At 38.4% G+C, this 250,625-nt stretch overlaps 3 protein-coding genes across 7 annotated transcripts; 1 reads left to right on the forward strand and 2 right to left on the reverse strand.

Moving 5' to 3' along the window:
• Window positions 1-539: 539 nt before the first annotated feature.
• On the forward strand, window positions 540-233,712 carry CASK (calcium/calmodulin dependent serine protein kinase). Of its 5 annotated transcripts, none has more exons than XM_075714072.1 (27): window positions 540-598; window positions 60,655-60,767; window positions 95,866-95,971; window positions 103,322-103,399; window positions 104,579-104,651; window positions 136,640-136,742; window positions 148,766-148,941; window positions 151,045-151,167; window positions 153,568-153,651; window positions 155,254-155,353; window positions 160,725-160,742; window positions 169,171-169,292; window positions 188,588-188,665; window positions 190,007-190,087; window positions 195,655-195,843; window positions 196,370-196,448; window positions 201,916-202,001; window positions 203,901-203,969; window positions 209,689-209,757; window positions 211,119-211,154; window positions 213,957-214,153; window positions 215,442-215,557; window positions 220,624-220,704; window positions 220,796-220,876; window positions 224,821-225,023; window positions 227,269-227,352; window positions 233,536-233,712. In XM_075714072.1, the coding sequence occupies exons 1-27, from the start codon at window positions 540-542 to the stop codon at window positions 233,710-233,712; spliced, it is 2,781 nt and encodes a 926-aa protein (XP_075570187.1). The 5 variants fall into 5 exon arrangements, with proteins under 5 accessions (XP_075570187.1, XP_075570198.1, XP_075570218.1 ...); XM_075714083.1 differs by having other exon boundaries at window positions 220,639-220,704; XM_075714103.1 differs by lacking the exon at window positions 209,689-209,757 and having other exon boundaries at window positions 220,639-220,704.
• GPR82 (G protein-coupled receptor 82) lies at window positions 113,823-114,857 on the reverse strand. Its single transcript, XM_009487218.1, has one exon. It carries the CDS (start codon window positions 114,855-114,857, stop codon window positions 113,823-113,825), a length of 1,035 nt encoding a protein of 344 aa, XP_009485493.1.
• GPR34 (G protein-coupled receptor 34) lies at window positions 128,308-129,444 on the reverse strand. The gene has a single exon (XM_009479666.1). It carries the CDS (start codon window positions 129,442-129,444, stop codon window positions 128,308-128,310), a length of 1,137 nt encoding a protein of 378 aa, XP_009477941.1.
• Window positions 233,713-250,625: the final 16,913 nt, after the last annotated feature.

Genomic DNA, 250,625 nt, shown 5'->3' on the forward strand with positions numbered 1-250,625 from the left:
CGGCCGGGAGCGCGCGGCCGCCCGCCCGCTCGGCGAGGGAGGGAGGGAGGGAGGGAGGGAGGGATCGAGACGGCGCTGGCGCCCGCCGGCCCCGCTCCCCGCCGCGCCGAGCCCCTCCATGGACCTCGCGCCGCCCCGCTAGCCGGAGCCGCCGCTGGGGAGTAGCCGGCCGAGAGGGGGAGGGAGGGGGAGGGAGGGGGGTGGGGGGCGGAGGAAGGTGGGGTCGCGGAGTGTGTGACACGCGCGGGGAGCGGCGGCGGCGGCTGCGGCCCGCGGGAGGCGGAGCGGGGAGTCCCGGCGCGGCCGCGGGAGCCCCCCGGGCGGGCGGCGGCGGCGGCCCCGGAAGGTGGCGGTGGCGGCGGCGGGAGCTGCCGTAGCCGTTGGGATTTACCGTGGTGGTGGCGGTTGGCGCTGACCGGCAGGGGAGCGCGCCGCGCGGCGGGGACCGTGCCCGCGGCCCCCCCTCCCCCCTCCCTCGCCCCCCCCTCCCCCCCTCCCCGGGGCCGCCGCCTCTCGGGCTGACCCCCCCCGCCCGGACCATGGCCGACGACGACGTGCTCTTCGAGGACGTGTACGAGCTCTGCGAGGTGATCGGCAAGTGAGTCCCGCGGGGAGCGGGCAGGGCAGGGCAGGGCAGGGCGGGCGTGTGCGCCAGCGGGGGCAGAGCGGGGGAGCGGGCGGCGGTGCCCCCCTGCCCGGCCCCTCCCGCTGGGCGCGGGGGGAGAGGGATGCTCTGCTCGGCACCCACCTGAGTCGCCGCCGCCGCCGCCGCCGGAGGGTCCCTGCGAGCGGTGCGGGGTCCGGGTCCCCCCCTTGGCCGGTGGCGGCGAGAGGGCGAGTGCCTCGGCCGCGCTGCCCACCTCCGTTATTGCACGGGAGGCGGAAGGGGGAGAAGTGACCCCATGTTTCCTCAGCCACCATGATTAACCACCTAGCCATCGCTCAGGCTGGCTGCAGCAAGCGGCAACCGCTTCCCACCCCTTTTCTTCTCCTCCCCCCTATATCCCATTCCTGGCACACCCATCAAGGATTGCCTATTGGGGAAGGGAAAGGGAAGCTATCTCTCCGTAGATCCACCTATTCGCTCGGTGTCTGCGTATTTCTGCGCCAGGTGTGGGTTTCTCCCCTTCTTTGCTGCATAATAACCAGCTCGTTAGCGGCAGTAATAGCGACGCTGGGGTAGCGCTCGCTTTCCGTCCAGATCTTCCCCTCCACTCTCACTCCTGTGGAAACAGGGATGTATAAGGCAGTGGGAGTGCTTGGCCTTTTGAGTCTTATTATGCAACTGCTATTAAACCGATGTTCGAGGCTTGTATCAAACCTAGGAGTTGAGGTAGTCGCCAGCTGCCTGTTTCGGGTAACCACTGTTGTAGGGTGGGTGAAAATGACAGTTCAAGTCTCAGTCTGTGTAATCGCACCAAGAAAACGCATAAGAATCCCCCAGATCAGATGGTGGTAAAGAAGGAGAGCTGAACTCTGTCCGTCCCCCCTCCATATTTTTGTCACCGCCCGGTTTCGAAATCCATTTTTTATTTATTCGTCATCTTTCACTCGTATCTTTTGTAGTTGTGCCTGTGCTGCAAAATGGACATGAAAGATGTAGTAATGTTGTGACTTCCTCAATTTTCCGTGTGTTTCTGATTCCGAAGCTGAGATTGCTGTGGAAGCCTTAGTAGTGACGCTGTTCAGTGTGTTTGCACTTTTTCCTTCCTGACAATGAATTTTATAAGAATAATTGTTCACCGTGTTTTGATTATAAACAAAGATTTTTTTTCCTGCGTGTGTCCTCTTGTCCAGTCTCCACCGGTATGCTTTTCAGTCTATATCAAGTGCTGTCTACTTTCAAAGCTGGGGCTAAAAATATTCTAGAATTACTCTTTCCTCAGGATTATACTGAAATGCTAGTCTTGGACTTAGCAGGTGACTTTGTCGTCAGCAGAAGTTTCAGCACTCAGTTCTGTCATTTCACAAGGTATTACTACCGTTCTCTTAACACAAACAACTTTTAAAAATATTAAGCTTAAAAGGCCTTGTTTGCTGTCATAAATGGTAAGCGATTGCTTTACCTTAATGCTGGTTGTTGGTGAGGAGTTTCTGTAGCTGAGAAACAAAACTCTGTTATTGAACATGTTTTGAAGACAATTTTTGGCACACTCCTTTAATGAGTGGCTTTATGCTAACCGCTGCAGTTCACACACTATTTTATTCAGAGCTGATTACCGTTAGAAAGGAGGTGCAGTGATTATGCATGACCACACACCCTTTTAGAGAATGGATGATTCACAGGGGTCCAGATGTTTGCACATCTCGAATGACTTTTTGTTTTGTGATCAGAGAATTCTGAAGAGAGAGCCTAAAAACTGTGGATTAGGCATTAGCTACAGAAGTTCCACATGAGATTTAGGTAGTATAGATAGTGTTGTGATGTAACTAGATCTAACAGATAAATATTGAATCATAGTAGCATGATGATGCCAAGAGCACTGTAGCAAAAACAGGGTGGATCACTGAAAATAGCAGCAGTGATGGTGTGAAGTGTTGATAGCTCGTTGTGATTGCTCAGGCTTTTCCGCACAGATGTCACGTCAGTCCTCTAAAAAAACCACTTAAATACATAATTTCATGTGCAGTTGTATAAGTATATTCCTGTTTCTTTGCAATGCTATGGAGGTGACTTCCAGGGAACCAGGAATGCAGCATCTTTAGCTTACAGATTTTGGGTACCACCTTGCTTGTCTTTAAGCAACTGGAGGAAAGCTGCTGTAAATCTGCTTTGAATTGCTACATATGCATCTTGCTAAACATCTTTCAGTGAAACATCCACTAAATGTCTGCACGTTCCTGTGATTTATTATTGATTGATACAGTAATTTAGTTCTTGCAAATAGCACATCTGGCCCTGATTTGCATTTTGGACACAGGAAATATTCAAACATGTAGTTTATCTTTCCTAAATAGGTAGCTACCGCTGTCATTTAAGGTAGTAAAAGGTATTTTCACAACGGGTGTGGGAGAGAGATCTTTGCCTGTAAAACATCTGAATATTTAGTCTAAGAGAAGTCCCAAAGTTCCCATACAATTTACTAGAGAAATAAAGAAATAGTTTCTTAGCTGGCAGTATGCAGTCCAAGTTGTTGAGGTGTATTCTGATCTTTAGAATAAACTTTAAACACTTTTAAATACAATAAACTGATAATACTTTGTGTAAACACAGTGGTAATAGCTTTTGGTGTGCTGTAGTGTGGAACAATTACAATGCAACAGTATATGAATGAATTGATTGGAATGACTGTTTATTATGTGGCATTTAATGTGTTTAAGTTCTGCAAGCATGCATTTTTCATTCTGAATGGGTGTGGGAGAAAAGAAAGGCCAGGAGGGATAGAGAGAAATTATAGTTCATGTTTCCTTTAGAAAAAAAATTAAGGGAAATCTTCGTTTGCATATATTTCCAGTATACCTTTCTGTTGCTGAAAGCTATGTAGAGATAAAAATTGGAATAATAATCCCAATTTCTTTTTGAACTTTTTGAAGTGACATTTATGACACCAACATTAGTCACGTAGTTTTACTTTACCAGATGTGTTATGTTCTGGGTTACTGTCTTGTCTTCAGACTTGGCTGACCCAAACACACTTCAAGCAAGAAGTAAATTGGGGATTTCTATATTAGCCTTCAAAAATGTGTTAACGTATCTTGGGATAACTGGCAGTGATGAAAACCCCAGGTGTGCCATTTTTTTCCAAACTTGCTTCCAGGTAACTTTGAAGAGAATCTCCCTGTATATTGCATTTGATTGGCAGTTCACAGATAATAGCACTAAGCATGCTTCTTTATTTTTTTATTAAAATATTCATTCAGAATGGATTGAGTAGTTTATAAAATGTAGTAAGTGTAGAGTTGAAACACCTTGGGTATTCATCTGAGGTGAAAACTGTTCTGAGTTTATCATAGGAGCTCCACATACACATAGCAGTAGTTTTCTTTATCTCAAAGAGAGAATGCCTGTCTTTAGTTGGTATTGAATCTAGGAGACTGAAGTGTGACTTTTATGGCAGTTAGAATCCTGGTTCTGCAAGGACGTTATTTTTACATTATCTGGTTTTTACTTTCTGTACCTTTTAAGATTCATATTGGTTTATGTTAGCATTAGAGGAGTACCATAAAGATTGATCTGATCTTTCTAACAGTAAGATTGCAGGTTGCTTAAAAATTTCTCCAAATTTTTAAGTTGTAAATATTATGTGATAAAGTTGATAAAAGTGTATTTGTGTTAAAAAAGGTATTGGTCACAATTGAAATCATTAGTCTTCATATTATTAGTCACTTAAACTGTAAATTTTTGTAATTTTGTCTTCCACTTGTAGACCATATATATGTACAATCATTGTACACAGTAGTAGTGCAGTTGTTGGTATTTTTAATACCAAGGTATAATGTGATGATTGGTGCTAATATATCGTAGCTTTCAGGATGTTCTCTGCAATATGAATGGGTTCAGCCTGGTCCTTTTCTGCACTGCACACTGAGGAGTTTAGTTTGTTTTCATCCCTCCTTCCCCTGTGATGGGATGATTCTCTCTGCTTGGGCACTTCCATCTGGCGAAGAGGAGTTCAAGTGCCTAGGGCCTGCAGGTGTTCCTCTCCTCTGCAGCCTACCAGCACTGCTGGAACGCTGCAGGAGATGCAAGGGGAGGATGCAAGGTCCTGGGGCGGGAAGTGGGATGGGATTTTTTCGCATTAAAGTACGAAGGTTTGTATCCCATTGAAGTCAGACAAGACTTCTGGTGGTTGCAGTTCCATCCTAAGCTATTACCTTGAGATGGAGATGCTTTGGATTTATGCCCCAGTCTGGGAGTGTTTAGGAAAGGGAGGAGAGAGCTCATGGGTTCCTTGTCCAAGAAATATTTTAATAATTTTAAGTATTGTGATAGAAAACTATCTAGAAGTATTTTGATGGTTTTAGTGATACTGTTTTTCATTATTGCCTCCATGTTCTCTGCACGCGAGTGAGAATACTGTTGACTCTCAAATGTACTTTTTCTCTAGTACACTGTTGAAATTTTGTGTCTCCTGTAAAACCGATGCAAATAGCTGATGGGTATAATTTTGACAAACCAAATGAAAATGTGAAACAACTGTATTATGTACTCACTGTTTGGAAGCGGGGGAGAGGGAAGGGAACTTCTCTGGGATATGGAAAGTGATTTAGCTTTTGAGTTTCTTGGTACTTTTTGCTTTATTTGGACACTAGTATTTCATTCTCAGCTGTTTTCTGTGTTACAGTATTTAAGATGAACAGATTATAATGAATATTTGATTTAAGCATGAGGTCATAATGGGCATTGCTTCGGGAAAGTAACAGTAGATTATGTGAAGTGTATAGTTGCTAGAGTATCTCCTTAGCTAAGTTATTCTGCTATGGATTTTAACTGTAATAGTGACCTGTTTCTATTTAAGAGACTCTGTCTACTTAAGAGGTTCAACTGTAGCTGAACAGAGTAGAATTAATATACCTAGTTGCAGAGTACAACATTTTAATTGGTACTCTCCTTTCCATTTGTGTGGCTTTTTCTAGTGTTGTTTTGAGAAGCAGCTGCATTCTTGCATGCATCCTTATGATCTGAACAAGACTGGCTGTAATGATTGGGAAGTAGAGGCTTGCTTAAGAGGGCAGTTTGAAGGAACTTGATCTAGGAAAATGCAAACTGAGAAAGTCTGTGCAAGGGCTTTGCAAATCTGTTTCTGTGCTTAAACACCCAAGAGAAGGAAGCCCTTGAAGGTAAGAGCAGATGAGCAAATGTGTACAGCCTAGTCCTGAGTAATTTGAGGCTGAAAATTAGATTTTAGACCAGTTTACTACTGAGATTCTGGAGCAGCTGTCTGTAAGAAGTTGTGCAACAAAAAAAAGCTACCTTGTCTTGAAGATTTGCTAAGTTAAGAGTTCAATCTTTTTATTAAAATAGTATGAAACTTTGTTGCCTTCAAGAATGGGGGCCCGGCTTTAGGACCCAAGTGATCCCTGATAATCATTTCAGTTCAAACACAGTGCTTGAGATAAAATGCTTCAGGATAAAGAAACATTAGGGAAAGAAAAAACCCATATTTTATGTCAACACCCACTCACCTACTTAGCCCTCTGTCTGATACACTGCCCTTTTTATAATCTCTTATACAGATGTCATGACAATGCAAGGTAATCGAGCAATATTAACCCTAATATGATGTTTCCAAAGATAACTTTTCAGAAACCTGTAGTCATATTAAATGTGCCATCTAAAGAATGGTGACTTCAGAACTGAAAGTGGTTGTTGTTAGAAGTAGGGGTTTTATGCCAAATTGTGGAGTTAATAAAAAAACCCAACCTCTTAATGAATTCTCCCTTTTCCAGGAGCGAGTACTTTTTTTTTAATATATAGTGTGAAAATGTGTATACAGGATATATTATATGCACATCCAGAATTATCATCCCTAGTTGTTTAGAAAGTTAGACTGGTCTTTCAAGATAGTGTACTAATCAGCTAATATGACCACTGAAAGAACCCCAAGAACCCCTTTTATTTTTCTTTGCATATATCAGATAAGCATGTAAGAGGATACATAGGTAAGACATCCAAAGCATGGGAAGAGAGATCCTTCGCTTCAATGTAGTTGTAAAATGAACTGTATTTTAGAGTGTGAGGTTAGTAACTTCTTTTAATAAACTTCTGCTGTATTTGGAGTAAGTTACAATGTTTCGTGAGAGATGTCTATCAGTAAAAGGTATGCCTCACTTGTCGGAAACAGAACTGCGCAGCAAGCTTGGGCTTACAATAGTGGTTACGATAGTGTTACTAGTGTTTAAGTCCCATTCTTACCAGAATCTTTGTTTTTCTGAAATGAAAACAGCTAAATAAGGTTTGGAATAATTTTTGGAGCTTGACCATAAAAGACCTTTAATTATAATAAGGGTTTCATTTTTTCACTTCAGTTTGTATGAGAAGCAAAGGCATCTTTCCAGACAAATGACTAGAAGACTGTTACAGGATAAATTTAGAACTAAAAGGACCAAGGAATATTTCCTAATGTATTCTCAAATGACAGAAGCGACCCTTGGTTAACAAGTGCCTTACTCTTCTACTTTCATACCTTTTTGCTAGAATAAGGTAAGAAGGGGTAGCCAGAAAGTTACTACATACCTTCTATCTTTTATTGCAATATTCGAGGTACAGTGGGGCTGTACTTTCCTTCCAGGCTTAGGATTTGTCAGAATTTTTGTGTTGTCATTATTTTGTCAATTTCTATATTGACTTAGCTTTTTCAGAAACCAGTAGTTAAAACATGTCTTCACCATGTGAAGATACTTATAATTAATGCATAGTGCTTACACACTTACAAACTTCATTGTGTGCCCCTTAAGTTCTGTAAGTTTTCCTTCCACCAGAGGTTTCTAAATAGCATTTGGTTAAATAGTTTTTCACTTGGCTCCTTTACCTGTTTCTTTGGTTACCCAATGGCATGTGTAACTGCTTGCAGGTACTCCGATTTAATTTTTGACTAACATTGCCGTTTTCTTTTCTGGATAGTGTGGATATAAGCAGTTACTCCTAGTATTTAGTTCACATATCCTAGGAAATTTACTCAAGAAAGCTGTAAAGAGCTTGCCTGTGAAAAAAAATTTAGAAGTAAAAGCTGGGGTATAAGTCCTATATGGGCATTTAAACTGTTATAAAATGTGTTCTGTTTCAGTTCAGTTGTTTAGGAAGCACTTTCAGCTAAGTTGAAAAATTAGTTTTATCTCATCAAAGTGTCAGTTCTGCTGTAGTCCAGATGGAGAAACCCTTACAATTTTAAAGTGTGCCTTTTCTAGGGAATACATGATTCTTGGGTAACTCGTGACTTTAAACTCACTGTTACCAGGGTTTGGAAGGTAGTTCACATTTGGAAGTTTTTGATCCAAAGAGCTCTAGGGGTAGGGAAAACAGTCTTAGCTGTAGTGAGGCTGAGGCTTCTCAAGTACAGTGGCCTTTAAGGTATTTAGAACTTTATGAAATCTGTCTATAGATGTCTTCTTATGTGGGTACATAAAATAGCCATTCTTCTTTTGTGCCTTCCTTATGGACTTTCCCAGTAGTAGATCTGTTATCTTTAAAAAAAAAAAAAAAAGTGCCTTTACAAAGGTGGTCCCCAGTTCATCGTTTTTTGTCACCCTGAAACTTCTCCTCAACTCTTCTACCTTTTTGAGGGAGTACTGTATTGCTCTTTCCAGGTGGGGGGACACGGACCAACAACAGCAAAACACAACCAAAAAAACACAAACCAAAAGAAAATGTTCTTTGTATTTCTCCTAAAGGGAAGTTTAACTTGTCCTGACAAGACCTTTAGACATGTTCCTCTATGTTCTTTATTCTTCCAGTTGTGTTTTGAGGAGAGGGTCTGTGAGTAAAACCTTTGGCTGCATTCCTGATGCTCTAGCTTAGAGCAGCCAGCTAAAAGGGCCTGCTATTACTTTACTTCCACCCTGCTCCAGGGAAATCCTGCAGCTGTTGCTGCAAATGGAGCTGTCAGCTGCCCACTTTTCTCCTTTTTTTTTTGGCTCCAGATGTTGTTCCTGATACTGAACAGAGGGGAACAGTTCTGAACAGTGGGAACTGGATTTGAGGGATCTGTACACCTGTAAATGGAAGGGACAGTGAAGAAGCAAGTGAGGTAATCTTACCTCCATTCTCCAAACCACCTCCCTACTCCACCCTTACTGGTTAGGAAAAGATGATGTAGAAGGTGGGGGTGAGGGTAGCCTAGGAAGATTACAAAAAATTGATGTATTTCAGTGATAGGATCTTTCCTACATCAGTAGTGATCTGACCTAGTAACTTTTCCTGGAAAAGAGCAGATCCTTGTGGAGCTTCTTAGGTTTGCTGGGGTTGAATTTGAATCCAGCAGGACCAGATAGGTTGGGTTCAGATGGGTTTAGAGAAAACATCTGTCTGGTCAGCACTGGTCTAGCTGTACAGAGCAGCTAACCAGGGTGGGAGCTGAGGTGAAATTCTGCATCTCCATAATCCTGCAGCCTCTTCATATCGTGATTCCTGAAAGAGAGCTGTATCAAGTTGTAGCTAGTCTGTAGATTCTGTAAACGTGGTAGTAGTAGCCTTTCTCCTCTTTTTGCCCCTCTGTGAGGCACTGTGGGAGTATATGAGTGCAATTTTGTTATGTGAGCTGAATTAAGTTTGCTGCTGCTGGAAGAGGGAGGTCTTGTCTTTATGTGCTTCCATGCCCTGTGTGATCCACCCTTCCTCTGTGCCAGCTTTAGCACTCATCTGATCTATATAAGCAGGTGCACTACAAAAATGTTCACTTGTTGGATGGGTTATTCTTCTGTTGTTTTCACTGGCTTGACTAGACCTACAATGCAGTCAGGGCTAGCTCAAGTTAGAAGACTTAGGGATAGAGAGATAAGGTGTGCAGGACCCTTCCCCTCTCCCCACCTTTGACAACAATGAACTATTAAGTTAGGCCATATCATAAAATGCTTTGTTGTTTTTTAAAGCATGTTTGGCTTTTTTGCATAATAAGCAGGAAGATCACCTCCAAACTCTTTTCTGCAATAATCCAGAAAATGGTAAGGAAAGGGGAGGAAAAAAGGAAAAGAGGTTTGGGTTTTTTTGTTTGGGTTTTTTTAAGGAAAAAATAAATTGCAAATTAACAAACAATTATAAACACACACCAAAAAAAATCACACTTAGTGGCTTGCTTTTATGTTCTTAATTTGCTTCTTCCTTCTTTCTATACATATAGACATTCCCTGTAATTAAAACCAAGCACTAACATTATGTCAGGACCTCACCTCATTCAGGATTTAAATTGGATATCAATAGAGTAAAATTAAGGTTACGAAGGCAACTGTAAATCTGGGGGTTTTATTTTTGAATATTTGAATTAACTCTTTGAAGCGTATTAGCTTATGACATAGTTAGATGCTCTTCAAGTGTGCATGTATTTTGGTGGGCCCTTCGGGACTCAAATATTAGCAGTTGGATGTACTCTGAACCGCAAGCATGCTTAATGTTTGTGAGTGCTTCTAATTTTTATAGAAACCAAATCTAAGTCTGTTACTTCTGGTTCTGATGTGATTATGTGCAAAAGTACTGATAACATATTTAGGAAAATTCAAGAAATTCAAACCCAAAATTTTCCTGAGCTACCTTTTTTTCAGATTTTGTTTTGTTGTAAGCCTAAATTTAAAATTTATTGCATTGATCAAGAACTTGTTTCAATTAAAATATTTGCCTTTTTTTTCTTTTTTTTTTTTTTTTTTTAGGAAGAGTTCTGTGTTAGTATATCTAGATCAAGCTAGATTGAAAAGTACCAACTTCTGCTTACAGAAAACACTGTTTTCCTTTCTACAGCCCCGAAACTAGAGGTAATCTCTTCCTTAGTGTGTTCCTGCAGTGTCTTAATTCCAGAGCTTCAGCACTACAGAGATGAAAGCAACAAAAGGGGCTTTCAAAACTGAAGGTCAGACAGAACTGTTTTACTCAGTTACAGCTATTAGATTAAGATTTTTTTTTTTTACTTTTTCCTCTGTGGAAAAAAATGTTACCTGCTGGCTGGGTTTCTTGGATGTTCAGCTCTTAAGGTTCAATTATCTTTAAAAGCATAAAGTAAGCAGGGTGCTTAAAATATCAGGAGCTCTTTCCCTAATCTTAGATCTCAAGTGTGTCAATTTTTTTTAATCAGCTGCAGGCACTTCCAGTTGGAAAGTATTCAATACTTCATAGCTGCCATTGAGACAGGATACTTTCTCAACTCTTGCAGATGTATCTTCTTTCTTGGATTCTTAGTTTTTTAGTTGTTTGAAGTTTTCAAAAGTTGGAATTGTTTGTTTGCTCTGCTGATTAGGGATGTTCTCAGATAGATTGCTGGCTGTAGAGTTGGTTTCCTTGTGTTGTGTGTATGAAATACTTACAATTCTCTCAGAAAAAGGACTGGGGATCAGATTTCTTCTTTTTTGATTAGCGAGTATGATCATCATGGATGCTTCTTTTCCCTTCTTAGTGATCTGGTGAATATTAAATGATTCCATAAAACATCAGCTGGGAGTGTTGAGAATACCTTTGTTTCCCATATCGTCTGGTCTGGTGAGTGCTTTTTCATGTGCTGTGTGTTAGGGAAGGACTTCAATATGTGCCTCCCAATTTCGGAGTGAATTCCAAGTGCTGATGAGTGAGTAGCAGCTGCCGCTGCACTGGGCATAGACCAGCAGGTTGGGTCTGAGAATGTGTCCCAGTTAGTAGCTAGGCAGAATACATGGCAGAACTGTTGGTTTGGGTATTCTCCTTAGTTGTGAGATACTGAGCTATTCGTTGCTGTTGGACAATGCTTTTTAATATGCTAGGATCCTTTCATTTTAGAATTAACAGCAATTTTAGAAGTGTAAAATTTTAGACTCTTCTCAGGGATGTAGTTTAGCAGAAAGGTGAGATCACTTTGTGAAACTTTTGTGACTCTTTCACTGAATATTTGTCATTTTTCAGAATATGGCTTAGTTTCCTATATTGCTAATGTATTTTTAATATATGTAAAGTGCTGCAGAAAACTAAGAGTTGAAAATTCTCTTCCTGAAACTGAGCCTATACCCAACTTGTCAGTATTTGTTGCAGTTGCAAAGCCAAGGAAAATAATTCCTTCCTGAAATGTGGTTTCAGCAACATGGCTTGAACATTCAGAAATCAGTGGTGACTTCTGAGAATATTGATACATGGTAGATTTAAACATGCATATTTTGCTGAAAGCTATTTTAAAATGTTTTTTCTGATATGTGCTAAAAATTGATCTGTGAAGTCATTGTATTTAAAAATAAAGCCTTACTGTGGTTTATACCTGTTCTTTCTAATGGGTTTCCAATTTGTTTGTCACTTTTTTAAAAAGGAAAAAAGAAAAAAAAATTTGAAATGTTTACTGTTTGAACAAAGATGTAAGAATTATTCAGAACTTTACTTTTCATTTAACTTTTTCTCTCACTGTCAATTGACAGCTTGAGACTTTGCTGCCATCTCTAGTTTCTTGATGAAATTTATCTTGAGCTGCTATTTGGTCCTGCATTTTTATCTGTACTCTTAAAAATACAAATTTTGGCCGCATTTCATGACTGACTGCTGTTAGAAGAGTTTCTTTTGTAAAGCCTGTATCAGTGAAGAAGATAGCTGTGTCCTGTGTTTATTTCCTTTAGAAGACATTAGGGAGTTTCTCTAAAGCGAAATATCTTGTTTTTTCTTGCCTCATCTTCAGATACAGCTGTAGTTAATAAGCAAACTTCTAGCACTTTTTGACTGTTAAAAATTTGCAAGTCATACTCCTGTTACTGTTCTTACTATGACACAATACTTTAAGTTTCTAATCTTAAGTTTATTTTCTGTAATTTTAAGAGATATTTCAGAAGGATTATAGTTTGGTTTTAGAGATTAATATACTGTCTTATACCACTTTTATGCATGTTTATATTTTGTAAATGTAGTTTTGTTCATCTTCCTCCTTCCTACACCTTTGAGTGCTTTCAGAATATCTTGAAGAAAAGATTATACTGGATCTGGCTCTGCCTTCTCTGTTGGTTGGTTAATGAATATAGAACAGTTTCATTTTTTGCTAGTCTCTTCAGTACCAACATTTTACTTCCAATTTGAGTGTCAGTAGATCTTAATGTTTTTTAAGGGTTTCTCTGCCAGTTTTCATTCTTTCAGCATTTCTTTTATAATATAAAGCTCCTTGGTAGCTCTGCCAAAGCTTCTTTCTGGCTTTTTTCCCCCCTCTTTGCCTTCCATTTCTTTTTCATATCAATACTTCTATACATTGTTTCACACTGTATGCGCTGGCATACACCGAGTTCTCGTTTAGTTTTCTTCAGACTCACTGGCCACCCAGCAGACTGTGGGATGTCTGTCAGTCAGAATTTTGTTCCCATGGAAACTGGCTTGCTGCAGAATTGAACTACAATTTCAGTTTCTGAAATCAAAACTAACAAAAAAGTTTCTCTAGTGCTCTAAGTTACAAGAACTAGAACCTTTGAAAAAGTGTCATTATTATAGTTTTATCTTTGAATCTGCAGCCAACTACAGACGGTGGTGTTGCAACCTGGATTGTTTTCCTTAGAGGGAGTGGTACACAGTAACCTGTTCTGTTACTGTCTCCTGAAAGTCCTGATCACAGCTGGGGTATTTAATATGTGATGCTTTGTTTTTTGGGTCTCTCTCCCCATCTCCCCCCACCAAATATTTGAAAAAAGCTGTAGGGGAAAGAGCTTTTCTGTTAGCAGGTTGACTTTACCTCTGCAGCATGGAAAAAGTAAAGTTTTGTGGCTTCACTGCTTCTGCCAGAATACAAGGAAGAGAGGTAGTTCTCTGCACTCTAATTATGTCCCTGTGAGCATGTGTGGAAGAAGTTAGTTTACCTAATCTTTTCTCAGCAGGGAGAATAAGATCTTGGCCTTGTTGCTTGAGCAACTATGCTTCCCTACCCAATCAGTTTGGGGGAGAAGAAGGGGTTTTCAGCACACAAGCATGTTTTATACCTAGTAAGTACAAACTTGCTCCAATCTTTCCTGTATACTGTAACTAGCAGAAAATATTTTTTATATTTTTCACATTTTTCTACTTTATCTAATCTCTGTGGCTTTAGGAGGGGTGGGGGTTGGTCCTCAAAGAATCATTAAAAAATGCTTCTGTTTTTTCCTCCCTGCTACTTCTGTTAAGCTGCTGCTGGTTTACAGGATAAGTCTTGAAATCTCAGGAAATTGAAACTTGTGTATGCCTACTGCCCATGTTTGATGTCCTGTTACTTCCAGAAATATAAGCCTCCAAGTGAAAGAAGAAAGTCATATCTCCCAAGTCTGAAACCGTAACGTCTTCTGCAGGAGTGTATGTGTTCTGTGGAAAACGTTACACCAGTAAGCTCGTTTGAAGGGATGTGATCCTGCCCTGTTAGTAAATGAGAGATGTATCAACACTTGTACTCTCTCTCTTTTTTTAAATTTTTTTTTTTAAACTTTATCCACATGTAAATGGTCTGGTGGTAAAATTCTTCATTTCCCCTCCCCATTCTCTTTCACTTCTAGTAAACATAAATGTGGTCTTCCATCCTATCAGCTTAAATGCTATTTGGAAATTTATTGTTTATAAACCTTCAGAAAGTATGCTGTTCTTTAATGACATGCAAAAATCTTTTTATCAGCATTCTTTGGAGTGGCTCAAACACACAGAAGTGTGCTAAGTCCAAATTCACATTTGACCAAGTGCTAATTAAATGTTTTTCTTGTTTGGAGTTAAGACCCTGTGAAACATGCAAAAACCCTGTATTCTTGTCTGCTTTAATAGATAGGAGCTGAGTTGTTATGGTCAGTGTCTTGCTCAGGAGCAAATTTTTGATCCTGGCATACTTAATGCATACAGTAGGAATGAAAAAGTGGACAGTATTGATCTAATGTGAAAGCACCTTTGGTTTTTGGTGGGTTTTTTGGGGGGGTGGGTTGGTTGTTTCAGATGTTTTCTATATGCTCCATAGTCCTGTTTCTCAGTAAAGCATGTGTAATCTGTTACCTCCTCTTTTCTAACAGGTAGCTTGGGAAGAGCTATTGCTCAGTATTAGCAAGCTGGTAATCAACATTGTAAATATGCTGATGTGTCTTGGAATGATCCAATATCCAAAACTGTCAGTGTATTTATGAATGTTTGATGACATTCAAAGTGGACTGAAAAAATCATGTTTGGTTTGCCAGTATTACGTTGGGGTTGACTTGCTAATTAAAATTGATTAGGATATGCTCTTTCATCAGTTAAAATGGTTTCTTGATTTATGTTCTTGAGAAAACCTGTCTGGTAGTAGAAGATGCTAACTGTAGTCAGTTGTCATAAAAACAGTTTATTGAAATTATAGTCCATGTTGGTCTACGTAAACAGTCTGTAATGTTTATGTAGTATATGAAAATCTTACAGATTTGCATAGGTAATTCTGTAAAATAGGAATTATTTCCTTGTGAGGAAGTTGACAGCAAATAGTAGAAAATGTTCACAATATTAATGTTACAGATCAAATTCATCTTCATCTTGTACAGAAAAGAGTTTCTGTGCAAATGTTCACTTTCAAAACTTTTTACATTTCATAGTAAAATGTATATAATGAAGTTCTAAACAAATCTGTCAAGCAGTGTTCCTTCAAGTGTGTTACCCCCCTCCTTGTCATTTCTGTTCATGTTCATACTGTTTTGGGGCCTAAACTAGACTGAAAATGAAAATCAGGATTAAAAAGAGTGTCTCTCCCCCTGCCCCTTTCGTAAGTTTCCCACTGAGTCATTCTCTTCAGGAATTTTGGCCAGTTTTCCAACTAGAGGACAATTACTCTTAAAACCTTCCATCTTGGATAGGAATCAGGGAGCACCGGAAAGCAAATTGCTGTATGAACAGCCATGTGTCTTCATGAAAGCAGTTAAGCCAGGAAACTAGTTTATCAGAAAGAAGATTACATGTCTTTGTTTTTAGAAGGAAAGCACTGATGATACAATTTTTTTTGACACCTCAGGCAAGTATTTTTTGCTTCTCAGTGGGTTATGTGTGGTTGTCACGTGACATGCTTTGGAGCTGGAAAACATTAGTAAGGGAAGGGGCTTTTGGTGTTGGCGCGCTTTCAGTGATGCTACCTTAGTGATGCATGAAATGTGTGATATTTGGAATCTAGTTTGTCACAGAGGAGGTTCATCTCAACTCCATATCAAACAGATTTATCTGTCCCTTGACTATCCCATGTGTAGAAATTTTATTAAGAACCAGGCCGGCACCTTCCTTGAATGTTCCAAAAAAACCCAGGAAGACAAGAAGCTAAAAGGGTCAGGACATCATTAGCCATTTTTAATATACGTATTTTTAAAAACTTCTTTTAGTTCGGCATCATCTTCCTCCAGCTTGTATTTGAAGCCACATTCAGACTGGAGTCTCAATAATAAAGTAATGGTTTTAAAACTTTGTTCAGGGCAGATTCTTGCAGAAAGGACAAGACTGTCAACATGGAGTTTTCTAGCCTTACAAAGGGAGTCCTTTCTCCTTAAGGTAGGAAATGAGCAGTCAGCTGGAAATAATCAATTTTGAAAGTGTGCATCAACCATTAAAAAAAATATGCTGCTACCATAGATACATGGTTGAACTATGACATCCATGAACTATGTAAGATACCTTAGAGCACTCTTTTCATGGATTATATATTCTGGTTTTGGCCATAGTAGGATCTGGTTTTGGCTGTGGCAGTTGGTGTTGAGTAAGATTTCCACAATAAATGGAGGAATCGCCTTCTTTGTATTCAGAGGGAAAATACCCTAGGTATAGAGGAGACTGTGTTTATTCTGCATTCCAAGTCTGCACCCAGAGGGGAGAAAAAAAGCAAGGTTTCAATCTCAAGAGGTACACAGAGGGTTACTTCATTTCTTTCAGTTGCACATTAACCTAAAAATGAGGAAGGGGGCTTTGAGTCAATTTGTAGTATGTGTTTGCATTGAGAATCAGGAGTTTCATTTGGAGGGGCTAGTTAAAGTGGCAGTTCTAGACCTGTTCAGCTGCTTCTCAGTTGAATGTGGAGAGAAAAAGCAGATAATAGCAGTGACCATCCTTCTGCCTACTTCCTACTAACATATCACTGGGTCTTCAGGTGGAAGTAAATGAGGCTTGTTTTTGCAAGGTAGGATAGATTTGAAATGTATGTTTGGACAAACTGATTAAAGAAAACTTTACTTAGCTGCTGCAAGTCCTTATTTTAATTAGTACATTCACTTCTGAAATACGGCCTAAGCTTACCCAAGAGAGTTTTAGAATAAGCTGATAACTGTCTGTGGGGAAAAAAAGGGCTTGTTCATTTGTTTATTTTTAAAGCATATACGTAGCATGATTTTTAGCATGTTGGGGAAAAAAAAAGGAGTTTTGTACAAACTGCTTGGCAGTAAATCCTTCCTTTCAGCATTCCACCTTATTCCAGCTGTGAAGGTTCATGCAATACAGCCTTGGAACTTTTTTCTACTTGTTGCCGCTGTACTGGAGTTGCATCTTCACAGAAAGCTGTGTCAGATTTATCATCTGCTACCATGTCTACAGAAGGCTTTCACCACCAGTCAGGATACATGCTTCAGTTGTCTTTTGCCAGTTACTCATTGCCAAGACTGAGCCTTGTCTGCACCCAAACTTGAGGCAGGTAGATGTACTTGCTGTAGTATCTGCAAACCTTTTTTTATTCCAAATGTAACTGGAGGGAGAAAACTACCTGCTGAAATACTTTCATGTTGTTCTGTCCGGTCAAAGGACGTAATTTTTGCTTTTTTGGTACTTATCACTCATAGTGAGCTGCTGAGTTTTATCTTAATTAGTATTTTGCCATTGCTGCTTTAAGATGACTTCAACAATTATGTTTTTCCAAATATCCCCAGTGCAGATGTTTTTGAAACATATTCACATCTCTTATGGGTTATAAGGTATAAAAGCAAATTAAAAGTTTGAGCTTTTATGTTGTGACAAACTGAAGAGATTATTATCTGTGGTTTAATGACATTGAGTTCACCATTGGGCTTTTTGACCTGATAACAGTAAATGTGCAGTTTCTAGGGATGAAGTTCTACATTAAAAAAAAATACTGCTTAATATTTCTAAAGTGTCGTTTTTTTTCCCCACAGAATTTGCTTTAGTCATATAATGTACTTTCTAAAATTATTGATCACTTGTAGTCACTGCTTCAATAGACTTGTCCAGGAAAAATATACATCTGTGTGTTAAACGGAATTGATTCGGGGCTACATTTAGACCAAGGATTTTGCCCAAATTTTGCTTTCAGAAGCCTGGCAGAGCCTCAGTTGTAGGCTGTGGTTCACTTTTTAGTATTATTATTTTGTTGTTGTTATTTATTTATTTAGAGCTTCATATGTACCTTAATTTCACATGGTGTTGAAAATAATTGAGACTTACATTTTGGAGCAATAAATTAGCAATGTGCTTTGGCAAAGCCTGCAGACTCATGCTCAGATCTCCTGGTCTGCCCAGGTAGTTGGTTAGGATCGGTTTGAGCTCTGTTGTGTTGCAGCAGTGAAGGCAACAGTGCAAAACTTCTCCTCAACGCTTGAATGTTTTTATATAAGCTTTCTCAGGTCACGCCTGGCCATTTTAGAATATCTTGAACTTGGTGCAAAGCTCATCAAGCATGGTTAGTTTTGATCAAAACTGTGGGAAGGGAGGATGGGGGAGGAGAACAGGAAGCAACTTCCTTTTGTCCAGGGCATGGTTGGTACACCAGCCCTGGCTGTTGGAGACCTGAGTTTGACTGGGTGCCCCGAGTACTATGTTAGAAGTCAGACTTACATGTGGAGCTCTACAATCCTGCTGTTATAGCTGGGTGACTCTGTACCCACTACAGGGCTACAGGTAATGGGGAATTTAGATTGTATTCTTGCCTGTGAAGGGAACTGCACTGTACAGGTTGGAGCTTCTAATGCTGTTTATGCATCTTGTTCAATGCTGCTGTAATGAAGAGTACTTAAGTCTTTGGAGCAGGAGAAGTGTTAGAGCCATCTAGGGTTTCAGTATATCCGTAAAAGTATGATCTGCTCCTTCTGGCTGTTTCTGTACAGTTCAGCTCATTAATGCTGGTTTTTGGTTGTTGGGTTTTTGGTTTTGGTTTGTTTTTTTTTTTTTCTTTGGAGACTTAAATTGGTTTAATCTGTTTTTCAGGTGAACTGTCTTATATGCAATAGTATAAAACACTAGTTTTAGCTCATGTAAAGAGACATAAGGTATATCGTAATGAAAGTAGTAAAGGTAAAAATTGAAGAATTTCATTAATTGTCTTAGGATAGCTTTAACTTCAGAAGAAATCTTAGGAAAAGGAAGATACAGAATAGATGTCGATATTTAAATGACATGAACTTCTTAAGTTTAAAATAAATGCATAACTTCTTGGGGTTATGTCTTTTTTTTTGTTGTTGTTGTTCCTGAAGGGGAGGGAGCAGGAATCATTGAAATCCTAGTGAAGTGGATTTTGGAAGTTTGTTTTTTAAGTGGAGCATGTTCCAGCCCAGTTCTGCTCAGGAGTCCGTTTGCAGTTGCTGCAGGATGAGAAAAAGGGGAACAGAAGTTGGAACTGGAAGCTGCTGAGGGAGAGATTCCTACCAGCAGTCAGTGTGGGAGAAAGAGGGAGGAAAAAGGATGAGTAGAGTAGGTTGATAGGAAGGAAGGAATAAGGAACTGGGTTTGAAAAATGAAATTGAATAACCAGTCAGAGGAGGAGGAGGATTTGTGATTGCCAGCCTGCAAGGACAAAGAAAATGGGTTGAGGGGGGGAAAAGGAGCAGCAAGTAGAAATTAATTTGCAGGTTAATAACAATGTTTCTAAAGGTGAGAGGGAAAATATCTCAGCTGAGCTAAACGTAGTGGAAGAGAAGCAGCTGGTGCCTGAGAAGGTCTGGGGGAAGAGGAATGGAAGTGAGATGAGAATCATGAAAGGCAAGATTAGGATTAGTGAGGCGATAATAGGACATGAGAGAGACTATTTTAGCAAAGGAGAGTAGGCAGAAGGGTGTAAAGATTGATTCATGAGTAGGGATGGAATGTTTGACAGGGTTATTGCTATCAATTCTTTCTCCAATACTCAGTGACTTTTAAGTAGAATGTTTTTTAATTGCGGTGATTTATTTCTTTATTTGTGTGCCGTTTAACCATATGAGCAAGCAGAGTAGAGGTTATTAGTATGTTTAAGATATGAACAAAAATGTTGACTTCAGAAACTGTACTGAGCTGAATCACAGGGGATAATCGTGGGTGGTAACAGTTGACTTTTGTCAGCCATCTCAAGTTATATTTTGCCTGTTTCTTAATCCTATATTTTAACTGATTAAATTACTCCTTCTGAGTCTTCATTCTTGCTCTTCCTTCCCCCTTGTCCCCAGTGCTTATGGCACAACTCCTTTAATTTTAAATGGACTGGGTTAATTTAAATGTTTCAAACATTATGTCTTGCTAACCTAGGTCATTCAGACTAAAGCAGGTTAGGGAACAATTGCACGAACAGCCAAGGTGAGGGATGAAAGCATGCTTTAACTCTGACAGAGGAAACAACAGTTGGTTATCGCTAAGTTTGACAGCTCTGTGCGAGCATGGATTCTCTGATCCTGTATGCATGCATCTTAACTGCAGCTGTCTTGTGAATACATATAAATTCACAATTTAGTAAAAGTTATTCAGGTTTTTCTACTACAAACTCCATAACATTATGCTAAGGTTATGCAGATTTTTAATATATTAAAAATATTATTAACCTATTTATTTTTCTGTTGGTACAACCTAGCTTAAAGTCATTTTCTGGACAAAATTTGGTGACTAACTCCCAGTTGACAAACCTATTATTTTCTGACAGTGCAGACAATAGAAGACTTTTAACCTTTTGATAGTCAGACTTTTTTAAAATCTTGAGGTCACAGCAGACACTTTGTTTTTTGTTTGTTTGGGGGTTTTTTTTGGTGTTTTGGGGTTTTTTTGTGGTTGGGTTTTTTTTTTAGTCTCCTAAAGCTGAGTGCTCAATATATTCCATGTTAACATTATGATTCTGAGACCTGTGGATTTCTTTTAGCTGCATACTGGTACTTCTGTTGTCTGTCTTGTGAAAGAATTAAGTTTCTCCGCTTGAGATTCTTTGTATTTTGTTCTTCATTAATATTTCCACATGATGCGTGTAAGTCATTGGTTAAAGAAAATAATCCTGTTTGTACTGCAAACTTAAAATTAGCGAGGACTAATTAGTAAGCGTGACTCTTAAAATTAGCAAGTGTGACTCTTTCCACCTTTCCTGTGATGTGCAGTGTGAATACTATAACCAGAGTGGCTTTTTAAATCTACCTTCTAGACTTGAATGAGTTGCATAGAACTTAGTATATGGTTGTTAAACTGGCAATAATTTCCTATATCATATCCTTGCAGTCTCCTTGAGTAAGGGTAGGATTGTACAAGGTTACCAACAGATAGAATTCAGCTTGCAGCACTGCTTTTATTGGTGGCACGTTACGAAGAAAGAACACCTGATTAAACATTCTTGGAAGGATGTTGCCATATAGAAATACCCATTTTACAAGTATAAACCTGGAAATTACCTTCTACTTAAGTGCTGCTTTTCTGTAAAAGAACCTTCTGTATAGATATAATAAAAAATTTAGCCATTGCACATGTACTATTTTTGTGTACTGGCTTAGCAGAAATCAAGCATTGTAACTTTTACATTTCCTTCTTAAAAATATGCAAGATACGGTGATGCTACTCAGCTTTCCATGTCTGTATAGAATTGTGTGATAGTCTTATCTGTCACTGAAAAAGAAGATTCCAGTGTATGGATGTAGTCAGAGGATGGGTTTTTTTGTGTCAATGAGACAGTTGTTTATATTCAGTCAACAATAGGAAATGGTGCTCTGTCCCTCCTCCCCATGGATGTTTTCTGTCTTTTATGATGCTGGAAAGAAGCAGGTGGTTGTCAACTCTCTGCCTCAGACTGATGAGACTGGAGATGCTTAATGTATTATATAGTATGAATGCAGTTCAAACTCTCTTGCTGCTGGCCTGTTTGAATGCCTGAAGATTTATGTGTGAGAAAATCAAGAATATCCCTTTAAGCCTTTGTTGCTGCGGCAGTTTTCTTTCCTGTATGGTGACCCATCAGTTCAGAGGCAGCAGGATGGATAAATAAGATCTGTGTTGCATTGTTCCTTTGGCAAAATGAACAAAAACCCTGAAGACTCAGATAAGTGAATGAGGTTTTGGGAATGAATGAGTTATGCTGTGTATGCTTACTATGTGTATGCTGTTAGGGCACTGCCAGCATAAAGTAAAATCAATTTCATAGAATCTTTCAGATTAAAGGGCCCTTGAGAGGTCTTCAGTCCAATCTGCTTGAAGTGGATGTTCAAGGCTTTGTCCAGTTGGGTCTAGAAAAGGATGGAGAGCCATAATTTCCCTGGTCAGCCTGTTCCAGTGTTTAATTATTTTGCTAGGGAAAAATGTTTTCCTTATATCCCGATGGAACCTTCAGTGTTTGTCTTTATGACTGTTGTGGCACATTCTTCCACTGTATATCTCAGCAAAGAGCTTGGCTGTCTTCTCAATAAACTCTTAGGCATTGAAAGACTACTGGTAGGTACCCTGGTAAGATTCCTCTTCTCTAGGCTATACAAGTTCTCTTTCCTCAGCTTGTCCTCATAGGCCAAATGTTTGAAATTTAATCAGATGCTAGATTTGTCAGTTTTTTTCGTGGACCTTTGGTCCCTACTTGCAGTTGGCACATCTCCATCTTTTTTTTTTTTTTTTTCTTTTATTCCTATAAAAAAAAATCATGGTAGATGAGGGGACAGCAAGGGATATTGTCTGTCTAGCCTTCAGGAAGGCCTTTCACACTGTCTCCCAAAAGATCCTCAAAGAGAAGCTGAAGGAGTATGGGATGGATGAGAAGATAGTGAGGTGGATTGAAGACTGGCTGAATGGATGGGTGTAGAGGGTGCTTATCAGTGGCACGAAGTCTAGTTGGAGGCCAGTAACTACCATTGTACCCCAGGGGTCAAAGCTGGGTCCAGTCCTCTTCAATATCTTCATTGATCTGGGCGATGGGGCAGAGTGTACCCTCAGCCAAGTTGCAGATGACACCAAACTGGGATGAGTGGCTGATATACCAGAGGGTCGTGCTGGCATCCAGGGAGTCCCCAGCAAACTGGAGAAATGGGCTGACAGGGGCCTCATGAAGTTCAACAAGTGGAAGCGTACGAAGTCCTGCACATGGGGAGAAACAACCCCATGCACCAGTACTTACTGGCGGCTGACCAGCTGGAAAGCATCTTTGCAGAAAAGGGCCTGTGGTGGTCCTGGTGGACACCAAGTTGAACATGAGCCAGCATCGTGCCCTTGTGGCAAAGAAGGGCTAAAGGTATCCTCAGCTGCCTTAGGAGGAGTGTTGCCAGGAGGTTGCGGGTGGTGAGAGAGGCAGTGGGCACAAACTGAAACACAGGAGGCTCTGTCTGAACATCAGTGTATTGGGTTTGCATGGCAAGGTTTCGGTAGTGGGGGGGCCTACAGGGGTGGCTTCTTTGAGAAGCTGCTAGAAGCTTCCCCTGTGTCCAATAGAGCCAATACCAGCCAGCTCCAAGACAGACCTGCCGCTGGCCAAGGCCGAGCCAAACAGCAACAGTGGTAGCGCCTCTGGGATAACGTATTTAAGAAGGGGCGGGGGGAGGGGGAGGGAGACCCACCAGGACACAAACTGCAGCTGGAGTGAGGAGTGAGAATATGTGAGAGGAACGACTCTGCAGACCCCCAGGTCAGTGCAGAAGGAGGGGCAGGAGGTGCTCCAGGCGCCAGAACAGAGATTCCCCTGCAGCCCCTGGTGCAGCCCATGGTGAGGCAGCTGTGCCCCTGCAGCCCATGGAGGCCCACGGGGGAGCAGATACCCACCTGCAGCCCAGGGAGGACCCCACGCTGGAGCAGGGGGATGTGCCCGAAGGAGGCTGTGCCCCCGTGGGAAGCCCACACTGGAGCAGGCTCCTGGCAGGACCTGTGGACCCGTGGAGAGAGAGGAGCCCAGGCTGGAGCAGGTTTGCTGGCAGGGCTTGTGACCCCACGGGGGACCCACGCTGGAGCAGTCTGCTCCTGAAGGACTGCACCCCATGGGAGGGACCCACGCTGGAGCAGTTCATGAAGAACTGAAGCCCTTGGGAAGGATGCACGTTGGAGAAGTTCGTGGAGGACTGTCTCCCGTGGGAGGGACCCCATGTTGGAGCAAGGGAAGAGTGTGAGGAGTCCTCCCCCGAGAAGGAAGGAGCAGCAGAGACAACGCGTGATGAACTGACCGCAACCCCCATTCCCCGCCCCCCTGCACCGCTCATGGGGAGCAGGTAGAGAAAATCAGTTGATTTGTTTGAAATGTTGAGCCTGGGAAGAAGGGAGGGGTGGGGGGAAAGTGTTTTAAGATTTGGTTTTATTTCTCATTACCCTACACATGTTCTCTCTCCTCTCTCCTACTCAGTTTTGATTGGTAATAAATTAAACTGATTTTCCCCAAGTCGAGTCTGTTTTCCCTGTGATGGTAATGGCTGAATGATCTCCCTGTCCTTATCTCGACCCACGAGTATTTTCATTATATTTTCTTTCCTCTGTCCAGTTGAGAAGGAGAGTGATAGAGTGACTTTGGTGGGCACTTGGCATCCAGCCAGGGTCAACCCACCACAGTCAGGAAACAGGGTTTTTTTTACTGTGAGGAGGACCAAACACTGACACAGGTTATTCAGAGGCTGTGGAATCTCCATCCTTGGAGATATTTAAAAGCCAATGATGGTCCTCAGCAGCTCACTCTAGGTGGCCCTGCTTGAGCACGGGGGTGGATCCGATGACCTCCAGAGGTCTCTTCCAACCTCAACCATTCTGTATACATGATTTAGAGGAATAGATGGTGTATCTCATGGTTTATTATAAGCTCTGTGTTAAGTTTCCTCAGCAGTAGGCTGAAGGCTTGAGTTTTTAATTGGATCCAACCCAGCTTTGGATGTGGCAGCTGCTTTTGATGTTTCTGAGAGTGGAACGGCCTCTGAAACTGTATTCAGTATCTTGCAGTTTATAAAAACAGTGGGAATGGGATGCACAGTTTACATGCTCAGGTTTACTGTGATCAGAAATATGTTGGAAATCTGGCTGTAATATACCTTTAAGTTTGTCCTCTCAAGTTGGATCTTTCGTTTAGTACTGAAAGTTATCAGACAGCATTCCAGACCTCATATCCTTCTAAACCTGGGGGGCACACACAACTTCCAAAACATTTGGAAACATTTCTTATGATGCTTCAATTCCTAATTGCTGCCTCATTCACTATGTATGTATGACGATGCTTTCTCCCACAGCGTGGTGCTATTGTGTTTAGCTTGGTAAAGCTAGTAGCAACTGAAATAAATCATTCTTTAAAAAGGAATAAGACAATAGTTCTACAGCTAAGAAGGATCCTAATATTTTCCCCCTTCTGAACACCACATTTCAATTAGGTTTGGTATAATAGAAGCATGTGAGCATGGACAAGGTTTGTATGAGGTTATGTGCTAGTAAGCCTAATTATTGTTAAAGTTTTAGTGGCTTCACAGCCTCTTCTCATTTTGCATTGTAAACGGAAGCAAGAAGTGGAATGTTTTTCAAAGGTATTCTTTCACTGCATCTGTCACAGAAACATGAATGAACATTCATGTTCCTTGTAGTTTTTCCATGTGGACTTCTATAGACAAGGGCGATAATAGAAGTAGGTGAAACACATGGGTACAAGGTAGTTCTTTTTTCCACTTCAGTCTCCGCTAAATTAATGTAGCATTTGACTAGGTCATTGCATCACCTTTACTACACCAGAAATGAATACCCTTCTGCACAGAGTGGAAAAAAAATGAGCTTAGCTTAAAACCATTATTTAATTTTGTTTAATTATGAAGTTGATTTCCCCTTCCCTCCCCTTCAAATGAGAGTAGGATTTAAACAGAAATGTTAGACCAGTGGGATATTATGTTAAGATACTCTCTCACTTTCAATGTGAGGTGTAAACTCGGGTCATCATTAGTTGTTTTATTTCCTGTAACAAAATGTGCCTAGCTGCTTGCAGTTCATAAATAGTTGTCAGTTCTGCTTGTTCTTTTCTGTTCTTTTTTTTTTCCCCCCCTTTTCTTGGTTGTAAATCAAGAATTTGTTTCTTAAGACTTTGATTTACACTAATGTGGCCATGACTGATTCTAATACAGCTTTGTTTGATTTTTTTGGTGTGCTCTTCAAGTATTTTCCTTTTCACCCCATTGCATACACTGAGTTCAGAGTCTTTTTTTTTCTTTTTTTTCTTTTTTTTTTGTTAAATCTTTTCATCACATTCTTCTTTTTTTTTTTTTTTTCTGAGTTGCATCTTCTGCCTGCAATGACATCTGTGCAGCAGTAATGTTTACTCTTTTCTGTTTTAGCCATGTGGGTCTGTGATTTTAAGCCTCTCTCCTGTTACTGAGACCCAGTGCCAAATACCAAAATTAGCTTATTTAAATCCAGTTACAAAAAAGTATTAGTTCTTGAATTTGTCTTGCTGATTTAGTATGCATGTACAGGCTTTTACTTGAAGGTGATTTCATGAATGGCTTGTTTGCTGGGATTGTTCAGTTTGTTTGAGTTCATGACATTCTTTAATGTAACATACTCCGTAGTTATTAAAGGTGTGAAGGGCTTCAAGATTAGTGTTGGCAACAAACTTATTAGGGTGTTGCTTAAGCTTTAAAATGTTTTGAAGAAACCAAGGCTTATGCAGTTATTTTTAAGTTATTGCATCTTAAATAAACAAATCTTCAAATAACTGTTAAATAGGCTAATAAGGCTTATCTGGCCTTCACCATGTTTATGCTATAAATAGATCTAAAGCCAGTCCTTGGCAGCAGGCCGCTTAACAGACTTCTGTGTGGCTTTACAGCTAGAGCTGTGTATGGCTGGGAGACCCACCTGGTGAGTAAGCTCACTTCTTAAATGGACCTTTTTTTCAATGGTGAAAGTAAATAAGAAAAGAAGTAAAATTTATAGTCATGGGAAAAGAGGAAGGGGGCTGGCTCCATCTAGTGATTTTAACTCTTCTAAAATCTTCAAGAGTTAGCAGCATGCCTGTGCTACCTCAGTAATTAGATGAATAAATTGTTTGTCAAATGTCCAAGGAGTATTCTGTTTTTCTTTGAGTATACCACACTTAAAACATCATAATTGATAGAATTTATAATTTCCTCAGTGGCTGAAAAGGACATAAGTAAAAACTTGATAGGTAAAAGAGCATAAAGGATCACCTGCTCCAAGCTTGTTACTCAAAAAAGTAAACATAAAATTCCCTTCCCATAGTTAAATTATACTTGAGCATGTGTCCCAATTTAGGGCACAAATAAGGTAATGGAAAGAATGTCCTCAAAATTTGCAACAGTAGAATGGGAGACCAGATATCACCTGGACTGTTTCAGACACACAATTTAAACTTCCAGAGAAATGTTAAGGTAATGGGGGGGTGGGGTGGGGGGGGGGGGTGTGTGTGTGTGTGTCAGACTGAAGTAATTTTCTTACTGAGAGATAGAATTTTAAAATCTTTTTCAGGAGAGCATGATGCTATTTCTCTTATTTAAATGATCTTGTAGGCATTTGATGAATAATTAGATCTTTAAAGAATGTAGGTTTAGATTCGTTTCTGAATCTGCTTAAAATGAGTATACATACATATATAGGAGTGGCTGAAGTGCATCAGAATTGTTCACTATTTTGCATTATCCATAAAAACAAAAACCCAAGATAGGTATTTAAGATTATATACTGTACAGTGTAATTGTTTTATGCAAAGCAGCATGTCTTGTTTTCTACACGGTACAGTGACAAATGGAGGGAGGAATTTCATGAGAGACAAAGCAGCTTATTGATTAACAGTGCCAAGATTTCTGTTTAACTACCAGTAGTATTGAAACTTGTCAGTTATATGCTGTCTGTAAGCTGGTTTTGCTTTTTTACCTAATACTGAAATTAGTTGTAGTAGCCACTTGCTTAGAAGTATTGACCTCTTAGGACATGAGGCATGTTCCTGATTTCCAACCCAGTCACACAGAACTTTAATTTTAGAGCAATATTACTGAAACTAGGAGCTGGGAAACTGATAGTATCTTGTTATGTTTGTGAGCTGAAAAATAACTAGTATGGCAGCAAATAACAGTTTGGGAAAAGTTGGGGGTTTTATCTGTGTTCTTTTGTGCAGAGAGTGTTATTAATGCATGCGTGCATTCCCTCGGAACATAATTTGTTTGGGGTTTAAGGAGATGTCAGTAGCCTTAATGCCAGCCATGATATGTAGAAAATTCTATTATTCTATAACAAAACTGTTTTGTAACATAATTGTGGCAAAGACTTTTAATATTGGTACATAAAGACAATTAATTTCATGAGCACATTCCTCCCCCCACCAATCCTGAAAAGTACTGCTTTTGCAAATACAGATTGAAATAAAGACATTAGTTTCACAAATAATTGGAGAATGTATTATTTGGGCATTTTACGTAGAACTTTAATTTTCTTTTAGTGTTAGGTAAGTGAGAAATAAAAAAGAAATTTCCCAGGCTTGGCTCTACATTGATATCAGCATGCACAGTACTCTAGAGTTGTGTTCTGTAGTATGTAGTCTGTATGCATGTAGATATAATTTATAGCGTCTCTCTGAAAAATGTTGAATACAAATTTGTTGGAAGGTTCATCTTAGAACACTATGGAGAAAAATTAATGATTGTCATTGCTTTCTTGCATTGTCTTGGGAACTCCATGTACTTAAAGTTGAACCATATTAGATATTTTATGAGGCTTGAACTTTTCCAAGAAACATAGGACTATGTGTTGTTTTCTTTATATGTTTCCCCAAACTGATGTATTTTACCATACACGTTATATTGTCAATGTGATCTGTGTACGAAACACACACATAAGAGATATTACTGACAGGAGCATCACTAGCAGAGGCAAACAAGTATTATAATTAGTCAGGTTCTATTGTTTTGGAAATGGTGTAACTTATTAGTATGGGCAATGTTTAAATGAGTTTATCCTGCATGCAGTAATGCTTTATAGCACAGTCCTTGAACAGTAATTTTAGTGGTTTCATTTCTTTTGTTTAAGGTTCTCTAAACCCAAGGTTGTGGCCTGAGCAGTTGCTACTTATGAATGACCAGACCGTTTTCTATTAAGTAAAAACAGACATGAAATACTTTCCATTTCGGCTACCAGTGAGCAGCGATTCTTAATATAAAACAACAGTACTACTCTTTTTGATTGCAAGCACAATGGTGTAAGTTAGACACAATGACAATGTTCTTGACAGCTTTCTTAACTCTGGATTTTTCTTCTTTATAACTTTCCCTGTAACTGCTTTACTTGTATTCCTTATGGGTCTGTTAATCTTTCTGTTCAAAACCAAAGAATAATTTGAGATACTGCATGAAAGTAGATGCAAATACGTACCAAACAGCTAACAATCATTAAAGTGCCTGTGGAATTCCTGTACATTTTCCAGGTAACTTTATTGCACGCTGTAAAAAAATTTCTGTACTACTATTGTATGTTATAATAAACTGATCTCCATACATCTTCTCCAACAGCTAAAATACATCTCAAAGTAATACTGAAACGCTTTTCTAAAAGCATGATTAAAAGTGCTTTTTATAATATTCCTGTGCACAAACTGTGACCTAAATGTTAGTCTGTTTAAAAACAGTCAAACAAACAAAATGAACAAAAAACCCACCACAAAATAGAACAAAAACCAAACAAAAAACACCCCACAACAAAACCAAAACAAACAGACCCCACAACAAAACAAAACCGCACAAACACACACAATGTACAGCCCCCCCAAAACGCTAATACACATTTTTTTGTTGAAGAGTCACGTTCTGTGTGTACAGAAGTTCTACAGTGGTTCAAGTAATGTAATAACATTAAGTGAATATGGTGACCATAAGGAATATGTGCAGAACTTAGTTCTATGTATTTAGTTTTAAATGTGTCTCAAATTAAACTACTTTGCTCTGCAGAGGGCTTTATTTTGTCATGGCCATTAAGAGTAGCGTCTTATTTTCTGTGTTAGATCTGCAGACTACAATTCTCTAAACTCCTCTTTTGTGACAATGTGTAGCTTTTCTAGCATGTCCATGTCACTGGCAGATGGTTAAAACTGGAGGAGAGTGTGCCCCACTTTGTGTCATTTGATGTAATCATTCCTGTCTATGAAATTTTGGGAGCTAATGAGAGCTACTTAATCTGTTTCTGAGACAAAACTATTGGCTGCCTAGAATATTTACTAGTTAGAACAAATGTTTTGGCCTAAAACTTTGTGTGTGTTTTGGGAATTTAATATTGTTAGAATAACTGCTTGTTCATGCTAAAATATTTTAACAAATTTGGAATGCAATCAGTAAAATGCATGTGGTTAGGGGATTAGAGTTACATTAAACTCTACTGTCAGACCTCATTAGAGGAAGTATTGTCTGAACGCTTTTTTAAACCTGTATGAGTAGGACTTACATAACTTCTTCCTGCAAACACTAGTCTTTCACAGCTGTTATGGTCTAAGCTTATTGCACTATTGCTGGAAGTATTTGCTTCATATCTTTGATATTGGTAACAGTAAGGCTATCATTCAGATATACAGGCATTTAGTAGATTTCACTATTTCTGGATTATGGCTTACTTTACTCCTGCAGTTAAAATACTTTGGGTAAATTGAGTTACCCCTTGTTCAAATAGAATTCTGTATTGTTTTTTCTAAATACATAGAGGTAAATATAACGTATCTCAAGATTATTTGTAGATAACTTAGGGTTGATATTTTCACTACAGAAAATTCTTCCAATGAGTTGCATCATTTTTACTAAAAACTGTCTTGCTGGTACTTGTGCTTATGAGTAAGTTGAGAAATGTTATACCTAGCAAATTTGGCTTATTGCTTTTATTAACAAAACAAGGCTGTGTTTTAAATTTCCACCATTCTAACATTACTGTGTTACTGATATTGTCTGTACATACCTATGCAGTTTAAAGCTGATCAAGCATTCAGTACAATACCTTGGTTTTGTTCTGAGTACCGGTAACAGTAGCTTGCTGTTTGCTTTGGAGTCTGACCTTTCAAACTGAAGAACAGAATGAGTTGTACACTGATTTTGTTGGTTTTGTGGAATGTATTTAACTTGCATCCTAGCTGAAACATCTCTTTTGCTGGTAGCAGATTCTTACAGATCCTGCTGTGTACTGGGGGGGGGGGGGGGGGGGGCAGGGAGGGAAGGTAGATAAAGTCTGTAACTTGAGCAGCAGTGTCTGGGACCAAAACTTCTATGAACTTCTGTAGTGTACAGTACAAATTCCACTAACTTTTTAAAGTGCCATCTTTTTGGAAACTTATTCTGTATTGGTTGCCAACATAGTAACATTATTAACTAACAGTGAGAATGTGAGCCAGTAAAAGAAATTGTCTTAATATATCTATTTTTTAACACTGATACAGTGAATGTGGGTAGATTCCATAGAACTTGCATGCATCTTGCCCTCTAGGTGGTCCAGCTGTATATATTATGCTTTAGGGCATATACCTGTGATATTAAAAAGTAATCAGTAAGCAAGTTAAAATATAAAATCCAAATGTTTAAATCGCATAGTTGTTAGCTCTCTCCATGGCTTAGTTTTTGATTGCTCCCACTGCCTCTCTCTGTCTCAAAAAAACCCCACCAACCTTCTGTACAGCTGGCTAGCTGTAAAAAATGCATATATGAGCCAGGTGGTGTTGCTTGACCTGGAGTCCAGGAATGGGTCTTCGGTTGTCTCTTATTTGGCTGTTCAACAGTTCAAAGGTCAATTTCTAACTTTGTACATCTGAATGTAGAAAATTATTAGCTGAAATAAATGCTTTAATTATTGCTTGCGATTACAGATGTAGTGTTCCAGACTGTATAGCAGATTATCTGTAACAAGTACTGTATGGGTAAGTATTTTAAATATTATTTTCACAAATCATCTAAACTGCAGGTTGGTGTGATTTCAGAGTGAGAAGGTGGAGAGCCAGTCAGAATTAATTTTTTTTTTTTTAAAGCATAGAATAGCAAAAATTAGCTACATGTATAAAAGTTGGAATATAGAAAACAAGATCTGATCTCTTGAGGTCTAATAACAGTGGAGATGTGAAAAAGTATAATATTTCTGCCCATAGATTACATGGTGCACTTGTTGATAGAGTATCTTTAGAAGATTGCTGCAAAAGCACTTAAATGCTGAAGTTAATTTAGTGTTCCCCTTGTGAATTCTGTGGAAAAAAGGGAAAACCAAGAGTTTAATTAGGCGATGTAAATAAATTTGAGAGCGAGCATACTGAACTCTCCAGTCACTTTTTATACTAATTCTTCAAAAGGAAACAAAATTTATTATTTGTTAAACTTTTTCATTTGTCAGATATGTTTTTCTGTTTGTTGTTGTTATTGTTTTTCCAGATGTCTGCCTCACAGTAGTATGACTTAGAGTTTCCAAGTGACATCAGTATATGTCATAGTTTTAACTTTTAATGCTGTTCGAGAGGATGGCTCTTAACACGGGGCTTTATCAGAAATGTGTAAGCCACACTACTTCTGTGGTCTTTGTTAAACCATTTTTAAACACTTCAGAATTTACCAATCTAATAATGAAAATTGGCATACACTTTCCCAAAAACAAGTGTGAAAGATACAAACAACATTGTAAATCCCTTTATGTTTGTGGTGTAGCTTATTTTTAAGTATGTGACATATTTTTCCATATTTACAGTATGAGTTTTAGATTTCCTTGTAACAGAAAAATATTTTTTAAATCAGCAGACCTGCAATATGGGTGTGTCTCTATTGGTGTTTTATTTCAAGTCATGAGTGCTCTTTTGAATTAAGTCTCTTGATCATCCAACCTTAATGTGCTTTGCTGCATTTCATATGGTAGAGTGACCTCAGAGCATGTGAACTGAATTCTTTTTGAGTTAAACTAAACTGAACAATGCACTCTGAAGGTGAACATAATGCTCTCCAGCTACTAATGGGTGTCTAGTCCATGGGACCAGGCTAGAGCTAGTTCAGAGCAAAACCTCTGAAAACACTTTCAGTGTGAAGGTTTGGATTCTCAATATTATTTCACTCTATCAGTCTATTCCTATTGCACTGCACCTTTTGCTAATGTAGATTTGTGCTCTGGTACATAATTTGAAATTATTTTTTGACACGAGAAGTGTTGCAGGATGTTTGTCTTTAGCTGTCCTAGTGAATGTGACAAGTGGCTTTATCTCTTAGGTTGTCTTTCTTTTTGGATGTATATGGTACCAAAGTTTTGATACAAATTGATTTACTGAAACATTTTAGAGCATGTGATTGCAGTGGTAATAAAGTATGAGGGATGTTGGGTTGGGTAGTGGTTGTATTGCTTTAGGTATCTGACCACTACCATTTAAAGGTAGGGACCTATTGCTACTCTGAAGCAGGTGGGAAAGGGCAGGGATAACCAACTTCTTCCAGTATTACCTTCACCATAGCTCTGCTTTCCAAAGAGGGAAAGCGCACAGGTTTGATCTGGTTAGCTTGGACTGATTTAAACCTCATCACATGTTGGTCATATCTCAAATGAGAAAGACAAAGGTGAAAGTTTCATTATTAATACTCTATCTAGAGCTTGCCCTTCACTTAAAGACAAACCTGTGCATTGTCTTGCATTACCAGAGTGGTGTTTCTTATTGAAGTGAAACTGTTGTGTGGGGTGTGTGTTTGCTCTGGGGGGGCATTCAGTGTATAGCAGGCTTACTCAAAGACAGTACCACCTGTGCTCCAGGTTCTCTGTGTGGCAGTGGGCAGATTGAATGCCTGTGCTGCTCTGTGGGTTAGCTCCTTCTGGCTTCTGAAATGTACTGTGGAGAAAAGTGAGGCAGAGACTGACAGCTTTTAAGCCAAAGTAAACCAGGATAGCCAACTGGTATGCTGAAGGCCAGATCTGACAGTTAAGACAGCTTTATTTGGCTCTGGGAAACACTGCAAAGGGCAGTCCATCCCAAAGTCAGGGATATTGCTGGTGGATTGCAGGTGGGTCTAGTGGTAGTTATTGGCTCAGCTGCAGTGTCTGTACTTTTGGTTTATCAGTCACTGCCTGGGATGGGTTTATCACACCCAACTAGAAATGAAAGTGACACCCGAGAACGCAGAAATATGTCACCTCTTACATAAATACCTTTGAAACTACTCTTGTCTGCTTTTATAGTTTTAAGGAAGAACTTCCAAACTGACTCTCTTCTAGCCAAGCTAGATGTTGAAAAGAGGCTACATAATTTTGTTCTGTTTACCTTGAAGTTTATCTTAACAGATGTAAATATGGTAACTTTTACTGGGGAATTTACCATCTGGAAAAATTGACGGGGATGGTAGGTTACTCTGATTTCTCCAGGGAAACTGTTCTGGGCTCCTTTATGTGTGCATGCAACTGGATTGTACCAGGATGGCAGATGGCTTTTGACAGACAGCTTTTGATTTGTGGCATTCCAGATGTTGGCTGTGATGTGTGTCAAGACTCACACAAACCTGACTGAGTAATGTCAACACAGATGTGAAGAGATGACTTAATATGCAGTTGGGTTGTCCTATAATAGCAGAACAAAATACTGTAGTTTACTGGACAGTGCCTTGTCTTTTTTGTCAGTTTGCATTCATTTTTTGAGAAGATAACACGATGGATTATGTAAATGATTGGAAATTGATCTGAATTAAATAAGGACGCTACAGAGAAGTCAGCATGGATTCACCAAGGGTGAGTCATGCTTGCCCAACTTGAGAAACTTCCAAGATGAAACGGCTGGCCCGGTAGATGAAGGGGGAGCAAGGGATTTTGTCTACCTAGACTTCAGGACAGCCTTTGAGACTGTCTCCCAAAAGATCCTCATAGAGAAGCTGAAGAAGTATGGGCTGGTTGAGCAGACAGTGAGGTGGGTTGAAAACTGTCTGAGGAGCCAGGCCCAGAGGGTGGTGATCAGTGGCATGAAGTGTAGGTGGAGGCCAGTAACTGCCATTGTAGCCCAGGGGTGAATAGTGGGTCCGATCCTCTTCCACATCTTCATTAATGATCTGAGTGATGGGACAGAGCGTACCCTTAGCAAGTTTACAGATGACACCAAACTGGGAGGAGTGGCTGATATGCCAGAGGGTCAGGCTGGCATCCAGAGAGCCCCTGACAGGCTGGAGAACTGGGCTGGCAGAAACCTCCTGAAGTCCAACAACGGGAAGTGTGCACTATCCTGCAGGTGGGGAGGAACAACCCCATGCACCAGTATATGCTGGAGCCTGACCAGCTGGAAAGCATCTTTGCAGAAAAAGCCCCGTGGTGGTCCTGGTGGACACCAAGTTGAACGTGAGCCAGCATGGTGCCCTTGCTGCCAAAAAAGGCTAACGGTATCCTGGGCTGCCTTTAGGCGGCGTGTTAGCAGCAAGTGGAAGGAGGTGAACCTTCCCCTCCACTCAGCCCTGGTGAGGCCACACCTGGAGTGGTGTGTCCAGTTCTGGGCTCCCCAGTACAAGAGAGACATGGACATACTGGAGAGAGTCCAGCAAAGGGCAGCCATTAAGATGATGAAGGGACTGGAGCATCTGTCCTGTGAGGAAAAGCTGAGAGAGCTGGGACTGCTCAGCCAGAGAAGGGAAGGCTCAGGAGGGGATCTGTCATTGGTGTGTACAAGGGAGGGTGCAAAGGAAATGGAGCCAGGCTCTTTTCAGTGGTGCCCAGTGACAGGACCAGAGGCAGTGGGCACAAACTGACACACAGGAGGGCTCCGTCTGAACACCAGGAAACACTTTTCTAACTGTGAGGGTGACCAAGCCCTGGCACAGGTTGCCCAGAGAGGTTGTGGAGTCTCCATCCTTGGAGATATTCAAAAGCTGCCCGGACACAGTCCTGGGCAACTGGCTCTATAGGTGGCCCTACTTGAGCAGGGGTGTTGGACCAGATGACCTCCAGAGGTCCCTTCCAACCTGTGAAATACATTTTACAGTGAAAAAGCAAATGTTGAAACAAATGTAGAAAATTCAGGTGGTCTGAAATTTGTGGGAAATAACACTGGATTGTTTTAAATAGTTGTTTCTGCTTTAAAAAAGGGTTTCGTATAGATTGTGTAGCAAACTTATTTAAGTGGTAGTATATATTCAAGATTGACAAAATACTGCTCACTTAAATTTTTTTTCCTTTTGTTGCATTTGACATGTGTCTTGCAAGATTATTTCAGGAAGGTGTTATGCCTAAAATAACCTCTGAACTTGCATAATTACAGATGTGCAATGTGGGTGATGAAGGTGTTATGCCTAAAATAACCTCTGAACTTGCATAATTACAGATGTGCAATGTGGGTGATCTAACTGAGAATGAAATACAGGGTTTTGGAGAGCTTTTTTTAATGATCATCTGATTGCATAGTAAAGCATATTAAGATTTCGTGACTGTTTTAGTAGCTCTTTGTAGAAACAGCAAAAAGGTTTTGTTTCAGGGCTTTGTACTGTGTGATTCTCAGGTATTTTAAAAATAGTTTTGAATGATAGGTTAATTCTTTGCATCTAAACTTTAGGTAAAAGTGAATTAGCTTTTGACAGAAAAGAAGTAATGGAACATCGATTTTGCTTTTATACCGGTGAGATCTTAGCTTTACTTCTAAAATTATGTTTCTGGCTGGAGTAATTTTAGTGATAGCAGTGGCTGTAATTTTAATTTGTGTAAAATAAGAGAGTATCAGTATAAAATAGAAGCCAAACCTGTTTTGTAAATAGGATTCTTCAAATGTTTTTAAGACCTGTCTGGTTCTGCTAACGATCTTTTGTCCTTTAATGATGACAAGCACTTGAGTTATGCTTTCATTTATTTGTTTCAAGCTGATTGAAATAACATTTTTTTCTGAGAGGAGATCCTTCCAGTGACAAGAAGAGAACTGAAAACAGACTCATCTAAGCCCAGTTCTTTGTGATGAGTTGTTCTTCACACTTCTTACCTGTCTCACTCCTGTGGCCACACAACTGCCCCAACGGCAGATACAGAGAACCTGGCAGAAGTACATGCCTGGAAGGACAGGATTTCCTCATTTGATGACCACCTGTATAATGGTTCATCTTAAAGCAATCATCAAGCCATAGTCCAGGTGGCAGCTGCAGTCAATTTTGGCATCTGCCCAACTTTTCTGCTCTTGAAAAAGGTCCAGAGGTGCAGTAGAGCACAGGAAAGAGTCATTGAAGTCTGGCCAAAATAATCTGCTTATGTGTAAATGGGGTGCGTACTTCTCTAGCATGGAAAGCTGTCTGCTTGTGCTGCAAATTCATGTTAAGTAATAAGTGGGTTTTTTTTAATTGGTGCTATTTGGTTTGGACCCAATATGGTACATAAATTGCATTTAAATTACAGTAAGGCATGTATTAAAACGTTTATACCTTTTTTAGTAAGTTTGAGTTCTGTTTGTTATTTGATGCATTGAGGGCAGGAAGTACGTTTTCAAATAAAATGAAAGCACTTATGACCTGTATTTTAGGTGCAAAGAAGCAGTCTGAACTCTAACATGTACAAAATTGTTAAATAATACAACATAGGGTGTGGTTTTTAGTCTTGATAAATATCACAGTACCAAGTCATGCATAAGCATTGCATTCTCAGCTTTGCTAATTACATATCCAGGAATAGCCTTTTTGTTGTAATTTCTGGGTAGCTAGTTGGCCACATATGCTTTGGCCATAAATTATTTTATTGCTATTTAAGCTATGTTTGCTAAAATTCTGAACAGTGCTTGCAAAAGCAACTTGTCAGCAGCAGAAGAGAGATGGTTATAGAGGCAAGGTAGTGATAAAAGCTGCAGATACTTGCAGAACGTGGAACTTACATTTCAAAAACTCTTTTAAAAAAAAAAATCTCTTATATGTGAAAATAAACTTATTACAGGTAATCTAGTACAGTACTTGTGTCTTAAAGCACCAGAAGCAATACAGAACTGATTGGTGTTCTCCAGAGAGGAACTGGATATCCTGCAGGTGTTAATCTTGGTTGAACTGGTTGATAATTGTTTGAGCTGTGAAGATTTGTGTCAGGGTTTTTTTTAACCCTTGTTGCTTGGCAAAGCTATGAATACAAGTGTAGCAGAAACAGTTGGTGAAGAAAGAGACTAGTTATGTGCTAGACAATTTGGCTTTTGCAGCCAGTTTGAATCTTTCAACTTCTTCCTGCCTTAAGGAGGTGTCCTTGTCCTGTGGCAATAACTATGCATAGGACTGGGGAGAAGGGCTGTCAAACATACCATATGGGCAGGGATTCAGTATGCCCAGCATTTTATTATAAATAGCCCATTCTGTGTTTGGCAGAACGGTTGTAGAAGGGGGTTAGAGACCCCTGACAACTATTAATAGACTGCTGCTCCTACAATCTGTCCAATGCATAACCGCTCTCCGGTTGCTCTTGGGAAAGAAAGTTGCTGGGAAAGCAGGCAGTCTTGAAAGACTTCTGCTCAGGTACAGTGTGAATGTCTTTGCACCTTATATTGAATTGTGAAGACTATTTAACTTTGTCATTCAGTCATAGTTGTAACATTCAACCACTTTGATGTGGCCTATGTTGATCTTAAGGTGCAAAGAAAGATGCTATGTGTAAGGCAAACAGTCAGCTTAAAATTGAAAATAATGCATTTCCAGGAACTGTAGTTGATAATCTGTGGCTAATTTTTTTCTGATTTTCACTTTTTTGAGTGTTCAGCTTTTATGGAGAACTCTTTTATTATGTTACAAACATGTAGAATATACGGGAAAAAAATATACTGAAACTGTAGCTCTTGATAATAGGAAGTGCCTCCATTAATAAGGCAACATTAGTTGATTACTGAAGGAGCTTTTTCCAAAGACTTGTAGAGAATATGATAGTTCTGGGTGCTGCAAGGTGGATAACAGAAGAACTGTCATGGTTCTGTCCAACTTCATAACCATACAGAGAAGAATTTTAAGAGCTTGCTAAGAAGTTCTGATATGAAGGAGGTCTGAGCAGATTCTAATCTGTTGCTGTATAGGCAGCTCTATTTGTTTTCACAGCTTTCAACATAACCTTTGGAAACAGTAGAAGAGTAGAAAGCTGTGAGAAAGGGAGCATCATCCATTTGTATTTTCTCTTTATTGGTAAACTTGTGATATCTGTATTTCTTTCCCAGTGTATGCAAAAGCACAGGAGCTAGCTTTTTCTGTGTTGGTATCACAGGACTGCTTAAATTCTGAACTAAAAACTATATAAACTGCTGTTTTCTTCCCCCAAAGTGGTCTTACTTGCTCTCAGTATAGCAATTGGAAACTTAATTTAGGCAGATTATGATGTAGCTTTTAAAATGTTTTGGGTTTTTTAGAGAAATTTTTAAAAAACATGGGGATTCTCCTGTAAAATATTGGTAGATGGCAAACTTCTATAGCTCTACATTTCACTCATGCCTCCTGAAGAATTGAGAGGTGAAGGAGCAATGTCCCCTGTGATTTTCTTTTGTAACTGATATCAAGGGTTTGCTTGGGGAGAGGGAATATGAATACCAGATATCATTGCATACCTACAGTGTGCTCTTGTGAATATGTATGCATATCAACATAGAAACATAAATGGTTTTCAAAGCCTTTAGCACACCTTTTCTGTAAGAACTTCAGAAATGAGACTTCTGCAGTACTCAGATTTTTTTTTTTTTTTTTTAATCTTGCCTATGGATTTAAATAACTATCGGCTGTTGAAAATAGCCTGTATTCTAAACGTATTCTGCTGTTTCATTTCTGCTGTCTGTAGAGGAATTTTTTTTAACTTAAATTCAGTGCCTAGTGTTCCTAGACAAAAATCTGATACAAACATAAAATATTGATTAAAATATTTGTGTAGGATTGTCTTTTGTAAGATTATGATCTGAAGCTAAAACTTTTTCAATAGGTGGGAAAGATGGATAGGGAAACAGGAGATGGGACATAACTGTACCTTCTAACCAAAAATCCAAACCTGCACTTGACTAAGATATAATAAAGAAAGTCTTTATTATAAATCATGAGTATAGACTTTGCAAAACTGGAATGGCTCCTTGTGTTGCTGCTTAGCTTGCAGTTTGTACAAGTGAAGTTTTCTGTGTGCTAAAGACAGTTATTCTTGAGAATTACACAGCAGTAATTGCCAGGAGGAATGGTAAATTTCAGTAATGCACTAGGTTTACAGTTTTATTGGGATTTAATTTTTTTAACTTTCCTGAAGAAACAAGAAAATTTCTATCCTTGTTTTTCTGTTTGTACTAATGTGCAGATTTTAGCTAATGGGTGAAAAGAGTAAAGAATGTAGGACAGCTAGTGAAAGAGGTTCTATCAGTTGACAGGCTGACAAGAGGTATCAAAGTCAGTCCTGCTGAACTGTTTTTTGCTGTTCTGTGAAGCTAAATCTTGAGGTGCTTCACAGACATGGGCACTTTTCTGCCTTTTAGCAAACTAAGGTCTGTGACTGATAAATTTTACTCAGCTATAACTTTTACAGGATGGATTAAATTATTGTCTGATCAGCAACTACATTGTTCATAAATGCTACTGAACACTACGAAATTTAATATCAGGTCTTAAATTATTGGGGTTTTGCCTCATTGTCAACCCTTCACACAGGACGTTTTTGTGCTGGTGTACTACAATAATTAAAATATGTAACTTTAAGGTAGTGAAAATTTATACCTCAGACACCTGCATTTTATGCAAGAGTAGATGGAACTGAAAACTGAAAACTTAAAATGATGCTTTTATGAGGCTTTTTTTCAGAATGAAATAACTTTATCTAGTAACTTTCTGTTGTCGCCATGAGTTAGCTTGCATACCAGGGCTTTGCAGATGTCATGGTTTAAACCCAGTTGGAAACTAAACACCACACAGCCACTCACTCACCCTCCCCTCCCCTCCCCTCCCCCAGCGGGACGGGGAGAGAATTGGTAAAAAAAGTAAAACCCATGGGTTGAGATAAAGGCAGTTTAATAGGACAGCAGAGGAAGAGAAAGTAATAATAATAATAATGATAAAAGAATATACAAAGCAAGTGATGCACAAAGCAACTGCTCACCACCCGCTGACCAATACCCAGACAGCTCCCGAGCAGCGATCACTGCCCCCCAGCCAACCCCCCCCCCCAGTTTCTATACTGAGCACGATGTCACATGGTATGGAACAGCCCTTTGGGCAGTTTGGATCAACTCTTCTGGCTGTGCCCCCTCCCAGTTTCTTGTGCACCTGGCAGAGCATGGGAAGCTGAACAGTCCTTGACTAGCATAAGCAGTACTTAGCAACAACTAAACCATCAGTGTGTTATCAGCATTCTTCTCCTCCTAAATCCAAAACACAGCACTATGCCTGCTACTAAGAAGAAAATTAACTCTATCCCAGCTGAAACCAGGACAGCAGAATAAGAATTCTAGTAGAATTAAATACAGAAGAATTATTTGAGCTATTAAATGATGTCTCAGTAATTCAGTCTCAAATTAAGTATTTTCAGAGAAGAAAACTAGATTTCAAAACTGTTTGCAAAAGATTTGACTTGAACATATATTGGAATTGCTTTGGCCTACTGCATTTTAACTGTGTGTGTGTACCTATGGGGGGGGGGGGGAAGTTTGTGTGTGTGTATATGTGTATCATTTATATCTATGCCAATTTGTATTATTAATAATGTACTCGTTCAGCTACCTCAACTAAAACTCCATGGAAAGGCTAGATCCAGCTTGGACATCTCCTTGAAGTTGCTGTTATTTTGAGTGAGTGTTTTGAATAATATAGCAGTTTTTCCAGGGAATTTGGTGTCGGAATTCCTCCTGGTATGCAGGAATCACTGCTCTATTGCCACATGTTCATTTTCATGTGAAACTTAGTTTAGTACTATCAGCCAATAAAGTTTCCATCTGCAGGGGTCTTGCTGAGCCTCTAATGAAGCCATAATTTATTATAAGAGTTTATCTGGGGATGCCACAGACAGTAAGTTGGAAACTAAAATATACGGCTGAGTTAGGAGCAGAACTCTTATTCTGACAGTAACATGAAAAAATAGATTTTGTATCTAAACGACTGAATACAAACCAGCCTGATTAAAATTCCCTTTTAATTCTGGTATTGCAAGATGTCAAAGCTACTTTCTGACATCAGTTTTTTTTCTTTTGTTGCTCTGTATTTGCCATCGTTCTTTGATTTTTATGCCTAGCCAGGTGTGCTAGTAAGCTACAAAAAGCATCTCTCCTGCTCTCATTTCTGTGCTGAAGTCTAGGGTTGTGATGCTGCTTTTTGCCTCGCTCCTTTCTCTTGGGATCCTGAATTCTGCCATCTCACGGTCCTGCAACAAAGGCTGCCTCTGATCTTTATGAGTTCTTTCTTGTTTGTACGTGTGAGGTTTCAACAGACCATCTCCCCTCATTGGTTCCTCAGTCACTTGTGTCAGGAAGTTACCGTCAATGTATTCCAGAAACCTCCTGGATTGCATGCACCCTGCTGCTTTGTCCTTCCAGCAGATATTGGGGTGTTTAACGTCCACCATGAGTACAAGAGCCTGCAAACATGAGACTTCTTCCAGTTCTCTGAAAAAGTCCTCATCTGTTTCATGGAATTAGAACCTCCTGGAGTATACATTAAAACATATAGGAGGTGATTAGAGACTGCCAACATGGCTTTACCAAGGGCAAGTCGTGCTTGACTAATCTAGTGGCCATCTATGATGGAGTGACTGCATCATTGGACAAGGGAAGAGCTACAGATGTCACCTACCTAGACTTGTGTAAGACTTTTGATACAGTCCCTCACAACATTCTTGCCTCTGAATTGGAGAGAGGTGGTTTTGATGGATGGACTGTTAGATGGATAAGGAATTGGCTGGATGTCTGCATCCAAAGAGTTAAAGTCAGTGGCTCAATGTCCAAGTGGAAACCAGTAATGAGTGGTGTCCTTCAATGGTCCATACTGGGACCAGTATTATTTCATACCTTCATCAATGACATAGACTTTGGGGTGGGACTGAATGAGTGAGTGAGTTTGCAGATGACACCAAGCCGAGTGGTGCAGTTGGTTTGCTAGAGGGAAGGGATGCTAGAGGGAAGGGACCTCGACAGGCTTGAGGAGTAGGCCTGTGCAAACCTCATGAAGTTCAACAAGGCCAAGTGTAAGGTCCTGTGCCCAGGTTAGGGTAATCCTCAGTATCAATACAGACTGGGAGATGAATGGTTTGAGAGCAGCCCTGCGGAGAAGGACTTGAGGATACTCGTGGACAAAAAATTGGACGTGAGCTGGCAATGTGTGCTAGCAGCCCAGAAAGCCAATCATATTCTGGACTGCATAAAAAGAAATGTGGCCAGCAGGTCAACGGAGGTGATTCTGCCCCTCTATTCCACTTTCATAGGACCCCACCTGGAATACAGTGTCCAGTTCTGGGGTCCCCAGCACAAGATGGACATGAACCTGGTAGAGCAAGTCCAGAGGAAGGCCATGGAAATGGTCAGGGTCCTGGAACACGTATCCTATGAAGAAAGGCTGAGATAGTTGGGGTTGTTCAGCCTGGAGAAGGCTCTGGGGAGGGAGACCTTATTGCACCCTTTCAGTACTTAAAGGGGGCTTATAAGAAAGATGGAGAGAGACTTTTTACCAAAGCCTGTAGTGACAAGAGAAGGGGCAACAGTTTTAAACTGAAAGAGAGTAGGTTTAGATTGCACATAAGGAAGAAATTCTTTACTGTGAGGGTGGTGAGGTACTGGAACAGGTTGCCTAGAGAAGTGGGTACCCCATTACTGGAGGTGTTCAAGGTCAGGTTGGACAGGGCTTTGAGCAACCTGATCTAGTGAAAGATGTCCCTGCCCATGGCAGGCAGGTTGGACTAGATGACCTTTAAAAGTCCCTTCCCACCCAAATCATTCTATGATTCTGCTTTTTCCTGACCCACAGTCTGTCACCTAGCTCCTCATCAATCCCAAGGCAGAGCTCCATACATAAAATTGCTCTTTTACATAAAGAGCAACTCCCCCTCCTTACTGTCCCAGCCAGTCCTTTCTAAAGCCTTGTACCCACCCATTGCAAGACTCCAGTTGTGTAAGCCAGCCCACGCTGTTTTTGTGAACCATATGAGACTGTAGCCCTGCACCTGCACACAGACCTCTGACTCTTCATGTGAATTCCCCATGTGGTGTGACTTAACTGTACAGGCTCTTCAGAAAGGTACCTAGTTGTGGTTATTTCCCAGAAGAGGTACAAGAGCTGTCCCTGTGCTGTCCTGTGGGTGCTTCCTTATTTATTAAGCTTGAAATCGGTCATTACAAGGTCTCTGCTTTCTGTATCACCCTGCTCACTTTGGTCCTCATTCCCCTCCCGTGTCATTCCTAGTGTAAAACTCTCCTTTACCAGGATGACCACCCTGTTGTCAAATATGCTTTTTGCTCTACTTGGGTGGAAACTGACTTCCTAGAAATCCTGGATCCTCAAAAGAGGATCCCATGCTCCTAAAAGCCAAATAAATCCTTGTTGCCAACTTCAGCTGCACAACCAGTTGCCCAGTTAGTATGACTTAAAAACTGCTGGATGGGTGTTTGAAAGGAATAAATACCATCATAAGCTTTCATTAAAGTTTTGGGGGTTGTTTTTGGTTGGGTTTTGGTTTCCACTTGTACATGTTTGACCCAAAGTATTGGGTGTCGGGTATTTAAATTGGGGACGTATGGATTTGATAGGTGGACTGTTTGGTGGATAAGGAATTGGCTGGATGATTGCATCCAGAGGATTGTGGTCAATGGCTCGATGTCCACATGGAGACCGGTGACAAGTGGAGTCCATCAGGGGTCCGTACTGGGACCAGTGCTGTTTAACGTCTTCATCAATCACACAGACAGTGAGATCGAGTGCACCCTCACCAAGTTTGCAGACGACACCAAGTTGAATGGTGCAGTTGACATGCCAGAAGGACGAGATGTCATCCAAAAGGACCTGGACAAGCTGGAGAGGTGGGCCTGTATGAACCTCATGAGGTTCAACAAGGCCAAGTGCAAGGTCCTGCACCTGGGACAGGGCAACCCCCGATATCAATACAAGCTGGGGGATGAAGGGCTTGAGAGCAGCCCTGCGGAGAAGGACTTGGGGATACTGGTGGATGAAAAGCTGGACATGAACCGGCAGTGTGCGCTTACAGCCACATTGAAAGCCAACCATATCCTGGGCTGCATCAAAAGCAGCGTGGCCAGCAGGTCGAGGGAGGTGATTCTGCCCCTCTACTCTGCTCTGGTGAGACCTCACCTGGAGCACTGTGTCCAGCTCTGGAGCCCTCAGCACAAGAAGGACATGGACCTGGTAGAGCAAGTCCAGAGGAAGGCCACGGAAATGGTCAGGGGCCTGGAACACCTCTCCTATGAGGCCAGGCTGAGAGAGTTGGGGTTGTTCAGCTTGGAGAAGAGAAGGCTGCGGGGAGACCTTATTGCAGCCTTCCAGTACTTAAAGGGGGCCTATATGAAGGATGGGGGCAATCTTTTTAGCAAGGCCTGTTGTGACAGGACAAGGAATAATGGATTTAAACTAAAGAGGAATAGATTTAGACTACACATAAGGAAGAAATTTTTTACGCTGAGGGTGGTGAAGCACTGGAACAGGTTGCCCAGAGAGGTAGTGTTGGTCCCATCCCTAGAAACACTCAAGGTCAGGTTGGACGGGGCTCTGAGCAGCCTGATCTAGTTCAAGATGTCCCTGCTCCCTGCAGGGGGGTTGGGCTAGATGACTTCTAAAGGTCCCTTCCAACCCAAAGTATTCTATGATTCTATGATTTATATTTTTACATCTATACAAGTAGTGTTGTACAGTTATTTGAAACCCCTGCCAACAGGAAGTTGCTTTCTGTAGTTGAGCAATACTTTATGTATTCTCTGCGATCTGTAGCACTTCTCTTTCTCTCTTTAAATTGTCTTGACTAGAGAAGCATAATGAAGAAACAATAGTATCATCATTTGATTTCTTCTTCCCATTTCCCTATCCCCCATCCTCAACTGCCAGTGCTTTTCTCCTCATTCACTTTTTCCTAAATGTTGCCTTTCTTAGGAGTTTACTTCTGGTTCTGTTTTGTATAGCCCTAATTCATCTAAAAATATGGTTAGACTTAAATTTACAATGAAATTTCTAGTATAAAGCAGGAGGGTGCTATGGTAGCGTTCTGTAGCACCTGTTCATATGTTTAGTCCAAAAGCAATTGGCATTTTTAAATCCTGGTTTTGTTCAAATTTGTAACCTCACTGTTTGAATACTTGCGATTCTTTGTAGCTCTGAGAATGTGCCATCATTCAAACCACAGTACTAGGTAAATTCTCTCTGTTTGCTTTCTTTTAAAAAGACAGGGAAGTTGGTGCATATGTGTTTACTCCTTTGTGTGTATATAGCCTCGAACAAAGCTGGAAGCTGCATTTCTACTGCTGGGCTCCTTTCTGGCGACAGCAGTAGCAGCTGCCACCAGCTACTTGTGGCAGCCAAGCAAGCTTAGCTTGGGAATGCCTTAAACAGGAGACTGTTCAGTAAGAAACTTGCTGCTTCCTAATACTTTTTTAAGACTTCTACCAGTGTCACTAGATTTCTTTTTTTTGGAACTTCAGTGCACCGGTGGTTTGGTGCTTTGAGGCAATAATATAGGGAATTACTTTGATTCTGTGGTCCAAATCAAAGATAAATTGCATTTATCACTGCAATCGAAATAACTCCTGGTTTGATTTGGATTTAGAGTGACAGAACTGAAAGAATACTTTGACTTTTTGCATGTTGCTATGGGGATATGTAAGGAAACAAACTGAGGTCTACTCTTGGACTCAAGGTGTTGCTCATCTGCCTCATTTCACTATTCAGTCCTTGAATAAAATAAATAAAGGGCAGCTGGAAACTGGTGAAATGTCAGAAGCTGTTGCTGACCTGGACCATGTATTCAACTTCCTATTTTTGTCAATGTCCCAAAGGTCAAATAATCACTTGCAGGAGTGTGGGATCTTTCAGTGTGTGCACCTGACATGGTCGTGCAGAGATGGAGTCAATCTGTTTCCTGCTAATTTCATAGTTCCGGGAATAATTTGTTGTTTGGTCTTTTTAAAAAAGCAATAACAAAAACCTTGTCCTCTCCTGGCAGTTTGCTGGCACCCCTGTGCTATCTTCGCATTGGTACTGGCACAAACTTTAATACAGCTGTGTCTCAGAGCTGACTGGGAAATTGATCCAGGGAGCTTTTGCTTTTTTAGAATCATAGAATCATTTAGGTTGGAAAACACCTGTAAGATCGTCAAGTCCAACTGTTAACCTAGCACTGACAAGTCCACCACTATAAACCATGTTCCTAAGCACCACATCAACACGTCTTTTAAATACCTCCAGGAATGGGGACTCAGCCACTTCCCTGGGCAGCCTGTTCCAGTGCTTCACAACCCTTTCAGTGAAGAAATTTTTCCTAATATCCAATCTAAACCTCCCCTGGTGCAGCTTAAGCCCATGTCCTCTCATCCTATCGCTAACTACTTGGGAGAAGAGCCCAACACCCACCTCACTACAACCTCCTTTCAGGTAGTTGTAGAGAGCGATAAGGTCTCCCCTCAGCCTCCTCTTCTCCAGGCTAAACAACCCCAGTTCCCTCAGCCGCTCCTCATAAGGCCTGTGCTCCAGACCCTTCACCAGCTTCGTTGCCCTTCTCTGGACACGCTCCAGCACCTCAATGTCTTTCTTGCAGTGAGGGGCCCAAAACTGGACACAGTATTCCAGGTGTGGCCTCACCAGTGCCGAGTACAGGGGGACAATCACCTCCCTGCTCCTGCTGGCCACACTATTCCTGATACAAGCCAGGATGCTGTTGGCCTTCTTGGCCACCTGGGCACACTGCTGGCTCATGTTCAGCCGGCTGTCAACCAGCACCCCCACGTCCTTTTTGGCCAGGCAGCTTTCCAGCCACTTTGCCCCAAGCCTGTAGCGTTGCATGGGGTTGTCGTGACCAAAGTGCAGGACCCGGCACTTGGCCTTGTTGAACCTCACACAGTTGGCCTTGGCCCATCAATCCAGCCTGTCCAGATCCCTCTGTAGAGCCTTCCTGCCCTCAAGCAGATCAGCACTCCTGCCCAACTTGGTGTCATCTGCAAACTTACTGAGGGTGTACTTAATCTCCTCATCCAGATCATTGATAGAGATATTAAACAGAACTGGCCTCAATACTGAGCCCTGGGGAACACCGCTGGTGATTGGCCACCAACTGGATTTTTGTAACAAAAAAAAGGAAAAATCTTAAATATGGCTTTTAAGTAAAGGCTTTACTTTTAGTTTCAGGTTTTTAACAGTTCTATTAAATGTTTAGCAATTAGAAAAATAATGTTGTGGGTTTTTCAATAAAGAAATTGTGAAATGATCATACAATAAATTATGCTGTATATGTATTAACAATTGTCTTTATTATAGTTCATATAGGAATAATTGTCCTGTAGTTAATATGAGATATTTAGTGTGGTAGAGTCTTTCTAATGACAAGATCATGCTAAGGAGAGACCTTTAAATTAGCACATGAGGAGAACAGTTGAATTTAAAATTCATTAACAGTTGTTTCACAGGAAGCTGGTATCTCATGTTTAAATACTTAGGGTATTTGTTACTTTTGCAAACAACAGTGGTTAGTTTTCCTGCTATGCTTATATAAAAATATACCTTCCAAATATTTAGTAAAGTGAATAGCTCTGTTTAGTTTTAAAGGTTTTTCTTGTAGCTGCATTAGCTTCTTCCAAGACGTCTTTAATTTTTGAAGTTAGGGAGAGAGATTACATTTCTAAATAAACTACTAAAAAGTAACTTGTTTAAAGTTTAGAAAAAGGCTGAACTAGTACTAATGGTATAGGCTAATGTTTTTTTAATAGAGACATCTAGGCTGTTTAAATGCAATCTGTACTTAAAATTAAAAAAAAAAACCCAAACCAGCCTGACTTTGAACAGTAGTTTATATTCATTAAATTTATAAAAATACAAGGAACTACTGTTCAGAAATCTAACAGATCTAGATGGAAGAGAGAAACTAAGTTTTCTTATCTTCTCTGTGTCAGACTTTTCATTCCAGTACATTGTTGAAAGCTTCAGACTTCAAGAGGTCAGAATTCATTCATTTCTTCCCTGGAGAGAGAATTCAACAACCTTCTATAAATATCATAACCAGGAATTTTTTGCCCAGTATTCAGCTGAATGTTCTTAATAAATCCCATAATCCTTCCATAATTTAAAATGTTATGAATCACCCTAAAGGCTGATGATTTGAGTCATAAATTCGATTTCTGAAATATCGGAAGTCTTCCAACATCTTTAAAAGAAAACCTCAAGTATTTATGTTTTCCTTCACTTCATATATGATCTTGATGACAACTTATGAAATTTAATACTAATCTGCATACTTTTGAGACACACAAGACAGACTTTCTTTTCAGGATACTTTTCATTTCGTTTTCCTAACACATGAAGGTGTTTGGCAGATCAGAGGCCAAACTCCTGTAAGAATTACAGGAAGCTGTCTGTCTGGATCAAGATTCTTTGGGTAATTTAGCTGTACTGATCAGTGCCACACCGGAGAACTTTCTTACTTAGAAACTTGGTCTTTCTTGCTGACCGCAGTAATTTCTATTTATTGGTTCCAAAGGGTCTTGTGAATTTGTATGCACACAGAAATTTCCTTGAAGCTATAATTTTAAGTGACAGTTAAACTGAACTGAGATTATTTTTTTTAAATAGAAAATTTAAATATTGAGCTAAACAGGAGGTGATTTTGATTGAACTTATTACCAGAATAAGTTCTGTTTAGATTCAGATATTGGTTTTGTGGGAGTGACTGATTTCTAGTATATGTGTGTGCTTTAAAAACATTGTTTTGTTTGACCATTGCTATCTTTCAAGTTGGAGACTGAACTATTGTGTAGTGGTAGGAAATTAAATGGGAGTTTTGTTGTTAGTCAGATATAGGAAAGAGAGAGAAGCCCTCAAAGAATTTCTGAACCTTTTGTATATATTACAGTAAAAAGGTGACACATTTTTTATTTTAAGGAACTGTCATATGTTACCACAGACATAACAACAGTATTTAAAGGAGGTTATTTCCAACAAAAATGTTAAGTTTCTTCTCTGCTTCTGTAGTGGCCCATGCAAGTTAGTTCTACCTTTCTTCATTCTCATGTACACATAGGAAACTTCTGATTTTTGTATCACAGCAGTGCTGAGGCAGCTGAATTGTGGTGGTGTATTCCAAGGAATGAGAAAACCCCTTCTATCAGTCAGATCTGCTAGTGCTTCCCTCTCACTTCCCTCTTGTAGTTTGGGTTGCTGGTTTCTTTAAAACAAAGAAGAAGATTACAGTATGATAAATGTGAAGTATTCCATAGTGGACTAAAGAAGAAATGAAAACAGGGCATTCAAAGAGGAAATAGTGAAAAAAGTGAAGTTTTCTCACTGGCCAGTTTTGGATTAGTTGTCTGTCAGGTTATTTTAAAAGGAAAAACTAAATTAAACTGTACTGATTAAACTATGCTTTTTTTCATGCAACATTTGAGGATAATTGCTGCAAAAGAGGATCTGGACATCATGCAGAAAAGGAAAAAAAAAAAAAAAAAACCCCAAAGACTGTAGTAGTGGAAATTACGAACTTCTAAATACAGGATCCACCACTTGAGAATGGAAAAACTAGTAACAGGCTTTGGGGTAGGCTAAGGCTGGTTGGTTGGAAACAACGGAGGAGAAGAATGCAGCTATACTAGGTAGCCATATGAAGTAGGTGTGGAGAAGGCAAGTACAGGATTGTACCAGGCACAATATTTCCAGCAGAGAAGAAAGCATCATTAACATTGTGCAAACTTTTGCTAAGACATCAACTGGAGTACTACTCTCAGTTCTGGTTGCTTTTGTTAAGAAAAATTAAAACTGGATCAGATGCAGGGAAGAGATTCTGAAATGAGAGAGCCTGTCATTAAAAAGTGCATTTTGTTAAGCTTGGCAAAATCTGTGAGAGAAAGAGAAGAGGAAGTAGTATGTAAGCTCAGTTTTGTTAGCAGGACTAATAGATATAAAGTGGCCATTCATAATCTTAAAATGGAAATTTAATATAGAACTACAGTGCAGGAGGGAGAGATGGTAAGTCTTTTTTTCCTTTTGGTTGTAGGGAGCAGTTAATGCATGTAAGTTCACCTGAGGGTGTAATCTCATGAAGGAATTTTTGGCAACAGTGGTGGCTGACATATCCCCAGTCGTCTTTCTCATATTGCTCTGTGTGCTATTTGTTGTTGAGAGCACTTGTAGGTTGCAAGACAAAATACGCACAGTGGAGCTAGCTGTATGTGGATTTACCTAAGACTTTCTCAGCTAGATGAGTTCCTTTGCTTCATTGCATGATTGCACATATGCTGTATTAGTGCATGTCCTAAAGGTGGCTGTAGGACCATATGAAAAATCATTGTGGTCTGGGACTAGACTCACTTTTAGCAGCAGCACTGCTTAAGCACCCCCTGTGTCCTAGCCATTTGTTTCTGGTTTTGACTGTCTTGACACAGCTCTTTGCGTAGCCATGCTTTAAGCCAAATCAAGCGACTGATCTGGATGAAAAGTAACACAGTAAAAAAAAGGAAGAAGTGGTTTGTGTGGGATATTTGGGTGGGTTTTGTTTTTTCTTTAATTTGGTTCAGTGTAACCATGCCAAAGCTGTTTCAGGATGACACAATAGCTAGAAGTGTTGCTGGTTTGGCCAGTACTGCTGTGGAAGAAATACTGGTGAAGCCACAGCCTGAGGTGGACCAAGGCTGTGTTAATACATGAATGGGATAAAAAGGTTCTCTGAATGGGAAAAAGAAAAGTAATGACCATTGTCTCTAGCTGAGGAGACTGAAGGTACTCTACAATCTTTCTCTATTCTTTTGGAAGCACAGCTATTATTTTTTATATACTCCCTTTTGTTCCTGTGATTGAAATGCTGCTCTTAATACATTTGTTCATTCTTGCTGCTTTTCTTGTCACTGTTTAATGATTTTATACCTAATGTAGTTTTATAAATTTTTTTCCAGATTTCCTTCACTGCCTGCTGATCTTGTACCCTAGGTCTTTCTTCACAAAGAGAAAGGGGTAAAAGAGTTGGTCAGATATTAAAGGAGTCTGTTAGGAGAACAGTAGCAGTTTTTCTGAAAACTTTTGAACTGATGCTCTTGATTCAGCTGCTGGTGTGTTCTATTTTTCTGTGAAGTGTTACAGAATGTTAAAGGGTAAAAACAAAATTTTGGGGATATTGATTCTATGCTTCTATTGCAGTATTTCCAGTGGGAATTTATCAGTGAACAAACCCTTCCTTATTTCCCCCCTCTCCTGTTCAAGAAGTAGGCTTTGTGCTTTGATTACGTCTCCACCTGCCCGAAATCACTTCTTCATGAGGTGTAGATTCTCACCTATCTTAAGGTGAACCAGAGAGAGAGAGAGGAGAGCTGTATTTGTTATCAGTTTCTTGAGTTCTTTATTGATGAGGGCACAGGATGTTTCATCTCGGCGTAACAGACCAATTTTCATTCTTCTTTCTCACCAACAGTTAAAAAACAGCACCATTTTCTGAGACCCTCATTATTATTGGTATCTCAGTTAAGAGAATGTCTCATAATTTACCTGTGTATGCTTAGTACATACATGACTTAGAAATAATTTTTTATTCCTTCTCTCATCTGTCTGGAAAGGGGACATGTAATCAGTCACTTTCTTGAAGACTGAGGCTGCTTGCATAGCATTTTAGACCTATGTACTGATTTAGGAAAGTGAAAATAGTGTCCAATGTCTAATCTTGCAGCAAAAGCAAATTAGTAGTGAATCATTGGAAACAGATTATCAAGGAAGAAATGAGCTAAAAATGGAATCCCTAGAGCCAAGAGCCTGAATTCTTTAAGAAGGCTGTTTAGGAGTTACTTGAATTTGAGGTCTTGACCCTTCTCTTGCAAATGACCTTTAATGAGTCAAAAGCTAGGATGGAAAGGAAGGTCTGAGGACAGTCCCTTGAAAGAGCTGTTCTGTGTTAATAGCTATTGCTTCGGTTTAAAACAGTCATCGTACTTCAGTATCATCCAAACATAAACCTGAAATGATGTACTGTAATCTTGCTCTAAAAACCCTTCAATCTTCTGTATGTATCATGTGGCCTTTCATGTGGAAGCATGCCCTTCGGAAAGCTGCCCAGCAGCTAATGTCTGATCTTGTTCCAAAAAGCTTATAGGTCTTAACAAAGTGCACTTACTATTACTATTTCTGCTACAGCTGCAGCTTTCAGACCAACTCTTTTAAGACCATGAAACCTGTTGCTACAGTAATTATTGAAAGCAGAATTTGCTTGTCTGTATGCTGAGGTGAACAATTATTTCTAAATGGTTGTTTTCAGAGCATGAGGTAGTTTCTGCTGTTTTCTTTCTTAAAAAAAAAAAGGTAACATGGTAGTATCATTTTGGTAGCAACAAGTAGGTGTTCTGAAAAATTTGTTAAGTATGTCCCTTCAGAGTTACCCTAGAGCCTAAATTCTTCTATGAGCCTGTGAATAAAATGGGAGAATTTACAAGGATAAGGTCAGTGTTAAGTGATAATTATGGAATTCTGAAAATGAAGGGTGTTGTAGTATATGTGAAGATAAAAATATTTTCTGAATAGCTTGCATGTGTAGAATATTGTTCTTGACTGGTGCTGAAATTTTTATTTCATGGTAATAGAATAGAGAATCTAGTGAGTATCTCATCTCAATGTTCTTCTTCCTTTCCCATCCCCTCAATATCCCAGCCAGTCAATGTAAAATAAGTGTTGTTTGCAAACTACAGATACATTAAAGATATTTTTACATATCAGCATCTGTTTATAGCCTATGTGTGCCTAAGAGATTTGGTAGATAGATACCTCATATATTAAAATGTAGAATAACTGGTAAATTCATTCTTGCTTTTTTGCTTGATAAGAAGAAAAAATCACACCACAAACTTAGCATTCCTGTTGGTAGAGGTTACAGATCAGTTAAGGATAGCTTATCCCCCTTGCAGGTTGGAGATAGGAAAGACAGGATAGCAGAAGAGATCTCTTTCTGCCAGTGTTTTGCTTTTATAGTGACAAAAACATGTAAACAAATTTCTGAATTATACAAGAAAATCTTAAAATTGAAAGTAAGTATTTTTTTCAGTATGTCGCATAAATTCTAAGCATACCCTAAGGTTTTCTTGGGGAGTGTTTCCCTTTCACAAGCACTGGAGTGGCTACTCCTTCTGTAGTTTCCTGTGGAAGGAAAGAAATGGTTAATTAAAAATAAAAGGGGGGGCGGGGCGGGGGGGGGAAGGCTGGAAGCTCCTCCTGTCTGCTCTCTCTTTTTTCTGGGGTAGCTCTGCCAATGTTTTGGCGCTGAACATAATTGTGAAGTGGTCTTTTCAATTTTAGTTTTCATTTCCTCCATTTCTGTGTCAGATAAGGCTTTGAGGAGGGTTGAAAAGTGGGTTCTAATAACACTGCAATGAGGGGAACGCTGTCAGAAAGGGCAGTAGGTTGGAAGGAGGACCATGGCTGGGTTTCTGGTCCACACCAGCAACCACTGCTTCTGACTGGAGTTGCTTCTGACAGTAGAAACAATGAGTGATAAAGGTCATTCTGGGTGTCTAATTAGCTCTTACAGTGCACTGCATTGATATGACTATGCTTTTTTTAGGATGTTTCCCCACCCTCACCCCCCACCAGGTATTTCTACATTGAATAACCAAAGTTTAAGTTACTCCAGGGGTTTTTTGACAAGTGTTTTCCCTGAAGTTTTTGTTCCTATGTATAAAAGCTTGCGTAAGCCTTTAAAATAGACAGTAGTTGAATATTTTTAAGCTGTAACAATAATTTCTTATAAATTATGTTTTATCACTTAGCTAATATTTTTCAAATTCTTTAAATGCTATTATTTAAAAAATGCCTGCCATTTCCAAATCTTTTATTGACTCTAGGTTCATGGTTTTTAAATGACCTGTTTCAAACCCTACCGCTTTACTCGGTAACCTTTCTTCAGTTATTTCATTATTTACAAAATCATTAGAAAAGAAAATCTGCATTGAACTCAAATATTATGTAACCACTATGATTGAGTACTTTCAAAGGTGTTTAATGTCTCACAAAAATTATCATGAAGGCAAAGGAAGACTTGTGAGTTGGGTTTTTTTTTTTATTTTTTTACTACCTTAGAACCACAGCTTCAGTACTCCGTATATTCTTTTTTCTGTTGGATTAATATTAGAAAGTATGTATTCGTATTGGGCTGAGATCCAGTGAACTGCTGTCTTGTGCTTTGTTCTTTGGATGTTTTATCGTAAAGCTGAGTTAAAACACAGACTTGGTTTTGAAGATGTGGACTGTTGAAGCATACCTGTGATAGGAAATGTTGCTGCTTGGGAACTCATTTTTGTGACTTGTACTGGGACATCTAACTTTCTAAAGAAGTATCAGATCTTCAACCCAAATGTTCTTCTGTGCCACAGTCATAATAATGCAGTATTTTGAATTTTCCTTTGAGAATAAAATAAAAAAATGTCTACCCAACATTGCCAGTGATGGTTTTTTAAAATGTGGATGCCCTCTAATCCAATGTGCTAGTTCACAGAGAGGTTCAATCCCTGTTTTAAGCTGCAGTTCCATGTGCAAATGAGCTGATATAGTAACTAACTGCAAGTTTAATTAATGTTGGAAATACTTAATTTTCAAAAGAGGTTCACATCAATCAAAGGGAAAATTAAAGAACAAGTATATATTATAAATGGCATGGATGAGTGAAGAGGGAAGGAGATCCTTCTCTTTAAAATGTGTTTGTAATTTACGTTCTTTCCAACAATTTTTGCCAATTTGGATACAGTTGTTTTGGAAGTATAACGACATTAGTGCATTATGTGACTTTATCTGTATACATTTGTAGTATCTTAATGCAACAAACTGACATAATCCCTTTTAGGAAACATTGATCTGCCATTAAAATGTTGAATAAAGGTAACCTTGAGACCTGTATTACATGTTTCAAGTTCTTAATAGTTAAGCCCTGTTAAATAAGGAAAAGGAATCTAAGGCCTTTTACTTCTAAATGGAAGCTCATTTTTAAAGGAGCACTCATTGGAAGAGATGTTATTCACTATTGTTGGTTTTACTGACAAAATGTTCAACTGCTGTTTCTTACTTTTTTTTTTAACTTAATGAAACTGAATTTGAGACCCAAAATGCATTGTTCTGTATTGAGTTCCTCAAAATATTGTCAGTCACTTGGGAGAGATGTTGAGCAAATTCTTGGTGATCTGATATGTAAATTACTTAAAATCTCAAGTTTTGGGGTTCTAAAGCATAGGGCTTCAGAAAGTGTCTTTATAGCATTCGTCAGTAGGAACTCCATTCCCACAGGTCAGGTCAGTTCATTCAGGATATAGGAATGGAAACAGTCCCTAGTCATTGGTTGCAAGTATTTGTGCTTGTTAGAAATCAATGAGGTATGTTTTAATCACAACCACTTCTCCTTCTTGCACACCAACATGGATTGGAGGAAAGGGGAAAGGAAGCAGAACAGACAGACAAACGAACAAGATTCTAGTATAAAAAAATAAAGTTTGCAAAATACCGGCTTATGATCTTTATCGTTGAAGTCTTAATGACATACACTAAATAAAAGACTTTAAAGTGAAGGAGATGATAAAAAAGGCTTTGATGGTCTCAATTTTTAGGATATTATTCTAATTCAGGCATTGTACTTCTGAAGGAGAGAATAATTAATAATTTATTTTCTTCAAATTTATGTCTATCTGATATGAAATTAACTGTTCTGTGCTAGACAGTAAAGCTAATCACCAGAAAATAGTTTCACTAGGGTTAAGGTTACATCAGGACCTGCCCTGCTTATTTGAAATTTTGGAAGCATGAAATGAACTCGTTATAAGGCACCTCTTCAGAATTCCTATCCACTTTTTTTTATGGCCTACATGTAATCAATAACCTCCTTAATAATGTAATACTTTGATTTCCATCTGCAGTAGACAGCAAAAATCAGCATGCATCCCAACTTCAGTTTAAGAAAATACATTTTGCTTTTTGGTATACGTTGCAGGTGGGACTCAAAGTATTGCAGGTGTTGGAATGTGCTGCTGCCAATGTTGACAAAACATCAGTGAAAAAATCATCTGTCCTTGCTACTTGCGTATTTTAATGATTCTCATACTTTGAGCTAGTGTAGTCTGTTGTGTGCATGAACTGCAGTGAAAGATTTTGAAAGCTTGCAGGGAGGCAAGAGGATGCGTCTGAAACCAAAGGTTTGCATATCTCAGCAGGTATGTCTGTTAAGGGTAGCACAGAGAGAAATGAAATATAGAACACATTGCATTAAAATTTTAGTTTGTATGACTGTTACAAGATGCAGTCTTATTATGCAACTTAACTCAGTTCCTCTGTTTTAATAACTAAATGAATAAGTAGTGTGATTATCAATAACAGTTTTGATGATCTGTGTCTAGAGTTACGGTTGTTCCTTCCCCTATCTGAATCACCTCTGTATTTTGCATCTGCATAATTTCAGCTGCAGGGTTAGTAAAATGAGCTATAGAAATTGTCATTTAGTGGGGATGTGATATATGTTTCCCCAGTGGCAGACACAACTGTTGAATAGCTCCTTGTCTCATTTGAGAGATGAAATATTGTAGTCCTTTTCCTGACTGAGAGGAGTGTGATTTTAGTGCTGAGACTGAGGGTGGCCTGAAAGACTTACCTTCCAAATAAGGTTTGAAACTACTGTGTTGGGAAGCGTGGATTTTTGTTTACTGACTAGGCAGTATCACCGTGGGCTATTGTAATTTTGTTTGTAAAATTGCTGTCTTTCATTGCAGCTGTGAGGAAAAAGTCAAAAAGCTAACTGTAACCATAATTTATTTAAAAGTTCCTTTCTGTTACTTGGCACATGGAAGCAATGGTGTCTGCTTAATTGATGAGGGCACCTCTCATGAGTGTTTTAAAATTACCTAAAATTGGAAAATTCAAGCCTCTTTTGTGCTGCTATTGTCATGGAGCGTATCTGTCATGTATCGTCATAACGTACACTATTTTGAGGCTGTCTGTGGCTTAGGTATGAGAGCTCTAGTTTTGAAAAAGTGGGAAATCTAAGGCTTGTAAATAGCTGAATCTTCAGGCTGTTTAAAAATCTTTTGATTTCTATATGAAACTCTGAATTGGTGTATTTTTTTAATAGAATGAGTTAATTGTGGGCATCACTGAATTCTTGTCTTCTGTGCTTTACAGCACCTTTGTTTTACTTAAGAGTCTTCAGTATTCCTCATTCTAAGTAGAGAAGGTTGTTAAAAGCATAGCTAAGTTTCAGTACAGCCATAAGGGTTGAGACTGTACAGATGTCTCATTTATCCTCTCTGTTACAAAAATGAATAAAATTAATTGAATAAATGATAATAATAATAAAGTAAATTAATACACACACACGACTTAATATGCAGGAAGCAAATCACTCAAGTCAGGGTTCTAAAATGTTAATACATAATGCAAAGAAAAAATAAGTCATGGTTATGGGAGAGAAAGGTAGGGGTGACCACAAGGCTGATCCCTCTTGGGGCTGCAGTTTGTATGCTCCTTTTTAATTTATGATTTATCCACCTATCTCTCCTTGTCTGCTCGAAGTATGTTCAGGTGGCTGGGCAAGCTGTCCAGCCCAGATTTCAGGAAACCAGGAAATCTAGAAGTACCTTGGTCAACAGCAAGAAAGATTTATATTCATAAGAGTTTACGTGAATGAACAGAAGTCAGGGGTCTACCTGTAAGGATGTGGTCTTGTCGGGCATCTCTACCCTCTAGTGATGTACCATTCTATATCAGATTGTTAAAAACATTATTTAATGTCTTCAGAAAGGCTTTGTGTGGGGAAAAAACAATGAGAATGAAAAGAAAAAGGATCATTTTAATGAAATACATTTAGTGTCTAGTAATTTATGGCACTTATGAATGAAAACGAGTATTGCCAATGTTATTCCAAAGCTGTGGTTTAGGTTTCGAAATGTTTTTGAATTACCATAATTTAAATGTGTTTATACTATTTTAAAGCAATTTTACTTTGACAGATTCTGAAAGAGTAAGCAGAGACTTGGGATAAGAAGGTGACACTGATCTTATATCAAATGGGACTTTTCCATAAAAGGTTATTTTTTGAAATGTGGGGGAAGGTTTCCAAGTCAATAGCTGTAGTCCTTTCGCTGCCAGATGAAGTCAGTTAAGCGTTTTGCATTTATAGATGTAAGTGGATTTCTATGTATTAATCTTTTTAAAGATATCTGTGGTAACTGTTGGTAAAAGACCAGATACTGAATAATAGTGGGGTGTGGATTCAGAGGAGAAAATAGCCATCGGTACGGGGGATTTCATTGTATGTTAGGAGCAAGGAAAGAGGAAAAAAACCCATACATTTTCTTGTATAGTTAGTTCTGTTTGAACACATCAGCGTAATTCACATGTATATGGTTGTGCTAATAAGTATTTTCCTTGTTTGTGCATGTTTAGATTGTGATTCATTGACTGGTTTTGGTACTCACGTTCTGTGTTGGAAATGATCCTATTTCAAGAAATCTTTGCAAGTATGTTGTTTAAAGAGTGCAAAAATTGGATTTTAGCTATAGGAGTACAGATTTGGTAGTGTGATGAATTACATACTTTGAATCATCTGGTATGTAAAGGAATACCAAAAGCCAGTTATAAAAGTTTGTAAGTGCCCTCAGAGGGACAATTCTTCCTTTTCAGGGAACGTTTTATTTTGAGAATTGTGCTGTTTTGCAATCTCATTGCTCAGAAACCTGTAAACTAACTTCCAGTTCACTGCTTGAATGGAAGAATTTGTCTTTTAAGCTATATTTAAGCATTTGTTTCACTCGGCAGGTGAATGTTCACTCAATAGATGAACTTCTGAACAAAGGTCTTTCCATCCTCAAATTTGCCCTTACATCTTTTTGAGAGGACTTTAGAATAGTTTTCTTTAGAACTACCATGTCAGTCATTAAATAAGTACCAGTAAAAAAGGATTGATGTGCCACAGGATTGAAAAAATCCTGTTCTGTTTTCATAACCTATTAATTTTTCATGCTTGAAAGCTTGACCTACCGTAATTATCTGATTGTATTGTTTCTTGTTAACATTGGATTGAAGATTCCATATTTTAAGTCAAGGTACCAAGAACTTAAATCATCTACTAAAAGAACCTTCCAAAAATGCATATTAGTGGTGATGGTTTTTAAAAGGTTGCCATTGTTCTAACTTGTGTTTTGGCAAATGTAATTTCAATTTTGAAAAATAACTAGCTTTTTATCAGTTGAGTGCAATACTAACATCTGTTTGAACTAATTTTAAGAAATGTTTTTATCTGTAACTTTTGTGGGGGTTCTTTAAGTGCCATAGATGAGAGAAAATATAAGCTTCTGTGGAATTTTGAAGTATTGTAATGGAGGTTGTTTATGTCTAGTGATGCCAAATAAGCTCAAAATAAACCTAGTTTGTGTAAAACAAACAAACAAATAAAACCAAACAACATGACTTAATAATTCTGTTACTCTTATCATTGTTTTGAAGGAATACCCTTTCAGTTGTTTCAAATAGTGATTTCTAAACTCTAGCTTAGGATTGAAAGCAAGAATATGTTTCTCGCCTCTATTTTTTATTTCCCCTACTTGGATTATGCATCAAAATAAAGTCCACTTAAAATTTAATAATTTAATAATAATGTCAGTATATTACACAAGGTTTCCAAGAGTATAGCCTTTATAAAGTGGAAGGGTAAGAGAGTATGTCTTTAATACAGGAAAATACAAACTCATTTGGTGTTCTTTACACTGGTCTGTCATTAAAATTACTAATTTTACATTTAATGGGCAGCAAGGAGGACGGGTATAAGCTTCTGTGTAGATACTACACTTGAATGTTGGAATCTAAACTTTGTTTAGAAATAATGCAATTGTAGTTCAACGCATAAAAGAGAATGGGTTATTTATCGCTGTTTTCTCTGTGTGTGTGTTTCAGGGGTCCATTCAGCGTTGTGCGGCGATGTATCAACAGGGAAACAGGGCAACAGTTTGCTGTAAAGATTGTCGATGTAGCAAAATTCACTTCAAGTCCTGGATTAAGCACAGAAGGTGAGAATGAACAATTAAGCAAATTCTAAGCTGACAGGTTTTTTCATTTGTCAAGCTTTTCTGTGTTTGCTTCATTTGTAAGATCCTTCCTGTTTTATATTTTGTAGAAGTTTTAAAGCAAGGTCTTATATCTCACATTTAACTTGATTTAACTTAGTGCATACATTTCTAATCTTTAGTAGCTCCTACGGCTACTCAGTTGTGATAATACGTATTAGAAAGAATAGTAGGTCTATACTAACTCTAAGCCATTGCTATTTCTGTTTATATTTTTTCATTTTAACTTCTTAAAGAAAAAATTAATTCAGAATCAAAAAAGCATACAAAGGAAGTAAAGTAAGAACACATCAGTTTTGGTTTTACTAGTCTAGGTTTAGCAAGTAATTTGCTATAAAAATGGGTGAAAACTTGTGATTAAAGTGTGCGAAATTATATAAAGAACTGTATACATTTTTCATATAGTCAGTATTTTCAAACAGTGCTGCAGAACTTCTACAGTGTAAATAAAAGGCTGTACCTCTTAACTTTTCCTATTTTAAGGTAAAGCAATATGTCTTTTCTAAGTTGCATATTCAACTCGTGTGTGCATAAAGTGCTTCTTCTGCAATATATGAAAATGAGCAAGGTAACTGAATGATAATCACTGTGTATTCTATGTCCAGTATATTTTTGCTGGAGTCCATTATTCTTTTATACAGTAATGTTTGTTGGGGGTTCCACTTGTGCCATCTAAGTCCTTATGACCCAAGTTCAGCAGCAAAAAGGGGTTAATGACTTTTTTTGGTAATTATGACAAACAGTGTTAAGCCTTAATGGGTAGTTTGATTGACAAGGTAAATCTCAGATCTTGCTTCAGACTTTACTAGAGATTTTCATTTAAATCTGATAATGCCATTGCTAGTTTCTTTTTCCCAGCCCTCAAACAAAATATAAGCCATGCTTGCCATAATATTCAGCTCGTATATAGATGCATTATGGTTTTAGCAGGTTATACCTAAAGCATCACATTTTGAGCTAGTGTTTTTTTACTAAAATGATTTGGTATCTTCTAAAGAAGTTCTGTCTGTATTCTAGTCTTTTTCTGAGCCTCATCTTAACTACTGATGCTCACTCCATGACAGTAAAATTCAACCTTTTGGGGCCAAGAAGGAATAATTGGTGAAAGGGAGAAATAGTAGACAAAGGAGTAGGGACTCATCAGGAGGAAAAGAGATGCCAACAGGAATTATAGGTTCACTTAAAAATAAAGGATAGCTGTTGACAGTTTGCATTTGCTACCTGGATCTAAAGAAAAGGCTTGAGAGTATACTAAGAAATTTTGGTTTCTTGATTCCACTTGTGTTATATTGATGTATTTAGAATTCAAGCTGGCAGGTCATTGAGTTAATGGATCATAAACACTTTCTGGGTTTAGTGATGTTTTGTTTTGTTTTGTGGTTTTGGTTGTGGCATGGGGTGGGGTTTTTTTTGTTGTTGTTCTTTGTTGGTATTGTTTGGGGGGGGGGGGTAGGGTTTTGATTGCTATGCCTTAGGTTTGTAATAATAAGACACAAAAACTTTATAAGAATCTGAGCCTGTTTTTCACAAACTCTTTCCAACTTGTGCGCTCTTTGTTTTGTTTTTCCTCTGTGGGTTGGGGGGACGGTTTGTGGACCTCTCCTCTATCCAGGTTTTAGGTTTATTTTTTCAAAGATTTAATTTTTCTTATTTTTTTTTTAATTTGTTTGGCTTATTTCTGATACAGCATTCCTTAGACACATTGGTAGGGAGCCATGATGGTGGTACGTGCATAAAATAAATATTAGATAACTTACCTGGGAGGAAGCTGTATTTGTAAATTGTGTTTAAGTGTAAGCTGGAATGGAGTGGTAAGGTTAGTCCTTAGGAACATTCTTTACCTCAGAGTGTTGCCCTCTGCATGACCGTTTTGGTCTCAAAGTTTATCTTTGTACAACTTTACATCTCCAGTCTTTCTCTGAGGCACAGGAGTAGGAGAGCAGGACATTCTGCACGTGAGGGAGCTGGTGACAATTTCTTCCATTAGTTTCACATACATGTAGAGTGCTAAGAGGTAAAGGGCCCAATATGCCTCCATGCTTATGATTTTGTTCTTGAGTGCTTTTGCATAAGTACCCATGTGGGATGAAATGCGTTTATGGGTAAGAACTTCATGTTTACATTTGTCAGCAGTGTACTCTTGTGGCAAAGGCAGCCAACTGCATAGTAGACTGTTGCAAAAGTATAGCCAGTAAGTCAAAGGAAGTGATTATTCTCTCTATTCATCCCTTGTGAGACCATGTCTGGAGCACTATGTGCAGTCTTGGTTTCCCCAGTACAAGAAAAAGATTGATGTACTGGCATGAGTCCAGCAGAGATGGACTGAGGGAACTGGGTTTATCTAGCCTTAAGAAGAGAAGCTAAGGTGAGGTTTTAGTGCTGTCTTCAACTACTGAACAGAAGGGTACAGAGCAGATGGACCCAGACTCTTCATATAGGCACACAGTGAAAAGGCAAGAGGCCATGCGGATAAGTTGCAACAAGGAAAATTCCAATTAGAGACAAGAAAAAAGAAAATCACCCTGTGAGAGGTAAAACTCTGCTACATGTTGCACAAAGAGATTGTGGAGAGCTTCCTCAGAGATGCTCAGAACTGCACTGCACGAGGCCTACTTGCCTGATCTACTTTGACCTGCTTTGAGCCAAGAGTTTGGACTAGGTGACCTCCAGAGGTTCTTTCCCACCTACACGATCCTGTGATTCTGTGATACTAGTATCAACAGTCTACATGTAATCCGTGGGTCAGTAGAGCTTTGATACTATTTAGGGAGAAAATTCAGACTTAACAGTACTGTGGTTTAAAAAAGAAGTTAATTTAAACCTGGCTTTGATACAATGTTTTGATTTAAAAAGTTAAACTATTTTTAATACAGTGTTTCAATTTCTTTCACTTGTGAGGAGGTTGAACATAGATACCTTTTAAAAAAACAAACTATTTGCTAGTCTAAACAATTCATAAAAAAAAGTTATACTGATGTCTTACATTAATGGTATCTGCCTTACCACAGTAACAGAAGCAATCAAGCTTAGAAAAATTGATACTTCTCTAGGCTAATTTGTGTTTATCAGTTGGTACTATCATGAGCATTTGTGGTATGTGATAGAGAAACCACTAGCTTGTAAGGCAAACTTCTATCTAGTATAGCATTCTTTCCATAAAGCTGCTCAATACATACAGTGTGTATAGACACAGACATCTCAAGTGATTTTTGTCTGCGTGCAATGGTTTGCTAATAGGAAAAAAAATTAACGCTATGTAACGATGTCTGACAGCTAACAAATCTAATTTAGGCTAAATTCTATTGGATTTAAGTATTAGTATTCACAGTCTTGCATACTGTGTATCATCAATCTCTGTAGTGTTGTAATTCAACCATATTAACGAAGTATATTGACACCTTGTCACTGTTCAAGTGGCCGCATGATCTACTGGATTGATGCTGGCTTTTTTACATGATGACAGATTCTACTACAGTTCACTACGCTTTCATATCGCAGAGATCAAAAAAATTCAAAATAGACATAAGAAAATGAGAAGCTCGAAGATTTTAGATATAAAAGAGACTATTTTGTACAGTTCGATTTAGAGGATTCATGTGGAAGAGTAGTTGATGCTGTCAGAAGCTGGTTTACTCATTAAGGTCTAATAAAAAAAATCAGTGTAAATAAACTTATTTTCAAATACAGCTCTTAGTTGCTACCTTCAGAACTTCTGGTATAGAAAAGTGTAAAAAGCATTTTCCTTATTTCTGAATTTGTTACAGCTCACACCATAGTTACCTTTTACTGTCCATTGTTTCTGCTGCTCTCTTCGCATCCCATGCATTTTCTTTTCCTTTTATTTTTCTCTGCATGGCTTGCATATCTTGCTTTCAGTTAGCTGTTCCAACACCAAATATCTCTCAGTGCAAACACTATGTCTCAGGAAGAGAATGGTGGTTGGTTCCTTACTACTTAGTAAAAACCAATATACATTATTTGTCTGCCTTTTCTTAATGTCACATTGCTCTCTTGTACCATGCTGAGTGTTTCCTTACGCAACTTAAAGGGCAGTGCCCCATGCTTACAGTGCTTGTCTTTTTGAAGTTGTTTTTCACGATGAAATTAATCATGATTTAGATTCAGTTATCGGTAATTCATTTTGATAGAAGTGTCCTCACAAATAAAGTGATTACCATTACTTCCACAACCTTCTAATAGACTAGACGTCATTTATTAGGCTGATATATGCATCTGTACAGGTTTGTGTGCATGCAAGCCACAGTGAAGCTGAATACATGAGCTGATAAGGAAAGATTCAGGTTTCCTTTAGATCCCCAACTGGTTCTACAGGAAGCAGGCTGTGAAGACAGTCTCTGCAAAATGTTTTGGTTGTGATAAAGGGCAAAATTGTAGCCAAGAAAGAAGTGTTTTGAATATAGTTCTTGAACTACTTCGAGCACTGAGAGGGGCAAGATCATTGAATCAAAACTGGTATTGCTATGGATCTTAGGACAAGAATTCCAAAATCATTTATTGGGGGGAAAAAAAAGTGAAAGTTGGGATCACTTTTGGTTTTTTTCCATGAAGGGCCCACAGATCTTTTCCCTGACATATTTTCGGGTTGTGAGTGATTTTCTTACAGTTGAGACCTTACTCTTGTTCTGCTTATTTCCTTAAATAGTTTACCCGTGTTGGTTCTTTTTAATTTTTTTTTTTTTATTTAGACTTGCATTTTTTTAAATCACTTTGTCAGTGCAATTCACTTGAAAGGCTTTGTTTAATTCTGAGAAAAGATGCATGACAGAGTATCTTAACCTTTTGATATCGGAAGCTGTGGTGAATCACGAGGGTTTTTTTTTCAAAATTATCTGTGTGTAAGATTCTGCACCTCCCTCCCTGTTTTTTTCAAGGGTTTAAGCAAAAATGCACTGTCAGTGTTGAGCTCAAGTCTTTGAGTAAAAAAACATTACAAATCTGTATGTCATCAAATTTTATGATACTATACCATATGTAGACTGGATTTGAAGAAAGAGTGACTGACTCTGCCTTTGATTTGGAAACACCAACTTATCTGGAATTTCTGGCAGTTGTCAGTTCTGTGTTGTACCATATTTCACAGATCAAGGGAAGTTACTTCCTTCTGTGTGTCATTATTGGGCCCACACCTGAGCTATTGTGTCCAGTTTGGGGCTTCACAATTGAAAGGATGCTAAAGAACTGGAAAGGTCCCAGCAAAGGACTGTCAAGATAGTCAGGGACCCTACAGCACATGATGGACAAAGAAAGGTTGAGGGAGCTGGGGTGGTTTAGTCTGCTGAAGAGGAGTCTAAGAGAGTGATATAATAGTAGACTACAGCTCCTTGAAGAATTACAAAAGTGGCAGAGCCAAGCTGTTTTTTAACAGCAACAGCTGTTACAACAAAAAGTAATGGCCACAAATTGTTGATTGGAAGGCTCAGGTTGAACATGAGGAAAAACTTGTCCACTGGGAAGGTAGTGCAGCAGGTACAGATAGCCCAGAGAGGTTATAGGACCTGTGTCCCTGGAGATTTTCAAGACTTTGCTAGATGAAGGCACAGCTGTCCTGATCTAATGTTAGCACTAACCTCACTTGGAGTTGCGGTTGGATTGGATGACCATCAGAGGTCATTTCCCACCAGCATTTCTGTGATTTAGTGAAAATATGAGGAAGGCACCATTACAGGTTTTCTTTCATTGAAGGTAGAAAATATGAGAATATTTCAGAGAGTGAAAAGCTGCATCAGCTTGACTTTGCTTTTTCTTTTATTATTGTTTTAACCCTATGAGAAATCTTAATCAACGTATTTAGCGATAGTAGTGTTGCAGTGTCGTGGTTTAGCCCCAGCCAGCAACTAAGCACCACGCAGCCGCTCGCTCACTCCCCCTGCCCTGATGGGATGGGGGAGAGAATCGGAGGAGTAAGAGTGAGAAACACTCCTGGGTTGAGATAAGAACAGTTTAATAATTGAAATAAAGTAAAACAGTAATGATGATAATAACAATATAATAATGATAATAATAATAATAATAATAATAACAATATACAAAGCAAGTGATGCACAATGCAACTGCTTACCACCCACCGACCGATACCCAGACAGTTCCCGAGCAGCGATCGCTGCTCCCCGGCCAACCCCCCCCAGTTTCTATACTGAGCATGACGTCATATGGTATGGAATAGCCCTTTGGCCAGTTTGGATCAACTATTCTGGCTGTGCCCCCTCCCAGTTTCTTGTGCGCCTGGCAGAGCATGGGAAGCTGAAAACTGCTTGAGTACTGTAAGTACTACTTAGCAACAACTAAACCATCAGTGTGTTATCAGCATTCTTCTCCTCCTAAATCCAAAACACAGCACTATGCCTGCTACTAAGAAGAAAATTAACTCTATCCCAGCTGAAACCAGGACATGCAGATACAATTCTATTATACGGGAGCTTTCTTGAAAATTCATTGAGTGTGTCTGTCTCGGTACCGAAGAGATTGAGGCATCTGTTTATAGACTGTAAAAATCACATGGTATTAGTGACACTCTGTTAATGAGAAGATGCCCAAATACGGAATTTAGAAGTGAAGGTGTTTAAAATGGTGGTAGCTGCCTGTCATGGAGTTTATGTTGCTGGTCTTTTGAATACCACTATAGTCTCTGTGTATGCTGTACTTATAATAAAGCAGGTTGGGTAAAAAGGTGGGAAGCATTTGAATTTACCATGTAGCTATGGTAATACAAAATCAAGTATAAAAAGAATGCTTTTTAGGAAAATTAAAAAAAGAAAAAAAAAGGGTGGTCAAGGTCATGATGAAAGGGACCTGTACTAGAGTTTGTGCCTATCAACAGGAATTGAAGACTGATACTTAAAACCACTTTTGATGTTTGTCATTTCAAGAGCATGCCTTTCTAGGGCATGCGTAGTTCCTAGCTTAGTTCTTCTACTTCTTTCACACATGGGTAGAACCGTTCCTGGTTTGGTACAGGAAATGTTACCTAAGCCTTTCTGAGGGGTTTGCTTGTTTTAACTTAATGAAGGATTTGAGTTTTCTCCTTTTTTCTTCTGGAGAAGCCGTAAGCTGGTTTGGTTATAAATTCAGTTCAACTAATTTGTACATATAAATTTTATAAATGTCTAACTGCTTTATAGTTCTGCTATAACTTTCATAAACAAAGTGTCATTAGAATTAAATACTTCCGTGGAGAAATATAAGAGGTGGAACCAAGCTTTTTTCCCCAGAAGACATTTCTCTAAGTGTTGACACATGCTAACCATATAATAGATACAATGAATCACAGGAATGCATGAAAACATAACAAGGATTTCTTTTTCAGGACTCCATTTTTTTCCTTGCTGCTAGAAGTCAGTTCACTGCAGAAATGGTACACGTTTTTTTGGTTGGAAGTACAGAATTCAGTCTTGGGCAACTCTTCACATAATGTAATTTTTTAAAAAGTGTAAAATGCAGCGCTATATATTAGGGCCTTTTTTGGTGCTGTTTCTAGTATGTGTCCAGATACAGGCTTCTAGGAGTGGCATACTAAGTGTCCCTGGTCAAATTATCATTGTTTTGACCTCTTTTGGAGTCCCACATATGAATTTGATTGGTCCAGGGAAGCAATATGAAGTTCTAGAAGGAAATACATCCTTTCATCCAGATCGTAAGCAAAAAGTAATAAAGATCAACTATATGGTATTATTTTATTTCAAGAACATAAGATTTCTTGACATTTGATGCAAGCATACTCACAGCAGTGTTGGCGTAATGCTTTCCCCTTCCATCTTCAGAAGGAAAAGCATAGCTTGTGAATTACAGCTGCTTTAAAGCACATAAGGATATTTACCTAATTTTTTATGAACTATTGCTTAAATAGAAGGAAAACCGTTTTTATGCGTAGCAAGCAATTGGTTCTTCATTCCTCCTAATCAGTCTCCAAAACAAGGACAGCTTGCTTTGCTGTGTGACTTCAGTCCCTTGCCTTTAATATGTATCTGCTTGTACTGGATTTACTATAGTACTGAACATACAATGGCTTTGGTGGAGCGCACCTCTTCTCCCCACCAGTCCTGTTTTTAATCTTTGGCTACACATTGCTCTGATAACTTTGTTCATCTGTTCTTGGTTTCACTGTAGTGCCAACATTGTAAAAATGACTACTATATTTAGTGGCTGAAACCACTATGGACTAGTTGCACGTTGCCAGACTAGGTAGGTCTTTACATAACGTTATTGTGAAACTGCTTTTGAGGGTGGTATCATGCATCTGAGCAGCAAGATTAGTCAACACATTTTCCAATTTTATAAAGGTAAACAGTACGCTTTATAGATTTCAAAATGCAATTATATGAAGTGTATTTGACTGTCATTTTAATAATTATTCATTCTAAGAATAAGATATTAGAGTATTAATTAAAAAATGCTGTATCTTGAAACTCTTAGAACACATATAATAATGAAGTAATTATGTAATTAGTACTAAACAGAAATTATACAGCAGATAATGTATAATTTAACTGTTGGTTTTGTTATATAACTGAGTTTTTAATATATATATATATATATGTATATCCAGTTGACCTGGATTTTTAAAAAAAGTAATCATAATTGATTGAAAAGTGCTCCTGAAGTAACATTGCTATAATCTTTTCTGTCACTTTACATCCCACTTCCATATACGTGGAACAAGAAAATATGTTCACATATGTGAACAAGAAAATAAGATCTATGGAAACAAATCTTGTTATGAAAAGTTTATTTAAAATTCCTGTCATTTCTAATGTCCAAGTCAGTGAAAGTCAGTGAATACAGTTTGTCACTTAAACGTTAATTCTTCTTTGTACATATGAAATAGGGCTTAGTGACCATTTCATTAAAATCTTTACTGAAATAACTAATATTGTTAAATATGTGACTCTTGTTGGGTAATACATAATATTGTACCATTTTTCCAAAGAAATACACATAATTGATACACATCTTAGTCACCTCAAGTCATAAAGGATATTTACCACTTGAGGAAAACTTCTGTACAGACTTGTACTTAGGCATCACTTCTGCTTAATCTGGACAAAAACTGGCTGGTCCTTTAAATCAGTTGTTTGAATCCCATCTGTGCTTGGGAGCTCACAACCATTTAGAATGCAACTTTCACTGAAAATTAAACTTGAAAATATTTTAAATTCTTAAATTCTTAATAGAATTTTTGAATTTAGGAAAAACACTTTCAGTAGTGTTTGTGCTTCAGCATAAATCACAGAACCCAAAAGGTAAGCTGTAGTTGATACTATTTATTCCAAGCAGGCTAGCAAAATGATGCCTGCCAGATAATTGGGACATCCTGTGGTATAGTGAATACCTTACAAATGTCTTGGAAATAACTGTTCTAGGTTTGTTTTGTGGGTTTTTTTGCCGGTGGTAAGCCTGTCATTGAAATGTCCATCCCAGTCAGTGACAGTTGCATCCTCAGTCAGTCACTCTGAACCTGATACTGCTTTCCAAACCATATCTCCCAAACGGAAATGAGAAAGATTGTAGTTGAGCAGGGTTCTAAAAAGGCTTCTATACTAATCCTCTATCTCCCCAGAAAAACAAGGAAAATAAAATGAGACACACACCTTGCTATTATTCAAAAATAGGCTTTAAAATCTCATACTATTTCAGTCTTGTCTGTCCCTTTACTAAATATTTAGTTGGATGCATATGGTAGTTTAAGAGTATGGTGACTTATGTGCTTACATTTGGTAGTTCAATATGTAGCAAAGGAGATAAACATCTAAGAACTCTCTGCTTTGTGTCAATAAGAAAGAGGCCTGAATCACCTAAGAGGAGAACGTATTGTTAAAGTGTTCATTGCCTCTAAGTGTATTTAACATGGATGTGGGTCCATTCCATAAGGGCCCAAAAGTGCTGATGGAGCTGAGAGAATATGATTTCGAGGCCACTCTGGATAATCTTTGAATGATTATGGTGATTGGGAGAGGTGCCTAAGGACTGGAGGAGAGCAAATGTCACTCCTATCTTCAAGAAGGGCAAGAAGGAGGACCCAGGGAACTACAGGTCAGTCAGCTTCACCTCCATCCCTGGGAAGGTGATGGAGCAACTAATCCCGGAAACTATTTCCAGGCACATGAAGGACAAGAAAGTCATCAGGAATAGTCAGCATGGATTCACCAAGGGTAAGTCATGCTTGCCCAACTTGAGAAACTTCCAAGATGAAACAGCTGGCCCGGTAGATGAAGGAGAGCAAGGGATTTTGTCTACCTAGACTTCAGGACAGCCTTTGAGACTGTCTCCCAAAAGATCCTCATAGAGAAGCTGAAGAAGTATGGGCTGGTTGAGCAGACAGTGAGGTGGGTTGAAAACTGTCTGAGGAGCCAGGCCCAGAGGGTGGTGATCAGTGGCATGAAGTGTAGGTGGAGGCCAGTAACTGCCATTGTAGCCCAGGGGTGAATAGTGGGTCCGATCCTCTTCCACATCTTCATTAATGATCTGAGTGATGGGACAGAGCGTACCCTTAGCAAGTTTACAGATGACACCAAACTGGGAGGAGTGGCTGATATGCCAGAGGGTCAGGCTGGCATCCAGAGAGCCCCTGACAGGCTGGAGAACTGGGCTGGCAGAAACCTCCTGAAGTCCAACAACGGGAAGTGTGCACTATCCTGCAGGTGGGGAGGAACAACCCCATGCACCAGTATATGCTGGAGCCTGACCAGCTGGAAAGCATCTTTGCAGAAAAAGCCCCGTGGTGGTCCTGGTGGACACCAAGTTGAACGTGAGCCAGCATGGTGCCCTTGCTGCCAAAAAAGGCTAACGGTATCCTGGGCTGCCTTTAGGCGGCGTGTTAGCAGCAAGTGGAAGGAGGTGAACCTTCCCCTCCACTCAGCCCTGGTGAGGCCACACCTGGAGTGGTGTGTCCAGTTCTGGGCTCCCCAGTACAAGAGAGACATGGACATACTGGAGAGAGTCCAGCAAAGGGCAGCCATTAAGATGATGAAGGGACTGGAGCATCTGTCCTGTGAGGAAAAGCTGAGAGAGCTGGGACTGCTCAGCCAGAGAAGGGAAGGCTCAGGAGGGGATCTGTCATTGGTGTGTACAAGGGAGGGTGCAAAGGAAATGGAGCCAGGCTCTTTTCAGTGGTGCCCAGTGACAGGACCAGAGGCAGTGGGCACAAACTGACACACAGGAGGGCTCCGTCTGAACACCAGGAAACACTTTTCTAACTGTGAGGGTGACCAAGCCCTGGCACAGGTTGCCCAGAGAGGTTGTGGAGTCTCCATCCTTGGAGATATTCAAAAGCTGCCCGGACACAGTCCTGGGCAACTGGCTCTATAGGTGGCCCTACTTGAGCAGGGGTGTTGGACCAGATGACCTCCAGAGGTCCCTTCCAACCTCAACCATTCTGTGATTCTACAAATGCAGCCTCATAACTTGTTTGATGGCTCTCCTGTGATGGGCCTGGGAACAGCTGAGCAGGGTATTATTTGGGCCCCCGCCCTGCCCCACACACCATTGTCTCTCTGTGCTCCTTTGTGGGTGTGCAGATGAGGTTTTATCACGTAACCGAACAGTCTTTTTCTTTTCTAAAATCCTAGTTTAATTATAGCTGCTTTCTTCCTTAAGAAAGGAAACTGTTTGAGAGAGAGTTTGAGAAAAGCAAGCTTGTTTGAAAAAGAAATCTATTTGGAAGGGGAAGCAAGGATATTCCTGCTTTGGTGTTCCTAAAGTAGTAAGCAATGTCTGGAGCTTTTATCAGTACAATAAGCCAAATGACAAAGGTGTGTTTCTTCACCTTCTTTTCAAAGCAAAGTCATAATGAAATTTATGCAAAGAAATCTGGAAGTACGCTTTTTAAAAGATTTATTTTGAAAACACTCTCAAGTCTTCATTCTTAACATTGTTGTCTTTAATCTCTTTACAAAATGCATGAGGTATGTCCAGCTTCTGTTCTGAAGAATGAAAACGCTTTCAGAAACACTTCTGTCTTTTTACACAGTCTGTACTCGTCTAACGAATCATGATTCTTGCCAATAGTCCAGAAATAGGCTTCTAACTGTGCTTGCCATAATTCAGGCTGGTTACAAACATAGGGAAGATAATAAGCATCAGCTGTATTTTCAAATATTTTCTGTTTGTATGTGAGCGTGTATTCTGTTCTGGTTTGTGAAATCAACAAAACTCAAGATTATTTGCAGCTGAGCTGCAATTTCTGTTAATTCATTGATCCAAAGAGAACCTTCTTTGACTTTTAAATGCTGGGTTTTGTTGGTTTGTGAATCTAAAAGTATATGCACCATGATATGGTGAGTAATGATCCTAAGTGTAATACCACTCTTCTAGAACTGCTTTTCATGTTAGAATGACAAACTTGATCTTCACGGAAACTTTAATTCTAACATCTGCATCAGTAAATATTTATGACCAATACATGAAGTATATACAAGTTGAGAGATCTCCATAGTATGTCATTATGTGGGAAAATGGAAATACTTTGAAGAGAAGAAAGTTCAAAATGTATGGGGTTCAGGAAGTTGTCAGTATGTCACTTGCTTGTGAGAATTAAATACTTCAGGTCACATTAGCACATATTAACTTGTACAGATGCAAAGGTATGCACCTTCCTTGAGTGTATGTCAATGGGTTTAGTCCAGTTGCAAACACTGCCAAACGATGGCTGTGTTTTCCAGGATAAGAGTTGCTTCCGTAACAAAAAAATCCGTAGTCTTTTTGAGTAAAGAAAATCTTTGGAGAATAGAAAAAAAAATGTTAAGAGAAACAATTAAGCCTACCTGATATGAAGGCAGATGGAAATATTTGTTGTTTGGAAGCTATCTTGTGAAACAGGTTAAAGAAAAGATCTTGGCTAACATATAGAGTAGAATATTGGAGATTTTTAGCTTCTCAGTGAAGAGAAGCATTTTGATTTAAATAAATAAAAGACCTGGAGGTCCTGAGGAGACCTGTGAACTTAATTCTGTTTCTTAAAGACTTTCTACATTTTATCTGCTATTCTAGTTCTACCATGTCAAATATTATTGTGTCAGTTGTCCTCCAGTATATTAATTATTTTAATAGAATGAAAGAAGTTAGGTACAAACAGTAAGTGATTGTCTATACAGTTAAATTTAAGATAAAAATCCACTTAAAAGAATTTTAATGAACTTATGTTATATGAGTTCAATTTTATCTTTAACTTTAATACTGCATTGAGTTTCTTCCTAATTCTACATTATAAAACTATTACATGTATAACCAGTAACTTTAAGAATTTGACTGAGACACCTGTCATTCTCCCTGCTGCAGAGTAATGTAATGGAAGATGTATTGTTTTAAAACACTTAGATCATTTAACTACCTGGAAGATAGAAGGATGAGAATATTATATCATATCTAACTAAGCACTGCAAGATACTTGCATTTTCTTAGGGTTATAGCCTAGTAGTTTTGGGTTTTTTAAGTGCCAAAGGCTTTAGGGGAGAGACCTGTTTAGCTCTGTGTATTACTGCAGTCTGAGCACTCTGAAACAGCACTTACTGGCATGGCATTTCCCACCTACGAGTCCTTTTTTTTTTTTTTAAATGAAGACATTTATCACAAACACCTGGATAGCCTACTTGCACTGAATGTACTGTATGTACTTGATTTCCTAATATGAATCCAACCAAGTATACACAGTGATGGTAAGTAAATTGGCAATGTAAATAAAAATATTGTGATCTGTAGTTGGTTTACTTAAAATCTGTGATGGAGATTTTTCTTGGAGGTTGCTTTTTAAGATCACTTCATACATGAGTAAGACTTACAGTGTGTTTCTTGGTTGGGGGAGGAGATTGTTCTATGTATTTTGCCTAAAATATTCAGTGGTCAAATCCTTTCTTTTCTGAGGTTCCTGTAGAAGAAAAAGCCCAATTGCAAAGGAGACTGGCACTAAAAAGTAATGTTTTATTCTTTCAGAATGCCTTAGCATTTGTTAAGGCACTTAAATGAGGATTTATTTTTAATACTTTACAGAACTGAGAAATTACGTGAAAGATATATTCCAAGTTCCACAGAAAGTTACTAGCAGAGTCAGTGATACAAAACCCAGGCTTCTTGATTTCCTCTGGTTTCCCAGAAGACTAACTAAAGTTAGGTTAAAAAGTATATTGTTTGATCTACTGTGACAGAACCAGTTATTGTAGGTTTCTTAATATCTGTCATTTTTAACATTGCCTGTGGTATAGTGACAATTAACAATTGCAGTCTTGATGAAAATATTCCCTTAGTTTATAGCATCATAAATAGTGAAAATGGCTTATGAAGTATTACTTTGCTTCAGTAAGGTAGATTTTTTCCTTTGTCAAGTCAAATAAGTATTTGAATCCAGGTTGCCACCACACAAATATTTATTACAATATGTACGTGTTACACATCAGTGTTTTCAGGTCTGTACAGGTTATCATCACTGTATTCTCTTTTGTCCTCATAGTTCTCTTTGAAAAGCTGTGCCAAACTGGAGCCTGTGTTTCCAGCACAGGGCTGGACAAGTGAGGTTGATGTGTTTGGAAAGAAGCTTTTCATCTCTGATGATGTAGTTTTACAAGAACCTCTGTTCTTCTTGTGCTGCAGAGCAATAGGGCACCTACCACCTCTGTCTCTCAAAAGCTTATCTGTTTGAGGGGAAAACCAGTAAAGAAACTGGTGTGCACTGGAAACGCAGGATGCTAACATCTAGGATTATTAGATGCCACTTGCCATCTGTGCAGTGTGTGGGTGAGTCTCGCTGCTTTGCATCTCCTCCCCTTCCCCCCTCAGTGAGACCGGCTGAGCTGATTTAACAGCTCCCGGCTGCGGAAGGGGGAGGGAAAGCTCCGTTTCTCCAACCCGGGTTCCTTACTGTGCAGTCCTGGTGCTTCATTTGCATTGGCTTTGGTACTTTATTGACCTTTGGACTGATTTATTTTAACTCAAGTTGGGGAAAAAAGTGAACAGAGGACTTGCACCCTAAGCCTCCTAGTCTTTACTTTCTTGTTGATTGGCTTGCTTCCTTTTTTAAATGCACCTTATTTAGAAACCTGTTAGGGTTAAAGAAGAATTACCTTGTTAAGGGGAAAGCCTGAGCAAGCATAGTTTGAATTTATTCATCTGGGAATTTTGATACTGTCTTTAGAGGAAAATATTTCTGTATATTGTGTGTTAGTCTAGAATCTGAGATAATAAACCAGTGTGGGATGCTTAGAAAACAAGAGAGGTTCACGTCTTCTAAGGGCTACCAGTGACTCTGTTTAACACATGAGCGCAAGCTGGAGTTGGAGGAGGAACTGTAGGAGCATGTCTTGTAAATAGCTGTGGTTGCTACCTCAGTTCCTTCCCAAATAGCTGATAGGCATTGTTTGTTTTTTTTCTTTTTGCCTTAAATAACAAGCAAGCAGGCTAGCTGGAGAAAGTGCATGCACAAGGTAACGTTAACAAGAGGGTGAAAGGAAAAAGCCTCAAATCTTATCAAAGCTTCTATCCTTCTATGTGCTACTGTCCATCTGGTAGGACTGGTCAGCAGCTAAATATTAATTAAGGATGCATTCTGTTCCAGAAATTGTCTGGACTACTAGGCTTTCTCTCCACACACACACACACACCACACCCCCCGCCCCCCCCCCCCAATTTCCTATTTTTGGTCATGTTGTTTTGTTTGTGAGTGTGGACCTGTCTGTATGATTGGCCCTTCTTAAGGGCACTGCCTGGTTTACTGAAGGCACGCATTCAGTTGGGATTTACTGGTTTTGTATCATCATCCCCTCCCTCCCCCATGACATGGCCAAAAGAAGAGTTTACTAATTTGGGGGGAATTTCAATCAATTTAATTTATTGTCAGATAACAAACTTTCTATTACTGATTCTGGTATTGAAAGAAACATGCACACTTAGGCAAAACATCCCTCGCCCCCCACCTTCCTGGTCTCCACTACCCTGGCCACAGGTAGCATTCAGTCCCTTCGGAGAGGCAGTGGGGAGGTGGGAGATGGGATTGGCACGTGCTGGTTTCTGCAGCAGTAGCAGCCTGTCTGGAGCCCTACCTCTTGGCCCTGCTCGGGCTGCTGCTCTGCTCCAGCCCCTGCTCTCCTCTCCTGCTCCAGCTTGCTCCTTTTTTCCTTCTGGCTCCTCACTCCTCCCACTCTGGCCTTGTTGTTCCTTTTATTTGCTCTTGGTTTTTGGTGTTTAGTGCCCTGTGAAGTCCTCTGGTTCAGAGGCACTGCACATGTGGCTGACGGGGCTCAGCTGTGTCCTGTGTTGGGTCCGCTGTGGAGTCGGCTGTGTCTGGCATGGGGCAGCCCCTTGTCTCTTCCCACTGAGGGCACACCCGCAGCCCCCTGCTACCAACACCTCACCAGTTGTGCCTGATACGCACACACACCCCCACCACCACTCTGTTATGAATTTGTATGGATTTGCTGCTCTTTTCCTGGTTTTGGTCTTTGCCAGTCTTGCTTTTTCACTGCCCTATTTGAAGACGTTTGCTGTCATCAGGTAATGTTGGCGTAAATTGATTACAGGGGAAATATAGCGGGAGTTCAGTGCAAGGTACTGTTCTGTTCCTTGTTTATCCCTTTGCATGTTACAACATAAGGGAAATTTCTACCTTGGTGTTCTGTTGTACTCAGTAACTTCCCTCTGTAAGAGTATAGTTTGTAATAACTTTTGAGGAATTATGGGCTGTACTCACTAACAGTCAAAGATATTCACAGCTTCAGGCCATGGTAATCTGAGTTGCAGATGCTGGTCTGAGGACTGACAGCACATACTTGTGCCAAGATATGCAATGATCTTTGGAAAAATAAAATCTTTTAATATCTATTCTGGTTTTTTATAAAAATAATTTACATTTTGAAAAGTTTTTCTTTTAGGTCTTCCATGTAGTGCCAACTACTGCAAAAAAATCGGTTTCTTCAGTGATATAAAAAATAATGGGGAGAGTCTGTTTCTTTATAAAATTGGGTATCTTCTGGGTTAGTATTTAGAAATGTTATGTTGTAGAACAGAGCTTTATAGCTGGTCATGCTGTGGTGACTGTTTGCTGGTAGGAATGCAGGTTCATATCCTGAATCAAATCTGTCCCCTCATGTGACATTGCAGTAACTTGATTTCCCCTTGCTCTCGGCACTTTCTTCGCTGTCACGTTTGCCTCTTGCAACCTGATTGCTGCATTTGCCCAACAGAAGTAGCTCCTCTGAAGAACGTCATGTCAGATGAAGAGGATTCTGCTACCCTTTGTTTTTCTGAAATTTTGATTACTCTTCCCAGTAACAAGCCTTGGATCTTCAGTTCCTGTACATGCATTGTTTCCTCAGTTTGCTGGCTGTATTCATGATTCAGTGGCCCAAAAAAGAAATTAATACAATTGGTCTAGTTCTGAGGTTACTCATAAAGAGTAGGAACTGCTACACTTGAGGGTACTGGCTTTGCTGAGATAATGCCAATTTCAGGTTTTGCTTCATCTGTCTCAGAAGATTCTGTCCTCCTCCTGTATCAGTTAGTACAGAATTTCTGAGTTGTGCATCACCCATTTGCCACACATTTTGTAGATGCTGGGTGGCACGTGTGCATAGTTTTGTTTTGCCATTCCTGTTATTAATGAAAACCTTCCTTACAGGGAAGGTAGGATTTCCTTACCTCGCCAAGTGGACTAGATTCTGGCTTAGTATTCCTACAGATTGAACTTTCCACTGCAGTTGTCTGGGATTGCGAGAGCCTAAGGAATCTTGTGTTTTTTTCATAGTTGGATGGAGTCTGTCTAGCAGCAATTCTTGTCATGTGTTAACAGCAGGTTAGATGCTTGCATATAGGAAAAGTTGAACCTATTGAAGGAGGACCCAATTCCCAACAGAGTTTAGAGGCTTTAAGGACTACAGTGGGGCAACACTTGAATTTTTTTGCAATGTGATATGTGTTATTACTTGTTTGTGTAAATGGTAATCTGGGTAGCTGTCAGTTCTCTAAAGTGGAATGGGGAGGACAAACTTCCCTACATTTAATTCTTCTCATGCTGTTCTTTAAAGATAATGGTGTTTCCTCAAGTATTCTTCCAAAGATGAATTCCACCTAAAACAGGACGTTAGCTTTTGCCATGGAAGTACAGTTTTTTGAAAGCACAAAAGAGAAGTTATGTTTTACATCACAGACCTGCAGAGGAATCTTTTGAATAACAAGACCAGATTCTGAAGGCAGGCCCAACGCTCTTTGCACTGATGTATCTATAGGAATACCCATTCCCACACACTGACTCTGGAGGAATAATGGCTGCAATAAAGGTCTGCTGTAACACTGTCAAGGTGGACCACTTTTCAATTGTAAAAATACACTAAGGCAGAAAATGTGTTGGTTGCCATGTTGAGTAATATCTCCAACCTTAATGTTTGCTAAACAGCCAGTTGGAGCTCCATTCACATTTTAAGCAAGTGATATGCTGTGCTTAAGTGTCCATTCTTGACAGAGGTGGTCCTGCAGTTTGAGGGATTCCAATTCCAAGAAATGGTGATTATGAGCTCCTGGAGTCTCTCAAATCTGATTTAAAAATGAATCAAACAAACAAAAAACCCAGCAAAACCCCCCACTAATTTCATGAAGACTGGTTTTTATTTTTTTAAAAACTATTCATAAGTTTCTTTGAGCAGTGTGAGGGCTACATGTACGTTCACTTCTGCTCTCTTCTTTCCACCCTCCCACTGCTCTGAAATTCCTTCAGCATCTGGTTAGGCTGAAAAGGGGACAAAAAGAAGTGTCTTTGCAATGTTTCTTTTGCTGTAATTGTAGGCATGTGTTCTTGTAGCACTGACTGGCAGAGAGTTAAAGCTGGGCAATTGTCCTTTCATATCTACTAGCATGATCTAGATGGGCATGCTTTCCCTGTTTGCTCTTTGGACTTGCTTGTTGACATTGGGTGATTTACATGTTGCATTTTGATGTGATGCCATAAGGTGGCAGCCACTGTAACAGCATGCTAAACAGGAAAAGAAGCAGTTTTGTTTGTGTAGAGTAACTTATGTTGTTCCTCCACTATTGAGATGTAAATTGTCATTTTCATTTGGTCTGTAGGCTTTTGCACAAAGGCTAACCCAGAAGAGTGTTCTGAGGTCAGGTGGTTTGCTTTGGTTGTTACAGCAATGGAGTTTATTCTACCCGTCTGAACGGTTTTCCTATCCATCTGAACTGTTTCTGAAAAAGATGACGTGTTTCATGTATCGGGACTTCAAGAAAGAGCTTGTAAAAACAAGCAAGCTCTGTTCTAGGCCTTTCTTTCTTAAGCCTGCTGTCTGGGCAGGTCCCTGTTGGATCCTGTTGCAACTCTGTGGCTCCTTAGATCTTGAAAGATTATAGAAAGTGAACTTTTTTCCCTTTCATCTGATAGTATGCTGATACTTTATTTCAATGTCCAAATCCGTTCTTCAACGGATTTTAACTACTCAGAGTGGTCAGAGTCCAACTCAAAGATCAGTTATTGTTGAAGGTCTTGTAACTTACAGTATTAGGTGATTATACTGAAAATGTGTTATAGTAATGAGGGATGCATGTATACAAAAAGCAGAAGAAAATTTTTGAACTTTTAAAATTAGAAAACAAGTTTTAGTAAATTTTCTTACAAAATTTTTGTGCTTACTAATTACATTATGTGTAAATAATAGATTTGTATATTAAAATCCTTTTCCAAACTAGAATCAGATTTCATTGCTGTTAGCAGGCAGCTGGGTTTACATCATTTTTATCATGTGAATTTTATCAGTATTTTGGGAACTTGAAGACAAATTTGCAGTGAAAAGACAGCAAAACAAAGAAAATAGTCTGTAGGAGAAATGGTTGTTACATTTGTGCAGTATTTACATTTATATTTACATACATTAAGTTAAAATTCAGTCAATGTTTTCATTAACATCCATGGGCCATTGTAACTGGCCTCAAAGTTTAATTGGGCATATAACTTCTTAGACTTTTGGTACATATATTTTTGCAAAATCTCTTAAAAATTGGTTATGACAGATATGTCATTGTCTGCTCTCATCATTCTTTGATTCCAGTATTCATTGGTGGCAACACATTGCAATTTTGTGTCTATGATTGTTCTTAAGTCGGCATGAGCATCACTTGGATAATATTGCCTGTGGTAACAAAAGGTTAAAATGGATTCCAGTTTCAAGATTTTCTGTGGCATTTGGAAAACAAAAGATGAAAGATGATTTAATTTAATAAAACACATCTCAAGAAAGCTGAAAAGTTCAAAGCTTTAGGCTCAGGTTCAATGCTAAAGGTTCAAAGGTTTTTAAAAAAAATGTGTCGAGAGCTTTAATTAATTTTCTTCAGCTTAAGAACGTTATGATGCAGTTTATTGTGTTTTAAAATCCTACTTACCTAGAAATTGCCAAACTGACTGTAGTATGGGGAAAACATAGGATATATATAAATGGTATTAATTTCTCTGTGCTTTGAGGCCATTTTATTTCCCTAATTAGTTGTTCATGAATGAAGATTTATGCAACAGGATGATTTAAGCAGCCAAATCTTACTTCTCTATGATAAATTGAGACTGAGATACTGTAGCTATTAGGAAAAAAGTGCAATAATACAGGTATGGTGGGATGTGTTAGAAAGCATGTGGATGTGCAAAACATTTACAGTGTGCTTGTATCTGTCGAGATGTGTGAGCTCTAGCTCAGCACCAGTCCAGAACTCACCCTTTGGAGGGTATCAGCCCCATTTTCTTGGCACTCCATTTCTGGGAGTGTTTATTAGTGTATCCACAGCTTGTGTTTAGCTGGGATTATGAACCCTCAAGAATCAGGGTCACTGTGACTTTCAAGTGAGCTTACATGGAGCTAGCTGAAGTCCATCGTGGTTTAGTAATTCAGGTATCGACTGGGAGAGACAACACTGTATTATCATGCCCTGAAGCAGCATAGCTGTTTTGTATATACTGCATTTAAGCCAATAAATTCTGCTAGACCTGAGCTGGCTTTTAATATTGTTGCAATGCATATACAGCCTGCATAAACAGCTCACGGATCTGCAAATTTGACTGGTGCAGAGGTGCATAACTTATCTCCTTCCTATAGTGACGAGTACACTCCTCCCTGCCTCAGTTTCTTGTTGTCTTCTGCCTACTGCAGTACTCTGGAAAAATGAGAGCATGGTTGTGCAGCATGAGACACACTGAACAGGTTGTTTCACCAGAAGAGGTTTGTGAGGGAAGGGAGGTCAGGCTCAAACTAGTATTTGCTTCCTCCTTCAAGGAAGGGGTGAGTAGTACATCTTGTGCAAGTAACTGTGCTTCAGAGTATTTTCAGGATCTGGACAATGGTGCATTCAGCCTGAGTGTCATGTGTTGCCATGTTAAGACATGGTTTTGATTTTTGTTGTGCAGACCAGAAAGGTGGTCTGAAGATCTGTGGAATGGGTCAGGGCTCTCTTAATTCAGTTGACCTACATGAGTGTTGTGTTTTACGTTTCCCAAGTACCCCATCATGTAAATGAAATTCCCTATTATAGTGGTATTTAATGTAGACAGATACTTGATCTTTTTTTTAAACTTGTGAGGAAAGGAAATCTGATTCTTTCTATTAAGAAAAGAACCCTGTTAACTGTTTCTTCTAGTGCTCTTATAAAGCTCTGTTTTGCAGAGAGGATATGGATTATTATCAGTTATTCTACTTCTGTGGACTTTTAAAATATCATAGTGGACATATGCTTTGACCATTTAATAGATATGCAAGCTTATTGTTGCTCTCGCACTTTAGAGCAAGAAAAATGGGCAGAATTTATAAGGTTCTGTTCTTACTCTAATTGATCAGCATTTCACATTTGGATACCAAAGAAGGAAAATGGATCTTATGCTAAGCATGCAGGAGCGAGATAGTAGAATCATAGAATCAGGTTAGTTGTTGGAACAAATTTGAGTCAAGCCTTTTAACACCTGAAGAAGGTTCATTCAGTTCTGAGAGTGTTTTACATGCAAGTACTATGAGTGTAAGTACTTAAATAATCTTTGCTCTGTCAAACAGGAGGAGCAATCCATTATCCCCAGCTGGTTACTGCAAGGCTTTACACTGTAACAGTAAAGGAAATCGTTGTATATTACTATGTGGTTCTTGCCATTGGCATCACCTGGAATTTCAGAGACAGTGGGAAACTCCCTCAGAAATTAGTTAAAAAGCCATGCACATGTACTGTTTCGAAGTCTGTCTCCTGCTTTCTGATGTAATTTCCAAGTTCACAGATTGGATTAGGGGACCAAACTCTTAACTCATTTTTTGCAAAATATGAATTTTAGGTATTTTTCATTCCTTGCTCATCACCGGAAAATAGAGGGGAAATGAAACACTGTTTTCTTAATGCTTGGGTGAGATTACTTATTTCTTGTAAGCTCTTCATGTCTGTAGTGTTGAAGAGGAATTGTCCTTTAAGTATCATAAGAAGTGTTTGAGTATTATGAAGGAAAATATTTCTCAGGTGACCTTTAATTGCAAAAGGATTCAAATTAGTTCACAGGCAAAATTGTCATTGGATAGGTTCTTTATGGGTATGTGTAACCTCTGTCAGTTTTGGCTAGTTTACAGAGAAAAGCGTAAGTGACTATTTGTAAAATGTTGCAGTATTTTCAGCCTGTTGGACAATCCAAGACAAGTTAGGCAAGTTAAAACCTTATTCCTAGAGCTGTGACTTGAATGTTGCTGGAAATGTTTGAGCTCAGTTGCATTGGTTTCATCACTAACATTTGATTTTCGTGGAATGAAAGGGGGGTTGTATTTTAAGGGCACTGGTTTCAGGAGTTATTGCAACTGCACAAGCAAAAAAGGGAAAATGTACTCTTTAAAGCACTACAACCTTAATAGATAATATTTAGAAGTATTTTATGAATATGTGGAAGTAACAACAAGTCCTGTTAAAACTTTGTTGGTTCTTAGCATGAAATTCTGAAAGTGCTCGTAAAGAACACATTCTGTAGTGTTTTTTTTATTACTGAACTAAGACATGCACACCTGTTTTATGAAACTTGCTTTATAATGTGTCAGTTAACAAAGAAAAGAAATAAAAATTCTATGACTTTTGGTAATAATTGCAAAGAGAAGCATGTGCAGAAGTGGAGCAAACCAAAACTAACTTTTTTCTTATCTTCAATTGCTGCTGCTTGGAAAGAGTTTTCTGGTTCCTGACATTGTTCTGTCACTGAACCAGGAAACAAATTTTGTTAAGGTAATTGTTCTCCAGCGTGCAGCCATCACTCTGCAACAGGATTTCCTAGTTAGACAGTATTGGTATCATCCTTAAAAGTTGTCAGATAGTTTTCTATTACTCAGGGTGCATCTGCACAGTGCAGCCTGTAGATGCTGTTTGTCCTAGTGTTCAGTGTGCTGTCGAGGGAGCTTTCAGTATTCAGGCTGTCTCACTACAGCAGCGTATAATGCAGCTTGCGCTATTTTACCTAACTGAGAAAAATTGTAAAGTAGCCTGTGCTGCATGCCACAGCTACCACAACTAAAACACTGTCATTCGCTGAGCTGTGTGACATTGTAGAATTAATTTCATCAGAGCAGATTATTTTAGGTGTTGTTTCTGCCTGGGTTGTCTAGACTTGATATGCGCAAAATAGACTAGTTCCTTTCTGGCATTAGTGAGCAACTGGTTTTGTATTGGCTATGCAGAGCCCAGCAGTTCAAGGCCAAAGAAACTTTGATCAAAGCAAACAAACAAACGATCAAGTAGATTTTGTCAGTATGAGAAGCATCTTAAGCAGTCAATTCCCTCTTCTGAGTGCCTTTAGGCACTCTGTTTCTGCTTGTTAGTGTTCAACAGCAGCAGTGTAATGGATTATTTAACCCTTCCTAGAATAGGAGGTAGGGACAGTTGGTCTAGAATCTGTTCAGAATAGATTTCCTTTATGTCTTTCAAATTCCAGACTTTTTCCTGTAAAATTGAGATTCTTTGTTAATATAAAAAAGTAAATTTCCCTGTCATTATGTTCAGGAAAAGGCTAGGCCACAGAAGAAAAAACATTTCAAGCAAAAAGAAAATATTATCATGATCAGCAACAGAAATAACTTTTAATTTTTCAGGATCAAGTAACGTTCTTTTCTGGATAATGTTCTGTTGCCTTCGAGGGCACTTACTTGATGTAATGTCATTAAATGAGTCTGTAGTACTCATGTAATAAAATGTAAAGTACTGCAAAGTCTAGCTTTTAGTTAACCTGATCTGCCTAAGTGAATGTTGGCCAAAATATCAGAGGTGCCAAAGTTTGGTGAAAAAATTTTCTGCCAATCTGAATTTAACATAGATTATGATGCTCTTAGCACATTCTGAGATATACATTACACGTATTGCTGTGGCCAAAGGCTGAAGAGAAAACATAAACACACACATACATGCACACACACCCCCCCGCAGCAAAAAAAAATCCCTTGAAACAAAGAAGCAAACAAAAAAAACAAAACAAAAAACCCCACCCCGTGTAATTAACCTTGAAAAAAAGAGAAATTCCAGTGATGTAAACTAGACTACTTGTGAGTTCTAGCTTTGTAAAGCTTTTTGCTGGACTTCAAAGCAACAAACACACCGCTCTGTTATAGTTTCATGGATTAAACAAAGAACTTTTGGCTCACAGCAGCAAACTGTTTAAATGTATTCTAATTGTGTAATACAATTACAGATGTGTGCAGTGTAGTAGATTACTGGTGTAGTCATCAGCTCTGAATGGCTCCTTAGGCGTGGGAGAGAGAATGGTCTTCCACAGTATCTGGGCAAAAGGGTGCTTAGCTCTCGGTGTACCTTAATTATTTTAGGGTGGTATACTTTCTTTTTTTGTTCTGAACTGTAGTCATCATTAATCAGATCAATGGTATAAAACTGGCCAAACATAAAGTTCTCTGCAGCTAAATAAATGCAGCCACCTTTTGTATTCAGTTGCTGCCTACATACCAGATCAAAGTAAGAGCTGTGTTGCCACCTAGTGAGAAGTCTGTAGGTACACATGTTGACTTGCAGTTGCATGAACATAGGAAATTACAGAGAGGAAAGAAATAGGACCGGACTTATAAGTTCATTTTTCAATTTTAATTTGAGTTTCACTTAAATATGCGAAAGTATAAAGCAACTGCAAGTTAGCATTTCCTGATAATACTGTGAAATCTAGTGTTCTTAGTTTTCTGACTTAGTCTTTAGGAGGAGGACAGCAATGTTCTAGGCAGTTGTGATTTGACATATTGTCAAACATTTTAAGCCAGTGCTGCTGTTGAGATGAGCAATGCTGCTGTAATCTGGCCATTTGTTTCTATTGCTGTGCTATCAACACTGTTGTGCTCGGAAGTGTTTGTGCAGATACCCAGAACTAGCCAGAACTAGTCTGGTTGAAAAATAGCTCTAAGGGGTGGGGAAGAAAGATTGTTTGCAGTCAGATCGATTTCTTGAATCTGTTTATTGTGCAGTTGCACAAGCAGTTGCACTAGCATGAAGGGGAGAGATGGTGCAGGAGGGGAGAATGACTTGACAGAAGAGGAAACAATTGCTGCTTTTAATGGGGCTGCTAGTTTTAAGTGTTTCTCAGTTAGCTTTTACTACAAGAAAAAACAATCTGTGTAACTTAATGAAATTATGACCTTCCAGTCATTTCAATAAAGATGACCACTGTGACCTTACAGCTGAGCATTTTGCCAGTTCACTGCTCCAGCCAGTGTATAGCATTCTTTTGCCAAATACACACCATGTGTCTGTTTTTCTATTTTTTGTATTATTTTTTTAAAGAAGTTTCACAGTGTATTCTGACAGATCAAGCTGCTGCACATACCCTTCCACTTCCCTCTGTTAGAGAATTCATTGTTTCAAAGTGTTTAAAATAGTGCTTTGTAGTGTAACAACATGTGGTCTATGGTAATTGGGAAGGTGTTAGGTTTCAGACTACTACACAGTGCTGCATAACAGGTGGGAACATGGGATTTAATATAATATGGTTATCAGTAGTGAACCCACTTTCATAATTTGATTGATCGTGGCTTGAGAATCAATGACTATTTTCCATTTCCTTTCATTAATTATTGAAAGCAGAGCAATGTTAGGAGAAAAGGAAGGTGTTTCAGATCTTACAGCAGAGGTTCCAAAATGTCTTCAGCAGCAACTCCACTTCTGTTTGGAAGTCCAAACTTGTGACAGAACCCTCCTTATTCCTTTTAAAATTGATTTATGGAGTTTATAACACTACTTCTGATTATTGTGTCCCTATGTGAGTTTCTCAGATGCTTTTGAAACTGCTACTTTGCAGCAGGGAGAGCTACTAACAGTGTTTTGAAACACAGATTGTCCATCTGTCGTCGTTTAACCCTGGTTGGCAACTAAGCACCACACAGCCACTCGCTCACCCTCCCCGCCCTGCTGGGATGAGGGAGAAAATCGGAAAAAAAAAAAAAAAGGTAAAACCCGTGGGTTGAGATAAAGGCAGTTTAATAGAATAGCAGAGGGGGAGAAAATAATAATAATACTACTAATAATATACAAAGCAAGTGATGCACAATGCAATTGCTCACCACCTGCCAACCAACACTCAGCCAGTCCCCGAGCAGCAATTGGCCAACCCCCCCAGTTTCTATACTGAGCATGACATCACATGGTATGGAATAGCCCTTTGGCCCAGTTTGGGTCAGCTGTCCTGGCTGTGCCCCCTCCCAGTTTCTTGTGCACCTGGCAGGGCATGGGAAGCTGAAAAGTCCTTGACTAGCATCAGCAGTACTTAGCAACAACTAAACCATCAATGTGTTATCAACAGTATTCTCATCCTAAACCCAAAACACAGCACTATACCAGCTACTAGGAAGAAAATTAACTCTGTCTCAGCCGAAACCAGGACCAAAGCCATTAACATGTTTATGTTTATGTCCAAACACTGAGAAAGAATAGAGTAGAAAATGGAAGTTATTCAGAATTTAGCAAGTATCTATAAAGTCCGATTCCATGAAATTGAGATTTCCATAGGTTTCTGCATGGGGGGCTCATAAATGGATTCTGGTTGTTGAGTATTAGCTGTAACTACATTTTGTTTTTCTTTGTTCGTATCATCGTTTTGATTCCAAATGCTACAGTAATATTAAAACAAAAGATACTGACTGGAGATGGATTATCTCACATTGTCATTGTAATTGTTGATTACCATGGTTTTCTTATCAAGGGCCATTCACAAGCTATATGCATTTATTTCTTTTCGGTACATGTTTTAAACATGTTTGTTAAGGTACAGGTTGATTATACAATAAAAAATTTGGTGACAATGGAGATGCTTTGTGTACTAGTACTTGTGTTTTGCAACACCCTAAGCAGCTCTGAGTGCTGGCTTTCATAGCCTTATTTGCTTTCTCCTTCCGTATTCCTTTCTTTTAAGCCAGTTTCTATACTTAAGATTGCTCACTGAGCCATTTCACATGCTAAGACTGCATGACACTGAGCCAGTGGGGGGAAAAAAAAGAAATTTTTTTTTACTGAGTTAACATTGAAATGGTTTGGTGTGTTGTGTGACAAGCTCCAGGCTGCTGCACGGTGGAACAGAGGGCAAGAATATGTGTGGAATGAAGGCAGAAATAGCCAGCAGGTTAAATCAGCTTGGCTACCACAGAGCTTTAGCCACCCCAAAGTGTGTGGGAGGGGAGGCAGGAAAACTTTTACTACTTGTTGAGGCAAGGAGTCATTAGCTGGTCAGGTGTATTTCTGTGATGAGTCGTCAGTCACAGATCCCAGGAAGGTAGGCAGTGCGGTTTGAATTGAGAAAGGGGAATAGTCTCTTGTTGGAGAAAAAAAATAAAACATCTTCGGGGCAGAAACATCACTGTGGCTCTGTAGTATGTGAGTTTCATTGCCACTGTCAGTATAGCATGTTCCAACCTCCAGCTGCTCACTCCTGTTGCAGTACGTTGGCTGTGTTGAGTGCTTTTATGACTTCCTTGCTATATTATTGGAATAATAAAGCCTAAAAGTAATTTTCACAGAGGAGCAAGAATGAGCAAACAAAGAGGGGATAGGGGAAACTTTTTAATCTAGTATTGCCCTGAAAGTTCACCTGGTTTTGGAAGTGTGACTTCAGGCACCATATAATTGGTTAAACTAGAGCCTGCTGTTGTGCAGCATGTGTCACGTGCTTGTTACGTGCCATCTTAAGGCAGAGGTGTATAGCAGCGTGCTCAGCTTGGAGGTAGTCAGCTCCTCTGGAGCCCCTGGAAGCATGATGTCTAGTGCAGTCTTGGCTACTAGAAAATGGAGCAGACATGTATTAAATGTAAGTGGCAAGGTTTGGTAATGGGAGGCTGCAGGGGCAGCTTCCGCAGGAAGAGGCTCAAGGCTGCCCTGTGCTGGACACAGATGGTTCAAGATGGCTCCAACAGACCGAAGCTGAACCCATCAGCCATGTGTATGGCACTTCTGTGAAAATATATTTAAGGAAGGGTAGGAAATACTGGAGCAAGGTGTGGGGAGTGTGGAACAAAAAGAGGGAATACCAAGATCAGCGAAGCAGAAGGAGAATCATAGAATCGTTTAGGTTGGAAAAGACCTTTAAGATCATCCAGTCCAACCATTAACCTAACATTACCAAGTCCACACTAAACCAATTAAGGGTACACTAAACCATGTCCCACAGTGCCATGTCTACCCATTTTTTGAACACTTCCAGGGATGGTGACTCCACCACCTCTCTGGGCAGCCTGTTCCAATGCTTGACTACCCTTTCCATGAAGAAATTTTTCCTAATATCCAATCTAAACCTCCCCTGGTGCAGCTTGAGCCCATTTCCTCTCGTCCTATCGCTAACTACTTGGGAGAAGAGACCAACACCCACCTCACTACAACCTCCTTTCAGGCAGTTGTAGAGAGCAATAAGGTCTCCCCTCAGCCTCCTCTTCTCCAGGCTAAACAGTCCCAGTTCCCTCAGCCGCTCCTCATAAGGCCTGTGCTCCAGACCCTTCACCAGCTTCGTTGCCCTTCTCTGGACACACTCCAGCACCTCAATGTCTTTCTTGTAGTGAGGGGCCCAAAACTGGACACAGTATTCGAGGTGCCGCCTCACCAGCGCTGAGTACAGGGGGACAATCACCTCCCTGCTCCTGCTGGCCACACTATTCCTGATACAAGCCAGGATGCTGTTGGCCTTCTTGGCCACTTGGGCACGCTGATGACTCATGTTCAGCTGGCTGTCAGCCAGCACCCCCAGGTCCTTTTCGGCCAGGCAGCTTTCCAGCCACTCTTCCCTAAGCCTGTAGCGTTGCATGGGGTTGTTGTGACCGAAGTGCAGGACCCAGCACTTGGCCTTGTTGAACCTCATCCAGCTGGCCTCAGCCCATCGGTCCAGCCTGTCCAGGTCCCTCTGCAGGCCCATCCTACCCTTGAGCAGATTGACACTCCCACCCAGTTTGGTGTCATCTGCAAACTTACTGAGGGTGCACTCAATCCCCTCATCTAGATAGTTGATAAAAATATTAAACAAGACTGGCCCCAAAACAGAGCCCTGGGTAACACCGCTCATGACCGGATGCCAACTGGACCTAACTCCATTCACCACTACTCTCTGGGCTCGGCTACCCAAGCAGTTTTTTACGCAGAGAAGAGTACTCTAGTCCAAGCCATGAGCTGCCAGGTTCCCAAGGAGAATGCTATGGGAGACTGTGTCAAAGGCTTTGCTGAAGTCCAGGTAGATGACGTCCACAGCCTTTCCTTCATCCACCAGGCGGGTCACCAGGTCATAGAAGGAGATCAGGTTGGTCAAGCAGGACCTGTCTTTCATGAACCCATGCTGGCTGGGCCTGGTCCCCCAGTTGATCTGCACTTGCCTGTTGAGTTCACTCAATATGAACTGCTCCATAATCTTCCCTGGCACTGAGGTCAGGCTGACAGACCTGTAGTTCCCCGGGTCCTCCTTCCGGCCCTTCTTGTAGAAGGTTCACCATGGCAGCGTAGCAGAGTAGCTGTCTTTCAACCATGCTGGACTCTTGTTGGAGCAGCAGAAAGGTGTGAGAAGGAAGGAGCAGCAGAGAGGAACCACTATGTACTGAGCGTGACCCCCACTCCCCTGCACCACTCAGAGTTGGGGGGTAGAGGAGTCTGGAGTGAAGAAGTGAAGTTGAGCCTGGGAAAGGGGTAGGAAAATTGTTTATCTTTCTGATTCCCTCTACCCAAATCAGTAAGTCAGTCACATAAGGCTATTTCGCCCACCATAGTATCTGGTAAGAAATCTCCCTGTCTTTATCTCAACCCATGAGCTTTTTTGTTCCTGTTCTTCGTATTTTCTACCCCCTGCCCTGCTGAGAGCAGAGAGTCAGCAAGAACCTGGGAGGGAGTTTAGCAGCTAGCCAAGACTAATCCACAAGACAAAAGCCAATGTATTTGTAGAGTGAAACAGCTGGTGCTGAGGTCTCGGTGTCTGCCTTATACATGCGTCAGGGGGTTACATTGAACTAGGACTAGTCTGGCCTTGCGGCCTGTTCAAGACCGGAGCACATCAGGCACATTTCTGAAGCACAGTGTTCAGTTTAGTTGTATCTGGAAGAATTCCAGTTGGAGTGGTCAGCAGCTTCTCCATGATGCACACCAAAGGATGGTAGGTGAGAAAGACACAACCAAATGAAAAAAGTATAGTGATTTCCTTTTAAAAATTAGTAGTACCGCATCTATTTAAATTAGATATAATCATATTCTCACTGTACGAAATAGAAGCATTTTAAGCAAGAAGTTTACTACTGAGGTAGATACTTCCTTTCAGAATACTGTCATACCAAGTTGTGGCTGGAGAACTAATCCGTTAAAGGACTGAGCCTGGAAAATCAGAATTCTGTATGCTTAAAAATGACCTGTGTCTTCCATCTTTCTAAGAAACTTGATGCCGTCCTTCACCAAAAAAGATGTGGCTGCTACAGTCTGTGCATGTCACTTTTAAGATGTTAAAATGGTGCTATAATTCAGGCTGCTAGAGAGCATCTAATTCTTCCATGCTGTAGGATACCATGAGCATACTTTCAAAATATGTTCAGTATGTCTGAGATATTTTAAAACCTTGGGTATCAGATTTTGAAAGGAAACTAGGTGTTTGCCAGAATTGTCAGAGATGCGTGGGATATTAAGTAGTTAACTCCCATGGAAATTTTAAGTGGTGCTCATGTTTTATATTTTCTGTCAAAGACAGTCATATCTTTCTTTACAATTATTTAGAGCAGTTATCCTTTCAGTGCTTCCAGCAATTCATTTTCAGTGTCACTATCCAAACACAAGGCTGCGTTTTCTCTGTGTGGTGATTATGACTGGGAATTCCTTTTTCCATCTTAGAAGTCTGAATTTTCATGCCATTTTAACAACTTCAGTGACTCTCTCTAAATAATTAGCCATGTATGAAGTGGAAACTTGAATGTGTCTCCAGTTGCTAAAAAAAAACCCTCCAAGTTTTGTAAACAGACTGAAATTCTGGAACATTTATTGGTAACAGTAGTGTAAAATGACAGCTCTTAAATGCTTTTCAAATTATGATGTAAAGTATCAGACTGTGTGCTAAGTAAGTTAAATGAAACACCACGTTTCTCCCTATTTCTGGTTGTGTAACAATACCTTTCATGCAGCTGGCAGAGAAACTTTTAAAGCTTGTGCTTTTAAACTTTGCTGTTCAATTTATTATCACTGTTGTCATTAATGTTTAATTTTGAAAGAAGTGCTGACAGAGAAGCCTTAAAGAATGGACCAGAAAGTCTTTTCTTCAGCCATATCAAGAAGAAAAAAAATAATAGATGAAGTGTTCAAAAAGGATTCAAACATAAAGTAAAATAGTCCAGCAATTAAAAGGTGACTGTTTTGGATTCTAAGACCTTGGCTTGCCTTAGGGTATGTTCTTTAAGCTAAATTTTGTTTACTAGTGAAGGAGACTGTTCTAGATATGAGATACATAACCATTAGTAAATGGTACATGTTACCTTTTGCTGCTTAAAGCCAACTTACTCCATTGGCAGATTCTAGACTTGTCCTGAAGCTCTTTTAGGTGTTTGGAGTATGAAAGGCTTATTTTGACATGGGATGTGCAGAACCTTTATTACTATACAACATGGCTAAAATACTCAGCAGAGGTTTAGAAAACTTAACAGGAGATAGCAAATAGTTCATACAATGTTATATTCAGAATGATAAGTTACAGATAATACGGTGGCTCACAAGATAATAATGGGATTTTTCTTAGGTAATCTTCACTCACCTGCTTGCAGGCAAACATCTGCTTGGTTTTGAGTTGTATTCAGAACTGGAACAGTATCTGTAGGCACTTGGGATTTTAATTACCTCTTGAGGAACATGTGGAGATGAAATTTAATTCAGTCTGGTAAAAGCATTTGATAAAAGATTGAATAGATGATGATATCATCTTTTTAAGTGAAAACAATGAAATATATGTGCCATCTATGCCTTTGCTTCCTTCCCCTACCCCCCCACCCCCACCTCCTTTTTACTTGTCTTAAGCATGACATATTTTGACATTTGGGTCACAGTCAAAATGTACTTCAGAATCTGTCATCTCTGTTCTGCCCTGTGGCTTTGTTGAATCAATGTGGTATGTACTCATCTGTCACTTTACACCTAGTTTTCTTCTTCCTTAATAGGTCTACTATTAAATAAGTCCCTGCTGTTTTTAAAATAGGAATTTGTTCTGCTCTTAGCCCCAAGACCCCTTAGTCATACAAAACCTTGTTCTATGACTTCTGTTCTTTTGTTTTCCTGTTTGGGGATTTTATTTTCCACTTTCTGTTTCTCCTTCCTCTGCTGCTGATGCTTAGTCTGTGAGCAGTCGTTTCACTCATGCAATATTACACAAAGGAATGAGGTAAATGGCAGCATATATTTTCATCCTCACAGTTCTACTTCCCTTCAAAATATAAATAAAGCCCACAAGAAATTAATAAAGTAAGCGGCCAAAATAAGCTATTTTGAACACAATTTTTATCCGTAAATATAGCAGAACTTTTCTATAGTTTCCTATTGGATTTTCACTGCGCTTTCCATCTAAAATAGGTATCAGATACCATGGTGAAGTGTGATAGCATTAAAGTAATTATACAGTAAGACAAAATAAAAGCACTATATTTTTTTGAGATCATAGTCATTTACAGAATCACATAGTTTTCTATTCTCTTATGCTATCTGCCAGTATGCTTACCTGTGATCATATTTAGGAAAGACAGGACATGTACTTCAGTGAAAGACAAGGAGAACCTCACTGCCTAGAACAGAGGTGGTAATCATTTAGTGTCAAATCAATGCCTAAGTGTGATGGAAGGAAACGTTACAATATGGTTTTAGTAGTTCCTGTGCATGCAGGTAGTGTAAAAACTGATCTGTGAGTATTTTCAACAGTGAAAGACATACTGCTGTTTTCTTACTTGATAGAAACTTTGTTTAAAGGACAAATTTTACATTAATTTATTTATCTAAATTTCTTCTGCATCAGTGAGAGACAGTTATTTGCTTCTTTTTGCTGCTCTGTTTGCACTTCCTAAGATGACATGGCATAATGATTTGCTCTGCTCAGTTTGCTTTTAGAATATATTTGCAAGGAGGGAGGAAGCGCATAATGCAAGTGTAATATGAAAGTTCTAGTAAGAAAACTTGCACTTTGTGAATCTGCAAATTTTTCTTGGATTAAAATTCAGTCATTTCCAAATTCTGAGTATCTCTTCTGAATTTATAGATGATTAAAAGATTGAAAGTCTAGCATAAATCTGAGTAAACTGTTAAATGCATGACATGAAAGAATGTTCATCTCGCTACTTGGAATTTTGAATATTATTGATTCATGTTAGAAATGTAACAGGGCACATTTTAAATTTCTTTCTAGTGTAGCACAACAATATGGTAAGCATTCTCAAACCAAGAAACTGTATTTATATTTTCCCATAAATATATATGTAGGTCATTCTTGAACAATGAACAATTGTATGGAAAGAGAATAGAAAAGTAAAATGTCTACTTCAGAATACAGACTGGTATTTTTCTCTCTTCTCAAATTCTCATCAAGGCTGTTCATACAGGATTTTGCTATTTTTCTAGAACACTAGTGGTAAGTTAAAAGAAAAAAAAAAGTTGAAGGATGATTAAATAACAAAAATACCAAATAGTTTCAACAAAAAAGAAAGAGAATTAATTCAGTGCGGTTTGGGTTTTTCTGCATTTCTATACTAGCAGAAGGATTGATTTGTAATCAGAAAAAGTAAAAGTGTTGTTTGGTTAAAAACAAAATCTCTCAGACTTTGCAAGATGTCACAGTGGTTTCTGCTCTTTCTTTATTCACAACTGTTTCTGCTTTTCTCCCCCTAGAACACACATGCAAGCTAATATATACTGGTTAAAATTTATGCCAGTGTCATTTCATCTATTGTGATTTAAAAAAAAAAAACAAAACACACTATTAAAGAAGTAAACTGCAAGAAATTTAAACATAAGAAAAAAACCTCTTTACTTATGAGGGTGATCATATACCGGTATAGGTTTCCTCAGCAGGTTGTAGAGTCTCCATTCCTGGAGATCTTCAAAACCTGGCTGGATGTGGTCCTGGGCAACCTGCTGTAGTTGACCTTGCTTTGAGCAGGGGGATCGGACTAGAGACAGACCTCCAGGTTTTAATAGTTCTGTAGTGTCATGAAAGAGCCAGTCTTCTGTATTTGGAGATAATTTCGCAGTGATGTTGGATATTTAGGATGAAAATCTTGTTATAGTCTGCATATGTGCATTAAAGGAACTTATTACTGAACAGTCCTTCAGATTATGACCAAGGAGATCTTTTATTAATAGGTCAAATCAAGAAAGCCTATTAAGTTTTGTGTGTTTATATTTTGAATCTATGTGAGTTTTTTAACTTAATTTCACACTTAAGATCTGAAGGAGAATAATTACATATCATCTTGTCGGTGTTCTTTATAAAGATTAAAGAATTTATTAGAATTTCAGATGTGTACGTGTTTCCAAACATTGTGTTCTAATTCTTTTTTTTTGTATTCAACAGCTTGATTATATAGCTATTACACTACCTTATTATCTTCCACAGATCTGAAGAGGGAAGCCAGTATTTGTCACATGCTGAAGCATCCTCATATTGTTGAACTATTGGAGACGTACAGCTCAGATGGAATGCTTTATATGGTCTTTGAGTTGTAAGTTTCTCTCTTTGATTTTACCTTTCTTTGTTGTCATTTGCTAAATAAAATCCTACAAATATATCTGCTTCCACCTGCTTGTTTTGTAGAGCAGAAGTCTTGAGTGCTATGAAAATATTTATTTCTGACAAGTACAAGTTGTCCCAAATAAAAGAAGTCGTCACACTGGCTAAGTGGCTAATATCAGGCTGATTCTTTATAGCATGCTTTCTAAGGGCAGACAGGCTGTTCATTGACGGCTGCTGTGTCCCTAATAGGGTACATGAGACTGAGTTAAAAATCTGCTGATAGTCATCATCGTTGGGTAACTGGTGGTATTCTATTCCACTTGTGAAGTTTGGTTTGGTTTTCTTCCAGACTGTTGTTTCTTTAGCATTGTTTTCCCTTTACTAGGTAAAAAAGTAAAGCTTATTGAAGTATTTAAGTATGCTTGCAAATCGATATGCCTGTTCACATCATATGAAAAGAGGCATTTGTCTAAAAGATGTGTTTTGGAAGCTTGAATGTAAGAGTTTAGTTACCATTGGAAGGGTGAAAAAAACATGACTTTTCAGCAGTGTACAGGTATTTTTAATCAACAACGAGAAACAAAAGGGGGGGGCAGCCCCTAAATCACCACATTCCTTCTCTGAGGGAAAATTATTAGTCCTTCTTGAGTTAGGTTTTAGCTAACTAGGAAGGACAAAAACAGACATGCCGAATGCTAATTTGTGCATCTTCTGTATTCGATCTTCCTTCTCTTCTCTGTACATACCAGCTCTTCTTTTTGTGTTCCCCATATATGCATTCCTACTGTGTCTGGACACATGTGTTTATACCTCTTTAATTTCTCTGATCTTTCTGCGTTATGTTTTCTGATTCATTTGGCCTGCTTACACTGGAGCAAGCCACATCATGCCAGTGTATTAGGTCGAATTGGCATGTCTACTAGAGCCAAATATTTGACTTGAGATATGCACTTAAAAAATAATTCTCACATGTTAGTTTTACCGTTGAGGTAGAGAAAAAGTTAGATGGTAACAGCAAAAAAAAGATATAAAGCTGAAAATTGTTGCTTGCAAGTCTTCTGCTTTTTTTTTTTTTTTTTTTGGTGAGTTTATAAACTTATGATTGTGTGAAATAATTGTTTTATGCTTTCCCCTCTGTAATTTTTGATTCAATACTGACTTTGTTTTTTATTTCGTAAATCCCAAAGTGTGGACCAAGGTACTTTAATTATCCTATTATGAAATAATTATGTACACCTTGGGGAGACACACTGTGATAATTAACAAGATTTTGAAATGGAAAAAAGGTTTTGCTGCTCCCCCCCCGATACTGGTAGCTCAGAAATATGAGACAAAAACAGTAATTATTTTTTAATGACAATCCTATTATCATTTATGTTTGTATACATAAAAAGTAGGTCTGAACAATTAGGATTACTACACAAATACTGTACCTGGCTTCAGGCCACATGAAGGAAGGAAATATGAGGCTAAACTATTTGAAGGATAATAATTCTTTACCATCTCGTGTGTCCTTGTCTCCCTTGTACACTACAAGACATCACTCTTTTGTAACAAACAGTGATGGAAAATGAGACAGTAGGAACACCTGTGCTCAAAATGTAGCAGGGAATGGAAGAGTTGTGGGTGTAATGTGTTATGCTGGAGGGCATGCTTTAGTAAGGTGATTCAACAGAAGACATGTTTGCTCTGGAGTAAGACTGCATTGCCCAAATTTGATTGGATTAGTGGCATACTATGTAATGGTGACCGTAATAAGAAACTTGTAGTTAGTAGAAAAGCATCTCTGTGTTTGTAGGTGACTTACTTTCCCTTGTACTGCTTTCTGTTCATTATGCTATTATTATTATAACAAACTTAACTGCTTTGCAACTAAGTTCTGTCTACAGTGATAAAATATGTTTTATTAGGGTCTAGTTATTCTGAAAGGACAGAAAAGGGGAAGACAACACACATCTGCAGAGGAGATATAAGCCCAGCTGGTGATGGGCTATTTGTGGACTGGCGGATGCTTTGCATGAAAATTAATTCAGGTCCAGCACATGAAATGCAAGCAATAACTGAACCTAAACTTTGTGCTATCAGTTGCACGTAAATGGTCATAGGTCCACTACTGTTTCATAAGCTGAGAGCTATGTGGAGCAGCTGCTAAAATGACCCTGAATATCTTGCCAAATCTATTGTTATCAAAAAGTACAAGTTAAATAAGCAAATGCAGCATGTATCTGATAACAAGAGATTGTACCACTCAGGAAAAAATACAATCTGTGCCCAATTTTGAAAACGTTTATTACAATAAACGTTAAAAAAATCAAGTCACAATTCATAGAAGCACTGATGAACAGGAACAGTAGCACCAAAGTTTAACACCAAAAAATTAGCTATGTTTTTAACCACTATTTATACACAAATTGAAGCACTCGTTAGAAGGGGACCATCATGTCATGTTGCCAGTAGGTTGCCATTAGGTACTGCTGTAATAAACTGCATAGAAGCAGTTGGCCCTAATAGATAAAGTGCATATGTAGAGTAAGAAGCAGACCCTGTCCCAGAAAGTCTTATTCTTAAAGTAAAATTATTATTTTAAAAGTGTTTAGATGTTACTACATCGAAAACATCTGTGCCAAGTGATTGCCTCCACACACTTCCCAGCTGCTCCCCAGAAGGGTAATGGACTCTTTCCACTGATAGAGGAGATCCATTGGAGGCTCTAGAGAGACCTTGCATCTGAGATAGGGCCAGATCCAGTCTTCATCATATAGTCAGAATTTTCTTTCCCATTCTGTGGTGTTATTTGCTGACAGCTGTATATCAAGTGATCCATCATTAGTTTCGAGTTAACTGTGACCTTTTACCTAATACAAGCATGTAGTCAATAGAAGTACATCAAACATATATTTTACAGTGGCAAAACAGATGAAAGCAGGTTTTTTTAAGTCTGTGCCTTGCAAAGAACAAAGTAATATGCAAAACTCTCCTGCTATTTAAAAATCCCATTTTTGAAATGGGGTGCAATCTGATTTCTTTTGTATTTGTTCAATAACGTGCTATTCTGGACAGTGCTGTCCCTGTCACATGATGTTTGCTTGGTAGTTTATGCATGTGGGGAGGGAGGAACACTGGTTTTACATAGAATGCTGTTTTCTGTTTGGTATATAACCATCACTTTTGCTTTTATGTTCTATTGCTTAATTACATTTGTTTTCTAATGACCATTGGTCTTTATCAATGAGGATACTTTGAGAAGGGTCAGCTACGTGCAGTATTTCTAAAACAAAGCAAATATTCAATTTGAAGTGTCTGAAAACCATGTTTTAAATTAGAGTACATTATATGCAATTTATCCTTGGTATAATCAAAGTATGTGGACTGAGAGTACTTACCTTTCATGCTGAAGAGCTCAGATACGTGAGTAGTGAGTGAATTGCAGATACCTTAGTACCTGGTCATTTGCAGAATATTGTCTCACCACTGTAGATAGCCGGTTTTGCTTTTCTTAGTGCATTCTAGGAGAGATTTATATCTTAGGATGTTAGAAGAACTGATCCTTGATTTAGATTTACCAGTTAGGCTGTATGTATATAGTTATAAACATACAGCTTTGCCACTTCACCTAGCTAACATGTAAAAATGCTTTAGTTTTAAAATCTCAAATTCATAAAAGCACTTTAAAATGGTTGCAGTTACTTAGGTTTATGTTAAGAATAAGCTGATGAACATTTAAATGAGTTGGTACATTCAGTCATGCAGCTTTGTTGAAGTGTTAAGAAAAAAAGAAGGGGAAAAATGAATGCTATCTATTTATTCTGCTTTGTTACAATACTGTGAAATAGCACAGCTTCTTAGTTTATAGAGTGAAAACTTTTTTTCATTATTTTACTTAATCATGTTAGGATTCCAGTTATGGGTTTATTTTTAAATGCAGTCTCACCTGTAGTCCTTCTCACCTTATATCTCACCTTATATACCTGGCGAGTATATAAAAACTGTCTGAAGGAAAAGATGCCATTGTGCACAGACCAAGGTACAAAACTCAGTAGACTTGGTTACGAGCAGTATGCCAAGTCTTTTTTTTTTTTTTTTTTTTTTTAAGTAAGTAATAATTCAATTCCCTAAAGCAGTGCTGCTCAAACTTTCTGATTCTTCATCAATAAATTAAGTTGTAGGACACATCTTATTAGGTCATCTGCAAATTCAAAGCTGTCCTACCCCAGTATTAAAATGTAGATATCTTCCTAAGTATACTGTCTATTCTTCAGAGTGACTATTAGCCTGAGAACATATTTCTGCATTGAATATGACTCAGGAGTAAACTTTCTGGGCAGGTTACAATTTATCATCAGCTTTGTGCAGAACAGTAGAAAGATTTTCAAGGTGCACAGTAGCACTGATGAGAGCTATGGAAAGAAGCATTTATCCAAAGAGCTGAGATCCAGGCACACACAGTTCTGCTAAAAATATGGAAAAATCAATAGTAGAATGTGGGAAATTGGGGCGCATAGCTCATACTGACACCCAAAACAATTCAGATGTGGTGGTGGTGTCTGTTAACTCCATGTTCAGAGTTGCTTTAGTTGGCACTTTCAGTGTAAATACTGTAAACTGTCCCAGTTAGTTTATGTAGCTTCCATGAGTGCCCTCCCCAGTATCAGATGATTCTCTCTCAGATTATGAACATGCTGTAATTTTACCAACTTTATTTGCATCATCCACTTATGTCTTCAGCATGTATATAACTCTCTGTGTTTATTTTAGTGGATTTTAGCTTAGCTTAATTTTTTTTATTTTTATGGTTTTCACATACCTAATGCTGATAGTCCTTACAAAACCTTGAGACTTCCTGAACTTTCATTTCAACTTTAATGCTCTTGCATCGCATAAGCCTTTCAGTTTCTGCAAAGTTATCTTTTAAGTGGTTGTGATATTGCTGAGTTTTTGGTCTGTTAGTGCACTGAATTTTCTGGGGTTTCCTATAACTGAGGCTGACTCTTGCTTTTGCAGCCTCAGCTAGATAAAAGTCTTATAAGATTTTCAGATAAAATTCAACATCATTGGGGTGATACAAACCCTATTTATACATGAAGAAAAATGTACTCTTAAGATTTTGCCTTGAAACAGTAGTCAGTTGAAGACAGAGATTAAAATACATCTGCTGCCTATTTGTGCTTTTGAGATCAACAGAGTTCATCTTAATGGAATGAAACTTTCAAACATTACTGCTCATAGTCTGTAGCCATTTTTAATATCAACATAATTTAAACTAACTGAGAAATATTTGCAAAAAATTCAAACTGTCACTTACTGTTAGAAAATTTAAATTAAAAATGCTGGTATGTGTAAGTGGGAGGTACAAATACATGTTGAAGTTCTGATTATAAACACCTTGTTTAACAGAAAAGTTAGTGTAAAGGAATGACACTGTTGGCTCAGTGTCTCAGGAACTATTGATACTGCTAAAAATCTTGAGTGCCTCTGGATCTTTATTCATCTGTAGTTTATAACAAGTCAGAGTGAAATTAGTCTTCTAAAGAGTTCTGCTGCTTCACGAGAATTACACCTCCTAATTTTTGGTAATCATACATTTTGTATGTTCTACAGAGCTAGCTGTTGCTCAGGTTTCAGTTTTGTTTCCCATCTAGCTGAAATAAATTGTTGGGAGGAAGCATTGAAAGGAAGATTGACATGAGGGGTTTTTTTTCCAGTGAGCTAGATAAATCCAGATTTATGCTGTTCTCATTGAATCTGACCCCCTTGCCACTATGCAGTACTAGGTATAGTGCAGCACAGTATATTCTCTGTCTGGGTGTTATTTAGCTATGTATACAGACTAGATGTATGAAATTGAGGAAGACAGAAAAACTACTGGGAAAAAACCTACGGAAGAATATATTGATGGAGTGATGAGCAGTCATGGTTTGGCAATATGGGTTTCTGATTTGTGAGGCTTGTTAAATCCGAAGATGGTACCAGGTGCTGAAATAACTGGCCAGGAATTTTTTTCCACCTGCTTACATGAATGTGCATTTCTTTTGGTCACCAGTCTCTCTTAGAGTTATCAATATTCTATCCACATGACACAGCTATTTTGCATGGGGATACCTTTTGAATTTATTTGGGAATTAAAGCTTCTGCACATTGCTTGTGACTCCCTAAGCAGAAGTTTTGCATTGCAGGTGTGTAACAAAGCAAAACTGATTGTATGCTGACATTCTGGGTAGCTTACCAAAGTGGCCCTGATAATGATGTCTTTCTAGATACCTTGCAAATTCTGCTTTCCTTCACTCCCCTTCCCCCCCGCCCCCCACCCCGCCACCACCCCCCCACCCCCCCCACCCCCCCCTTGAGTCTTTGGTGGTGAGGAAAAAGAAAAGATGTGAAGGATGGAAATGACATGTTGTAATCGATATTTTTGCAAGTGTCTTGTTAAGCATGAATTATAATATGTGATTTTTATTGTTCCTGTTAACTCTTGTTACTCCCTCCTTGCCCCACCAAGCAATGAACATTTGTAGATATAAAACTGCCTTAGGTTACTTACAGGAGAAAGAAAAGGAGGGCAGTTATGCCACACCACGCTGCTTTGGTTTTAGAGTGATGGTAGCCTAATTTTAGCCTGAGGACTATTAATATACGTGCATCTAAAAGAGCTATACTACTCATTGCGGGAAGTTAGGTTATCAGAAAGACTACAGACAATTACGGAGAAAAGGAACAAGTACTTGTTCTTGTATCTCTGACACTTGTATCCGAGCTAGTGATATAGTATGTGTGCTGTCACTGTTTTCAGGTGCCTTCAGTGGGCTGTGAAGTGTAAAATATCTTCTTGGCTCCGTAATTATCTTTATGAGAATGTTAACTGGAAAAACTATACTACATTTCTGGAGTATTTTTTAAAGTCTTTATTTAAAATTCAGTTTGAGTAAGATTTTTGTATAACTACTGTCTTTATTATAGTTACACTTGTAATGCTTTTAAGAACACACTTAATATGAATTAATTGTTGACTTGCAGAGCCTTCTTGTGCAGGGCATTGACTTTCTGCTGTCTTGCACACCTTGCTCAATGAGCAGTTTACACAATAGAAGAAATGTTTGGGTTTGGTAATGCTTTGAGAGAACTTTTATATGATCTGAGGGGCATGAAACGGTTAACCTGTGGCAATCCATATTCTATTAGATTACCGTATTAAATGCTGTTTTAGTTAGTAATGCATTGTGCATGTATCCAGAGTATTTTATGTAAGATTTATATCAGTGAAGAAAATAGATTTTTTGGAGCATTTTTATGTAATCAGTTGTAGTTATCTGTCATAACCATTTTTCCCTCTTTTTACCTGCAGTATGGATGGAGCAGATCTGTGTTTTGAAATTGTGAAGAGAGCAGATGCTGGATTTGTGTACAGCGAGGCTGTAGCCAGGTATGTATTATAATTTTAATTAATCCCACAGGATAAATGGAAAAGAATGGAATATACTGTTGTACAATCTGGTGGCTAAAAGTTGGAATATTATAAATAATCCTGTTTTGACAGTCTGAATGTTTATTACAGCAATTAGCATAATAAAAGTAGAATTTTGGAGCATTTTGTCATTTACTAGTTGTGTATTTGGATGGAATTATTGAATAAAATAGTATTTCACATCCAATACTTAATTCTCTGTCTTTGCCTTTTATGGATCTCTCATACGATGGCATTAGGTGACTTGCCGGACAGGTGTGAGTTTTATTGGTCTTGCTAGATGGAGTAGTCTTTTTTTTTTTTTTCCCCTTTTTCTATTTTATATATCACTTTATGGTCACTTCAACTTTTCACTCACGAGATAAACTCAAATCAAAGAGTCTATATAATTGCAGAAGGACAACAAAACCCAATGTCCTAGTGGCATGATAATTGAGCTCAAAGCCCATGAGATTCTTTGGTTTTCTCGACACTGCAGACTTTTTAGCATCATAGAAGCCAGGTTGGAGTAGACAACAAGAGGTCTCTACTTCAACCTCCTGCTCAAGACAGGGTCAACATTGCGTTTGGATCATGTTGCTCAAGGCTTTGTCCAGTGAGGTCTAGAAAACCTCGAAGGATGGAGATTCCACAGCCTCCCTGGGCAACTTGATCCAGAGCATAATTATGTTCCTAGGGAAAAATGTTTCCCTGTAACCAGCTGGAACCTCCAGAGGACAAGGATTGCCTCCCTTAGCCCACTAGTAATGCTCTGCCTGAAGCAGCACAGGATTCTCTTGGCTTTCTTGGCTTTCTAGTATGGTCAGTAACTGTTAGGGGATCCTTATTAAAAAACCTGAAGGGTCCTGACTTCCTTGTTATATGAAGCAGAATTATTGAACATTTGAAACCTTTACAAAATGGAAAATGCAAATTTTTCTTTTCTAATTTTCCTTGGCTTCAATCAGAATAATCTTCAAACTTTAGATTTTATTATTCATTATTATAAACTCAAACTCCATTCTGCTGAACTCTGTATATTTAAGGTTAAGTTGGTTGATTAATTTTATATAGTTTGACTCTTAAGACTTAGTTTGTTATACATGTACAGTAATTCTTCCTGCAGGTTTGTCATGTATAATGTCTTTGTTTTTTCAGTCATTACATGAGACAGATATTGGAAGCTCTACGTTACTGTCATGATAATAATATAATTCACAGGGATGTGAAGGTAAGGGGTTTTAATTCTTTTTGTTCTTCAGCACAATAATACAAACTACTGAATTTTGATTTCTGTAATTGAGAGGAAGGGGGAAGCTGTAGAAAAGGAAGCTGTATTTGCTGAGTGTGTGTTTACTCTTACTGTGTCATGTAAGATTAAAGCCCATCTCTAATTCCATCAATATAGAACATTTAGGGGGTCTTTATTCACAGATTACATATGCATTTGATTGCAACTTACTTTGAAAGTCAGTTTAATTTCTAGTTTTTGAATATTCATATGAAATCTGCTTGCATTTTTTCCTTAGGAAAATGTGTATATAAATTAATTGCATAAATTAAACTGGAACTGGTAGATTAATGGCGTCATTTTGATGGCATAATGACAGGCTTCATCCAAACTAAGATTTCAGAGAGACGCGCATGCTTAAATGCTACAGTATTGGTAGTATTATCTACTTTTTCCAAGCAGTCTTGAACACTTATTATTATGAAAACTTCTCTAATACAAAAAAGTTTGGGAGGAGATATATGGTGTTTAAGAACAGTGTATGTACATACTCTTTTTGATCTGGTGAATTTTATAGTATTTCTATGGATATTTATGGAACTAGTTTATCCCAAAGTACTGTAATGTAAGTAATTGGGAGTTTAACCTAAGTGGGTTTGACTCCTTTCAATTTGAACATACATATTCTTTGTTAATGTCGTTGTCTAAGATAGTTATTCCCATTTGTCTTCTCTAAGAGTTTGCTTTTATCCAATGCGAGTCAAGCACTGTAGGAATTAATGAAAAATCTAACAAGCTCTGATGGTGCAGTTTGAGAAGTGAATCTTGGGTTTTAGTGAATAGAGAAGATTGGGAGAGGGTAAGCTGCGCTTCAAACTCCAGCAGGTGATCTGTGAGGGAAGAGAGTACAGACACTGAACTGATGATTTTCATTTGAGAAGTTGTTTGATCTTGGGTATGCAGGCATTGCAGATCTTTCCCAATCTCTTTTTCCTTTCCCTCTAAATTCAATAAAATTGTTCTATGGAATAGGCTTTTTTTTTAAGTTTGGTATTTTAAATGTCATTTCTTACAGCAAATTCTAAAGACAGCCTCTTAATTGGTGGTAGCTGGTAGAATGTCTCATCTCTGTCTTGCAGGTTCTAGATTCTTTGAATTGTTCATTTTTGGTACCACATGAGAATTTCAGAATTAACATCATCTTCATGTTGCTCTGTCTTCCTGCAAGCTGCATCTGTTTTTGTTGGACCATGTTCTTGAATGAAAAGAAATTTAAGTTTCAAGGGCCTCTGAAGGAGGCCCATTTTACTGAGTGTAAAATGGGAATTTACTTTGCCGCTTATCCCGACTCTGAAAACTTTAAAATCACTGGTTTTATTAAATACCATCCTTAGAAATAAACCTGCTCAATTACATGAGTGAGTAAGAATTGTTAACATGTCAGTCTTAAGTAGAGTAAACCAACAGACAGTGTTTCAACTTGTCAAAAGTAGTGCAAACACATAACTGTAGGGTTTGGGTGTAGAATGTATTAAGCTAACTGCAAATCCCAGCTCTAGATGTCACTGTAGACATTGTTTTGAAAGGAAGTAGACTAAATGACCAATTTCCAAATTATCTGAATGGATGAAAGTGAATTAATAAAAATCTGTAAGGTTGATATAGTCATACTACATTTTTTCCCTCTTAAGCTTTCTGTGAATGTTATTTTGAACTGCAAAATGTTTGGTCATTACCTGATGCACAGGCAAATTTGCACCTTATAGCCCCTGTAAGAATTAGGTGTCTTTTAGCCACTTTTGTGCTCCCTTAGCTCTTGACTGATTAGGAAGAGTTAGACAGGAATACTTCAGTTTGCTGTAGGCTGGTGCCAGAAACTTCATGTGACTTGTATAAGTGTCAAGATCTACGAAAGCCCCTGGAGCACCACGACTGCAGCCTGTGATAAACTCCTGTATGCTCCAGATTCACCTCTGATGACAAAATCAAAACACAAAAACTTTCACAAGAGATGGCCTGTAATTGTCTTCATTTCCTTCACTGCTCTGTGAAACCAGATGTTTCTTGCGCCTCTGTATATCATTTGATCCCCTTCAACATTGCTTAAAGGCTTTATAATCAGTGACAATTGCACCTTTGCTTCACCTTCAGTTAATGTGATTCTGCATTCATTGAAAGTTGGATTGTATGATAAGGAAAGTAGAAAATGCTAATGCAGGAACGTGGAAAACTTAAGAGAGCTATGCATCAGAAATGTGAATGTCAAGAACTTTTTCCCTTACCACAACATGTGTTCCTGTTCTGCCAACCTAGTGATACAGGACTCAGTTATTTCTTTTATTCTTTCAGAACCTTGTTGTGTCAGAAATATGAAGAAGATGGCTACTGAAAGTAGCAACATTGAAATGGGGTCTTTTCCAATACAGAATGTTACTACACAGTAGTTCGTATACGGAATTATCTTTATTTAAGAGAACAAAAAAAGGGAAATGGGAGTAATGTGGGTCTGAAATGAGATGCTTGTCTTTTTCCATAAAAACCTTGCTAGAGTTTGAGTACCATTTGTCACCAAAGTCAGCCACTGTTCTCTTGAGCTGTCAGTATTAGACAATAGTGAGAGTATTTTGTTCCTATAGTCACTAAAAAGTGGTGACTGGGAGAGGACCTTTAAAACAGGACAACGAAATAGGAGAAAAATAGCTTATCTCTTCTTCCAAATCTCCACTTCACTATATTCTGTCTTGCAAAATAGTGTTTTCTCTTACTTCACCTTCAGGAACAAAAAAGCAACAAATTGGGTTAACTCTGCATTAAAGTGTTTTTTCTCTTAAATACAGCTGAAGATAGTTCCTTTGTATATGACAACACATTTATTACAGGCAATAATACATATCTCAAGATTTAATGGAACTAAAAAGAAGTAACAAAAATATGCTCTATAGCTGTAATCTTTCCTCCAGAAAAAGAAAAATTAATAGTATGCGTCTGCAACTCTTAACTGCAAAGGATACCACTGGTCATTGAACTTCCTTAAGTTCCGTACTATAGAATTATTTTAATAATTTTGATTATTAAGGCTGAAAGTGGTGGTTTTGTTTTAAATAGGAGAACTTGAATATTTCCAGTCCCGGTGGGAGTTAATGTAGTGTAGAGCACCTAAAGCAGCATTGTGCATTTAGCGCAGTCACATTTGGCCAGCATTCAATATTTTGAGTCATTATATTGTCAGCGTGTGGGAAAAGTTTCTTTATCTTGTCTTGACAGTTTCACTGAGTTACCTGATAGTAAGAGGGTAGACCAACATTGATCTTGGTAGAAGACTTTTGTGGTAGTTACTGAAAGTAGAATGTGATTCAGCTCAAGAAATAGGCTGTTTAAGCATTGTATAAGTTATGAAGCAGGACGGTGTTTTATAAAAAGTGCATTTCTTCAGTATTTATTGCAGATTTTTTTCACCTGTTCATTTTTGCAATAACCTCAATGGAATGTTTTTTTTATCAGTAAAACATCAAGAGGTTTTACAATCTTCAGTTAGCTATATTGTGATGCTTATGTAGCATTTTATACAGTTGGTGAAATCTTGTTATATTAAAAGGTATTTTTATAACTGATACAAGAGTAATTTAATCACATCAAGAGCTTTAGTTGCTGGGGTTTTATCCTTAGTTCACTCCAAATATTCTAACTTTGTTCGATGATTTCCATCTAGTCGGAGTGCTTGTATATGTTTCTGTGATCAGTAAAATAATTGGTGTGCAACTGGAGTCAGGGCAAACTTGTTGGCTAAATGCAGACATCCAAAATTTTTATTATAGGTTTATCTTCAGTAGGTATGAATGCTTGTTTCCAACATGAGATCATCTAAATAGATAAAACTGCTAAAGCAAAAATACACGGATTCTGCCTTCTCTGCTGTTAAGATTCAGTTCATTTTTCTCTGACTGGAAGTAAAAACAGTTTTTCCACAGAGCAGGACTAAGCGTTATGCGCTGTTGTCCTGGTTTCAGCTAGGATAGAGTTAATTTTCTTCCTGGTAGCTGGCATAGTGCTGTGTTTTGGATTTAGTATGAGAATAATGCTAATAACACACTGATGGTTTAGTTGTTGCTAAGTACTGCTTATACCAGTCAAGGACTGTTCAAGCTGCCCACGCTCTGCCAGGTGCACAAGAAACTGGGAGGGGGCACAGCCAGGACAGCTGACCCAAACTGGCCAAAGGGCTATTCCATACCATGTGATGTCATGCTCAGTATAGAAACTGGGGGGGTTGGCTGGGGGGCAGCGATCGCTGCTCGGGGACTGGCTGGGCATCGTTTGGTGGGTGGTGAGTGGTTGCATTGTGTATCACTTGTTTTGTATATTTATTATTATTATTGTTGTTGTTGTTGTTGTTATAATATTTCCTCTATTTCCTCTTCCTCTGCTGTCCTATTAAACTGCCTTTATCTCAACCCATGGGGTTTACTTTTTTTCCCCCTGATTCTCTCCCCCATCCCCCTGGGGGGCAGGGAGGGTGAGCGAGCATTTGTGTGGTGCTTTAGTTGCTGACTGGGGTTTAGCCACGACAACTGTGTTGTGTGTCATATACAAATTCCAGTTGGTCCAGGTGACTTGTGACTTGGTCTGTGAATAGATTTGCATCTTGATTTATGTGCTATACAGAACTGAATTAACCATATGAATTCTTAGAGCATGCTCAGTTACCACTTCTGTCTTTCATTGCCTAAACTACTTGTAGTTAGGCACTTCAGATTTTGCCAGTAGAATTCAAGACTCTTATACTTCTGATTTTAGATGTATCTAGAAAATTAGTAAGGCTTGTACATATGTGTTTGTGTGCATTTATGTAAGTGTGTATTCAACTATACAGAAAATAACCAGAATAGAAGCAGTTCTTTAAGACCATCATCTTCTTTTTCCAATCTTTGAATATCCAAAAAAAGAAACCTGTTGCATGTTACTTTCCTTCTGCTCTTTTGACTTTGGCATGGAACCTGCTTTATGCTTTCTGGTGACAGTCAGTAATAACTGGTGCTTTTTATGTATTTTCTAGAAGTTATTAGATTCTTGAGATCCAGTAGCAACTGTTTTGTGAGGATTTTGCTAACGTATTAAATTGTTAAAGGTTATTAAGGCTGCAAAATCAATAGCAGAGGTAGAATTAAGGTGTCCTATCTGGCCCTGTTTTTCTGCGGAGCACTTCCTCATTCAATGCAGAAGTTAAGAGGCTCCAAGAATAAAGCTTTCAGTATTTTTTTCCTCAATGTTTCTTCAGGTGGTACTTTCCACACACACACACCCCCCCCGTTTATCTCCACTGCTGTACATGTGCTTCCTATCTCAAAGTCCCCATTTCTTGTGTTGTCCTGCCCTTTTCCTAGTGTACTGTTGGTGTCCAGAAGCAGTTTTGCTGAGAAGTATATTTATGCTGCTTGGCCTACTTAGAGCTCAAAATCTACATGCTTTTTGATCAGGAAGTTTATATATTCCAGTTATTTTCCCAGCCAGTCAGGAAACATGTATCTCTTTATCGATGAACTGGCCACCCATGCAGCACATTTGAACGAGTTAACCAGAAACTAGACAGACACTTGCAGTCTTTTAAACTGCTTTGCAAACCATGTGCTGTGCACATTTTCCTTAGGATTTTATGTTCCCTGCTATAGAAAGGAATTAATTTTATTTTTTATTATACAATTCACAAGTCACCTGCTAACTTCTGAGTTGGCACCAGGATGTCTAAGCAGTGCAAGAAGGTTAGCATGAGCTGTGTTTTGCTGAAGTAGTTCTCTGTCTCTCCCTCATGCCTTTCTGTTTTGGGGGATTTTTCCTCCATGAACTTTTCTGTCAAATACTAGACCAGTGTATTACTCAATTTGTAGTTTCTCAAATTGCCTGTACTGCGCAAAAGCTTTTCCACTATATAAAACAAGAAAAACTTTTGATGCAATTCAAAAATTTAAAGGAGACCATCTTGAAGAGGCTACATAGGAAAAAAATAAAGTATTGTCATGGTTTAGCCCCAGCCAGCAATTAAGCACCGCGCAGCCGCTCGCTCACTCCCCCTACCCCGATGGGACGGGAGAGAGAATTGGAGGAGTAAGAGTGAGAAACACTCCTGGGTTGAGGTAAGAACAGTTTAATAATTGAAATAAAGTAAAATAGTAATGATAGTAATAACAATATAATAACAACAACAACAACAATAATAATAACAACAACAACAACAATATACAAAGCAAGTGATGCACAATGCAATTGCTCACCACCCGCCGACCGATACCCAGACAGTTCCCGAGCAGCGATCGCTGCTCCCTGGCCAACCGCCCCCCAGTTTCTATACTGAGCATGACGTCATATGGTATGGAATAGCCCTTTGGTCAGTTTGGATCAACTGTTCTGGCTGTGCCCCCTCCCAGTTTCTTGTGCACCTGGCAGAGCATGGGCAGCTGAACAGTCCTTGACTGGTGTAAGCAGTACTTAGCAACAACTAAAACCATCAGTGTGTGATCAGCATTCTTCTCCTACTAAATCCAAAACACAGCACTATGCCTGCTGCTAGGAAGAAAATTAACTCTATCCCAGCCGAAACCAGGACAAGTATATATCATTTTTTTGGTATTATGTAGGAATGGAGAATGGGATCTTGCTAAGAGTCTATCACAAAGTTATACTTGATTAGTAGTTCCTGAAGTTTCATCCGTTTTCTTGCCTTTTTGATAAATGCAGCACTGAGGAACAAGCGGTTGTGACTAGAAAAGTGGAGAAAGAATTACTTAAGCCTATGCTACCATCAAAAACTCTGTATTAAGAAAAACATCCACAGGCAGGCACTCTACTGAGATAGCCTAACTGCATTCCCTATAAAATGTATTTAAGGAAGGACAGAAGTCGTGGGTTCTCAGTTTGCGCCCATGCAAATTATAAGAACACATTTGTAGTAAACAGCTTTCCTGACCCAGACTTACAGCTACTGATCTAAAACCAGACATCTAAGCAGCACTGTTCTGTCTGGAGGACTTAAATGGCTCAATTCACTCCTGCTGTAGGTACTGAATTGGTTGTGTTGTGCAGCTGAACACCCACCCACACAAAGCGGCTTCCCATGCTCAAGAACTGTGTTTGCAGAGCAACTTTCCTACAGCGCTTCGTAGCATTAGACCCTGAGCTGCCCACTTAAGGTTTTTCATAAGTCGTATGCTAAGCATCACATGGGAATCCTGTGAAAGAAGCCTATTATCACAGGTAACATTGTATGTTACCTATGATTTTCTGTCTTTTTCACTTGCATCTTTATTTAATTTCTGCAGAACATGAAACAGCTGTCAGATGATACGAATTTGTGGGGACTCTCCTAGAGAAGACCTGATATTTTCTGTCTACTGGCACTTGGGTCAGTTTAGTGTACCTGTCATGGAACTCAGTAGTAGGGTTGGGAAGACAGAATTGCTCACTACGTTTTATTGTGAAGTTTCGGGTGAGTGATAGGATTTCTCAGAATACGTAGTATTTTATAGCACGTTTTACACTCAGTAAACTCCTCTTGATCTCAGTTGCAGAGAAGATTGTACAAGGGAAAAGACCATTATGTAATCTTCAGTGTCTTCTGCAGAAATGATTAAAAATAATTGAAATCCCTCCTTAAGTCATCATGATATTCTAATGTCTACAGTTCAGAAAGAAAAACAAAAAACCAACCACAAAACCTTCTGTTTTGCACTGCTCTCATGCTGTTAATGATCATTAAATGTTTATCATTTAATATTTTGTATACCAGTAAATGATAAGCATTTATGCCTTCCTAATTAAACCATATAATTTACCTCACAAGATTAGACTAGGAGTATGGAAATTCCAGTGATCTGTTTTGCTGGTGGTTTTTTTAATCCTAAGTAGTACCAGAGGTTAGAAATAACTGTGTGTGTGCATTTCATCCTTTTTTTTCTTCACTTAATATTATTGTACATTCAGATATATTGCAATTTTGTAGATCTTTTGTGCTTTATGCACTCTTCTATAAATGGTCTGGATTTAAACATTGTTGTGAAGGAGGTGCCTTCTGGAACAGCGTGTGTTAATTCACCTTTGAATTGGAATAAGTGCGTAGCATTTTTGGGTGAGTACGGTATCCTGAGTACACAAAGGCTGCATACCAATACGGAAGCCACTGCCTCAGCTGTTGAACATGTCTGCCATGGATAAGACTGGAAGAAAAATTATTCCTGACCAAGCTACGGAGCACATATGAAACCCATTCTTCTCAAACACTAAGTAAATCCTAGGCCACCAGATTTTCTCCTCATCTGTGGATATTTCACCCCTGCAGGTTATCCATCACCATGACAACATTCTTTTCAGAGTCACCCTGTTGCAAATGTAACACTGTGGCCATGACAGGAAATGTCAGAGCAGGGTGATAAGTAGTTAACTCTTAAATCTGAGATTTCTGCTATTTTAGTATGAAGCTGTAGCAAAACTTTTTCTGTGAAGGCTAGAATTAAAAAAGTGCATCATTTCTTAACACAGTTTTTTACTCCTAAAAAACCCATTACTATAGCAAAACCCCAATGTGACAGACATAGCTAAAGTAAATAATGGCATTTTTCAGTAACTTTGGAATAAGATGTCATCAGTAACTTTTCTTTATGCACTAAAGAGTTTTAGTATATCATGATGCATTCCCCATTAAAAAAAAAAAAAAAAAAAGAATCAACCTTCTACCCAGATATTCCTGAAAAAAATTACAAAAACACATCTTGAATGTGTTTTATAGCTCTCTGTGCCTGCTTCCTTAAGCTTTTGATAGGCTGGGACTCTCTTATTGATGGTAAAAAAGACCTGGGTCCTCAACTTCAGCCTAGTTTCTGCCACCTCCTTTGATTATTTAGGTAGAAAGCACTGTCCATAGGTCAAACATAAAATGCCTTTTGCATTGCATGGATAAAGGGGTATTACACAGTTCAATAGATCAATCACTTGGATTCATTTGGAAATACACATCACATTTATTATGGCTAATGTTGATGTAGCAAGCAAGATCATTTGAAAGAAAAATACAAGTAACATGTTATCATTTTATTTACATATTTACCTTTCATATCAAAGTCTGGTTATAGGTAGTTAAAATGAGTTTATTGTTCCTTATATCTACTAAAATCTTCCGATATTTCTTCACATTTCAGGAGTTTTTTCAGTGAAACTATCAGCTTTACATTTGTGGTGTTCTGGTGTGGATTTTGTAAACAGGCCATACAGACTTTTCTTAAATGTTTTACCTAGCAGAAGGGTTATAACTGGATCTAAACTACTCTTAGCAGCAGCAACACAAGTAAGGAAATTTTTAATTTCCACTAGATAGTTTAACCTTGGGCAGTCATTATTTTTAAGCAGTACATAAAAAATTGGCCTAAAAATATGATATGGAAGAAAGCAGACAGTTAATAGCATCTGGATGACAAGAATGTTTCTTTTCACTGTTCTGTAAATTAGATGGTTTTCTCCAATACAAGTATTTTGTTGTATTTTACTCAGATGTCTGGTAAGAGAATAGTATGACAACAAAACTGTCATAAAAGATACAAAAAAACATGCAGTGGCCAAAGAACCTGCAATCATTGAGGTAAATTCACCAGCTTCTACCTTGATGTTATAGCATGTGCTATGTCCTTCCATAGGCCCTGCCTTGACATTATATATTATAGCTATTACCGTTATGCAGAGCACAGTAAGCCATATAATGATGCACAAATATTTAGCAAATTTTGGCTGACGAAACTTTTCAAGTACACATCCGTAAAAGTTTTCATTAACTGCTTGAGAGTATTGTGCGTCACTATTTTTCTTCAGTGTGGCATACTGACTTAGGGCAGTTGAACATAAAATTGTAATAGTAACATACATACTGACGTGCATAATGAGAGTCCCAAGGTGATTTGCTATTCTACATTCTACAGAGTCATAAGTCCATCGATACCCTCTTGCAAAATACGCAGCCAGAAAAGGCATAGTGCTACATATGAGTAAATTTGCAGTGACAAAGTTTACCAGGTAAATGTATTGTGTTCTTTTTGTGGATGCTTGCCTTGAAAATATCCAGGCAGCAAGAATATTTCCAAAACTTCCAGCAGGAAATAGGAAAGAGTAGATGACTGGTAGAGCTACAGTAGTAGCTAACGATGGCTGAAGATGACATGTTGAATTTGCCATTTATGCCGGTATTTCTTGAATGAATGGTCAGAGCTGAAACACAATTAAAAGAATTATACTTCTGTAATGTGTATCTAACATCTTTTTTATTTTTTGTTCTTATTTATAACTGTTTCTTTTTCTCTCCTACTTTTCAGTCTTACTAACTGCTGTTTGTCCTATGGTGTTATTATCTTGAGTTTGCATGAGGTTACTGTTTGGGTGTTCTCTTCCACTGAGATTTTGTGAAGAAAAGGTGGCTGATGTTAAACCCCAAAGATTTTACATGCATAGAATCTAATAAAATAAATGAGGAAACAGAAGTTTCAAGCTAAGGTCTGACAATAACTTGTGTGATCTTGGTTTATTTTTCAATCTTCTGGAACATCTGTAACCTACTTTGGAAACCACTTCTAGACTATTTTAAGTTAAATAAGCAAAATAAGTGCAAAGTATTACTGTAATTGCAGAAATGCAGAGGAGTGTCCTGTACCTCCATTTAAGTACAAATTAAACTGTGCATGATACAGGAGTCTGGCTAGATGCATTTAATTTGTGCTGATGTCTGTATCTACCGTTACTTTGTTCAGAGCTCTAATCTTAAATCTATATCTTGCATAAACAATTCAGTCTGTATTTTTAAATCTACGAAATGTGTGTTGAGAACTGAAATATATTTATTTTTTCCAATTTCAGTTTTCAGTCTTTTCTCCATTTCCAGACTGCAAATAAGAAATCGAAGTTCTGTACAATGACTGCATATAAAACTGGCATTTCAGCTTACTAACCTGTAGTGAAGATAGGTTTTCTTGTACAGATACTATTTTAGTGAAGTGTATCTTAGCTTTTGTTCCATATAAAAGCATATGGAAAACATTAACAGACTTCAAACTTACAGACTGATAATAATTTTTTTTGAAACAGCTGTAAGCAAATGAACTCAGATACCAAAAAGGATTCTGTGTAGCTATGATAAAAAGCCCAGACACCAAGTTGATCAGATAGCAAAAAGCTGTAAAAGTAATTTTTAAAAATTATGCTGTAGGCCATGTTTGACAACGTGCAAATTAAACTAACTTATATAGCTGTTGTATTTTAGTATGCACAAAGTCCCATATGGATTGTTGAACACAAATATATTAAATTCTTTTATTACAATGAGTTAAATTCACCAAGTAATTGTTGAATTCAGTCACTCAGAAGTCTAATTAATGATTTTTTTTTTGTCAGGTGAAACAACTAAGTAGTATTTTTAAGCTTACCTATGCAGGCTGCAGGCACTTTCCTTTGCAGAGAGGAAGTTTTTCTGTCTGATGTCCTTTTTATCTCCACTGCTGCAATGAAAAGGATAGTATTTGAAACTGGAAAGTACAGTTAAGTACAGTATCTCTCTGACATAAGTAGGTTTTCAGAATGTACACTTTTCTTTTATGGTGTCAAAAAGCAGCTAGGCATTTAAAGTTCAGACAAGGTGATGCTGTCTGTGCAAAAAAGACTTTGCAATTAGGTCAGGATGCAGCTCCATTAGAGAGATAAAAAGAATGAGACAGTGTGGAAGAATGACTGTAACAGTCCTTTGGTCACGTAGGTATGGCACAGAAACACCTTACAATCCTTTATATAGTGCTTTCCTCTTTTTGGGGGTGGAGGGATTGTTACTGACATTCTCTTCAGGACTGCCCACTTTCCAGAAGCAGGGGCGGGGGGAGTTGGGGGAGGGAAGAGTTGCTATTTTATGCGTGAAAACTTGTATTTTCAATGACACTTAACTGTTCTTCAGCTCCAAGAGCTATCACAAACCTGACTGTCTATTCCTGAAGCCCACATGCAATAATACTGTATCCATGTCTGTCCCCACAAGACCAAATAATCTTGTATTAATTAATTATTTAATAATTTCTTAAGTAGTTGTGGTAGATTGACTGGCTGGATGCCAAGTGCCCACCAAAGCCACTCTATCACTCCCCTTCTCAACTGGACAGAGGAGAGAAAATATAGCAAAAAAACCCCATGGGTTGAGATAAGGACAGGGAGATCACTCAGCAATTACCATCACGGGCAAAACAGACTCAACTTCTGGAAAACCACTTTTAATTTATTACCAATCAAAACTGAGTAGGAGAGAGGAGAGAGAACATGTGTAGGGTAATGAGAAATAAAACCAAATCTTAAAACACTTTCCCCCCACCCCTCCCTTCTTCCCAGGCTCAACATCACTACTGATTTTCTCTACCTGCTCCCCCTGAGTAGCACAGGGGGATGGGGAATGGGGGTTGCGGTCAGTTCATCACGCATTGTCTCTGCTGCTCCTTCCTTCTCGGGGGAGGACTCCTCACACTCTTCCCTTGCTCCAACATGGGGTCCCTCCCACAGGAGACAGTCCTCCACGAACTTCTCCAACGTGCATCCTTCCCAAGGGCTACAGTTCTTCATGAACTGCTCCAGCGTGGGTCCCTCCCACAGGGTGCAGTCCTTCAGGAGCAGACTGCTCCAGCGTGGGTCCCCCATGGGGTCACAAGTGCTGCCAGCAAACCTGCTCCAGCGTGGGCTCCTCTCTCTCCACGGGTCCACAGGTCCTGCCAGGAGCCTGCTCCAGTGTGGGCTTCCCACGGGGTCACAGCCTCCTTCGGGCACATCCCCCTGCTCCAGCGTGGGGTCCTCCCTGGGCTGCAGGTGGGTATCTGCTCCCCCGTGGGCCTCCATGGGCTGCAGGGGCACAGCTGCCTCACCACGGTCTGCACCAGGGGCTGCAGGGGAATCTCTGCTCCGGCGCCTGGAGCACCTCCTCCCCCTCCTTCTTCACTGACCTGGGGATCTGCAGAGTCGTTCCTCTCACATATTCTCACTCCTCACTCCAGCTGCAGTTTGTGTCCTGGTGGGCTGGTGCTTTTTTCCCCTTCTGAAATACGTTATCCCAGAGGCGCTACCACTGTCGCTGATGGGCTTGGCCTTGGCCAGCAGTGGGTCCATCTTGGAGCCGGCTGGCATTGGCTCTACTGGACATAGGGGAAGCTTCTAGCAGCTTCTCTCAGAAGCCACACCTGTAGCCCCCCCCCGATACCAAAACCTTGCCACGCAAACCCAATACAGTAATCTTGGAAGTCCTTGTTACTGTAGTGTTCCATCCAGTTTTAGACTCAAGGCATATCCTGAAAATTTGCTAAGAGGAGACATGGCAAAAAATGGTGTGAGCAATTCCAGTTAGCAGGGGGGGGTTTAATTATTATTATTATTATTATTTGGTTGGTTATTAACTGTAGCCTGTTGTGTTTATAATTCAATGACCATATGTCATAGTTTAACCCCAGTTGGCAACCAAGCACGACACAGCTGCTCACTCACCCTCCCCGCCCAGTGGGATAGGGGAGAGAATAGGGAAAAAAAAAAAAGGTAAAACCCATGGGTTGAGATAAAGGCAGTTTAATAGAACAGCAGAGGAGGAGAAAATAGTAATAATAATAACAATGATAAAAGACGATACAAAGCAAGTGATGCACAATGCAATTGCTCATCACCCACCAACCAATGCCCCAAGCAGCAATCGCTGCCCCCTGGCCAACCCCCCCCAGCTTACATACTGAGCATGACATCATATGGTATGGAATAGCCCTTTGGGCAGTTTGGATCAACTATTCTGGCTGTGCCCCCTCCCAGTTTTCCTTGTGCACCTGGCAGAGCATGGGAAGCTGGAAAAGTCCTCTTGACTAGCATCAGCAGTACTTAGCAACAACTAACCCATCAGTGTGTTATCAACATTCTTCTCCTACTAAATCCAAAACAGAGCATTATGCCAGCTACTAAGAAGAAAATTAACTCTATCCCAGCTGAAACTAGGACACCATAACTCTTGCTGTAGTAAGAGATAATGCTACATTTTTTCTGAATTATTGTATGATAATATATTATTATAGTGAATTACAGTCTATCAGGCTTCATTTTGGAACTGATTAGTGAGATGAGTAACAAAGGAATGGGATATTATAAGTTTAAAAAAAAAACAAAAACAACCCCAGAAATACAGTTACAGTTCGTTCTAAGCTGTAGTAAGCACCTTCATTTATTCTTTTAATCGACTATTTCCATTCACCTAACTTATAAATGGCATATTTTATCTAAATTATATTTTATGATATTCAAATGGTACAAGTGCATCTTTTATACAATTCACTCAAGTTCTTCATAGTGACCTTCATGTGCATTCTTCAGCTTAATTATTTATATTTTCTGTACTCTTAAAACATGATCACTTTCTAATTTACACATTACTAGAGTTTATATGCCAGTAAGTATACTTTGTATTTTTTCCCCAATGACATTCTTTGTGCAGCTCCCAGAGGTCTCCTTAATTGTATTTGCCTCTAAAAAAGCCGTGGCTGTGTTTTGGACATGATGATTTTTGCTTTTAATTTTGGCAATAATTTTTTAACGTGAAAACTCTGTTGATCATTATAGCCAAACAGGAAGTTTTCTCTGTGTTTTTCTGTACCATACTGTAATTTGTGGGGGTTTAAAAGTTACATATGTTTGTGCGTAACAGCTTTTTGGCTTTTCCAGGCTTTTCTTAAGCTTCTGTGAAAATGCAAAAGTAATAAAGCAAAAAGAAGAAACTAAAACATGTCAGTAAAAGCAAAACTGATACTTAAAGGGTACATTCTGTTGGCTGCACGCTGGGAGGTTCGGGCTGCAAAATGAATTTCTTGCTGATAAAGAACATTTCTGTACTCCCTGACAAAAATGATCCTGTCTTTTCATAAGACTTTTAATTTGTTGTTCACCATGCTTATGTTAACATCTTTACCTAGTGAGAATTTTTGTGGAAGGAATAGGAAGTATGTTTTTCTTTTTAAAACAGTCATTTATTTATATCTGTGGTTTGAGAGTTCTGTGAAGAAGCTGGCCTTGCTTTGTAACAAGTGCAAAGATGTAGTACCCCTCTCTGTATGGAAATTTAAAGGAACCAGGACTCACCATTTACAGACAAAAGCAAGACAGCTTTTGAAAATAGTATGTACCAGAATATATTATTGTGGTGTATTTTAAATAATTGGTTCAGCTTGTTAAAACAGAGGCTTATAAGTAAACCTTAGCTTTTTTCCCTCCTCATTTTGTTTCTCATTTTGCAGTACTGTGATACAGAATTAGCCATTTCTGTGCCATTCATGTTCTTATTTCTACACTCCCTGCTCTAACCATGTGGTTTGAATGTTGAGGCTTTTTCCAGCTTCATCCCTTCCCCCCCAGTTATTCTCATTCTCATAATGTCTGTGAACAACTTCTGTGCAAGGATTCTTCCTATCTATTCACTCTACAGGCATTGAATGGCGACAGCTTTGCAGCACCTTCTCCATTCTCTTGGATTCCACAGAGCCCTCAGTAGTTGGGATTTTATGTAATGGATGGAAAAAAGGCTGGCAGAAGGTTCCCAGTGCGACAGAGAATACACTGAAAATGTATTGTGGGTTGGTGGAACATTATCAATGGGTGTGCTGTGCAACACAACTCCCTCCTCTCCACCCTGATTCTGTATGCTCTTTCAGAGAGAGTATTAAACTAGGGTCCATATGTCAATTTTCCAGTTCCAGGAATAATGTGACTCTCACTTGCTTCTCAGTGATGTAAGTTGCACTCCCCTTTTATGGTTTCATTGACTGATGTTGTGAGGGAAGTTGTTCAATTGAATTTTTCCATGTTGTGTTATCAAAACAATTGATATTTGTCTGCCCTCATGAAAAATACCGATTTGCAGGTTAAAACTGTAATCACAGATAATTTCAGTGTGAAAATGAAAGTTGATGTTGTGGTTTACCCTGGTAGGCAGGTAAGCCCCACACAGCTGCTCGCTGTGGGAGGGGAATGGGGAAGAGAATTGGAAGGGTAAAAGTGTGAAAACTTTTACGATTTTTGTCTCTTCCCCCTCCTGTTCTTGTGGCTGCTCTGCTGCAGAATAGGCTGCTGCTTCTGATGCTTCCTCCGGTTCCCTCTAACATGCTCTGGTCAAATCCGTCTTTATCTCAAACCCTTTGAGCCCCACACTGGATGCCAAAAAGGGTTGTTGTGGTTTAATCCCAGCGGGCAGCTAAGCCCCAGGCAGCTGCTCGCTTACTCCCCCTCCAGTGGGCTGGGGGGGGGAGAATTGGTAGGGCAAAAGTGAGAAAATTCATGGTTTGAGATAAAAAGAGTTTAAGAAGTTTAAAGACAAGGGAAAAAAAAAAAAAACCAAGAAAAACAGGTGATGCAAAAAAACCCAATTGCTCACCACCAGCTGACTGACGCTCAGCCAGTTCCTGAGAAATGGCAGCCCTGGCAAACTTCCTCCACAGCTTTTATTGCTGAGCACAAGGTCATACGGTGTGGGGTGTCCCTTCAGTCAGTTGGGGTCAGCTGTCCCGGCTGTGTCCCCTCCCAACTTCTTGTGCACCCGCAGCCTGCTCGCTGGTGGGGTGGGGTGAGAAGCAGAAAAGGCCCTGGCTCTGTGTAAGCACTGCTCAGCAATAATGAAGACATCCCTGTGTTATCAACACTGTTTCCAGCACAAACCCAAAACATAGCCCTATACTAGCTACTCTGAAGAAAATTAACTCTCTCCCAGCCAAAAGCATTACAGCTGTTTCCTCAAACCAGGTACAGTTTGATATGTTTATGATTCAAGTTATAAACTTGTATCTGACAAACAGTTTTGTTTCTTGGCTTGTTTTCAATTCATTTTAAGGAATACATGTATGGCAATGTAGCTATTAATGTATTTGTCAAGTCTAAAAAGTATAGAAGTGACTAGCCAGCATATATACTTTATATGCATTTTGTAACTAGTATTTATTCTAATGAAGAATATGCACTCCTTTTTACATAGTAAGAAAGAGGTGACATTTTGGTACACCAACTGAAATCTGAGGATGTGTTGCAGATTTGAATAAGGAAGGAAAATGAGGTTCATGCAGGTTATGTGGAGATGTGCGTTGAGTTAGCCTCTACTTACAGGAAGAAGAATAAATAGAATGATTTTCATGTTGAAATTCAGCTGAAGACTCAACTAATTGCTATAGTTGGTTATGATAGTACTTAGGAAGCACTGCTAAGACAGGAAGTAAGAGACACTGTTAAAGTGACTAATTATATGGTCATTGGACATACGTAGCTTTCAGGAGGCCTCCCAAGATGCTTCAGGACTGTTTGCTCTTCAGTAATGTTGGTTTGCAGAGCCTGACATTTTACCCTCAAATTTGGGAAAATTAATTGCCAAAAAAAGTATGTAAGGATTAAATATTTTTTAAAAAATAGTAAAGATACCTGCTTTCATTTTTTGGTCATTAGTAATTGTTTCCTACATGACAGTGCTGTCTACTTTCAGGTCCCTTTCTGAGCCAGTTGATACCTCCAGCCTTTAACATCTTGAAGCACTCATTTACACAGTTGTGGAAATCCATAAGTATTTTCATTTGTCTGGTTGCTTTTTGGAGTTGTCTTACCTGTTCCCCTCTTCTGTGCCATACCTGCTGTTGCAGAGTTGTTGTGCTCCCTTTCAGATTTTCATTTCTGGGCTGAAGAGTTGATTTATTTAATGTAGTCTGTATAGAATCTGTATTGTATAAATTATACAATAGCACAATGGTGAGGTTTTTTCCTCCTAATTTTAACAGTCTGTTTGGTCTTTTATTGCTGCTATTAAGCAGCAGTTCTATCTTGAGCAGAGAGGTGTTTTTTTATATATATATATATATTCGTGTGTATGTATATATTCGTGGGAGATGTCGTGGTCGGAGGCTGTCTTGGGCTTAGCGACCACAGTATGATAAGAGTTCTTGATTCTTGGCGATGTAAAGAGGAGGGGCAGCAAAACTGTTACCGTGGACTTCCAGAGGGCAGACTTTGGCCTGTTCAGGACGCTAGTTGGGAAGGTCCCTTGGGAGGCAGTCCTGAAGGGCAAAGGGGTCCAGGAAGGCTGGGCCTTCTTCAAGAAGGAAGTCTTAAGGGCGCAGGAATGGGCTGTCCCCGTGTGCTGTAAGACCAACCGGCAGGGAAGACAACCAGTCTGGCTGAATAGGGAGCTTTTGCTGGGACTCAGGGAAAAAAGGAGAGTCTACCACCTTTGGAACAAGGGGCAGGCAACTCAGGAAGAGTACAGGGATCTCATTAGGTCATGCAGAGAGGAAATTAGAAAAGCAAAAGCCCAGTTGGAACTCAATCTGGCCACTGTTGAAAAAGATAATAAAAAATGTTTCTATAAGAACATCAACAATAAAAGGAGAGCCAAGGAGAATCTCCACCCTTTGCTGAATGTAGGGGGGAACATTGTCACCAAGGACGAGGAAAAGGCTGAGGTGCTTAATGCCTTCTTTGCCTCTGTCTTTAATAGCCAGACCAGTCATCCCCAGGGTACTCAGGCCCCTGAGCTAGAGGATAGGGATGGGGACCAGAATGGAGCCCTCATAGTCCAGGAGGAAACAGTTAATGACCTGCTATGCCACCTGGACGCTCACAAGTCTATGGGGCCGGATGGGATCCACCCGAGAGTACTGAGGGAGCTGGCATAGGAGCTCGCCAAGCCACTTTCCATCATCTATCAGCAGTCCTGGTTAACAGGGGAGGTCCCTGATGACTGGAGGCTTGCCAATGTGACGCCCATCTACAGGAAGGGCAGGAAGGAGGACCCAGGGAACTACAGGCCTGTCAGCCTGACCTCAGTGCCAGGGAAGGTTATGGAACGGTTCATATTGAGTGCGCTCAACAGGCATGTGCAGGTCAACCAGGGGATCGGGCCCAGCCAGCATGGGTTCATGAAAGACAGGTCCTGCTTGACCAACCTGATCTCCTTCTATGACCTGGTGACCCGCCTGGTGGATGAAGGAAAGGCTGTGGACGTCATCTACCTGGACTTCAGCAAAGCCTTTGACACAGTCTCCCATAGCATTCTCCTTGGGAAGCTGGCAGCTCATGGCTTAGACTAGAGTACTCTTCTCTGGGTAAAAAACTGCTTGGGTGGCTGAGCCCAGAGAGTAGTGGTGAATGGAGTTAGGTCCAGTTGGCATCCGGTCATGAGCGGTGTTCCATAGCGCTCCATTTTGGTGCCAGCCTTGTATAATATCTTTATCAACGATCTAGATGAGGGGATTGAGTGCACCCTCAGTAAGTTTGCAGATGACACCAAACTGGGTGGGAGTGTCAATCTGCTCGAGGGTAGGATGGCCCTGCAGAGGGACCTGGACAGGCTGGACCGATGGGCTGAGGCCAACTGGATGAGGTTCAACAAGGCCAAGTGCTGGGTCCTGCACTTTGGTCACAACAACCCCATGCAACGCTACAGGCTTGGGGAAGAGTGGCTGGAAAGCTGCCTGGCCGAAAAGGACCTGGGGGTGCTGGTTGACAGGTGGCTGAACATGCGCCAGCAGTGTGCCCAGGTGGCCAAGAAGGCCAACAGCATCCTGGCTTGTATCAGGAATAGTGTGGCCAGCAGGAGCAGGGAGGTGATTGTCTCCCTGTACTCAGCACTGGTGAGGCTGCACCTTGAATACTGTGTCCAGTTTTGGGCCCCTCACTACAAGAAAGACATTGAGGTGCTGGAGCGTGTTCAGAGAAGAGCAACGAAGCTGGTGAAGGGTCTGGAGCACAGGCCTTATGAGGAGCGGCTGAGGGAACTGGGGTTGTTTAGCCTGGAGAAGAGGAGGCTGAGGGGAGACCTTATTGCTCTGTACAACTACCTGAAAGGGGGTTGTAGTGAGGTGGGTGTTGGTCTCTTCTCACAAGTAGTTAGCGATAGGACGAGAGGACATGGGCTCAAGCTGCGCCAGAGGAGGTTTAGATTGGATATTAGGAAAAATTTCTTTACGGAAAGGGTAGTCAAGCATTGGAACAGGCTGCCCAGAGAGGTGGTGGAGTCCCCATCCCTGGAAGTGTTCAAAAAACAGTTAGACGTGGCACTTTGGGACATGGTTTAGTGGGCATGGTGGTGCTGGGTTGGTGGTTGGACTGATGATCTTAGACGTCCTTTCCAATCTTAATGATTCCTAGTTTTTACTTTCATTACAAATGATCCAGCCACCAAGCCAGGACGTGTGGGGTTGCTACTCTACCCTTAATTGTTTTAGTGGTGGACTTGGTAATGTTAGGTTAATGGTTGGACTGGATGATCTTAAAGGTCTTTTCCAACCGAAACGATTCTATGATTCTGTGATTCTATGATTCTATGATCTTGAACTTTTTTTAGACGTGACTACCCTGAATAATTTTGTGTTGTTTGAAAACTGTCATCTCCTTACTTTCACTCATTCCAGATTGTAGTATTAAACATGTTTGTAAACGTATCTATTTTCAGATTGTTGGGGAATATAATGAAGAAAAAAGACTATGTATTTTTAAGCTTTCTTTCTGATTTTTAACCAGTTCTAAAACAAGAATTAACATCTAACATCCTAGGGTTTCTCAGAGCCTTTAGTAAGTGACCTTGCTGAAGTCCAAGTACAGCGTATCACCTTTAGCCCAGTGCTTCTTAGTTCTTCCAGAGAGCTCCTCTGTTATTGATTTTCTGGTACATGGCTTCCCTTAAACAAATCTATTCACTTTTCCCTAGGGTGTCTTTTACACCCAAGCTTGCCTAATTTTGTCTTTATAGGTGCTATGGATTTGCCTAATATGAACATTAGACTGTATGTCCTGAAATATCTTTAAAAGATTTGTGTCATATATGCTGCTTGTGTAGAAATACTGGTTTAAGCGATAGATTATCCTGTATTGAAATGCTTTTGAAACATTTTAATGAGTAGCATGTAGTCCTGGGAAAGTGTTACTCTCTGATGTTTCTTCTAAATTGTTTTTTTCTGAAACCTTGTGTGCTGATATTGTGCATGGCTTCCTTGGTGCTCCTTCTCTACAATCTGTAAAGAATGGCCGTCATGTAGGATGCATCTGATCAATGCAAATAGGTGTGGGTGTTCAAGGCTTTCCTCTTGAAGAAAATACTGACTAGAGTTCACTGTTAAAATTATTAAAAACAAAAAGGCCCATGTAATACTATTCACATGGTGGACCAGAATCTTGAATTTGTACTGCAAGACTATTTTCCTGTTGTCCTTTCGTGTATTTAGTTGTTTACAAAGTAATATTATGGTAACCAAGTAAATGTTACATAATTTACAAAAGCATGACCAGAATACTAAGGTGGTCTGGTTTTTGTCCTGTGGAACACGTTTCTATTTGCCTTTGGCTTTAAAAGTCAACTTCATTTGTAGCATTGACACCCTGTACTATTACTTTATATTCTGAAGAGATCTGAGTCTATCTTTGCAATCATGCAGTGTCTGTGAACTGCAGTCCTTATAAATTAAAATTCTGGTTTAAACGGAATACTTTCTTCAAAAGAATTTTAGAATTCAAATTTTGTTCAAGCCTCACCATGTCATTCATGTCCATCCTGTCCTGTGTCCCCCACCCCTGGCCTGGTGATCGGTGTCATCAATCAGCTACTCACAGTAGAAGAAACATAGGCAAAGAAAGAATGATGAGATAATGAATATATCTTGTGAAATGATGGTTTATAAACTCCACTGGATTTACTAGAGCTGATGTAACTGTAGAATTACTATTCTGCATAGGAGAATTTCAGAGAACAAGGAACACGCTATTGCTTGCACTGTACAAATACAGAGCCAAGACAGTTCTTGCTTCAGTGTACATATAATAGCATGACAAGATGCCAGATAAAAGATTGTGAAAAAATATAGTGCAGTTATTGTGAGAATCAGACAGAAATTATTGTACAAATATCTTAATTGTATGATTAAATGTTTAAGAAAAAATGCAGTTACCATCATACTTTTATGAAAATTACATGTTTGTGGGAAAATCTCTGTTGAAGATTAAGAACCCCACCCTTTTTTGTTTAAAAAACAAAACAAAACAAAAAAAAAAACCCCACTGGCTAGTCATTGTAATTTGTGTAACATGTTTCACCAAAACTGAATGAATTAAAATCACATAAAAATTAAACCAAGTTTGTATCTAGCAGAGGTGAAGTGTTATGTTTACTTCGTTCAATAAGAGTTTCTGTAAAAACAGAAAATTGTAAAGAATTAGTAAAAATCCACAAGTTTTGACACAGATTTGGCATTAAAAGCCACATGATCCATCAGAGAAGTTACTGGTAGTTGTATTAAAACCAACTTCTTTACACCAGCTTACTTGAGCAATATTGCTTGTATGTGTTCAGGGTAATAAATCCTTATTTTATGGAGCTGAACAGCTAGTGTCTAGTTCATTCACCTTTCTGGCGTGTCCTGCCAGAAATTTAAGTTGTTCTTGGTATAACTGCCTCTTTACTCATCTTTGGGTCTAACAACCCCCACCTTCAGCCCCCCCTTTTTAAACAATGTTACTGTTGAAATTTTTGTTTGTGACTAAATACATGAACCTGTTTGGTTTTAATCTGAGAATATAGTTGTACCTATGGGACATTGCTGTTACATTGCTATTTACATAGCATCAGGAATTATCAAGATTATTTTAATCACATGAAAAGAGAAGGTCTGTGCCAGGGAAGAAGCGTGCAGCTGAAATGCGTGGCTTTTGAGATCTGTAAGTAGACCAGTGACTAAGCTTGAGCAAAGATCAGCGCTGATGCGTCAGGTGTTCATGAGAGCCAGTTTTCTATTCTGCTCTTTATGCTCAATTCTGTGAGTGTATTTTCCTTGTTGAACTACTATGTGTAGCTACAGTCACCAAATTTGTCAAAGTTTGTAGGAAATCTTAGGTAACTGAAAATACCCGTATGTCATCTCTCCTTTAATTTCTAATTTTCCAAAAGCATTGCTTAATTTTCCTCAGGTGTTTGACCTTGACATTCATTAAAATGTTGAAAATATAATAAGGGGCTTAGGAGGCTTGAATATTTTAATTTTGCTGGTTAATAAAACTAAGTGTATCATCTGTAATTATAACTGAATTAATGGCAGTCATACTCTTCACCTCATTTTTAAGCCACATATGTTGCTAAACTCTCTAATATTTTCTTGGAAAAAATACTTCTATAAATGTAGTTAAAATGCTGATCTCTTTGAAACCTATTAAAACAGAGAAGTACATAAAATCTGTAATGGTTTATATAGCTCTTTTGAATAGGACACAATTTGGTTTTTGCAAAATTCATCTATTATTTGCATATACAAGTTGGTAATATTAATGTCTATGTACAAGATTCCTTATACAGGTTCAAACCACTTTGTGGAAATCTCCTTAAAGAGTTAGTGTTCTAGTTTAGTCCACCAGAAGATGTCTGAGAACTTCCTATTTGGTTTTCTTGGATAAACAAGAGTGAAACACTTCTGAAAAGTAACTTCTCATTTTCACAGAGAGAAGTAAGACTTCTCTTTTTTTAACAGGAAGAAAGAGGCAGGATTAGTAGCTGTACAGTATTGCCTTTGGTACATCTTAAATTGATGGCCTGGAGTGACAGAGAGAAAGTAATATCCATTCATTTAAACAATCAAATCAGAGACTTCTTCTTTAAAGAACTTGAATGGGGAGTGGTAGTAGATAATCGCTCTTGTGTATATTGTCCAAGCTTTATTTCTGAAGTGCTTTCCAGAGTTAGGCCTGAATCTCCATGAATTCTTCTGCAAATAAGTTGGAATACAGTTTTACGGACACTGCTGGACATTAGGAAATACATAACTGGGTCTAGGCAGCTGTTAAAAGATGAAAATATGAGCATCACTTCGTTGCATTTGTGAATTATTTCCTTCCAATAGCAAGGTGGATCCTGTAACTGTGACGTAATGTAGACAAACCGGAACATGTGGTAAGGAACAAAACAGATGGTGAAAATAATGAGTACAATGAAGGAATTCCTTGCTGTCCGAGTGTATTTTCCTGCATTGGGAAAATTTGCTCTTTTCTTTGAAATTTTCAGAAGGTTCTTGGCAATTTTAACATATGAAAGTATCAAAAGGAAAAAAACTATCCAAAAAATTATTACAATAATGTAGTTCAAAATTGCTTCAGTCATTGCATTCTGTTTATTTCGGTAATGAAAGCACATAGTAGAATTGCTGTCCTCACTCTTAAAGAAAGATGGTGCAACTACTATTATAAATCCTGTTAGTGCAAATACCCACACTATGCAACAAATATGTATACTTCGTGTAATAGTTAACATCTTAGGACGCTTCACAGACTTATTTATTTTTACATAACGATCTAGACTAATTAGTCCCAACAGTACAATGCTAATATACATGTTCATATAAAATAGAGTTCCTACAATCTTGCATAAAATCTGTCCAAACATCCAGGTGTTTTTGGTAACATGATGGAGTATTCGGAAGGGAAGACAGAAGATCAGCAGAAGGTCTGCAATGGCTACATTTAGCAAGTAAACTTGGATAGAATTCCTTTTCTGATGAATGCACAGGAAAGCAAACAGGGCTATAATATTTCCAACCAATCCAACGACAAAAATAATAGAGTAAAAAACTATCAAAGCAAGTGACAGTGAGTTTTCATCTAAGCGACAACTGGCATTGTTTTCTGAGGCATTTGTGGGTGGGTTAGTTTGGTTACTCCAGAAGACTTCCTGGGATGGCAGAATGGTCAGTAAATCAGCTGAAGCTGCAGCCATCATTTGTGAGGATTTTTTTTAGCTGTTCTGTAGGGATGCAAAGAGAAATTTTAAGAATTGGATCGCCGTGGGACCATTTTCACGTGTTTGCTTGCTTTATTGCATACAGTCTTATGTGATATAAACATAAAAGGCATTAACTTAATGAACATAACTAAAGAAGAATACATTTAGACTAGACATTAGAAAGAAGTTTTTTACAATGAGGGTGGTCAAGCACTGGAACAGGTTGCCCAGAGAGGTAGTGGAGGCCCCATCCCTGGCAACATTCAAGGTCAGGTTGGACGGGGCTCTGAGCAACCTGATCTGGTTAAAGCTGTCCCTGCTCACTGCAGGGAAGTTGGGCTAGATGACCTCTAAAGGTCCCTTCCAACCCAAAGCATTCTATGATTCTATGATTCCATGAACTTAAAAAAGAAAATGCACCGAAGTATTGCTGTAACTGAGTAGAAGAAGGACTCTCAGCCAGATATCATGATACAATGTAAGTCTAGAATAATCAGTTCCCTGTTTTCCTTCTTGTGAAGTAGACAAGAACAGATGGTATAGAGCACTCACACAGATAACTATTTTTGTAATTACATCTTTTTTACTGCCTTGTATTTTTTTTAAAAACCAACTATTATGTTTTGCTGCAAATTTTAGAAATTTAGATTTTTTGTTTTATCTATAAGTACAAATAATTTTTTAAGTTCTGATGTTAGGATTAGTCTTTCTGACACAGTAAACTTTTTAATTAAGATGCAAAAATGGGTAAGCATAGCTAAGTGAAGTATTCTTGGTGTTGATACAAAGTACATAGAAATACATCAAAACAATTCTGAACTCTTCAATATTAATTTTAAATAAGTACCCAGGATCTCTTGCATGCAAGTCACTAGTTTTCAGTTAGAAAAGCAATTGTCAATATTTATTTGGCTATGTAATTTGTTATAAGTAACACTGTGAGTCAGTACTATTACAGTAGCTTGTTCTTAATAATTTATATCTTCCTGTAAATTTAAGTATTTTTTCCTTGACTGTTCAAAAATCAGTATTATGCAAAGAAACTAATATTAGCTGGAAATCACATTAATGCAGTAACAGATTGTTTTCACATCATCCTTGTTTTCATTTCAAACTTTTTAATTTCACTAAGCTTATTTTTGACCAGGAAGGTACAATCTGGAAGATAAAAGTCAGCTTTGATCAAAGAAACAAAATCAAGAAAATGTGCGGTTAGGAGACTAGAATCACAATGAGCTGTTTAGAGAGATGGTTAAGACTGATTAGTAATGATACGTCTTTTCAATTTGTGTATCATAGCAATAAAAGATTGCATAAATAAGTTTACTTAGGTGGTGGGTTTTTTCTTTTTTTTAAAGGGGCAAGGTTTTTTCCCCTAATCTCACAAACACTTCAGAATTGGTTTTGGTACTCTGAATTTAGTTGTCTAACAATAGTAGCAAGAAAAAAACAACAACAAAATTTGCATGCTAGGTGTTAAAAATGCAAATTTACATTTAAATGTGTGATACAGCTACAGCAGTGAAAATGACAGCATTTTAGGTAAAATTCTTGGTAAGACCTAGCGTACATACAGAATCTGAATTATAGAGAGGACAGTCTGAAATATTTTAAGATCCTACATTGGCTGATCTTACAATTGCATTTAATTTGTACGATATGTCAGCAGTTTTAAAAATATTTCTGGTTTCATATTTGGCATTTCATATTGTCAGGGCAAGAAGTAATTTTAGAAGTTTGTTTAAAAAAATTATGCTTTCAAATACATCTTGAAACCTATCTACTACTATAATTTCTTGTTTATGTTGCTTTTCTATAAAAATGCTTGACATCATGACTTGCATAAGTAGTGACAAGTTTTAGGTGAATGAGAAAGTGAAAAAAATTAATTACACTGCAGATACATTAGAAACATAACTTCGCTATCATAAGTTTTGTTATCTGTAAGCAAGCAGGCATGCTGAAACATAGGTATATTTAAGAAAGGGTTTGAAGGTCAGTAGTACCTTTGCAGTTAAGAGAAATCTTAATAGAAAATTGTTTTATTATAGCATATATATAAAAGAAGCCACTTACCATTTATATATTGAGAACTTCTGCTGATTTTCAAAACCACTGGTGAAGACAGGGAGGAGTAAGGTGCAGGTCCTCTTATTAGAAAGCTAAAGCACCAGCTTCTCTATGAAAGTGATGAGAATCAGCTGACACAGTACAATTAGCAACCAGGGGAAGTTTAACTAGTGTTGCAACTGTTTTTTTAAAAGATATTTTTAACTAGCAAAACTCAGTCTGTTGGAAAGATCAATTTTGCCGTTAATTTGGGCTTTGCTGGGAGAGGTTCTGAAATAAAATTTTCTCTGAGTTTCACTCTCAATTTGAGATCTGGATTTTTTTCTCAGAAACTTTGTTTCTGGTGAGCAGTGTCAGTGACTTCCTTTTTGAATGACAGTTACATTGGTACAGCCTTCTTTTTAATACTGTCATGGAAATAATATCACTTTTGCAAATGTAGGTTAAAGAGAAATCAACACCACAGTGAAATGGTACATTTTGCTTATGTTGGTGTAGTTCTCCCATCTACCTTCCTCCTTGCCTGGGGTTAGAAATTTCAGGTTGGTCTTTTTCACTCAAAATAACAGTGATGAAAGAATGTGGAAGTGCCCAAAATGTGCAGCTTAAGAATTTCAGTAAGGTAGAAGTGAAATACGATATTCAGAGATAATACCACCTGGTAATACTATTTTAAATAGCGTGTAAGGGATTGAAAATTACACTTATAAATTGCAAATTTGTAAATGGATTCTAGAAGTCCTGATAGAAGGTAGCCTAAATTTAATGATCATCTCAAGAACATTGACTTAGTATTCTTCTTAGCACTTGAAATGAGAATGTCCATGTTAACTTTCTTAATGTATCATCTGTTTAGGAATCAAGCTTTTGTGGGATTCTGCAGATTTCAGTTAGAGTTGTAAACAGGCTATGCGTTCATATTTGAAGGTGCTTGTTCTCATACACTTGAAACTTTTTAAAAGAAAACATGGGTGGTGAGGTGGTTTGACCCTGGCTGGATGCCAGGTGCCCACCGAAGCTGCTCTGTCACTCCCCTTCTCAACTGGAAAGGGGAGAGAAAATATAACGAAAAAACTTGTGGGTCGAGATAAGAACATGGAGATCACTCAGCAATTACCATCACGGGCAAAACAGACTCAACTTGCGGAAAACCAGTTTTAATTTATTACCAATCAAAACTGAGTAGGGTAATGACGAATAATACCAAATCTTAAAACACTTTCCCCCCACCCCTCCCTTCTTCCCAGGCTCAACTTCACTCCTGATTTTTCTCTACCTCCTCCCCCTGAGTAGCACAGGGGGATGGGGAATGGGGATTGCGGTCAGTTCATCACGCGTTGTCTCTGCTGCTCCTTCCTTCTCGGGGGAGGACTCCTCACACTCTTCCCTTGCTCCAACGTGGGGTCCCTCCCACGGGAGACAGTCCTCCACGAACTTCTCCAACATGGGTCCTTCCCAAGGGCTACAGTTCTTCATGAACTGCTCCAGCGTGGGTCCCTCCCATGGGGTGCAGTCCTTCAGGAGCAGACTGCTCCAGCGTGGGTCCCCCGTGGGGTCACAAGCCCTGCTAGCACACCTGCTCCAGCATGGGCTCCTCTCTCTCCACGGGTCCACAGGTCCTGCCAGGAGCCTGCTCCAGCCTGGGCTTCCCACGGGGTCACAGCCTCCTTCGGGCACATCCCCCTGCTCCAGCGTGGGGTCCTCCCCGGGCTGCAGGTGGGTATCTGCTCCCCCGTGGGCCTCCATGGGCTGCAGGGGCACAGCTGCCTCACCACGGTCTGCACCAGGGGCTGCAGGGGAATCTCTGCTCCGGCGCCTGGAGCACCTCCACCCCCTCCTTCTTCACTGACCTGGGGATCTGCAGAGTCGTTCCTCTCACATATTCTCACTCCTCACTCCAGCTGCAGTTTGTGTCCTGGTGGGCTGGTGCTTTTTTCCCCTTCTGAAATACGTTATCCCAGAGGCGCTACCACTGTCGCTGATGGGCTTGGCCTTGGCCAGCAGTGGGTCCATCTTGGAGCCGGCTGGCATTGGCTCTACTGGACATAGGGGAAGCTTCTAGCAGCTTCTCTCAGAAGGCACCCCTGTAGCCCCCACCCCCTTTCCCCCACCCCAACCTTGCCATGCAAACCCAATACATTCTACCCCTTGTCTCTGTGAATCACATATTAAAGAATTATCATTAAAATCCACATACATCACACAATCCACCGCTTTTCTCTTCACCACAATTATAATAACCGAAATTCCCCATGATCATTCCGTTCTCTAGCATTCTTCGGCCCGTGTTTTGCCTGTTACCTTTACCAATTACTGTCATTATCTCTAATTGCTCATGCCATGTTGGGTGCCAAAAAGGACTGTCATGGTTTAACCCCAGTCAGCAACTAAGCACCACACAGCCGCTCGCTCACCCTCCCTGCCCTGCTGGGATGAGGGAGAAAATACGAAAAAATAAAGTAAACCCCATGGGTTGAGATAAAGGCAGTTTAAGGAATAGCAGAGGAGGAGAAAATAATAGTAATAATAATATACAAAGCAAGTGATGCACAATGCAATTGCTCACCACCTGCTCACTGATGCCCAGCCAGTCCCTGAGCAGCGATCGCTGCCCCCCGGCCAACTCCCCCCAGTTTCTATGCTGAGCACTACGTCACATGGTATGGAATAGCCCTTTGGCCAGTTTGGGTCAGCTGTCCTGGCTGTGCCCCCTCCCAGCTTCTTGTGCACCTGGCAGAGCGTGGGCAGCTGAACAGCCCTTGTCTGGTGTAAGCAGTACTTAGTAACAACTAAACCATCAGTGTGTTATCAGCATTCTTCTTATCCTAAATCCAAAACACAGCACTATGCCTGCTACTAGGAAGAAAATTAACTCTATCCCAGCCAAAACCAGGATATGTGGTTACAGATTATGACTTTACAGGGAGTCAGACTGAGCTTGTTGTAGCTCCTTTGCACTATTTTGAGTTCCTAGTTTTGTAATTTAAACACTAATATATTCTCAAAAAGCAGTATGTGAATTTGACATCCTTCCTTTTAAATAATACAGTTGACTGCAAAGGGAGGCTTTGAGTAAATGCAGCAAGTCACTCTATATCAAATGCAGCAGTCTGGCTATGTGTATTAAATACTAAATTGTGATCTAATAGGTTTTGACTTTCTGTTGCTCCCTCCTACACCAGTCAGTATCCATCCAAATTGTTGTATAATACTATTCCGTTTTTATACATTACACCTCACTGTTATTAGTGGAAAGACTGTGTCTGGAATACAGTTTAGAAACCTAAACAATTTCCCCTCTCATTGGGATATTTATTAGAAGCATCATCCCTTTTCTGCATTTGGAAAGTGATCAGTGAATTCTGTGGTTAAGGTTCAGAATAGTGTTTTATGTTCTCTGTGTGATGGATAAGATCCCACAAAGTGTATCATAGGCAGGATGTTTCTGCTGGAGAATTGAAACAGTGTAAGGCTTACAGGTGAAAGGTAAAAGAAAAAGGTAATACCAGGTAAGAAATTATAGGCATTAATTTTAATCTCCATTTTATTATGATTTCACTTTCTGTTCCTTGTGAGTTCTGTTAAGTCCTGAAAGGATTTTGCTGTGCCTGGGATATTTGAAAGGGAAGCCAGGGAAAAGGATTCCATGCCAGAAAAAAAAAATCTGAAGTTAAGAAATTATTTCAAAAAACCCCGAAGATTCCAGCTTCTGTTTGCTAAGGAAAGGCTCTGAATGTCATCTACCTGGACTTCAGCAAAGCCTTTGACACAGTCTCCCATAGCATTCTCCTTGGGAAGCTGGCAGCTCATGGCTTAGACTAGAGTACTCTTCTCTGGGTAAAAAACTGCTTGGGTGGCTGAGCCCAGAGAGTAGTGGTGAATGGAGTTAGGTCCAGTTGGCATCCGGTCATGAGCGGTGTTCCATAGCGCTCCATTTTGGTGCCAGCCTTGTATAATATCTTTATCAATGATCTGGATGAGGGGATTGAGTGCGCCCTCAGTAAGTTTGCAGATGACACCAAACTGGGTGGGAGTGTCAATCTGCTCGAGGGTAGGATGGCCCTGCAGAGGGACCTGGACAGGCTGGACCGATGGGCTGAGGCCAGCTGGATGAGGTTCAACAAGGCCAAGTGCTGGGTCCTGCACTTCAGTCACAACAACCCCATGCAATGCTACAGGCTTGGGGAAGAGTGGCTGGAAAGCTGCCTGGCCGAAAAGGACCTGGGGGTGTTGGTAGACAGCCGGCTGAACGTGAGCCAGCAGTGTGCCCAGGTGGCCAAGAAGGCCAACAGCATCCTGGCTTGTATCAGGAATAGTGTGGCCAGCAGGAGCAGGGAGGTGATTGTCCCCCTGTACTCAGCACTGGTGAGGCTGCACCTGGAATACTGTGTCCAGTTTTGGGCCCCTCACTACAAGAAAGACATTGAGGTGCTGGAGTGTGTCCAGAGAAGGGCAACGAAGCTGGTGAAGGGTCTGGAGCACAGGCCTTATGAGGAGCAGCTGAGGGAACTGGGGTTGTTTAGCCTGGAGAAGAGGAGGCTGAGGGGAGACCTTATCTCTCCCTACAACTACCTGAAAGGAGGTTGTAGTGAGGTGGGTGTTGGTCTCTTCTCCCAAGTAGTTAGCAATAGGACGAGAGGACATGGGCTCAAGCTGCGCCAGAGGAGGTTTAGATTGGATATTAGGAAAAATTTCTTCATGGAAAGGGTAGTCAAGCATTGGAACAGGCTGCCCAGAGAGGTGGTGGAGTCCCCATCCCTGGAAGTGTTCAAAAAACAGTTAGACGTGGCACTTTGGGACATGGTTTAGTGGGCATGGTGGTGTTGGGTTGGTGGTTGGACTGATGATCTTAGACGTCCTTTCCAATCTTAATGATTCCTAGTTTTTACTGTCATTATAAATGATCCAGCCACCAAGCCAGGACGTGTGGGGTTGCTACTCCACCCTTAATTGTTTTAGTGGTGGACTTGGTAATGTTAGGTTAATGGTTGGACTGGATGATCTTAAAGGTCTTTTTCAACCTAAATGATTCTGATTCTGTGATTCTATGAAAATGCGTCCTAAAATGCAAATTGTATTTCTCAAATAACCTAATAATTTGTCTGGGGTTTTGTCTTTTCAGCCACACTGTGTACTGCTTGCCTCAAAAGAGAATTCAGCTCCAGTAAAGCTTGGTGGCTTTGGGGTAGCAATTCAATTAGGAGAGTCTGGGCTAGTTGCTGGAGGTAAGAAATTTTCCTTTGAAGTTATGTAATATTATGCATGTTGTACTGCAGTCTTGTTCTTCCAATACAGCGTGGTCTACAAAACAAGAGCTCAAAAATAATCTTTCACTAAAGACTTTGTTAACATTATAAATACATACAGTTAACCTAAAGTGCTAGTAGAATGTAACATTGTTGTGCATACATATATTGAGTATTAAATCCGTCTAAATGTTACTCAACAGGAGCTTACACTGGTTTGATCAAAATAAAATTGAAAAAAGCAAAGAATTTTCCATTTTAATACAATCTTTGGCACAGTTCTTCCATGCTTGACAAAGCAAATCAAATAAAAATGCTATCAGGATTGAAATTAATGTTGAAGCAATTGAGTAAGGACTTACTACAGCATCCTCAATGCTCCCCTATGATTCTTAGGCAATTTCGGTCAGAATGCTATGCTGTTTAATAGCAAAATCTTACTAGTTTTCACATGTGACTCTTTTCTGTGTTTTAATATTTCATTGTAATTACTGCATAAGACATCAATATCTTGATATGTATGTGTATTTTTTGACTAAGTGTGTTTTGTTTTTTGTGGATTTTATTTCCTCTAGCTGCCTTCCATATTGTTCCAGACAATAGGGTTATGCTTTAATCAGCCTGCACAGATGAAGACCCAATCAATTTTCTGATGCTTTCATTGCCAGAGTAGGAGACCACAACAAAAGATTTCGTTAGTTTTAATTTTTTTTCTTCAAAACAAGTAACTTCTTCTCAGTACCATGCTTCTTCAAAAACTCTCATTTCCTAATCTAATTACTTAAAGGTCTGCATCAATTTGGCTTTTATATGCTCTTTAAAATAAAAAGCAAATCCAATATAAGCATACCAACAGCTTCCATTCTCTTCCACATATCACTAATACCCTGGAAATATCCAGGTATCATACTACCTAGAGGCCTAGGTACTTCTTTTCAAAGAAAATATCCGTTCAGTTAAGCTGCTGTTGTTTCCTTAATAACAAGGTCACTCCTTTCTTTACTTTTCCTGTGTTTCTCAGATTTTTTGTACCTCAGACACTGCTTTTTTTAGTGATAGTTCCTACACTTTTGTTTATGATTCTGTCCTTTTTCTTCTTTATATTCTCACTGAGCAACTTTATCCATTTCTTGTTTCAGCTACTCTTCTGGAGGTAGTCAGATACAGTGTGCTTTCTTTCAGACTACTAGCTATCTCACAAGAAACCTCAAGTTCAACTTGGAAAAAAAAATCCTGAGTTTTTCCCCAAATTTGTCATGTCCTTCCTTTGCTGTTACCATGCACTCTTCTGTGATCCCACTCACTGTTTGTGTGCTCAACCTCCATGCAGTTATCAGAACTGGTCTGGTCTTTCCTTTTCTATGCAAAAATGTTTTCATTCCTTTCTGCTTGTTTGTAGTACTTATGAAAGTTTCTTTCTTAAGCCTCATCAGTATAATATTTACCTCTATCTTTTGCCTCATCCATCTCAACTTCTGCCATACCAGTCTGCCGCATTTTGGGGTTTTTTTTCCCCTCTCTCTCAACTGTCATTTCCAATTTGTAGCCTTTTCTTTAGCACTTGTTACTTCCAGCTTCAAATTCCTCTCGCTTTCAGGGATACCCAGAGTAATCCCACTTCATTTATATACCACGAAAGGTCTCAGTTCTACTACTTGTTTCAAGCTTTCTCCTTAACAGGCTCTTTATCTCTTTCTTCTCATCTTCCATTCCAGTCTTTATACCAGAAACTACATCTGTTATCTGGCAATTCTTTCCCCTTCCAGAGTCCTACCTGAAGGGATGTTACTAGACAGTCCCCTACACAGAACTTGCAAGATTTTATTTCTTCAATTTTACAGTACGACCCCATATCTGTTATATGAAAGTTAACAATACTGTCTGTTTGAACTGGGCTATAATTTTCTTCTAAAAAATTGTTTATCTACATATTTGTTTAAGTAAGTTATCCATATGCCCTATGGATAAGTTTTGTTTTGTAATAATAACAAAAAACTACAGGCACTACTTCTCAGTTGTCTCCTAAATGCCATAGAAACTCTCCTTATAGAGAACTTTGAGCAGTATAATAACCAACCTGTTCACTTTCACATTCTTTTTCTAATTTTTAGTGAAAACATTGATCCAGCTTAACATAGTCAATTATTTCCCTTTCAGCATGGCAATTCCTGTATTTGGTGGTTAACACATCAAAAAAGAAATTCTCTATTAAATAAGAGCTATTATGACATTAAGGTTCTCTTACGGACCCTAAAACCCCCTGTGCTTCTAACTCATTTCAGTGCTCAGTACACCTTAAAATTTTTACAGTACTGAAAACACAGTGCCTTATGCTTACAGAAAGTGCAATACTTATTAATCTTTCTGTATCTAGGTAATGCATATTACCACCATACCCTAGCATGATATCCTCATTAGTAGTGTAAATCCCTATGTAGATGACCCTGGTGTTCAAGAACAGAAATCTTTTATCTATCTTTGGTTTATGTTGCTTGGATTAGTTTATCTTTTAAACCAGAAAAGGACAGCTTTTCTTTAGAAAAAGCATGTCAACATTGAAAGTAATGTAACTGTAGTAAAGTTGTACTGATAAGACTCTGCACTTAATCTTGCATAAAACCTCAGCCATTATGCAAAAGCTCTTCAATATCTATGATGGCCACTCTCTTTTGTGGTAGTATTTTTCTCCTAAAATAGGAGTTGCTATATCTAAAACATTCAGTGGTTAACAATGTTCTAAGAATTTTTTATTGCTTTCATGCATTTGCGTTTGTGCCATTTTGCTTACCTTTTCACAATGACACACCTGTGCCTGACAACACCACATTGTGTGTAGCCCAGGAGAACACAAATAGAAGGGAATTTTCTCTCTCAATGTCTTTGAAGCCTGCCTTCTAGGGTACAGGCTTGGTTTGTTTGGGACTACGGAATTTTCTTAACCTAACAAAAGACATCTTTTTTGCCAGTGTGCATAAATTGGTTTTGGGGGGAAAGGGGATTTTTGTAATAAACTAAGTCCCAGATATTGAAAGTAGACCAGTCCCAATCTTTTGATGTAAGTCCAAAGATAGACTTGTGTTGTTTAGAAGGATTATAACTAGTGTTCTTTTGAGCAGATAGAGGGTTATTTAACAGAAGTGTAAGAGAGCTCATGATAACAAGCTATGACATCATACTAGATATCATTAATGAAAATGTCTGTGGAATAGATGTTAGGAACATGACTGTATTTTATCAGCTAACAACCCAGTGGAGTTTATTTTTAAGGGAGTTTTATTATTATTAAGTAAGTACCAAAAAAAGGACATAGCCATAACTCATTTTTCATAAGACCAGAATGGAAATGTAGGGAAATATTTTTTGTTCCACTGTGTTTGCCCATAAGCTGCAATGCAACAAATAAGAAGCATGTGTCGTCTTCTGAGTTACAGGCAATTGTTTTCATGAGCTACCAATCTCTGAAGGTCTCTTCTTGCAGTTCTTATGATCAGAAGTGGAAAATTTTGCTCAGTGTATTTGTTTGAAGCATTGAAGTAGATACTGCCAGAATTCCATCTTAAAGTATACATAGTAGTTACAGGTCACCATAATTTATAAGTGAACTCTTTTATGGAACAGGATTTAGACAGGAAATAGTCCACGTTTGCATGGTTATGATGCAGCTGGAGTAGTGGAACCTCTGGGAAGTCAGTGATTTAATAGAGCAATCTCACGTTATGAACTCTGTCTTCTTCCTTGGACAATTTTTCTTTCAGAATGTGGTATGAATTGTCACAATATTTTCTTAAATAAATGTGATTTCAGATTTATCAGATATCAAATATCTTGGATGCTAAATTTTGGGATTTTTAGCTAGTATATGGTATAAAAGTCTGAAGGAACAAAAGCCATTGAGTTCACAAGTGCTATTTCCTCTACTTAATCTACTTATTGTCTCCTAGTTTCAACTAGTGCAAAGTAAGATAACTGTATAGACATAAATGGCATGAGTTTCTATACTAACTGTCAAGTCTTATCTATAGATAGTTAGCTGCTTTTCACTTTTTGCCTTTAGCAGCAAAATGTCACAGGTACCATGATGCTAATCCAGTCCAGTATTGATTTTTATGTATTATTAGTTAGCCTCCCCTAAGTTGCTTTAGAAACCTATAGTATCTTCAGGTATCCTAACACAATCATCATCATCTTACTAGAAAACATCTTAGGTGTTCTTAATAGAAGTACAGCACATAAATATCAAGTGTTCTCTGTTCTTCATCAGCTAGCCTTTTAGACTTACTACAAAAATAGCCAAGGAAGGCATTACCATAAAATTCCCTGCAAATGAGGCTATGGAATTGAGGTGGGGGGGAATATCTTTTAAGTTCCTTATTTTTGTTTTGTCCCATCAATGTAGAAATGATCATAGAATGGTTTGGGTTGGAGAGGACCTTTAGAGGTCATCTAGCCCAACCCCCCCCTGCAATGAGCAGGGATGTCTTCAACCAGATCAGGTTGCTCAGAGCCCCGTCCAACCTGACCTTGAATGTTACCAGGGATGGGGCATCTACCACCTCTCTGGGCAACCTGTTCCAGTGTTCCACCAAACTAGATCTTCTTTGTGGTTTTATAAACCCCAGTTTAAAAATCATATTTTTGAAATGTTGTTTTTTTTACACTGCATAGACTTTTCTTCCTTTTTATCATCAGTGTCTGAATGATATAGCAAATCTTTCTTTTGTTTTCCAAGGAGAGGTAAATGCTGGTAAGCTGAGGTCCTACACTAGTATTCTTCTTTCACTTAAATGGTAGTGTTTCTTTCCTCTGCAAAGCAAGAGCACTGTTTCACTTTTTTTTTTTCCCCTGAAAAATAAAAAAAATGTGAGCCTCTTCAAAGCTTTGCCTCTTATAGACTTTGTTTTATTTAAAAGATACAACTGTGGTTTACTGTCTTTCAGAAATTCCACTTCACATCTGGGTTGATTTGAGAGTGCTTACAGGAGGCTAATGTGTTTAAAAGTCAATTTAGGTTTACTTCCTCCATCATAGTTTTATGGCTGAAAAGGCCATTGAATCAATTATTATAATTCGTCTGGTTAACATGTGATCTTTGCTTTGTTCATTTTCTGGACATTAATATCCAGTTGTCTGCTGATGCATCTTTTAAAATACATTTTCTTCAGACATTCTTCTGTGCTGAAGCTGAATTGCTTTTTTTTTCCCTTTTTTTTTTAAAAAATCTCTTCATCTTCTCTGTACACCTGCTATAAACATCTCTATTGTCTGGAGTAATGTGGAAAGGAATTAAAAGTAGCAAAGCATTGACCGATCTGATCTGTTATGTGTGATTCTTCGATTCCTTCCACATTATTCTGGACATCCTACTCTTTTAGAAACTCCTTAATTTATGAACATATTTCTTATTACACTATTGTGAGAGGTCAGATGGTGATGTTTATTAGTACCTCACATTTTTTTCCTAAAAATTATTTGTTCCAGTTGTTTCCTTATACATCGTTCAGATACTACTGCTGTTGAAAGACTCTCCTTCTGATATCTTGGTCATCAATCCCCTGCCTTAGGGATGACAAAATCTGATTGGGTCTCTGTATATACTCTTCTTCTTGTGGAAAGCATAGCCCTATTGTCTGGAATAATATGGAAAGAGTCATAGAAACTAAATTATCAAAGGTAAGTCAAAATTTATCTTTAGTGCTTGTGAATGATAACAGATTGACAGCTCCTGAAGACTGAAGCTCTCTGTTTATCCACAGGAAAAAATCAGAAAAATTAGCAATTTTATAAATTTCCAGACTACCAACATGCCTCAAAACTGGCTGATAAGAAAGCTTACCTCTAGAAATAAGATGTCTAATGTCTGTACCTATTCAGGCATTGAGTACTTCCTAAGTCAGCAAACACTTCGATGTAGTCAATTATTTACAGTTAATTGGATGGGGGCGAGTATCACATTGAATACATACCACTGCTGTGTCTTCATATAGTGATGATTTTCAGTTGATACTACTCTAGAACGGATAAGAAGAACCTGCAAGCACATAGACAGAAAATTCATTCCAGTCTTCCGTATGATTTCTTCTCACATACAGATACAACTAAAATTCATGTGTGTATGCATGCATGCAGTATTTATTTAAATAAAATAATGTTATTTTTTCATGGGCAGTCATTCAAATATATCCATGAGTGTTCTTATATCCTGAAGAATAAAAGAGCTGTGGAAGACAGAAGTTATATATTAAAGAGAGAAAAATGCCTTTGCTTACTGTTCTTTCTCACAGTGCCTCCAAAAAGATGCAAATCTTCTCCCAAAACACCAAAGAAAATTCAAAAGCTTCTAAAATATTTTGAAACAATTGAAGTGTTGAGAACAATTTTAAAATTTTACACTGGACATGTTTAGAAGGCAAATTTTCTGCTAGATAATTTTCAGCAGAAGTGATACTTGGTCTAAAGAGCAGTGAGTATTCATGATTTTAGAAAACTTTTCTGTCTATAGATTTCGTTTGTCCTGTTCCTGATACTCACCTTACTGTTCTTCTAGTTGCAACATAGGAAAAATCCCTATCTATGTAAGTTCATGTGTGCACTCCATTCATTGTGCTGAGCTAAGTGCAGCTCAGAAGTGCAGCTCAGCAGTCCTTGCTCAGGTCAGTTTTTAGAATAACCTCAAAATCACTGTTTGCTCCTTTGATGAACCCAGTGAAGTGGTTAGTTGTCATATGGATGAGAGCTGCCCCAGAAATTACTTTAGCCTTTTTAAGTTTCTAATACATACATACACATATATATGCATTTTTTTACCCTGTTTAACTGGACAGTCCAGTCTCAACCAATTAAGTTTCTGTTTGTTCTGAGTTTGCTTTTTCATGGAGATGAAATTGTGATTTCTACCACCATCACACACACACACACACACCCCCATCTAAAGTATCAGTAATCTGCACTAAAAAGGTTACAAAACCAAATAATTTTGTATTTATTTTCACTAATTATAATCTAGCAGTGGTAAATGGCAGGATTTTATTAAGTTAGCCAGGCCTCCTCCTTCTTTTCATTTGTATTTATGGAGTTCCCATTTTAAATTTAAAAGTGAGTATTAAGGTTTAGTAGTACTGATTTTTCAGCATGCTATTAAGTAGCATCCATTTTTCACCAAGAGGAGTCTGTTGGGGTCTTAAATAGCTTTGTAGAATGTTACCTATTACTGAACTAGTCTAGTCCTTCTGCTTAACATCAAGCAGTTCATTAAAGTGGATTTTTATGGTATACTGGTGTTGAACCAGGGCAACAAAGATGCAGTTTTTCCACCTGTGATCTAAGTTCTTTAACTTCCAAGGGAGGAGAAAGAAAATTTGGGATGATCAGAGAGGGACAGTGTTTTTTAACCATAACTTCTAAGTCTGTCAGTTTGTCTGTAAGAGCTCTAGAGTACTAAGTAAACATGCAGCCTCACATTCTGATGTGATGTCACCAGATAAAGCAAAATAGGAACCTTGAAGTATCAAGAGGCTATAATTTGTCTATTGTCACATAGAAAGTAGGAAATAAACCTCAAGAAGCTTGTTCTGTTAGAAAAAAGTGTGTCTGTGGAAAAAAATTATAATATAATGAAGGTCATTGGTAATGAACAGAGTGCTGGCAGTGGAAGGCTACTGCGTAAGAAATGTTCATATAATGTTTTGTCTGCAATTTTGATAAATGTTCTGTTGCAAGTTATGTTTGCTGCATGTTGATGCAGTAGTTTTGTAAGTATTTTTGTATTTCCTTGCCCTGTGGTCAGGAAGTGAAGTAAAGGGGGAAAGGAAATCTGAAATTGTTGTCCACCATCAAGACCCTGCTTTGCAAAATTTAGGGAAGCTGATTAATGTCAGTCTCAAGAAACTATTCTGTTCTGCATATATTTATGAGTGCGTATAAATAATAAAGGATTTTTCTTGCTTATCAATTTCTGCAAAGTAATTTTAATTTGAAACATTACTTGCTGAAGAGGAGAAGGAAGCAAAAAAATATGCACTTTTGATACTCTCTTGACACGGTAGATTACTTACTTTTTACAGCTCGTGATTAAATCAGGTAAGGTGGTATCTGAAAACTGAAAATGAAAGAAACAAGCTGCATCTTTGGAGGAAGACTCATCTTGTTTTTCCCCATTTAGTCAGTATTCGGTATGTTAATACCAGCATAACTATATGTGGTGAGCTGACCTTGGCTAAGGGCCGAACTCCCACCAGCTGCTCACTCACTCCCCCTCCTCAGCACAGCAGGGGGAGAAAATAGGATGAAAAAGCTCATGGGTCAAGGTAAATACATGCAAACTGCTTACCAGTTACCATCAGAGGTTAAACAGACTTGACTTGGGAAAAAGCAGTTTAATTTATTGCCAGTTCAAATAGATTTGGGTAGTGGGAAACAAAAAAATAATTGAAAACACCGCCTCCCCTCTTCCCCTTCCCAGGCTCAACTTTACTCTTTTGCTCCTGACTCCCTTACCTCCCAGCCCTGTGTGGTGCAGAGGGAGGGGGAATGATGGGCAGCTGTGGTCAGTCCATAATGGCCTCTCTCTGCTGCACCTTCCTCCTCACACTTTTCTCCTTCTCCAGCGAGGGTCCTCCCATGGGCTGCAGTCCTTCAGGACAAGCCTGCTCCTCCTCCTGCGTGGGTCCTCCACAGGCCACAGTTTCTTCAGGGAATATCCACCTGCTCCAGCATGGGGTCCTCCTTGGGCTACAGATGGATACCTGCTGTAGTGTGGGGGGCTGCAGGGGCGTACCTGCTCCGGTGTGTGGACCTCCGGGGGCTGCAGGGGAATCTCTGCTGGAGCACCTGGAGCACCTCTTCCACCTCCTCCTGTTCTCACCTCGGTGCTTGCAGGCAGTTTCTCATGCTTTTTCCCATACTTCTCACTGCTGGACAATGTTTTTCCCTTTCTTACGCACACTTTCCCTGAGGCACCACCATCTTGGCTGCTGGGCTCAGCTGTGCCCTGCAGTGGGTCCATTTGAACCGGCTGCGTCCAGCATGGGGCTGCCCCAGCTTCTCCTCACAGAGACCACCCCTGCAGCCCCCCAGCTCCCAGAGCCTTGACACCTAAATACCTACACCCAATAATGCTATTGTATTGCTTAGGTAGCATGTGTTGCTGCTAAATGTGCTATTTTACACCACAGGAGAAAATGTAGGAAGGGTAACTGTTTCCTCAGAACAAGATATTCTATAGGTCGGCCTTCACTGTACTGCAAATGCCCAGCAGACTTAAATGCATTGGCAAAAAAAAACCCAAAAATGAAACCCAAACCTTTAGGTCTACTTCTCACAGCACATAGTCATTTTTTTACCATGTTCGTGTCTGCAATTGTTTGCTTAAAACACAAAGGAGATCCCAAGCTGAGAGGAGTGGCACATAATTATTGGAAATACACATTGAATCGACTTAGATACCATTTGATACATAGGATTCTTAGTTTCATTAACTACTTGATCCAGACGACTGTACGTCTCCCTCTTTTAACTAGCTTTATTTGTCCTTGTGATACTTTGTCTTATAGTGATTTCTGCTAGACTTCCCAGATTTCATAACAGAAATTAAAATGAAATAATTAGAAAGCCTGGTAGGAAGGCAGAATCTTCAGAGTATATATGATTTTCCGTTCATATTGATAGAAAAGTTTTGAACAAGCTTTATTACCACTTTTTTTTTTTTTTTTTTTTTACAATGTGTAAGAAAGGTTACACCTGCTCCAAAGTTGCAAACAGGTTCCTCTGCACCCAAATGCCAGGAAGTTTACCACTGAGATAAAAAAGACTTGGGTAAGCCAGGCTGCTCCGCGGTCTTGCGTGGTGTCTTCTGTACTAAAGGTTTCCAGGCTGTGGTATGCATACCATTAATGTCACATGAGCAGTCTAAGTGATGTACAAATACTGTTTGAAGAGGCAGGTGTTGCTGCTTATGTACATGCATAGCCTGATTCAGAGCTGGAAATGTTAATGCTTTTGCTGTCACAAATGATGGCATCTTAGGGGAAAAAAAGTTAGGAAAACCTTACAGGTAGATTTGTAGGCACGTGAAAAAAAAAAGGCCAAAACCCGAGAGTTCTCAGCAACTTGTGCATACTGGATGTATATACTTTCCATTTTCCTTCCCTTCCCCATCACCAGGCATCTAAAAGAGAAAGACTTTGGGCCATCTAAGGAGGTAATGCTTCCCCTCATGTTTGTGAGAGTGAAGATTTGGCTTTGAAGTTTATCAGTTAGGCTGAAAGGTACATTGTAAGCCTATAAATTGTGTATAACCAACAAGAAGAATTAGTAATCTTTCCCCCCGTCCATCTGTCTTTCTCTGTCCAGAGTAAATATCCTTCCTCTTCCCCCAGTGATATGAGGGATGAGCTGGACTTGCAGCATCTTGCTATTTTACTCTTTTTTAGCCCGAGAAGGAACTGCCCCTTTGCTATCATGTCAGCCTAGACTGCAGGGACTTTTTAAGATGCCGACCTAGCTTAGTGGTGAGGTAACGTTCCTTTGTCACAGGCACATTCCTAACATTTGTTTGGCAGAGGGATTGCCTCATAAACTGGGAATGAAAAGGTTTAACACAAAGCCAGATGAAGAAGTTTGACAATGGTGGTGTTTCTCCTTAAGAATAGTATGGTGCAAAAGCTACCATCTTTCTGTCAATTTTTTAATCCTTGTAGATGCAAAAAAGAGTGAGTGGGGACTAGGTAACAGAGCATGGTTAGATCGTATTCCTGCATTATGTGGTATAAACAAAGGATGGTCTTTACTGAGTAAGCTAGTGCCAGATAGTCTCCTAGGTGTTTGTTACCAGTGCTGTGAGTTAGCTAACACACATTCAAATGGTGTGCAGGATAGGCTAGTCTAACAAGAGTCTCTTTACAAGACAAGACTGAATTAAATACATGCCATGCAAACACCTCCGATTCTCTAGGCTGCGTTGTAAACTACCCTAGCCAGCACAAAGGTGCTGCAAGCCTTGAATGGAGCCCCTGAAGTCCACTGTAGTATCATTGAGCAAGAATAATTTATGAAGGTGGTACAAGTGGTAACAGTTTGCTACAGTTGTGGGTTTTTTTCTTCTGGTGGTACTTGGTGGAACCAGGATATCCAAAGACTACAAGTATTTGTAAGTGTCAGTGATGCCCTGAGCATTCAAAGCTTAATTCTTGCAAATCCTTTGCAGTGGAAACAAACCTCTTTACAATGGGAAAAATTTACAGGGAGAGGTAAAATGTTTGTTGCTTTTATTTGGCTTAATGTGTTACACAGAAATTGAATGAAGTCATTCTAATCAGTTTACCCACTCAAAAGATTAGTTGGTACTAAATATGTTTTGTTTCTGTGGGTGTACGTTCATTACCAATCCAAAATCAATACTGTCCCAGAACCATTACTGTGTGGCACTCATTGAAAGCACTCCATGAAAAAAATTAGCATTATCTTTTTATCTCTGGTAAGAGATTGCCTGCTTCAAGTAAATGAGCACATTTGCCAGCATTTTGCATTATTGTTGGCAGTTTCAGTAGACTGGCTAAGGTTTAGGCAGAGCATCAGACCAAACTATGCCCTTGCCAGTTAGAGGTGGCTTTTTCAAGTAAGCACTGTAGACTAGAACTCTACAATATCTTTGTACATGCTCTCTGGATAAATAATTCCTGTTTCAAAGGTTGTACAAACTGATATTTTTACTTTTATATGGCATGTTTCACTGAAGAATCTTAGTGCTCTTATATAAGTCTTGTTTCACAGTCTGCAGAGTGGGACAGAATGTTCCTCAGTTTATAAATCAAGCAAAAGGGAAACTACTAATTTGTCTCACTGGATATATTTAATAAATACTAAACTTAAGGAAAAAAGAATTGTATTAAAAGTTTAACCCATGAACAAAACTTATTAAAACTGTTTTAATTTAATGCAGTGATATTCTTCATTTCCATGTTTGACACGTATCATTTTGACTCAATTTTCTTTTTATTTCTATTTAGGACGTGTAGGAACACCTCATTTTATGGCCCCAGAAGTGGTAAAAAGGGAACCTTATGGGAAGCCTGTAGATGTTTGGGGATGTGGCGTGATCCTTTTTATCCTGCTAAGCGGTTGTCTGCCATTTTATGGAACCAAGGAAAGATTATTTGAAGGCATTATTAAAGGAAAATACAAGGTAAATGACAGTATACCTGAGTCCTTTTCCAGTGAGATGAGCTCTGCTGGTAACATTTCTGGAAGTTGATTTTTGTATTTAGCCTGATTTAAATTTGAAGCTTATAGAAATCTGTGTTACACAGGAAGAGAGATTATTTTTTCTCTCCAGTCTATCTTGTTCCTGCTGTGTTTTGTATCAGTGTTAGGAATTAGAATATGGAAATATTTACTCAGATGAAATAATAAATGGGTGCAACAACTAGACCCTAATTGTACATTGAACTCGGTAGGATTACATAAGGTTTAGCTGTGAAGTATAACATACTGTATGTTACCTTAGGCTTTGAAACAAAATGTATGTTACCGTAAAAGTGTAGTTACGCATTTTCCTTTTTAGTGCAGTATGTAGTAAAGTGCAGCTGATGATTCAAGAGGAGCCACTTGCAACTGAAAGCAAATCGGTGTGTGTGCAAGATAAGCATGTTTCACAACATAAGCATCCTAGAGCCATTATGGAGGCAAATTTAAAGCTTCGACTTCACTATTTTTGCGTTTTTGTCAAAGATCAGTTTTGCCCTACTTTGCAACCAAGGTCATACATGAGCTGTGTATTAGTGAATTAAGAGTGGAAACACCTAAAACTGTCTGATAGTCTGTAATATGGTTTAGGAAGTATTTTATTATATGAACCTAACAGTAGTCTGCTAAATTTGTAAGTGACAGCAGTAGTACTGCACTTGGTCAGGAGCACATTTTTTGTTCTTTAAACTTTGTATTCCTAGAAACAGCAGGATTTCTTCATGGCACTAGTTTTGGGATTGCATAGACTGGTAGACATTCCAGTTTCACTTTATGGAAGCTTTCTTTATGGAATCTCTTAAGCAGCTAAAACCTTCTGGAAGCGTACAAGTTAACTTTTCTTTGTTTAAAAAAAGTCGTGGCCAGCACATTGTGTCTTCTCAGTTCCTTCTCTGTTCCTGTTTCCACAATAATATGTCTATTCAGTGAAAATAGTATAAGGATTTCAAAACAGTCATGCTGCAAATTTGCAATTACCTTCATTTCATTAGAGCTGAAATAGAAATGACAAATCACAACTGTAAATGTGCATTTCATAGCCAGATAATGTTCCCGAGTGCTCCAATTTAAAGCGATCATTTTTCGTAAAGACCAATTTTAAATTAAATAGACGTCTTTAAATGAGCAGATTATAACATTGAAAAGAGTCTGATCATAATTTTGAATTTTCATTTAGTACCTTGTAAAATTAGCAGTTCACCATCTAAATAAACTTAAAGAAATTCTAGAAATAGCTTAAGGATAGAATCCTTTATCACAGAAAGAATTTTCTTACTTTAGTACGGTTTTATTGGGTGTCCATCATCGTGACTAGTTGGACACAAACCTGCATATGCACAAGATGAAAACATATTCTAAATCATCCTTCACCTTGTTATCTCCTAAAGATACATTTCTGCTCTAAAAAGCGTTGCAATTCCTTGTATTGTTGATTGCATGTTAGTATGCTTTCCTACCTGCATGGCTAAAGATGCTTAACTGTTGTAAAGTTGAAAGGAATTTATTAGGAAGAGCCATAGTCCATGATACCTGTGGAACAGGACCAGAGTAGTTCACAACAGGCTAATGCTTCTTACTCAGCATCACTGGCATGAAATCGTGGGTCGATATGGATAGACTGTCATCCCATTCCTTATATTGATTTCAGAAGTAGATTTAATTTCTGCATTTATCACAGGCATAGTTAACTGTCAGACAAAAGCTAATTATTTTTTCTTTTTCTAGTGAAGGGTCACTTTTATCTGAACAAAATGTGGCATAGGTAAAAAATTATATTGTGATTATAACATAATACGGAGGATATGTCAGCTTTTATGTGATACAGTGCTCACTGTTTTCAATTTTTTACAGCATTTCAATAGCAACTAATGTACAATTTCTTAAGTTATTAAAAAATTTAGAAACTTCCTTTTACATTTATTATGATAAAATGTTTACAAGTGCCAACCACTGTTAAATCCCTGCAATTACTTTACATAAAAAGTAGGTTCTTTTCTATCTTCTTATTACTAATTTAATTTCTTTTTTTGTTGCTTGTAATCAGATGAATCCTAGGCAATGGAGCCATATTTCCGAAAGTGCCAAAGATCTGGTACGCCGCATGCTTATGCTGGATCCAGCAGAAAGGATAACAGTATATGAAGCACTGAATCATCCCTGGTTAAAGGTAGTAAAAGCAGCTGTTTACATACCAGTTTCTATGTTTCTTTGAAGTTTTCAAAGTAGATGTGACATTGTACAAAATGCATGATAATATGCTTTAAATGCGTTGTAGGATTAGGGCCTGAGATTTTCATTATTGCCAGGCTTGAACTCTTGCTTAACACAAAGAGCAAACTCCCTTAGGCATCTTCGGCAGCATCAGAATATAGGGGGTAGGGCTGCATAGAATAAAGCTTGAAGAAGGTATTCATGTGTCTTTCTGTGGCTCAAACTCCAGAGGAGTACTTTCTGATCTGTTCTTTGCTCAGTCATATCTAGACGTCTTTCCTATTATGCATGTAGCCATGCAGTTTATTGCAGTACATTATGCTACTTAACTGTGCTGCTTTCTTAGATTCCTGAAATATCCCACCAGAGTGAAGGAAGTATGTAGCGGTGTGTTGCTCAAAGGCCACTGTAACTACATAAAATTATATGGCATCTGATAATCAAATTATTTTTCCGTGGTGGCAGAATTTACAACACAGTTTGAGCCAGTGGAAGAGTAGCTGCTGGACACTGAAGGTTAACAACAGGAGCAGGAGAATATACACCTAGCTTCTCAGCAGTCCCATTAATAGGCTGTGCTAAACGTTGGAGTTGGAGAATGATGGGTGTGTTGCAGATTTAAAAGGTGGCAAGTACTGGTTCGGAGCATTGTGTTTTCTTTGGCAGAAACTGATGAATTAACGATTTTTCTTTGTTATCCTCTATTTCTTTTCTATAGTGTGGGCCCAGGGTAGAGAGAGTCATAATATCATTAACTTAAACAGGGCACTTATTTGGAAAGGGTGCTATTCTGGTGTCTGCTCCTGGACTGTTTATATGTTCTACATTAGACAAATATTGACAGGAAACAAAAACCACAAAAAAAGAACCTGGGAAGTACAGGCTTGTATGTTCTTCTCCCTCCAAGTAAATGGTCTAACTACTAGTGAATGGAGTTATTCTTCCACTTCTCTGCTCTCTTTCTGGCTCTGACTCTTGTATTCCAAGCTGCAGAATGGTCTAGTTTATAGGAGTGTGTGCCTCTCGAGAATAACAGTGGTCAAGGCACTTTTCTGAATATTGGGAAACTGCGGATTCAAACCTTTCCACTCAAAAGGAACCAAATTTCTGTCCGTTCATCTGGGGCATACATAGTGCATCAAATATTTCAAAGAGCATAGGAATGGGCACCATGTTTGGGAATCCCAAATGATCTTACTCCAGTGATTGAGTCTGTGGTAAACACAGGTGATCTGGTTTTACCTGCTTATAATTTGACTTCTTCCTCACTTTGCGAGCTTACCCACATCTAGATGCCAAGGCAAGGGTTTGGTGAGGGTTATTTTGGCAGAAAACCTTGCCATTTTTGTTGTTTGAGCAACTAAGCTGATTAGGCTTTTTAAAAAGATAATTCTGTAATGCAAACCTGCAAGTTCTGCCTATAGGTAGCATAGCACTTTTGATGTCTGTGGCCTCTTTCTCATCTTGTTGTTGAAAGACAAGCAAGGAGAGAGAAGACTTAGCTTGAGACAACTTTGTTTCCAAGCTTAGGCCAGCATTCTGTTAGTCAGTCCTCTCTTATTTTTGCCTATGATAAAGTGCCTTTCCTGATGACTCGGAATTTTCTTCTAAACCATTTACAGATAGCAGCCAAATACAGCATGAGACAGAGACACCTTTAGTGCCATAGAGAGACTGAGTTACTTCTGCCAGTGATTTCACTCTGATTCAGGAGATGCATGTGATAAACATTTGCATTAAATTAATAAGTGTATGTAGCTTCTGTGATGATTTGGGGCAGGGGAAGAAAGTAGTCAACTGCTGCAAGTTCTGCCCCCGATGTCTGCTGTTCATGGCCAAATTTTTTGTCTGCACCTACAATGGAGAATTCTTCCTGTAAGCTAGCACCTGCTGTCACCAGCCATCGAGCTGGCACTTCCTGCTCTGTTGGACATGTACCCCATCTCCCAAGATTACCCGAAGTATCAAGCACCCCTTAAAAGAATGCTTGAATACGTTGCTTCTACTGGGATTGTGCCCAAGAAGCGGAACTACTTTGTGCTTGCCAGCTTCCAAGTTCAACACTAGCCACAGACTGACTAACAACACAACAGTAAAACAAAAGGCTAGGGTCTTAGTACAAAGTGGGAAACGAAATTACAAAAAGAAAATATCCCAGGCCCAAGTTAAGAATTCTTTCAAAATATTTTAATCCCTCTCAGCTTCCTGAAGTTTTCCTTAAGTTGCAACAAATCCTTATTCTCCTTAGGATACTTACCAGCTGGTACATTTCTTGCCTAGTTTCTTAATGTCAAGAGACTATTAAGAGCTTGTATTTCATGTTTCTTTTGTTTTGTTTTTTGTGGGGTTTCTTAAGGAGAGAGATCGCTATGCATACAAGATTCATCTTCCAGAAACAGTAGAACAATTGAGAAAATTCAATGCAAGACGAAAACTAAAGGTAAAATGAATGTAGTGTTAAAACAATATAATTACATAACTTGAATTTTGTGTGATACTTTATTTATTTTAAAAGTGCTAGGAGAAATCTGTGCTCTGAAGTCAGCAATAAAATAATAAGTTGAAACAGGCCTACACAGTTGTTTATTGCAATGATGTCTTCTTAAGGGTGTTCGTCCTTTCTTTCTTAGTGCATAGTTTTCAAACTAAATTTCAGCACAAATTGTCTGGTGTGTATGAGGTGTGTATGAGGTCTTCATCTTAAATTAATTCAGTAATTCTGTGTAGTATGAATTATTGGAGAGGATAGTACAATGGCTTCTGTTATTACTGTGTTATGTTTATTATAAAAGGAACATAATAATGTTTTAATGTCTTTTTTCAAGAAGAGCAAAGATGTATTCTTCAGTTTATCCCCTTTATATTTAACTATACACAGGATTATTTCTCAGCCATATTGAAAAGAATGTTAACATTTTGGCCCAAAACAGCATGGTTTCCCTTCGTTCCTATCTTGGAAAGTTTAACAGAAACATTTTTAAATTCACTGAAAGGCTAAGAAAATTTTAACAGAAACATGCAGCATTACAATTCATGAGGTTTTTTTATAATTTGTAATAAAACACAGAATCAAATATACATGCTGAGTTGCTGCTTTGCAAAAGTTTAATGTAGCTGCAAAAACAACTGATGATTAGGATGCAACAGTTGCCATAGTTCATGATAAACAGCACTTTCTCTTAGGTGGTTTGTATGTCCAGGTAATGCTTTCATTAAAATGGTAGCTTGTACATTGTAGAATATGACCTGTTTTCCTGCTCTAGATGCAGTTTCAGGTCTTTCCCAGATTTCTTCCTGGGGAGGCCACTATATTAGTCTCCTGAGAGCTTTTATACCTGTGCTATTTGTTTTCTACCATTTTATCCAAAGCACTGTTCTGCAGAACGTTTCCTGAAATTATCTGTTGCCCATTTTGCCTACTGCCACAACTGTAAGATATTAAAACCTGAGTGGTTAAACTGTAATTTACTTGAACACGTAAATATATGTCAGAGCAGATAATCATTTTTCTGGCTTTGTAACTTCCCATGTAACACTCATTCTGGGAGTCTGAGATTATTACATTTCCATATAGATATATATTATGGATGTCAAACAACCTAGTGTTGTCAGTGTCAGATTCTGACAATTTCTCAAATAACAATATATTGTGTTGCTTTAAAGAGTGATTTTTTATACTTGCTAAGCCACCCAGTCTAGGTAAGAGAGAAAGAGAAAAAAATTAGTTATTTTGTTTACATTGTACTATGGGAATTTATGCCTCACACTTAATTTTTAAATGTTTTCCCATAAAGAACTGTTCCCATGAATCCCCTCGCAAAGAATATATTTACTGTTTATTAGAGTAGTGTATGACCAGCTGTTCTGTTAGATATGGTCACTGGTAACAGTGAAGCAGAGCTGAAGACTATACAATTTATTTACTCTCCAGTGAGAAGGTCAACACACAAGAGACCTCAGGAGACTGAGTGATCCAGGGTGTCTGGAAATGTTTTATTATCCTTCTTTGTGTAATTTAGACTTTGTGGCTATTTTTATTCAGGGGGCAGTACTAGCAGCTGTGTCAAGCCACAAATTCAACTCCTTCTATGGCGACCCTCCTGAAGAGCTGCCAGACTTCTCTGAAGACCCCACCTCCTCAGGTATTTTAACTGAAAGTATATTTACTGCAGTCAACCTGTCTTAATACTATACTGACTGAAGTACCAAATATTTACTAATTTCTCATAATTTCATAAAGTTGCATATTAAGTTGATGTTTAAATGTGAAAGCATAAATAATTTTCAGTCATAATGGTGTTAGTGACTGGAGAAATGAAGATAAAATCGCTGCACAGTTGTAAGTTTCTATAGGAATTCTGTCTGATTTTTTTTATTTGTTGTATGTACATTTAATTACAAATAGGGCTATGACCTCGTATTTCTCTTTATATTACTTGAGTGTAAAAGTCTATTGAAATTTTGTCTTGAATTCTTAGGCAGGAGCAAGGTTCTCGTATCTTACTAATAGTTATTTATAAAAAGAAACCATTGTGTACCAGATTTTCTTGACCTCCTGTTTTAGAGAACAGTATGATTAAGACATATATGCTTATATGTCTTAATAAGACATATGCTCTTTAAAGCAGGTGGGACAGTATTTCTGATACTATAACCCAGACCCCCAAATCTTCAGAGAGAGGCGATACATGTACTTCAAGGACCTCCCAGCATACTTCAAAGGGGAAGATAATACCTTTGCTGCACTGTAAGCACGTAGCTAGGACTTGGGCAGGCCTGTGATCTTATTCCAAGCAGTCCTTTTGTCCTCGGCCCATATTCAGGAGTTTAAATAACCTTGCAGACCCTATACTAACACAGTCCTATCATAGTTATGTATCTTAATTTTGACATAACATTACTTACACCATTTGCAAAAGTGCAAAAGTCTGGGTAGATCTGTCTGACCTAAAATTAGGATTTAGGATCAAGTTAAATGAACTTGAAAGAAAAATCTAAGGCCAATAGGACTCTCTCTTCTGTTTTTCTAAACAACTAAATAGTACTGGCAGAATATTGTAGCTATACACTGACTTTACTAGAAGACATTTCAGGAACTTAGTTACATGTGCTGAACTGCTGTGTGATAATTCTCTTTCCCAATATTTTTATAGGTGAAAAAATTACTTATTGACTGCATATGTTAAGTGTTCCTTTTCTGCTCTTTCATATGAGCAAGTAATTTTTAGAAGTTATTTCAGTGTCATTAATACAGGAATTGGGGGCAAATTTTTTTTGTTGGAAGTCTTAAATTTCACTTCTTGGAATTCAAGTTTGAGTACTTAAATTAAAAGATTGCTTCGTCCTTAGAGATGCACACTGCTCATAATTTCCATAGAAGTGAATGGGAATCTCGGATCATTTATCACAGATGGGTAATCACAGCCTCATGGCTTAACTTCAGGCAGCAAGCTTTGAATACTTGATGTACTTGTAAGTAAGGATCCATGTATCTTTTAAAGAAAGAGTAAGTTGGTTTTACTTCACCCAGAATTACTTGCAGTGCTTTAATTTTTGTTTCCAGCTACTTCCCCCATTTCAATAAAACAAATAGGCCACCAACATAATTGGCAGCGGCAACTTTCCTAGTCTAAAAACTGCAGTTCCTCTTTCCAGTTTCAGTCTCACATCAACAGGACATGTGTCTTCCTCATAGGATGATGTAATTGCAGATATCAGTATACAGCAAAGGTACAAGTTCTATTTTTTCTGTTCACAGAATACATTAAGCCAGTACACATGTAAATTCTACAGAATATCTGTGCTGGATCCACTGTTATCTTGTGTTCATCTCTGAAATAACTGAAACAATAGCTTGGATTTCTCAGGAAAGCGTAGTTATTCTTTAAAATAACATTGTTGATCTCACTGATGGGAGATCACAGTCATCAGGAAACCGTACTAAGTGGGTAGTTTTCATGATGTTTCCCTGACTAACTACATTGGCTGATAAAATTTTTAATATCTCAGGATAAACACTGAAGCTTGCAAGAAAAGATACTGCAACTTTCAGCTTCTGAAATTGCTAGATACGGAAATCTATTTTGTTTCCTCTTCAGAAGTACACTAATAAAGTTTTCAAATATTTCTAGCTTGTTAAGATAGGCTCTTGTGATGATTCTAAACTGAACTAGTTTATAGAAATTAGACATAAAACTCTTGAATTGCAGTACAAACTTGACTATCTTAAGGTTATTTAAGTTTCCTTCCTAACATCTCATAATGTTATTCCAGATCATAAACTCTAAGGAAGAGTGTTGAATATTTTAAATGTTGCTGCCTATTTAATCCTCCCATAAAATTTCATGAAGCTTACCATTAAAATTAAATGATTTGTCAGAAACGGGCAAATGTGGAACTCCTACTGAGATAAGGATGCAGAAACATAAATGCTTATTAGGTTATGCAAATTGTATATCCTGTCCTCCTCCAGGTCTTTCTAAACACAGAAAAAGAATATTTCAGTTCTACTGTTTTTCCAGATTAATCTAGAGCTGTTCTTCCTCAGAATTCAGTGAACCTGGGGTTGCTGGACCCTTTGAGCATCTTCCCATACTATCGGAGTAATAGCCTGGGATATGAAGGCACTACGGGCAGCAAGTCAGATAACTTTCTTAGATGCAGAATCATAAAGGATATTCTTGTCAGAGAGCTTTCCAATGGGGTCAGCAAATTGCAGAACTAAATTAGAAGGGAATAAACACCGATAAATTTCATTTAAAGTCAACCAGGTCTTTTTCTGTACACATCTTCCTTTCATTCATGCAGAGTTTGTCAATAATTCTTGGTTCCCACAGCTTGTTCCGGGTGATCTATTTCCTCTTTCATCAGTAACTATCCTCTGGAGGACTTAACTCAATGCCACTGTCATTCTGCTGGTAACATGGCAGAAGTCAGTCTTGCTGAATTTTTGAGAGTAAGATAAAGGCTTTTAAAACATTTTGAAAAATTAGGTAAATATTTATTAAACAATAATAGTACTTTACTGCTGATAGGCTGTCTTCACTAACTTCTTTAGTAAAGCCACTGAACAGCTGAAATGACAAGCATCTTGCAAATGTTTTTTGCTAGAATGTAAACCATTTGACTTTCAGGTTGCCTGTCTTCAAGACATTGTAAAAATGTCAATTTGCCAAGGCAGTGAATGTTTTGGATATTTTTAATATAAATAATATATATATACAATACAAATATAAATCAGAAGTTAGCAATCAGCAGCCTTAAAGGCTAAGTCTGGCACATGAGAAAAATTGGCCCAGTAGAGAGTATCTGAAGTGGACCATGAAATGAATTAGATGCTAGAGAAATTCACAATCAGTTTGCTCTCTGCTGCCCTTCCCCATCCTACTCCCTCCCTTTCCCCCCACCTTCCCTGGCTCTCCTATCGCCTGGTTGCACACTAGATCAAGACAGAGGATTTCCTCTGCTTGTGTCATATGCTGACCATTTGTCCCCTACTGGAAAGTACAGAGGTATCATTTTCAAGTGTTTAGATACCAATGGCTCAGGCTGAAGAATGAACATCACCAGTGTAAAGCCTTTTGGTTTTCCTCCTTTTGCTTCTTCAGCCCCCCATTCAGCAGCAGCCCAAGGAAAGGCTGTGGAATTGTTTGACATTTTGACTCGTGAAGCTGGATTCAGGAAGACTGTTTAGTTTACTTTGGAGTTTTAAGTAGATTCAGGATGTTTAGGTTTTTAGGCTGACGGTTAGAAAAGCCAATAAATTGAACAGCTTTTTGTAGCTTTGTATTTCCAAAAACCTTTTTGTAGCCACATTTTCAGAACTACTGAGTCAGTGTTAGAGTTAAGCCAGTGAATAGTCCATAGTCTTTGGAAAACTGCGTAACTGATTTTTAGATTAAAGCAAGTCTTACCTTTTGGTTAAAGGACTTTCCTCTATAATGCCTGCTTGAATTGCTTGGTTTATAGTGCTCATATTCTGAAATGTGGCTAACAAGTTTCAGAGCAGCTTTTTGCTGCAAACAGTTCTAAATTCCTGTAAGGCATTTTATGATGCTGTGTTTCAGTTGAACCACAGAGAAAGTACAGCAGCGTGTTTTGTAACAGGCTGACTGACCAAATGCACTTATTTAGCCTAGGCTAACAAACAGCACTGTTTGCAGTACTTCCTGAACATGTCTGTGCCTTCTGAGCTCTGTGGTAACAGTGTAAGGTGATGAACGTAGAAGCAATGCTTTTGCATTGCACAGAAAGCAGGCAGGTTAAGTCTACATCAGCATTTCTAGCTTTTTTTTCTCAAATGGCAAGGCACAAATTACATATGGCATTTTTATAAATGCATTTTGATATTTTCTCTCAGGATTGCTGTATGTAAATTGAAATTTTCATTCTTTTTTACCTTGTGAGAATCTATACAGTCATATCAAATGAGAAAATGTTAACAGGACGAGATCTTGATTTTCAAATTTGGAAGTAATAATAATAGGTAAAAGCTAAATCTGATAGTCTTTCATCAGAGCGGGATCAAACAGCAAATGTATGACCAAGTTGTAAGATCGCTGTTTCCAACTTAGATGGAACTATCTTAACTCAGAAATTAGTGAGTGGTTAGTAGTTTCGTGGGATTTAGATTCCATGAAATATGGGCAATATAAGCTCATATCTTCAAAATGATCAGTCTCATCGACATGAGGAAGAAAAAAAAAATACTGTTGTTATGCAAAAAATACCACTGATTTTTTAAATATTTGCAAAGGGTCTTCTGTAACATTTTTAAGTATGAGCGCTTGGAAAAAAAAATTACAGTCACCTTATAATTTACTGTTATTAATTCCTTACCTAATATTACAGGTATAACTATCAGTTTTGAAATCATGAGTTTGAGTGTTTGCAATACTCCATTATTATCTTCGTGATTTTTCAGCTATTTAATCTTTGTTCTGGTATGTTTAAATACAAAAACTTTTAAGTATATAAAGTCACTGTTAATTAAAATCATTTAAAAAGTGGATGTATTTCTAAATGGTTCTCATAATGGTTCTTACTGAAAGTTACACAAAAAAGATGATTTCCATATAATATTGCTAAATTCTAGTTAGTAAATATAAGTACATTGATTATGATGTTACACTTCATCTGCAGTATACTGGAATAGTTTGTCAGCTCACCTCTTATAATACTCTTAGTTGAAATCATTTTTTGTCCCTGAGTTTTTTAAAATAGTTTAACCAACATTGGAAAAAGTCTGGTATTATAGACACCTAACACTGCGTACATGTGTTACCTTCCCAATGCCAAGTGTTTGTTTTCCTCCCATCCCAGTCCACAAGTCCCATTTGCTTCACACATAGAAATGATATTTAAAAAAAAAGCAGGGGGGAGGCGGGGGGGACTTGTCAGTTTGTTCATATTATTTTGTGGCTAAACTAGTGTGCTAGGTTGCAGCTTTATAAATCGCTTGTTCTGAAATCTTCATACTGTTTGTTGTTTGTCCAAATGCTGCCTTGCTACTAGGACTTCTAGCAGCAGAAAGTAGGTATCCCTTTGTTTTCCTTTAAAGGCATATCATTCAGCTATGGCGTGTGTTTTTGCATGTTTAAAAATCAGCTCTCTTCTCTTCTCTTTCCTATTTCCAGTTTTAATACTGCCTGTTCAAGAAAAATAGCCTGTATGCTTTTGACTAAATCTGTCTATAACTTTGAAAGTATAATTATCCGGAAGTACTATGATTTCCAGGGAATTCTGAAGATTCTAGTTTAGAGGCAGTATTAAAATTACCTGGTTTTTTGTTTTCAATATTTGCGACACAACGGAAATAAAATTTAATTTTCATTAAATTAATAAAAGATAAAATGGTTTGGTTTTGCATTTTAGTTCCAAAATTGTTTTCAAGGTCTAATGGGCTTTTCTCTCCTAACACTAAACATGTACTGTAGTATTAGTCATATACTATTTTCTTGCTATACCCTTGCATGAACTTTCTTGGTCATTCTGTGTTGATGTGATACATGATATATGCATATGCGTTGTGTGTATGCATACACCTGATTTAAATAACTACCTGATATGTGTCTCCTTGGTGAAGGAATATTATTGACACGTAGGGAAGTGGTTCTGCTGCAAGTTAGCTGCACACTTCGTGAGAGACTGAAACCACAAGCACTTCTAAAACCTGCAGACTAGACTAGACAAAGGACAAGGTGTGAAATTGTAGACCCTTTGACACAAACCACAACCATTTCAAAACCAACAAATTCAGCATCTCAAAATACAGGCTATAAAAAGTTGTTTTTTTCCTGGAGCATTTTAAGGTTTGTAGGCTAACAGTTCTTCCGTCCTAGGTCAGGGCAGCAAGACATATGTCCATGTCTCCCTTTCTGATCAAAGTCATGGATATTTTGTTGTCTTTGTTGTTGTTTGGTTCATTCTTTTGACCTTATAGGTTGTGGGGGATGTTGTTCCTTGTCCTCCTATTTCCCCATCTCAGAATGCCAGTCCAATAATGTGAGAGTGAGAACTCAGTGGATTTTTATATAAAAGTTTTGCAACAGTATTATTTTCATACAGTTGTAGGGGGAAAAAAGAAACCTTGTACAGAGCCTCTGCCACTGATTTGGGGGTTTTGTTTGTACATCGAGACTTTCTTCAGTAAAATTACTGACTGTTAGGATGTGCTGCCCTTGCACTGGTCAGAAGAGGGTTTCCATATATTTTTGCAATGAGAAAGAAAGTATCTAAGGAAGTAATAGTGAAGGGCATTCATCTGTTAAATAGTTATTTGTTTAGTTGACTGTGAGTGTACTATTTGTAAGCTGTGCATCTGGTATGAAAAACAATACCTTCTCACTACATATTTCTTTACTACCACACTAGACTGCCTCCTGTCATATTTGTGGCTAGTTTTATAGTGAGAGATAATTGGGAAAAGGAATTGGCAAACTTTGTGTAAAGGTCCCAAGTATGGAGACAGGAGAAAGCTGGAGACACGCATACACACAGTGCCCCTGTGCATGCGGAGTAAAATGAAGACTATCTTCAAAATCAAGCATCAGTTTCTCTCCCCCCTCCCTTCCTTCCCTCTCTCCCCCTCGCCCCCTGCTTTTTTGTATTTTCATATATAGTACTATCCTCTATGTTCTTGATTGTGTTTGGGAGCACTTTATCTCATTTCTCTTTTTTTTTTTCCCTTTCTTTTTTCTTTGTTTGGTCTTTTACTCTTTCTCCCTGTTTTTCTCTCATGCACCTATTTCCCTGGCTTTTCTTCTCTGACTTTTACATGCCTTTCTTTCCCTTCTTGTATTCCATAGGTGTTTTTACCTTCTTTAATTTAGTTGTAAATCCCAATACCCTTCCATCACACCAACTGCCTTCTTTCTGCAGTTTCACTGTAGTCTCTATGAACCTCCATCTTTCTAGTTCTCTCCCTGGACTCTTCCTGGTTGATATATATATATAAAAAAAATATATAGTGTGTGTGTATATATATTATTACTGTCTTAATATCTTCCCAGTAGCATTTGCAGAACTGCATGCAGGTAGGAGCTTACTTGTAAATTTAGAGCGTGTCTAAACTTGGCTGTTTGGTTTCTGTGCAAGAAGGAAAAAGTGATTAAACATGATATAGCTCAAATCTGAGGAGGGTAGAGTCCTTACTTGCCTTTTGTTTTAATTACGCTGTGGTGTATGTATGTGAAACATGTATCTCCCACCTTATTTTAAACTATTATAGGCATATATACACATATGTGTTGGCTGCCATCTGTCCTTACAGAGATAGTTGCTCTGGAATATAGTGAAGAGCAAAGAGCAACAAATTACTGTGTGAGGTTAGAGGCATCTGAACTCTCATGATTCTTGCAGATGTAGTTTAATGTGGTCCTCAGCTGGCTTTCTCTTAATCCAAGACGTTATATCAGCACAAGTAGTGGAAAGGTCCTGTCTCTGTAAAAGATTCTTTTCTCACCTTTAATGGAAACAGCATATGTTTAGTGTTTTCTTTACAGGACCAACAGGAAACAGAGGTGTTCTTTCTTATACATTTTTAGCTCTTGTCCACTGCTGCTAAGGCAAACCTGGCCTTGTATATAAGGTGGGCATAGTATTTTATAATTATGCTGATATTGAGCCTAGACTTTCATGTTTGGCTAAAGTGAACAGTTTTAAATGTGTATGTGATTAGGATTTTAAAACCTCAGCTGACAGACACCCCTTCATTTCCACAGCATTTTGATATAGTGTTTATTTACCTAATGTGTTAACCATTTATGTCTTTAACGGTATCGTAATGAGATGCCAGCATAACAAAACTACTGGAGGTCATTTAAAGGTGTAAGTGTCACTGGAGTCTTAAAGCGGAATCTTGTTTTATTTGTCATATGTGAAAAATAAAAATAAAATCCATGAAACTTGAATCTCACGTTACAGAGTTTGTAAAAATTACCTCATTGTCACTTCACCAGGTGTGCTCTATCAGAATCTCACAGTATTTAGAAGATCCTTTTTGCTGAAAATAACTGCACTTTATAATGATGCCCATGCTTGTTTTTTATGAGATTGTATCCATGACTTCATTTCGTGATTCTAATATTTGATCTCTCTAAAATCTAACAATTTCTGGTGGTTTTTCTTCTGTCCTTGCTGTATGTCCTAGCCTCAGACCTCTTCATGAACAAAGTGAAATGTAAATCCTACTTTCTGAAATGCCTGTGCTTTGAGAGCCAGGATTGGTTTTGAATTTCATTTCCAGCAGCTGCACACAAGAAAGCAGCCAAGAGATGAAGTTGGGAGAAATCAGCTCGTGTTGATGGTAGATTGACTGGCCTAAGGACTGAATTGTGATATATAGAGAAATTGCAAATACCAGCTAAGCTTTGGTTAGTCATTTAAAAACCACTGTAGTATCTTCAAGGCATAGTTACTTACCTATTTATACAACATATAGAATAGTTGAAAAGCCAATCCAAATTAGGGTAGTTTATAAGAATGAACAGGATTAAAATGAATGGTTGGTGTCAGGAACTTAATTTTATATGGTTCTGCAGATCTAAGGGGTTTAGATTTTGCCAGTGTCTCTTTAATAAAAATATGCTGTTATTATAATGGTTGTTATAAGGTCTTCTGCAGAGTCATTTCCTGGAATACTAATTGCAGGACACTTGCAAAAAGGTCATGGTTTTATAGTTTTGTATTTAAACAAGGTCAGGCTTCCTCTAACAAGTTTTCATTACTCAGAAGAGGGTTTATGACTGACCAAGACTTAAATGGGCCTTTGTAAGCTTCAATATTAAATAAAACAAAGAATTCTTTTACCCTCTCTCAGAATGTTTTTGTAGTCAGAATATAGTCTGTGTTTTCAGCAAGATCTAAGTCTTCTTACCTGAACACTCTTTTTAGTCATACACTGTCGCAGATCACTGCTGATGAAAAGAAGCTTGTAATTCTCTGTACTGCCTGCTGCATAAGAGGGGAAGTCAGTTGTACCGTCCTTGTTTGCTGAGCCTCAGAAAACCAAACTTTCCGGGTGTTTTGTGGTGGAGACATATTACTATTGGAGGATATGTAGACAATTCTTGGAATAGTATTGGAACGATTTCTTTTATTATCTTTTATTCTCTTCTCTTCTGGGGAGAAGTAAGCAACTCCTACCTAACTGTAAATTTCAGTTTCTCTAGCCAAACCACCTGTTTCAGATTAGAATAGCTAGATGCCAGGATGTAATAACAGCACTCTATTTTACCAAAGCTTTGTCTACTTGCAACTTGATGAACCAGTGTCCATACCAACTTCAGGTGGTATTAAGGGTACTGTATGAGAACTACATGAGAGAATTCAGCTGTAAGAGAGAATTACTTCTGAATGGCCATCTGCATATATGAGGTAACAGAACCTGCAGGAAATACTTGCGATAACTTTGACTACACACTGGGTGAAGAACTAATCCCAAGATTGCCTTAGAAATCAAGTATGTCTAACTGACCAATGATAGGTCTGCCTCAGTAGGCAGAAAGCTACTCAGTTCATCTCCATCTTCTTAGAAGCAATTTGGTGTCATCTTTAAGAAGTCATTCCACTAACTATAAAAACGTTTTGTGTGCTAGTACTGACTGCAGAAGACTGTCATAAGCATTCTGACTTCTTTTTTTTTTAATACAGTGAGAGCCCATAGTTTTCAACTTTTCAGAGTTGTGAGCCCCAAGGGAACTGTGAATACTTGCAGCCATCCCTTCTTAGGTACTCTTATGGGCATACAAGAAAGACAAGGTTGTGTGCGTGGCCCAGAATATCACTGCTTATTTGCACACATATGTGCAATTACAGTAGGATCCACAGTTACCACAGTCTTCTCACAGAACCATGTTTGGTGCGGGTTTTGTTACTATTACTGTGGAGAAGAGTCTTCTACTTGTGTCACTGGAATTACAACCTTTTCTGCGCAATCATATGTGTATATATTTTTATAGTAACTCAAGTTGCAGGGTGAGATTCATCTCACCTAAGTGGTTGGGGCTACTTGAAAGTTCTGTGGCAGTAAGCAGCATTTTCTAACAAAGTTTACTTTAGGGAGTCTTAAAAAACAAACAAGCTAGTCAAGTTAGTCAACTTCCTTTTTTTCCTGGTTGGCTAATATTTATGCATCATTCTAATTTTTATATTTATAGATTCTGTCTGTGATTGCTACAGACCATGAGAACTCTGAGCTTTTAGATTGTATGACTGTATAATAAGTCACTTAAATCCTTCCTTTGTCATCTATGCTGAGGCTAGAATGGGTGCATTTGCAATGATGAAAAGAGATTAAATCCTATTTCTAGAGGATACAAGCTTTAATTATAAATATTGACTGCTTTTGCACTTTCCCCAAGGGTTAGAAGTTTAGGTTAAATATGATAGAATATGAATCTTTTTAGGGACAGGTGTGCTATAAAGATAGGTTAATTTTATTTTATGTAGTATCTCTTATCTGAATTTAAAACTCTTCTGAAAGGTACTCTTAGGCTTTTAACCAGATGTCTATAACAGAGAGATTTTAGGTGTTCACAGAAATGCCTGTAGAATTGTTCTATCACTTTTTTATGCAATAACATGCTGACAGTATATTGCTACTATGCCATTTTCTCATGCAGGTGCATGTTATCTGTAAATGCGTGAAAGACATGGCAGTAGATACAGCATAAGATTGTAGGTAGAAAAAAAACATAAGGCAGAACTGTGATTTTGAGGGATTACCAAAGTCACTGTCAGAACTTCTCATCAAATTTGTTAAGGATATTCTTGGAAACTTTCTTTCACAGCCATCTATTCAATGAGACCAATGGACAGGAGAAAAAAGACCTGATGAACAAAGCTTAATGTTTTGGAATTCCCAGATATTCAAGAGGTTGTTGAGATGCAAATATTAAAAATAGTAACTTTTATTTCTATTCGAAAAGACCTCAAAGTATTCCACAAAATAAAATTCCCAATGTAAATAGTACTGTCAAATAAATAATGTGGTCCTCCAGAGCATTCGATGTTTCACAATCAATCAATGTTTCACATTGTCACACACAATCAATGTTTCAGCACTGCAGACAACTTTGAACATACTTCTCATTGATTCTGGTTTTGGCTCAAGTTTTAGTGGTTATGAGCAACATTGAGCAGTATTAGAGACTCTTAAGATATCCAAGTCTCTGAAGTGAATCTTCTTTCAAGTTTTCATGCAAGTAAACACTCCAAATACACAGAAAGGGTGTTGAACCCAGAAAGTGAAGTTCTGCTAGAAAAGAAAATTATTAATTTAAACTCTGAGCATGACAAGAATAGAAATACAAGAGAATTCTAACAAATTTCCCTCTGCCAACTGCATCCTGGAAAGTCAAGCACTTACCTTCAGGCTTGAAGATCTCTAAGTTCATCAACCTTTAATTGACATACTGAAAATGTTAAAAGAAACTTAGTGCAGTCTGTTTTGGGTCCCTAGGTAATGTTTTTCTTCCTTGCCTTTCAGGCTTAGCTGTCATATCTCCATGCTCTTACCAGCAGATTCCCAGTCCCTGTATTTTCTCAGGTTTTCTGCTGTGTCTCCCAGTGTGGAAGCTGTGGCACAGGCAGAGGAATATGGACAGTTCCTTTCAGCTGAGCATGCTTATTCATTATCAAAGATGGAGCAGTTTTTTCTCTCCTTCAGTGTACCTGACCCCCCATGCACAGCAACCTTTAGTTTTATTTGCTGACCAGCCGCCACTTTTTTAAAGGAACATAAACTAATACATCAGTTGGAAGTAAGTGGTTGGACACATTTAAGAGGAGAGGACTAAGAAGTCTTACTGCTCCTGAGACATGAGTTGTGAGTGAGGGGAATACTGTGGTTCTTAACCTCGGTGTACAAGGAACTGTGAGGAGAATCCTAGGTTAAGATTTGTACTAAATGTCATGCAAGAGTTTCTAGACTTATAACTTACTCATTCTTCTAAGCCATGAGGTCACAAGTCTTGTATAGTAGTTTTTGTGTATTTTCATAGAATCATAGAATCATTTAGGTTGGAAAAGACCTTTAAGATAATCCAGTCCAACCATTAACCTAACACTACAAAGTCCACCACTAAACCAGTTAAGGGTATGTTATGTTTATTCCAGTTTTTCAAGGTTCTCAGAGAAATGAGTGAATTTAACTTGTCTCCTTGTGTCATTAAGAGGGGGTTGGGGTTTTTGTTTTTATTACATTCTGAAAATGCAATAGATTACAAAAGGGCTTGAGTTAGGGAAAGCTGGTAAGAATTGTTCATACAGTGGAGGATGGAATTTCAAGAAGTATAGCAATTTTTTAGATATTTTCTGTCCTGACAAAAGGACACTGGCAAATGCATGAGTAAACAGAATAAGCATATTAAGGAGAAATTAGTGAAATACAGAATGTGTAGAATTCTGTATCCAGAATTAAGAATTTATTTATGAAAAAGTATTCAGCAATTCACTGTGAGACACCAACATTTTTGCAGGCTAACACTGGGTATGCTACCATCTTTCCAGATGCTTATACCACTGTGGAAAAACTGAAGACTTGGGCTGTGGGTGTTTAGATAAGCCAAAGTTAGCATTCTAGTAATGCACACAAGTGGCAGCTACCACTGATATCTGATTTTTAAAACAAGTTGTTCCACAAGGAACCAACATGGGCTGGTTTACTATGGATTTGTGTTGTGTCTCTGTATCCTCCCCTGCTGTGAGTTCAACTCTCCTCATGGACTTCCACCTTCCATAATACTTCCTGTTTCTACTTTTTGTCCCCATATCCCTCACTTCTCTTTTCACGCTTATGCCATATAAAAACCATCCCCATCTGCCTATGACCCAAAACAATCCACTGGTCAAAAGGCAGCAAGTGCTATAACTGGGTCTGAGATAACCACGCAAGCAGAACAAACAGAACAAAAACCAGAGCTCATGTTACAGCCTTTTTTCCTCCTCCGGATGACACAGCAGTCAGGTCTTTAGCTCTCTTCCTCCCTCTATCCAGATGCTGATTTTAAAAGAATGTATGAGAGCATTGGTTCTTTCAAATATTTACTGATTTGGAATACGTATTTGAAATGCGCCAGCAGTTCAGAAGGTGAAAAATGAGAAGGTTGGGGTGAGAATGGTGAGGACAGGCAGTTGGGCAGATAATCCCAAGAAGTAACTTCATAAGACGTCACTGGAAACCAGGCTAAAATAGAACAAAGCTAAGATTAACAAAAACCAGTTTTAACCTCTCTTCTGTTAAGCCATTTCTTATGTATAATTACACTATATATAGACACTGTTGATATATGTAAAGTTTATTCAGTTAGTTTTTGTGTAAAAACTCCAGCTTTTTAAAGTTCCTGTTCCGGTTGTACCAGATGAAGTGCAAGTTTCCTTTTCCAAAGTTCAGTTTACTGTGAGTCTTTGCTTTATTGATTTTTATTCTTTCTTTTTTTTCCTGTTTATTGCCCCATAGGAGCAGTCTCACAGGTGCTGGACAGCCTGGAAGAAATTCATGCACTTACAGACTGCAGTGAAAAAGACTTAGATTTTCTTCACAGTGTTTTCCAAGATCAGCATCTTCACACGCTACTAGATGTAAGTTTTCTGGGATAAACAATTTTAATGCATTTCTGTATCTGTTGTTCATTGGATAATATTTTGTTTTATCCTGAATATATTCTCTTTATTTGTTTCATACCAAAATGAATTTATTTAGGTGTGGAATGTAACAATCAAGTAGCACTTTACACAAAAATACATTTTAGGACTATACATACAGAATATTTTAGAATATGTAAGTGGTTAATGGCTTGGTTTGAATTAATAGCTTTGCTTTAAAATAATTTATCAGAATAGGCTTTTTTCTTTTGATAAGAGCTGGATTTTATTTTTTATTTTAAATGTGAATTGTAACTTTATAACTGTACAGATTCATTCCTTTTTTATTATTTTTAAGTAATGTAATAATCTTAGACCAGTTCTATGGATATTCTTACAAGTATGGCATTTTTTTCTGTGAAAGATCTAGGTATGCTTGTTCCTGTCCTATTCTTGAACACAATAGGTAATAGTCTCAGTCATTTAAATCTGTATTATTCTGTGGTTCATGAGAGCTATTAATCCGTAAGACAGCAGTGAAAGACACACAAGAAAGCATGCAAAAATTACAAAGCTGGAAGATACAAGTTAGTGTCTCCTGGTAGGCATAATCAGGATCTGTTTCCCGTTTCTTCACTGTCTATCTGTAAGCATAGTTCACTGTCTGGCTACATGTACAGATCAACTGTGACATCAGGTGGTTCATAGATTTTTTTTTTTTTTTTTTTGCCAGAAAACTAAACTGCTCTATTTTGCAAAAATAATTTTGAAAAGCTAGTAGTCTGGTGTTTGAGAGAAAAATGCTTGCACGCTATTTATCTTTCTGTGCCTTGAGGACTTCCTGTTTTCAAAGTTTCTTGTTATCTTGTCATATGCAGAAGTCCTGTTTATATTTCCCAATAGTTTTTTAACCAAGAAGGCCTAACAAGCAAATACATTGTACTTTCTCCAAAACTGTGTGAATTCGGGAAAACATACATGTAGTTTTGAGGTAGAAGTATTTTCTGAACTTCAACTCTCTGCAAAAACAGGGACCTTCAGCATCACTGCAGGCTTACACTCCATCTGTCACGTTGAGTGCCAAGACACTCATTGAAGGATAAATTCAAAAGCATATCATGCTGTCATTGATTTCTGTGTCTACGCAGTATTGGGGTCTAAAATAAGGGTCAAAAAGAAGGAGAAAAAACATTCCCTGTTTTTTTCTGGGATGCATGGATACTTCATCTTGAAGACAGGGGACTTGCTTTCAGGCAAGACAAACTTCTTCTAAAGCAATCTACATATTCCACTGAGAAAAAACTCACAATGGAACCAAATCCGCAGAGGCATGGGCTATGTCCACATTAGCAAGTACAACAACATAATAGTAGCAGATCTGTAGAGCAAAGCAGTTGACACTGAGGACCCAGTGTTGACAATTCTGTGTACTTTGAGGGCTTTTACTTTATACTAGCTATACTGCAGTCCTGTGGACTGAATAACCACTGGTAGGTGAACAGCATCTTCTATTTTAGAGTCATTTTAGAGTAAATATGCTCTGGTAACACTGTGGTGTAGGTGGGCATAATCAGAAGATTAATTTCAAAAATACATTCCTGAATCAAACCAAAATGCTCATGTGACCTTATGGATGATGACCATTTTATTACTATGTCTTAAATTTAACAGCTTGGATACCTCAGTGAATATCACAAATCTAACAAGATGTCTATGCTTTTTACCCAGTGAAAGACACACAGGAATAGGAGTCATTCCAGCTATCTGATCTACAGGTAGATGATTACGGTTGTAGAAACTTTAAAGAGTTTCTGAAAAATTGTTGAGTGCTTTAGCTCCTATATGCAGCTTTGCAGGGGTATGATCTCAGTGTAAATGGTGGCATAGTTCCTTTGGTGTCCAAACTCTTTAAAATGTAGTAGATGATTTGTACACTTACAGTTTGTTTAGTGATTGGTGAATAGTGGGCCACCTGGATTCAGTGCATCCTTCAACTTTAAAGGATTCAAATCCACACATACTTCCTTCTGGAAGAGGACCCAGCTGCAGGGTTCTGAACTGGCCTGTATGGGAACATAAGCCTTCTGATAAAGCTTCCCCACAACGTAGCTGCCTGCGTGACTCAAGGAACCAGCGATAGTTAGCTGTTAAGTGATGAGGGCATCTTTGTGGCACAGGATTCTACAGTTCTGATCTTCGTTCTTGATAACTGTTTATGCATTTTACATTAAATGGTCATTGGATAAAATTATATGAAGCATGCAGGAAGAAGGGATTAGGAGCTCATGACTTTCCTGAATTGCATCTCCAACAATTCATCTTGCAATTTGCATTAAAATATGAATCTTTTTTTCCCCCAGTGTAAGTTCATCTAGCTTGTGTTCCAGATGCTTAAATTGCTCTGTCTTTTTATATTGCATGCTGCAGTATAGAAAGGTGATCAGATAATACGAATGAGAAATAAAAATCTGGACAGGAAGAGAATAACATGAGTGTAATAATAAGAACTCAAACACTTGTGTCACTCATGCGGGAAGGTTTTAGATATTTATTAACCATTATTATGTTGTCATATAACTCTTGGGCTTTGGTAAAACAGATGGCTTTAGTTTAAATATTTTGCTGTATGACAGGTCTACCAGACATTAACTCATGCTTCTGCAATGCTTTTGCTTTTTTCTGTTCTTTACAATACCAGTCTGGTTCATAGTACTTCACTAATGATTAATATTTCTGTCATGGCCTTCCATAGCCTTTTAAACAAGAACAAACTGCAATGAATTCATACCATTTTGCCATTCTTTTATTTGAAAGTCATGGTCATTCTCTTGGACAGAAAGGGATACATTTAAATGCACAGTATAATAACATATTTGTGAGAACAAAACGGTATCAAAAGGCATTTTTGTTTTGTTATGCTATGTGGAAGGGGGATGATAGAATCTTCCCAAAGATATTTCAATTAGAATAATACAAAATATAATTCTAAAAGATTGCAGTGTCATGAAATACATGTGAAAAACTGAAGCAACTTACAGTATTATTTGAAAGGGTAGCTTTTTCATTTCAGTAACTTGAATGTGGGAGATGGATTTCTGTTTATGTATTGATACTACTCCAGTTTCTCTCAGAACTCTGAAAAAATCATCAGTTGCACTTGGATGAAGTTCTGTCAGGGAAACTGTTTATTCATCTCAGAGTATTTGGGGTTAATGAGGCCACCAGTACAAGTCACCTGTAAAGCATTATATTCCACTAAGTAGGAATTTTGTAATCTGTTGTGAAGTTGTGGCTGTCACTTTGCATTAAAACTACTGTTCCTGTTCCTTGGCCTTTTTCCACAGTTAAATTTGTTCTCGTGTTCCTACTGTTTCTCAAGAGTTATCCTTATTTTTAGATTAGGCACATGATGATAGTTCACTCTTGCTGCTGAAATACCTTCTTTTGCTTCTGAACTCTTTTTTCTGAAAGAAAAAAAAAAAAGGATGATCTTTGTGTTAAGAGTGCAAGTTGTTGTTTTTTTCAGGTAATACAGATCACAAAATAGAAGTTGTCTTTCTCAGTAATTCATTAACTCAGGTGTTTTGAGGACAGGCAACTCTGAAGGCCATAGCAAGCAGGGTTCCTATCATCCCATCGATTGTTTTTAATTGATTCATTTATGTATGTCTGTTTAGATAGCTATCTTAAGACTCTCTTCCACTTTACTTGGGTGCCCAAGCGGTTCAAAACAAGGGGAAGAAAGGTGCCAACTACTTACAAAGTAATTTATAATCACTCTGGCCCAAATCGTGCAATACACCAGCATATCCCAATGTGGGCTTATTGAATAGTTTCATTGTGTGATTTTTTTTTCATAATTTTACAGAATCCCTCTATTGTGTTAAATGTTTTTTTTCCTGTACAAAAGTTACACCATTCATTATTAAAATCTTAATTTTGTTTACTGTGGAGAGTAAAGAAAAGGGCCTTCTAGAAAAAAACATTTAGAAATATTCACTACCTAAAAAAAAAAATCTATTGTTTAATAATTGATCATTCTCATAAAGTAAAAGAGTAACTTTGGGTTGGACAGATTTTAGTTTTTTCTTGCTTCTGTTAGAAATGTGATGATCATAATTTTGGTGAATGCTGTAGGACATTCCTGTGTGTGACTTAGAACTGTCTGGGTTCATGCCTATATAAAGCTTTATAGATTGTTTCATTCTGGTATCCAATTTAGATAATAAAGAATGCAATAAAGTTAAGTACAGGATATAAATAACTTTATGGAAAAACAGAGCTAAATTTAAGTAGTGAAGCAGCTTTTTATTACCACTGACAGTTTTTTAGAAGCCTTATCAAATGCTTTAATTAAGATTTTTTTTATTAACTTTCATGAAAGAGATCCTGGGAGGCATTGCTGTCATGTGTCAGCAGTACTGATAAAGAAGTTGGAAATAAATGTGAAGAGGTTACTAAATTTGGAGACATTGGCATTTGGCTATTTTCTGTATCACGACAAAAGATTTTACTTTAATGATTATTTGTTTTGAAAAGTATACTGGGCTTCAAGGCTGTGCCTAATGGGGAAGATCTTCACACATTGTGTTTCATCTCTATCAGTGCATCAAAGGAAGCAAGGTTTGCTAAAAAATAAAACCAGAAGCTGCTATTTTATGCAGCTGCCTACGCTGAAGGAGACAAGAGAAATCTTTCTTCTGTTGAGTCAAGTAGTTTGGTCACCTCTCCAGGGACGCTTTCTGTGGGTGATTCTGAATGCAGATGTCGTTCGATTTACAAGTGGGATTTTCGCTCAGCAGGAGAACAATATCAGCTTTTGTGTGCCTGGGGCCTCTCTGTGCCACTGGCTTTGTCTGTGTCTGTCTGTCCTGAGTCAGATAGTTCTCTAGGCTGATATCTTTTGGCTGTTAATTTAAGAAGTTTCTTACATTATTTTCAGAGATGGAATCATTAAGGTAAGTGTTGTTATTTCTGCAAGTATATGTGCGATAGAAGCGTTACGAACTTTGAAGAAAGTTTATTTTACCTTTTGCTGGCATAACGCATTAGACATATACAGTTTTAACTAAATGAGATTAACTACATTTCAGAGTAGCTATATGTGTCATGTCTATATGTGTAGCCACTTATTCCCTTTAGATTTTGATTTATATTCATAGTGCTTATATTTAAGCCATACTGATTTTTCAAGAAAATCTCACTTTTATGTCTGTTACCCTTTGCTGCTAATGGTAATGTTTCAAAGGAACATGCATCCATGCACACTCCAGAGTTCCCTTAGTATTTCTTTTGAACTCAGTCATCCAAACAGATTTGGTCCTGAAGTCCAGACTTTTAAGGAAACATGTTTTCCCTTTTGCTAGAAAGAATGTTGTTGGGACCTCAGTTTAGCCTCTTATATGGTTGGCTAAACTTTCTACTGGATTTGTTTTGGTTTGTTCCGTTTACCCTCTCAGCGTTGGATGTTGGCACAGTAAATTTGAACGTCTTTTGTAAAAGTATCAGTTATTCAGCAGTGTCCAGCCATGTCTGATGCTATAGTTCTCTATTTGAAAATGTTTTAAACTCTTCATACATTTATCCCCGATTTGCTCTTTTCTGAGCAAAGTATATTAATTTAACAATTCTATTATATCCTTTGGAAAAAAACAAAGCAAGAAACATTTTGATTTCTATTGTCAGGACACTTTCATTTCCTTTTTCCTTTCTTTTCTTTTAAGTCATGAATAGACTGGTGGAATATCTACCACGATATAGAAAAGAAAATAAAACCAGCAGCTGTGTATAAAAAGCTTAAATATTTTCATGAATCATCTAATTTTTCTATGTTTTTATTTGAATAAGAATGTCTTTCTATGTGAATCACATAGTGTGGTTCAGGTTTCTTGGATCAACATTGGTCCTTTACCCTCTTGAATACTGATTATGTTAAAACTAATAACTGGAACATGTTTTAGTGAAACATGAATGCATTTCTTTGCAAAAACAATCAAAAAGTGTGTGTGTGCTAGGTGTCTTGCTAAACTTCAGAACATGTTATGCTTATGTGAAATAATTCTTTCTCATTTTTAAAACACCTTGTTTTCCTATTCTTAATTATCCTCTAATTAATATGTTTGTAAGACAAAAGCAAATGGAAAATATTTGTTAAAAAAAAAAAGGAAAAGAAACTATGTTGGCAGAAAGCACCTTGCTATTTGGGGAACCAAATCTGGCTTTTATCCCAGTCCAGCAGAGGCAGCATGCTCAGCCCCAGGGAGTGGGAGGGACTGTCTCTCACACTGCAGTGGAAATTCCTTTCCCAAGTAGTGTAGAAGGACATTGACCAAGCCTTAGGGAGAACTGTTTGAAGAATTCCTTCAGCAGGTGGGCTGGATCATCACCACCAGTGCAGTATGCTTTTTCTCTAAAAGGTAACTTCACTGGAAGGCCATATCTGAAAGAACACTAAAAGCAGAGGCTGTCCTAGAATTTCTTCTGCGTTATTTCATAATCATACCCTAAAATACCTTCCATTTTCAACTTCCTGCATATCTTTGCATTTCATTTTCTGTGTTCCTGGATATGTAGATCACTGCGCTCGTCAGCATCATCTCATTGTTTTCTTGTTCTTCCTGTTTCTCTGTCTTACAAATTTATATAGAGAATTTGTCTTATATTTAGTCTTCTGAGCAGAAACCATTTTTGTTCCATGTTTTTATAATATCTTATGTAACACTGATATATGACTGGGTCTCTTAAACACAAAACTAGTGCAAGTAAGAGCTAACAGTAACTTTTATATTGATTAAGATTCATTTCTGAGAATTTTATGAATCCACCGCTTTCCAACAATGCAAAATTCTGGGTCAGATTGCATGACACTGTGATAGTTGTTTTGTTGCACTTAACCTGTTTTCCTTCTAATTAATGTTCTGTCATTTCTGAGTATCTATAAGCGTAGTACTGACGTGGTGAATCGTCAAGTGAAATTCAGCTTAATAAAGCATGTACTTTAAATGAGAATTCTACTATTTAGCCCATTCCTCTCGGCCTAATGTCATCTTCCCTGTGTCAATGGTGTGTCATTGTGAGTGTCTGTGCAAGTGTGTGTGTGTGTCTGTGTGCACCAATGTATCTTACTCCAAAAACATAAATCTGTAGACTTTTTTTTTAGTATGTAGAATTAAAAACTCCCTTGATAACAGTGTATTTTTATGTTACTGGGCCCTGATCTGTCAAAGAACACTAGAATTGTATTCCTGGCACTTGTAGAACATTTAATTAACTTCACTGATATTGTTTTGAGGTAAAGAGGATCATTTTCATATTTGACTTCCTACATTTTCTTCACTTCTTTTTATGTTGAGTGTAGTTCAAGTTAGTTTTAGTTCCTTTTTAACCATAAGAGCTACCTGTTGGGGTTTTTTTCCTTATCAAACTTAAGATTCTCAGATTTCTTATTTTTCCAGGAGCTTGGGACTTACTCTGAAAAATAAAGAAATGCTACATCGCCTGGGATACAGCCCACAAATCTTGAATAACACTTCCGCTTTGTTGGTGCTGGGACCTTTCTTCAGAATGATATTTCAGTCTACACTTAGTTTACATTAAAATACCCAAAGGCAATATAGTAACAGCCCAGTAAGATATTCTTCTATCTTTGAACTCAGTCAGGCCTCACTGCCTCCTACTTCCTGTTGCTCAAGTAGTTGGCTGGTACATGTTGACTGTTCTTTGTACTAATAAGCTCATTGCAGCATATTTTTATTCTCAGTATATCATTACAAAAAATTTACATGGATAGGGAGAAACAAAAATGGTTGTAACTCCAACATTAGCACCTCCTAGTGCAAGATAAGCTCAATGTCACAAAGCAGGTGAGAAGCTGTGTTCTTTGCCAACCCTCTGTAATCATTGTGGATTTAACTAGTTTTATATGGATTCTATATCCCCCTGGAATGAGATTTGTGGTCATGAGCATCCTTTTCTTCAAGCTGGTGATCTAATGCTGAAGAGTTAATTCAGCTGACAGAATTGGGAATGAAGCCTATTTAGGCTTAACCTGAGTCTATAGTTCCTGCTATAGGTCATTAGTCCATAATGGAAGCAGGGGAACAAGACGGGGGCAAAGGTTATTCTGTGGGGTGTATCAAGGTGTTGTCCATGTAACATAACTCTTTTTATAGCCCTTCCTGTGTTGAGGGACTAGTTTTCCCTGGTGCTTATAGAATCGTAGAATCATTTAGGTTGGAAAAGACCTTTAAGATCGTCAAGTCCAACTGTAAACCTAATACTGCCAAGTCCACCACTAAACCATGTCCCTAAGCACCACGTCTACAAGTCTTTTAAATACCTCCAGGGATGGGGACTCAACCACTTCCCTGGGCAGCGTGTTCCAATGCTTGACAACTCTTTCAGTAAAGAAATTTTTCCTAATATCCAATCTAAACGCCCCCCTGGTGCAACTTGAGGCTAAAGTTGCTGTTGCAACTTGTCCTGTTGCTTGTTACTTGGGAAAAGAGACCGACACCCACTTCGCTGCAACCTCCTTTCAGGTAGTTGTAGAGAGTGATACGATCTCCCCTTAGCCTCCTTTTCTCCAGGCTAAACAACCCCAAATCCCTCAGCCACTCCTCATAAGATTTGTGCTCTTCGACCCTTCACTAGCTTCATTGCTTTTTGGACTCTGTCCAACACCTCAATGTCTTTTATGCTTACTTTTATCTGATCAGCTGCTTGGTGTCATCTTTAAAAGGTGGTTTGCTTGGTTTTGTTAAGATCAGCTTCAGTTAGATACCTGATGCAGCAAAAGAAATTAGTGACTGTGTTATTTAAATAATGGGATTTTTGTGTCCTTGAAATTACAAATATGTTAAAATACCTTGTGAAATAATGATCTAAGTCCATGTCTTTCACAACAGTACTACTGGTTCATTCCAGAATGAGAGTGTTTTTTTTTTATTGGGACCATTGAATTTCGTTGTGTTGATTTTCTGACTGCTATGCTTCTTTTCTTGGTACTGCTATGTGCAAAGCTGTACCTTCATCTCATCCTTGTTTTACTTCTTTCATCTTTCCAAAAGAAGTTAAAACATTTGCAATGTGAACAGAGAAAAATCTGGTTTATGATACAGGAATGGAGTTGAGACCCAAAAAAAAATGGCTGGAGGGACTTGTGGCAGAGAGTTCCTGAAATAGAAAAAGATTAGATGACATAATGAAGATGCAGTGTATAGTGGAGGACTGAAGGGTACCCTGAATATCTGCAGTCAGCTCATGGCAGCAGAAATTGAAGAGTTCCCACCCCCTTTGAGGAGGTAGGAAAGCGTCTTAGTCAATCTACTGAAATCTAAATCATTTCTGCTTTGTCACTATGGTTTTAAAGTGTAGCATGTATTTATTTAAGATTATTGAATCCCAGGCTTTGCTTACCACACTTTCCAATTTGAGAGAACATATGTTTACGTACATGTATCGGGCATGATGTAGAATTTTGCTAAATTGCAACGTCTTCCTCTTTGGCAAGCTATGTACATGTACTGTCTAGCATATCTTTTAGTATCTTCTATCACTCGTTGAGAACTGCAGCTTCTACAGTCAATAGATTTTTTTATGGTGAGTATTAATATGGGTTTTTCTTAAAATATGAGAAAAATTACTAGGTTAGAGTCCTAATTTATAGTGAAGTATAGTGCTGTCAGATACTGGAGTCTGGATTAATTATATATGAATGAGGCATTTAGGGGCACCTGAAATTAAGTAGAAGGAAATAATGTCTTGTGTGATTTTGAGGAGTAGCATAACTGTTTATTATCACTACTTTTGTGACACAGTTTAAAAAAAAGACTTCTTGGTATATATGAAGCAAATCAAGAGGCACAATTTAAAAAGGACAGTTATAGGAAAAAGAAAATGTACACACCCTGCAGTCTATTTTGTAAGAATATAGTCCTTTCCTCAGCTCTTTTACTTCTGAAGTGTGAAGGCTTTGAATTTACAGAGTAAGTACATAGCACATGCTAGTTTCTGCTAAAAAAAGGAGTATGTTCTACAATAGAGCTAAAATTTGTTCATAGCTCATGTATGCTGAAGGTAAAAAATTAGCCCCTTGCAAAGAAATAGAACATACAAGTCAGATATTACTGAACATCTTGACACTTGACCATGTTGTCTGAACCAGTATAAGCATAAGTACATCTTTGAATCTGCTTTTAACTATATCAGTTTAAAAAATAAAATTAGATCAGATGGATTTAGAACAAACTGTGAAAATAGTTTGTGTCCTGTGAAGACTGTAAAAAGCAATGTGCCATGTAATATGCATAAGTAGAAATATTTCCTTTATCATTTTAAAAGCTAAAATTGCTGTTTGTCCAAACTAGCAGTATAAGAACTGCAGTTAAAAATGGTTAATGGATTTAGTGTAGGGAGCTGCACAGATTTGTGTAGTCTTATTTTCAGATTGAACTTGGTGTGATTTCCCCACAGTTCATGACTGCCTGCAGTTTTGCTACAGGATTGTTACCTGCTGAGAGATTTTAAACTTGGATACATTTTTGCTTTTTTAAGTTTTGATCAAAAGATAGATACAAAATATATCCCAACATTTAGCTACATAACAGAATGGAAAACCTTTTCAGTGCTCTGTACCTTAACCTTCTAGTTCCCCTGGTGTTTCCAAGCATACGAACTATGTCAATGCAAAATTTAGATGATAAATACTGAGTGGTAGTGTATGTAATGCCACTTGGTATCTGCCTATTGCCAACACTGGCAAAGGGCTGTATGCTTTCCTCCCAACTGTCATGGAACCAAATTGCTACCAATAGACAGACCCTGTGAAGGCAATGAGGAGGATTTCCTTCTGGGTTCCTTTTTACCCCTTTGATTGCTATGAAGGCAATGCATACACCGTCCTGTGGCTGTGCACTTCTTAGGGGTTGGAGGGATGTGTTTTCCCTCTGAAAGGAAGCCAACAGTCATTTCAGGGATCCACCTTAATAAAACAGATACCATGTCTGTCACCTTCTGTCCTTTAATTTATATTCATCCTCAGTAGAATGAACATGGATCATTTGTGCTTTACTAAGATGCTGTTCTGGCAACCCAGTAGGACCACATCTGACAGGCAGTGTTTGATGTCATGTATAGCACACTGAAGGGTCAAGGAATTTTAGTCTATCAGTTCTTGAGGTAGATCAGTTAATATATTTCCTCATTCTCCAGTAGTAAGGCATTAACCGCTAAGAAACATGTAGTATCCTCTGTGTGCATCAGAACGGTGGTTATTAACAACCTGCTAACATTTATTAAACATTTTCCAGTTGGCATTTAGCTTCATTGGTATGTCAGTTTTGCATGGTCAGAATTTCAGGTTTCGTGTATGCAATACAATGAAATTTGTCATTCTTACTCTCTAGAAGACAATTGTTTGCCAATCATGTGCAGTGGGAATTGAACTAATACACAGAGAAAAATATTTTGCCCAGTTTGGTTGGGTTTCCTCTCCTCTCTTCTTCCTCCCAAAAGTTAAGTTCTTGATGTAAAATAAAGCAAGTGAAGAAGCCTAAATGTGGAACGGTCCCAAAAAAAAGGAAGCAGCTTGGAGTAAAAGTTGAAATTTCATAGGGTTGACTGAGTTTACCTGGCACCATTTTTTCTTACCTGTTGTTGTAGGTAAAGGCATAAGAAAATCTGGTTTTATGTTCATTTCTGACACAGGTAGCAGCAAGTGTAACTCTGTTCTACAAGTAACACATTATGAATATGTAAGAATACAGATGACTTTTAAAAACAAATTACAGTTAGCCTACATTTTGCTGATAAAAGTTCCTCTAAAAGTAAAAGAATACGTGTATTTCAGTTCTATCAAATAAATAATCAAAATTAAATTGGAATTTGAGGGTCTCTGCTACTATAGGAATTTTTTTACATAAAAGGTAATTTATGTGTTGCATGAATGTGAATATGTAGAAAGAAATTGAGTGTTTCAAATTAGCATAACCTCTGTCAGGGTTACTGAAGGTCTGAATGCCTGAAGTAACAAGCTGCAGTGATGGCAGCTGTCAGTGCTGTGGCATGACAGAAGCAAACTCTTGTCTGTTCAGACAGGGGTAATGTACTGCTTCAGACTGCCTTGTTCTGTGAATACTGTGTCAGAGAATCTTCATTTTAGCTGATAAACTGCTTCCTGAAACCTTCTACTGAAGTAGCTTTGTTTGCTGTTTAATTGCGCAGCTTGTCACTGTGTAAGGAACTTGAATGCAAAGCTTGATCGTACTCCTATTCCACAATAAGCGTATCACACAGAAAAAAGTTTGAAGCTGTGGAGGGCTGTAACCTGTAATGCTCTAGGAGTCACAAAGTAGAGGCTTAAATATGCTTCGGACTTTAATACAGGACATGACTGTAACGTGTGCTGTAGAATTATGCTGGAAAATGAATGTTAGGTCACTGATGCTAAAATGGTAACAGTGAGCTTCAGGCACAGTCTTTAACAGTGAAAAACAGAGGATTTAAAAGAAGTTGAAGATAAAGCCCCTGCTGACTGTGACCTTGTTATTCAGTGTGTTTTCCAGTAGGATTTGTTACCTTCAGGGATGTGTTTCCTTGACGGCGTAGAATCCCAAGGAAAGAGGCACCCATGGGAAAGTTGTAACATTTTGCATGGAAAAGAAGATGTGAAACAGAACTAGCAGGAGAAAGAATGAAGTGGTCTATCAGTTATCTAATTGGCTCTTTAATTTTAGCGCTTCTTTGATATTACTGCTTCTGAATATTACTTCCTTCAGTAGGTCATGGATTTCTTTCAGACTTGCAGCACATGAAACCTCTGGGGTAAACAGAATACCACAATACGGAGGTTCAAAAGGTAACAGAGCAACAAGCCTATTTGTTAGTAAATATTGCTGTGCAAGGGGCAGCACCTCCACCTGAGAATTTTTAGGTGGTACAAAAACCTAAAAGTGATGAAAAACAGTCCTCTGCTATCACTGTGTTGCACATGGTTATGTTGTTCAGAAAGCAAAATTCAAATATATAAGGGCATGTTTTAGTGATTATTTTTAGATGTTTCAATTCGGGGATTTAACATTTGAGGTTGGGAACCCAGTGTCTGTCTGTCTGAATTATAACTGAATCCTCACAAAATGTGTATTTGTGTTGAAAGGTCATGGGGGTTTATGCTCTAGCGGTTCAGTAGCTCTTGTTCGAACAGAAGTTTCTCTTTTGCATCACAGAAACTTACAGATTTTGGATAGCTAAAATACTTACTGATTTCACTGTGTGATCTAACTTTGATTACATTCAAGATTAGACCAGGCAGTGAGGGTAAATTTCTGCTAGTTGTCATGTATCTAATTTTTTCAGTGTGATGATGAATGGGTGTTGTGTTTGGACAGTCTTCTGACTCCTCTTACAGGAAATGGTTAAAAAGGAATTCTGCACATCTGAAAAGCTAGTCAGAAGAGAATAGTTTGTTGTTTTGTCTTGCCTGCCTGATTGTGGATTAGGCTTTGGGCTGTCTGCTTTTAAATATCAGGAGAAACGAGTTCCCTTTATACAGGCAGAAGACAAAAAGTCTCGACTCCTACGAGGAAAGCTGGTCAACTGATAGTGACACTACTTGGCATGTGGGTATTCTCTTCATAGCATTTGTGTTCTAGCATGCAAAATTTAAAGTAGAACTTGTCTTTTTAAGAAGCATAATAATTTATGTTTGTTATGTCAAGTTTTGTTAATATATCTTTTTTAGAGCAAGCTCTTAATTTTAATTTTCTGTGTAGCAAATGCAGAGGAACTGGTGCTGAGGAGTGAGGCTGAGATGCAAAGTATTCAAAAGTCTGGAAATTCGAGAGGTTACAATTGCTGTGGCATTTTACAACAATTTTTTTTTTATTACTAGAAATTTTTGATGGTTATATTTATGCTTATTGCTGAGTGAAATTGTTGGAGGTTGGACTACTGGGGGGAGGGGGCAGAGTTATTTGCTATCCCTTCAAAATAGAGCGTCCCAGCAAAAAGAAAGCCCAGGTTTTGCCCTGCTGTAAGTCTGTTGGTATTGCACAGAAAAGCATTCTGTTGAGAATGAAGCAGTTCATTCTGTTCCACAAGAAACCACCTTTGGTATGGTCCCTGAAGGACGTAGGGTTGCAGGGCTGCTGAAAGACAACAGCATTGTAAACAGGTTGTGTTCTGTACCACAGGAGTATATAGAGGCTGGCTGGAATTGGCATTAATGTTTACTTTAATCTACGATGTGTGCAAACAGGTTTCCTTCAGAGTTTTCTTAAACATTTTGTAAAACATTCATGTAAAGGTGTGTTGGATTCTTTTGTCCAAGGGAACAAACGTTCTTGTTAATGTGTATAAATGAAACCTCTAAATTCACGTGCTTTCAGAGACAAGTTATGGAGCTGTAAATTCCTTCTTCTAAATTACTTCTGCTATAGCTTTTGTTTAAGTGCAAAAATACTTGAGAAGTATTGCAAAACAGTCTTTTTTCAAAGGTTACAAAGGTAGGACTGCTTCACCAGTTCTGGTGCATTAATGCATAGTATAAGCTTTGCTCCTCTTACCAGCTTCTCCTGTGCTCTGGTGGAAAGCTTCTAATCATCTTCTGTAAACAGTAAAGCCTAATTATTGTTGGAGTTAACGTGGTTTTTGAAATAGGCTTAATACCATAATGCTAAAAAATGCTGTCCAGACTGAATACACAGTTACTAAAATTGGAAATGAGAGATACAAAATAATATCTGGTATTTGTCCTTCTGTTTATATGAGTACATACCAAATAAGAGACACTTTAGAACCAGACTTTCTTTTTAATGTCCAAAAAAATTCTGTGAAAGCATTGTTGAAATGGTATATTGAAAAAATGAAAATATAAAGCAAGTACTAAGAGGTACTAATACTTCCTTTGTTTCTGGGTTTACTTATTATTACTTGACATGTTTTTAAAGATGCATATCTTGGTTGTATGCTCTTATTTTTGCTTTGACTACATAAACAGTTAATGTAGAAATAGTACGACTGATACAATCTTGTACATAATATTATTTTAATTTCTCCTAAGGATGCATTAGAAATACATAATGACATGTGAACCTGAACAAGATAAATGGTTCATGGGGTATTGCTGTGTATGTATTTATAGATTTGAAAACAGTCTTGTCATTTTACTGTCTTCAGTGTGTCATAATTACATTTGTCTTGTGTATTGTAATTTGTGCCACTACTCTCCAAAACAATTTAGTGTAATAATGCATAATACCAGAGAGAAATTGCGTGGCCTGAACAAAAGGTTGTTTCCAGATGAGATGTGAAAACAGACACTGAGACAGTTTGGTAACAATACTGATTGTCTCCGCTAGGAAATTGTGCTGTTGCTAACATGAAATGTCAGTAATAAGTACAGCTGTTTTATTGTTAAAACCGGATTAAAACCAGTTTTAGGTTGAGACAGTGTTCACCATCATTTCAAGAACAACAATTAAAACCTAAGAGTTTGTGGCCCATCTATAAAAAGACAAAGAAACCTTGTCATGATGAAAGCAATGGTCAGCTCCTGTTTTAAAAGTACCTCAGAGCACAGAGATAGTAACAGCTAGCTGAATATCTACAGTGTGTTTAAAAAAAAAATTGTACAGGAATTGACAAGCTACATTTTTCTTTACGTCATTTGGATTTTCTCATGTGGAAATCTTCTTTGTCTTCATACAAAAAAATGAATCTTTCACTACTGCTGCTGGCTCCCTTTAGGATAATTCATAAAACACCAGTTTTATTGATATAGATATCATTTTCCAACAAATTACAAAATAAATTATTTACAATGAAATTTTAAAGTTTAATCTGTTGTTTATGGAATGTGTGGCTAGAAGAAGCAATTTTAATTATGTAGCCTGGTCCCCTTGTAAGCTAAAAAGTCCATGAACTGACCTGAATTAGAGTATACCATTTCAAAAATATCTGTTTCTGAATTTTAAAAATTCCCAAGAGAGTAAATCAATTACACCCTTAATTACCTGCAGTGTTGATATTTGTGCTTTAATTCTACTCTGAATTTGTCCCGACTATTTCCTTTTACTCGGATCATGTGATAGTCTTGTCATTTAAACTGAATTCCCTTCTATTATCAAACTTCTGACTTCTTTAAGCATTTTACAGTGCACTAGAGGGAGAGATGACTGATTTTTTTGGAAAGCTTTTTCTGAGCCCTCTCTGCCTCTTGACATCCTTCCTGTATTTTGAATGTAGAACTGAACAGTGATCTATTGAGGGCATGTCACAAACACATCTAACATTCTTATTTCTTAATTGATATTCTCATTATGGTATGGCATTTGGCTGTAGTCTTCCCTGGGAGAAACTCATATGTTGCTGACTTTATGCTCTCTGGCTGCCTGAGATTCCCCCTTCCCCCTGCCAAGATAGTTCCTCCTCTTTTAAGTATTAATGGTATTCTTTGTTCTTAGATGATCTTTTATTTGGGCAGAAAATACGCTTTTCTCTTTCCTTGCATGCAGGCGTTAAAGTGATGGTAACCCAGTTAAACAAATGAAAAAGTGTATTTCTTCTTGTCTTAAATCAGTATACCTTCATGAAATGTCCCTGGTTTTAATTAGGAATTTACCATTTAAAACTGCATTTCAAGTTGGAGAGGTTCAAGTTTCTTTTTAGATCTGTTGTGGGGTTTGTTTGCTTCTTGCTTTTCAGAGTTAAGGTTGAACAGAATTTTAGAGAAAAACACATTACACTCGCGGTGAAAATTTAATGTGGTGTGGGCTGTTTGCATAGTGTTTCTATTAGACGCTGGAATGAGTGCCTTCCACTGTAATGAGCTTTGGAGGCAGCGTACCCAAGAAGATTCTTTAGCAGAGGTCTGCTTGTGCTAGTGAAGCTACCAAAAATACATCCTTTCTCTAGTTGAGGCTGTCTTCTACTCCCAAAAATAATGAATGGATCCCATGGCTTGGGTAATATATAGGCTTTAAGCCTTTAATGCAAATATGAAGGGGTTTTTTTAAGTACTGTCAGAGTCCCTCCTTATGGTTTGCTGCCTTGGAAACAAATCTCGGTAAGCAGCAGTCCTGGCAGATGAAATTTAAGTGCCATGCCTCAGCATGAAGGCACTACGGAAAAATAAATGCACCCTTGTTTAGTCTGAACTTTGCCTTGATTTTTTTCTAAACATTCTTAGAGGCACTTTGCTTCCTACTTTTGTTTTTGCCTCCTTCCTAGTCTCAGAAGATAACTTATGCTCTCCCATGATAGTGAGAAAAAATTGTTTCTGTAAACTGCCGGTTGTTCTGGATCCCAGTAACATAGCGACTTGAGTGAAATCAGCAGCTTCGGCAACTTAGCTTTTAAACAATTGCTAGAAATAACTAATGAAAATATTTTCATGCTAACTTTTCTGTAATTTCATTAATCTTAAACAGGATGTGTGCGTGACTTTTAGAAAAATACATTCAATAATATTCATATTGGGCATCATGCATTTTCAGCGGGTCCTACTGTTCTTTACTCCGTACACAGTGGTTAATGCAGTTTCTCAACAGGTGTATAAATGTGATACTTAATAATTTGGGGTTGCTGGAGTTTGGGTAGGTTTTGTTTGCTTATTTAAGAAAAGGCAAAAACAAATAACTGTGTATGCAACTAAAGTATGTCCTGAACTATAAGCTAGCAGAAAGCTTTTATTTTAGAAACTTCAACAGTGGTCAAGGCTGCTTAAACTGTTGAGTATAGCAGTGTGTTGGCAGCACAAGGTGAAGTTGTTGGATGTGGAAGAAACTGATTTAGCTTGACTTTTCTACTTTTCTTTCCCCAAGACAGTGGTATAACTGCCCTGCAAGCAATGTTTTTTGGAAGTGACATTGTTTCCTCTTTTTGTATTTATTTGTGTATGGACTTGAAATGTTCAACATGTGCATTAGATTGTTAAGGAACACAAGGAAAATGATGATGATACTGGATTGCATTTATTGCAATTTACATCACTTCCAAAACTGAATGGTGTTTCATGTGAGAAAGAGAAGAGGGCACTTCTGTAGCTTGACAAGATTCCCTTTTTCAGACATCCAAGGCCATCCTCAGCCAAACGATGGAGCTGTAAGCTTCTCGGAGGAAACTCCTGAGAGCTCCTTGCTGAGCAGCGTAAATGGGGGGGTTCTTATCAACTCATCCTTTACAGTGTTAGGATTTGCTGAAGGTGTTAGAGTCCCTTGTGTATTTTGAATGCTTGTTTACGTATGCTATTTTGAATTTCAGGTGAATTTTTAGTATTTCCAAAGTTGAGAGATTCTACAATTTCCCTGGGCAACTTGCAGTGTTTCACCACCCTCACTGTGATAAAAATTTCTTTAATATCCTAAGAATAGCTATTGGTATCTTTTTTCTGTCTTCTATTTCAAAGAAGTAGTCTAACTTAAACAGGAATTAATTACAGGCATGACCATCTTTATATTGTTCAAAATATAAGCCAAAAGTTTTTTATTTGAAAATAGTACTTATTGCAGTGCCTTTTTATTCTTAAGAATACATTTATTTCTTTAAAATATGCACAGTCTTTTAGGTTTGTATGGACTTTCTATCTCTAATTTGAAATTGAAGATAGATCTCTCTCCTGTTGTGTTTTGCATAGTTGAGGGGGTTTTAAAAGTTGGGGGTTTTTAAAAAAATAATTAACCTAGAAGGTTTACAATTTCCTATTTAAATACATTGGCGTTCTTCTGTCCAATAGAAAATCCTAGTAAAATAAGGGTACTCTTTTTTTGTGAGCCCTCTTTCTTGGAAAGATTTGGTTTTCCTCTTCTCCAAAGGCTTTTGTAGCTTTCTGTCTTCAAGAGCATTTTCCCATATTCTGGGGTTTATTTAAATTACTGTTTGGAATGTTTGATGATTGATTTATTGAAAAAAAGTGGGATATGCAGATCAGTTTGATTTTATAGCAGAATGTATCATTTACAGCATTTATTCAAGATTCATAGGATCACTTCTAGTAGAATATAGTTTCTGTAAATATGTGGAAAATGCATGGGAGGTTTATAGAATCCCTTAACCTCTTGAACTTTCCCATGTCATCCTATGAACTCTGAATCTATGGCACTGTTCAAATCAGGAAATGTTTAAAAACGAAAAGCCAAAACCCTAAGCTGCTAGATTTTGTATACAAAACATCCATGGGACTCACAGTTTAACAGTCATCTTAATCATGGTAACATAAGCAGGCTATTGTTAGTGTTCATCGTTACTTTATGTAAAGTAGCATATGATTTCAGTAGTTTGTTCTCTTGTTATTTCAGCTTTATGACAAAATAAACACAAAATCTTCACCACAAATCAGGAATCCTCCAAGTGATGCTGTACAGAGAGCCAAAGAGGTAATGGCTTTAACATATATTTTTTACTTTTTTTACTTTGAAAGTTTGGTTGTATTTAAAGTGGAATTCTTCATTAAGAATTCTTCATTAAGATACTGATATGTATTCTGGCTCATAATCTGAATTATTTCTGGAATTCTACCATTGCTTACTTAAGTTACATAACATGTTGCATGAACTTGCAGAATTCTGTTATATCTGTAAGGATTATATATATTACTCAGTTTCATCATTGAACCTTTGCTGCAACAATAGCGGTCTTAAAAGGAATACTGCTGTTGGGTAAATGCAGTATCTTTCATGTTCAATTTATGTATTACTTAGTCACAAAAAAAGATATGTTTCTAGGTATCAGCTTTTTAAATTGAAAAAAACAAGTTTATCATAGATAGTTCTGAGAAGAGCAGACCTAGAAATGCAATGAAGGTGGTCCATTAAGACGAAAGATAGACACAAGTGTTCTTAATTCTTATACCTGACGAATAGCATTTTATTTGTTTATTTATTGCAAGTAGTAAAAAACAAAAAGTAGTTGTATTATATATTATCAGTAAAAATAAGTACAGTTGTTGGGGGTAATGTCATAGGAAAATACTGTTTATAGTGCTGTTAAAATAGAATGAACAGGAAGACTAAAACGCTGCGTAATAACTGCAGTCACACTGATAGACACCCCAAAGTCCTATTTTGCAAAATTTCCTGGCAGTGAATCCTGGGAGGTGCTTCCAGAAGCAAAATACTCTGCTTTCATGGTCCCAGTAGTTGCATGTGCAAAATAAAGGTGAAAGTATCAGGTTGCAGGCAAATGCCTCCTGCCTCCTCCTTCTACCAATGATAAGCTGAAGTATGGCTCAGATTTTATAAAATCTGGAGCTTGGAGGTGGGGTAGCAGATGGACCACCTACACTTGATGTCTTTAACAATTTAATTTATGGAGAGAAGGTTTTATGAGTATTTTAAATTCTGCTTTTAAACTATTGTTTTAATAAGTTGAGACCATGTGTGAAAGCAGCAATTGTTGGTGGTGTCACCTATAAGTTAGCGCCTTGTTTCTGTCTCTATATATGTAGCTCTTGGAGGAATACTGTCAATTGAAAAAAGAGCAACTGTTTCCTTCAAATTTCTCCTTTAGTCTTTCTCAGAAAGAAAATTGAAGTATTTTATTCTCTTGGAGTGGGGGGGAGGAGGGGCACATTCTCCTAAGCCCTTTCCTGTCAAAAACATTCTTTTGTATAATCATTTGGAGATATTCTGACTGAACAGTGAGGGTTTTCATTTGTTTGATTAATAGCTTTATTTAAAAGAAAGTTACTATGGGCATTTTTCCTACTTGTTTTGCAGGTATTGGAAGAAATTTCGTGTTACCCAGAGAACAATGATGCAAAGGAGCTAAAGCGTATTTTAACACAACCTCATTTCATGGTAAGTAAATGCTACTCTTGTTGAGGGGTTTTTTGTTGTGGTTTTTTTAATATTCTTTACATTAGAAAACTTAAGTTCAGTAAGTTCTCCCTAAAATCTGCAGGTGATGAAACTGCATACAATACAATATACCTATTAATAAATATTTCTAGTCTGCTGGCTGGCAAAATAGTTTCTATTACTACTGCTATCAGTCCCCACTACTGTGCTGAGAACTGTCAGCAGTTTGGAGTAATCTAATTATGTAGCAGTTTCACTGTCTTTTTGGGGGGAGCTGCATTGCACATAGAAACAAGAATTAATCCTTTTGGATGTTCATAGGTGGAGCTGGGGTCCTCCTTTTTCTTTTTTCCAAGGTTGTCTTGGGATAAAGATGCATGAAGTCATTGCAGAATAAGTGTTTATTTAACATTATTTTACAATAAATCGATAGCTTGTACAGTCTAGTGAATTTGTGTTACATATCAATTTCTACTGTGTCTGCTCCACAAACCTGATTTGTGGGCAGTGATTGTCCTAAGTTCAGGGATGTGACTGCTTAATAACTTGATTAATACCAGTTAATAACAGTTACTGAAGTCCAGTCTTTTGAAACTACTTAAAGGATTTATTTTGTTTATGCAGTGGATGAAGTTCATAAGTTCAGAAATAAAAGTGTTTGCCTAAATCTGCTATACACTATTGTCAGTTTAAAATCATGAATTTGACTTTCCCTAACACAAGGATTATATGCAGGGGGCTTTGTGGAATTTGCTCACCTGAAAGCTGAATTACTGTTAAGTCTGAAGGATAAACCTAATTTCCAGGAAAGAGTGAGCTGAAACCAACCTCATTCAGGTATAAGATGAAATCTGGATAGCTGCATGTCCCAGTGTGTTCTTTTGATGGCCACTGTAGCTTTGGGTGCATTTATTTTAGTACTTTAAATCAGATCAGGGGTGTGTTTTTGAAGTGAATCTCCTGATTGTCCCCTTACAATGCTTTGGCTTGTATCATGTAAGAGTCTCAAAGCATGCAAAGTAGACTGCTTTCAGATAAAATTAAACTCAAAGATGTACACGAGAAGCTCAGCCAGTGTAATCCAACAGCTAATGGGCATTCAGTCCACAGGGCAAGATTGAAGCTGGTCAGAAGTAAAAACTCCTGCAATGTGTTCAGTGTGTACATCAGGTCCTCACTAACCCAATTGTTTTACTTGTCGATCCATTCCTATTTCATTGCACTAACTGCTAATGCAGACATTGGCTTTTTATGTTATACTCAGCAACACACTGATATGTAATTGCCTGGAGATGATACCTATCCTGAAGTCTGTAACAAATCTGATTCAACATTTAACAGGAATACTTGCTTGAAATAGAACATAAAACAAGACGGAATGGTACTCAGCCATATCATAAGAACAATTTAAAAAAAAAAAAAAGGGAAAAGAAACGAAGAACAATACTCTCTGGTACTCAATGATACTCAACTTCTTTATTTGGAATCTGACAGGTCCATGTGATTTACGTTTTTTGCGTAATTACCACACAGTATTGAAAAAACATTAGGCACTGTGGAGAAAGAGTATTTTTTAAGTGTAAGTTATTTTCAAAGTAGGCATCAATAGAAATGATTGTGGCATATAAAAATTTAATGTATCAAATCAAGCAACAGGAAAAGTGAGCTGGAAATCATCTTTTATAGGTATCTCTATTTCCACCTGATATCCTTACAAATTTAAAACCATCTGTCAGAATTCTTTTGCTGCAATTCTACAAAAGGTATTTTTTTTATAAGGAATAAGCCACAATTCCATAACAAGTGTTTTTGATGAGGAGTAATTTCAGTAAGTTAGGCTACGGCATCCCAAGCTAATTTGCCTGTTGATGGAGTCCCATCCCTTCTCCTCTCCCTTGCAGTTGTTCTAACATTCATCAGACACTGCACTTTGGTATTGCACTCTGCTAAACTAGTAGAAAACTGCTCCAACGAAACAATGATCAGCTTAGCAAAAAGAATTAGGGACAACTGGAATACTGCCAGAGCCAGAATGGGCAAGGGGACAGAAATTCGCAGGCCAGGATAGGGTGGAATGGCACAAACATATAAAAGAGCAGTTAAATCAGCAGATGTTGCACCTTCAGGGTGCAGATACCAAAGACTCTCCAGAGGTCAAAGAGGCAATCTCATCCTCTCCCATCATTCCCACTCCTGCTCCCAGACACACCTTTTATAAGGTAGCAGACCTTACAAAATTATTCTTATGTATGTGGCATTCTGCCAAACTTTCCTTCAGAGCCAAAGCCTTTAAAATAGGTACTCTTAAGGAAAGGAAATAATTGTATAAAACAATATTGCCAGCCTACACTCAATGCGTTTACCAAGCACTGTACAGAGCAATACCCTGGTTAATAAGTTGCTGAGCTCTGATGCACAGAGACTGAAGCAATAAGGTGTGATAAGTAGGATCATGTGCGTTAACGCCTGTATGATAACAGAGTATTTTACTATTGTTTATATTATTATCTAATTGGAAGACAATGGAGTACAGTCTGTCTCGTTTACTTAAATACAGTGTTAGTGGTTTAGACTATGTATAGACCTTTACAGAACCAAAGCCAATAAAGTATGCGTTTGTAAGTACTCTTAACTGGGACTGAGTTCTTTGAATTCAAAGTTTTTTGGTTTAGTTTTGTTTTACCCTTGTGTGCCTTATGGGTACACGAATAAATTATAAATTTAGTCTGTGCATGCTTAACATTTTAATTTAAAGAAATGTATGTAAATATTGCATAAAGGTCTTTCAGTAGATAAGTAGCACATTCTTTAAAAGGTTATCAAGTACCTCATTTGTTGTGTACAAATTTCAAGGAGCTTTTATTCCATTACACAACTTTGAGTAGTTTTTCAAATGCACCATTTCTATCTGTAGAAGGTTCTGTTATATATGTTTAGTATGTGGCAGAAATTGAAATGTTTGCCGTACTAGGAGACTTTTACTTAATTGTATATTGAAGTTTTATGCATCATCATATGCCTTCTTACACTGTTCTTTGCAGACAATGATCCTGCGATATAGTAGAAAGCAGTTGTCCTAACTAAACTGATTTTCACCAGGATTACCATCTTCTGCAAAGGAAAAAGAGACAGGAAGAAAAATCTAAATTATCAAAATTAACAGAAATGCATGAAAACAAGTATCTTTCAGTAAAGTCCAATAGCAGTCTTTATATTAAATGTTTTCGATATTTACTGAACTTGCTGTATTTCAATATCCAGTGTTTCTGAACTTGTGTTAATTTTTGTTAACACATTCAGAAGTCAACTATTATAATTATGAACCTTTAAAATGTTCAAATTACCATATTTTAATCTCCTGCAAGGTGTATATTATTGCTAAAAATATATTATAAAGCAGGACAAGTATTTGATGTGAAACAAATGTAAGGCCCTGACTTACATAAGAAATGTAATATTAAAGCATGGACAGTATAACAGGTAACAGGCAGGTGCATGAAGTTGATTAAGTAGCTTTGAGTAGATTGAGCTGAGGGAAGCACAGAAGATCATCCTACTATGTTAAAGAGTGCTTGCGCACAAAGCCAAGACTACACACACTACTAGAATGGATGGGTTTTATAACAGCCGGAGCTCAGGCATGATTGCACATGGATGCTCTTGTCTTATTTGGGACAACTGCAAACAGTTTTCAGATACTAAATGAGAATTAAGCTTAATCTCTAAACCTATATAGGGGTATTCACACGTAAGTTTGCACCCAATTAAATAGATAAAATTAAGAATTTATTCAATTAAAGTGGTTTAACTTACATATATGGTCCATATCTCTAAATATAAAATGTTGCTTCAGTAGTACAGACTAATGCAGAGGAACTGTTGCAAGTTTGAGCTTAGTGGTTGACAAAATAAGACGAAAACCAGAAAATGCAGATACAGTTTAGTATTTCACTAAAAATAGTATTTGTGTAGGTGGGCTTGAAACACTGGAAAAACAAGAGTGAATATGGGCAGAGCATTGCTAGTTTAGGGAATCCCATTTCATCGTTATAATGCTGAATTCCTAGCTATAGTTTGGAACTGATTTGAGGAAAGGGAATTTAAACTGTTTATGAAGTTATCTTCTGTACCATAGTACACTTTAGAAGTGCTAGCTTGGGAACAGATTTAGGGTTTTGTAGAGGCCATGAAAATCCCATTTCTGCCTTGGATTCCACTTCAGAAATACTTCTTGTAGGGATGTTTTTAATCACTTGTTTCCAGTTTAAGTTCTGCTTAAACATTTTAATTGAAGACTAAGACGTTGCAGAGCCAGATTTCTCTGCCAAAACAACTTCTAGATGGTCAGTCTCAAGCCTTGTAAGATTGATGGGCTTTGCAAGTTAAGAGCTATGAGCATTGAAATGAAAATTAACAAGATGTTAACTATAATGTAGATTGACATAACTGCAGTGGTGGCTGTAGAGATATTGTAAGAACTAGGTTTCATTTATCAGTCCTTATCTGAGAAACGCATCCATTTGGGTATAGAGGCAGGATCTCTCTCTGGTCCTTGATGAGTTAGTATAGGAGTAGAACTAGCATGTTCACATATAAATCTTACTTAGTTTTTGGACAGAAGCAAGCTAGCTATAATATACGCATTATTAATAGTTGATTGCAAATGTGAAATGGATGTGATACAGGGCTCTTAGAGATATCCTGGAGAACAGTGGAATGTTGTACCATGAAAAAGCATGGTACTATTGAATACTGCTTTGCAAATGTTTACACTTTGTCCAACTTTTATCTCGTAGTACTATGTTACACTTTTTACAGTTATACAGGCTTCATGTCTTTGCCCTAGCTTACAGTTCTTACACAGTCAGTTGGTATGCTTATCAAAGGTATTTAAATACATTTAATCAATTACGTGTTGTACCATTCTTTGCATCAAGAAACAGAATAAAACTAATGAAGTAGTCTTTGAGCAGTTTGTTGGTTTAGATTATATTTTTTATCAGGTATTTTGAACTCAGTGTGGTTGTGCTGGGTCCATGCTCTAGGGGAAGGGGAGAATATGGAATCGATTATGCTAGTAAACAGCAAGAAACAGTATTTCATTCTTTCAATCGGTACCAATCCACAGTCTGTCTTTATTAGAATGAAATACCATGGGATCCAAATACCTTTTCATTTTACTAGGGTAATTATAAAATAGTTTTCTCAGAAAGGTAGCTTCCTGATTCTGTGTCTAGGCACATAAATAAAGACGGATTAATTCTGACACCTTGCAGGTGTCAAGAAGATGGGGGAGAAGTAAGCAGCGCCATTCTCATCGAGGTAGCTATTGAGTAGAAAATCAGGTTTACGCATGCAGATTTTAAAGGCTAGGGGGGTGTGTTTGCATTTGCAGCCTACTGAAGTTTTAGACTCCTTTAAGGGAAAAGTCCCTGTATAGAAAGTGAGGCACAGATATCTTGAATTTCCTTTAATTTCTGGAAAGTTTTGAAAATAATTATAAGGAAAGAGTGGGGGGCATCAGAGATGATGGAAGTCTGATATTTTGTTGCTGTAATCTCCTCTAGGCCTTACTTCAAACTCATGATGTAGTGGCACATGAAGTTTACAGTGATGAAGCGCTGAGAGTTACACCTCCTCCCACATCTCCATACTTAAATGGAGATTCTCCAGAAAGCGCCAACGGCGACATGGATATGGAGAATGTAACACGAGTTCGACTGGTGCAGTTCCAGAAGAACACAGATGAACCAATGGTATGGAGGGAACCTCAGTATTTTTCCTTACTCTGTACTGGTAAAGACCTGTATTATAGTTATTTTATAGACAGTTTCTGCACTTTGAAGTAGGGTTGCCAGTATAATTGGAATAGTTCAGCAGCCATTGTAGATACTTACCCTCCTGTGTATATCCTTAACTTAGAATGCTATGTGTGCATTCATACTACTGCTGTACCACTACAGCTGGTTTTATTTAAAAACAACCTTGTAGTAGTTATAGCAGATTAGGCTTTAAACCAAACTGGACACTTTGCACTTCAATACAAAATTACATTTTTAACAAACCAGAATCTCATACGCTCATATATTAAATTATTGCATCTTCACTTACGAATAGCATCTGTTTTCACTGCTCGTATTTAAGTGAGTGGCAAAGTTTTTATTTTAACCTTAAAATTTATACCCTGCTTTCAAGCTCTTAGGAAAAGTGACTTTTCTTAGCCACTCAAGAATCACACTGCTTAATGTTTTATTTTAAGAGTATAAACATTTCTTTTTGTAGGGAATCACTTTAAAAATGAATGAGCTGAACCATTGCATTGTGGCAAGAATTATGCACGGAGGAATGATTCACCGGCAAGGTAATCATGTGCAATAAATAGTTTTGTCTTCAAACACAATTATTTAGATCATTTTGTACAAACCATGTTAACGGTACATGCTCCTCATTTTGATTGCTACAAGTCCATAGTAATGTACCTTTGTATCTGGATGGAGTCCTGTTAACTGCCTTTGTTACCTTCCAGTTGCAGATGTCTTCGAGTGTTTTGAAATGAGGGACCACTATCTTTCATTTAGGCCTTAATTAGGATAATGGGAGTATAGCTCACGAAGAGATTTAAATGCCAATCATTTCTGGAGCTGTACTTATTTAATCCTCTGTTAAAAAAAAAAAAATCCTTAGACTAGTTACAGTACTTTTCCTTGCAAAAATGGAAGAGCTTTATTCAACAAAAAATTAAATTTCTACATATATTTTCACACAATTCTTGAGGATCTTTGTACTTTTGATGTTGAGGCTTATAAAAACGATTTGTGAAATAGAAATATTTCTTGTGCCTAGAACCTGAATCTTTATTTTCAGTTTTCACTACTGTAGCAAAGCCTGCAGATATGCATCTTTTCTCATCTCCAGTCTACTTCTTTTTTTCATTTTGTGTGTCCAGATCAGATGTCAAAAAATAGCTGGGCTTTGTCCTACTTTAAACAGATTAACTTCCCTGCTAGGCTATTAGCTGCAAGTTTGGATTGCACCCTTAAAAGGGTTACTTTAGTTTTTCCAGTTTGCCGTCATTTTCTTTTGATGAACACAAAAATTTTCATCATTTGTCAGACCAAAGTTCCTTCTAGCCTACTGTTCTATTTCAAAGGAGGCTAGGAACAGGTAATTAGGAAGACAAAACATGAAACAGGGAAAGGGTACAGTGATCCTTTCCCTGATATATTCAATTTGTCTCCTTGACATGATCAAACCTGTCAAGAAGCAGGAAAGAGAGAACTTTTCATACAAGCAAAGATGCAATTCATATAGACTTCTGTATTCCTTTAGAGGACACTGAATGGAAATTTTTTTGGCTTCTAAAAGTGAATTTTAAAAAGAGATTGCTCTAAGATTCACAGAAAGAAGGTTTTCATCCAGATGTACTTAGGTAGTGGTGATCCTCTGCAGAGCATTGTTTCACATGACTGTGTTCCATAATGGGGGTAATAAAACTTTTAAAACCTGTTAAAACTGGCTAAAAAAATCCAACTACACCCATTAGAACTGTGTTCTTTTCTTTTTAATTATACAGTGTCCTTCTGTTTCTAAAGATTTGGGAAATTTAACCCATTCTATATGTTTCATATAACTAAGGTAGCTCTTCTGCACATAGGTTTAGTTTGAAAATGAACTATACTTCAGTGCTTCTGTAGTATTGTCATCCTTTTTTTTTAAATGTTTCTAATTTTGTTAGTGCTCTAGATGCCTCTTAGTTTCACTGCTTTGTTCAAAATACCCATGTTTAGAATATTTTTACTGACTAAAACAATGCAAATGTAAGTTGACAGTGATCTCGAGCACAACATGTCCTTGAATCCTACTGACAGGGTCTGTGACTTTTATTTATTTTGGGGTTTTTTTATGTTGTTGTTTCTGCTGTCTCCCCCTGTTATATGGAAAACTGCCAGGCTGTACCAGCCATGACTAGATAATGGATCTACTGGGAGGGTTACAGGAACTATATAACTTCAGGTCTAGCAATATTAAGTACAAACTGCACCATTCCCAATCACAAAATAGTAGCTGCTCTGAAGTCTGCCGCCTATCTCTAGGTCTCTATGTCAGCTGTATCTAGTCCTGCTGATTATAGTTGTCCTTATTCAAAAGGTGGGGAAGTTGAAGTAGGGAGATAGGCTTGTAAAGATGCTATCTACTTGCACCTTCCAGAGGATTGAGCTCAATGAAAATGAAACACCAGTTTCAGTCATTAAAAACTGTCTTTTTGTTGACTTGTCTGCTTTTTTAGGGTAAGTAAATTAATTGTATCTTAGATCTCAGGCTTTTAATTATGTTTTGGCTTTCACCTTTGTGTCTGTGCATTAACTTAGCTCAGTTGTCCGTTCACTTTTTACCTGTGGATTCTGTTTAGACTACTCATACTGTAAATATTATTTTCAGGGGATCTGCATATAGCCTGAGCAGCTCTCAGTATTTTAACGCATTTGGTTTTTGCTACTGACTGGTTTTGGGGCATACGTGCTCAAACGTGAATTCATTCTTAAAATGCATTTAAGAAGAGGTCCTAATGTGGCATTTTAAAAGATTTCCATAGAAGAGAGAGGACCTACTGGCTGCCCATTTAACCTCACCAGAAAAACAGCATTGTCTGTGCTACATTCACAAAGTGACTTAATGTAAATCTCACACCAATTTTTAAAACACTGATACCCCTGGTAATGTTTATTCAATTCTAACAAAATATATGTGATTACTTGGTGAAAATACAATTATACGTTCACAGCCTTTCACTTCCCAAGCTACAGAATTTTCTTTTGGCTACAAAACAAATTTCCAAATAGGGATGCCAAGAATTTGTTCTGTCTTCTTCCTAATAGGGTAGGATTTCTCATACTTCTGTGCAGAGCAAGAGTACACACTTCCTAAAACTGTCTTCACTCTGACTTGCAAGGACAAAGAAGGAAATCAGTTACTCCAGAAATACATCCATTCTTTGTTATTACAGATGTGTTATACATCAGTAAGTCATGAATAGCTTAAGTTCTAAATAAACTCTGCACTGCCAATAGAAAAGGAACCAAAAGCAACCGCAATTAGATGGTTAAGCATAGGTATCATGGGAGCTACAAATGGTACAGAAGACTTATTATTCAAAGATGTCAAGAATACTCTTTTCCAACAAGAATATTTATAAAGAGTAAAAAGTTTCCGCAAATAATAAAAGCCTCTTCTCTCAGATTGAAAATGTCTTCCTGTGGTTTATCAATGCATCCACCCCACAAAACAGAATGACCATCTACTGGTAAAAGTCCATGCTTTATTCCCAGCTTTTATGTATGCTGCTCCATTCCAGGCATGCACAGAACAATATTCACTTCTGTCAGAGTAACAGAAATAGGAGATGCTCCAGAAGAGGGGTTTTAATTTAAGTGCACTATGGAAATTATTTGATACAGGGATATTACTGAGTCTGATTCTCATTCTAATATTTAATTCCATCAGATTTATATTTTGAAAAATGCCAAAGAATCTTTGTACTATTCCAGGGCATATACTCTTTCTGATTCAGTATGTTTGTTTAATAACAATTACACTCACTTCAAATACAATTTATCTTTGGCATGATACTGTCAACACAGAGCCTCATTTTTTTTATAATATTTTTTAAAGAATTGGGTATTGAATGCCTTCCTGGGAAAGTCTGCCAAAACTGAACTTTCAAAGTGTTTCACTAGAGATTTGGTCATTAATAGTCTAGATGTGAACTAGATTAATTTGAAATTCAGATGCAGGACTGTTGCATTCATATTCAGAAAACTATCAATTGTGATCATTTTTCCAGTGAAGAGTGCAAGAAGAGTTGTGATGAGTCTTTTTTATTATTTCACTCTCAGCAGATCAGCTCCTGTAGAATCGTTTGGAGCATTTAATGTGGCTGAAGGACTTACTCTTGAGAGTACTGCAAGTTTTTGTAAACTTTGGGCTCTCTTCTGTAGTACTGCCAAGTGAGCTTCTGTTTTGCAGAAGAGCACCCAAAGGGAATCATAGCAAAAGATCTTTTCAGGATTCTACTCCGTGGTTCAGGCTGTGCTTTTGTTTAGCAGGCACACAGTTTGATTTTCATACATTTGTCCAGCTGAAAGTTTTGCTTGCATGGTATTCTTTGGAAAAACTGACTATTTTCATTCAGGAAAGAATTCTAAGGATTTTTCAGTGTCATGGTTTAACCCCAGCCAGCAACTAAGCACCACGCAGCCGCTCACTCACTCCCCCTACCCCGATGGGACGCGGGAGAGAATCAGAAGAGTAAGAAAAACTCCTGGGTTGAGATAAGAACAGTTTAATAATTGAAATAAAATAAAGCAAAATAGTAGCAGCAGCAGTAGTAGTAGTAGTAGTAACAATATAATAATAATAGTAATAATAATATACAAAACAAGTGATGCCCAATGCAATTGCTCACCACCTGCCAACCGATACCCAGCCAGTTCCCGAGCAGTGATTGCTGCTCCCCGGCCACCCCCCCCCAGTTTCTATACTGAGCATGACGTCATATGGTATGGAATAGCCCTTTGGCCAGTTTGGGTCAGCGGTCCTGGCTGTGCCCCCTCCCAGCTTCTTGTGCACCTGGCAGAGCATGGGCAGCTGAACAGTCCTTGACTGGTGTAAGCAGTACTTAGCAACAACTAAACCATCAGTGTGTGATCAGCATTCTTCTCATACTAAATCCAAAACACAGCGCTATGCCAGCTACCAGGAAGAAAATTAACTCTATCCCAGCCGAAACCAGGACATTCAGGATTCTAGTTGATTGACTTTTTTCAGGTAATTTTCCATAAATAAGTTTTAGCTTAGGAAATGTTTGCAAGTTGCTAGTTTTCCAAGTAAGAGTAATTATATTAGGTACAGTAATTGTATTAGGTACAGTATTTAGAAAAGGATACTTGCATGAATTATTTAAATCATAGAGCAGAAATAAATAGATGTGAAGTAAATGGGCTTGTCATATTTCACTATATATGAAAAACATCCTCTGGCTAATAATAAACCATGAAAGCTTTTTTGGAGAACTGGTAGAGAATTAGGTGGGCCTGAGCTACTCAAGTCAGAAATTATCATCCAAAAAGAGCCTCCTAGGTTGCTTCTAATCCTGAAGATAATTAATTCATTCACTGCCTCCTTCCTGTTGAGCTTTCGTAGTGTCTTAGAGCCATGTTGTACCATGCCGTTCCCATCCCAGCTTCAGCAGGTCAGTTTATGACTTGCCTAAGCTAAGTAGATATTTGTTTCATCGTCTGACATTATAGGTAGTCACACCAATCATTTACATTCAAGCTGAGGTCAAGTGTACATACAGAAAATGCACACTGTAACTATGGGAAATCAAATCAGAGAAAGGAAAAAACATAGCAGTCTGACAGATGAAATTAAGACTATGTCCAGAAGCTGAACTGCATTAAGTAGTCATCTGATAAAATGCTGCTTGAATATCTCTGTTGAATGTTTCCAGCTGACTAGTTACAAGTGACTTTCTTTTCAGTGTGGGTGTTTTTGCAGTGTCCTTGTAAGGGACCGATGTTTTCCCCATGTACTTTATAGGGTGCCTGGGCATCTCATGCCAGTGTATTGACTGCACTCTTGGAAGACAGATTCGTAATCTTTGGTAGCTAATGCATAGCTACCAAAGTCCTTTTCTGAATGTAGCCAAAAAAACTTATTTTAATGTTGTTTCACATTTATGCCTTTGTATGAATATTAGTACTGTCTTACAATTATCTCAATTTGTAGAAACATGTTTGAGGTGATTGTGTGTTTTGTTAACTCCACAGGTACGCTACATGTAGGGGATGAAATCCGAGAAATAAATGGAATCAGTGTGGCAAATCAAACTGTAGAACAACTACAAAAAATGCTTGTAAGTGCCCAAAATCTTTCTCATGTTCTTTATAAAAGTGCCTGTCTTATTTTGACAAAACTTTTGTGTAATTGCATTGTGACTTCCCCTTTTTCTTCTATTCTTGATAGCCTACATGTGCATGTAACACAGTCTTCCTGTGTTCAGCTGTTAAAAGCATTCTACAGGCTCTCCCCTGGTTTTTAGTAATGGCTGTTTTGCACATTGTACCCAGGAATGGTAGAAGGCACCTGTAGGTGTCCTTTTATTTATTCCATTTAGTCCAATGGAAAAGATCATTGACACTCAACCAATCCTGACAGATGTATGTCTGACCAGCTCTTAAAAAACTTGAGTAATGGAGGTTCCCCAAACTCTCCAGGCAGTTGACTTTAGTGCATAACTCTTCTAGATTTTATAAAGTTTTTTCTAATATCTGAGTTTCCTTTGTTGAAATGCAGGAGTTTCTTCTCTTGTCTCTAGTAGACATATCAGAAAAAATACTGCTTTCCTCCTATTACTCATCCCAAGTTAGTCTAGAAAGATCATCACCTTATTTTAAATCTTCAGTCTACACTAAGTATAGTCACCAACTATACTATGAGAGAAAAGAAACTTTTCTTGCCTATTGATATGATTGCTACAGAAACACAAAGACAATAAATAGAACCATTCAGGGTGGAAGTAACCTCAGGAGGTCTCCAGTCCAATCTCCTGCACAAAGCAGGGTCAACATTGAATTCAGCCCAGGTTGCTCAGGGCTTTGTCTGGTTAAACCTTGAAAATATCCAAGGACAGAGATTTGACAGGACAGGCACCTCTTTGGGCAACCTATTCCAACACTTAATTATCATCATAGGGGAAAACGTGGTCCTTATATGTACCTGGAACATCCCTTCCTTCAATTTATAACTATTGTGGCTCATGGTTATTGATGTTACAAAGAAAAAAAAATATTTTAAGCTTGGACAGTCTGGCTTTTTGCAGGAAAACTGCATCTTGGGCCTTGCTACTAGAGTCAGTTTGATATTCCATAACACTTGCAAATTTTTCTGCATGCAACCCTAATCTTGGGATCTTGGATGACATCACTAATCTTTTTGTTGTGTCCAGAACTATACAGACAAGCTTCAGTGAGTCCAGGCGAATACCTTTTTTTTTGGCTCACAATAACCCAGCCAAAGAGAGAAAGGAGAAAAACTCCAAGATCACTTGAAGTGATCTGCTTACCTTTCTGCCCAGATCGGGTCCTGCAGTTGTCACCCTTGTGGTGGCACTTATATTCAAACTGTCATTTAAGAAAATACAGCTGAGCAAATATGTTGCCACAATCTGCTGCTATTCTGCAGTTACTACTTGTTATGAATATTCTTATACTAATTTTGTATATTTGTATATTGCATTTGTAAATGCAAACTAGCAGACCCCATGTTCTGTTCTGATGAAAGACTATTTCTTACATTTCTGCCTTTAGTAGAGTAACATGCAGCTTTCCAGAAACTATGAATATGCTTTTGCTATTTAACGTATATGATGAAAGGGAAGAAAATACCACTTTAGTAGCAAAGACTACGTGGATCACAAGAATATAGCTACAAAGAAAAGATTGATGTGGAAGAAACCTACACATCTGTGAATTCCTCACCTTAAAATATAGCTGTAGGTTCTAGGCATTCAAAAGCTGGTCAGGCGAACAAACTAATAATGTATGTTTATCTTTTAGATTAATGAGAGATGATCTAAGTGTTTGTTTCTAAGTGAAATGACAAATGAGCCATAGCATTTTAGTTTTTCTGAATATTTACTTTAGGCAAATGTACTGCTGCTCTCAAACTATGATGCTTTTCTTTGATGTATTACTGATTTGGAGATTTTATCTTCAGTGTCTTAGTCTTTAAAGAAGTGCCTCTCTTTCTGCAGAGGGAAATGCGTGGAAGTATCACCTTTAAGATTGTGCCAAGTTATCGCACGCAATCTTCATCCTGTGAGGTAATGAATTTAATGAACCATCCCATTTCTTCCTCAGTCCTGTAACTAACTGCCTGCTGATGGCTGAATGTTACTGCTTTCTGGGAGATTGTTTCTGCCTGTCCTGTTAGATCACGCACACCAATTTTACAACAAAGATAACGGAACACGAGTAGGTCCCACCTACCTACTCAGCCCTGCCTTCATATTCATCTCATCAGCACCTTAACTAACTCTTTACAGCCTATTTAAAAAAAAATAGGAAAGGGGATCCTCAACTCATGCATTTAGGAAGCCCCTTTAAAAAAATTACAATTTAAAGCTCATTCTCCAGGAAGTCTATTAAAGTTCCTAAGCTGAGGAACAATCCTTCTTTTTTTTAGGCATTAAACATTATTTTACTGCTTTGGGCTGTTAAGGGTTAATTGAAGAATCTGTTTCTGTATAACCCTGTTGAGGTAAATTTGTGATGGTTGTCTGTAACAGTTACACATGGCTTAATATTGTTTCCATGAAAAAATGGTATTTGTCATTACAGAAGAAAAACAGATTTGGAGTTAGTTCTTGTTGAACTAGAAACTTGGTATTACGGTTTTTGCACAGTAACGTTTAATTCCCTTCTGCTCACAAAGTTACGTTCCAGATTGCAACTGAAGGGAATTAAATTCTAGAAAATGGCTACTTGAGAGATACTGTTCCAATTTAAGCATAAAGATGGCATATGCACTATGTAGATGATGGCAGTCTTTCTGTGCCACATGCTTAACTGCGCAAACAGTTCCCAGATTAGAATTCCAGGAGTGAAATCACAGTCCCTGTTGAAGTCAAGCACCTTATCCTAATTAGAGCTGTGATTTCACCCTAATTGTTTTTGTGTCTCAGCAGATGCTAGAACACACAGAAACTGCTATTGTCATTGTCAGAACAATCTGTTTGAAAGAAAAAAATTACTGCTTTTTGGTTGCCTTCTGTACTTTTAATAGAAGTCAACAAGAACTAAAAGGTTTTAGAGGTAGAAGGTTTGACAAATTTTCACCTATGAGGCCAATTTTCTTAAAAGGTATAAATATGAAAGCAAAAGTTTTTCATTAAATGCAAAGGCTTTAAAAAAAACCCTCATATAGACATTCTAGAGTGTGCTGACAAATTTATGTATTGACTTCTGTGCTGTAAATAGCAGTAATAATAAAAGATATCTCACTTCCCAATATTAAAATATAGAAATTGGTGAAACTATATACCTGCTGGGAAGATTATTATTTGGAGAAAATAACTCAGCGTGCAGCTTTAAATTAATACCATTAGGTGTCATTTTAGTAGTAGCAGGTCATCTCTTTTCCTTAGCTTTGTGTCCTTAGGTTCTTCATGACTATTTATTTCACAAAGAGAGGAAAATGGACTCTTACCTTCCTTTGGAAAAAACAGCAAAACTAGAAATGTGTGATCAAAGACAGAGGAAAAAAAATAAGCAGACACTATGACTTTGGCTGGATTTTCAACTGTTACAAAAAGCCAATATTTTTAAATCATCCTATTAAAGCATCACCAGTCCTTTGGAACAAAGAGAATTTTTATTCACAGAATTTTTCAGGATTGTGATTCAGATGATGAATCAAATTCTTGATCATTGATAAAGGCTAAAAATGAATGTGGGATGACATTACTAAGACACGAAAAGCTTGCTTCTAATGCTCTCTAGCAGGATAAATTCAGAAATATTGGGTCTTCACTAGTATAATCTTACTAGTTAAGGTATTTTTTGGCAATATTTCAGTATAAATTTATGTTTGGTTCCCCCCCTCCCTTCAGTCATGGACGGCTGCTCACATAGTATAGTTTTACCAGAAAAGGAATATAAAACAGAAGGGATAATTGGGGGTTTTTTTGAGGTTCCTACCATGATCACGTCATTGGATTGCAAAACATCTTGTTAATCTTGAATAAGAAAAACTAAATATTAGTAGAATGAGAGGTGATCTGCCTTTTGTATAGAATCTGTCTATCTGCCTATATATGCAAAGGTGAGGGGGGTGTGGGATTTTATTTTTTAAATAACTGAGATTTACATTTCACTTGCCACATTTTTCTTCTTTCGTAAGCATTTAAGAGAAGTGTTGTAGTGTCTTCTAAATATTAAGCCACTTTTGCATATTTAGGGGAGTCTTGCCCCTATAGTATGTAATGGCACTTCAGTGTCACTAGGCAGTTTCCAAAAACCTCGGTTTCAAGTTTCTCAGGGATTTGTAGCTTTTCCTGCACCCATGCCTTCCATTCAGTTACCAGGCCTTCTATTTCGTGGAACAGACTTGAAAACATAATACTTATGAATTCTCTTGTATAAAAATTTGATCAGCTGATCTACTGTGAGATGACCTGTTCAGTCATTGGTGTGGCAAATGGCCTGAGTTACGCAGATATGTAGATTATGCAGCAGCCACATGATGTTGTGTTTTCTGCTTCAGATACCCAGGAAATAACAGACTTACATAAATATGAACTTAAGTAATTATTGCAACACATTCTTCTTATGGCTGATGACCATGTACACTGTTTATATGTTTCAGCTTTAGCCAACTGAGTAAGCATTTTGCTCTAGCTACATTTGCATTCTTACTTTGTACTGACAAAACACCCCGAGTAACTTTTTATAGCGTCAGATATGTGAGAATGGTAAGGGAAGTACTTTTTTTTTTTTTTCTTTTTTTTTTAAATCTGGTGGTAATCACCATGGATTTTTTCCTTTAGTCTCGCAATATTTCCATTAGTGCTCAGACTATAAGACCTTTTATAGTCTTAAACCTTTTTTACATTTGTATTAAAAATACTGCCAGAAAGGTTCCTTGACCAAGACTGAAATTGAAACGTATCTTCAGGTTTTTGGAGAGTCTGTCAAATTTTTTTTGTGTATCTGGCAACCATTTCATTAATCCAGCTGTTCTTGTCAGTATCTAATTTGATCAGGCCACATCTAGTAGGCATAATTGACTTCTGCTACAGGATTGCATATCAAATGCATTTATTTATCATTCAAAATCCACACCTAAGAACAAGGAATCAACAGGAAACTAGTTTTGCCATCATTTGGAAGTAATTGTGATTGTTTCCTCTAAGGCTTCAGCTGCGGTGCTTGAACTGAAGAGCAAGGATCTGAAAGACTGCCATTTTGTTATTTGGCTTGGGGCTAGGCAAGATTGGGAAGTCTAGATAGTCAAGTTAATATAAGTATGATAACACTTCTACACTACTCGGAATCACTGGATCCTTCAACTGTTTTTCTACTCTTTTCCCCAGGAAAACTAGGGCTTTTTCTGATTTATTGGAGAAACAAACTCACAGCCACAGCTGAAGTGTTCCAGTCCAGTTCTAAGCAGTCCTAGCATTCTACAAGGATCTCTCTATTCATTGATCTGTCTCATTAGACTGTGCATAATACAGTTTTTCTCTTAACTTTTGAGTCTGATATTATTTGAAAGAAAGACCAGGTCCCTAGGAAATTAAGAATCTACATGCCTTTGAAATTGTGGCTGAACCACCTAATTTTTTAAAAATTGTACATACGCTTCTTCACTAGCTTGATAGATTAATTTCTTACAGTTAGTACTGAAATCACCAGTAGCACTGAAAATGTGTATTTTCCTCAGTATGTTATGATGAACAATTACTTTGAGTAATATGCCGTCTTCTGTTGAGAATTGTTGGAGGAATACAAATCAAAACATTCTCAAACCAAGAAAATTTCCTTCAAAGGGAGAAGCCTTCAAGAGAGTCCAAAAATAGTGGCATTCTCCAAGTTACTCTAAACTTCGTTTTCTCCAAATGACATGGGTGCTTGCATCACTTTCCAAAGCTTTCCTTTGCTAAACCATCACTGACTAGCAGATCATAACAAACTAGGTGTAAAAAAAAAAAAAAAAAAAAAAAAAAAGGTAAAATTAATTTTTCACGTCTTCTTGAAAGTGAGGAATTGGTAGAGACAATTGCAGAGCAAGCAGAAAATCTCTTTATAAAAGAAGGAAGTCACTGCTTTTTTGGACAAAAGTATCTCCTAGCTGCTGTTTGATAAAGGTGATGTTGATAATCCTGTACACACAAAAAAGGAATAATTGTTCCTATAGGCTTTTCTTTTTTCTATTTTTTTTTCCAGTAATGAATAACTTATTTCATCTCATTTGAACATTTTAAACTTGTTATGCTGGAGAGATTTTGTAAACAGAATTAGAGCTGATTTTCCCCAGTCCATTACATGTTGCAAGTAATTGTAGGAGCCAAATGAGCATTTTGTTCTTATGCATGTAGCAGAAGTATACAGACCTACATACTTTGAACAACAATGACTTTACAGCCATAATGTTGTCAGATCTCTCCTCAGCTGTGTTAAAATCAAAGCAAGCATCTGGATAGCTACACATGGAACTTTCTGTGAAATCATATCTAATGAGTCCACAAAAAAGTGCAGAAGTTCTACATGAGTTTGTTGCACATCAAGCACAGAGGCAGCAAGAGTGATGAAGTATTGCCTGTCATTTTAACCTTTCTCGATGCTTTTAAATAGCTATGAGTGCTATCGCATAAGTAGTAGAAGTTTGAGATATTAGTAGAGGACCTTTACCTGATTAATGTTGTTACATGAGCAGTTTAGCTCCAGTTCTGGTTTTTAATTTGTTCACAGAAGACACTTGTATTGACAAAATATGACAGGGATGACTTTGTTTTCTTTGAAAACTGTTTTGGCCCTTTTTTTCTGCTATCCTTGACGTTATGCAAAATTACCAGACATTCCTAAATTGACCTTTGACATGGAGTATTATATTCCAAAATTCCTTTGGGGGTAAAGAGGATTTTTTTTTTTTCACAATGTATGACTGAGTTATTTTACTTCCTGAAGAGATGGCTCAATTATCTGATCTTATGGAATTAAGTACTATACAATCAAAATGGCAGGTGAAAAAGATTGTTCTACAGGTGACTTTCTTGCCTCCGCAAAACCCAGTCAGAAATTCCTGTTATCCTTTCTGTAGAATTTCCTGGTATGCACCTTGCATCTGCTGTCTCCTTGCTGAAGTGTGGGACCACACTGGTAGTCTGAGTTAAGAGAGTTGGCTTTTTTCAAGTGATATATTCTGGCAAAGTTTAAGGTTTTTAAGCCTATAAGAATGTTGGAGGGAAAAAAACCCCACCCTCAGTATGCTGTAAAATGGATGAGGAGGGAGATGAGAGTATCCAGCTTCCTTCTCATGTGTTAGCTTCAGTGTCTTTGAGACGCTGCAGAGAGCTGCATCTTACACAGTAGCCACTGATCAACACTGACCTCCACCACATAGCTGCAAAAAGATTTAGAAGTGTCTTTAAAATGGAATATATGCCTCATTCTATTGAAAGTATTATTCAGTATATGACTTCCAGGTAATCACCTTTAACAAGGACACCAGTATGACTAATGGCCTTTAGCACTGTCAGCCACATGGGATCTAAGAGGTCCCAGATACTCAGTGATTAAAAAGCTGTTTGATTGCTAAGGCAATATAAAAATAGTTATTACCTAGGATATGTCAAAATGTCAAACCTGAATCTTAAACTATGAAAAAAGTTTTCAGATTTCTGGAGTTTGTAGTGTGGAAGCTTTCACAGATGAAGCAGCTAAGCAAATGGTTGTAAGGCTGTGGATGTAACTGTTCTTTGAAATATATCTGTGTTCCTGTGATAGTGTTGTGTTGTTAATGAACCTTGTGTCTTATTTCAGAGAGATTCCCCCTCTACATCCAGACAGTCCCCAGCTAATGGTCATAGCAGCACTAACAATTCTGTTTCGGTAAGATTTCCAGTTCCACACAGAGAAAGTGTGAAAGTTTTGTTGGTGCTCATCTGCCATTACTGTTATACTTATCGTGTGGTCAGTGGAAAATTTTGTCCTGCTGATAGAACCGAGGTTATTACATATGTAACTCCCCATTTTCTTTTTTTAAGGGTTTTTTCCAACATAGTATTCTCATTAAAAGTCATCTAGTGAATTAAATGTTAATAACAGTAACGCGATGCTTCAGTCATCCTTAAATCATTGTTAACAATTTCCTCAAAACTAAGCGAAGGTTTAAAGTGGAAGTTTTATTTCCATCCTGAACTTTGGAAGCAGTGTTTGAAGAAAGAATAACTGTGCAGTTGGTATTTCAAGACATTTTAGACTCTTTTTAAGTTCTGTGTTTTGAGAGACCTCTGGAACGTGTACTGGTTTCCGCTATCTGAGTTAACGAATTGGTGTGCCCTCTGCTGTTGTGGTACGTGCACATACTTTGTGAAATATGTGCCTTGCCTGGATATGAAAAGCAAAAGGAAGTGGCTTTAAACTGCACTACAAACCAAGCTATTATCATCACATCTTTAACACAAAGTACTTCTGTTTCATATGTATTCAGGTAGAAAGATGCTGTTGATCTCCTGTTTCTCTAAAGTATATTAACGTTTAAAATTTGTGGTGTTTATCATTTGTCATTGTTTGGACCAATGTAGTAACTGTACACGCAAGTTCCTTCGGTAAGAGTGCTGTCGATATCGTGAGTTCATGGGACTAGCTAAAAAAAACCAAAAAGAAACAAAACTGAGTAACTACTCCTTTAACTATTAAAAAAATTACAACTTAGAAATCATTTGCCACAAGGTAAAGTGCTTATTAATTAATACAATGAAAAATAATTGTGGATGAAAAATTTAAGACATTTTGCGAATTAACTGAATTTGTAACACGATTAGTAGTTACAATCTTATTCCTCAGCACAATTAATTACAGTATACATTTTTAATAATAAAATCTTTAACATTTATAATAGTCATCCTTCTCTTTTAAAAACAGGACTAAGTACTAAGTGGAAAAGGCATTCACATAAAGAGCCTCTTTCACTTGATGGTGCTTTTGTGTTGAAGATGCTGAATTATTTATTAAAAAGCACATTCTCTATCTGCTTAAACTTTTTACCTGCTTTCTTCAGCTTGCTGCTAAACAGCCTGGGTTTGATTTTTCTTTAAGAAAAAAATATTTCTAAACATGGGTCAATGCTTTATACTTTTGTCTGACTTACCATTTTACTGTAATGTAGTATGAATCACTAACAAATGGTGTTGTATACCCTTAAAAAGTAAAATGAAAATTTCTTCTCCTGGGTTGACTTTATTCTGCAGGACTTGCCATCGACAACACAACCAAAAGGACGACAGGTGAATAGATATCCTCCATGGGAGTTTTTATAAACTTAGCTGCTAGTGAACATCCCTGCTTATCTTTTTCCCCTTCATATTCTGTATGTGCTGGACTAAAACATTTAAGCTTGGAAAATTTGTTCCATTTTTTTTCATTTTTCTTTTTAACTCATTTGTTTGTGGCTAATTCAAAATAGCATTTTTTTCATGTGTGCATATGTGTAAGAGTTACAAAGTCATTGCAAATTTAACTGGAGATGTTCTTTTAGTTCAGAGTGCATTAATAGACTTACTGTTGTGCAGTGACCTGTGCGGATTTTCATCTTAGTGGAAAGCTCAAATTTATATTTTAGCTGAAATGGAGACTAGTATGGCAAGCGTCTGATACTGTACTCTAAAACATTGTACTGACAAAGATTCTAAAGCTTGAGTTGGTCTATAATTATTAACATTAAGAAAGCTCTTCAAAGAAAAACATTAAGGACAGTTTCTGTTAAGAATTGGTAAGTCTGAAGATAGCCTCTTACATTTTCAGTCCTAAGGCCCAGATTCAGTAACCTCCCTTAACTTTGTTACCTTGATGGTAGTACATGTCATCATGGACCAAAGAAAGATCTTCCCTCTCCAGAGAATTCCAAGAAAGCCCTTAAGGGCTCTGCAGAGGATTCCCTGTGATTTCCTTTGCTGTTTTAAGAATTTTCTTTTTTCTTACTGCAGCCTCCGAATCAATGGATACCATTGAGTGTTTTGTGATTCATCTTCAGTAACTGCTCCATTTGTATACAGCCCTTCCAGAATTTGCCTCTGAATCTTAACTGTGGACTCAACCTCTTCCTCTACCAAGGATTTTAATAGTAACTCTTGCAATTCCATTCAAAAGAGTCAATGGACTCCATGATCTGTTGTCTTTGACAATCTTTTCATACTACTGTCTGGTTAAGTTGCCTGGAATATCTATTACAAGGATGGATTGCTCTCACGTTGTTTCCCATTTTTAAAGCTTACAGCTATATGGTTCTTTCAACTTTCTGTTGTCTTCTGAAGTTTCCAGCTGCCTGAATGTAGTCCTGGAAGGGCTCCATGAAAGAGCTTCCAAACTGTTGTGCTAGGTTTTGTTTTTCCTCTCATAGGGTGTTTTTCCGAGGAGAAGAGTGTTTGTTCAAGGCAATATCAGAATAATGGTGTTCCTCGTACTCGCACCATTTATAGCTAGCTGGTTTTTTCAAGACTCTTTTCCCATTGAACCAGTATATTTTTCTGGTAGCTTGTCATCCTTGAAGACAGTAAGGGCTTGGATAACCGATATATTGCTATCTGTAAGGAAGTCTGTAACATTCCATGAACAGCCAATATATGGCAGATAATGGCTCAAACTGCAGTAGGGACTTGAAAAGCGAGGAAGTTTCTAGATGGTAAAAATACTGCTCACTTTTCTAGACCTGTGTTAGATAAGGTTAATGGGAAATAAGGGATTGGTTCAATACTGATTACTTCATAGAAAGCCAATTACTAAATGAACGTAATTGGTTTCAAAATATCCTATTTTTCAGGTGATTAAAAGGAGTTGGGTTGCTTGTCTAAACTCACACACGCAATGCACAGCAGAACAAGGGTCAGATTTACTGTAGTAAAAGTTGAGTTCTATATTGGCATTATCATCTGATGCTCTCTCTGTAAACAGATAAAAATGCATCCGGTACAAGATAGTAGTGATTAGCCATTTTAAGTTAATTTATTCATATGTTGGGTTGCAGATTGGATTACTATAGAAATGAACTTTTTAAAGTGTCATGAGTAGTGCTAACACTGCATAGTTACAGCTATTTTTGGAGCAGAATTTAAGCAAAGTTAAAAAGTGTTTGTTACAGTTTAAATAAAGGATATTACTTTGCAATGTAATTTTTTTTTAAAAGCCTCGTCAATTTTTAGTAAGAAAATCAGCAGTAGAATATACATGGCTGTCTGAGATGCTATAGGGTGATGTTTAAAGTTCATAAGCTGTAGAAATTACCCATCTTGGACATGACATTTAATTCCTATTTTAAAGTCCTTGGATGCATCAGGGCTGTAATTAGCAACCAAAATTAGAGTTCACTTTATTTTCGAGGGTTGAGACCTTATTAACCCACAAAACAAGGATTATTATTATTATTATTATTTTAAATTGTGAAGTCAGAATCTGAATTCATTCTGTTAATGTTCCTTAGAGAATAACTTACCCAAGTTATTAGTTTTCATTTATTCAGGAGTAGACTTTTACTGAAAAACCCATGCAGACAATTCCGATTCCTCCCAAGTTAACTATATATGATAGGTGGAACACAAGACTTCCTATCTAAAAAAAAAAGGTACTAAATTTTCAATCTAAATACTAAAGATCAGTAAGGTAGCCGAAGTCCTTTATATTGTCCAATAAAATTTCCTGTCATACAGATTTTTAAAATATATCATGGGACTTCAGTTGGAAAGTACAGTACAGTTCAAGTTGTAAGCTACTGGCTTTTAGTCTGCAATGATTCTGATAGCTAATACTGATTTGAGGGACTCAATTTATTACATGTGTTCATTTTTGCTGTTCAGGTTTTACAGTATGTAGAAGATATGAGCTTTCAAAATAACATCGTATGTCTCCATTGTTTGCTGGGGGTTTTTTTTCTGTTTCATTTTCAACTATCACTTATGCTTTTGCCATTCTGTTTCTTCCTTTGCTTGTTGCAAACAGTATGTGTAGCTACATGCACAGATAAAATTTTCACCTGTTACTCTTAATACGGTACCAGTAATAATATTGCAGTGTCTTTTATAAACTCTTTTTTATAGATATATGTAAGAGCACAATTTGAATATGATCCAGCAAAGGATGACCTCATTCCTTGCAAAGAAGCTGGCATCAGATTCCGAGTTGGTGATATTATCCAAATCATTAGCAAAGATGATCACAACTGGTGGCAGGGTAAACTTGAGAACTCCAAAAATGGTACTGCAGGTCTTATTCCTTCTCCTGAACTTCAAGAATGGTATGACTTAATTTTCTATAAGAATTAATTTAGCTTTGATTTTATTTCTGTCTTTCACACTTTTCATTGTTGCACAGTCAGTTCTTCGTATAATTTTTTCTTTTTTAAAAAAAAAAAAAACCCAAGTCTATATATTGCCTCAGTTTGTGTGGCAGTGATTTTTTTTTTTTCTCGTATATGCATAGCAGTAAGGGTTGCATGCAATATCATATGTGTGGTTACATTAGAAAAATAAACGTGTTAATAAAAACTGTGCTTTCTGATATACTATAGGAAACTAGGATTGAAGGCTACATACAAATTCTTTATGTAAGGGGGTCAAATTAATTTCTCTTTCAGGTTCTAAACAGTGTTTTCATTAGTACTGCTTACATGCAAGTGCTGCAGGAATAAGGTGTTAGCAAGACGTCAAGCACAAAGGTCATTGAGGGATTTTGGGGGTTTTCTCTCCTTTTCATTTTTCATGTGAAAGCCAAAAAGTAGAAAGAAATCACAGTGCAAAGATTCTTGAATGACAGATTCAATGAACAGCAATGGCACTGAGTACCGCAAAAGCAATGCAGAGCCTTTAAACAACCTCTTGCAGAAGCTGTTTAGTAAATATTTTAAATGTATCAGCACAAACTCTGGCAAGCAAGTCTTGGGCCATGAAAGTTATGGCCATAACTCAAGAAAGTTTATCAACATGGATCATCTAGCCCAAAATATTTCATACAAGATCTGCTATGTAAAAGAATTAGAGTGCTGTAAAGGGTTTAACAGCACCTGTGCCACCTGGACTGGCTAAGGGAGATTTTGCTAGAAGAGAAACAGAGGTAGACAAGACATTTCATTCCATCTCAAGAGCTCCTTTGCAAGCCCTGACATAAGGGAGACACTGGTATGCATTGCAACAGGAACACTTGCAATACTTATATCCTAAAGATCAACCTCAAAACAGTTCTACAACACAACACAACTTGCTCTTAGTTAGACCGTAGTGGTCTTTTCAGACCTCATGGTCTTCCAGTCTAATCTGCTGCAAAGTGGTCTACAGCCGTTTTAGTAGCTACCGTTCCTCCCATGCTCACTTGATCTGTGAGCTTTAATGGTGTCCCACTAAGAAGATATTCTTCATATCAAAATACCTCTGTATATAAGTGGTCTTAAGTCATCTAAAAAAAAGTTTTGAAAAGTTTACTGTACTCATGTACTATTAAAAAGTCTTATTTTTCTAATCCATTCGGGGGGGGGGTGTTAAAAATACATTGATTACAACAAAAAAAATTTTTTCTCCTCCATATGCCAGGCGAGTTGCTTGTATTGCCATGGAGAAGACCAAACAGGAGCAACAGGCCAGCTGTACTTGGTTTGGAAAGAAAAAAAAGCAGTACAAAGACAAATATTTGGCAAAGCACAATGCAGGTATGAAAAAAAAAAATGCAAGTATCTTTAACAGGCTACATTTTTTACAATCTAAACCTTGCCATTAATTGTTCAGCTGGCGCTGTTATATAAACATAATGAGTTACTTAGGAAAATACAAGTAAAATTCTAATTATGCCAACACTATTTTGCTTGTTCTTTGCTATTTAAACATATAGTTTAATCAGTGAGAGGCAAACTGCAACAAAATAAATGCATCATAATATATCCTAATATAAGCTTACATTGTTTTGTTTTTTATATTTAAAGGAGCACTAGAAACCAACAGGATATGAATTTTGCAATCTATATAACTGTACTGTGCTCTACAGAAGACTTTTCAGTAGCATGCTTGTTAATATGTGTTTATAGTTATAGATTATGTGAAAACATCGTGAAAGGTCATTTTTCTTGAAGCATTACAGCTGGAAGCGGAATAAGAACCATTGCATAGTCAGTGTGTTATTTACAGTTACCAAATAGAACAAACTGTGGAAGATTATCCTCCTTGCAGTGATTCATGCTTGAATCCTAAGTTTTGGGTTTCTATTTAGACTGCTGAAAAATTGAATTGTTTTAGAAAATTTTGTAAGTAGAAGTGTAGAGTAAGAGATCCTTGCTGAGCAAAATTCATCAGTTTTAGTAGTAAAGAAGGAAGACCCCTTCGTTCATGAACAGAATTTAATTCTTTTCTTATTTTAATGTAAAATACTCAATGTGTTCAAACTGTTTCTATTGCTTTTGCATTGATATCGCATACTGTGATGATAATATGTTGTTGTGGTCTCTGGGAGACTTGCAGAGATTTTTATTAGAAGATATACCTGTCCAAACAGTGTAATGGAAGTATTTTATATATTGCATTAATTTCTGGGAGATTTTTTTAGTTGCATTCTTGAACACACCAATTAAACAACATAAATCTTCATTTTCACGTTTCTCCTTACCTGTACAATCTCATAATATATCAGTATGACAGAATTTATGTTTACTTAGAAGTCATTTGAAAATAAAATCTGAGAAAGTCAAAGAACAGTAATTGTCATTTATACTCCTCAATTCACTGTCACATTTAAGATTTTCACAGTTGAATATAAAATTTGTCGTTACCCTGAAAACCCTTACAAGTAGAGATTGAAAGCTTTAACTTTTTTCCTTCCTTTTGCTGGTTTAACATTCCGGTTGTTTTAATGTTTCCACTTCATTGCAGTAGCACTAAACTATGTTTTACCAATTACAACCTTAACAAAAACTGTTGAGAATAAAGTGGATTTTATGACCTTAAGTCTTTGACAATACTGGTTTTAAAGTATTATCAATTGCTCCCAGCATACATTCCCACAGCATTTTTACCCCCTTCAGTTGTGCCAGTGTAACTTTGCATGGCTCTGCTGTTAACTGAATTAACTGAAGAACAACCCAATAAAAAACATTGATTCTTTTTCTTTAGGGCAGTTACATTTCTTAATACAGGTCCCAGTGCAGCTACACAGTTAATGAAGTCAGCGTGACTCAGCACAGCAGGCTACAAAAGAATAAGCAAAGGAAAGAGGATGGCCAGGGAAGGAGAAGGAGCAGGCAATGCTTTAGGAGCAAAACTAGCTCAAAGACTTTGTATCAATTAAATCCCTGAAAGGAAGGTAACCTAGACTTTCCTATCTTGATGCAGGGGGGACATTTTGGAGAAAGTTGACAGCACTTTGAGTCACACAGTTTGCCGGCCTTAGTGCTTACCGCCATCAGTGCTGTTAGTCACTTTACATCAAAGCACAGTGTTTGCCAAAAATTAGAAACGTGAACATGAAAAATTATCAAAATGACCATAAAAGAAACTGTTCTTCACAGAATACCATCTGACACTTCCCCTTGCCCCTAAGAAGTCAAAAAGTTAATGAAAACACAGATTGGAATCAGGATTTCCCTTAGAAATGTTTGTTGATCTTAGTGTGCTTAAGGTATTAAAGGTGATGCCAGTAATATTCCGGGGAGTGATGCCAAATATAGGATATAAAGAGATTCACTGAAATGCTATGGTGCCTGCATGAGTTTGTTAATTTTAACTAAGGTGGTACTGAATTTACCTACTCTGAACTACTCTCTCACATGTGGTATTTTTAGTCAGAAATACGGCAACACTGGCTTTTGCAAGCTTTCAGTGCATCTGTCTCAGAATAAAAACCAGATCTTTTCTTCTGTTGGATCCAAAATAAGTATAATTAATTTGGAAATGAGAAGTCTAATCCAGATGTCAAAATGTTGCTCTTACAAGAAAGCAGAATTTATTTATCTTATATCTTAGCTTAAAATTCAGTACATCATTTAGCAGTATGTAATCTGTTTGGACTTCCCTGTTATTTTTGTCCTAGCGGTGAGACTGAACTGGGGTGCTGAGAAATGACCTAGCAAAATACTTCATAGTCAACTAAGATTTGTGTGGCTAGCTACTGATTTGAGAGCTAAGATTTTGGTGTGATATATTGGGTTATTACTGGCACTAGAAATGCAATTATTCTGCAAATCTGACATAGTTTATGAAGTAAAGAGAAGACTATTTCAGTTACTTCTTATAATTAAAAGCAAATATGTTCTCCTTTACAAGAAAAATATCATCCCGTTTTTCTTTCCTCCATACTTGATATTATTGTGTCCTTCAAGAGACAATTTCATGATCATACATCTTACCATTGTAAAGTCAGTTTTAGTACAAAGCCCCCAGAAAAAATTAAATGTTTTTCATTATTAGGTTCACTGACATTTTTATAAATGCTCTAGAGATATACTGCAGTGATATATAGATATATTTTTTTATTTATTTTACTGAAATGTTATTGCAGGACTTCATAAAAGAACACTCTTTAGAACATACTAGAACTATGCTTCATATTATGCATAATGTAGAAAATTGCCAAGCTTTTATAAAACATGTTTATCATTTCTTAATGTGATTTATTTGCCTTGTGTTTAGACTATTGCATGGTAAAGTTTATTTTGTGCATATACTTTTTATTTTACTAATATATTACGAGCCATATCTCAATGACCCCTGTACATTTTTCATGCTGTCTTACTCCCAATGGCCTCTGTGCATGTAAGTAACCTGTCAAGTGACAATGCCTCTTTATTTGCTTCTTACTGTTTCCTTTCAAGAACTCCTTTTCTTTATTAGCTAGTAACACAGAAGCATTAAAGCTCAGTCTTTAAATGTGCCCTGTACTCCTCATATCTTGTGTATATGAAAAAATTAATCATTTTTCTTTTGCATTTGAAAACCCTACAATCATTAGTTAACTCCATGTAGACTGAGACACATCTTCTCCATGCTGCTAGTTTGTGATGAAGGCATTAATATGTATCATTTCTGTTGTTTGTTCCTGTTGTTTGTATCTAACATAATGTGGTTTTGTTCAAGAAGAAAATAAAGGATTGATCTTTTTATTATTTTTTAATGGGAAAAGATATTTGCAGGCCTAGATAATTAGAATGGTAAAACTGTTTAACGCGTTGTAGATCTTTAGTCCTTTCTAGTATGAAATTAATGAATTAGTTTAAATAGTGCGAAGGTGCAAAAAGGACAGTAATAAGAATACCATGTTTGTAGGTTTCCGGAATGGAAGAAAAATATGACTCAATTCTTGCTTGTAATATTTGGGGAAAGGTTGAAAGAGATTCTTCTTCAGGATGAAATTCAAAATGCTTCAAATGGACTAGGAAGTTTTCATATCTGTATCTTTTCAAGGTCTTAAAGAGTTGAGTATGTCAATTGACTAATTTGTAATTTGACCAAATTGAAGTAGTTGTACTTTTTCTCTAGGGTAAAAAGACTGCTGCTGAATTGAAAACTCTGTCCTATAAAAAGACGTATATTAAGTTAAATCCTTTGCTGCTTTAACTGGGACTTTAGTACAAAGAGCACATGCTTTCTGGTAGGCTCCACAGTCTTCATGCTGGTCTTGGTGGCTGGGGGCTTCTACAGCAAGCAAACTAAAGCTCCTGCCACTGGCTACTGGGGTTTTGGATAGGGGGAGAGGGATATATCCAGACTCATCCTAAAAGATGGATGGGTATAGTTGCGGTGAATACACCAGCTTAGGACTTGGAAACACTCCAAGAATCCCATACTTTAGATGCAGTCTCTCCTCCCTTCTTTTTATAGCACGCATAAATACAGAACTGAAAACTCTCGTTCGTTATTCTGCTCATGATTGCTGATTTGTGTAATCTTTTTAAATATAATTAACTGCCTCCTGGCTTCTTTTTTCATTAGAATTCTGAAAGAATTACCAGAGATGATACGTTATTGGGCACAGGAGGAATAAGCTGGTTTTAATGAACAAAACTTGATTTATCAATCATTACATACGTTGGCAATTGACAATAGATTGATAGGCATGATGGAATTCATCCAATTTCAACTGCAGTTGAAATTATTTCTAAAATAATACTTTTACAATTTTTCCCTAAATATGCTGGAGGTTCTTTTATGTAATGCCATCACTTTTCATTACAGTTCTTCATTCTGTCACGAGTTTTAAAAGCATGTCAATTTAACTAGCACGTGTGTTTAAAGAGAACTCTAATTACAATTAATGTGGTGGTAGTTTTGAAGAATAAATACCACAAAGTATTAACACTCTTCTCTATATATTTCTCATAGATCTTGTTAAAACATGATTATGAAAGTATCCCTATCTTTAGTGTAAATAGATGTTCTCATACGTATTCATGTTGGTCGCTGTCTACAGGTTTTTCTTTAGTATTGCTATTTCTTAGGAATGCAAATGTGAATGGCATGCCATTTTAGCTAATTTTTGTGGTCTGCTGAATTCTGCATGAGAGGACATGCAAACTTTCCTGAGCATTTCAGTAGCTTTGTTATTGCTTTTTAACAGTTTTTTAAATGAACACTTTTGTTAAAATTGCAAAATGAAATGGTTTTATTTTCCATAACATATTACTTTGTATTGTAACCCTAAAGCTTGCTAAAATTATAATTTGTAGCACAATTAGTTATCACCCTTAATATGCCTTTTTTTCTTATCCCTGTGGGGGTTTCTTTTGTGTTTTAGTGTTTGATCAATTAGATCTCGTCACATATGAAGAAGTAGTAAAACTGCCAACATTCAAAAGGAAAACGCTAGTCTTACTAGGTAATTTTGAGTTATTTTTCTGAACATAACAGCATAGTTTTGAACCCCTTCTGGTGGGAGATTTATAATTCATTTTTGTGTTGTGGATTAGGTGCACATGGCGTTGGAAGAAGACACATAAAAAACACACTCATCACAAAACACCCGGACAGATTTGCTTACCCCATTCCTCGTAAGTAGCAATGTTCAATGTAAAGCAGAATTGTTTGTAGCATCTTTGACAATATACCCGTTGTAGTACTACATGCGTTCAGTTCTGCTGAGACGGATCCTGTCTTAAAGGTGGGAACTGTGATAGGACCGGGTATATTTCTTCTTTTGTTTTTCCAGAGGGAGCAGTAGTAAGTAACACCACTTTTACTTCGAATGTTTCCTAGTATTCACAAAAGTTCTTGTTAAGCATACTTCTCTCTACCCCAAGTGTTTGTTAATTTAGAATGAAGACTAAAACATTTTTCATTTTTCTCTGCTAATTTTACGTTTACAGTTCAGGTAAGACTGGAACAGCCACGATGTTGAAAACTGTGTATAATTCCCATGAGAAGAAATATAAACTGCATTTAGAGGAAACCTTTAATGTATACCTTTATCTGAATGTTTTTAATTACTTTTCACAGCCTAGCCTTGAGGACTGGTATTATACTAAAATAACTTCAAGTTTCCAGACATGACAATAAGAAAAAGAAAACGCAATTAACTTCACTGCTTACAAGTGGGTTGTTACAAAGAGCACAGGGGTATTTTCCTTTCATGAAAATCTCTACCACTACCATGGCAGGAATTGCGTATCCTACTACATGATCTCTTGGAGATGCACCCTTTTTCCTCAAGCTAGGCATTTTGAAACAAGAGCATCCAGCAGCTACGTCTGTCCACTCTATTTCAGACTGACTTCAGAAACACCATACATGGCTCAGAAGTGACATTGATGACCATTATGCATTAATTTAATTGTCTTTATACCTTGTTAGTGCTTTACTTTAAAATTGCACTTAGGTGTTTTCCTACCTAGTAGGATTTGTGGTTGCTAAAAAGTGTTATTTTTAAGAACTTATCTGTGAACCTATTTGGAAGGGGGAAAGGATTAGTTTGCTGCTGATTTAAGTTCTCCAGGCTTGTTCACCAAGGAGTTAGACAAAGATCAGTGCCAGCAGAAGGAAAAGAGAAAGACCTAGCCCTTTTGAAAGCATGATCCATTAGATCACCCCAGCAGTGAAACTGCACTGTTTGTCACACTACTGTTTATATCTAGACACTAAAATTCTGGATTAGACGCTTTAAAAGTGTGGTGCCAGGAGTATGTGATGGACATTGTACCTGTGTTATTCAATACAGACAAGACTATTTGGGGGGAAGGGAGTAGTAAGCCAGCAAATATGTTCTCCATTACAAGGAACTAAAACAAAGAGCAATAAATGTTTTACAGTATGCTTTTCACCCAGTCTCTCTCAAATACTAACTGTATTGCTGTGGGGAGGTAGAAGGTGAACTAGTTATTTTATCTTCAAATACCTATTAAAATGGACTCACCTATACCATGACGACCATGCCTTCGATTGCCTGCGTTAGGTTCCTGCTCTGTGGAAGCACTGAAATTGCTTCACGGATTATATTAAGAAGACTAAAAAGGCTAGACTGCAAATCAGGATGAAATTCAGGTGCTTAAGCATCAGTATGATGTTTAGATGCCTGTTTTAGACATCACCTGACCTCCAGCCCCACTCCAGAAGAGCAATGGCCTCCTTTAACTCCTGTGTTATATCTAATAGTTCTATGTGGATGTTTCAGATTTAAGGCATTTAGGGCATTTAAAATGGCACTTTATGCTGGTGTTTAGAGACCCAAATTATTTCCTTATCTTAATGATATAAATAGATCATATAAAATATATCACATAGACTTTAAGTGTTATGGGAACCTGATCTGTCTTTCAGCTGACTCTAGGTAATTGAATGTATTCTCTCCAACTCTCAGGGATGGATTGTACTGCATTTTCTGCATTCTTTTACAAAATCGTGGTAGGAGTAGGTAGCTTTTGAGACAGGCCTTAAGTTGGGTGTGGAGTTTTGGGGAATGCTTTATGAAGAAGTTCTCTACCTACTGAAAACCTGATCGTAAAGGTCATGTCACACACAGTGGTGGTTAATTAAAAGGATTAGTAGGCCATACATCTCTTACCACATAGGTCTGCAGAAGCAATATATTAAAAAAGTATGTTATTGCTAACTAGCTTTCATCTCTCTTGACCACAAGTAATGAGGCCCTCGCCCACTTTTTAGACTTATGCTTTCACACTCAGAAGCAGAAAATCTCATAAGAATTTAAGTAAAAAAAGGAAAATACAGAAATGTTTTTTACAAAAGAAGAGGATTTAGGGAAAATGTAAGAGTATGTAAGTTCAGTAGACCTAGGGCAGCAGTGAGTAGTATAGTGATATTATATGGTTTATCTAATCCACTGTTCTTGAATTCCTTAAAATAATAACTATGATCTGTAATATTTCTATAGAACTTTTCATCTTTGAAATTACTAATTCTCAGAACAGTAACAGCTATAATTAAAAATAGAAGATGAGTTCAATTTTTGGATACCTTGTTTGAAATTATGGTTGGGTTGTTGGAAGATATGGGATTAGATTGGGAAGAGATGTGGTATTTGAGATATGTCACCAACGTAAATGTGATAGTGGAAAAACAGGAGAGTAAACCAGTATGTCAGGGGATATTAGAAGAAAGATAAGCAAGTGGATGTCAGCATGTCTGTGGGGAAAAGAGGAGCAGATGACCTACAGAATCACAGAATGGTTGAGATCCTTAGCTCTGGAAGTCATCTAATCCAACACTCCTGCTCAAGCAGGGCCACCTAGAGCCAGTTGCCTAGGACCATGTCCAGGTGGCTTTTGAATATCTCCAAGGATGGTGACTCCACCGCCTCTCTGGCAACCTGTGCCAGTGCTCGATCACCCTCACAGTGAAAAAGTGTTTCGTTACATTCAGACGGAAGCTCCCGTGTTTCAGCATGTGCCCTCTTGTCCTGTCATTGAGCACCACTGAAAAGAGCCCGGTTCTATCTTTACACCTTCACTTCAGATATTTGTACTCATTGATGAGATCCCCCCTCAGCCTTCTGTTCTCCAGGCTGAACAGTCCCAGCTCTCTCAGCCTTTGCTCATACGAAAGTCCTATGGCTCAAGTCACTTAGTGCCCCTTCACCGGACTTTCTCCAGTATGTCCATGTCTCTCTTGTACTGGGGAGCCCAGAACTGGACCCAGTACTCCAGGTTTGGCCTCACCAGTGCTGAGCAGAAGGGAAGGATCACCTCCCTCCACCTGCTGCCAATACTTTGTCTAATGCAGCCGAGGATACTGCTAGCCCTTCTTTGCCACAGGGGCACATTGCTGGCTCATGCTCAACTGAGTGTCTACCAGGACCCCCCACAGGGCCTTTTCTGGAGAGCTGCTTTCCACTGGTCAGCCCCCAGCATGTACTGGTGCATGGGGTTGTTCCTCCCCAGGTGCAGGACATGGCACCTCCCCTTGTTGAACTTCATGACGTTCCTGTCAGCCTGTTTCTCTAGCTTGTCAAGGTCCTTCTGGATGGCAGCATGACCCTCCGGTGTATCAGCCACTCCTCCCAGTTTTGTAACATTGGCATCCTTGCTGAGGGTACGCTCTGCCCCATCATCCAGATCATGAATGAAGATGCTGAACAGGATTGGGCCCAGTACTTGCCCCTGCGGTAAAATGGAGATGTTAATTGAATTGTTTAGAAACTATAAAAACTCTGGGATATGGCCTTTGTTTGCTGTTGAAAGCAGCTGATAGAGTCTTATAGTCTTGACCAGGCAAAGGTTATTTAGGACCTTCTGTTCTTCCTCCGTTACCTTTTGATTTTTACCTTTTCCACATCCCTTCATCTCCTGTTTTTCCCAACACACATCCCCCAAACTCCTGCTTTTACCAGCCCCTGTCATTCTGCCTACCCCAAACTCACACTTCATTGTTCTATATGTGATTTTGCAGGTCATTATGCAGTGAATAAGTATCGATAAACACAACAAAAAGCCATATATAAGCTTAATATTGCTTTTGTACTAAAACTATTTTGTATTTGCAGACACAACCCGACCTCCAAAGAAAGATGAAGAAAATGGGAAAAATTACTACTTTGTATCACATGACCAAATGATGCAGGATATATCAAACAATGAATATTTGGAATATGGCAGCCATGAGGATGCAATGTATGGGACAAAACTGGAAACAATACGAAAGATCCATGAGCAGGGACTAATTGCAATACTTGATGTAGAACCTCAGGTAACTAATTAGAAGTGTATGAAAATGGGACTCATCACAAATCCTTCAACCTTATTTTATTGAGATATATTTATTTTTATTGATTGCACACTAGATAAGTAATACATACAGTAATGTGGAACAAAAGTCCCTGGAACACCAAGGTATCAATCTGTGAAGTAGAATTCTGGTAATCATCTTAGAAGGTTAGAAGAACATATAGCAGAAACAAATTCATAGTTTAGGTTGGTATGCAACCACTATAGCTTGAAAATCTACTTACTGTGTAACTTTTTAATATATGAGTCTCATGTCCAGTGAAATGTATCAAAACAAGTGGTTGTCATTGCCTGCCAGAAGTAATGTTTCAATATTTTCAAAAATATCTCTTTGATGCTGTATTAGAGGGTAATCTTGTTCCTAACTGACTCTTGGCTCCATATCCCTATTGAGCATGGTCAGAAACATTTGTGGTCAATCACAGGTACTGATCCTGTTTGCACAATGACCAGATCAGTGTTGTTACTTTATAGACTCCTTTCTGTGTTGCAGTATTATACTTTTCGGAAGAGGGTAGGAAGGAAAATCAGGGTCTCAAGAAACACTAATAGTTTGTTTATTCATTATATAAAATCTTCAGTGGAAAATTCTGATACGTTTGCTTTGAAACATGCATGTAGTCATGATTTTCAATTCACAGGGATGTGTTCATATGTTTTGTTAAGTGAAATAACATGAATGTGGACAAAAGTGATGTTTATATTATTCTAGCAGATTGAAGGAAATGGGAAGAAAGGCAAATTAAAATTGTGACCAGTGTTATCTATTCAAATTTGCTGCCTTCGTTTTACTTTGTGAATGGATTCAAGAAATTAAAATTCTTCAAGAATTTCATAACAGAAACAAGATGCCTGACTAAATTATTTAGGACAGTTCGCACAGTATGCTGGTGTGGTTCTATTCTGAAAAATAAAATCCCACATGTAACAGTTTTCAGGGAGAGCAGCATTTACAGTTAGTTCAAATGGAGCAGCTGTAACAAGCAAACTCTCTTCATAAACCTTTTCAACTTGCATTATTCAGAAGCATTACAATTCTCAGAAGCCATTTTAATCTTTGTTAGAATACAATTACATTTGGTAACAGCCGCCTTTGCTACACTTTCTCCAGCATGGGTCTAGCAAGCCTCTTTCTTAGCCAGCTTCCTCGTGCATCCACTTCAGCTCATTAAGGCCAGCCTGTCTGTGGACTTATTCTTAGTTATCTTACCCTGCTTGCCTGTTTTCCTTTGGGTACTCTTAGTTATGTGAATTTTCTTGACTTTCACACATGGGGTTTATCTCTTGTTTAGAGGAGGTTGGCATACATGATATATATAGAGGTGGGTTTCAAGCAACAGAGATGAAAACCTCTTCAGCTTGGGAAAGGGATGGATCAGGGTTGTTTGTTTAAAAAAAACCAAAAACTTTGGAGAAGACAGGAAGTGGAAGCAGCAAAAAAAGACTGACCTTTAGTAGTCTTACTTTATCTTGTCCATCCATTTGAGTTCAGCTGAGGTATGTTTACTTGCTGTCCTGCACTTCAGTCTAGCTTGGATCTGTACCAAAGCTTCACTTATGGCAGCTCTGTGTGTCACTCAGTAAATTATGACTAAGTCAACTTTTTAATGTGAACTTTTTCCTTTTGCATAGATTTGGTTCAGGGGATTGGTGCTGCATTTACTGCATTAGTGCTATGCTTGCTTTTTAAAATCTTCACTATGCTTACTTTTTAAAAACTTTGAACTTCTCACATCACATTTTCATTTGTTTCAGGAAATAATAATAAAAAAGTCTTGGAAGGTGGAAGAAGTCAGACAAAAAATTATATTCTAATCAATAGTTATTCTAAAATACAGTTGGCTCTTTACCCTTTTTATGGCATGACTGAAGTTTTTACGTGGTGTTAGTCATTTGGTTTTTAAATGCAAACAGAATTCTGCACTCTTTGAGACTGTATGGGAAGAGCCTCTCTGAAAATGCTGAAACTTTCATTGTCTTGAAAACTCACTTTAATTAAGGATAAATAACCAGTTTGACCACCAAAAATATAAAATAATGCAAAAAAGTTAAATGTCTGTATTACTAAGGTCTTGACTCCAGATCAGCTAAAAACAAATACCAGCATTGGTAAATCATTATTTTGTATCTTTTGCTTGTGTGATTAAACTTATTTCACATTGATTGTTGGGGGATTCTTCTAAAGTATCTGATTTTTTTTCACCTAGGCATTGAAGGTCCTGAGAACTGCAGAGTTTGCTCCTTTTGTTGTTTTTATTGCTGCACCTACCATTACCCCAGGCATTAATGAGGTATGGCATGTTGCAATCTAATGTCCTATCAGAGACAGAATTAAGGATGAGATGCAAATATGCAGATAAGACTCTATTTCCTTGTCTGTAAATGGAGAGGCAGACAGATAGTTGTATGGCAGCATTATTAAGTTGATTGAGATTTATTTATTGTTTATTAACTGATTTTTCTAATTCAAAATATGAACTTCAAGTTGAAGGATCCACGTGATGTATTCTAAAAATACATATTCTTTTATTTTGTTCCCTGCCCTAGCTCAGTGATCCATTTCCAAATCCTTGACAAATCATTAGCACAAATTACTCAATTCTGAGTTGCAATGCTAGCACTAGATTACAGCTGGCCTGAACTGAAGAAATGGGTGTGCATGACTGTGCTGTCATCCCATCTTTATCTTTCAGTATTTTTTGTATACAGCAAATATATATCAGAAATAGGTTTATTAATTTCGAAGACTGTTCTCTAAGAATTGGAAGCTTCGATCAAGGGGGTAATTGCTTGTGCAATAATGTTAAGTATTCATGGAGACCTACATCCTGAATTTCCTACTTAGTTTTTATAGAGAATCCGCTCTGCAGATTGCTACTAATTTCAAAGATGATACCAAGCAATTCTGGATTTAGCTCACAACAGGGCAAACGGTATTTATACATACACTTTATCTGTTCGGCCTTTTTTACACCATGATATTAAAGTATTTAATCAATTGGATTTGACCATGAATCTGTTCCAAATCTCCTAGATGTCTCCTTGATCACACAAAAATAAAGTCAGAAGCCCTGTCTCTACAGCCTGTTCCTATAGAAATGTAATTACAATATCATAAGTATGAAACTATGACATCACTGCAGAGGCTTGCAGGAAAATAAGGAACAAGACAGGCATATTTAAATGCCAATACCCTGAATGATTGTTAAAATAGCAAGTGGAGAGTGAAAAATACCAGCCTCAAGCTGCAATTTTACTGGCAGCTGAGGCGTTCTACTAGTTCGCTGTTGCTGAAGGGAGTGATTCTCTCTAGCTTACTTCTGGGACATATACTGCCAGTCTGCACGGGCCATGGCACTTACCAGATCCTTTAGTGAGCTAATTTAGCACTAAATTGGATTTGTGTTAGTTTTCAAGCAGCTCACAAAGGCTCTGACAAGCACGAATGCCAGAACAAGCAGTGAAAGCATATAGCCAGGAAAAGACGGGAGAGGGAAGAAGGATCTTTTAACTTTCACAGCAGGAAGTTATGTCATCTCACTGTGTCTTATGGACCTATAGCCTAACTGGTAGATGCACAAGTGTACTGACAAAGACCTCTCAGAACATCAGAATTTGCAATGTTAGTGAAGTGACAGTTTGTCTAACTGCTGGTGTTGGCATATGCTATAAATCAGTACGATCTTGAGAAAATACTAAAATTTTGTATTCTACACTGAATTTGCTTTTGTGCAAGCAAATGGCATGGCATCGCTTAAAAAATAGCTAGAATCATTCTTAGGATGTGTCAGGCAAGCACTGTGCTTGCAGCAGCGCTCAGGCCACCAGGTACCCTGTGGAATTACATAATTGCCCGGGTTTGTTGCCTCCGTACCTGTCTTGGCTCCCAAATAGTCTTGGCCCCACTCATCTGCCAGTGGTACTTAACTTTCAATCTTCCAGCTGTAGGATATAATACAGAGATATTTGGGAAAGTTCATATGAGGAGCAAAATGTTTTCCATGGTACACTGGGAAGAGGACAGAAATGTACCTTTTATAGTAGTGGTGGGGAAATATTTGTTCATGCCAAAGAAATATTAGTAGAAGTATTATGTTCTGAATATTTGCATTCGTGCTGTAAAATTGTGTCTTTATTTTAAGCTCTTGTGACTAAAGTCTCTGTGCAGGCAGGGTTTCACTCAGGCACATGAATTGCTGAACTGAGGCCACACTTACAATGCATGCTAATTTATGAATCAGTTAAACTTGAGGGAGGGAGGGGCAGGACATGGTAATAGCAACAGACCTTACCTGAATACAGGATCCTGTTTTCCAAGGTTTACTGGGCTGCATCAAGGGAGATATGCAAATTGTGTCCGTGTGTTAGCAGCCTGCAAGGCAGCAAACAAGGGTGGAGAGTGTGTGTTTCGTATTTCCCATTCATTCTTCCTTTTTAAAAGGTTCATTTGCATAATGAGTATCCCTTTCTGTTTATCCTCTTATCCTGCTTTATTTTATTTTTGCTTTTTGAGAACACTTCTGTAAATGACTGTCCTTTTTTTCCCCCTTATGTTTTCTTAAATTTCATCTTTGCTTTTCTTTTCATTTTCCTGCACGCGTACTAATTGTACATAGCTGCCAAAATGGTGCAGAAAATTGCCTGTAAGTACCAGCTAGGGGCTGACAAGGTAGTCCGGGTTATTTCCATAGTTTTAGAATGTAGATATGCTCGTTCCCATTCAACATTGCTTTTGCCATTGGAATAAAAATTTAATGTAATAATGATTTCAGATATCTGCGCTAAAATTATCTGCCAGTAAATAGAACCGAGAGAGTAAAATTTCTACTCTTACAGCTGTACATCTGAACTTTGTGATAAAATCAGTGCAGAGGCCTGATCTTAAAAGTATCTCTCTTGAGATGCTTTAGCCTGTCATAGACCATACAAAATATCTCAACAGTCAAGGACCACACAGCAAGAGTTGGGAGACAAAACATTATGCTTTCCAACTGAAAATAGCAGCGCGCTATGAGCAATTCTGCAAAGCACAAAACCAATTTAGATCGTGTAGGAAATCTCCCACCTGTCTAATCACAAAGGAGACTTAAATCAGATGCGCTGTGCTAAACCAGAGAGAGGAGAGAGCGTATCAGGAAACGCTGGAGTAGTTCCTCTTTCCTCCAGCTGTTTTCTGCCTCCCATTGCCCAGCCAGCAGCAAAGAGGAGTTGACAGGCTCCACTTTTTTGATCTAAACCTTTATTGAGCCATGTGTAAATCTTTATTGAGCCAAATTGCTCTGAATTTTAGCTATGCTTCCTCCCTTCCTACAGCCAAAGAATAAAAAGAATTTTTCGTAAGAAGTTTGCAGTCCACCAGCTGTTTAAGTTGAGGAGAATTTCTTTCTGTTGGAGCAAAACTGGCAAAGGCCTAACGGTGTGTTTATACATTGTTCACAGCCTCAGAAGGGAATATTAGTAATTTGTTAGGCTGTGCTTTGACTGTCACAAGAGGTGGCTATTGTCCTATGTACTTTAAGGCCAAAAAAACCCAGCCCTCAGAGACTGAAGGTATCACTGGTGGCCATTATGCACGTGGGAGAGATTTTGTGGATAAAAGCCATGTTTCACTCCTTTCTGTCCCGGCTATGGTGGAGAAGGAGAAGGTTAGGAAAGTGAACTGAACTCTAGTGATAGGAAAGAAAAGTCTGTTCCAATAATGGACACACTGCAACTAGACCCACATAAAATGCCTATTGCATGAGAGCTGAGGGAAGAAGACAGATGTTCTGCTCCCAAATGTGAAATTACTGAAGTTGTGGCCATTCATTTGTCTGTCTGCAGCTAGCTGAATATTTTGATAAGTATCTTCTTTCTTGACGCTGTTGAGAGCACAACTGCCTGAGAATATTCTTCTTGGAGAATAATCTGGGATGTTCACTCTTGAAAATTTAATTAAGAAATTTTAGAGAAATTGAGAGGAACTTATTACAGCAAAAAATTTGATGAATTGTTAGCTTCAAAGATCAATTTTGGCATTTAAGACCTATAGACACAGAGGAAACACTTAGCCAAGTCTGATGTGGTTTTGAATGTACAAATAGATACTCTATCACAAACACAGGTGAAATTTGGTCCCAGAATAAAACAAAAATCAAGAACTGTAATCTCCTCCCTTTTTTGCAGAACCTGAGAAAGTTTGAACCTATTTGAAAACTGCTGCGGTGGCCTATCCCAAACTTACTACTGCCCCTAAAAGTATATGAAAGAAGTAATGTTTTACATTTCCAACAGGCTAGGAAATTTAGATATTCCAAAATACAACCCACTTTGATCCCAGTAAAGTTGGATCTAGGAGAAGCTAAGTCAGAAAAATATTAAAATTTAATGAATTTTTGAAACTCTTAGTTTTGTGACATCTATGTGTGCAAGGTAAATATTAGTATTCATTCTTCTCTCCCTACCAGTTGTTTTTTTTTAGGATGAGATAGCTGTGAGTTTTTCAGATTTTTGTCGGTCACAGTAAGGTAGATGCTTTAATGAGAAAAGTTCATTCTCATACTTGTAGATAAAGATGACACTGATGGGAAATCTGAATAGCAGTTAAAAAGCTACATGTGACTTAACAGTTCTAAGGCTCCATGGGGGTTTTTCAGGTACTGTTAGCCTTGTGCCGTGAGACTAAAACTCTTTTAAAGGTGCAATATGTTTTTGCTAAGACTGGCTTTAAATATAAAGTTAATCTTAGCTAGACATGTTTACAGCACTGAAAATATTCTGCTTGACAACTATGATTCTTCTTCCTTTGTAGGTTAATTTAAGCAGAAAAGTTTAGATCCTCTGCTGATATAAATTGATGCCTCTTTTGGAATCTATGAGAAGTTGGGAGTTTACCTAACTAGGTTTTTGCCTTAAAGGCACTGGGCCATATGAAGAAGTTCCACAAAAATATTTTAGTATTGATCCATATTGTCCAATTTGTTACTAGTATAAATTAAATTTGCATGCACTGGTATTTTCTACAGAAGTTTCAGGCATCGCTGGCAATGCATAATGGTCCATACAAGGAGCATCCCTTGTACAGAAGCGCATGTGAGGAGTATTTGTCTGACTTTGAATTAAATGTGTAGTGATTATCAAGTGAAGGCGACATCTCCCCCTCATTTGAGGCTGCAGCTTCAGGAGAAAAGCAGAACTGTAACTTTGGTACAGAACTTGTCCTCCAGAAGTGGCTGGTTTCATAGCTACAGGGAAGGAGAACTGTCTCAGCGCAGGTTGTTCCCTTCAGAGGACCTGAAAGCCACTCTTTCACAGCTACTTGTCGCTGTAATTGCAAATACTTGGGAAGTTTAAACAGGGAAAAGGGGGGAGAGGGAGTCTCTTATTAGCTGGATAAAATTCTGTTCCCTGAATAATTTCCTGTGAGAGCAGCTATAGGCACTGTGTCTGTACTTCCTGTAGCCTAAAACTCTGTTATAATAAAGTGTATCCCAGCTGATTGATCAAGTAGGGTGACCCTATAGATACTACAGAGCAGCAGGAGTCTCTACCGTTCACATGTAATTTTGCCCCATATCCACCCCAAACCTGTGGCTGCTTCAAGGTTCCTGAAAGCAGCAACTCTTTTTTTTTTTTTTTTTTTTTTTTTCCCCCAATTTCTAAGGGAATTTGCAGGGAGGGAATTCAAACTTCTAATTGCTGCAGAGCCCTAGAAAGAAGCCTTTTGCAATCCCGCTCTCTCAGAAAGGCAGCCCTCACTAATAAAGCCCGTGGCCGTAGCGTTGCTGGCTGCGCGGAGTCCCGTAGCGCACCCACAGGGTAGGGTGCGCTTGTTTCTGTAAGGACGGTGACACAAAGCCATGGAGAGCACCAGTCTGCTGTCGCTGCTCCTCCTTGAGCGCAGGCTGCGTGGTTCTTCTTCAGGACCTCATGCTAAGAGATGCTGGAAATGGCACGCTCTGAAATAGGAACCGCAGAGTAATGCGGAGTGAGAACTTCCTTATCGGTAAATGATTATTAAAGGAAGTAGACCCAGAAGACTGATCTTGAACAGAAAACATTACTAAAACCGGGAACAGCTGATACCTGCCAATATACCATCTCCTGTTTCTCATGTTCTTACCTGGCCATAGACCCAATAGCTCATATTTGTGCGCTTTGTACGTTTTATTCATATATGGTCTCCATTGCTCATATCTGTGCTGCTTTTCTAAGCTTCCATCCTCCGCCTTGCTTTTTTAACACTAGACTTGTGTTTTGTCTCAAGTAACGTCAGTGAGTGAGTGCTGTTTGAATGTCAGCTTCAAGAGAGAAATTGTGCCATTTCTCCCGTGCGATTTCCATAGATTTAGGTGGGGGATCTAAACCGCCTAGGCCTCCCTAAGGCTTTTTTGCCCGTTTCCTTCTCTGTAAGCAACAGTTAGAAAGCTGTTGTAGAAGAGCACCAAAGGATCCAACTTCTCTCTCTCCCATTTTCTTTTCTGACCGCTGAACAGGATGAATCTCTTCAGCGCCTGCAGAAGGAGTCTGAAATCTTACAGAGAACATATGCACACTACTTTGACCTAACAATTATCAACAATGAAATTGATGAAACTATCAGGCATCTGGAGGAAGCCATCGAGCTTGTGTGTACAGCCTCACAGTGGGTCCCGGTCTCCTGGGTCTACTAGACCGGTGATGAGAGAATTGAAACAAAAGCTGTCATTACTGGGAACCACCTCATACATGGAAAAACCTCTTCGTTATTGACCTTGTGTCAACAGGTCTTGGCCCCTAGAGACTACCTAGATGTAGTGTTGACCTAAAATATAATTATTGTCATGTCCGAATAGATAGGAGGAGGGGGAAAAAAAATTGAACACTAATTTAAAGAGACAGTATCTTTTTTTAATCATTGCTCCTAAACTTTAATGAAATGTATCTTTAAATATATGTATTATTCAGTCCTTTGGAATGTTATATTTTTGGAAATCATAGCTTTTTATTTCAAGGGCCCCTAAAAACTGCACAAAATAGATGCTGCTTTCTATAATCTATTTTAATAGTAATAATAATATGATTCTGTTACCTTTACTTGGGGGTGGAACACTACATTCTTTTTAGAGTCTGATTTTATGGATTGGAATACTTTGCTTTCCTTTATTTATTTGAAGTAATTAGTCTAGTGGTTACAAAACAAATTCATAAATTTTAAAGGCCTTTTTTCGCTTTTTTTTTTTCTAGGATAGTATTTTTAAGTACTTTTGTGTAACATCCAGATAATGTGATACTGTCTCTTTGAAGAACTCTGTAAAACTTTTAGAAATTTGAAATCGGGTCTTGACTCTTAATGCATGTGGACAGTCGCAAGCGTTCATGCCGTTGGTGTATCTGTGTTGATAAAACCTGTAATCTACAGCAAAGTACATTCCGTTCATGGGAACACGTACCCAAGGGAATAAAGTAAAATATTATTCTAAGTTGTAAACCTATGCACATCCCTTGCATTTTGGGCAACTTTATAAAAAAAAAACCTGATTTTTATTAATAATAATCATGTAGTGAAATGTGTTTGTAATTTTGTCTCAATTTAATTTGTTGTAAGGTGGGAGGGGGCAATTACTGGTTTCACCATTTCAGATCTGTGTTGTCTGAGAGTATTAACGTTTTACTTAAGTTTAAGCAAAGAAATGCTGATTTTTAATATGTATGTAATAGTTTAAAAATGCACACATTTTAAAAGAAAATACTGTGCAGCGAAGAAACCAGTTTAGGCATTGCGATAAACTGACTATTCCAAAAGACTCATCTCCAACAGCCCTGTAAATTCCTTTAAAAATGGTAATTGACTCTACAGTCTGACCAATTTTTTTTTTATTTTAAATATACTTCCTTTTATGTGTTCAACAATTAAATGCTTTTGGGTCCTTCATTTCATTGCAGGGAGTTTCGAGAACAGATCAGTGACTCGTGCAGTGAGAAAAGGTTTCTTAAAGCCTGTTAAGGGAAGGCCCTTGGAGGGGCACAGCCTGTAGCCTGTTGCAGCGGCTCTGCTCCGCCTGTACGAGCTCAAGTTCAACTGCTTTAGGGTTAGAGCAGAGCCAAGTAAGAAAATTTAACCATGTGCTGACCTGGTGTTTTGTTCCCATGCTTTCACTGGCCCAGATGGTTTGCATTTTTGTCTGAAAATGGTTAAGAGAAGCAAGCATTGCCACTTCTTTTTAGGTGTCAGAAATGCGGTGTTCCTCAAAATGATTTCTCTTCGAAGCTTGGTTGGCTGTGCTGTTGTATAGTATGAAGTTTAGTGTTTATGTTACGATGATACAGTGTTCTCAAAGGATTTATCCTCAAAGTTGAACTGTCAGCTGTACTTGTTCTGTGGGCTGTTCCAGTTGTTTGGGACCACTGCACGTGTAATCAGAAAAGGTTCTCGCAGTTGAACCTTTATCATAGGGGCAGTTATCATAAAGTGCGTAGGTTCCTAATTTTCTCCTGCCTACTTCTACTGCAGGTCGGGTGGTCAAATCTCTATTCTTATAAAATTCTTAGGCAAAATCTAGGTCCAGCTAGGCATCCCATCCAGCCAGGTCAGGCAGGGCGTTTGTTTTGTGCAGCTTTCACAGCAGAGCTTGCAGCCTGCAGCACAGAAGGGAACTTGATCCGTCACTTTACCCCGCCTGCTGAACCCACTTGTGCTACAGCTGGAATCACAGTTCTGTGACTGCGTCCCAAAACAAGGACTGTAACCGAGTCCCTTGAATTTGTAGTTTGTGGAGTGCTGGAAGCTAACCGATGAGAAACTATCTGTGTGGGGCTCGCGTAGACACGCCAGCGAGTAAGAGGGAACCTATCAGAGCAATAGTAGCTACTCACCTGTTCTGAATTTAGCCCCTGTAAAAGGGGATAGGTGCAAACTGTGAACTATTTAGTGAGCAAGAGGTAATTTTTCAAGTAGTCGTGCCATGTCATTTTAGTCCTGGATGAACCTTAGCAGGTGTTCCTGTAGATCAGTTGTTGCAATGGTAGTATTACACACTAGCTGAGCTCATCGAAGTGACAGGTTCATTCACTCTCAAAACTACCTCTTTTCCCAGTAAAGCACAAAGATGGGAAGACCTACTGAAAATCAAGCAGTGGAGTGTTTCTGATGTTAGAAATACAGACTTCTCCTGTGGTAAGCATTGGTATCCGACTTCAGTGGCACATTCTTCATCTCAAATGTTTATGACATTAAACAGGTAAAGTAATTTTGATAATTCAGGTGTAGTCCACCATAAATGTTTTGACTACAGACTTTTGACTCTGTTAATGTGAATTTCTTGGAGTTTCTGTGTATCCAGCCTGTAAGGAAAGAAAACTCATAAGGCCCATGAGGGTGCTTCTGCCTTATGTAGACGACACTAAGTAGTGATTTAATGTAACTAATACGCTTTTTCTTCTCTTAAGTGGAGCTACCATTCACTTAATATTACACAGTAGAAAGACTAACTTGGAGAGCTTTGTTTCTTTTATTCTCACTGTGTAGCCTTTTATCAAGAGACAGAAACTGTAAAGCACATCAGTTAGCTTACTGTCCTGCCTCCTCTTTACCACAGACTCTTTTCCTCGTAGGAAGCTTCAGTAGCAAAAGATTAACTGGGACCCCCCCTAGGCTTTAAGTACAGCTGAACCACGCAGCCCAGTGAGCTCCATGAACCGGTTTCAGCACAGCCCCAGGAAGCACAGAGCAAGCCCAGGACTCCTCAGTCTGCCCAATCCGCGCCTCCCCTGCCTCCTGCCCTGCCCAAACCCTTCCGATGCGTCTCTGGTTTTTGGGTGGTACGTAGAGGGCAAAAGGCTGCCATAAATTCAGCTGGAAGCTTTGCTTGCATAGGGAGATTCATGCAGGTGCAGAGCTAATGTTATGATTTTTTATTTTTTTTCAATCTCCAACTGGAGAAGGGTCCTCCTAGTACTGTAAATATCACTGCATAATTTAGAGCACCTCTTGGACTTCTCTAAATTTATGCTGAATGTGACCTCAGAAGCAGCCCTGGGATTGGGAAGAAACAACTATTTCTGTTTGCCCCTTTTATACTTTATTTTTGTACAGGGGCTGATAGATCTGTAAAGAGAACTTGATCTTATCAGTATGCTGCCTCTCAGTCTGACTGATGCCTGTGATTTCAAGGTGTTAAGTTGGTCCAGTAAATGTTCATTGACCTCTGCTTCCATTTACTTAATAAAAGTACACTAGGTTATTCAATGTCTCAGAGTGGTAAGATTATTGCACGGAAATGGTAACCTAGTTTAGACAATCCCGGCCACTGTCATGCAACCCACAGCATGCAACTATTTAAAATCAGAGGGACATTTTTAATTTCATCACCAAACCCGAATTCTTCCATATCTTTTAGCATTGGTTTTCTTTTTGTCTGATTTGGGTCAACAAAGATGCTGTGCCACTAGCCTCTACGTGAAAATATCGCTACCTGCTTCAGAAACTTCATTAGCAAGGTTACTCAGTTGATTTTGAAAGGACAACATAGAAGATGAGACATTTCAGCCTGAGCAGCATCGAGTTGGAGTGTATACTTCAAGAACTGGATACTACAGCCATTAGGAAAAGTTAATGCACAGACTAACTTCAGTATTTGTTCCATTTTTATTCTTTTCTCTAAGGAAATCATTTCAGAGCGCTATTATCTAAACAAATACTTGGAAATGCTGTCAAAGCTCACATTGGTCTTTGCAAATCTAGATTGAAATATTAGATGCAAACAGTACTGGTCCCATTCTCTTCCACTGCAATTAGTTCTCAACATCTTTATTAAAGGCAGTTAGAACTCAGTTTCAGGCTTTAAAATACTTGGTAGAAGAGGATTTGTGAAAACGATAGGAAAAGTACGGTTCTCGCCTGACTTGAGTAAGTTTCATCTGTTTTTATAAGCTAAATTGACAGAGTATGAGCTAAGGCAGACACCACAAAGTCTGCTTTCTTTAGGTAAAGCGTATTCATTTTCTTAATAAGCATCTCCCTCAAGAGTAGTTTCTTCACTGCTTTTAATGAGCTAAGAGATACCCGTAACTCTTACCAAGGAGACTGCTGCACATTATGTCAAATAGTCGCATATAAATTAAATATCTGCACAACGGGAAATATATCGTAGACAAGCAGGGCAGAAGTAAGTTCTGAATGATTGTGCCTTGTGTGCATACCTTGAGGATGAGCGCGCAAGCTTAAGTTAGAGGAGAGTGTATTTTTTCTAATGCTATGCAAAAAATACAAAGCCAGTTCCAACATTTGAATGTTTACCATGGGTCTTTTTCACTTGCTGACACACACAGTTAGTGCACCTACAGTAATTTTTACTGCCTTCCCCTTAAGTGATTTCTAGCAGTCTTCTGCTCCAATCCTGTGAAAGCTGGACTGAAGCAAGTACAGAAGCTTTTTGACTTCTTACAATTTAGCCTCAGAGTTAAAGGCTTTAAAAGCCTCTTTCCCAGACCTGTACATTACATAAATAGTTAATTCTACCTCAGAAATAAGTTTCCCGTGGCTGTAATCTCAGTTCAGATTTTAGACAGTTAGAAAGTTGATCGCTTTTCATGTTGTCTTAACCTTTCTAAGAAAAAAGAAAGGTTTTTATATGTATATGCATGTCCACGCATTCTGCTGTATCTCTTCGTAACAACTGCCATGGGAAGATCAGTAACAAGCAAATTAAATCTGGCCACATCTCTACCACGTGTTCTTGTGATTAATACGTAACTTGAGCCTGGTTTTGCATTGTGGAAGATAACTGAACTAGCAGCACATTCCACACTGTATCTTTGAAAGAGTTCATGCTGAGTATTAGCAAAGTAATTGCAAATTTTCCCTTATCAGTAGCCATAGCTAATTCTTCCAGCTGCATAAAGGAAATACCCAAGGGGAAGGGAGGAATTTGTTTGTTTTTAAGTGTAACTCATCTTGAAGCTGAAACATGAGTCTGTTTTTCTCCATTGCCGGCCATCCAGATGGAATCTTCGCCTTCGCTGTTTTTCACAAAATGGTCATGCTGGTGGGACAAGTCCTGAAGACAGCAGGGATAACATGCGGATTGTGCTGAATGTCACAGTTAACAAATCAGGGAATATATTGAAAGCATGACCAGGCTTTTAAAAGAGCGGCAAAGCAGAGTAGGGAGAACTCCATGGCGTCAACCCATGCCCAGATCTGCTATGGGGCTAATTCATTGAACGTATGAAAAGAAATTTAAATAGATGTGAAATAGCGGAATTGCCTTATACTTGGGTCCATCTTTGTGTAACCGGGGAGAGGGGGAGCGGGTGGCATCACACTCAGAAATTTGATTTTAAGGTGCGTTTTCCTAGCAGTTGGCAAATGTGTCTTACCCCTCTGTATTACTTAGCATCCTTGTTACAAAAGGTCTTTGAAGATTCGTCTCCATATTAACCAGAGGGAGATGTGGAGGAGGGAGAGATCGATTAATAGTTTTGTAGAATATTTTATCTTAATCAACAGTAGATATTACAGGTTACAACAATGTTACAGCACACAATACTGAATGCTAAAGAGTCCATCCCAGGCTTACACAGAAATTAAGTTTTTAAACTCAGTCCTTTTTCACTAAACTCAACAATTTAGATGCCTAAGCATCTCCTTACTCTGCCTTGCAGCCATTTCTGTTTACTAGGATGGATATAACAAAAGCAACAGCTCTGTGTCAAAGCCATAACCCAGTAAATATTATCATTTATAATATTTATAAATATTAAAATATTTATGAAGTAAATATTTATGAAGTTACCCAGTAGGTGAAAGAAGATAAATTCCACGGGGTTTTTTTCTGTTCGTTATGAAAACTTTAAAAACTGGTTTGGGTTTTTTTCATTTTATGTTAGGAAAAAAATACATAAAAATAAACTCAGTAATGCAGAAAAAGCAGATTTGTCTCAAAAACTCACAAGTTAGCTAATCATGAAGACTCTCCTAAAGTAAAATATTCTGGTTTTTCACTTATCAAAATAAGCATTTCAGTAAAGCCTTTGGGGTATTTCCCAAGTGTTAGGAAAGGTCAAGGAGAGAGATCCTGCTTCCAGGAAAATACCGTGTTGATTTTAGCAGCTTCAGCAGGTGCCCCTGCCAGGGTCTGCCTTGGAAGGGTTTCAGTACCGGCAGTTTGAGGGTTCCACTCTGCCAACATTGTCTTGTTACAATTTGTGATTTTAAATCAGCAAGACTTCAGGTAGAAAAGAAAAAGCTTTAGCTTTCTTGTGTGTAGGTATTGCCGGGCTCATTGTTTTCCCGGCTGTAATTTGGAGTACTCCTTCAGTGTGCTATTAATCCATTGAAGGCAACGGGAAGACTCCCAGTAATTTCAAGAAGCTTTGACTTTCAGTCTAGCCATGTTTTTTCATTAATATGTTTTTAACATATTTATCTGTTTTGATCATTAAAACAATTAGGTTAAAAATGGGAGATCACTGAGGGTGTTGCTATCTACTTTCTCATTCCTGCCCTCTGTCCCAGCTGTGCAACGGATGGGTTGCTTTGTAGGCTCCGGTGCTGGGTGGGGTTCGCACACCGAGTCTCGCACTAGAAAGGACCTTTTAGGATCCACACGGCGATGAGGTCCTCTCTACCCGAGTCTCACAAACTCTATTCTTGGTTGTGTGCAGTAATCGGGCATGAGGGAAGGGTAACAATGCTGCTCAGAATGGTATATAGGACTAATACTGGTCACAAGACTGCTAAAGCAGAGAACTTCAAGAGCTTTGGCCCCAGTCGAGGGCAACCATCAACAACAAAAGCCCAAAACTTAAAATGCAACAGAAAACATTTTACTAAATAAAGTTAAGCGTCTATTTCTGGATACCAGAGATCAGAAACAAGGTGATTATAAATTACTGAATTCAATCCACAGAGCAAGGCAGTCTAAACTCAGACTTTAATTACCAGGTTTTTTTCCTCTTGTCATTTGAAAATCCCAGAACCTCACTTAAGTAATCCACATGCTGTCTTCAAGAGTTCATACCCAACCCGATTTGGATTTATAAGGTACCTGTCAATAGAAATTAAACAGTAGGACTGAATGAACAAAGAGAAAGGTAAGTTGCCTACAGAGAAAATAAACAAAGACTCAGAAACAGAGCAGCAGATTTGGGAAAGTGAGAGCTGGTCGTGTAAGGCGAAATTCATTCCTGTGCCAGCAGCCAGCACAAGGGCTGTGCACCAGGCATTGCATACAAAGCTTCAGCAGGAGTTAAGGCTAACCTGAATTAAGGTTGAATTAAGCCTGAATTAAGGCTAACCATCTGTACAAGAGGGAATTGGGGGGCCAGTGGGGAACTCTGGAAACAAAATTTCAGCCTGAGCTGCTGATTGTCGCCAATCTTTTGCTGAATTCCTCCCAAGATGGGATTTTTAACCCGTTAGGAAAGCTGCGCATAGCACACTAGGAAGTTGTCCCTGCTTTTCTGGCACCTTCCTTCCAACCCAAAGGGCACTCACAAAAGTCCGGTTTCTTTGACTGGAGCTGCACAGTTAGTTTATTTCTGTTTGAAGTCTGTATTCCTGACACCTTTTCAGCTGTCACACTGATGGGTAAGTAAACTTGTTCGTACCAGTGTAGTAAAAAGTAGACATTTCATATGTCATTACCTGGCTAAAAACAGTTGGTGGTCTGTTATACTACTTTACTTTCTCAGGGAGGATTGAACAGTATTAGCCAACTAAATTAGATTTGGATACATCGATAGGATTAGATTGGCAAATATTACAGTCCTGATGGACAAGGAGTTGACACAGCCCCTTGGGAGTGGGATCTCCTTCTGTGCTCTGCTAACCTTGGGCCAGATGTGTCCTGAGCTGGACCTCAGGTATCACAGCGTCCACAGCTGAGACTCGGTTATAATGGTCGTCAGCAGTTGCTGGAGGACCCACCACAGGCAAGGTCTGAGTCAAGAACAGGGAAACCCAGCTCCACTCTTAAAAGTGGCAGCCAGGAGGAAGAAAGCAGAAAAGCCCCATGAACCAAAGTGAACCTCCACATCCCCAGGAGATCCTCTGGTGAAGGTCATTGTGCCCTGTGGCACAGAGCAGAGATGTCTCGCTCGTCTCCAGAATTTGTGATCATTTGTGTCTCACGCTGCCCGTGATCTGTGGAGCGTTGGTTAACTGGCTTGCTCAGAGACGCTTTCAAAGGAGACAACAGGAGCTTCACAGCTCCCACAAGACTTACCACCTTCTAGGTCTCTCCTACTAAACGAAGCCAGTCTTTTCAGTCTCAGCTAATGAGAAATTTTAGTTCCATGACTCATTTACTTCTGTCACCAAACTTTATTTCTGCTATGTCTTTTCTGAAGTGGCAAGACATAAGCTGGACATATCCCAGATCAAGGTGTACTACTAAAAAGGCATAATAGTCTATTGCATTATCATTTGCTCTTTTTCCTGTCCCAGTCTTTGCTTGTTACTTACAGCATTTGGTTTGGTTTACGTCAGTTGAGCTACTAGCCCTTCACAGCACTTCTTGAGTCTTTCTTTCCCCAAGAGCCCAGCCATGCCTGTGAGCAGTTCAGGTTGTGTGTGTCTTCTGATATGTATTACCTTACGTATGTCAATGTCTATTTTATCTATCACATTGCTCCAAATTACCTGGCTTTCAAGTAATTTGGAATTCATCAAAACCTACTTTAAGCTTTACTGGCCTAAAAAAATTCTGTATCTGCAAATTTCAGCACTACTTTTTGCCTATTAAAATGATCAATCACCTGTTTCAGCACAGATATTTACAACAAGCTTTGTCTGATTGCAAGTTTATCACTTTTTTCTATACTTTGTCTTCTGACTCTTTGCCAGTCTCATGTATCAAGAAAGTGCCTGTCCACATAGTGTCTGATATATATCTTATTGTCACAGCACATTGAGACATAATCATTCAGCATGGTGAGGAATTGCTGCTGCCAACTCCATCCCAATTTATATGCACACAGCTAGTTGTCCTTTGTTACTGATTTATCACATTTGCCCATTTGCCTACTCCTGGCACTGTGCACTCAGATTTGTTTTCATCATCAAAAGCCCAGAAGTCAAAACCCCACTGAGCTACGCATATTTTTACACCTGCCTGCATGACGCAGTTTGCTGTGAGTCCAGCAGATCCTCACCCCACCGGGTACTCGGTGTCTCCTTGCTTGCAGCAGGGAAACCTGCCTCGGCCCCTTGTCTGCCCTCGCAAAGCCCGAGCCTCCCTAGACCTCTCTTCCCTAGACCTCTCCTCCCTACTCCCCAGTATCCCTGCGCTTGTGAGTCAGCCCTCAGTCTAAGAAAAACAGAAATAAAAAAAATAAAGCTGTTATTCAAAAATTAATGTCCGGACTCCATGCCCTCTCAACTACAGGCATGTCCTACAGAGTTCCCAGCATAATCCCATCTTACCCATCCAGAGCTGCAGCAAACACCTGCCGGATCCAGACCTCGCTGCCTGTCCTTCACTGCCTGTCCTCTGCTGCTCTGCCTGCCACCCAGCTCCTGCCCAGGGCGGACACGAGGGCTGTACACATCCCAGAGGGTTGTGAGGAGCAGAGGTTACAGGGGAGGCAAAGCTGCTCTCCAGGCAGGGTGCAGGAGCCAGCCGGCAGAGCGGTGCGGGGGGAGCCCTGCCTGCTGCATTTTGCCTCAGCCGGCTCCTGCCAGCCCCATGGTTTGCTTCCTCCGCGACCGCTCACAGCTCACCCCTCTCCAGGGGTTAACAGCCCGATGGTGCAGCCCTCGCCATAATGCTCAGAGACAAAATTCTCAGAGTTGTGAGGTTTGTGTCCACATGGCTGCCGAAATCCACGCTATACTATGGATCTACAGTCTTCATGTATCTATACTCCCCATGGATCTATACTATCTAACCCCATTGCTACTGACAGGAACAGCCCCTTCCCCATGTTCTCATTCCCCAAGAGCCAGTTCAGGAAACCAGTTTTGTCCAAAACTGACCCAGGGACAGCGGTTCCTAATCCAGCTGTCACACAGCTGTGCACATACTAGCGCTAGCCCAGGAGAGAGGGAGAACAGGACCACTACCTGCAGCCTCCACCTCATTTGGGCTACAGCGCAGCTCGGGGCTGCAGTGCACCGAAGCTCCCTGAAGATCCCACGCAACCACAGCTCTGTGTCCTGTGATCTCACACGACGAGCTCTGCGTCCATGCGCAGAATTGCGCTCATCCTTTCTTATTAGACCAAGGCTCAGCTTGACACTGTTCCAGCTGAAGCCAGATAACTCCCAGCAGTCATTTTCATAGGATGCAGTCAGATCTGATCAGTCTTTAGATGGTTACTCATCATTTTAATTAAAGAACATAAGTAACCAACTCAGAGGCTGCTCGCATATTGTTTCAGGTGAGATGTGGGAGGAGACAGAAAAGCTGCAAAGATGTTATCTTCAAAAAAAAGCTGTTTGCACTAAGTAGGGCTAATGACAAGGGTTAATGACAGAAGTCTGAGAATAAGAGCATTATTACAGCGTGTCTTAAACTATAGTGTTGGGCCTATTTTGCTGAAGTGTTTCTTAAATTCAATTGTTAATTTATTTGGGTCCTGAAAAAAGAGACCACCTCTCCCTGTACCTTCGCACCAGATCCATGCCAGCGTAAATCCTATGGTGCAAACCAGCAATTAAGTATGGTCTTTCCAATTTAACTTGTCCCCCTTTCAGATATAGCAATTACATTTTCTTCTTATTATCCCCAGTTTAACCCACTTACGCTCAACCTGTCTCATAACATTTCAGAGGAAGTAGTTGGGCTCCTAACCATCAGAAAAGAGGGAGGGGGCGGATGTTATTTTTAACTGGATGTTTCAGGGATCCAGTTTCAAGCACAGCTGGCCCTGCTGCAGCAGCGCAATGAGGGCATGGGCAAGTTTTGGCTTGGAACAGGAACAAGCAGTTGCAACTGAGGAAAGGAGGGTGAGGGAAACAAGGGGGGGCGGGGGGGGGGGGGTGGGCAGAAGAAGGACACTTTAAGCTTGTCTCATTGCAAACCTATAGTCACATCAAGAAGCTCCTGCCACAGGTCCAAAACCCTGTCTTAGATGCTGGACAAGCACAAAGTGAAATTAGCTGTTAATCCAAAAAGCAAACAAATGGGATATGCCGTGAAGCAAACCATGGGATGGGTGAGTATGGTAAAGTTAACGGAAGTTTTAGGCCTTTTAAAAAATCTTTTTAAAAGAGTCCTCATAAAGAATGTAAGATTTATGCTGTACAACTTAAGAATTAACTCTAAATCAGTCCTTAAAAGAGAGAGAGATGAAGAGGGAAGTACAGTAAAAATCAAAGGATGTGGTGAAAGTCAAAGGTGAGAAAAACTGCAGAAGTAATGAGCTTTTCAGACTCAAGGCTAAAACTAACCACAGCGTACAAGATCGGACTGGTTCAACTAACCACAGGGTCAACAAAATCAGGCTTTGGGCAAGATCTGTTTTGTCCAGAAATATCTATGTGCCGTATTTGTATTCATCTTTAAATTAGAGTTTAAAAGACCAGCTTTGCCCTAAGACAAAGAGACCTTTTGGTGCTGATCTTGTGCATGTTTAGGTTTTGACCTATAGGTGTAAAATCTGAAGCTTGTCCAACAGCTGGCCACTTGGTAGGGTCCCTTGACACAGTTCCTTCTCAGACCTTATGTATTTTCAGGATTAAGATAATTTTGTCATGCTTAAAAAAATTAACTACGTGTTTTTCTTTAAAGTAATACTTGTGATGCTTTTTTTATTATTATTATTCATGGTCTTTATTCCATGGTTAATATTTTCCATAAAGCGCTTTTAAAACTGTTTTGAAGGTCACTGCAGCAGATTCTTCAAACTCCACGGATCTCTATCAGATTTAGGTGGGGGGAAAAGAAGGACCAGTATTATTAGTGTTTGTGCAACAACCCCATACCTTGACTCTACAAAAGCAAACATTTAGAAAGGTACGCTTGATGTAACGAGAAAGTATTTTTTTCTTGCCCAAACTAGCCCTGTCTTGTGAAGCTCACACTGGGGCAGCAGTGACCATTACAGGCTATTTTCTTGTAAGGCTTCACATACTCCAAAGGAGGAACAGCAGTCTTCTGGAATAAGAAACTTTTTAACTCAGTTGATTTGGTTCCTCTTGAATTGTGACCACAAAAATTCTCAGGGGAAAACTCAAAAAATTTTTAAGAGCTAGCAGATGTTATAAAGACAAGAATTAGCTAAAATACGCAACAACCTACTTCAAAGTTGGCAATGAAGTTCCCAAGTCTCACCTGCCCAGCACCTGCTGCCTTTCTAGCAAAAGTTATCTTTATTTACAGTGATTCTTCTTACCCTGGACTTCATATTCCTTTCCGAAACATGAAAACAATGTAAGACTCCACAAATAACCAAAATAGCTAATAGGCACATTTCGCAGGAGGTTACTGGCAGTAGCTGTAAATTTAAAGTGGAAAAAAAAAGGGACATAGAGCCAATGTTCATGTTAAACACGGAGTACAACCCCCTAGGAATGCAACACAGGGGCAGAATTCTGAGACCAAGAGATGATATCCAAAATCAGGTCATTCACTTTGATCACTTCTCCTTTCTAATTTAATAGCAATGGTAGACCATAGAATAGAGTTGCACCAGTGCAGAGCGCTGTGTTAACAGGTACCACACATTAAAACAAATTGCCTTCTCTCAGGACCTCAGATGCTTCAGTCTGGGAACACCAGCTCTCTCAATAAACTTCAGTCAGGAGGTATATCCTAACACCAGGCAATTCATGAACATCCCTCCCCACTGCTTCAAGTAAATGCCCAGCACCTCACGCTGAGGGCAGGACTGAAGCATGCCCGCATCACCCTCCCAGATGGGGCTTTCCTGAAAAAGTTCATAATTAGTCCAAACAGACACTGGTTTGGCAGATATTTTCAGCCATTTTCCATACCTGCCAGATTACAGGCAGTCAATGCAATCAAATCGACCAATCAGTCAAAAAAAAAAAAATTGTTTGAAGATTTCCTACAAGCTCCCATCCCAGCTTCTGCCTAACGTGGGACAGGGGTGCAGAGTCTGTGCAGGGCAATGATTTTTGTAACCTGGGACCCTACTGAAAGGATATCATGGGTGAGAGCTACACCGATACCCTCCCCCATGCACAGAATCACATCACACCAACCGAAGGACATCCACATGAATAGCAATAAAATGCTCACCCCATCACTGTCAGGCCATTATGGCATCGCCCTCACCAGTGCATGGAGAGCAGGGTGCTGAGGACATGAGTGCGACTGCATCACTGTGCTTTTATGCCCATGTGTTGCTGTGGGGGTAGCGTCAGGGTGGATGGTGGATGATGTGGCCCTGAGCAGTGATGAAGTACTCCTTGTACTCGTGATTTCTCTCTTCTGCTGCCCTCTTGCCCCAGGACAGCCTTGGGCCCTGCAGCAGTGCACCCTCCCAGAGCAGAACCTGCTTTATGAGTACCTCAGCCCATGGCACAGTTACATGGACGTCTCAAAGCCAGCATAAATTGAGACTGGCATCTCGGCTGGGCTTGACCTGCAGTGCTGTGACGTCTTTGGAAGTGTCTCAGTCACAAAATAGCGTTGATTTGTGAAGTGACTCTGAGCCATGAACTTGTAACCAACAGCAGCAGGTTCACCAGCTAGAGCACAGTTTTGCAGCAGGAGTCCAGTCCAAATTAAAAAATGCTCATGCAAAAGGCAGATCCCTAATTTAACTTGTTTTCTAATCAAGAGATTCAAAACAAATCAAAAAAAGTAGTTATGAGTTGGCATCACCCATGTAATTAGTGAACTTCGGTAAAAACAAGGATCATGAAAGAATGAACCGGGCACTTCAAGTCTAATCCAGGCTTTCACAGCACTAGAAGTCCAGTCAGGGCTTTTGAGCAGCCATACTTTGCTGTCCTTTCCAGGAGGTTGCTGCTCTTCCAGCTAAGCGCACGCAGAAGACAATGCCCAAGCTGAGCAGAGTTACGAGGCAGGAGCGACACGGAGAGGATGGGAGCAAAGCAAGAGCAATGCACAGGCTCACAGGCTTTTCCAGATCGACTCGGAGCGCTCACGTGCCAGATGCTCTGTACCACTGGAAACGCGCATTGCTGATCTCTCGGCTCAGAGGGAACAGCAGGATTTCGGAGCGGGAGAGCATGAAGTCTGTCCCCGTTACTGCAGAGAAGCTGAAAGCCCATTATGTGCCGCACAATGCTAGCCACGCACTTTCTAGGCAGCCACAGCTGTATTACAGCAGCACAGGGAAAGCTTTCTGGGGCGATCAGTTAGGGTATTTGAGTACAAGAGACATTTAAATCATCGATGCCTGAGGTCACTGGCCCTGTCGTCACACAGTAAAGTATGATATACAGTCCCCTTGTCTGTCACCTGACAGTGCAATCTCTGCTAAAACCTACATTTTAAGATGCTTCACATTCAGATCTGCCATTCCTGCAGATAAAACAGGAGCATCTTTGAAGCATTAATTAACTTGAAAGCCATACTCAACAATTGCACAGCAAGACAATCTTCAGCTTTAATGTATTTCAGCACAGAAAATGAAAATGTGGGTTATAAAAACAATTCACTCATGAGGCATCCGTACTTATAGGAAGTGAAATACAACCATTTGTGCCCAATGTCCTACCATCTGTGCCAAGCCTATTGATAAACCTTCCCTGACAGGATGAAATACTGCTCCTGTAAAGGCATCCTTAACATAATATGCCTCTACAGCATTGGGCTGGACTAGGTTTGAAAAACAGCCTTTTATAATACACAGATGAATTTAGCACTTAAGAAGATTAATGGATTCATAAATAGCCTGGAAATCCAAACTCATTGAATTTAGTTCACGGAACAGGTCAAATAGGCATTTATCAAACCATCTGGCATCTTTCTTCCCTGGGGAAAAAACTGTGGTTGAGCTATGGATAGCTGAGGAGCCATCACACAAGGGAGGGTTTGTTTTTTTCCCTGTCCTCATCTTTCCTCTAGAAATCGTTGGTGCTAGTTAGAAAGCAGTAGATCTTTTTGGACAGAGTGCTGCAGGCCAAAGCAGGCTGCCCCAAGGCACGTGTCTTGAAGCCACCGGAGATGCCGCCTTTTTGCTGGCAAAATGCGTATGCAAAAAAGCAGCTTCCCTGTTTCACGCAGCAGCTGCTCCGGTAGTTCAGGAGCACAGGGTCATTTTGCACTTGAGCTGATGTTGGCTTTCTCTGGAGCTGTTATCCGATGGGCGGTGGGACTGTCCGTGGGGTTGTTCACAGATGTGCTGGGGTGCCAGTGCTGCCTGAGGCCAAGGGCATTAACTCTCAGTCACGGCTGGTCTGGCCCAGCCAGCGGGAACAGACCCAACCCAAGGCACCTTTGCTGAAGCATTGAGCCCTTTTTGAAAAAGTTTATTTATTTCCCCAGTTCTCCCAGACAATCACAGAAGTAAGAGGGCACAAGAGCTGCTAAGGAAAGGTCTTCATGCATGAATTTGTGCATTACCCACCACTTTTCAGCTGTTCTGTGCCCAAAGTCCATCTTTAGCTGGCCCATCCTTTGCTTATGTTTTTGGATACTCACCGGTGTGTGACTGGGGGAAGGGGCAGAGGTAAGGACAGCTACTCTCGGTTGTTTTTAGCCAACATGTTGCCCACACTGAATCACCGCCCTAGCAAAGCATGAGCCAGGGCAGCTCCCCCTCTGCCACCCCAGCACCCACAGGGACCGAGCCAGGGCAGGGGTGGAGTTCACGTTTGTATTGAATTGCTCAGGAAAAGGCAGGGGTTGGGGTAAAAACAAGGTTTAGGAAAATGTTTGAAAGATTTTTTCAATTCATTTCCACTTTTATTCCTATTTCATGACATTTTAGCAGTGATAAAGGATTGTATATGTGGTATCATTTCATATAAACATGTACATCTTAATATGATAAGCTATGTCTAATGATTTAATATAGTTAAAATATCACAGAAGTGTATTTCTATATAGTCACTTATTTTTGAAAGCGTTGCTACTTAACACAAATGTAAGCATGGTCATGTTCTAAGTTGAAGTGTCTATTCTTTATGCTGCAACAAATAGCTTACCATTTGCTCTAGACCATAAAAAGGACATTCATGTGCACGCATTTGAGTTAGGCTACAAAAAAAACACCAGAGCAAGCCAAGGATCTCAAAAAATACATGGGTTTTGAGCTGTTAATTTCTTTTTGTGAGCAAAATATCAAATTATTTTATTCATGTGCTCTGATACATAAAACATGATAATTCTTTCTGGTCATATTGGCAGTTTTCATTGAAGATTTCAAGGATAAAACATGTAAGACGCCATATAAAAGAAAATGGCAACCAACCATAGTTGGTTAGTACGACATAATATGATACACTATGTAGTACACATTAGTGGTGGAAATACAAAATACTTAGTAGGGCCTGGTTGCATTTGTCATCACCATGTTCTGCCCCTGCTGTCATGCCATAAAATAATCTACAAATAAAAACAATATATTCATTGAAAAAAAAAACCACATTGAAATTACGTTAACAAGTAAGCTGTTCAGCTTAAATTGCTTTGCCTCAGAGAAGAATGTTTTGACAAACATG

The sequence above is a fragment of the Pelecanus crispus genome, chromosome 1 (genome assembly GCF_030463565.1).
Source record: "Pelecanus crispus isolate bPelCri1 chromosome 1, bPelCri1.pri, whole genome shotgun sequence".
Classification (NCBI taxonomy): domain Eukaryota; kingdom Metazoa; phylum Chordata; class Aves; order Pelecaniformes; family Pelecanidae; genus Pelecanus; species Pelecanus crispus.

Excerpts from the sequence above, each read along its gene's own strand:
- CASK (XM_075714072.1), top strand. The coding sequence starts at position 540 with ATGGCCGACGACGACGTGCTCTTCGAGGACGTGTACGAGCTCTGCGAG. Across the intron at positions 196,449-201,915 it reads AGGAATGATTCACCGGCAAG|GTACGCTACATGTAGGGGAT; the intron begins GTAATCATGTGC and ends TTAACTCCACAG. Across the intron at positions 215,558-220,623 it reads TTTGGCAAAGCACAATGCAG|TGTTTGATCAATTAGATCTC; the intron begins GTATGAAAAAAA and ends TTTGTGTTTTAG.
- GPR82 (XM_009487218.1), bottom strand. The coding sequence starts at position 114,857 with ATGGCAAATTCAACATGTCATCTTCAGCCATCGTTAGCTACTACTGTA.
- GPR34 (XM_009479666.1), bottom strand. The coding sequence starts at position 129,444 with ATGATGGCTGCAGCTTCAGCTGATTTACTGACCATTCTGCCATCCCAG.